We start from the raw sequence: 288,358 nt of genomic DNA, 5'->3' as shown, positions 1-288,358 counted from the left end.
GGTGGGGGGGGGGCATCATATTTTTATAGATTCTCGTTTGAGGAAGGTTGGGCCTTTCCCTTAGAGTGTGGGAATCCGTGCGAATTCTGGACAAGGGAAAGACCTGCTCAGAGGGATCTGGGTTTATAAAGGTCACTCTGATCTCAGGGTGAGGGGTAGACTGGAAAAGGCAGAGGCTGAGAAGTCCAAAGTATATTCTTCCCTCCCTCCCTTCTTTCCTTCCTTCCTTCCTTCCGGTTGTATTTTTACCAACACACAGTTAGTAAGTTAATTGTTCTGTGCTTTTCCTTGGCCATTCACTTAGGAATTTCGAAGAATGGGGCCTCTCTCCCAGGAATTGCCATGCTGCCTGGAAAATGAAGTGGTTGTAAATGATCTCAGCTGTCACACGCAGGTCTTGTGCTTTGTCTGATCCTTACGTTGTGAGGCAGGAATTGTTGTATCTATTATGTGGATGACAAAACTGAGGTTCAGAGGTCTGAATTTAAATCCTAGGTTCTTAATCACTCTGTGATAGTGACTGGGGTGTTTTTCTTGGTATTTCACTATTAATTAAAAAGAAAAAAAAACAAAACAGTGTGGTACCCAGGGAAATCTCTCTGAGATGGGAATTGGCTCTTCTGCCTTGCTTTTCTCCTTTCCATCAGCTTTTCGGGATCCTGGAAGCTGCCTCCTATAAACCTCAGCCCTGGGCCGCCGTGCTTTAGAGATCGCCATTGCCTGATGCAGGAGGCCTAGGCCTTCGGTTCCCCTCGGAGGAAAAATTATTTAGCTGAAAATCACTCACTGCCCCCAACATCTTTAACCAAGATGTTCTCATTCTCTCGGGAGCCAGAATAAGCTGGCAGGGTGCTAGAGTCAACGCCGGCTGGGACCCACGTGTGCTTCCGCTGGCCGGGGACTGATAGACGAGGCAGCAGCATCCTTCAATTCAGACTTTCTCCCGGCCTGATTTATTGCTCCCGTCTCTTGCTCTGGCTTTTCGCTAAGATTTCCGTCCAAAGTCTTCGCTGCCGATCCAGGACTGTCCATGTGCGTTTTCGCTTTGCCCCTGTTGACGGAGAGCTTTGGGTAAATGCCCTGACCCCACCCACTCCGGCCTTATCTGCGGAGCCATCTTTAATCTGTCAAAACCCACATCTACTCACATGCTGCGAAAGGTGGCTCCTGTCCAAAGCCACTTCCGCCCCCTGCTCCGGCCACATGGAGGCTGAGCAACCGGCTTCAGAGGCTTGAGGACACGGCATCAGCCTCTTTGAATCCTGACCCAGGCCTCTTTGTACACTCTCTGGTCAATTGCATCAGAGATCTCTTTTGTAAAAAAAAATAAAAATAAAAAATGCAATAATATTTTCTCAAGAGAACCAGGGTAGCCATTTATTTTGGCTCCACCATATCAATTCAAGGAAATCTCTTCCCTCTTCTTTAAATTGTCCCTGGAGTCGACAGGGTTTGTGTGCTCCACCATTTGCCCAGGGCAAAACCCCTTCCATCCAATCCCTCTGGATCGCATTTGCCAAAGTGGGAAAGTACTCAAGCAAAATATCTTCCCCAGAATTAGTGAAAGACTCCTTTTAAGGATAGTTAATAAAAATCAGGCATCTCTTTTGGTGTAATTTTTCATTTCAGAAGCCAGAGTATAGGCTTGCTTTTAAGACATGCAGGCAGCAGAAGGCCTGCGCTGGGTGGGTTGAAGGTTTCCTCCCAGACGCCTGGAGCTCTGGAGTCCCCACTTTGAGAAGCTTGTCTGTGTGCATGTCTGACTCTCCCTCTCCCACATAGTTCACATTTTCCTGTCATTTGAATGTCACTCCAGCTGCAGTGTACAAAACTAGTATTTTTATTTCTGACCTTTGGAATTTTTTTTTTTTCTCTCCTAGCGCCTAGAGACAGTAAAGTTGGACTATGAGTCTTTGTGGAAAAAAAACAAAATTCTCTTGTGTTTCTCCAAATTGCAGACTGTCTAAGACTGGTCTCAGCATCTGCTTCTATCAGCAGCTGCCACTCAATCCCTGCTCTTTAGGCGGGTGGGGAGGGCAGGTACATATGGTTTGAAAGAATTCTCGAGATGATTCCGATAAACACCATCCCAGCCCCATTGAGACTCTCAGGTCTAAACAGAGGCACAACTGTTTGGCCCCTTTGAGTAAACTCACAGGACCTTCAGTCAAAGTTTCAATTCTGAAACCTCGGTCAAACCAGTTAATAGTTTTGATATGGTCAGAATGGTTGAACTGGTTATGTATGGATGTCTGAATATGGCTTTATTTCAAGTTCTTCAGTCTTTGTGAGAATTCTGTAAACTTTTGCACAGTTCCTACAGTTTCTGCTCCATTGGGCTTAAATTCCTTGGGATAACTTTGACAAATTGTTAACCGTTTGTAGTGTCAGGTTCTTCATCTGTAAAATGGGAGGGCATGTGCCTGGCACTGCTGTGAGGATTATGTATGTTGCCTTACACATTGCCAGGAGTACAGCAGGGCACTCGATAAGTGACTGCTATAACCAGGATGGTGATAGTGATATTTACAATTGAGAATAAAACAGCCTGATGTTTCTTCTCTCCACATTCCAATCCCTATGGGCAAGGTAACCCGAGATTCCTCAAACTGAAAACAAGGGTGACAGTCAAAACTATTTATTGAGCTTCTACTATGTGCCATGGTGTGGAGTTAGGTGCTTTCATGTGCTTGCTCATCTCAGTCTTCTGAGGTGACACCGATGGTCCCATCTCACAGATGAACACACTGGGTCTGAAGAGGCTGTTCATGTCAGTCAAGGTTCTTGGTTGCAAGCAACAGCTTGATTTAAGCAGAAAAGGATATCAGGCAGCCCACAGAATTGCTGGGAAGGTTAGGGGACAGGCTTAGAAAACAGGGCAGGAACAGGCTCAGAACAAATACTCTAAGGACTACAGTGAAATCCACACTGCAGAACCGTTCACCAAAACCACTAGCCCTGGACTGTGGGAGCTGCCACCGTCACTGCAGCTATGTGGAAGCTGGATGTTGCTGTCACTGCTGCAGCAGCAGAAAGAATTCTTTCCTCATCTTCATGAGTCTGTGTCCCCCAGTTCTAAGCCTGGGGCGGGTACCTGCTTACCCGAGTTTGGATCACATGCTCCCGCTCTACTGCAAGAGAAGCTGGGAAAATAAGTATCTGGCTTGGGGGGAAGGGAATAGTCTGTTCCAAGGCTCATTTGGTGAGGAAATCCCCCAAATGTAGAAAGGGAATCAGACACTTGGGTAGCCCCCAAACCATTAAATGTCTACCTCATTGAGAAATCAGGATTCCTCGCCAACCTGGGCACACCTGCACCTCCCTTACCGTGACCTTTCGTGGGTTGTGTGGAGTCGTATTTGCCTTCTCCAAGTCAGATATCTCACTGTTGCCAAACCAGACCCCAGGTTCTTACCCTCAACAGGTATTTTCTTGGTTCTGTATAAGTATTGTTGCTTATAATAAACAAAATACATGTTAATAGTGCCAAGAAAAACCTTGGTACTCAAATACATGAGAGGCCCTGGAGACTGAGGATCCCTGAAAGCACAGTCTTTGACTTCTGGAGTCACGGGATATTTGGATGGAAAGCATTCCTGAGCTGGTCTGATCCACGTCTTTACCTGTAGAGGAGAAAAGTACATGTGAGACACCATCCATGGTCACAGAAGGACTGTATGACCCAGTAGCCTCACCCTGCCCTGGAATCTCAACTCATAGAACACTCTGAGGGAAAAAAGCAAACTTCCTTCAAAAATAAAATCAAACCAACAGATAAAGCCACATTTGGTACAGCGTTTCTAGGGGCAGTCGGACAATACGCATCAAGAGCTTCAAAAATGTATTTTTTTAAAATAAATTTATTTATTTATTTAATTTTGGGTGTGTTGGGTCTTCGTTTCTGTGCGAGGGCTTTCTCTAGTTGCGGCTAGTGGGGGCCACTCTTCATCGCGGTGCCCTGGCCTCTCACCGTCGCGGCCTCTCTTGTTGTGGAGCACAGGCTCCAGACGCGCAGGCTCAGTAACTGTGGCTCACGGGCCTAGTCGCTCCACGGCATGTGGGATCCTCCCAGACCAGGGCTTGAACCCACGTCCCCTGCATTGGCAGGCAGATTCTCAACCACTGTGCCACCAGGGAAGCCCCAAAAATGTATTTTTGATTTACTAATTCCTCTTTTAGAAATCAGGCCTGGGGAAATGTAGGCAGAGGTGTAGAGAAAGCTTATGTTCTGGGATGTTCATTTATAACTGGGTAATTTATGCTAGAAAAATATTTATCCTGATTTTTAAAAATACATGTCTGGGCTTCCCTGGTGGCGCAGTGGTTGAGAATCTGCCTGCTAATGCAGGGGACACGGGTTCGAGCCCTGGTCTGGGAAGATCCCACATGCCGCGGAGCGGCTGGGCCCGTGAGCCACAACTACTGAGCCTGCATGTCTGGACCCTGTGCTCCGCAACAAGAGAGGCCACGACAGTGAGAGGCCCGCGCACCGCGATGAAGAGTGGCCCCCGCTTGCCACAACTAGAGAAAGCCCTTGCACAGAAACGAAGGCCCATCACAGCCAAAAATAAAAATAAATAAATTAAAAGAAGGCTCAACGTTAAAAAGAAAAATACATGTCTATACCTACATATATTCTTATGAAAATCCAATTAAGAAATATACCAAAATGTCAATTGTGAGGGTAGAGGGCTGACAGTTGATTTTTAAATGCTTTTTTTAATATGTTCTTGAGAATTCCAGAACTTTCTTCAATAAATATGTACTTCTATAATTAGAAAAATAGTATGTATTACTTTTTAAAAATTCCATCAGATAATACCATCTTCAAAGAAACCAAAGAGAAAAAAGTTAAACCAATTTTCAGGGGGGCAGGGCTGCTCCATCCATCTCTAGGGGCCATCTGGGTAGAGGGCAAATTAAAACCTGAAAGTTTACAGTCAGTTTGTCTTCATGAGCGCTTCATGGGGAAAACTTCAGTCATTTCCCTTGCCTGGCACTCTTGTGGTCAGAGAATGAAATCCAATCATGGGGTCAGTTGGGTTTATACATTCCATGGCAAACCAATTTGGCCATTTCTCTGCATTTCCCAAAAGTTCTCTGACTTCCTAGACAGGAATTGTGAACACAGGGAGACCTTTATGCTGGTTCCTGCAACACATCTGGTTTACAGCGTGTGCCAGATGGGCTCCCTTTCATCTGGGGAGAGGGGCAGGGGGGGACACAGGAGCCTCTGTAGGTCTGAGGAACTTCCCCAGTGGAGGCTCTAGTTTTTGGTGAAGTGTTTCAAGTTAAGATGTAAGTGTATCATGTCGGAGGTACAATGTCCTTTAACTTTAGGGGAATATGCTTTTTATTAGATGCTGCCCACCTGACCATTAGGTTCATTGCTCAGCCCAAAGATGTTTTGGACAAGCTATTAGTTGGTTTATGACACCATCACACATTACATGAATATTTATTGAGCATCTGTTATGTGCCCTGTACTGGGGATGCAGCAATGAGCAATACAGATGTGCTCTATTACTCAGGGAGCTCACTTCTACCAGAAGAGGGCACATTGCCCTCATGTGTCCTCTTGCACTTGGGGACAGATTGCTGACTTTCTGTCATTAATAGCCTCAGTCTGTTGTTTGGTCTATACCTAGCCTGTGATCATACCAGACACTCCATCACCTTGGACATGCTGAGCTGGAAATAAAACTCTAGGCAATGCTCATGTTTACAGCCGAAGAATAGTGAAAGGAAAGATACCTGGAGGAGAGTGAGTGACTGGGTTCATCTAGTGGCTGAGAAGAAAAGGATGAGATGATTGAGTGGCCAATACCAACAGGGCAAGAGGAACAAAAGAGAGATGCTGAAGTGTGTGTGCCATTGTAGCCATGTTGGGCTTTGGTGAATCCAAAGCATGGAGACCACGTCCAGTCTCTTTCCAGGAACGTCTCCCAGCTGCACCTTTGCCCACTACTGTTCTTAAAGATTCTTCTTTCATTTTTATTCCCTGCTGAAACTCTGTGGGGAAGGAAGCCAGATCCATTCTCCCCTTTCCTTGGTTACCACCAAACTCCTCTTTTCTCTTACCCCAAAGGCCTGAATGTCCCTGCTGAGCACTTTCCTAGACAACCAGCCCAATGGGGCCTAATTGACACTCATGTCACATCACAGGACATTTCTCTTTATCCGGAAACCAAGCAACCGGAAGCCTAACCGCTGAAATGCTCACAGTTCTCTATAAGAGCAAACACTATTTACGATGACTGCGAGATTTCACAAGAGCCTTTTAATTTATTAAAGATAGAAAAAATGGTGCTTTGAAAAATTCTTGGTTTATGTGCTTGGTGCCATTCTTCAATTTAAAAAAAAAAGCTAATTTGTATATGCTTTAGATACAGGATCTCTCAGGGTCCAGGCAGGAAACATGGTTCAAATTAGGAGACTTTCAGGAAATGACCACTTACAGAAGGGTAATCAGTTGAGGGAACCCACAAGGGAAGTTGAGGTACCAGGACTAGCAGCGGTGGGCATTTGTTACCACCTCTGGGCCTGAAAGGGGAGGAAGAGGGGCCAGCGTTACTGGAGATCAGGGAGAGCAGGAGCCGTAGCGGAGGGAGTTGGTTGGAGCCACAGTCTCAGAGGAGTGTAATCTCTGCCCAGAATCAGGGTGCTAAAGCAGAATAGGGGCAGGGAAGAAACACCCTGACCTCTCTCTCCTCCCACTCGCTAATTTCCATTGGCCAAACCCAACCAGTAGCCAGATGGCCTAAGGGAGAGGTCAAAGGAAGCAGATGATGCAATCCCTAGGCATCAGCTTCCTGGGACAGAGAATAGGGCAGAAGAAAGTAGAGAATGGATTGGGTGGGGCAGGGGTGAGTGGAATTCAGAGAATAAACAGCACAGATACTAACACTCTCTCATACTCAGAACATGGAATTACTCAGAGCATTGTTTTCCAGCACTCTTGCTAAATGTCATTTTATTGGTCAAACCTCCCAAGGATTGTGGGTTGTTGGGTTTTGGGGGTTTTTTTCCCCCCTCTCACAAATACTTTCTGAAAGTCATGGCTGGCTATCCCTGTAACAATATCATTTTCATTTATTGAAAAATATTTATTGGGTACATATTATGTACCAGACACTATTGGAAAAGGTCCTACATTTGCCCCTTCCCCATCTTTCTCATTCATGGGGATCATTTCACGTTCCATTTTCCAACAAAAATCCAAATAATCCTTTCCATTTGGACCTGTATTTATATAAGCACATCTGCTTTACTTTTTTGGTAAACCTCAGTTTTGTTTGACTTGATGGTCTATCCTGGACAACCGAACCCCAAGCATCTCTGAATCTAACAAAGTTTACGGTTTTTTTCTGGAGTAGAACTAAAATTGTTGGTAATTCTGTATATTTATTTTTTAGTGAGACAGTACTTTTGGTTCTGTGAAGAACTTTCAAAATGAAACTTAGAATAAAAGAATAAAATAAAAATAAATATCAAATTAAAAGAAAAAAGCCCTTTTTAAGAGTCTGTCTACACCAGCAGCTTTCAGATTTTTTGACTGCAGCCCACAATAAAAAATACTTATTATATCCCAACCTAGTTTCATGAAACAATACTCACCATTCCCTTGTTTGAAGCATCCTGTTACTTTCCTTTCTATCCTATTCTATTTCTTTAAAAAATGCTGACAGTGGGCTTCCCTGGTGGTGCAGTGGTTAGGAATCCGCCTGCCAATGCAGGAGACACGGGTTCGAGCCCTGGTCTGGGAAGATCCCACATGCCACAGAGCAACAGCTTGTGCACCACAACTACTGAGCCCGTAAGCCACAACTAGTGAAGCCCGCGCGCCTAGAGCCCGCGCTCTGCAACAAGAGAAGCCACCGCAATGAGAAGCCTGCGCACCGCAACAAAGAGTAGCCCCCGCTCAACGGGGGCAATTAGAGAAAGCCCGCGTGCGGCAGCAAAGACCCAACACAGCCAAAAATAAATAAAATAAAAGAAATAAAAATTTTTTAAAAGCTTTAAAAACAAATGCTGACAGTAACCCACTAAATTGATTTTATAGTGTATTAGTGGGTTACACTAGGCAGTTTGGAAAACGGTGGCCTACATAATATCTTGGAACTCTTTATAAAATTGACCCGGCACTGGAATTTATATTTCAAGGGTAGTTAAGATGTCCTAAATGTTTATGTTTCAGCCATCATCAAATGTGCCAATCTCACCATTTTTCTTTGATTTTAAGAACTGCAAGCTGGTCAGAGCAGCAGCTCTCCCCTATCTGCTGGAGAGTCCTGCGTTTACTGCCAGTTTGGCTTGTGGTTGGAAGTGATTAGCAACAGGGATGAGCAGCTGTGGCTTACCAAATCATCTTCGTAAACACAACTGGTGTTTTTTGCTTGTTTATTTTAACCTGAAGAAATCTGTTTGACTTGCAGTTCGGGGGTAAAACGTTTCATTGCAAAGACAGTACAGGTGGATGGGCACCTGACTCATTGCCAAGGGAATGGGGGGATTTAGATAGGAATGGAGTCCTCACCCACCACCGAGACTATGGGGGAGGGGGCCGGGGGGTGAAAATCATGACTGCTGTTCATCAGGCACTTACCATGTACTGGGGCATTAGATGTGGGGTTTGGGGGTAGAGGTTCGCTTCCAGTTTCTGGGGTTGCCTTGGCAAAGATGCCATCCCTGCGTCTGGATTTCTTGGTTAAAATTTAGAATTCCAGGTGTAACACAAAGAAACAATTGTAAACTAGAGGGCAACTAATATAGTCATTCAGCTTGATAATAAAATCAACACACTTCTAAGAGTCATTTAGACTGTCTATATCATTCATAGCACGGTCACTATGAAAATTTTTTAAAAAGCACGTCCAGTTCCAAATAACATGCTTTTGAAATACATTTAATTTGTGAACTGGTGCACTTAATGTATGCAAAGTATGATTCCTTGTCTGGTTGCTTTCTCCACCCCCAAATGATAATGCATTATGCATTTTCATAGCTGGAGACGGAATTGGGAACTATGGAAATAAAGCAACATCATAGGCTTCTACTATAAAAGAGTAGATACAGAAAAAGGGGGAAGAGGGCTGCTTCAGGACTTTCTGGGAAAGACTGGTGTTGAGTGAGACTTTCAGAAAGAAAGACATAGTAACAGACTTGATAGTTTGAGAAGCAAGAAAGGGTCGGCATGTACATTAAGGATATTGCGACTTTTAGCCAATTTACAGGCTAAACAATGTTAACATCTTATAGGCTAAAATAATGTTAATATAGGCTACAGTAGTGTTAACATGCATTGTAAAGACCTTCTCCTTTGAAACTTTGCTTAAGAGAACCAAAGCAACAAGTTTACAGTCAAGATCAGAGATCAAATACACCTTTTCGGTACTTAGACTTTTTCATTTTCTTTATGTGATATTGTTACAGTTATGTTTAAGTGAATTAACTAGACACTTTTAAGCCCAATGGATACTTGTCTGTCCTATATAAACATTGGTGAAGTATCTCTCTGGGTTTTAGCTTTCCAGGACTTAAATTGCCCATGAAATAACTGTTTTGCTCATTACATTAGCCAAAAAGAAAGCAAGGCAGATCAGTCGATAGTTATAACTTGAGATGAGGGTTAGGGTAGGGCTCCTTTTGACATATGTGCCCCCAAATTAAACATGGATAGTAAAATTACAAAAAAAAAAAAAAGACAAGAAGAAAATCACATATAATTACAAAATGCTTACATTACATTGATAATACAAGTTCCAGAGTTGTGGATCCACAGAATCAAATGCTTGTAGTGGCCTGGGAAGTAATATGTATTCTCAAAAATCTAATGGCTCTGGAAACTTCTTTTATGTTGCTACTCAGAGAGATGGCCAAAAGATTTGTGATCAAAAGGGTCAAGGCCATGGTTCTGTGCAGACACTGCCTCTGAAAATCACTCATAATGACTTTCTGCTTGGTTTTTGGCTTTGAAAACAAAGATGTTTCCATTAGATTTGACCCACTGAGGAGAAGGAGAGATGGTCAGCATCCTGTATAGATAGCACCCTTCCAGTGTCCAGCCCAGACTTTCTGTCTTGGGGGATGGACCACAACGGTTCTCTCTATAAGTTGCTGATTAGAAACCAGAGACCACGGAACCAATATTATGTTCTCACCAAAGTTAATATTAAGGGTTAGGTACCCATTCCCTGGGCAAGACACACTATCTGAAAGGTGGGCTCTGGATTCTCCAAATAGGTTCCGTTTTCTTCCCTACCCACGGTCTTGGTGCATGTATAGGAGAAAGGACAGAAAACCAGGTTTGGGGCCAACGTGAAGAAATGCTATGTAGATTCCAACACGGGGTTGATTAGAAGAGCTGACTCTCTATTAAATATGATTTGCTCTCTTCCAACTGGACATGCACAGAAGTTGGTTTTTTAAAAAGTATTAACTTATTTTTTTTTCCCTTCAAGCTTAGCCAGAGACCTCATGGAGGTCTAAACCTAAGCCAAGCTTGATCTGTTTTAATTCAACCACTGTTGATTTATGGCTTAGCAAAAAATGTCTGAGAATTTTTTTAAGCTAAAAAAAAAAAATTTTTTTCTTTTTACCCTAACTTGACTCTCTCACATCTCAAATACAGTTGAAGGGATATTTCTCAGACTTTCAAAAGACAAAGCCATCTTTGGAATGGAAGGGAGCCCTTAAAGCTTCAAATCCCAGTAAGAAATCCTGTGATCGTTTATGTACAAGTAAAAACAAATATATTGGAAGGCCATATGACTCTTTAAGTATGTTCATTTGACTCCTCTTGAATACAGGTGGGAATAGAATCAACTCAAGGCCAAAGGGGAGATATGGATTGGGTTGGGAGTGTTCTCAGAGTTGGTGCCAGCAGGAGGGACACGAAAGTTCTCTTCTTTCTTTTATCCCGTCTTCCTCTTTTTTTTTTTGATGTGGACCATTTTTTAAGTATTGAATTTGTTACAGTATTGCTTCCGTTTTAAGTTTTGGTTTTTTGGCCACGAGGCATGTGGGATCGTAGCTCCCTGACCAGGGATCGAACCTGCACCCCCTGCACTGAAAGGTGAAGTCATAACCACTGGACCGCCAGGGAAGTCCCCATGTCTTCCTCTTCTTACCACCTCCTCCCATTCCAAAAACAAAACTCCTCCCCCACAAACATTGTCCAGACAGAAAACAACCCGTGGTGGGTTTTCTTCCCTACCTGGCTCTGGAATGGGTGTCGTTACACAATGTGAGCAGGAATCAGACTCATAAGCAATTACCAACCACAAGAAGGAAACCAATAGCAGGCCAGTGGTCCCTTCCAGCTCTCATGTTTTATGGGTCTAACCCAGTTCACAAGGAGCAGTCTTTCTGAGCCTCCACTGGCATTCGGCCTGTGCTGTGTGGTGTAACCATCCATTAGCTGTGGGTTTACAACTCTCACCTTCTGTTTTTCCCTGTGTGAGCATCCATCTTTCCCATAAGATTGTAAGCTCAGTGAGAGCAGGAACTGATCATGTATTTTGTCTCATTTCCCACAGCTGTGACCTTCAACCTCCCTCCCAAGCATTCACTCATTAGCCCAGTGACTGTCAGAGTCCCCGGCCTCAAAGAACATGCAGAAGGAGCAAAGGTAAAAGGTGTGTTTCTTCCTAATGCTGAGGCAGAACGAAGCCTATAATTGCTGATAATTGCATTGTATTCTTCTCCCTGGGGGATCTTTGGGAAGCAGGGAAGGGGCATTCTCTGCCATCATGTATTTGTGCAGTGTGGATTTCTCTACTACATGCATCTCTTCGTGAAAACATTACTGCTTATTCAGCAGCTCTGCTCATGAAGGTTAATGTATGTCCAATACTTAGACTGCCTTGGCCCAGACCTAGAATTACTGATTTTACTTCTAATGCTTTAAATTCCTTTTATGGTTTTAGTGTTTCAATTTCAGGACTACAGTGAATTCCTCAGAGACCAGCACCACATCTGTGCTGTGTGTTAGCTTTCTTGCCTCAAACATCATCCTGGTAGCAAACCAAGTAATGGATTAATGGGCAAGAAATGGATGTGGCCACGAAAACAAATGAGATAGTGGACCAGGATCATGCTTAAGTATTTTTAAAAAAACAGTCCAATTCTTGGCAAATATACTTTTTGCCAAAGCTTGATGCCAAGTTTAGAAGTGAACTTATAAGGACAAAATAGCTGTTATTTATCGAGCATGTATATTACTCCATGTACTATGCAAAGCACTCCACAGCTATTACCTCATTTAGCCCTGAGAACGTTTCTAGGAGTCATTACTATTTACGATTAGGCACTGTTGTTGTTGAATGTATGCCACCAATATTCAGAATGACTCATTTGGTCCTTACATGAGTTGATGATGTCTTGTGTGTTTATCTTGTACTATGTGAAGACGTTGAAGTGTTTATTATGTATCTCACCTGTGTTTGTTACATTAGTTGCTGTAAGAAAAAGGTCCCCAAGACCAGTTGCATAAACGACAAAAACATTTATCTCTCTCTCATGTAAAAGGCCAGGAGGCAGGTTTCAGGTTGGCTGGTGGCTACACTCCACATGGCCCTTTAGGGACCTTGGCTCCTTCTGTATTTTTTCTCCATCATCTCCAAGGTATGGCCTAGTGTTAAGATATCAGACCAGTAGTGACATATATTATTTCTACTTACTTTGGAGAAAACTCAGTCACACACAAGTCGCATCTGACTTCAAATGAGGCTGGGAAAGGTATCTGCTGGACAGACAAGTGTTTGGCTATAGTTCTATCACTATGAAAAAGGGATGAATAGAATTTGGTAAGTAGCTCACTATGTCCATCACAGACTTCAGTAAACAGTTTGTGAGCAGTTGGAGAGCTAGGCCTCTGTCTTATTCACATTTGTCCCAATGACAGGATAAAACACCTGCTGCAGAAATATTGGTAACAAACACTCGACTCATGTGCCAGCTCTCCCTACTCTGATGCCAATGGCAGACATCACTAATCAACCGTGGAACTCTTTGCTGCTAAACCTGAATATGCCCTCAGAATCCTTTGCTACACAGTTCTTCTGGAAGCCACTAGCAGTCATTGGGGATAGGCACAGGATTTGAATCCTACTAGTCATTCCTGATTGTTAGGTATTCAATATTGAATAAAGGGAAGAAAGAACCATACTAGTTCTCCCCTTATTCCTTGGAAACAGATATGTTAGTTGCTGTGGTGGTTTTAAAGTATGTCTGCAAATTCTTTGACATGCCTTCCTTTGAAAGGTAGAGTTTAATTCCCCTCTCCTTAAATATGGGCCATTGGTGACTTACTTCTAACAAATAGGATGGGGCAGAAGGAATGCTGTGTGGTTTGTGAGACTGTCATAAGAAGGATACAGCTTCCACTGGTACCCTCTCATCTTTGAACTTCTCACTCTGGGGAAAGCCAGCTCCCATGTCACAAGGACACTCAAGCAGCTCTGTGGAGAGTTCCAGGTAGAGAGGAACTGAGACCTCTAGCCAACAGCCATTATGAGTTTGCCAGCCATGTGAGGGAGCCACCTTGAAATGGGATCCTTCAGTCTCAGTCAAGCTTTCAGATGATGCAGCCTCAGCCATTATCTGACTGCAACCTCATGAGAGACCCCCAAGCCAGAATTGCCCAACTGAGCCACTCCCAAATTTCTGACCTACAGAAACTATAAGAGATAATAAATGGTTATTGTTTTTAGGTACTAACTTTGGGGGTGATGTTGTGCAACAAATAATATAGACTAATAGATAAATGAAGAATGAATGAATAAAATAATTGCCTTCTCAGAATGGGAACTTGTGCAATGTCAGGAAAGCTAGGACTGAGAGGGACTGTGCTTGAAAATGAGATTATGGCAGGGATGGAGGAGGGAGTTGGTGGAGGACCCAGTTGCTGGTGTTTGATGGAAGCCAAGGCAGGAAGATGGAGCAAGACATCTATTTCTAGGTTGGAAGGCAGGAGGCATTAGGGTCATCCAACAAGGGTAGGAGCTCACCTTCAGGGTGCACTGGACGAGGACAAGTGGCTAAATGCCAGGAGTTATTTAAACTGTCTATAGTGTCTGAAGGTATGAATAGGGGGAGCAGAGGGACGAAGATTTTATAATTATTTTTTGGTTGTTGGACTGTTGTTTCAGTAACAGCAACTCCCTGCTTGGACTAAATCAGGAAGGGGCTCATCTTTATGAGGTTACACAAAGCTGACGATGCTTAAGGAAGAATCAATAGGCTCACAAGAAATAGAAAATGACAGTTACTCTGTGGTTTTCCCAGCCAGCTAGATCACAGGAGCTGCAGTAGCTTGAAATTCCTCAGTTTGATCCATAAGGAGACTCTGATACCTCCCAAATCATACTCGTATCCCCCATCCCCACATGGCCTTGTCACAGTCACCCTTAAGTGCTCCTTAGGTCTGTGGTCCCCCTAATGCTGTCCCAAGATCCCATCCATCCACACGGTGCTGCTGCAAAATGTTTCCCTCCTCTCCCTTCTGCACAGTCCTGGTTTCCAGTCAAATCATCCCTTAGACTCCACCTGGGTGAATGGAGATAAACCCAGTTTACCACCAACTCTGTGCCCTAGTGCAAGGTTTAAATGTGCACATAATTTACATAGTAATAAAATTAATGCTGATTTCATTTAAAAAAATGGAAATGACAATAATGGGATTATGCTGGAAAGAAAAGTGTGTGTGTGTGTGTGTGTGTGTGTGTGTGTGTGTGTTTTGGGGAGCTGGAGGGGGCCGCTTAGTCCTCTTGCTCCGTAGTAGAGAGCCAATAGATAATCTCTAAAACTGAGAGTCAAGAAAGAGTACTATGAGCATGCTATTTTAAAAATAACAGTAGGGGCTTCCCTGGTGGCGCAGTGGTTGAGAGTCTGCCTGACGATGCAGGGGACACGGGTTCGTACCCCGGTCCGGGAAGATCCCATATGCCGCGGAGCCTACGCGTCTGGAGCCTGTGCTCCGCAACGGGAGAGGCCACAACAGTGAGAGGCCCACGTACCGCAAAAAAAAAAAAAAAAAAAAAAAACAGTAAAATATGAGAAATAACTGAAAAGATAGAAAGTAGTTGCCTCTGGGAGCAAGAATTGGGAGTGGAGAGAGATGGAGCTGTTTTTTATTATAAACCTAGTAGGAGTATTTGACTTTAAATCAGTGTGATCCCAATTTTGTTTGTATATACCTATATATATACAAGTATATGTAGAGGTATGTATATACCTATGTATATATGCACACACATTACATGAATTATATGTATAACAATATATATTATATAAAGATTACATTGTTTACCTGCATCTATGCACATTAAAAAATATAGAAGAAAACAGGGGCTTCCCTGGTGGCACGGTGGTTGAGAGTCCGCCTGCCGATGCAAGGGACACGGGTTCGTGCCCCGGTCCGGGAAGATCCCACATGCCGCGGAGCGGCTGGGCCCGTGAGCCGTGGCCGCTGGGCCTGCGCGTCCGGAGCCTGTGCTCCGCAATGGGAGAGGCCACAACAGTGAGAGGCCCGTGTACCGCAAAAAAAAAAAAATAAATAATAATAATGATAAAATAAATAAATAAATATATATGAAAACAAACAAAAGTCAACTATGCTGTCTCTTAGGAGGGGGAATATTAGGGTCGTAGGTAAGTTTTAGCCTTAGTTTTGGCTATTATCTCTATTTCCCAAACTAACTGTAAGGAAGACACATTGGTTTATTGTCATAAGTTTTTTAAGAGGGAGAGAAAGAAAAGACAGGAAAAGGCACCTTTCTGAGAAGTGAGAGATCTGGGTTCATCCCCAGCTGCACCACTAATTCTCTGTGATCTTGAGCAAACGGCCCCCTCCCTGGGCCCCTGTTGATGCAGCTATAAAAGCAAGGATTGAACTGAACTCTGAAGAATAGCAGTGCTCAGAGCTACCATTATCTAGGACTTATATTGCTGACCCCTTGCTAAATGATTTATTTACACCAGTCTTTCTCAAACTTCAGTGGGCATGAGAATCACCTGGAGGTGATTTAGAACCCAGGTCGCTGGACCCACCCCTAGAGTTTCTGATTCAGTGGACCTGGGCTGAGCCTGATAATTTGCATTTCTAAGAAGTTGCCGGGTGATGCTGATGCTACTTGATCTGGGGACCACACTTTAAGGACCACTGACCTACATTAATTCAGTTAAGACTTACGAATACCCTGTATGATATTATATTCCCAGTTGTTTAGATGGGGACACTGATATTTGAGAGATCATATAGAGTCAGAGCTATGATTTGAACCCAAGACTACTCGAACCAAAGTTATTGCTATGACCATTGCACATACTGCCTTCTCAGGTTCCAGTCCACTTCGACTTCCTATGTTTCTAGTTTACAAATGACAAAACCCACATGTCCAAGACCAAACCAAAGCTCTCCAGAAAATCCCAAGATAATCCTGAGCACACGCAGATGCTGAGCATGGAGGATGAATGGGTGCTGAACCCAAGAGCAGCTGTGAGAAGGAGCGTGAAGGACCACGGAACTACCGGGCCTGAGTAGGCTAGCAAAGGGATTGAGGTCTCATTGAGGCAGACCCCCCAACTGACTTGAACTTTTCTTTCCCTTCGCCTACAGTTTATTTGGCATTTTCTGGGTCCTTAATCGACAGTCATTTGGGTGGTTAAAAAAAAAAAAGTGGAAATGAGCTTCCTTCAATGTTGACTTTTCTTTCAAATTCATGACAGTGCGGTGTCCCCGGGAATGGTTATTTTCTTCCCTTTCTCCCTAGCGTGAATTCTCAAGTAAGTAGCAAATGATTTCAAATGCATGCCGACCACAGTGGACAGCTGCCAGGAGAGAAGTGAAAATAAACTGGTGACAGGAAGTGTCACAGTTCACAGAAAGGGCAGCGAGGATATAGTAGCGCCAGCCTATGACACTTCTGGGTCCGCATGCTGAAAGACTTACCCGATGGGCTGCACAGCCACAAATCTCCTAGTAATTCATTAAGTAAGAGAAGCGCTCCCAGAAACATTGCTCTCCTCTCCTAACACCCTTTGTCTTTTAATTTCCGAACTCCAGGTTCATTCCTATGTCAAGCAAGCCTGGGTGTCTCTCTAAACAACTCCTTCATTCGTGATGGAACACATTGCAGCAAACTAATGCTTTCACTCTAAGTGTTTTAACAGGCTGAGGAGGTTTCCAAGCTTTAGGATCACAAGATGGATATATAATCGGTGTGAACTACAAAATAGCATCAAAAACAGCACGAGGGATGGTGGAAACAAAAGCAAATCGTGTGGTGCTTTGCCCAGCAAAGGGATTACAAGGCGAGAATAAAGCTACAGGGATGAAAAAATTACACTAAAAGTTAGTCACAAGACAAAATAAGATAACAGAGTTGAGGTCAAACATATCAATCAATGTAAATGGGCTTAATTTGCCTATTAAAAAAAATATTTTCAATTTGGCTAACATAAAAATCCCACATTCTGCTCTACGCAAGAGACACACTTAAAACAAGAGATCCCAAAAGGTTAAAAGTCAAAGGATAGATAAAATATTAAGACAAATGCAAATTAAAACTTAAAAGTAGAGTTGCAATCTTGATATCTAACAAGATGAAATTTGAACCAAAAAGCATTACAGGAGACAAAGAAGGAGATTATAAGATGCTAAAGGCAATAATTCACAATGAAGGTATATAAATTGTTAATATTTATGCACCTAACAATTGGAGATGCAGAAGAAATAGAAACCCACTACTAATAGGTGATTTAACTACATCTCTCGTATCCAACACACATCAAGTAAACAGTGAGGATAAAGGAGAATGAAACACATAATAAGGTAGGTCTTATAAATCTATGTAGAAATCTGAACCCTGATAGTAGAGAAAATACCATCTTCTCTATGACTGTACCTTGAGACACAAAGAAAACCTCAATAAACTCCAAAGAACAGAAAGAGTACTCTCTGATCACAGTATAATAAAGCTAATAATTATTAACAAATAACCAAAAAGACCATACCATCTGAAAATTTAAAAAAACAAAAGTCATGTTAATAAGCAGCTGTTGGTCAGAGGTGGAAGTACAGCATGCAATTACAGACTTTCTTGAAAATAATAATAATGGATACAAATAATCAAGTCTATGGTATTCAGCTAAAGCAGTTAATAGAGGGAAAAGTTTAGCATTAATTACATGTATCAACATAAAAGAAACAATGAATCAAGCACCCCACTCAGAAAGCTAGGAAAGAAGAAAGTAAGCCAAAAGAATCTAGAAAAAAAGAATCAATAAAGAAAAAAAGCTAATGAATTAGAAAATAGAAGAAGAGTAGATTAATAAATAAACTCAGAGCTGAAACAATCAACAAAATATACAAACCACCAGCTAAACTAATTAAGAAAATAAATGGTAGAAAGCATAGACACACTACCTAAGAAACAGTAGCAGCAGGTGGGTAGGAAAAATCACCAAAGCAGAGAAATCTAAAATAAAAACATAAGAGATTGTTTTTTTCCCAGTTCTATGCAAAATTATTTGAAAACCTAGATGAAATGGATAATTTTCTAGAAAAATACAACTTACTTAAATTAATCCCAGTAGAGACAGTCTTAACAGACCAATTACCATAGAAGAAATAGAGAAAATGATTAAAGAGCTTCCCAACAAAAGAGCACCAGGCCCAGTTGGTTTCACAGGGGAACTCTACCAAACCTCTAAAAAAAAGGAAAAAGAAAACTTCAAATAATTTGAGCATTATAAGAATAATAACAGCAATGGACTGAAACATGTAAAATGTGTTCATTTCCATGAGCTGATAATATAGATACCAACTGGTAATGATACTAAAACAAAACAACAACAAAACCTGATCGTCACCTTTGGTGGATATTAGAGTCTTTATTTTGAAAGCTGGCTATTAAAGGAAAAGAATCAAGCAGTTATTTCTTTTCTTATATAGACTGTATATCATGATGAAGGTAAGTTTCTCTTTATAGAAACATTCCAGTTAAAAAATGAAAAGTACTGATAGGTTTAGAATATCACTATTTTGTAACCTTTAACAAAATCTGTGGATCTGGGCTATGATTATTAAAGGGTGCTCACTTCTCAAAGGGACAGATCAAGAGACATTACGTGTTTTTAATGGAAGCCCACTGCACCACCCGTAATGTATTCTAGGCACAAAATCAAACCTGAATCTGACCAAGCCTCTAGAACTACTAATTTACAAGAAACACGTGATCCAGAGGAGCTTGTGAAGTAATAATCCAGGGATAGAATCAGCAAAACCCAAACAGTGGAGATTCTACAGGAGAAATGATTCAATTTCCTAAACAAATACATTTCAAAGGAGGAAGAGATGGTGGGCGAATCTGTTGATTAAAAGAAATTGAAGCATCATTAAACAATCCAACATGAGGATGCAATTTGGATCCTAAGTCAAACAAATGATGTAACATTTATATGACAATTGGGAGAAATTTGGACACTGACTGGTAATATGATGATATTAAACATTTATTGTTAGTTTGTTTAGGTGTGATAGTGGTATTATAACTTTAAAAAATTTTTTTACTTTATATTGGCATGTAGTTGATTTACAATGTTGTATTAGTTTCAGGTATACAGCAAAGTGATTTAGTTATACCTATACATATATCTATTCTTTTTCAGATTCTTTTCCCATATAGGTTATTACAGAGTATTGAGTAGACTTCCCTGTGCTATACAGTAGGTCCTTGTTGATTATTTTATATATAGTAGTGTATATATGTTAATCCCAACCTCCTAATTTATCCTTTGTTCCCCCACCTTTCCCCTTTGGTAACCATAAGTTTGTTTTCTAAGTCTGTGAGTTTGTTTCTGTTTTGTGAATAAGTTCATTTGTATCATTTTTTAGATTCCACATATAAGTGATATCACATGATATTTGTCTTCCTCTATCTGACTGACTTCACTTAGTATGATAATCTCTAGGTCCACCTGTGTTGCTGCAAATGGCATTATTTCATTCTTTTTTTTTTTTTTTTTGCGGTACGCAGACCTCTCACTGCTGTGGCCTCTCCCATTGTGGAGCACAGGCTCCAGACGCACAGACTCAGCGGCCACGGCTCACGGGCCCAGCCGCTCCGCGGCATGTGGCATCTTCCCGGACTGGGGCACGAACCCATGTCCCCTGCATGGGCAGGCGGACTCTGAACCACTGTACCACCAGGGAAGCCCATATTTCATTCTTTTTTATGGCTGATTAATATTCCATTGTATATATGTACCACATCTTCTTTGCCCATTCATCTGTCAATGGACATTTAGGTTGTTTCCATGTCTTGGCTCTCGTAAATAGTGTTGCAATGAATATTGGGGTGTATGTATCCTTTCAAAGTATGGTTTTCTCCAGATATATGCCCAGGAGTGGGATTGCTGGATCATATGGTAGCTCTATTTTTAGTTTTTTAAGGAACCTCCATACTGTTCTCCATAGTGGCTGTACCAATTTACATTCCCACCGACAGTGCAGGAGGGTTCCCTTTTCTCCACACCCTCTCCAGCATTTATTGTTTGTAGACTTTTTGATGATGGATGGCCATTCTGACCAGTATGAGGTGATACCTCATTGTAGTTTTGATTTGCATTTCTCTAGTAATTAGCAAAGTTGAGCATCTTTTCATGTGCCTGATGGCCATTTGTAATTCTTCTTTGGAGAAATGTCTATTTAGATCTTCTGCCCATTTTTTGATTGGGTTGTTTGTTGTTTTGAAATTGAGCTGCATGAGCTGTTTGTACATTTTGGAGATTAATCACTTGTTGGTTGCATTGTCTGCATATATTTTCTCCCATTCTGTGGGTTCTCTTTTTTTGTTTGTTTATGGTTTCCTTTGCTCTGCAAGAGCTTTCAAGTTTAGTTAGGTCCCATTTGTTTATTTTTGTTTTTATTTTCATTACAGTAGGAGGTGGATCCAAAAAGACATTGCTGCAATTTATGCCAAAGTGTGTTCTGCCTATGTTTTCCTCTAAGAGTTTTATAGTATCTGGTATTACATTTAGGTCTTTAATCCATTTTGAGTTTATTTTTGTGTATGGTGTTAGAGGATGTTGTAATTTCATTCTTTTACATGTGGCTCTCCAGTTTTCCCAGTACCGTCTATTGAAGAGACTGTCTTTTCTCCATTGTATATTCTTGTCTCCTTTGTCATAGATTAATTGACCATAAGTGCATGGGTTTATTTCTGGGCTTTCTATCCAGTTCCATTGATCTGTAAGTCTGTCTGTGTGCCAGTACCATACTGTTTTGATGACTGTAGCTTTATAGTATAGTCTGAAGTCAGGGAGCCTGATTACTCCAGCTCTGTTTTTCTTTCTCAAGATTGCTTTGGCTATTTGGGGTCTTTTGTGTTTCCATACAAATTTTAAGGTTTTTGTTCTAGTTCTGTGAAAAATGCCATTGGTAATTTGATAGGGATTACATTGAATCTGTAGATTACACTGGATAGTAGAATCATTTTTATTTATTTATTTAATTTATTATTTTTGGCTGCATTGGGTCTTTATTGCTGCACACAGGCTTTCTCTAGTTGCGGCAAGCAGGGGCTACTCTTTATTGTGGTGTGCAGGCTTCTCACTGCGGTGGCTTCTTATGTTGCAGAATATAGGGTCTAGGCATGCAGGCTCAGTAGTTGTGGCACACGGGCTTAGTTGCTCCATGGCATGTGGGATCTTCCCGGACCAGGGCTCGAACCCACGCCCCCTGCATTGGTAGGTGGATTCTTAACCACTGTGCCACCAGGGAAGCCCCAATATAGTCATTTTGACAATATTGATTCTTCCAACCCAGGAACATGGTATATCTTTCTATCTGTTTGTGTCATCTTTAATTTCTTTCATCAGCATCTTATAGTTTTTGGAGAGCAGGGCTTTTGCTTCCTCAGGTAGGTATATTCCTAGGTATTTTATTCTTTTTGATGTGATGGTAAATAGGATTGTTTCCTTAATTTCTCTTTCTGATCTTTCATTGTTAGTGTATAGAAATGCAACAGATTTCTGTGTATTAATTTTATATCCTGCAACTTTACCGAATTCATTGATGAGCTCTAGTAGTTTTCTGGTAGCATCTTTAGGATTTTCTATGTACAGTATCATGTCATCTGCAAATAGTGACAGTTTTACTTCTTCTTTTCCACTTTGGATTCCTTTTATTTCTTTTTCTTCTCTGATTGCCATGGCTAGGACTTCCAAAGCTATATTGAATAAAAGTGGTGAGAGTGGACATCTTTGTCTTGTTCCTGATCTTAGAGGAAATGCTTTCAGCTTTTCAGTGTTGAATATGATGTTAGCTGTGGGTTTGTCATATATGGTCTTTATTATGTTGAGGTATGTTCCCTCTATACCCAATTTCTGAAGAGTATTGTAACTTTTTTAAAAAGAGAGAGAGAATTCATATATTTCAGAGATACATTCTGAAATATTTAAAAGTGAAATGATATGATGTCTGGAATTTCCTCCAAGAGATTGGAGGCAGGAGGAAAGAAAAATCAATGAGGCTATAAATAAAATAAGATCGCCAGGAGTTAGTATCTTCTTATATATATTTATTTATTTTTATTTATTTATTAATTTTTTTGGCTGCTTTGGGTCTTAGTTGCGGCATGCAGGATCTTCGTTGCAGCATGTGGGATCTTTCACTGTGGTGCAGGCTTCTCTCTAGTTGTGGCATGTGGGTTTTCTCTCTCTAGTTGTGGCACGTGAGCTCTGTAGTTGTGGTTCGCTGGCTTAGTTGCCCTGCAGCATGTGAGATCTTAGTTCCCCAACCAGGGATTGAAGCCGTATCCCCTGCACTGGAAGGCGTATTCTTTACCACTGGGCCACCAGGGAAGTCCCAGGAGTTGGTGTTTAAGGAAACTGGGTAATGGGACATGGAGGTTCACTATATTAGAAATTTCCCAAAGTAAAAATTTTGTTGTTGTTGTTTTTAATTAGCTACCGTTCTGGGTGATTGTTATTTTCCCCTTATACTTTTATGTCTTTTCCAAGTTTTTCACAATGATGGTGATTTACTTTAAATAATGGGAAGAATGCTTTGTGGCAAGAAATAAAATGCTTTGTGGCAAAAAATTAAGTCACTCCCTAATTTCTTAGCTCACTGTGCAAAGTTTGATAACACCTGAATGTTTACTGAGTGTTTACTGTGTGGCGGATATATTCCAAATGCATATGTGGACTAACTTATTTATTCTTTTTTATTAGTATTAAAGTATTGTTGATTTAAAATGTGTTAATTTCTGCTGTACAGCAAAGTGATTCAGTTATACATATATACATTTTTTAAAATATTCTTTTCCATTATCATAGGGTACAGAATACAGCTCTCTGTGCTGTACAGTAGGACCTTGTTTTCTATCCATTCCATGTATAATAGCTTACATCTGCTAACCCCAATCTCCCACTCCATCTTTCCACTCCCCAACCCCCTCCCCCTTGGCAATGACAATTCTGTTCTCTATGTCTGTGAGTCTAATAGATAGGTTCATTTGTGTCATATTTTAGATTCCACATATAAATGATATCATATAATATTTGTCTTTCTCTTTCTGACTTACTTCACTTAGTATGATAATTTCTAGTTTTATCCATGTTGCTGCAAATGGCATTATTTCGTTCTTTTTTATGGCTGAGTAGTAGTCCATTGTATATATGTATCACATCTTCTTTATCCATTCATCTGTCAGTGGACATTTAGGTTGTTTCCATGTCTTGGCTATTGTGAATAGTGCTGCTATGAACATAGGGGTGCATGTATCATTTTGAATTATAGTTTTGTCTGAATATATGCCCAGGAGTGGATCATATGGTAATTCTATTGTTTAGTTTTCTGAGGAACCTCCATACTGTTTTCCATAGTGGCTGCACCAACTTATATTCCCACCAACAGTATAGGAGGGTTCCCTTTTCTCCACACCCTCACCAGCGTTTGTTATTTGTAGCGTTTATGATGGTGGCCATTCTGACTGGTATGAGGTGGTACCTCATTGTTAACTTATTTATTCTTAAATATATTGTTATTTTCCTTTTAGGATGAGAAATGGAAGCCCAGAGACTTTAAGTAACTTGCTCAAGATAATATAGCTGGTAAGAGATAGAGCCAGGCTTGGAACTGAGCCTTTCTGGCTCCAGATCTTACACCTCAAACCATGTTATCCTTGCCTCCTGACTTCAGTAATTGGTGAAATGTCGACATCTCCCTCTCCTCCTCTCCCATCGGAGCAGCTCATGTGTGTGCTTGAACATTATTACAGTGGCACAAAGAGTCCGGCTCTTGTTTGCATCATTGTGGGTGACCTTGGGCACCAAGTCTCTTCATTCTCTGAGCTTCAATTTTATCACCTGTAAAATGAAGAGGTTGGACTGTTTGATGCTGACTTGTTGCTTACCAGCTATGTAGCCTTGCGAAAGTAACGTAACCTCTCTGAGCTAGATTCCCATCTCTGAGAAGAGGGTCATTATTTCTGCCTTGTAGGGTGGTTGAGAAGAAGAGAGACCAAGCGTGAAAAGTGTGGGGCACAGTGCCTGGCATGATAATGATAAGTGATGACTGCCATTGTCTCTTCCTAAGGGTTCCTGAGTCTGGAGGGGTTGGGAAGAAGGACTCACTTGCCAAGGGATATCCTACTGGGCCTTGCAAGGGCCTTCTGGTGACTCTGTGGCGAGGATTCCACACTAGCACAGGCAGGGGATAAAGAGGGGCCTAGAACCTTGAGCTAAAAAGGGAGCCTAATAATTGTTTGAGCTGCCATTTATTAAACCCCTACTATTCCCTAGATACTTTACAAATACTACCACATTCAGCCTTGACTCCTCCTAGCAGGGCAGATGTTAACAGCATACCCATGGCTAGTAGTGAGTAGAGTTGCCAGGATTAAAAACTGTGCTCTTTCTCCTTTATCACCTTGCTCTGGTTATGCTTAATTAGATTTTTAAATCAGGTGTGCAATAGAGTCTTACTGTTGTATTTAACACGAAATGCCTAAGTCACCAATTAAATAGATATTTTTCAATTATAAAACAAATACATGCTCAATATAGAAAATACAAGAAAAATCTACAAAAATAGATAATCCACTTGCAGATATACTACCCAGCATACAGAAACGACTAAGACTAGCATTTTTTCTAGTCTTTTTTTTTTTTCTTTGTAAGTTTGTCTTATATAACTGATATCAGGCAATGGTAATAGGTTTTTAAAACTTAAGATCATTGAAATAATAAAATAAGATGACCTCAGATTATAAAGACCTCAGACTGAGAGTATTGAAGTTGGTCTATCTCAGTGGGTCTCAGTTGTGGGTGATTTTGCCCCCCAAGGGCCATTTGGCAATGTCTGGTGCTATGGTATGAGTACTTGTGTTCCCCCTAAATTCATATGTTGAAATCCCAGTACCCAATGTGATGGTATTGGAAGGTAGGGCCTTTGGGAAGTGCTTAAGTCCTGAGGGTAGAGCCCTCATGAAAGGGATTAGTGCCCTTATAAAAGAGGCCCCAGAGAGCTTTCTGGTGCCTTCTACCATGTGAGGACACAGGGACAAGGCGCTGGCTATAAGCCAGGAAGAGGGCCCTTATCAGAACATAACCATGCTGGTACCTTAATCTTGGACTTCCCAGCCTCCAGAACTGTGAGGAATAAATTTCTGTTGCGTATAAGGTACCTAGTTTGTGGTATTTTGTTACAGCAGCCCGAACAGACTAAGATAGCTGGAGACATTTTTGGTTGTCACAACTTGGGAAGGAGGGCTCCTGGCATCTAGTGGTTAGAGGCCAGGGATGCTGCTGAATGTCCTGCAACGCACAGGACAGTCCCTGAAACACAGATTATCCTCCTCAAATGTCAGTAGTGCAGAGATTGGGAACCCTGGTCTATCTAATGCCTCCAAACACGGTGGCTTTGTCAGTGTTGGAAACAGGCAGCTGTAGCTTGCTCATCTCCATGGCAACAAACCACAACACAGAGGGTCCAGCCTGATTAAGTGGTAGGGGAAGGCCAATAGCTTTGGCTGAATTTCTGAGGGGTCCAGGATCTATGCCCCTGGGGTTGAACTTCAGCATCCCTCTCAAAGATGCTTTCCCAGCCAGGCTACATTGCCACCACTTTCACAGCCGCTTTGTCAGGGGTCTGTAGTAAACCCAGAGGACTGGGAGGGAAGCTAGGAGTACCACTCCCACTAATTATGAGAGCCTGGGATGTGATGGGTCAGAGGTCACAGACACAGTGGACATCAAGAGGAAGACATAAACACCCCAGCCAGCAGAGGGGTCCTGAGTCTATCCACATGGCCATCAGGGCTATCTTTTATCTCCTTCCATCCGGAGGGAGTTGGGTCAGGAACACACTGCAGGTAGATACTGAATGGGAGAACAGGCAGAGTTCACCCCCATGTATTAGTTTTCTGGGGCTGCCATAGCAGTGCACCACAGATGGAGTGGCTTAGATAACAGAAATTTATTGTCTCACATTCTGGAGGCTAGAAGTCTGAAATCAAGGTGTCAGCAGGCCACCATCCCTCTGCAGGTGCTAAAGAAAGATCTGTTCCAAGCCTCTCTCCTGGCTTCTGGTAGCTCCTTGGCTTTTGTTACCATTACTCCCAGTCTTCATGTGACATTTTCCCTGTGTGTCATCCTGTCTCCAAATTTCCCCTTTTTATAAGGTCACCAGTTATATTGGATTAGAGACCCACCCTATTCCAATGGCCTCATCTTAACTACTTCCACCTGCAATGACCCTATTTCCAAATAAGTTCACATTCTGAGGTACTGGGGGTTAGGACTTCAACATACGAATTTTGGGGGACACAATGTAACCTATGACAGAGCTCATATTTGGAAAGTTGGGAGATTGGAGGCTGGAGATTGGGGTGAGATGAGATGTGGACCCAGGAGGACAGTTGTGCCCTGGAACACTCTGCAGTAGGAGGCTTGTGGGCTGGAGCAGACATTTTTGCACACACACTGGTCAAATAGATTGGGGCTTCCCAAAGCGGATCCTGTGGAATATCAGTTCTGTGGGATATTAAGTAGATATTACATGAAGGAAGGATTCTGTGGCAAAATAAGTTTGGGAAACAATACTAAACTGAATTTTATTTTCAGCATCGAGATTTTAGAAATTTTAATATACTAATATGGACTGTGCCTCTTCAAGAGGAGTAAATAGTAATCAGCATTCACAACTCGATTGGGCCACAGAAACTTTATTTCCAGGAGCATCTTGCAGGATGCATTTTGAGAAATGTTCAACTAGGAAATGGATGAGCCCGCAGTGAAGAAAACCACAGAATTGGTGAATGCAGTCCATAATAGTCTTGGAAAATTCCTAATTTATGTTATTACCATTCTGTAGTCCTCTCTTCCTAGTGCTTTCCTCTGTTGCTAGGATATTGGATTTTCTTGGGAATGACTGACAAAATCCTCAATGGTGATTGCACAACTGTTAGCAAAATTATTTTACATGATGCCACAGGCCTAGGACCAACTTTCAACATATATCCTATTTCTTCCAACTCAGTCCCCCACCACGTGTGCGTGTACGCACACGCGCGCGCACACACACGCACACACAGTCCTTTACAAAGTGTTTGTGGGCCCCCAGCAGTCTGCTTAAGCCAACATGGAATAGAAAGTCATCGTCATTATGACCCTTGACATGTCTTCCGGCTTCCTGGGATGAGGCAGAGCATACCGAACAGATTTAGGGCCCAAAGTTCGTTTTCTTTTCACATTTAATCTAAAATAGGTCATTTGTTTGGATTCCCCACAAAACAAACTTGGAGACAGAGAATTTCTTTGGCAGGTGATCCCAGGAAGTCCAAATGAAGAAGTGGGGAAATTGAGACGGAGGAATTAGAAAAACCAATGATGGGGACATTAATGAGTGGGTTCTTGTGGGAAACTGAGGCTCAGTCAGACTGGGGCACCTCTGGGAAACCATGAGGATCACACCTTGGAGTTGTGCCACGTGAGGATGAGTGGCTGGAGCATTCACCTACCCGCTCACTTCCCCCATTGGTTGAGGGTTGGCCCCTGGACTGGATTGAAGTGTCTCCCTAAAATTCATGTTCTTTGTGGAACTTCAGAATGTGACCTTATTTCGAAATAAGGTTGTTGCAGGTGTAATTAGTTAAGATGAGGTCATACTCCAGTAGGTGGACCCTTAATCCACTGTGACTGGTATCCTTATAAGAAGAGGAGAAGAGACGCAAAGACAGAGACACAGAGGGAAGGTGGTCACGTGAAGACTGGGGCAGACATTGGAGTGATGGCTGCCACAAACCAAGGTACATCAACGATTGCTGACCACCACAGGAAGCTAGGCGGGGCAAGGAAGGATCCTCCCCTAGAGCCTCCAGAGGGAGCATGGCTTTGCTGACACCTGGATTTTGGACTTTATTGCCTCCAGAACTGTGAGAGACTAATTTTTGTTACTGTAAGCCACCCAGTTTGTGATACTTCATTAGGGCAGCCCCAACTGATACACCCTAGAAGGTATAGAGCTCCCCCGAAGCTCCCCAGGTACCCAAGAAAGCCTTGAGCCAGAGAAATAGAGATGCAAGTATTCGAGGTGGGATGCTGTCGATGGGCTGAAACCATCCCGGCTGTAGTGAGCTCAGGGTTGAACGTGGGCAGGATCGGCAGTGTCTGCTATGTAAGTATGCTCACTTACTAAGAGGCCTTATGTCATAGCTAAGTGCACAAGCTTAGAAGTCAGGTTCAAACCTCTATCACTTACAAGTTTCAAGACCTTGGGCAAGTTACATAACCTCTCTGAGACTCAGCTTTCTTTATTTATGAAATGGGCATGAGATCATACTTTACAGAAATGTTGTATCTCTGAGTTCACTTTTATAAAGCATACACCATGGTGCCAGGCACATGGCACTGTGCTATAAACATCATCTATTATCATTAGGTATTATTAGTAGAAAGAGTACAGGCTTTGGATTCACACAGACTTGAGTTTAAATTTCAGCTTTGTCGCTACATGACCTTGAGCAAGTTACTTATTTGCGTTTCAATTTTTTCATGAAGATAATAACACTATGTGTGAAGCCCCTGCTAGTTTTCACTTCTCTCCGCTGCTCGGGGAAGCATAAAAGTCCTGGAGGTGTCTTTCAAAGCGTCCCCTCACTCAGGGATGAGGTTCCGGGTGGTATTTCTGAAACCCAGAGACTCTCCCTGAGCCCGTGTTAGAATGCGGAGCCTGGAGTGACATGTCCTCTTGACCTTGCTTTCTGATGCTCATGTTTCACCTGCTGTCCCTCTGGTAGCTCGTCTCCCCACCTCCCATCACCCTGCATCTGACTTGTGCTAATAAAGCCCAAATCCCCAACATGACACGTAGAGTCTGGGCTGTAGCCCTGGCCGGCTGCCTGACAGGCATTCCTTTGAATAAGGAGAGGAAGCTCAGACGCCCGCCCGTGCCTTTGCGTCTGAGCTGGAAATGTGGCCACCGCCTGCGGAAACGTTGGCAGCAGCTCTGTGGAAATGAGCTGGAGACTCTTTCTGTGGGCAAGGTGGGGTTGGCACCTTCTCTGGCTTCTTGGCTCGCAGACAGCGAGGCGGTGGGGGCAGGTGTTGATGGGGTGACATTGGCTGTTAAATCTTTTCACTCCCCATCTCACTCTCAGCTAGCAGTTTGTCCAGTGCTCTGGGGGCAAGTGCGAACAGAGGGGAGGATGGCCCCCTAGGAGTCCCCCTTACACGCTCCAGTCCCCTCTGTCCAGATGTCCAATACGGTAGCTAACAGCTGCATGCCGCTATGGGACACTGAGATGTGCCTAGTGCCACTGAAGACCGAGACCTTACATTTTATTTAATTTTAATTGAAAAACAGATGCTCAATTCAGTTATTGGAAGAATTTTTAAAATTTGTTTGGAACAGCTTAGGTATGTGGATCATACCTTTTACTTTTACAGCTATAAATTCTTATGAAATCTAAAAACAGATGCAGTATTTCCGATGAAAATTTAGCATCCAAATGGAGATGTGCCAGGAAGTATAAAATGCACACCAGATTTTTGAAGACTTAGTTTGAGAGAAGAATGTAAAATAAATCATTATAAGTTTTTAAACATTGATTCCTTGATGAGATGCTAATATTTTGGATATGTTGGGCTAAATATATTATCTAAATTATTTACCTACTTTTTTGACTTTTTTAATGTGACTAGAACATTTTAAATTATGTACATAGCTTGCATTGAATTTCTATTGGACAGCGCTGCTCTATAGATGTGTAGAAGGTGTAGAACATTAACACTGGAAGGAGCCTCAGTCATCATCTGGAGCATTCTCGCATTTTCGAGGTGAGGAATCTGACACACAAGGAGCTTAAATGGCCTTCCCAAGAGCCCAGACCTCTTTCCTCCTGGCCACGGTTACACAGAAGCTGGGACATTACAAATAGGCCACATTGCATAAAGTGAGACGAGGGATTGAAAGTACACAGTGATAATAACATGACAATAGTATCATAAAGTGTTTCGAATGGTATTTGCTATTATTTTTGCCCTTGTCTGAGGAGCATAACTGGACTGGGAAGTATCTGTAGAGATTACTCAGAGGGACAGATTCCCCCATGCCATCCCCCCACCCAAGATGTCCGCCTCATTCTGGAACTCAGACATCTAAGGTTCCTTCCTGGGGCTAGATGCCTGATCCTGTAAGGAATGTTCTCTCCTTGGGACGATGTAGGAAGCAGGTTCAGGTCAGAGAAGCCATCGTGTTGCTTTGGGCTGAGTATCTATCTCCTCTGCTTTCCTTGACAAATACATTGTTTTTGGAAGGCAAAGACCCCATTGTTTTTGGAAGGCAAAGACCCCTTTCACATATCCCTTAGCTCTGTGTGACATGCTGACACTCTGACACGCTGGAGCTGGTGACAGGGATGTGACCGCTACCAGCCGGTCTAACCCTGACCACTGTATTCAGGTGTGAATTTGACCAAAGCAGAGACTGTCAGTGTGATTCCAGTGGGAAGAGGAGGTAACTCTAAACGTAAATACAGAGAGGGATGGGGGCATTGATCGTCTGGTCTGAGGGTCCTTGCATATTTGGCTTTGCTTGTACATTGGACTGTGTGCATGGCTGCAGCCTTGGGGGTATGGTTGTGTGTCTCAGGGCGTGAGCTGAGTGTGTTGTGGAAGTGGTAGGGGCTGAAAAGTGGAGGTGGTCCATCCCAGTGCCTGGCTGAGTGGAGAGTAAACAGGAGTGGAGAAACGATTTTGAAGGAGTCTTTGTAGACCTAAGGGGAATTAAGGGCATTGAGCCTAATAGTGTAAGGTTGAATGTCTGCCCAGGTGGGTGTGGCTAGGTGTCTGAAGGTTGAATGGGCCCCTAGAGTATGTGTTCTGTGGCCTTTCTGTATTAGAAGTCAGAGCATTTCCTGCTGACACCAAAGCATTACAGGAAATTTCAGTAAGATGCGATTTTAGATGGCAGAGCAGAAAGACCCCGAGCTCACCCTCTCTCACAAAACATTGCAGTAAGATTATTATCTGGTATCTTCTACCCTCTCTCCATACGTTCCCTCCCTCCCTCTCCCTCCTTCCATCCTTCCCTTCTTTTCTTCTCTGTATTTCATTTCAAGCTTACAGAGCTCTTGCTTTGTGGCAGGCACTGTATTGGATTTGTCACTTGTCTTTTCTCTCCATTAACCAACCCCTCAAAGTGCATGGTGACTGACGTCCTCTTCAGTGTTCATTGTGAAAGCATCTTCATGGCAGGGATTAGGTCTTGCTCTGCTCTGTAACTCACGGTGCCTGGCACTTTGTCCCCTTCAATAAGTCCTTGTCGACAATGATAGGCTATGGCACCTCCTTTCCAAGAGGGGGAATGTGGGAAAGTGCTGGGGGGCTATGACTGAATGACTTCTCTTTGGCAGGCACTTTGGCGGTTTGAGCCTGATGGCCTATATCTCTGCTGTTTATTCTCCTGCAGGCCCATCACAGACCCTAGAGATGCCTAGCCAGGTCTACAGCGTCATGGTCAGTGCCGTGTGTGGCCTGGGCCGGTCCAGAGGCGTCAGGGCACAGCCTGGTTGTGTCCACCGGCAGCCTCTCCCTCTGGCACAGGCCTGGGTAGCCTGGCTGCCTGCAGGCTCTCACTCAGATCTCAGGACTATCGACCGGGCCTGGCCCCAGAGGGGATCGCAGGACCTAGCCGAGGCCCCTGGTCTTCCCTTAGGGCCAGCAGCCATGGGGTCATTTCTCCTCCCTCAGTCTGCTGGCTGTGGTCGAGCATGATGTCACGCCGGTCCTGGCTCCCTGGGAGGGACTTCCAGGTGCCCATGGGTCTCAGAACTTAGTGGTGACGCCATGTGGTACCCTGCCCTCCGCGTCTGTGCCCAGCCAGGCTCATCGTCCATATTCGGGACCTCTTTGGCACAGATGCCTCTGTGCTCACAAATGGGTTTGCAAAGCGGGAGGAACTGCTGTCCTCAAAACAATCCTTTCTCAAACCTGGAGCCTGGCCCCCTTTGCTTCACCTTTTTTCTCAACTCTGTTTTCACACAGCAAATTGGAGAGAGATAAGGGAACATCATGGCATTTGAAATGTCCAGAGACACAGGGGGGTCTGCCTTGGAGGGCCTTGGGGCATCTGCAGTGCTACCCAGACCCCAGCACGAACTCCTTCGTGAACCGTTTCTGAACCTGTCTGAGCCTCGAGTTTTCAGATCTGTCAAATGAAAACATCTTCTTGATCACTGTACAGGGTCAGTATTTAGGTGAAACGAACTAGGCAATGTGAAAGTAGTTTGCAAAAGAACAAAACAAAAGGAGGAGACAAATGGTTATTTAGTGCTTATTGCATACCAGGAACTTCATAGACTGCATCTCAGTCTGGAGCTGGGCTCTGGAGACTAAGCTTCCCTGACCTCCACCAAACTCCTTTGCTCAAAGCAAACTCTGTGTCTTATCTTTCTTCCTCCGTGGGCTTGATCTCAGCCGTTCCCAAGGGGGTACCCTAACCATCCAGTAGAGATACAAACGCTGAAATGTTTAGGGGTGAAGGGGCATGATATCTGCAACTTTCTTTCAAATGGGGCAGCAAAAAAAAAAAAGTTTATGTAGAGAGAGCACATGTGACAAAATATTAATAATTAGTCGATCTGAATGAAGGATATAAGGTATTCCTTGTAGTACTCTTGCAACTTTTCTATAGGGCTGAAAATTTTGAAACAAAAACTTGGGAGGAAGGAACCTTATTTCATCGTCAAGGCCCCAGACCCCCCAGATATGATGCCAGTTTTCCCTGTCATGTATTCAGAGGGTGGTCATTCTATTCTGTCTTAGGACCTACCATGATTTCTAATTTTGTATTTGTATTTTGTTTATTTGACCTCTGTCGGTCTGAGCTCCACAAGGGCAGGCACTGGCCTGCTCAGCTCCTGTCTGTGCCCCAGCACCTGGCACTCAATATTGATGGAAGGGAGGGAAGGAAAGGATGGAGGGGAAGGAGGGAAGGAAGAAAGGGAGGGAGGGAGGGAGGAACGTAGAAACATAGATGGGGCCAGACAGGGACAGACCAGAAACATGGAGGAGGGGCGGAGGAGTCTAGATCCCAGACAGTGTCTTAAAATTCATGAAGGTGAGCTCATTCGTGCTTTTCACCTCTTTTTCCCCTTTATGTCTCTTCCTGATTCCTCCTCCATCTTTCCCCTCTCTCTCCCACCCCCAATCTCTCTTCCTTCTGTCTGTCGCTATTGATTCCTGGGTTCCCCTCCTCCCTCTCCGGGCCTCTTTGGGCTGCCAATGAGATCCAGGACCCCCCTGGGAATTCCAGGTCCCGGGAAGGGGAGCAGAGGATGGTGGACCGGGTGGGGCAGGTGGCAGGTACGGGGCACTGGCAGGCTGTGCACTGCACAAAGTTACCAGCCCAGGGGGAGCCATCGCTTAAATTCAGATCATCTTCACTGACTAAACCACCAGCCCTGGTGGTGCCTTTTTAAGAAGGAAATCTCTGTCCCGTAGTTTGCTTAGAAGTCGCCATTAAGTCACTGCTTATGGCTTGATGACCCTGGTGCTTTCCAGGCCAGCTGACAGACTCACTCCATCTGGAAGGAACCGCAGATATCGTCCAAGACCTCAATTACATTGCGAATCTATTCACTCCTCTCTAGCCACCCTCATACTTGCCCAGATCACAGGAGCAGGCTTCCTGGGGTTTTGCCGCTTCACCCCATTCTCCTACCACAGCAGCCAGGGGAGGCTTTTCAACCCACAAATCAGCCCATATCACACTGCTCCCACTTAATTTCCTCCCATGCTCCTCTAAATCCCCTCCCCTCCTGGCGCTTTGGATAAAACTCAAACTGCTTTTCATCATCACTCAAACCTCAGCTCAAAACTCACCTCCTCAGAGAGGCTTTCCCTGACCACCCCATCTAATAAGCACCCAATATCCTGCCCTCCATTATTTTTTATCTCAGTGGTTTGAATTATGTATTTACCTGCTCCCTGGTTTCTTATCTGTCTCCCCTGCTAGACTGTAAAAGCTACGTGAGGGCAGAGCCTTTGTGAGTCTGGTTCATGGCTTAATTCCTGTGTCCAGCAGAGACATGGGAGGTGCTGGATAAGCTTTTCCTGATCAAATGAAACATTAGATATATAATTGTCTTGTTCCCTTTCCCTACTTCATAAGTTTCAGAGCTGAGCAAACTGAAGCCCAGGGTGAAAGGTGGGGTGTATGAAGTAAACTGAGTTCACCCCACACTGTTAGCCTACTGGTAGCAGAGCCAGGACCAGAACCCAGTCCACTGTCTCTCAGCCCGGGGCTGCCCTGCCAGGGAAATTTCTGGCTCCCAAGGATGCCTGATGCTCTCAGGGTAACCTGAGCTGTGGGTGACTTTTGGAGGTTCCCATTACCCCAAGGGACGTGATCTGATGTCACATTCCAAGCCCCTGACTTCCCTCTGAATGTGAACCTTTTAGAGAAAAGAAGGAGAACGAAATCACTGGACATGAACATCTAACCTTTTGCCAAATGCCACACTGAACTCAGGTCCGACCTACTTACCCTAACAGATTTAAGAACATCCTAAAGTCACTAAAAGCTTTTCAAATTAAATTTTATCAAAAAAGCAAGTGAACAGAGTTTAAAGAGTCAAATACTAACAAGCTTATAACTTAAAAAAAATACAGTTAATCTTGTTTAATGCTGAGCCAGGTGGTGTACTATTATGACATTTGTTTCCTTGTATAACATTTTTAGTCTCCTGGGGCTAATTACCGTTCGGTTTTTTCCTTGTTTAGATTTCTTTGAACCTTTGGCTAAGTCTTCTCACATCTTCTAATCCACCAAAAATGTTTCTCAGTACAATTTTTCCCATTGGTTAAGTTTGTCAACTGGTCTGTCAGTCTCATATTTTCCCAGAGATGGTGCTTCTGGAGCCTTCTTTCCTCTCTTCTCTAGGACCTGTGGTGCTCTAGGCCTCTTGGCCACGGTGAAGGGAACCAGGAGAGCTTAGGAGATAGTGACAGCCACATCTCCACTCTCCCTTGGGTCTTTGGTTCCATAGCCGTGTTCAGCCACTTTCTCTTACCTGTCTGCTTAAAAGAATGTTGTCAGCATCTCACTGCATATCAAAAATCCAGTGTAGGGCTTCCCTGGTGGCGCAATGGTTGAGAGTCCGCCTGCCGATGCAGGGGACACGGGTTCGTGCCCCGGTCCGGGAAGATCCCATATGCCGCGGAGCGGCTGGGCCCGTGAGCCATGGCCGCTGAGCCTGCGCGTCCGGAGCCTGTGCTCCGCAACGGGAGAGGCCACAACAGTGAGAGGCCCGCATACCGCAAAAAGAAAAAAAAAAAATCCAGCGTAGGGTGAAGGGAAGAGGCATGATGTAACACTTTACCTGGGTCCTACCAATGCTTTGATTTCACCCTGTGATTGGAATGTCTGAGGCAGATCTGTGTGAGATTTTGGCCTGGTTGTTTGCTAAAGTAAACTTTGTGGTGCCCCCTGAATTTACTCAAGCCCTCAAGTTTTATGGTAACTCGAAAGATTAAATCAATTAGGAGGAAACAGACTCCTCCAAGCATCCCTCAAATCTTGTTATTCTACTCAGAGCCAGCCTTAGAGTGGTCAGTGCCATGATGTGAAGGGAGTCCTGCAGAATCCTTGCCCCTGAATATCAACTCTGCTTGGAAAAGGCTTCCTGAATTTCTACCATTAGGGCTCTAACCTCTACTGCCTACGGATGTGTTGCTGAAATTCTCTCGGAGGATCACACTTTAAACTACATCCGGGTTTTACTTTAGGGGGAATACACATAAGCTGCTTTCCGGAGAGTAGGTTGGGTAGAGGGGCAGCAAAGAGAGCTTCTGCAGGGCTGCAGCCCACCACACCCTGCAGAACTGACGATGGGCCCTCCATTAGTGGGTTTGTCTGGGGAGAGCAGTACCGAGGAGGGTGGAGGCAGGCGCATCTGTAGGAACTGCAGACCCTTAGCTCCTCTTTATCTTAACCCCTCACCCAAACTTCTCACTTCCAAGTCAGATGTGAATTTTCTGGCTTCCTTTTGTGCCATGACAGCATCAAGTAGACACCAGAAAGGATGGTCTCGGCTCCGCTCCTTCTTCCCTGCCCATGGCATGGCCCATGAACGTGAAGATCCCTAGTTTGAGCTGACTCACACCCAGAAAACCAGGGAGGAAGTCTTACAAGGTCGCCAGCACCACCCTGTGGCACCCAGGTAACACGGCCATGTGCCCTGACGCCCACAGCTGCTGCTCAGGGTTCTCAGGCCATGGCTGGACCAGAGGCTTAGCCAATGTCTGCAACTGTGGAGCACCAGTGCTTGCTGCTAGGTTCTCCCAAATATCTAATTAGCCCAGACGGGAGGGTCGACCCTCCAATTCAAACTCACCCCCTTTGTAAAGAGGAGACTTCAGGGAAGGTTTACGGCAGACTGATGCAGTTTGGGCTCTGTAGGGCACTACACAGCCCTGGTTCTGTGTGGACGCCGCTCTCTCCATCTTTCTTTTTTCCCTCTCTGGCTTTCTCTCCCTCTTTCTCTTTCAGTCCCTTCCTTGTTTCCCTTTGTCTGTCTCTCATGTTCTCTAAACACAGCTTTCCTTTCCCAAATCAAAGAAGCATTAAGGGGCTTCCCTGGTTGGCGCAGTGGTTGAGAGTCCGCCTGCCGATGCAGGGGACGTGGGTTCGTGCCCCGGTCCGGGAAGATCCCACATGCCACGGAGCGGCTGGGCCCGTGAGCCATGGCCGCTGAGCCTGCGCGTCCGGAGCCTGTGCTCCGCAACAGGAAAGGCCGCAACAGTGAGAGGCCCGCATACCGCAAAATAAATAAATAACAATAATAATAAAGAAGCATTAAAACAATGAGACACACATGGGCACTGAAAGGTCTGAGCTGGGACTTCATGTGGCCCTTGTGGGATATAGGCCAAGGATTATTGAACTACAAAGCTCTCCCCCTTCACTTAGGTGGTTTGTGGTTGTTGGTGGTTGTGGTGAAGTAGTTCCTGAACCATTTTGAGTATATTGCAGTAAATGAGTAAATAGATTGGTATATGAGGGAAGTAGGATTTTATGGTGGAAGAAGAGAGATATGAATATGGCATGGGGGAAGGAGACGAGGAACTTCTGGTGCTGGGTTGAAATTGGAGTATCAGTACAAACACACTGTTAAAATAGATATGTAGGGCTTCCCTGGTGGCGCAGTGGTTGAGAGTCCGCCTGCCGATGCAGGGGACGCGGGTTCGCGCCCCGGTCCGGGAAGATCCCACATGCCGAGCGGCTGGGCCCGTGAGCCATGGCTGCTGAGCCTGTGTGTCCGGAGCCTGTGTTCCGCAATGGGAGAGGCCACAACAGTGAGAAGCCCACATACCGCAAAAAAAAAAAAAAAAAAAAAAAAAAATATGTATTTCTAGTTCTGCTCCCTCCAAACGTCTGGAAGCAAGGACACATCATTGGTAATGAGCTCTGAATGGCACCAGAGCTCCTTGGAGAAGTGGTTAATTCCAGGGCCAGGGAAGGGAAAGTGCTAGGTGGGTCTGGAATGTCTTGTTATACTGGAAAGTACTCAGAGTAAGGAAGTGTTCAAAACTTGAGGAGATGTCAAAAAGACGTAGGAACCATCTTGAAGGAGCTCACATTGGTTAAATTTGGGTCAATTGGAGCATCAAACAGAATAGAGAAAGTGATAAATAGTAACACATCAAATAAAAGACGAATGAATCCACTGAGATACTAAAATATATCTCTATATGGGGGTGAGATGGGAAAGCTCTTCTTTATAGAATAATGCTACCAAATAAATGTATAAGGAGTGACAAAATTAGGAAATCATTATTTTCTAAGCACCATTTGATAACTGAGGCAAGTAAAAGCTCATAAATGGATGTTTAACCACTGGATAAAGCCTTTAGGGCATGAGATGTTCACAGTCTTAAAATACCACCCTACGGGTGTCCATGCATTAGAAGAGCAAAGTGCTTCTGTGTCAAATGATCAAACTTACATCGTCTACAGTGAGACAGACTGAGCGCAGGTGCCCTGTGATGTGAGACACTGGGAAAGGTACAAGGTCACCTCTTAATATTCCTGCCAAACATTTCAGTTTAACCTAATCACGAAGAAGCAGTCAAGTTTGGGAAGGAACTAAAAACTGAGGACCATTCTACAGTGTAACTCGTCTTTATACTTAAAAAATATCACTGTCGTGGAAGACAGAAGAAAAAAAGCTGTTATGACAACTAAATGCAATGTGTGATCCTAGATTGGATCATTAATATATTTTTTTAAAGCTACAAAGGGCATCTTGGCAAAAATTTTGGAAATTTGGATACGGGCCCTATAGTAGGTAGTAGTACCGTATTGATATTAAAAATTCCTGCATGTGACGGTGATACTGTACTTATGTAGCACAGTGTCCTTGGGAATAAATGCAGAAGTCCTTAGCTACAAAGTGTTACGATCTCTGCAACTTACTCCTGGATGATTTGGGAGGGAAAAAAGTATGTATGTGAAGAGAATGGAGGAAGAAAGGAAACAACCCGGCACAAATATGATAAAGTGTTAACTGAATTTTCCAAATAAAGAGCATATAGATGCGTAGTGCATTAGTTTCTTCACCTTTACTGTAGACTTGAGAAACGTCAAAATAAAAAGTTTGGAAAAAAGCCAGCCTATGGCTGGAGTCTGGAGGCTTGTTCGACACAGTCCACTTTTCCCATTGAGCCCGTGTTTGAGGCTTGGTCAGTGCTGGAACAGATCGAGGAAAAGAATTCAAACCTTTCAGAAGATCGGTTCCTGAACACCAGTTGCCTCTTGTTGACTCCCCTCACCCCGCTGGGACCTGGTGGGGTGAGGAAACTCACCCTGAGGCACTGAGCCCCAGCCCCTCCCTGGAGTAGGTATTTCTGATGAAATCCCAGGAGCCTCCATAGAATGAGTTCCTATGAATCAGATCTCCATTACACAGAGCGCTCCATGCCCACAGGAATATTCCAAATTCTAGGACCAGGTCCATGGCAGTGTATCTTAAACCCAGTAGCTCATCATAATCACCTACGGGGCTCATTAAGCCACAGATGCTGGACGCTACCGCCCCCCAAGTGTCTGACTCAGTTTCTCTCAAGGAGACCCCAGAATCCATAGTTTTAGAGAAATGCCCAGGCATAGCTCATTTGGAAATGAGGATTGAAACCCCAGGGCAGAGGTGGCCTTTAAGGAACTTTCCCACTTCTCGATGTATCTCTACTTAAAAATAGAGAATAAAAATAAAGACACACTTAAGAAACTTTTCCTTGATCATTCCAGTCATCCGATGGTAAATCTCTTCTGTCTGGTTCAAAGTCTGCCCTGTAAGTAGTACTTACTGCATTGGAGTAGATTAAATAATCAAGCCACAGCCTGGGCTTGAAGTTAGAAAGGTACTTTCAAATGGCGCAGACACCGGGTGTTTGGATCAGGAATGTGGTCTGGGTGCCTTCCAGGCAGAGCCTGCCTGTGCCAGGCTGGCAGGTTCTCAGCAGGGCTCAGCCGCTGTCTCCCCTGGCTTCTGACAGCTTTGGCTGTGCCATGTGGGAAGGAAGCTGTCTAGGTCTAGAAGTACAGCAAAGTCCCGAATATATCTGTGAAAGCTGGGAGTTTGGAATCAGGGACAGTTAACACTCAGAAGAAGTTAAGGATTGTCCTGTTCTCCTCTTGGACCATTTTAGGGGTCAGGGAGCTGAGATCCAGGCTCTGTCATGGCTGGGAAGTGTCAGAGATGGGTCTCTGCCAATGACTCAAGAGTGGCAGTGGGAAAAAAAAAAAAAAAAAAAAAGAGTGGCAGTGGGGCATGGGGGATGCTGCAGTGCACCCCACCGTCTCTGAAGCTTATCTCTGTTTGGTCCAAACACGCTTCCCCCATTTTTAGGCATATGTGAAGATAATAAACGTCAAGCATTGGGTGAAGTGGGGACTACAGAGCGAGCTAACTCAGAAAATTTAGGCCAGGTTCTCTATGGCAAGAAATATGCTTAATAAGTTGTGGGATTTTTCTGCCCTTTATTTCTTCCTTGGATCTTTCTTCCCAAATTAATGCTTTCAGTGTCTGCTTGTCCTTAAAAGACAGCATTGTTCAGGACTTTGTGATAATGGTGGTGATTTCTTTTGCTGTCAGGTTTTGCCTGATTTGGGTAAACTAAAAAGAATTTTTTTAAACTATCTGGAAAATCCTTTAAAATTATTAGTTTGTAGCTCCATTTAAAAATGGATATTTAAAATTTGTTAATCAAATATTTATGTGAGAACATAGCATTGAACAAACATACAAAGAACCTAAAAGCCTGGTCGGGGGGAGTGGTGGGGATGGTGGTGGGATGAATTGGGAGATTGGGATTGACATGTATACACTAGTATATATAAAATAGGTAACTAATAAGAACCTGCTATATAAAAATAAATAGATAAATAAAATACGTATATGCAGAAAAAATAAAATCAGGAGAAAAACAAATATGATAATAATGAATATATAATAATGGACAAAAAAAACCCTAAAAGCTCTTCCCTCTTGGAAATTACAATTTAGTGGGTAAAATATTAGAGGTGAATCCAATAGGCAGTTTGTAGTGATTGTCTAAATAAATATGCCTTTAAATGTTAACCGTGCAACGCAATAATGTCATGTGAAAACCGTGTTACAGATAATATATTTTCTTGTTCTTAAACAAGACTATATTTAAGATATATAAGATTTGAGATAAAATTGTTATATACGTTTGCACATTTCTGTTGCTTTTTAAAAACTAAAATAAACCAAAAAATTGACCTGTTTGAATCTTAAGTTTTCTAGAGATTTTACTTCTCTTAATGGGGCTTCTAGGATTTAAAGGATTAGCAGTGTTTGCTTTGGGCCAAACTGATGGGGCAAGTAGATAGTAGAACTTGGGGGATTCTACTCAGATTCCTTTTGGTTTCAAAGAACAGTGACCCACTTGAGTATCATTAAGAAAAAGGGCCTTAGTTATGAGAACCCAAAAGGAAACACAGCAAAATCTGTGGACCAGAGCCCAACACAGGGCATCTCACTGGGACTAGAGTGGAAAGCCCTAGAGCCATCGGGAACAGAGGCTTGTCTCTGCAAGGCTGGCGCTCGCGCTCTCTCTCTCTCTCTCTTCTCCTTCTCTAATGGTTTCCTGGCTTTTCTCAATGCATCTACTCTCCCCCCCTTTCCCTCCTTGGCTTTCCTGTGTGGTTCCAATTTCTCCTTTCCTCCAAATCTCACCTCGCACATGGGCCGTAATGGCCACTCCCATCTCAGTTCTGCTGGGCTTTTCAAGGTGGTGCCACCACCACTGCCATCTGGCAATTTCCCCTGGAGGCTTTTAGGTTAAATTCTCAAGAGAGGAAGCTGACTGGTCTGATTCATTTTCTTAAGCCAGGCCATGTAAGTATACGTTGCTGGCTAGTTTATGGATGGTCCCCTCATTGGGTCAGATGTCACTCCTGGTCTAACTAGTCATGGCCAGAGTCAGATGATACAGAAATGACTGTTGAGGGCAGCATCACATGTAAAATGAAGCAAATTCCTCCAGAAGGCAGTGTTTGGGGACAAGAACTCGTTTCATTTTGTGGTGGTATTTCCTCTCGAATCAGAACCTTTGGGAATACCCGCGGTTGCTCCTGAACCCCATGGTGTTGTGTTCTGGGCAAAGTCAGGGATTGGGGGTTCAAGCAGCCAGAGCTGGACCCAGGAACTCAGTCTTTTTTTTAACTGTCCGCCCTCCTCCCCGAGGTGTCTGTGAATACAATTAAAAGAAAAATGGGGAAGGGAGAGCTGCCTCGTTTGGGTTCCTTGGCATCCTTGACTGCTCTTGAATCCCTATCTAATCCCAAATATCTGGGTTCAGGGTAAGCTTGGGCCAGGGTGAACCCTTGGTCGTGGTTAAAAGGAATGACTATCCATGTGGCTAATTTTCAGGCTGAGCTCATGGTGGAACATCAGTCAGGGAAGTCTTTGGCAGATTTCTGCTTAGAATGAGATCAAGAATGGGATCTGCTAAGAACACATAGAGAGATTTGGTTTAATCCGTCTGGAGAAGATGGCTGGGGCCCATAGAAAAGTATAAGAGACCAAAAATTAAGCCCGGAGTGTTCTTGTCAGAGAGAAGTTAGCTGAGAATTACGTCCTGGAAGCCCAAATGGACGTATAAGGAGATGGAATACTTAGTATTCCAGGGAAAATAGGAGGGCCAATTAGAAGGCTACTGTGCTTTTGATCAGGTGGGGTTACATATGGCAGGTTTTGTAAAGCCGGTAATTGACGAGGCCTGTTTTGACCGTAAGGTGGGTGAGCAAGGAGTTGAGAGAGCTGACTTTGGGGTCAGACAGAAACTTCCAGAGCTGCATGATTTGGGTAAGCCTCAGTTTCCTCACCTGTAAGGTGCAGATAATATCTAGCTCTCAGGGGTTTTCGGAGGGTTAAATATCATGTTATCAGTGAGGTGGAAATGTTAGCTATTATTCAACGATCTACAATCCTTATCATCAGAATATTTGTCCATGACCACTGACAAAACACATTACCATGCAATATTTTACTTGGCTTTTGCCATTCGGAACTGCATTTCCTGACCTCAGCCATGAGCAGAAATTAGGAAAGAAGGAAAAGGCTTTCAGTACTTACTTTGAAGTTGCCTCTTCTTTCTGGAATTGTCTTTAATCTAGGCTCAAAGCTTCTATTCTAGTGAGGGCTGGAATCTCTGGGAAAGACATGACTTGAATAAAAATTCATATCAGTGTTCTAAATGACTGATAGAAAATTTTTCTTACAAGAAATGTTTTTGGTGGGCAGGGCAGGAATGGGGAGCAGGAAGACATAGGCATATTGGTGCTTAAAGGAAACAAAAGTGAATGAAAAGAGCTTAAGTTGGGAACCAAAGATCAAGTCCTCACTTTTTCTTAAGAACAGTGTGGCCTAAGTACTTCTCAAAAGGTGTTCTATAAAGTCTACGGCCTCTCTCAGACATTCATAATGTGAACTAGTTCTGAGAAGTCCTGTAGCCAAGAAAATGCCCTAACTTCATTTAGTCCAGCATTTCCAAACGTACTGCCCATGGCACTCCTTTTCAGACCTAAATCCCATCAGCCTCCTGAGGGACCAGGAAATTCTGCTCCACATCTAATCACGGAAGGGTACGTCCCATCCTAACTTCTCTGTTTTCTCACCTTGACTTACCTAGGCACATTAGAGAAGACAGGATTAGACAAATAAAATAATTGTCTTCAAATGTGTGAAGGGTTGGCACTTCAGGCAGAGGGATTATTTTTATTTTTATTTTGGCAGTGCGGCATATGGGATCTTAGTCCCCTGACCAGGGACGGAACCTGTGCCCCCCTGCAATGGGAGCACGGAGTCTTAACCTCTGGACCACCAGGCAAGTCCTCAGAGGAATTAGATTTGCTCTGTATAGCTCCAAATAACAGAGTGAGGGTCGATGGTTGGATTCCAGGAAAGTGGACTTCACTTCTGAATGAGGGAGAATTTTTTTTAATTCCCTTATTTTTGAAAAGGCATTATAAACACGTGGTACAAAATTCAAAAGGTGTTAATACCGAGTAAGGATGTGGGTCAATAGAAATCCTTACACATTGCTGGTGGTATAATAACTTAGAGAAAGTGACCATTTACATCTTCCATGACCCAGCCGTCTACCATGTAGGATATGCCCCCAGAGAAATTCTTGCACACGTGAGACAGAATATACATACAAGGATGTTCTGGGAAAGATTGTAAGAGCCTCAATGACCAAATGTCCACTAACAGGAGAATGGGTAAATAAATTGTAGTATTTTCATACAGTGGAATAGTATATAGTGATGGAAGTGAAAAAACTACAGATACATGCAATGATATGGGAAAATCTTAGAAACTTAATGTTGATATGAAAAAGTTGTGGAAGACTACATACAGCATGATACAGTTTTTATAAACTCAAAATCAAGCCAGATGGAACAATATATTGCTTAAAGATATATCTATATAATAAAATGTTTTTTAAAAGATAGTAAGAAACAGTATTATTTTTAATAGCCAGAAGGTGGAAACAACCTGTCTTTCAACTGGTAAATAAAATGTAGTATATCCATACAATGAAATATTTTTGGATAATTAGAAAAAAACAAAGTCCTGATACAGGCAGCAACATGGATAAATTTTGAAAACATTATGCTAAGTTAAAGAAGCCAGTCACAATTTATGTGAAATTCCAGAATAAATAAATCCATAGAGACAGAGAGTAGATTGCTGGTTGCCTAAGGCTGGGGTGGAGGGTACTTAGAGGAAATACTGACTGCTAATAGGTATACAGCTTCTCTTGGGGGTAATGAAAACGTTCTAAAATTGATTGTTGTGATGGTTGTACAATTCTACAAACAGCAAAAACCATAAGAATTGTATACCTTAAGTGGGTAAGTTGTGTGGTGTGTGAATTATATCTCAATAAAGTTGTTATAAAAAATAGCAAGAAGGGCTTCCCTGGTGGCACAGTGGATGAGAGTCCGCCTGCCGATGCAGGGGACACGGGTTCGTGCCCCAGTCCGGGAAGATCCCACATGCCGTGGAGCGGCTGGGCCCGTGAGCCATGGCCGCTGAGCCTGCGCGTCCGGAGCCTGTGCTCCGCCACGGGAGAGGCCACAATAGTGAGAGGCCCGCGTACGGCGAAAAAAAAAAAAAAGTAGCAAGAAAATAATAGACATGAAATTCAGGAACGTGATACTTGGGTGGGGGGTGGTGTGTGTATAAGAATTGGGTAGATGGGGCTTCCCTGGTGGCTCAGTGGTTGGGAATCTGCCTGCCAATGCAGGGGACATGGGTTCGAGCCCTGGTCCAGGAAGATCCCACATGCCGCGGAGCAACTAAGCCCGTGCACCACAACTACTGAGCCTGCGCTCTAGAGCCCGCAAGTCACAACTACTGAGCCGGCGTGCCACAACTACTGAAGCCTGCACGCCTAGAGCCCGTGCTCCACAACAAGAGAAGCCACTGCAATGAGAAGCCTGCGCACCGCAACGAAGAGTAGCCTCCGCTCGCCACAACTAGAGAAAGCCCGCGTGCAGGAACGGAGACCCAACGCAGCCAGAAATAATAAATAAATTAAATTAAATAAATAAATTAAGAAAAAAAAGAATTGGGTAGATGAACCCACAGGTAGCCTTGATGGAGCTGAAAATATTCTAATGGAGAAGTACACTCTCTGGGGACATTCACTGATATTTTTTGATTTTTAAAAATTATACTGTATAACTTACATATGTGTTGCACATATTCTTTTGTAGATGTCAAATAATCCGTAGTAAAATTTTAATACAAAATACACAAAAAGGCATATAGTAAGAGTAGGTGTCACTCCTTTTGCCCTGGTTTGAAGGCAGCCACTATTCTCTGCTTTTTCTGTATCCTTCCAGAGAATCTGTGCGTTTGCAAACATTACACACACTCGGGTACATAACCAGAAGTCACTGCACACTCTTCACTGTCTCACACCTTGGTTCAGAGAGAAACTTGGAGAACCTTCCTAACCTGTACACAGAGTGGCCATGGTCGTATCACTGACAGAGAAGCTTTGAGTCCTATTTGGGAAGAAGCGAGTTCTGGAGTCAGACTGCCCTTGGTTAGCCTTTGCTGCCTGCTCCTTTGCTGCATTCAGACCTGTGAAACAATAAGGCCAGCTTATCTGAAATGGCAGCCCTCCGCCATCCTCTATCCCCTACCTTGCATTAGTTTTCTTCTCAGCACAACTTGTATGCATCTGTGTAGTTGTTTCCTGTTCATCTCCCCCACTAGAAAGCAGACTCTGTCCCATTGCCACATAGGGTGTATTGCAGTAGGCACACAATAAATATTTATTGAATGGTCAAACTAATAAACATGTGAATGAATGCCTGGTTTGAAATTCCAGCTCCGTCCTGTACTAGCTATAAAATCTCAGGCAACTTACTAAATCTCTTTGCTTCAGGTTCCTCACGGGCACAATAGTATAATGATAGCCGTGAAGATGAAACAAATATATACCTTCAAAACACTTAGAACAGGGGCTTCCCTGGTGGCGCAGTAGTTAAGAATCCGCCTGCCGGTACAGGGCACACGGGTTCGAGCCCTGGTTCGGGAAGATCCCACACGCCGCAGAGCAACTAAACCCGGGCGCCACAACTCCTGAGCCTGCGCTCTAGAGCCCGCAAGCCACAACTACTGAAGCCCGTGCGCCCTGGAGCCCATGCTCTGCAACAAGAAGCCACAGCAATGAGAAGCCTGCACGCCGCAGCAAAGAGTAGCCCCCGCTGGCTGCAACTAGAGAAAACCCACGCAGCAACGAAGACCCAACACAGCCAAAAATAAATAAATAAATTTAAAAAACAAAACAAAACACTTAGAGCCTGGCACTTGTAACATTCGTTCTGCGTTAGCTCTTACTATTAGAGTATCCCAATGTAGGGAGGTACCATAATTTATTTAACTGGTCTTCTACTGAGGTGGTTTCCAAGTGGAGTTGTAATGCAGAACTTTGTACATAATGCCATTTTGCATATGGGCAAGTCTAGTGGTTGGATGAATTTCTAGAAGTGGGGTTTCTGGGTCCAAGAGTACATGCATTTTTGATTCTGAGAGAGAAAGCCGACTTGAAGAAATCAGTAATGATGAGCACGACTGAGCCACGCTGCAGGATGTTGCCCCTTCACTAGACGTGCTTATTTAGTCACTAGGCTGTGTGACCAGCTCTCAGGGCTGTGGTGGCAACAGCTCCTTCTGCAGATGGGCGGCTGGGCTGTGTGGCCTGCAAGGTCCCCCGCAGACCTGGAACATAATAGTGCGTCCCCTATGATTACTGGCTAAGTGCCAGACATATTTGCGACACAAAAATGCAAACCTAAAATGTTCCATTTTATGTCCAATTGGTGGTAATGGGGAAAAATACTCTCTTATTTTTAAACCGAGAGGCAATTTTTTATTCACATTGTAGTATTTGTTTTTTGGGGGGGAGAGGGATTTGCTTTATTTTTTGGACCTTTCTGAAGGTATTTGGTGTAAAAAAATTTTAAACGTCCAGTGTACCTTTTAAAAAATGTGTGGTCTAGTATTTGAACTCTCCCTACACAAATTAAATTCTTATGTAATGATTAGGTTGGGGGTAGGTCAAGAAATATTGTATTTCTTTTTTTAAAAACTTTATTGGCTTTTTTTTTTTTTGCCCTGTTGAGTCTAGTCAATAATCCACATTCTCCAGCCACTCAAACGTCAAAATGTTTCAAAAACATAAAAAATTAAATGAATAGAAGCGTCCTTGTTCTTTAAATTATTTCTGTGTTACCCTGAACTGTAAGTGAACCCTTCTTGCTTATAAAAGAAGCAGCTGTTCATGCAATTGAAACCATGGTTCATTACAAGCTGACCTTGGATTCAGGAGTAAAACTTCCTCTATTTTACTACAACTATTCAGACAGGGACTGGAGATAAACAATAATCAAAATCAGGATGGAACTTGACTGGGAAACCCTCTATGTTCTTTGGCAGAATTATAGCAGCTCTCGAATTGCCAGGAGTGAGGCAATGTGAAATGACCCTCAAACATTCCCTTCTGAAATGCAGTGGGTCCAAGCTGCCAGCTCTCAGCAGACAAAGGCCGATTGTAACGACTTCTTAAGCATATACTTATAGAAACATTAATTATCACCAACCCTATTTTAAACATTTATAGAAAGTTGAGATGAAAGGGTCCTTTTATATCCATTTTTGTACTCCCCCTTGCATGAAACTATGATTACAGTATTTTCCCCCCTCTCACTCCTTGGAATTCTTATTTCTTGGTCTTATTCTTAAAAGACTAATTTTGGTTTGAGGCTTTATGCTCATCAAGTTAGATATGAGAGGATGGCAGGGAAATGAAATGGGTAAAGTGGGTGTGATAAGGGAGGGGACACACTGAAGTGTGGGAGGTATGGGCGTCTGGAGTGCAGAAATGACCCGTTTTGGAAAGGTAGGCATTCAGTTTGCTAAGGTGCCAGTGGAAGCCAATTTGAGATCAGTTTGGTTAAGGTCGAAAGTAGTGGTTCTCAAACACTGGAGTTCATCAGAATCTTGGAGAAGGGCTGCTTTCACAGTGACCATCACAGGGTACCTCCCTCCCAGAGAACTTGATTCAGTGTGTCCGAGCTGAATGTTAACCAAGACTACTAGTGATTCAGACGCAGGTGGCTTGAGGCCACACTTTGAGAGGAAAACTGATTTGAAGGTTAGTTTTTCCCAGCCTGTCCCTCAAAGGACCATCAGCCGTATGTCTACACAACCTGCTGGAACCCAACTTACCGTCTCCCTCTCAGGTCTCCTCCATGGCACACGGCATCATGTGCTATCACGTTGGCTCCAAAACTGATGTATGGCAGGCCGTGTGCATGGCTGCTCTTGGCTGAGGCTGTCTTTGAAGAATGCTTTGACCTCTTGAAGTCAATTATAATTCTTTTTTTTTTTGCGGTACGAGGGCCTGTCACTGTTGTGGTCTCTCCCATTGCAGAGCACAGGCTCCGGACGTGCAGGCTCAGCGGCCATGGCTCACGGGCCCAGCCACTCCGCGGCATGTGGGATCCTCCCGGACCGGGGCACGAACCCGCGTCCCCTGCATCGACAGGCGGACTCTCAACCACTGCGCCACCAGGGAAGCCCAATTATAATTCTTTATAGAGTCATGAAAAAAAAGAAGAGAGAGAAAAAGAGAGATCACAGGCTAAACAATCCACTGATGGGGAGTAGATATCCCCGGCGTGGAGGAGGCTGGCCTAGGCACAGTGGGGTAAGGAGAAACCCTGAACTTGCCTGTGGACCTGGCAGTTCAGTACACACAGTGCAGACATGAGGACCGATATAAAGAGCCAGGCTGTTTGTTTGGAGGAGTCGTGGAGCTGCACGAATTCCACTTAGGCTGCAAAATGAGACTTGGCTCTGCTCTGGTTTCCCAGTGCCCACTCCCTCCCCTCCCGCTGCTCTCCTATGCTCCCATCCCTGGGCCAAGAGAACACACATCTGTCACTACTTCAGCTTCTCAGCCTCTGCTCTGTGCATGTGAACATGAACTGGAAATCCCAAATGGGGTGTCAGGAGACCTGGACTTTGCCTTCCACTGGGTCCAATTCCGCAGTGTCTTGAAAAGAGCCACTGGACTGGGGCAAGCATAGACTGTTGCCTTTCTCCCTCGTTCTGCCTCCAGCTTCCTGCTGGTGATGCGGGGGTTCCATCACATAGGAATCAGTGATGTTCATTCGGAAACAAAGTTCCTTCCCAAGATAGCCAAAGCAAGGGATTCCAATACAGGACTGAGAGAGGCGACTACCATTTATTAGGTACCTACTACATGCCAGGTGCTTTGCACCTTTATTACATTTTCTCCTCACAATAACCGTGCAGGCTGAGCAGCATTATCTGAGGCTGAGGATTCTGTGGCTTGTCCAAGATTGTACACATAGGGCTAGAGTGTGTGAGGTATAGAGAGGGCTCTATGCTTTCTGTTTCCTGTTGCCTTAATGATTTGTCTAGCACTGATGCATTTACCGTAGCTGCACTTTATGCCCACCTAGGAGGGAGTACGCAGAGAGGTTAGCAATTGGGCTCTGCAGACAGACTGCTGAGGGTTCTGCCACTCATGAGCTGTGTTCTATCCCTCATTTCTCTTGGGAGAACAAGAATAATGATAATATAATACTTACCTCGGGCTTCCGTGGCAGCTCAGTGGTTAAGAATCCACCTGCCAAGACAGGGGATACAGGTTCCAGCCCTGATCCGGGAAGATCCCACACGCTGCAGAGCAGCTAAGCCCGTGTGTCACAGCTACTGAGCCTGCGTTCTAGAGACCACGAGCCACAACTACTGAGCCTGCGTGCCACAACTACTGAAGCCCACGCGCCCAGAGCCCGTGCTCCGCAACAAGAGAAGCCACCACAGTGAGAAGCCCACGTCCCGCAACGAAGAGTAGCCCCCGCTCGCTGCAACTAAAGAAAGCTTGCATGCAGCAAAGACCCAATGCAGCCAAAAATAAAATAGATAAATTTATTTTTAAAAAATACCTCTTAGAGTTTTGAAAATAAAAAGAAGCAAAATACCATACTTGGCACAGGGCCTGGTACAGTGCCAGCGCCTCAACTAATGGCTAATTCCTATCATCACCACCATCATCATCATCGTCTTTGCAGGTTGCCTTATAAATGCATATGGGATATAAATGTAAGATAAAAAAATAGCCAAGTGGTGGCTGGGTGAATTCATGAAGGATGTTTGTGTGAACAAAAGAGGGTGAAGGCTGGATGGTGAAAGGGAGGGATGGGGCATTAGATGACTAAGTTGCAGCTATGCCTCGGCCCTCACTGACCTGCTGACCCATTTTGTGGCCGGCCTCCTGAGGAACTCCCCTCCCCGACGTGGCCTGGGCAGGTGATCCAGGGTAGCACAATTACGGTGGCCGCTAATTACTTCCCAGCTGTGCTGCTGGGTGGGTGGAGGTGGGGTGTTTCTGAGAGATTAAAGAGCAGGCGTTTCCAACCCTACCTAGCCGGTCAGGTCCTTGATCAGCTTTGGGGGTCCCAGCCCTGAGGCCGGAGCGTGCACCCTGGCCTGGGCACCCCGGGGGAGGAAATCTGGGACTGGATGGTGGAGAGAGATCCTGAGGGGTCGATTAGACCAGGTCCGGAAGATGGAGGTTCTGCCTGTGAGAGGGACCCATGGCTGGTCCTCACTTTCCAGGCGGTAAGTCAAGGATTAGAAGATTGTCACTTATCCAGGTGTGAACACAGAGAGGTTGAGGGCACTTAGAAGAAGGGCCCTGCCTCCAAGAGGGGGGAATCCTAATACCTGCTTAGTTCACCACTGTGATATCTATTTCTCTGTCCTCATCCGTGTCTCCAATATTTATTATGAGCCCACAAGCCCAGTAGATGATTGTTGGGTCTATGGTTCTGTGGGGGACACACATCTTCCATCCACGTCCTGAAGATATTTATTGTCCAAGAGTAATAGCTATTGATATCATAAGAATAAGAAGAATAAGACTACTACCTACCACTTAGTTAATACCTGCTACGTATCAGGCGTTTTATGTTCATAACTTCACTGAGCTGTGACAACAGTTGTCATGGAGTGGCTGTTGTCAGCCTGTTTTATAGGTAAAGAAACTGAGGCTCAGGGATGTTAAGTATTGTAGCTTGCTCTCCATCAAGAACATACAGCTGCATGTGTGTCAATGCCAAGGCCAAGGTTCAGATCCAGACTCTGTCTAACCCCAAAGTACTTGGTGTTAATTGCTCGTCAAGGGGGGAGTATATTTACCCGTGAAAGATCACCCAGTAATTGAAGGTGGATTTTGAAGCCACTGAGTCAGAGTGATCAAAGGAGGCTTTGCGGCGGGCTGGGACGCGGCAGGATTCTGCAGGCTGAGGGGAAGGGTCAGTGAGGAAGCTCAAGGACAAAGAGGACAGTGAGGATGATCACAGATGCCATCATCTCCCCTGATCTCCCCCACAGTCCATGAGGGGCGGGGGTGACCCTTCCATTCGGAAACAGTGGAAGTTGGAAGAGATTATGTGACTTGCCCAAGGTCACCCAGCTACTAAGTGATAGAAATAGGTCCTCAGGCTCCTGGACGCCTTCCATTTTACAAGGAGCAGGGACCCATGGAAATTTTGTAGGTAGAGTATGGAGATGGGGCACAGACTTTCTTGTATCACTAAGGGTGGAATTTTCATTATTTGGATTACAGCAACCTTCTTCACGATTTTTTTTGGGTTTTTTTGCGGTACGTGGGCCTCTCACTGTTGTGGCCTCTCCCATTGTGGAGCACAGGCTCCGGACGCGCAGGCTCAGCGGCCATGGCTCACGGGCCCAGCCGCTCCGCGGCACGTGGGATCTTCCCGGACCGGGGCACGAACCCGCGTCCCCTGCATCGGCAGGTGGACTCTCAACCACTGAGCCACCAGGGAAGCCCTTCGTCATGATTTTTTGTGTCACGGACCACTTTGGTAGTCTGATGAAGTCTATGAAGTCCCTTTGCCAAATAATGTCTTTTTAATTTTAATTATGGTAAACACATAGAACATAAAATTTACCATCAGCCACTTTTAAGTGTACACTATAGCAGAATTAAGTACATTCACTTTGTTGTGCTACCATCCACAGAACTCTTTTTATCTGTAAAACTGAAACTCTGTACCCATTAAACACTAATTCTCCATACCCTCCTTCCCCCAGCCCTGGGCAACTACCATTCTACTTTCTGTCTGCATGAATTTGACTACTCTGGGTACCTCATATAAGTGGAATCATACATTATTTGTCATCTTATGGCTAGCTTATTTCACTTAGCATAATGTCCTCAAGGTTTATCCATGTTATAGTATCTGTCAGAATTTCTTTCCTTTTTAAAGTTGAATAATACTCTGTTGTATGTCTGTACCACATTTTATTCATCAAGGGACACACAGGTTGCTTCTGTCTTTGGACTATTGCAAATATGTGCCAAAGAATGTTTTAAAATGCATAAAATTGTGTGTGTGTGTGTCTGCATGATGCTTCTAAGTGTGAGTGTACATATATACATTAGATATAACATGATTACAAAAACAATTATTGATAGACAGTTATCTATGTATATTTTAAAAACAAATTGTGTCATAGAAACATATCAGCTTCTCCACTAATGCAGTAAATAAGATCTAGGAGCAGGCCTAATAACTGTCTTAATTTTGAAACAGGGAGGAGTGTAAATGACATTCTTGAGATATGTGCAGTAATTAGAATATGACGTAAAAGATCCATGATTTTGGTGACAAAATCCCAGGTTCTGCCAACATTCCTATAGTTTGTGGTCTACATTGATAACTGAAGGAAATGCTAAATTTCAGTTAGAGATTCATTAAAAGAAAGATGTGATTATTTCCCGTAGAAGTCTGGGACCCCCTGGAATTCACTCTGCAGGTCCTAGGGAATTACAGCCTACAGGAGCCGTGATGAGAGTTCAGCTTTGGAGCTTGAAGAAAAGTTCCTTAACCATCCTGGCCTGAAGTGACAGCTCCAACTTCTAACTTTTTGGTTTGGGTGACCTTTTTCTGGCTTGGTCCAGCTGTGTGAACTTGGACAGGTTATTTAGCCTCTTTGAGCCTCAGTTTCCCCACCTGTGGTTGGATACCAGTACACATCCTTCAGAGTTCACAGCTTCCTATGGCTCCTGAGGTTCCTTTTAAAAGATAGATAAAACCAGACGAGCATTTTGGCCCAGGTTTATCTAAATCTCAAAATTCCCTTCTCCATCTATAATGGATGGCAGGATAGCAGGCTTGTTACATCCATGTTTTCCAGAACCTTGTTTTCTTCCTGCTGTCCTAGGTAAACAACACAGCTAAGCCAGACTCTGACTTCTGCTAGCATCCTAGCCTTTTGGGAGCCAAGATTGGCATCTGTTTTTATAGACTCTAAGTTGTCTAAAACTTTTACAAACCGGGGGTGGTCTGGGATCCTATCAGGGGTCATAAAAGATGATAGCCAGCAAAGATAGGGGATCAGAAGGGATATTCTTAAACAATTAGCTAAAAAAAGGAAGCCACAAAGGGAAGTTTATATGCAGGTGTCCAGGCATTCCAGCAATGTGCCTTAAGATAACCAAGTCCCTGGCCAGGGATGACAGATGGGGATTTGCTACATTTGCTGCTTGCTGTATAGGCTTAGTCTGTTCTAATACTGAGTATCTCCTACTGTAATCCATGAAATGGGATAATGTTAGCTAGTTTCCAAGACTGTGGACAGATTGAGATAATGTGTATGAAAGTGGCGACCCAGGCTGAGCTGGAGCTGAGACACAGCTGGGAGGGGAGCAGGGTGACCCCTCACCAGAAGACCTGTTTGTATGAGTTGCTGTGCACAGAAGTTTAGTTCTTGGTCGACGGAGGAGGGTGGAGGTTTTCTGTGGTTGTTATGTTTTATCTTCCCCTCAGGAGTGTCTGGGGAGGGAGGATGAATGGAGGAAGCGACCACTCTTTCTGTCCCCCTGTCGCAGATGCTGGCCCTCTGCAGTGGGGAAGGAGCTGTACTTATGGACTTGTGGAGACTGTGCCCAAGCACTGTTGGGTCAGAGCCTAAGGGACAGAATGTCACACTGAGTGAGGAGAGAGGGCTAGTCTCCCCCTGTACCCTTTCCTTTCTGCCCAGACTGCAGGGCAGCACTGCAGACCCCAGAGGGCCACCAGCAGAGTCCCTGTGGAGGGCAGTGGCTTGGTGAGGACGTGACAGAAAACCATGAGCGGACTCCTTGCTGTGTCCATGCAGACTCGGCTCCCCTGAGAATTCTGGAAGACAAGTGTTGGGAGAGAGAGGAGATGTTAAACGAGGCCTAATTTGATAAGCTGCTGGGGCTGGGAGCTAGCAAAGGTCAACTGTTTACCACATTTTCACCACTTCTATTTTGAGCCTGGGACATAATAAGTAAGGCCTTGTCCTCATAAAAAAATGAGAAATTCCTCTTCTTTTTATGAGTCTGGGACATAGTAAAGTATCACGCACGTAATTGCTTACTAGTAACACCATGGCTGTTAAGGTATTGCTCTTCCATCAACTACGTAGGAGAAAGGTTAACAGGTCAACCAGCTGCTTGCCAAAGAGCTGGGATTCAGTCAGGTTTCTCTGGTCCCAAAGCTTATACTCTTCATTCTAAGATAACTTTTTTTTTTTTTTTCCTGCGGTACACGGGCCTCTCACTGCTGTGGCCTCTCCCATTGCGGAGCACAGGCTCCGGACACGCAGGCTCAGCGGCCATGGCTCACGGGCCCAGCCGCTCCGCGGCATGTGGGATCTTCCCGGACCGGGGCACGGACCCGTGTCTCCTGCATCGGCAGGTGGACTCTCAACCACTGCGCCACCAGGGAAGCCCTAAGATAACTTTTTCTTTTTATCAAAGGTAACTTTGATAAAGAGAAAACATCTATCTTCAGTAAATTAAACAGAACTACCATCTGCCCCAGCAGTTCTAGGCATATACCCAAAAGAATCAAAGGCAGATGATCAAAAAAAAAAAAACCTTGTACGTGAATGTTCATAGCATCCCTGTTCACAACAGCCCAAACACAGAAACAACCCAAATATCCACAAACTGATGAATGGGTAAACAAAAGGCGGTATACACATAGAATGGAATTTTATTCAGTCATGGAAAAGAACGAAGTGCTGAAACATGCTGCAACATGGATGAACCACGAAAACATGATGGTAAATTAAAGAAGCCAGTCACGAAAGAACACACATGATATGATTCTAAATATATGTTATGTCCAGAATAGGCAAATCCACAGAGACAAAAAGCAGATTAGTGGTTGCCAGCAGGTAGGCGGTGGGGGAAACGGAAGTGACTGTTAATGGGGATAGGGTTTCTTTGGGGGATGATAAAAATGTTTTAGAATTAGGTGCTGTGATGGTTGCACAACATCGTGTACATACGAAATGCCATGGAATTGTACGCTTTAAAATGGTTAAAGCGGTGAATTTTACATTATGTTTATTTTACCACAATTAACATAAAAAGAAAACAGCAAGGAGCAAATATTTAAATAGAACACGTTAAACACATTTCAGGTGCATTCTTTCTCAGTAACCTCTTTTTTCAATTTTTATTAATTAATTTTTACTGGAGTATAGTTGATTTACAGTGTTGTGTTAGTTTCAGGTGTACAGCAAAGTGAATCAGTTATACATATACATATATCCACTCTTTTTTAGATTCTTTTCCCATATAGGTCATTACAGAGTGTTGAGTAGAGTTCCCTGTGCTATACAGTAGGTTCTTATTAGTTATCTATTTTATATAGTAGTGTGTATATGTCAATCCCAATCTCCCAATTTATCCCTCCCCCACTTTCCCCCTTGGTAACCATAGTTTGTTTTCTCTATCTGTGACTCTATTTCTGTCTTGTGAATAGGTTCATTTGTACCATTTTTTAGATTCCACATATAAGCGAAATCATATGATATTAGTCTTTCTCTGACTTACTTCACGCAGTATGACAATCACTAGGTCCATCCGTGCTGCTGCAAATGGCATTATTTCATTCTCTTTATAGCTGAGTAATATTCCATTGTATATATGTGCCACATCTTCTTTATCCATTCCTCCATCGATGGACGTTTAGGTTGCTTCCATGTCCTGGCTGTTGTAACTAGTGCAGCAATGACTCAGTTCTTAGTACAGTTAATATCTTGCCCATCTTGGAACTCCTTAGGCAACCTCACCTCAGCAGAGCCCGGTTGAGAATCATGGAGGCAAAGAGCTCTGAGGACCTCCTTCAGTGTGAGAGGAAGGCCTGAAGGGGGAGCCTGTGAGCTAAGTCCATCCTGGTATTATGACCTAGGACTTTCCTGGATCATAGTGATTCCCTGAGCTATCAAGACAAGGACAATCCCATTCCGGGTCTTTGCAACACAGTTTTGGGCCTCTTGATTTGCTGTCTGCCTTGTTGCATAGCAAATTATATATTCCTTGATTCATTTCTGAGAACGTCAAAGATTTTAAAGGAATTTCAGGAACAGGCTCAATTTAGTGATATAAGTTCATGTCCTCCAATGTGCTTGATTAGGACACAATTCTGAACCTAGGACCAAGTGTTGAAACACAAGGGTTCCGCCTAACAGCCACAGCATCTCCAATGTGGAGTTTTTCAACTATGGGTCAAGGTCGTCTCAACACAGGCCTATTATGAAAGTCAAATATGATTATGTGTGAAAAAGACTTTTACGAATGATGAGATGCTATACACATGCAAGGTACTGATTATTGTGTTGGCAGCAAAAAGTCCCTCGCTTCTAATAATAATAGCTAACACATACTACACATGTGTGCCAGGCACGAGGTTAGAACTTCACACAACGTCCGTGTACATATAGGAGGTAAGTTCTGTGTTAGTGCCAGGTAACCAATGAAGAAACTGACAGAAAGGGATGGTAAATAACTTATCCAGGGTCCCAGAGCCAGTACATGATGGAGCCAGGATGTGACCCGGCAGGCTGGCTCAGTCTTCACACAGCCTCCTGTGTATAATTTATCTCATTCTTCGTATGATAGCAAGGAATAAGTCAAGCAGAACTGAGGGGTGTAATCCACACTTTTTAAAGTGAGTATCCTTGGATGAGATGACACCCCGATCACTGGAACCAGCTCAAAGCTCGTTGTTAGCATCACCTTCCAAACTCCACATTCGAAGACATTCATTTCAGGAGCTTAAAATCAACCATGCTGGGAGTATTTACACCATGGAAATTAGCAAATGCTCTGAACCAGAGCTTTTTCTTTCCCTTCTTTTTTGGAGAGCCTGTTAAATATTTACCAGCATATCACTGGCTATACCAACTCCTATTGGCAGAAAGACTTAGTAATAACATCTGATATTGATAATAAAAACATGAGTGCATATATATCTTTTTGAGTTAGTGTTTTTGTTTTGTTTGAGTAAGTACCCAGAAGTGGGATTGCTGGATCATATGGTAGTTCTGTTTTTAATTTTTTTGAAGTACCTCCATACTGTTTTCCACAGTGGCTGCACCAATTTACCTTCCCACCAACAGTGCATGAGTGTTGCCTTTTCTCCACACCCTCACCAACACTTGTTATTTCTAGTCTTTTTGTTAATAGCCATTCTGACAGGTGTGAGGTGATATCTCATTGTGGTTTTGATTTGCATTTCCGTGATGGTTAGTGATGTTGAGCATCTTTTCATGTACCTGTTGACCACCTGTATGTCTTCTTCGGAAAAACGTGTATTCAGACCTTCTGCCCATTTTTTAATCGGATTTTTTTTTTTTTTTTTTTTTTTTTTTTTTTTTTTTTTTTGCTATCAAGTTGTATGAGTTCTTTCTTTGTTTTGGATATTAACCCTGTGTCAGATATATGATTTGCAAACATTTTCTCCCATTCAGTAGGTTGCCTTTTCATTTTGTTGATGGTTTCCTTTGCTGTGCAGAAGCTTTTTAGTTTTATGTAGTCTCACTTGTGTATATTTGCTTCTGTTGCTTAGATACTGTGATTAATGCCACTTCACAGGTGGGAAACTGAGGCTCATGTCTCACAACACTGAACACCGAGCAACACTGCCCTTGGAGTATCAGAATGGGAAGTAGGGAGGGACCAGGTGGAACAGGCTGGATGTCACCTGCTGACTTGGAAGAGAAAAGGGGAGAAAGGAAGCCACGGGCACAGATAGGAGCCTTATGCAGACTTTTAGGATGTCGGGTGAGGCAGTTTTGGTACCTACGGCCGCGTATGAGTGATCCCAGAAAGGTCAGACTCTCTCATGGTCCTGAGCTCTGGGTCATCGCCTCTGGGAAATCTTTCCTCACTGCCCCACTATGCGCCCCCCTCTGTCCCCTGCTAGCCTGGATTAGGTTGTCCCCTCTCACCCTCCAAACCCCACATTCCCACAGCTCTTTAAGGTTACCTCTTTAAGAGAAGACACCACATTGCACTATGATTGTCTGTTTGGGTCTCTATGTGCCTTTCAAGGCCAGGAACCTAATCACTCTAGTCCCAGCCCCCAGCATTCCTGGTTAGAGCTCAGTAATGTCAGTTAATCCAGACAGAAGACTGCATTTATGATCAGGAAGAGAGTAAGCATCAGATCTTTCACCTCAAGGAGAAGTTTATAGGTGATAGCACTTATTTAGGGAGTGGAGCATCATGGCCTTTTCCTACTAACCTGGAACCATCCCTCAAAACATATGTTTTCACATGTCACAGATGGGCTGCCTGTTGCCTGGATGGACCATGATTTTTCTCACCATTGCAGAATCACTTAGGTTGTTTCCATTTTGACTCTTTCAAGCAATGCTGCAAAGGTCATTTCTGAACCTATCGCCTTGTTCTCTTGTGCAAGCGCATTCCTAGAGGGGAATTGCAGGGTCAAAAGCAATCCCATAAAGGTTGCGTCTTTAAGACTCAAATATTAGAAAGTGTTCATGTGACTCTTGGCTAATGGCAGTTACCTCAGAGGCAAATACCTCGAGGACCTTTCCCATGGCGTGTTATTTAACTCAACATCAGGGTTCACAACTCTTGTAACAGGGTTTTCTCTGAGACTGACATTGCAGTAAGCAGCAGGAATGCCCAGGAGAATGCGTCAGGAGAAAGGGAAGACAAAGTCAAGGGTAGCAGGAAAAACAACATGGAAGAAACTGAAATAGAAAAGATGGCTTGGAGCCGAAAGTACGATAAAGTCAAAGAAAGAAGGAAAATAAAGTTAGTCTCTACCTGAAAAAGGATCTTCTGCAAGTTTTCCTTTGAAAAACCCATAATGCTAGTAAATAGCAAGACTCTGGCAGGAAATCCTCAGGATCCACCCTCCCATTTTATAGACGAAGAAACAAGGGCAGGGGGTGAACTGACTTGCTCGGGAACACAAAGCTACTTAGTAGCATTGCAAGGACCAGAGCCCTCCTTCAGTCATGCTGCATCATGGCCTTGATTTTTCCTTCCATTTTTCTCCACTTATCCCTTTATAATTACTTAGGCAATATGGATAATTCATTCAGAGCTGGAACATCATTTTCTCATTTCACTGAGTTTAAATAGAGATGACAGGGCCTATTCTTAATGTTTAACAATCAAAACCAATTATGACTCTTTCTTTCCCTCATGCAAAAAAAACACACTGTCCTTTTCAGAACGCAGTGTTTTCATTCTATGGCATAAACAGGCCAATGAGAACAATAACGTGGCAAGAAAACCTCCAGAGAAGGTAAATACTAAGTATAATCAAGTAAGCCCAGTTATTCAGGGTTGGGGAAATTATGCTATGGATAAAAATAGCTCAAAGGACACTGAATTCATGGGTACGAGTCAGGGCACACTCATGTGTGTTTAGCCCAGTGATGTGACCAACACAATTTCCTCCCGCCACGTAGAGGGGACCAGAAAGCCCCTAGGTACTTCCCTGGTATAGAACCAAATCCCCCAAACTGCCCAAGTGATGCTTAGCTAGACCAGAAGGTCTTCCCACTTTGCCCCTGTAGCAGAGGAAAATTGAGTCATAGAGCTATCCTAAACATAAGTTCAATTAACTACACATCCACCTATCCACCTTTCCTTCCCTCCATCCATCCCTCCATCCTTCCATCTGACTGTCGACATTTGTTGAACTCACACCATGTTGGAGTTCAATTAGGAATTTCGAAATAGCTTCCTGATTGGAAATAATAGCCAAGTCTTGACCTTTGGCTCTACAGTATCCCTGGGTGTTTTTTCCTCGTTTATGGAGAGGGACAGACAATTTTCTGAGGTTTCTGTCCATCAATGGAATTTATATGGACGTGGTTGCTCTTCTCTTTGTCATCCTAAATAGTAGAGCTAGAGAAATGAAGCAAGACATATAATTAAATGTAAAAAGGAATCCTGTTTTTCTTGGACTCCATCTTGAAAAAAGCCATTCTTTTGGAAATCCAAGGAAAAATATTGCCAGTGAGCCCTTCAAAGAGGCAGAAAGAATTCCAGTGGACCCAGGGAAGATAGCCATTGTTTACGAAACACTCCTGGAGGAGTGTTTGAAATACTCTTGGAGGTCCCTTTCACATGTATAGATGCTACTGGCTTACTTCAGCATTAGAGGCTTTTGACACCAGTGCCACTGGGAAATTGCATCCTCGAGGTATCTAGGGGGCTCTGGCCATGACACTGCGCTTGTTCCTTTCCTTGGCAAAACTGCCATGTTTCAGGTTTTAGGGGACTGAGGAACCCAAACAGAGTTCTTGCCTAAGATCCTGGGATAAGTTCATAAAATGTGACTACCTGAGATTGAAAGAGAGGCAGGTGACGCAAAATGGATAAGATAAGGTACCTCCTTGACTGTGAGCTCTGTGAGGAAGGAGACTCTACTGATCATATTCATTGTTTTATCTCTAGTGTCTGGCGATATTGGTTTAATTAATGTCATCGTTGCAGTCTTTCCAGGAAACGTGGCAGCATTTAAAGCACTAAGCAGTACAAAGTATATTAGATTTGAAGTGAGAAAGTCCAAGTCTGATTTCTGGCATTTCTAGTAACTAGCTGTGCGCATCCGTTTTCACATCTTTAAATGGGGCCAATAGCATGTAGCTCACAAAACTACTGGTAGGATTAAGTGAAATAGCATATTTAAAAGGCTTGAGCACAATACCTGACACAGTGATATGTGCTTAATAAATGTGGAGTCTGTTAAACAAAATTAGAGGACTGCATCCATTTTAGCAAGAGGACTACAGTGACTCTAAAAAGGAAGCACCAATTTAAAATGTAACCAGTGGGGCTTCCCTGGTGGCGCAGTGGTTGAGAGTCCGCCTGCCGATGCAGGGGACACGGGTTCGTGCCTCAGTCCGGGAGGATCCCACATGCCGCGGAGCGGCTGGGCCCGTGAGCCATGGCCGCTGAGCCTGCGCGTCCGGAGCCTGTGCTCCGCAACGGGAGAGGCCACAGCAGTGAGAGACCCGCGTACCGCAAAAATAAATAAATAAAATGTAATGAAATGAAAGAGAAGCCAAAATCATGAAATTTCCAGCCTGTCCTAAGGAAGTGCTATAATGACAGAAACATTTGGTGATAGATACAAAGAATATTTTAAGAAGGGAATCAATCGATAGAATTTTGCTAGTGTTTCTTTTGCAGTTTTCAGAGCTAACTTTATTTTCATATGAACAAAACTGCCCAGATAACTGGGTTATCTAGTGATGGCTCACTAAAACTTGCTTTCGAAGTTCTTGCTAAGAAAAAATTATCCAAAGTTTGGAAATAAAGCAGAGAATTTATTGCATACTTTTGTTTCAATGTCATACTAGAGAATTATCTGAAACACTCACTTAAGGATCATCTGAGGCTCTGGGAAATTATCAATTTGTTTGACTTACTATTTACTATCTGTTATAGGCTAAATGTTTGTGTGCCCCCAAATCTATATGTTGAAGCCCTAATTACTGCTTCAAGTCCAGAGTCTGTAACTTTGCATAATAACTTGTAAAAGATTGACGAGTTGTCTTCCCGCTAGGCATGTCAATGGTTTCTGTTTGTAGAAATAAGAGCCCTGAAGGTTACGGTTTTATTGACTTGTAGGGCATTAACCATTTTTTTTTTTTTGCATTAACCATTTTTATCTAATGTGATCTGAGCTTTCGTTTTCTTGCTCTGTAAAATGGCATTAATATTTCTCCTGTAGGATTAAATATAATGCGTATAGCACTTGTAAGGCACTGCCTAACACATAGCAAACTCTAAATTATACTCACTATGATTATTTAGATCGGAGGTCCACAGCTGTACAGTGTTTAAAAATACTGGTGACCAATAGGTAAAAATCAGGACATTACGTATATACATTCAGATTTTGACTTCTCTTAGAAAATCACAAGGTCTGGTAGCCCAAGGCAGCCAACAGCTCTAAGTGGGTGTCATCTTCCCTTTGGGATGGGCAGGTATTGTCCCACAGGCCGCACCCAGGCCTCTTTGTTCCTTTACATTCCCTGCCTGGCCCTTGAGGCTTCAGTCTCTGGTTTAGAGCATCATCTCCTCATTCCCCAGTTGCACAGGAGGTCTTCACAGAGCATTGCTTCTTTTCCTCTCTTCCCCAGCCCTGCGGGAAGGGCATTGTGCACTCAGGCTGAGTGCACGGGTAGGACGTCTTCTTGAGGGTCTCTGAGACTGTCACATCCTGCTAGATATTCTCCACGACTGGTAGCACTGGCTGAGCACCAGACTAGCTGATAGTAATAGTTAACCTTGATACAGAGCTCCCACCTATGCCAGCCACTTGATGTGGGTTAACTTGCAGAATCTTCCAGACCATTTGAAGTAGGTATCACAGGCCCACAACTGAAAATTTCAGAGCTCTAGAAATCAAAATTCTTCTTATGACAAAATCTAACCTGAACCAACATAAAGCTATGTAGCCTTTATTTCTCCCGCTTAATTTAAGTACCTCACATTTTGCTGCAGAAATACTAATGTGTTTAATTACTAGGTACTGCCCCAGACCCTACTGTGGGGATGGTATTCACACCATACTAACTTTCTAAGGTCTGAATACCTGGTTCAGATACGGTATTGAGGATATGTATTGTTCCCATTTTACAGATGAAGAAACTGAATCCTTGAGAAATTTTTTTAAAAATCCAAATAAGTGCTTAACTGTAGTGACCATCCATCAGACTGTCCTTCGTGGATGGCCTGGGGTAAGTCACTTCTCTGGACCTCAGTGTCTGTAAAATGAAGGGTAGTACTGCTAGCTATATGCCATACACTTAATAGACTTTAGATCTCTTGTCCTATAACATAGGTGTTGTTATTAGTATCCCCATTCTGCTGATGAAGGTATTTAAGTTCAAAGAACTTAAATAACTTGCCCAAGGTCACCCAGCCAGTCCCTGGAGAGCTGACTTGTGAACCAGGTCTGTCTGACTTTGGCATCACACGCCCTTTCATGGGGTTCAAGGGTCCTCGTAACTGTAAAAGGAGTCCCTCTCTCTTATATCCCTATCAGATTGCTTCACTAAAAAAAATAATGCCTGGCCCATTTTCTCTCTCGTTCCTCGCATTCCAGCAATCATCGGCTTGGCTTGATGGAGAGGCCAGGGGCGCTTTGAGAATGGTGTTTACTGTTCCCTATCTCCCACGCCCCAGGGGAGACTTCCAGCCATTCCAAACTGTCCACTTTCAGACTATTGTAGGTCTTTTCTAGGATCTCATTTTCCGGGACGCAGTGGTCTGTCTCTCGCTCTTCCTGCTGTAAAGATTTCTGCAAGTAGGTGCAACATTTCTCTAGGGACTTGCAGCCCCAATAAGTCTGAGCTCAGCAGGCCCAGTTCTCCAGCTCCTGTTAATGAGGTCTGTCCCTCCTCCTTCCTTCCATCTCTCCTGGATGATTACTCCTCCTCTCACTCAGGGGACGCAAGAGTAATCACAGGAGCTTCTGGGCTGGCTGTGCCTGGGAACCCTGACCTCACGGGAGGTGACTTGAGGGCCTGTCATCTTCCAGCCAGTTCAAGTGACCAGGGAAGATGTGGCTCTTTCCCAAAATGTCATGTTTTTCAACCCAGTTGCTAGAAGGAAATGTATCTGGGTGAGAAATACAGAGCCTTGTGAAGTCTGTCTATAATCGTGGGCACTGGTGGATTCACTCTCCACCAAAGAAGAGATGCTAGGGGGAGACAGAAAGCACCAGGGTCTGTTATCTCCCTCCCTGTTCTTTACCCCTCTGACCTTGGGCAAGACACTTGACTTTACTGTTTTCTTATCTTGAAAATGGGGATAAAATGATCCAGTTCTGCCTATCTCAAAGGACTGTGAAGAGAATCACAGTAGTAATGAATGTGACAACCTTTGCAAACATCACATGCAATTATCATGTAAACCTCACAGTGGGTGAGCTGTAGCCAAGGATGAGGAAGGAAGGTCACAGGAAGTCAGCTCTACAAAGAGATGAGATCAAAAGTTCAGTAGACTGACTCCAATAGAACTTGAGAGATGATCTAGAGTTTACACATATATATCCAAACACATATCCCTTTTCACCACTTCAAAATGATTGTGAATTACTGGATTTTATGAATGATTGAGGAATTTTGTTTCGGTGTATCTTTTAAAGCATCTTTATCCCTTAAGATTTTGGGTAGTGCAAGGAATGCAACAGGAGTAAAAATCGAGAGAAAAAACATATAGCAGAAACAAACCTGCACCTAATTTCAGTAGTGAAGTTAGATTATCAAACAAATTTATTTATTATATAAATTATAACTTGGAACATAAACTCTAAAAAAAAAAATCTAGCAGATATAAAAAAGAGCCAAATAGAACTTCCAGAAGTAGAACCTATAGGAACTGAAATTAAGCGCACCAATTTCATAAACCAATTTGGGGACTGTTCTAGCTGGGAAGAGATAAGAGTCAAGGCCTCCCATGGAAAGGAACAGTGTGCTTGGTGTAAGTGGAGCCGTGCGTGGTGGGGGAAGGGAAATATACAAGACCTCTGGAAACTATACTTCTCATAGCTACAGGGATCTCAGCGGATGTTGTCTCATCCCTTGACAACAATAGTAGCATCAGCATCAGGGCCGGATCCTCAGGGGCAGCAGCCAGTACTTCTTTGGGAAAAATGGAAAAGGGACGGGAGAGGGAGGCATCACCAGCTCTTACCAAGTCGTTCAGAAGTAGGCAATGTCTGTCTATCATAAATTCCAACTATGATCCAGAACAAGAAAGCATAATTAGCAAACTCTGGGAATATTCTTGAACATCAGCTCTAATTAAACAAAGGCCGTTGGTGTTTTCCAACTGCATAGTCTTAGAATTGAAGCCAGGAATCCAGGTTCAAGAAATCTTTCCAGGAGGTGAGACTTCTTATCAAAGCGAAAGGGCATAAGAAATGAAATATACATCAAAGCCCAGAATCATAAAACTTGGCACTCAGAAGAAACCACAGAATTACAGTGGGGCAATCCCTTCATTCACAGAAGAGGGAACTAAGCCTTAGAGAGAGAGAGTGGCAGACACAGATCACGCAGTTAACCTCCTAACCTCCGCTTTGAAACAAAAGCAATACCACCTACCAAAGCAGTCTCCCTTGGCTCAGCTTTCCAGAAGAAAAAATTATTGAAGATGGGGTTGTGAATCCCAGGTCATCTGGTGAATGGTTGGCCAAGTCAGAATGTAAAGAGATGAGGCTGGTTGAGCCCAGGAAGGGGAGCCGGCCAGGAAAGGCTTGGAGGAGATGAGCTTGGAAGCAGACCCTACAGCAGCCCCTAGCAGGTTGTGCCAGGACTGAAGACACTATGTGAGGAAGGAAAAGGTGCTTTAGGTAGGGAAAGGACATAAGCAAAGGCCTGGAGGTAGGGGTGCATGCAGATTGGCTTGGTTGATGCATTTATTCAAAAAGCATTTGCTGGGAGGTGGTCATGTGTTGTGCTCAGCACAGGCCAACTGGACATGGTCCCTGTTCTCATGGACTTTATGGTCCAGCGAGCTGGGGAGGGAAGGAGGGAGATGGGACAGCCAGCAGGAGTTCGAATGTCAACTGTGGAAGGATTTTTGATACATTTCTGGGGAAAAGGAAGAAACCAGAAGACAAACGACTTGGTAGTCGCCGTCGTTACTGTTACTGCCAGAATCCCCTGCCACTCAGGGCTCTGGTTGTACCAAGCTATTCCTTAAGGAAGCAAACCAAACTGTGAACAGTGGGTGTTTCCAGGTACGGCGATCGTGGGTGCTTCTGTCTTCTTCTTCATCCCTTTGTATACTTTTCAAACTTTCTATCTTAAATATGCACTACTTTGAGGATTGGAAACAAAATTAAAACAATATACTCTATACCTTTAATAAAGTATTTATTTAAACTACTGATATTAACCATAGGTATCAAATATACTGATATGGAAAAAAAATCCACAGTATATTACTGAGTGAAGAAAAAGAGCAAGGAGGCAGCCACAGGACAAAACATCTAAAGTGATCTCATTATTGTAAAAAAAAAAAAACCTACCTATGTATTTGATTACAAATGCATATAATACGCACACACACACACACACACACACACACACACACACACACACACACTTCTGGAAGAACCTATACTAAATTCCAGTGACAGGGGCAGGGAGTTTTACTTTCACATTCTTCTGTGATGTTTGAGTGTTTGCAGTAAGCATGCGTTAACTCCTGCCATTTTAAAGCCCTAAAATACATAGCTGTGAGGTATCATTTATTGTGTTTATCGCTCTGGGTACTGTGCTGGCATATTCCTTCTCACTTCTGGTGGCTTCTACTCAGTTGTCCTATTCTATGGGTACCAGGGAAGAGGATCTTTCAACTCGCTCAAGTCTGTGCCCACCCCACTCAGCATCTTGGGCTCCTTGGATCTGCCCTCCAGGGACGTGGGTCTACACCTTCTGCAGGTGTGGTTGGGCTTTGTGGAGCAGGAAAATGATGGGAGTGATTTTTCTGCCTCCTCTGTGGACCCCTTGGCCTGAAGAGATGGGGGATGGTGGCAGGGGAGTGGGGTGGGTGTCCTGCCCCGTGAGGAGGGGAGGGAGAAAGAAGGAGGATTAGGAAGGTGTCCCCCACCTCCCCCCTTGGCACCCACCTGGGGCTGACAGCCTCTGGGACCCCCAGCCTCTTTCTTCCTCTCACCCTGCTCAGCCCAGGAAGGAGGCTGAAATAATTAACACCTAAGTGGAAACTCTTTTAGGAGGGATTGTGAACTCCTCCATGACCTGCATTTTAAACCTTCTGTCGCTAATTGTGGAATGCAAGCTTTGTCTCCTCTGAAAGGAAGGCAGGCCAACGGAGATCAGGTGAAGAGGGCAGGGGGCCCCCCAAACATTCTACCTCCAAGCCTGGTGCGGATGCAAAACCCGAGCTGGGGGCGTGTCACCAGAGCGGTTGGTCCCCACCTCCACCCTCAAAGGTGTCTGGAAGTGAGCTCTGTAGCCCCGTCCGGGGTCTGTCGCCTGTCTGGGACCTGGGGCCCAGCCATCTCCTCCCTCAAGCAGGCGAGGCCCTGCCCTGGCATCCCAGCCCTCAGGACAAATGGCCTGTGTGTGCTGGCAGCTGAGGGCGCAGAAATAGGTCTGAACGTGCTTAAAGGGGTAGGGGACTCCAGAAAGGAGTGATGGCATGAGCTGGGAGAACTTTTCAAGGATTGATTAATTTTGTGCACGGGTAAAACATTTAAAAGGTTCAGAGGAGTAAAAGCAGGTGTCCCTCTTACCGCTAGCTCTCAAGCTGTGCTCGCTCTCTCTCTCTCTCTCTCTCTCTCTCCCTCTCTGAGTATATATCTGTATGTATGTGTGTGTTTACATTAATGACTCGCTACAGAATACACTCTCGTTCATCTTTTTTTTTCACAAAACAATGCTTTCCAGGCCTTCTACTTGCCGTGAGACCTGTTAATGTCATTAATTCCCTTGTGCTCAATCTCCTCCTCTGTAAAATGAGTGATAATAAGATTACTGACCTCGTGGGGCTGTGGTGAGAAATAAATGCGTGAATTCATGCAAAGTCATTAAACCAGTGCCAGCACACAGAGCGCACTGTCACGTGTTAGCTGTTACTATTATCATGGGCATTGAAAGCAAAATTTTAGCTTATGATCGCCCCAAGAACGTGAATCTTTGTCTTTTAAGGTATGTAAGGGGTGTGTGTGTGTGTGTGTGTGTGTGAGAGAGAGAGAGAGAGGGAGAGAGAGAGAGGGAGAATAATGATTTAATATATTACAGGAAAAAAATAGTGGTTGATTCTGATTCTGGAAACTGAGAAATTAACGTGGAGAAAGCGCAACAACAATAACAACGAAAGCTTCTATTCATTACCTGTCTACCACGTGCCGGATGCTATCCAGGCCCTTGACATACCTTATTTAAGGCCTGCAACAGGCTTGGGGGCGGGTATTATCATTTCCAATGTACAGATGGGGACACTGAGACTTCGGTTAATTTGTAACAGGAAAACAAAGTCATGTAAAGTTGGTCCTTTGAGTTTCCTGTTTATGCCGACCACATAATACAATAGTTGTCACGCGTTCATGTTGCAGATCAGCGCTGGAAGTTTTATTTGATTCCACACTGTTCTCTTCGTGGCTCCTGTGACGTGGTCTTTGCTTAAACCCAATAAATTAGTAGGTAGATTCCTGACCTTGAGCCTCTTCAGTACCTCGTTTACTGATACTCTGTGGTACGTGACTTAAGGCAGTCATTGAAGCTGATCTTTTCCAGGGTAAAACATCTTCTTATTTTTCTCCTTAAACATGCCTGGAAACTGCATTTGGCCTTTCTTTCCATTTGTCCCTGAGGCATCACCTCGGTGTTGCCCTCCGCTTCCTGTGCCTTTGACCAGCCTTTTTCTGCCATCAGTCGGTTTTCTGTGGCAGAGCCCTGGTCTGGTCTTTAACATGCTGCCCTCTGAGAAAGCAGCAGACGACCAGTCTTGATGGGGTTGTGCAGAAAGCCAGGACTGACAAGGACCAAGGGAGAGTCAGTCCTATGGGGTAAAGAGTGGTAACTTTATCAGAGATTTTATGCCAACCTTCTGGGTTCTCTGCATTCTATCAATAGTTGGTTAGGGGCTTCCCTGGTGGCGCAGTGGTTGAGAGTCCGCCTGCCGATGCAGGGGATGCGGGTTCGTGCCCCGGTACGGGAAGATCCCACATGCCGCGGAGCGGCTGGGCCCGTGAGCCATGGCCACTCAGCCTGCGCGTCTGGAGCCTGTGCTCAGCACCGGGAGAGGCCACAACAGTGAGAGGCCCGCGTACCGCAAAAAAAAAAAAAAAAAAAGTTGGTTGGAGTTACAGAAGCCTAAACCCATGATGAGTGATAACAGTCGATACCACGTTTCTGGCTCTGATGGGAGCCAAGAACAGTGAGGGAGGAATTTAGCAGAAAGCAGCACCAGTGAATGTTTGGTGACATTTAAATGGTGTGGGTTTTGTCCCTTTCCTCAAGTGCAGTGGTCACCTCCTTCCCCACCCCGGCATGGAGCCCTGGTACCTGCGGGAGGGTTGGCAGGGGTCTCGGGGACTGGCAGGGGCAGGGAGGTGGCCCACTGTGTTGTCCTGGCTTCGCAGGCTGTGCTGGGACTCCTCCCCTTGAACAGCTGGCTCAGGAAGAACATAAATAACAGTGATAATCCTAAGCAGATACACAGCTGAGAATGCCACTGATGGAGTTTCTGGTGAAAATAAGTCACGGGAAAGATTGTTCAATGCGCTGAAGTGGTGCCATTGTAAGTTCTGCCCAGTAACCTTGGGTCTTTTGTCTGAACTGCCTGTTCACCTGCTGTGCCTGTCCTTTTATGAGTTGCACTTACAGGTCTTGCTGATTGGAGTGAACTCTTTGTAAAACAGAAAACTAACGTTTTCTCAGTGGTCACAGGTTGCAAACAAATTTTCCCAGTGTTATCTGTCTTATTTTGTTTATGGCATTTATTTTTGCCATACAGTAATGGTACCTTTTTATGTAGTCAGATGCATCCGTCATTTCTTTTAGATTCAGGGTTTCATGGTCTGCTTGGAAAGTTCCTCTCTACTCTTAGATTATACATTGCGTACTTTTTTTCCTGACATTTTATGGTTTCATTTTGAAAATTTAAATCTTTGCTCCATCTAGAACTTTGTTGGTTTTAAGGACTGAGGTAGGGGTCTAACGTCATGATTTTTCCCAACTGATTATCAGTGGTCCCCCCAAATCATTTACTGAATCATCTCTCTTTCCTCACTAAATTGAAATGCCACTTTTATCACAAACTAAATGTCCACGTGTATTTCAGTCTATTTATGGTCCCCTCCTATTCTGTTGCACTATTTTTTTTCTCCACTATAAACTGTTTTAATTACTGTTAATTCATGATGCATTTTAAAATCTAGTAGGAGCTGTGCTAAGTCATCATTTTTCTTTGGATTTTTCCCCATCTGTTTTCACATGTTTACTTTTCCAGATAGATTTTAATATCATTTTACAGCCCTCTTCCATCCTCCTGATATTTTATTTGGAAATGCATGGAGTATATACATTACTTTAGGGAGAATGACATCCAAAAGAAGGACGTCTTCCCATTTACTTCAGTTTTCTTTTGTGAACCCTATTAGAACTTGACAATTTTTTTCTTATGGATCCTACAGAATCTTGGTTAAATTTATCCTTATGAATGTTATCTTTTCAGTCATTATAGCAAATGAAATATGTGCTTCTTATATTTTCTAACTGCTGTGAAATTTAGGCAAATCACTCACCCTCTCTAAGCCCCAATTCCTTTGTCCATAGAGAAAGGGGTATGAGATCCCTGCATCTCAAGCTAGCCAAGGAGTTTGTTAAGTAGTCAAAGACTATGTGCAGGATGCTGGTATTTTCAGGGGCAGCTTTGCCCTCATTGCATTTTCATGAGAAAGACCCAGGGTCAGCTCAGTTTCTCTGGTCCCAGCTGTGCAAACAAATACCTGGGTCAACCCTAACTGAAGCCTCTGTGAGTCTCCTGCCCCCTCCAGCGATTCACCAAGACTCAACTGCACCTGACTCCACCTGCAGGCCGGACACCCCGCAGGATGGGCAGTGGCTTTATTTCACACCAGCCACTCTTTGGCATCTACCATGTGCCAGGCACAGTGCTAGCCTCTGGATGGGGCCCCTGGCTGTTTATCTGATCAGGGTGGGCAACCGCTTTGAAGAGTTCACACCTCCAAACACAACTTGCGTTTCAGGGTAGATTCTGAGTTTGTTCTGGCTTCCTGGCACCCTGAGCCAATGGACTAGTCAAGGGCCTTTTCTCCAGGGTGTGAAGAAGACCCAGCGGGCAGGCGTGGCACTGGAGGGAGAGGATGCTCAGAGAGAGAGCATTTCCTAGAGAGGCTGAGGAAGTTGGGCTGGCCGCCTGGAGAAGGCCAGCACAGCCTCCCATCCTGCGGAATCTCTTCCACACCTTCCAGCTGCCGTGCACCCCACTGTGCTGATGACTGGGTGACAGGCTCACACTCCCCGCTAATTCCAGGAGGGACCCGCGGATGCATTTACCATTTAACCTAATTGTTTCTTTAATTGAAAGTCAGCAGATAAGCACAGGTTTCTTTCCCATGCAAAAGAGGTTTGAACTAGAAGAAACAAGCCAAGGGCATAAAAAAACAAATGCCGGCTTTAGCCTGGCTCCGGGGAAGGAGGGCTTTGTGCCTCTGGTTCTTGCATCATAATATACACGAGTTAATTTGACTGGTGGGGGAGCTTAGTTAGCCAAACACTTTAATAGGATTGAAGCGGGGTTGAGGTGGGCTACTTTCAGGCCCTGCCTGGGTAAGAATGGATGGGCTTAAGCCCTCTTTTCTTTAAGGAAACAGCCCCCGTGCTTGTGCAGGCCAAAATAATTAAGTAATTAGCAAAGGCATTTGTCAAAATGCCCAGTGGGGCTGACGAAAATGACAGCTTTGAGAAGGATGAAGAGCTTGCAAATAGCATTTTCTCCAAGCTTGGGGCTGGGGTCAGGCCTGGAGCCTGCAAGGAAAACGCCTGCCTGGGACTCCAGGGTCCCAGCTCAACCTTTGGGGTTCAAGTTCACTTCCCTGTGGCAAAAGCCAAGCTCCTATTTCTAAGGAGGCTTTCTTGAAAGGCCTTTGGAACATCAAAGGGCTCTTAACACACAGCAAGTAAGTGAAAAATAAGGGAGTCATTTTCCTTTTCAAAGGATTGAGACCATTAAACAGCCAAGTCCATGGTGGAAAAAGCATTTGTGGTTTATTGAAATTAAAAGACTGGGGAAATAGCTGGAGATTATCAACCAGTCATCACTGTCAACAGTGAACTGATTCTGTACCTACTGCGTGCAGGGCAAATTCCTGGGTTTTCTTAGGGCCATAAGGATGTCTATCCTTAAGAGGTGTTCAGTGTTTGCTGTTGTAGGGACACTAATCGTAACAGCTACTTAGGGGCCCCTTCAATATATCAGGCACATGGAACCTCATTCAACACCAGCGACAACCCTATGATATTGGCATTCGTTTTCCTCCTTCCTCCAAGGGCAGAAACATCCTTCCCTCGATGGGGAAACCTAGGCTCACAGAAGTTGGGTGACTTAGATCTCAGAGGCAATAGAAAGCAAGGGTTAGGAGCAATGGAGTCATAATGATCTGGTTTTGATCTTGGGTGGCCTCGGCCTGCAGCCGCTTGAAGCAGGGTTTCAGTTCCCAGCCAGAGATTGAGGTCAGGCTGCGGCAGTGAGAGCGCTGAATCCTAGCCACCAGACCAGTGGCCAGTGACAAGCCCCTTGGCCCTTCAGCTTTGCAGAAATGAATTCCCACAAAGACGGGAAGTATTGAAACAAAGTGTTTATTAGGAGGAAAAAGAGTACGTGTGAATAGGCACACACGGGCGGACTCAGAGAGAGAGAGCCGTGTGCTCGTGGTAGTTTAAATCACTTATATGGGGCATTTCCTCTGGATTTCCTTTGCCCAGTCATCTTGTTTTGCCTGGTTCTGAGTCTGTATGTGGTATATCTCAGGATCCTCCCATGTGTGCACGCGCATCTCTTAGCCAAGATGGCTTCCAGCAAAGAGGCCTATGGGTAGGTTGGCATAACTCCCCTTTTGACCTCCGAGGAGCCCTTCTGCGCATGTATAGTCAGGAAGGTCTCCTTGACTTGGAGAAAGAGAAATATGTGGTCTCTATCTTTTATCTGGGCAGAGCTCAGCCTCTCCTGTTATTCCCCTGCTATCTTCATCTTGGAGTACCTGTCCACAGAGGACAAACTCCAGCTGCTCAGCCTGGGGCCCATCTATCTCCTGCCTCAGTTTGACAGCAGATTCTACTTTTATAGGTCAAAAGAAATAAGAGCTGAGAAACGATCATTAGATTTAGAAGCTAAGAGTTGGCGGTGGCAGGAGAGAGGCGTTTCACTGGAGTGAAAAGGGAGGTCAGATGTGGTGAGAGGAGGGTGTGAAGAGTGAGTCTTCCAAAACAGCCAAGGGCAGAAACACCACTATTGGTCCAGCTAGGGAGGTTTCCCAAGCCACGGGGAGATGCTCCAAGAGAGGGGGAGTTTGAAGATGCCAGAAGGGGAGGGAATATTTGAGAGAGATTGGTTCTTCTGGAGGACATGGCCCAGAGACTGACATGCAGCTTAGAGAGGAGGTAACTTGTGGTGGTGGGGATGGAGTGATGGGGAGAGGAGGGTTGACTCTTCCTGAGAAAGGGGAGAACATGAAAGAGAGATTGTGTAAAGTTCTTGTGGTATTTAAGGTTAGAAAGAAGAGAGTTGATTCACAGGTGCTTTGGGGGGCAGGGGAGGAGAGTAGAGAGGACTTAGGTGGAGAGGAAGTGGCTGACGTGGGTACTGTCTATGGAGGAAGTCAAGTTAGGCCAAGAACCAGTGAGGCTGGTGAGAGTGGTGGTGGGTGGAGGTTGTGGCTGGAGACAGGAGCTTGGGGCTCAAGATCTTGGATACAGAGCATTTCCACAGGTCTACGTGGTGGGGGATTGGAGGTGTCTAGAGTGGGGGCAAGACTGAAAGGATCTTAGAAGGCCAAAGGTCAGGGGGGTCATGGGTCTCTCCATGAATATTGAATGAGTGATGACAGGCAAGGGTGTGTCAGGTACCAAAATCCTCCAGGAACAATGCCAAGGAAGGTAGAAGAGGATGGTGACAAAGATGAGGTGAAAACTGTGTAGGTGGTTGTGAGGGCTTCTGGTAGGAAGAGTTGGGGCAGTGGTGGTGGCTTAATAACCTGGTTGACAAAGAGTAAACCTTTGCCTCTTCCTTTTAGAGGTGGTGAGAAATACTGAGGCTTTGGGGCTCAAGACCAACCTGGCTTCTAATCCTGGCTTCCAACTTACTAGTTGTGTGACCTTGGAGACATCACCCAGGATATTTCTGAGTATTAAAACTCATCTACGGAATGGAGGTGCCACACCCACTTGGGGGGGTGTGTGTAAGGATTAAGCAAGGTCTTGACCATAACCTGGAACAGCACCCGGCACACAGCCGGTGCTCAGTAAATGGCAGCTGTCGGAAATGTCTGAGCTGGAAGACATCCAGTTATTTGGGCTACCACGTGAGGAAAAGGAGGCCCAGAAAGGCCACAGATTAGGGAAGATGATGGCGTTCCCGTGAGGTCACGGAGTGCAGGACTCTGGTGGAAACCACATGAGGGAGGGGGTGCAGGACCGGAGAGGTTCTGGAATCTGCAAAATCCCCAGCCAGGTGCTGGCTTTGGGTACAGGCCAGGTTGTGTGTGTGTTGGGGGTTGGGGGACAGGTCGCAGCTCTTTCCAGGGTGAGGAGTGCACACCGGGCCGTAAAGCTTGCCTTCTAAGTGTTTGTGACAGTGTCTTCTAATCACCCAAGTAAGCATGTTGTCTACAAGGGAAGGGGCCTTGTCCATTTGCTCTTAATCTAAACTCTGGGCATTGACCTCCCTCTTCGGTTGAAGGGATATTCCAGATTTGTTTACACCTCTGGTCCCTGAGCTTGGACCTGTCGCAGCAGCAAGTTCTTTGCGTGAAGGTTACCTTAGCTTGCATTTGACAGCACTCGTCCTTGTATGTCCAGTGTCTGATGGGAGTGAATCAGGGAATGCATAACTTCTTCTTTGTCTTTGGTGATGACACAGCCCTCTATCCATCTCTGCAGTCGGTTGGCTGTGTGGAGGTGAAGGATCCAGGTTCAGGAGTTTGACAAATGAGAGTTTAAATCCGTCTTCATCATTTAATACTGGCGATTTTCTCTAAACCACTTAAATGACTTCACAGATCCTCAACTTCCTCATCTTTAAAGTGAAAGCAATAATACCTCTTTTATTTCTTTCGACGATTGATTGGGTGACACGTAGCTGTGACCTCAGCATCGTGTCTGCCTGGCACTCTCAATAACGGTGGCTGTTTTTTTATTGTCATCATAGCGCTAGGTGTGGCAGACACACAAATTACCTTCTCTTCATTTTGTAAAGCTGATTGCCTCTCCTGTCCCACATTCTAGAAAGTGCTATGAGGGACTGAAGACATATCCCTGTTTCCCATCTCCAGGCCCCACTTTATGCCCCGTGGGTTTGGTGCTTCAGTGAAAGAAGAACCAAGCAAACGATCCTCTGGATCCCCTGATTACAACCCCGAGGCACCTTCAACCTCAGGTGTGTTTGCCCTGATGGGGCGGCCAGGTAAAGGCTTGCCGCTAATAGCCCTGGCCTTTTTTTGGGGTGCTCACCGCCAGCAGGAGAAACCCTCTGCGTGGAAATTACTTTAATTTGCAGTTGACAAAAGGCAAATTGCTGGCATTTTTTTGCTTGGAGCCTGGAATGTAACCTTGCACGGCTGCCCTAGACATTCCAGGTGATGGCTTCCATTAGCCCGGCCCAGATTTCTAGCTTAAAGGAGGGGGTGGGGGGGGGTGGGGGAAGAACGTAAGTAATTTTACAGGGGGCAAAACCCCCAATCATGATCGCATTCTACTAACTTCTGTCCCTTCGAATTCCCTCCCGCTGCTGGCAACATACAAAGCGGAGTCAATGTGACTTCCGATCATGTGTGTGTTTTTCTTTGCTTAACCTTCAATTGTGTATTTCCAGAGTCCACAGGTTCGTAACTATAAGTTGGGTGGGAGACTCCTTCCTGTGATCTACCTGTGTTGGATTTGTGTGTAAGGTCATGAGAGAAGGGCCTTCTCTGCTTTGTTCCATTGCGTGATGCCTGGGATGCAGTAAGGTCTCCGTACGTATTTGATGAAGGAATGAATGAGTGAATGAATGAATGGGTGGTTTCCAATTTTTCCCAAGGCCAGAACATCTTTGTCTGTCTAGCCATAGACTTTTTTTTTTACATCTTTATTGGAGTATAATTACTTTACAATGGTGTGTTAGTTTCTGCTTTATAACAAAGTGAATCAGTTATACATATACATATGTTCCCATATCTCTTCCCTCTTGTGTCTCCCTCCCTCCCACCCTCCCTATCCCACCCCTCTAGGTGGTCACAGAGCACCGAGCTGATCTCCCTGTGCTATGCGGCTGCTTCCCACTAGCTGTCTATTTTACGTTTGGTAGTGTATACATGTCCATGCCTCTCTCTCGCTTTGTCACAGCTTACCCTTCCCCCTCCCCACTAGCCATAGACTTCTATAGCATTCCAGAGGAAGGGCATCTTTTAGACGTGGTGCTGGTTGCCTTTCACTTAAAATATGTCCCAGAGATGCCTGTCTTGGGCGGGGTTCCTGGAATGCAGGCTGAACGGAATGCCTTGTAGACACAGGAGGAACCTGAGGCTGCTGCTGCCATCTTGTGGACAGAATTTAAAACATAGGCAAAGTGACAGCAGTAGCCCTTATATCCTTTCCGTTTCTCCAAAAGAAATCTTGGCTGATTCTTTGATGGAAAAGTCTCCTTTGCAATACATTAGGCCATATTTCCAGATCCATGCTTAACCTACTTATATTCCTCTGTTGAAATCATCATCATTATAACAACAATAATAACTCACATTTATTGAGTTCTAGGCACTGTGCTAAGTGCTTTATATTAAAAAACAACAACAAACCTTTAATGCCTATGCTGTTATTACCATCTCTACTGTAGAGAAAGGAAATTGAAGCTGCACAGCTTGTACCTGGCTAGTAAGTGAGAAGGGAGAACGAGGATTTGACCTCAGCCTGACAGGCTCTGAGCCCAACTCTTGGCCATTATACCAAACTCTTTCCTACCTTTCCAGCCCTCTATTTTGACAGTCCATCATACCTGCCATCATATCAGGTCTTAATAATTTATGTGTTTGATTCCGCAACAAGACAATGAGCTCCGTGGGAGTTGGTCAGCGCTGTTGAGAAAGGGTTTTATGTATCTCTGAGCACCAGCTATGCACCAGGACTGTGCTAGATTAAGAGAATATAAAGATCTGTTAAACTGGGGCAAAGGCCTTCCTCGTGTATGCCTACCAGGGTATCGCTAAGCCGTGGGAAAGATGTGAAGTATGTTCCCGGGATATAATTTGTAATGGAGATGACAAAGGTGGTGAACAGGGAGATTAGTCATTTAACTAGTTCTTTACAACCTTATTTTTATATGAACTGCCCACCCCCCACCCCCAGCACTGCTCAGGTGAATCTTAACTGTTCTGAAATCCATCCATACACGCGTTTCTTTGTTCCTTATGCTGTAGCACTTGGCAGAGTTGCCCTGGTGAGAAGCAGTTCTCTGCAGCTGGCGGGAGGGGAGGGAGAGTGACAACCTCTCTCTTTGAGGTTTTGTGGGATGGAAGGGGACCCAAAGGGAAGATCACGTATTCCATAGAGCCTGTATTTTGAGTTGGAGTACTCCAAACATGTTCTCTGTGTTTAGTGAAAATTTGTAGGCATTTTTCATTTGCTGCAGTACTAGACAGAATCAAAATCTGATTAAAATAAAAATTGTGAAATGAAAAGCAAAAATTAGAATAGATTTATAAATGAAAGCAAGACTTTGAACCTGCAGGTAAACCCTACAGGCTTGAAGTCCATTTCTCTGTGTATAAGGGTGTTTGGGGGTAAAAGTTCACAAAGTGCCCATGTGGTAATCCTTTATAGGGAGGCGGTATCACATGGAGTGACTAAACTCAGGACAGCTGTCTTTTCTGCTTTATTCAAGGTCCGAGGCAGGATAACCCATCGATGGCCAGGCACAAGGCCACTTGCTTCAGGGTCACGGAGATAGTAAGGCAGGGTCTCTGCTCCTGTTGGGAGCTGGCAGATTTCTCAGCCCTAAGTACCAATGTCCTGTGAGGTAACACCTGTACGGGCTAAAGACATACTTGGAGAGACAGCGGAGAGGAAAGGACAGCGTAAGAAAGAACTAGAAAAGGGAGAGGGGAGAAGCAAAGAGAAGAGACAGACTCTAGAGGAGGTGATAGGGATGACCCCCAGAGCCTCGGAGGCCCCCTGAAATGTCCACCCCAGGGGCCTGGACTCAGCTCGAACAAGCAAGTGCCCTCTTTGGGCCCTTCCAAAATGCCTGGCGGCAACCCTCTTCCTGTGGCTACTGCAGAAACATCTTACAAGCTTCCTGGGTGTCCCCAGCACTGGTATTTTTGTTCTGAGGTCAAGGGTCTTGTGAAGGAAGTGTATCACCATTATTAGTACTTTTATACCATCCTGCTCTCTGAACGTGCCAGCCTTCTTGGGTAGCAGGAGCTGGTGTGCAACCAGGTCTGGAGTGATAAGCTCACGGTGGCAGCTCCAAGTCAGAGAAAGCCTCCAAAACAAGTAAGGCAGTGGGAGCCTGGCAGAGCATGTGGCCAGGGCACTGGCTTAGACCCACTTCTGCAGAGGCGCTGTGGCTTCCATCCAGCTGAGCTTCCTGAATGTCACCCCATCTGCATGCGGGACACACAGGGACGTCACATCCCCAGGCAGCAGCAACGGGGCCTCCCCAGAGAGCACGGCTTTGATCTTTTTTCCATGTTCATAATCTAGTTCGGTATCAAAAGTTGGTGGAAAGGAAAAATACTTGGGCAAGAATTGAAAAGCTGTACTCTTCATAATAGTTATATATGTCAGCCATAAGAAGGGTCCTTCAAAGGACTGTGCTTTCCTATCACACTCTGACTTGTATCAAAAGTCATTACAAGAGGTATTTCTGCACTTGACAAAAAGTAACAACGTCAGCTACCATACATTATGGACATAGCAAATGTTACAAATTGTACTAAGATCCTAGGAGGACTTTTAAAAAATATTTTATTTTTTATTGACGTATAGTTGATTCACAATGATTCAGGTGTACAGCAAAGTGATTCAGTTATATATAGACATATATATCTCTTTGCTGATGTGTGTGTGTGTGTGTGTGTGTGTGTGTGTGTGTATATTCTTTTTGAGATTCTTTTCCATTATAGGCTATTACAAGATATTGAATATAGTTCCCTGTGCTATACATTAGGTCCTTGTTTTCTCTCTACTTTATATAGTAGTGTGTATCTCTTAATCCCCAATTGCTAATTTATCCCTTTCCCCCACTTCCTCACTGGTAACTATAAGTATGTCTTCTGTGTCTGTGAGTCTGTTTCTGTTTTGTAAATAAGTTCATTTGTATCATTTTTTTAAGATTCCACGTATAAGTGATATCATATGATATTTGTTTTTGTCTGACTTACTTCACTTAGTATGATAATCTCTAGGTCCATCCATGCTGCTGCAAATGGCATTATTGCATTCTTTTTTATGGCTGAGTAGTATTCCATTGTACATATGTACCACATCTTCTTTATCCATTCATCTGTTGATGGACGTTAAGGTTGCTTCCAGGTCTTGGCTATTGTAAATAGTGCTGCAATGAACATTGGAGTGCATGTATCTTTTCAAATTATGGTTTTCTCTGGATATATGCCCGGGAGGGGGATTGCTGGATCATATGATAACACTATTTTTCGTTTTTTAAGGAACCTCCATAGGGGCTGCATCAATTTACATCCTGGGGAGATGTTTTTATCACCTTTTGGTATAAGAGATGCTTGTTTTCTTCTTTGGACCTGGTATGTTTTTATGAAATAGGTAAAAACAGCCATGTGATATTCTTTTCCTCACCTTAGCATCCTGGACATTCCAAGCCACTTTTTTTTTTTTTTGAATTTTATTTAACTTTATTTTATTCAGCAGGTTCTTATTAGTCATCCATTTTATACACATCAGTGTATACACGTCAATCCCAATTCATCACACCACCCCCCACCTCCCCACCGCTTTCCCCCCTTGGTGTCCATACGTTTGTTCTCTACATCTGTGTCTCAATTTCTGCCCTGCAAACTGGTTCATCTGTACCATTTTTCTAGGTTCCACATATATGCGTTAATATACGATACTTGTTTTTGTCTTTCTGACTTACTTCATTCTGCATGACAGTCTCTAGATCCATCCACGTCTCTACAAATGACCCAATTTCGTTCCTTTTAATGGCTGAGTAATATTCCATTGTATATATGTGCCACATCTTCTTTATCCATTCATCTGTCAGTGGACACGTAGGTTGCTTCCATGTCCTGGCTCTTGTAAATAGTGCTGCAATGAACACTGGGGTGCATGTGTCTCCTTGGATTATGGTTTTCTCTGTGTATATGCCCAGTAGCGGCATGCTGGGTCATATGGTAATTCTATTTTTAGTTTTTTAAGGAACCTCCATACTGTTCTCCATAGTGGCTTTATCAATTTACATTCCCACCAACGGTGCAAGAGGGTTCCCTTTTCTTCACACGCTCTCCAGCATTTGTTGTTTGTAGATTTTCTGATGATGCCCATTCTAACTGGTGTGAGGTGATACCTCATTGTAGTTTTGGTTTGCATTTCTCTAAAAATTAGTGATGTTGAGCAGCTTTTCATGTGCTTCTTGGCCATCTGTATGTCTTCTTTGGAGAAATGTCTATTTAGGTCTTCTGCCCATTTTTGGATTGGGTTATTTGGTTTTTAATATTGAGCTGCATGAGCTGTTTATATATTTTGGAGATTAACCCTTTGTCCATTGATTCATTTGCAAATATTTTCTCCCATTCTGAGGGTTGTCCTTTCATTTTGTTTGTAGTTTCCTTTGCTTTGCAAAAGCTTTTACGTTTCATTAGGTCCCATTTGTTTATTTTTATTTCCATTACTCTAGGAGGTGGATCAAAAAAGATCTTGCTGTGATTTATGTCATAGAGTGTTCTGCCTATGTTTTCCTCTAAGAGTTTTATAGTGTCCGGTCTTACATTTAGGTCTGTAATCCATTTTGAGTTTCTTTTTGTGTATGGTGTTAGGGAGTGTTCTAACTTCATGCTTTTACATGTAGTTTTTCAGTTTTCCCAGCACCACTTATTGAAGAGGCTGCCTTTTCTCCATTGTATATTCTTGCCTCCTTTATCAAAAATAAGGTGACCATATGTGTGTGCGTTTATCTCTGGGCTTTCTATCCTGTTCCATTGATCTATATTTCTGTTTTTGTGCCAGTACCATATTGTCTTGATTATTGTAGCTTTATAGTATAGTCTGAAGTCAGGGAGCCTGATTCCTCCAGCTCCTTCTTTTTCCCTGAAGACTGCTTTGGCTATTCAGGGTCTTTTGTGTCTCCATACAAATTTTAAGATTTTTTGTTCTAGTTCTGTAAAAAAAAAAATGCCATTGGTTATTTGATAGGGATTGCATTGCATCTGTAAATTGCTTTGGGTAGTATAGTCATTTTCACAGTATTGATTCTTCCAGTCCAAGAACATGGTATATCTCTCCATCTTGTTTGAGGCATCTTTAATTTCTTTCATCCGTGTCTTATAGTTTTCTGCATACAGGTCTTTTGTCTCCCTAGGTAAGTTTATTCCTAGGTATTTTATTCTTTTTGTTGCAGTGGTAAATGGGAGTGTTTCCTTAATTTCTCTTTCAGATTTTTCATCATTAGTGTATAGGAATGCAGGGATTTCTGTGCAGTCATTTTGTATCCTGCAACTTTACCAAATTCATTGATTAGCTCTAGTAGTTTTCTGGTGGCATCTTTAGGACTCTCTATGTACAGTATCATGTCATCTGAAAACAGTGATACTTTTACTTCTTCTTTTCCAATTTGTATTCCTTTTTCTTTTCTGATTGCTGTGGCTAGGACTTCCAAAACTATGTTGAATAATAGTGGTGAGAGTGGACATCCTTGTCTTGTTCCTGATCTTAGAGGAAATGCTTTCAGTTTTTCACCATTGAGAATGTTGTTTGCTGTGGGTTTGTCATATATGACCTTTATTATGTTGAGGTACATTCCCTCTAAGCCCACTTTCTGGAGAGTTTTTAATCATAAATGGGTGTTAAATTTTGTCAAAAGCTTTTTCTGCATCTATTGAGATGATCATATGGCTTTTACTCTTCAGTTTGTTAATATGATGTATCACGTTGATTGATTTGCATATATTGAAGAATCCTTGCAACATAGGATAAATCCCACTTGATCATGGTATATGATCCTTCTAATGTGTTGTTGGATTCTGTTTGCTAGTATTTTGTTGAAGATTTTGGCATGTATATTCATCAGTGTTATTCATCTGTAATTTTCTTTTTTTGTAGTACCTTTGTGTGGTTTTGTGATCACGGTGATGGGGGCCTCATAGAATGAGTTTGGGAGTGTTCCTTCCTCTGCAATTTTTTGGAAGAGTTTGAGAAGGATGGGTGTTAGCTCTTCTCTAAATGTTTGATAGAATTCACCTGTGAAGCCATCTGGTCCTGGACTTTTGTTTGCTGGAAGATTTTTTATCACAGTTTCAATTTCATTACTTGTGATTGGTCTGTTCATATTTTCTATTTCTTCCTGGTTCAGTCTTGGGAGGTTATACCTTTCTAAGAATTTGTCCATTTCTTCCAGGTTGTCCATTTTATTGGCATAGAGTTGCTTGTAGTAGTCTCTTAGGTTGCTTTGTATTTCTGCAGTGTCTGTTGTAACTTCTCCTTTTTCATTTCTAATTTTATTGATTTGAATCCTCTCCCTCTTGATGAGTCTGGCTAGTGTTTTATCAATTTTGTTTATCTTCTCAAAGAGCCAGCTTTTGGTTTTATTGATCTTTGCAATTGTTTCCTTTGTTTCTATTGCATTTATTTCTGCTCTGGTCTTTATGATTTCTTTCCTTCTGCTAACTTTGGGCTTTCCTTGTTCTTCTTTCTCTAGTTCCTTTAGGTGTAAGGTTAGATTGTTTATTTGAGATGTTTCTTATTTCTTGAGGTAGGCTTGTATTGCTATAAACTTCCCTCTTAGAACTGCTTTTGCTGAATCCCATAGGTTTTGGATTGTCATGTTTTCATTGTCATTTGTCTCTAGGTGTTTTTTGATTTCCTCTTTGATTTCTTCAGTGATCTCTTGGCTATTTAGTAACGTATTGTTTAGCCTCCGTGTGTTTCTGTTTTTTACGTTTTTTTCCCTGTAATTCATTTCTAATCTCGTAGCGTTGTGGTCAGAAAAGATGCTTGATGTGATTTCAGTTCTCTTAAATTTACTGAGGCTTGATTTGTGACCCAATATGTGATCTATCCTGGAGAATGTTCCATGCACACTTGAGAAGAAAGTGTAATCTGGTGTTTTTGGATGGAATGTCCTATAAATATCAATTAAATCTATCTGGTCTATTGTGTCATTTAAAGCTTCTGTTTCCTTATTTATTTTCATTTTGGATGATCTGTCCATTGGTGTAAGTGAGGTGTTAAAGTCTCCCACTATCATTGTGTTACTGTCAATTTCCTGTTTTATAGCTGTTAGCAGTTGCCTTATGTATTGAGGTGCTCCTGTGTTGGGTGCATATATATTTATAATTGTTATATCTTCTTCTTGGATTGATCCCTTGATCATTATGTACTGTCCTTCCTTGTCTCTTGTAACATTCTTTATTTTAAAGTCTATTTTATCTGAGTATTGCTATTCCAGCTTTCTTTTGATTTCCATTTGCATGGAATATCTTTTTCCATCCCCTCACTTTCAGTCTGTATGTGTCCCTATCTCTTGTAGACAGCCTATATATGGGTCTTGTTTTTGTATCCATTCAGTGAGCCTTTTTCTTTTGGTTGGAGCATTTAATCCATTCACATTTAAGGTAATTATCGATATGTATGTTCCTATTGCCATTTTCTTAATTGTTTTGGGTTAGTTTTTGTAGGTCCTTTTCTTCTCTTGTGTTTCCCACTTAGAGAAGTTCCTTTAGCATTTATTGTAGAGCTGGTTTGGTGGTGCTGAATTCTCTTAGCTTTTGCTTGTCTGTAAAGCTTTTGATTTCTCCATCGAATCTGAATGAGATCCTTGCCAGGTAGAGTAATCTTGGTTGTAGCCTCTTCCCTTTCATCGCTTTAACTATATTGTGCCAGTCCCTTCTGGCTTGTAGAGTTTCTGCTGAGAAATCAGCTGTTAACCTTATGGGAGTTCCCTTGTATGTTGTCGTTTTTCCCTTGCTGCTTTCAATAATTTTTCTTTGTCTTTAATTTTTGCCAGTTTGATTACTGTGTGTCTCGGCATGTTTCTCCTTGGTTTATCCTGCATGGGACTGTCTGCGCTTCCTGGACTTGGGTGGCTATTTCCTTTCCCATGTTAGGGAAGTTTTCGACTATAATCTCTTCAAATATTTTCTCGGGTCCTTTCTCTCTCTCTTCTCCTTCTGGGACCCCTATAATGTGAATGTTGTTACGTTTAATGTTGTCCCAGAGGTCTCTTAGGCTGTCTTCATTTCTTTTCATTCTTTTTCCTTTATTCTGTTCCACAGCAGTGAATTCCACCATTCTGTCTTCCAGATCACTTATCCGTTCTTCTGCCTCAGTTATACTGCTATTGATTCCTTCTAGTGTAGTTTTCATTTCAGTTATTGTATTTTTCATCTCTGTTTGTTTGTTCTTTAATTCTTCTAGATTTTTGTTAAACATTTCTTGCATCTTCTCGATCTTTGCCTCCATTCTTTTTCCGAGGTCCTGGATCATCTTCACTATCATTATTCTGAATTCTTTTTCTGGAAGGTTGCCTATCTCTACTTCATTTAGTTGTTTTTCTGGGGTTTTATCTTGTTCCTTCATCTGGTACATGGTCCTCTGCCTTTTCATTTTGTCTGTCTTTCTGTGAATGTGGTTTTCATTCCACAGACTGCAGGATTGTAGCTCTTCTTGCTTCTGCTGTCTACCCTCTGGTGGATAAGGCTATCTAAGAGGCCTGTGCAAACTACCTAATGGGAGGGACTGGTGGTGAGTAGAGCTGGCTGTTGCTCTGGTGGGCAGAGCTCAGTAAAACTTTAATCCTCTTGTCTGCTGATGGGTGGGGCTGCGTTCCCTCCCTGTTGGTTATTTGGCCTGAGGCAACACAATACTGGAGCCTACCTGGGCTCTTTGGTGGGACTAATGGCGGACTCTGGGAGGGCTCATGCCAAGGAGTACTTCCCAGAACTTCTGCCAGTGTCCTTGTCCCCACAGTGAGCCATAGCCACCCCCTGCCTCTGCAGGAGACCCTCCAGTACTGGCAGGTAGGTCTGGTTCAGTCTCCTATGGGGTCACTGCTCCTTTCCCTGGGTCCTGATGCACACACTACTTTGTGTGTGCCCTCCAAGAGTGGAGGCTTTGTTTCCCCCAGTCCTGTCAAAGTCCTGTAATCAAAACCCACTAGCCTTCGATGTCTGATTCTCTACGAATTCTTCCTCCCGTTGCCAGACCCCCAGGTTGGGAAGCCTGACCTGGGGCTCAGAACCTTCACTCCAGTGGGTGGACTTCTGTGGTGTAAGTGTTCTCCAGTTTGTGAGTCACGCACCCAGAGTTATGGGATTTGATTTTAGTGTGATTGCGCCCCTCCTACCATCTCATTGTGGCTTCTCCTTTGTCTTTGGATGTGGGGTATCTTTTTTGGGAGTTTCGGTGTCTTCCTGTCATTGATTGTTCAGCAGTTGTGATTCCGGTGCTCTCGCAAGAGGGAGTGAGAGCAAGTCCTTCTACTCTGCCATCTTGAACCAATCTCCTCCGAGCCCCTTTTTTTTTTTTTTTTTTGCAGTATGCAGGCCTCTCTCTGTTGTGGTCTCTCCCATTGCGGAGCACAGGCTCCGGACACGCAGGCTCAGCGGCCATGGCTCACGGGCCCAGCCGCTCCGCGGCATGTGGGATCCTCCCGGACCGGGGCACGAACTCTCAACCACTGCGCCACCAGGGAAGCCCCAAGCCACTTTTTAAACCTAAATAAGAGCAACTATGCTGACTCTTAGAATTGATGTATTTGTTTTTCTTCTCTTACCCTTGTTTTAACCTCCTGAAAATTTTGTTTGATTCTTCTGCTTTTCTGTTTTTTGTGAGTTAACTTAAAGCCCTTTCTTCCTCTTTCTAAAAAGAACATGAAGAAGTTTAATTTAACACTTGGTGAGGTTTAAAGATGGACTTAGATCTCAGTTTACTGGTTGGGGACTCTTGCTCAGGTTATTTTAAGCACATTGAGAGTTCTTTAGCAGAATTTACATTTTCTAAGTGAAAAATTTCCAAGTACGTGCTTTTTCTGAAGGATGTTGGAGGATTTTTCTGCCTCTCCAGACACAGAGGGGAGAGTCTGTCCTCACAGGAGGTACTCAGAGAAGACTTATGGAAGCCTTATTATTAAGTCCCGACAGCAATCCCTTCTTCTTGCACTGCTCTGGGGGGTGTCCAGCAATCAGGGCTTGGGAAAGGCACCCCATAGAGATGGAGAGTAGCTAAGGAATGTCTGTCAGGTCTGGCTTGAACCCTCTCAGACTCTGTTGGGGGTGGGGTGGGGGGGTAAATTGGTACTACATTTCAGGAAAGCAGTTGGCATTTGTCTCAAGGGTCTTAAATATGCTCCTGCCTTTTTTTTTTTTTTTTTTTTTTTTTTGCGGTACGCAGGCCTCTCACTGTTGTGGCCTCTCCCGTTGTGGAGCACAGGCTCCGGACGCGCAGGCTCAGCAGCCATGGCTCACGGGCCCAGCCACTCCGCGGCATGTGGGATCTTCCCGGATTGGGGCACGAACCCGTGTCCCCTGCATCGGCAGGCAGACTCTCAACCACTGCGCCACCAGGGAAGCCGTTCCTGCCTTTTTACTCAAGCATTTCCTCTCTAGAGATTTAACTTAAAAAAACTAATGAAAATGCATTCATTCATTCATTCAACAATGGCTGCTCTGTGTCATATACTAGGTTGGCCGAATAAAAAACACTGTCCTGCCTTTATAATGTTAACAGCTTAGTAGATCTAGAGGCTGTGAAATGCAGGCAAACATCTTTGTCCATGGTTGTTTAAAGCGCCATTACTTAAAATAGCAAAGAATTAGAAACAGTATATGTCCAATGATAGGGGATTAGTTCAAGTATAGGAGGTACATATGATGGAATTTTAAATGGCTATTATAAATCAGTTTTTTCCATGATGTGGAAAAAGTTTTATGAAATACAATTTTAAGAGAGAGAAGAAAACAAGCTATAAAACTGGGGTTGCCGTGAAGGCAAGGCCAGGGTAGTTCTGGGGATGGGATCCCAATTATATATCTTTAAAAAAGAAAAGAATGGGCTTCCCTTGTGGCGCAGTGCTTGAGAATCTGCCTGCCAATGCAGGGGACACGGGTTCGAGCCCTGGTCTGGGAAGATCCCACATGCCGCGGAGCAACTAGCCCAGTGAGCCACAACTACTGAGCCTGCACATCCGGAGCCTGTGCTCCACAACAAGAGAGGCCACCACAGTGAGAGGCCCGCGCACCGCGATGAAGAGTGGCCCCTGCTCGCCGCAACTAGAGAAAGCCCTCACACAGAAACGAAGACCCAACACAGCCAAAAATAATAAATAAATAAATTTATTTATTTTTAAAAAAAGACTAGAAGGAAGTATTGCAAAATGTTAACAGTAGTTATCTCATGATTGTGAGATTTCAGATATTTTTATGCTTCTTCTGCATTTTCCAAAGTTTCTACAATGAATATAAATGAACTTAGAAATCTTAAAAGCAATAAAGAGAAAAAGAAAATTACTAGGAGATGTGTTCAGGCCTTCTATGCTGTAGGTGTAAGGAGAGAATTATCTCCCAGATTCTTCTATCTGCAACATTCATGCCAGGATCTCCCTCCAGGGCTGACATGAGCTCTTATCAGAAATCTTCACTACACTCACTGCATGAGCCGGTGGGAGCCTGGAGTGGAAACTCTCCAAGGACATATGTGGAACTGGTGTGACTGGGAAGGCCAATTGCTTTTACTCTGGAAGTCCCCCTCTCATTCACTGGGACAAATGTGGTTTAAGATTGATATAGGTAATGGAATGAAAATTACAGTAAAAATATAGCCCTTTGGGGAGAAAGAGACAGTCGCTAAATAATTTAATTTAATCCTTAAGGTTTTGGTCCCCTAGTTTGATTTTGTTACTATTTCATCTGACCTGAATCATTAGTAGGATCTCAAGGAGTGGAAACAGCAGAGAGGATGGCTCTGGAGTCAGATTGTCCAGGTCTAAATCCTGGCTGCACCACTAACTTGCCAGTTACTTAACCTCTCTGAGCCTTCCTCATATGTAGAAGAGGAAAAACACATAAGCTACCCAACTGAGTTGGTGCAAAGATTAAATAAGACAGCCTGGACCCAGCAGCGGGTGCTGCAGCTTGTCTGCGTTGGGCTCGGGTCCCTTCTCCACCCTTCCCTGTGCTCTTCTGTACTGCAAGGGGTCACCTGTGCAAGCTCTGTTCCTTGGGCCAGGAGACTGGAGGCAGGAGGACGGAAAAGACAGGGCACCCTCCCTCTCTTGCTCTGCTTTGGGCAATGTTGCTGGCTGGCCTGCGATTTCATGGGAGGTCCCTGTTCCCACAGGGCAAGCTGCCTCCTCTCTGCTTCAGGGAGGGACCCTTTGTAATTATAGTTCCCTCTACTGAAATCCTTGATGTGGACTCAGTTTCCTGATTAGACCCTGACACTCTTCCAACCTTTGCTGGACCTGAGGTTTTGAATGGCCATGATAAACAACTTTTATACAACTTTGTTCACTGATCACCTTTGCAATGAGTTTGATTACATCAAAAAGAAGATCTCTGTGTTTAACCCCAGCACACTGTCCAATGACCCAGTCATTTTGGGAGAGGAAACAAATGTTTTAAACAAATTATATATTGGATATAAAAGAATATCTCTATAGGATATATGCAATATAAAGAATAATGATACAATGAACAGACACTCCTGTATCCAGCACCCAGTTTAAGAAAAACATCACCATTGTCTTTGGACCCTTCTGGGGATGTTTTCCTGATTCCGTCACCCCCTACTCATCCCTAAGATCTCCACCCTCTTGAGTCTGTCATCCCTTTGCTGTTTGTGGATTTACCATGTCTCTACTCCCTAAACAATATATTTAGTTTAACATGTTTTTAAGTTGTATATGAGAAACAATGCTGCAGCTAATCTCTCTCGACTTGTTCTTCCACTCAGCACTGTTCCTAGGGTTTATTCGTGTTGTCCCGTGTAGCTGCGATTCAGAATGCTTTATGGCTATTTATTCTAGAACCGCACGCACCTCAATGTGCTGTCCAATTAGTGTTCGTGGCCACAGGGATTCCTCCAGTGTTTTGGTATTTCAAACAATCTTAAATCCGTATCTAGGCACACGTGTGTGGAGGTTTCTCTAGGATCCAAACTGAGGAGCAGAGTGCCGGGTCACAGAGCAGGACAGTCACCCTTAGCAGATGCCACATTGTTTTCCACAGTGGTTTTACCAGTTGTACTCCCACCAGCTGTGTAAAAAATATACGGTGTTCACATCCCTCAAGGGTCCTTGATGTCAGACTTTTAAATCTTTTTGCCAATCTGGAGGTGGGAGAGGATATCTCCTTGTGGCTTTAATTTTTATTTTCCTCCCTATTAATGGGATGAGTTTCTTTGCATATTGGTCATTCAGATTTTCTTTCTGAGAGAAGCCTGTTTGAGGACAGCTGATCGTATTTCCCTGAACCTTGGGGTCGTGGCTGACTTGGGGCAGCTGGGGAGAGTAAGGAGGGCCTAGGAGGGAGGGAGTCCTGAAGTCCAGGGTGGAGCAGGGCAGGGGCTTGGCTGCAGTGGTGGAGACAGGCTGACAGATCTACCTACCCAGCCTGGGGCCTTGCAGTTTATTCCATGCCTTGCTTAAGGACCCCCTCCTCTAGCTACTTTGACAACAAAATGTATCTGAGTCCCACACTCGGCATTTCCGAGCGGGGCAGGAAATGTCCGAGAAGCGAGGGGGGCTTGGTAAGGGGGTCTGTGGTGAACCCGCAGGCATGTGACTCCAGCCAGTTTTTGCACTGTGAAGTATTGAGAGACCTTACAGTCGGTTGAGAAAAGCTCAAAATATGACTTTTTCATGTGAATTTTTCCAATTTTTAAACACTGGCTGCTCATTATAAAAAGCCAGTTTGGGCCAAACTGTCTGTCGGCGCTGGATTTAGTTGTCAAAAGGCCCCTTTGTGACCTGTGTTTTCGTCACAAGACAGGATTCATGTCTTGGTCAGTCAGCAGTATTACCTGTTGCCTGGGACCGGGATCCACAGGGAACAGGCAAAAACTGACTTCCTGGAGGGGGCTGTCTGAAGGGGCCTTTCATTCTCTCAGACTTTTTCTATGTGTTTGTGGTAAAAAATACGTAACATAGAACTGACCGTTTTTAGGTGTACGGCTCAGTGGCATTAAGTACTTTCACATTATTGTGTTATCCTAACCCTTCCCACAGAACTCCCTTCATCTTATAAAACTGAAACTCCGTACCCGTTAAAAACAACCTGCCCTCCCCCATCCCCTGGTCCCTGCAACCACCATTCTGTACCTCTGCCTCTATGATTCTGGCTACTCCGGGAACCTCATATAAGTGGAACCATATAGTATTGGTTCTTTTGTGTCTGGCTTATTTCACTTGGCAGGATGTCTTCAAGGTTCATCCATGTTGTAGTATGTGTCGGAATGTCCTTCCTTTTTAAGGCTGACTAATATTCCATTGTATGTATAGACCACATTTTGTTTATCCGTTCATCTGTTGATGGACACTTGAGTTGCTTATACCTTTTGGCTACTATAAATAATGCTGCTGCAAACTGGGGTGTACTAATATCTGTTTGGGTCCCTGCTTTTAATTCTTTGGGGTATATACCCAAAAGTGGAATTGCTAGATTATATGGTAATTCTATGTTCATTTTTCTGAGGAACTACCTTAGCATTTTTATCTGCTTTCTCTCATTAGGAATATGCAGTTAGAACTTGAAGGGGAAAATCAGTATCATTTTGGACAGTGGTGATTCACATCCTTTCAAAGGTGACATTTCAAAAGCAGAACACGTCTGTCACCTTCTGGCCCATATGTGTGTGGCTTTTCCTGTCCTACGATGATGATGATGATAACTAGAATATATTGAGTGCTTATTTTGTGCCAAGTTCTGTTCTAAACACTTTTGCATCTTCTAAATCATTTTATCTTTGCAAGCATTCTATGGAGATCATTGTCTCAACTTTATAGATGAGGAAACTGAGCCATGGATAAGCAGAACCATAATACAATGCAGGGATAGACAAGGTCATTTAATTCAGCGCTTACTTTCACAAATGAGGGAAAGGAGACTGGAGAGGAGATACCCAGAGTCACAGTGTTACATCGTGACCGAGCTAGGTGAGCTCACAGGCTTCCAGACGTCTGGAAGCCCCTGGCCCCATGCTCTTGCCGCCTCTAAGACAGGATTCCATCTATTCATTTTGTTTATCCCGTTGACCCAGGTGAAACCTCATCTGAGCGGCTGCCGTGCTGCACTGAAATCCAGCTGGATATTCCTGGTCCTCCTCTTGATAATTGCTGGGGCAGGACTTCACTGAAATATGTCGGGGGGAGGATTAGGGGTTTGGCTCTAGGATTTTGTGAAAACACATGGAAGTAGCACATTAATATTAGTCAGGGACTGAATGGGCCTTTTTAAGAAGTTGAGATAAATTTTGGCAAAATCAGGTTGCCCTGAGAAGCATTCAATTTACTGTGAGGGAGTCACTCAAAAAAATTACAACTTTTCTTTCTTGTTAAGTTTATTTAAATAGTAAAAATCTAGAGTCTGCATCTCCTGCAAAGTTGCACCCCTGAGGTTCCGAGCTTGACCATGCGTATGGCGGGCCTGTATTTTTCATTATGTTTCCTTACTTGTTAGGCTTTGCAGTTAGTCCGAGTTACACGTTTCTCTGGTGTTTTTCTTGAACTTCATGAACTCTGGCATTTCATTTCGGGGATGTATATCTAAGGGAAAAGCAGCCTTCCTTTGATCTTCCTTGGGACCCCATTATGTTTAACCTGAGAAAGATTAGGGAGTTGCCATTCAACGCTGAACACACACAAAACTCAGCTGCCAAGATGGTGGGTGCTTAATCTATTTACAACGTCGACTCCATCATGAACTAATTTCACATCAAGCTGACTTTGAAAGGCATTCTTTGGAATGGAATTCTCATCTGCCTTGGGAGGCTACATGCATATGGTCCAGAGTACTGAAGGCATTGACCTCACAAAGAAATCTGTTTAGCATGAAATATTTAAACTGTAGAGGGTTTTTAAACCTTGAAATCATTGTCAACGTTGGTTCCCCATCTGGTAGTCAAGTTGTACTTTCTCTGAACTGAACAGCCATTTCTGGAAAGCACCCTCACTTTCTAGCTGTGTTTGTAATAACATCTGCTCAACGGTGGTGAGACAAGTCAGTTCCAGTCTTTGGACAAACAATCCTCTGAGCCTGGGTGAACTCCAAGGGGCAAGGAGCTGCCACTCGGCCAGCACCTGGAAAACCAGACCACTCCACTCCCCTCAGCTTCCTTTCCAAAATGGGTTTCAGAACTCTGCCCATAAATAGCTCTTTAAAGTAACATGCAGGGCTAATTGTGACTTTTTCCCCCACCCTAGCCTGAACATGAGAAAGGAAGAACAAAACAAAATCAAGCGTTAGCCTGTCAAGATTTTCAGTGCCCTGTCACTCTCAAGACATTGATGGAGATTTATTTTCCTAATGAAGGCTCCAGCGTTAATGGTGGCACTTGCTAGAATCAGTTAGGACTAAGTGTTATTTAATTCACAATGAAGCGACAATCTGACTGGGCTGTGATTAGTTCCAGCTTTTAGCTATCATTTATAGGTCACCAGGCGGCTAACAACCTCAAATGAGGGACCATTATCTTTTGACAAGATGAAGTGTTTTCTGGGTGGGGATGGGAGGAGGGGGAGGGGTGCCACCCAGAAAACCCAGTTCAATATTCTCTCTGGGAATTACTCATTCCTAATAGGGCTTCGCCACCACTTACTCAAAGGAGCTACACTAGTGAATACCAGTTAGGTGTGCTGAAGGCAAAAGAGGAGAAGACTTTCCTCAAAGCCATTCATGTATCTGCTCGGCAGCTACTTGAGTGAGGCACTGTGGGAGAACGTGTTGCGGGGGGTACCTGGAAGGAAGGCTGATATTCAGCCTGCACATTGTGGTATATGGCTGTTCTAGTTTTTTACAGCTGTTCTCCATTTTGATGGGGTGAAGCATCTGTTTGGATTGGTCGGTGCCAGTGCCATAATGATGGTTAAATATCCCGAATAACAATCTTGTCTGGAACCCTTTTTCACTTTGTTGATGGTTTGCCTCGCTGTGCACTTCTTAGCTTCTTTTAACCACAGTGCTGTACCACCAGTGGGAGGGCTGTCAAGAGGAGCATGGAGCTGAGATGGTCAGGTAACGAGTGACAGTAGCAACCCAGTGTGGCTCTATGCTGATACCAAGGACAGTGTGTATCTTCTAGAACATGTGAGAACATTGTCCTGTTAATATATGAGACCACGGTGAGATCAGCCAACAGTTCTATTCTAAGCAACACAGAATCGAGGGGAGCAAGAAATGGTTCGATAATGGCAATGCTTTTGGGCATTTAGACAATGTTATACTGCAGTGGGACTGTCTTGCCATTATTGCTGAGTTGTGCACTGTTGGTGAGACTGTAAATTGCTGTAGACGCTATGGGAAAAAGTATGGAGCTTCTTCAAAAAATTAAAAATAGAGCTAACCTATGAACCAACAATTCCACTTCTGGGTATTTTTCTGAAAACAAAAACATTAATCGAAGAAGATATACACACTCCATGTTCACAGCAGCATTTTTCACAATAGCCAAGATATTGAAAGAATCTAAATGTCCATTGATGAATGAAGAAAATGTGGTATATATACACAATAGAATATTATTCAGCCATAAAAGAGTGGAATCTTGCCGTTTGTAACAACATGGAGGGACCTTGAGGGTATTATGCCAAGTGAAGTCAGGGAAAGACAAATACTGTAAGATCTCACTTATATGTGGAATCTGAAGGAAAAACAAAACAAAACACAAGCCCATAAGTACAGAGAATAGGTTAGTAGCTGCCAGAAGGGGGTGGAGGGGTGGGAGTGGGTAAAATGGGTGAAGGGAATCAAACAGTATGAACTTCCAGTTATAAAATAAATGCCATGGTAATACGTACAGCATGGTGAATATAGTTAATAATACAGCATTGCGTATTTGAAAGTTGCTAAGAGAATAGATCTTTAAAGGTCTCATCACAAGAAAAATAATTGTGTAACTATGGATGGTGTCATGTTAACTAGACTATGGTAATCATTTTGCAATATATACAAATTTGAATCATTGTGTTCTATACCTGAAACTAATGTCAGTTATTTCCCAATTTAAAAAAAAGCAAATAAATACAAATATTGAGGTGAAATTTCCAGACCCCCCAAAAAAAGTTAAGAGGAAAAGAACCCCTACTGCCTGGGTTCAAATTCCAGCTATACCATTTATTAGCTGTGTGACCTTGGACAAGTTACTTAACGTCTTTATACCTCAATTTCTTAAAAACAATTTTTTTTCCTTATTTTTTTAATTGAAGTATAGTTGATTTACAACATTGTGTTAATTACTGCTGTACACCAAAGTGATTCAGTTATGTATATATTGTGTATATATAATATTTATATATTCTTTTTTAAAATATTCTTTTCCATTATGGTTTATCATAGGATACTGAATATAGTTCTCTGTGCTATACAGTAGGACCTTGTTTACCCATTCTACATACAAAAGCTTACATCTGCTAACCCCAATCTCCCACTTCATCCCTCCCCCAACCTCCTTCCCCTTGGCAACCACCAGTCTGTTCTCTATGTCCATGATTCTGTTTCTGTCTCATAGATAGGTTCATTTGTGCCATATTTTAGATTCCACATATAAGTGATATCATATGGTATTTGTCTTTCTCTTTCTGACTTACTTCACTTAGTATGATAACCTCTGGTTGCATCCATGTTGCATTATTTCATTCTTTTTTATGGCTGAGTAGTATTCCGTTGTAAATATGTACCACATCTCCTTTATCCGTTCATCTGTCGATGGACACTTAGGTTGTTTCCATGTCTTGGCTATTGTGAATAGTGCTGCTGTGAACATAGGGGTGCGTGTATCTTTTTCAATTAGAGTTTTGTCTGAATATATGCCCAGGAGTGGGATTGCTGGATTGTATGGTAATTCTATTTTTAGTTTTCTGTTTTCATACTGTTTTCCACAGTGGCTGCACCAACTTACATTCCCACCAACAGTGCAGGAGGGTTCCCTTTTCCCCACACCCTCTCCAGCATTTGTTATTTGTAGACTTTTTAATGATGGTCATTCTGACTGGTGTGAGTTGGTGCCTCATTGTTGTTTTGATTTGCATTTCTCAAATAATTAGCGAAGTTGACCATCTTTTCATGTGCCTATTGGCCATTTGTATTTCTTCTTTGGAGAAATGTCTATTTAGGTCTTCTGCCCATTTTTGGATTGGGTTGGATTTTTTGTTGCTGTTGTTGAGTTGTATGAGCTGTTTGTATATTTTGGAAATTAAGCCCTTGTCAATCGCATCATTTGCGAATATTTTCTCCCATTGTGTGGCCTGTCTTTTCGTTTTGTTTATGGTTTCCTTTGCTGTGCAAAAGCTTTTAAATTTGATTAGGTCCCATTTGCTTATTTTTGTTTTTATTTCTATTGCCTTGGGAGACTGACCTAAGAAAACATTGGTACGATTTAAGTCAGAGAATGTTTTGCCTGTGTTCTCTTCTAGAAGTTTTACAGTGTCCTGTCTTATGTTTAAGTCTTTAAGCCATTTTGAGTTTGTTTTTGTGTATGGTGAGAGGGTGTGTTCTAACTTCATTGATTTACATGCAGTATGCCTCAATTTCTTCAAGGGCAAAATGGGATTAATGTTACCTACTACCTTTATAGGATTACCTTGAGGACTACATTAGTTAATATGTATAAAGCATTTAAAACAATGGTGTGCATGGAGTAAGTACTTTAAATAAGTGTCCGTTTCTTATATTAGCCTCAGTTTGGCCCACTGGCCAAGCTTTGGCAGCACACTGATAAGGTGTTTATAGCCAAGTGGTATGCCCTGGCATGCCACCCACTGAGACCCAGACTAGAAATTGCCTCCTTCCCAGCTTGGCCCACAGCTACAACAAACAGGTATGTGTCAGAGGCAGAATGTTTTTATTAGGGTTCATCACAGAGGAGGAATAGTCTCATGACATTTATCCATACAAAATATAACCACGGTTGCAGGCATAAATAAAAATTCCTCCACCTATTCTAACTACTTGATAATGCAGAGTCCTTTTCTGTTGACTACAGATAAAGAAGTATATGCAGTCGAGATGTAGAAATTTTCAAATTTGATTTCAGCAATTTCCAAAAATTGAATTACAGAACTAGGACACAGACAAAAAAGATGATTTTTAAATGGAACCAGCCACCTTGCAAAATATTCTGAAAAAACATGGTTAAAACTTTTAATACTTCAAAAGATAAAAATGTTGCTTGTTGGCCTGACGTGGACTTAGAGCCTCTGGGAAGTGGTGGGCCTCGGTGAAGTAGTGTAACGTGCCCCTGGAATCTAGTCTCAGACACAAACAAAATCCCTCTCTGTTTTGATCTGTAAACAGAGACAGGATTCCCTCATTGCTGGATGACTCTGGAAAAGAAGCCCTTGCTCCCATTATGCATTTGGCCTCACAATCTTCATTGACAGATAGTTCTGAAAAGGAAACAGAAAGAGGGCCATGTATGTATATAAATTAGGGATTCTCAGTCTCGGTACTATTGACATTTAGGACCAGATGATTCTTGTTGGAGACTGTCCTGTGCATTGCAGGATGTTTAGCAGCATCCTTGGCCTCTACCCGCTAGATTCCAGTAGCCCTGCCAGTCATAAATGGGAGTCAAACGGGAGGTTCGTCAGTGTGCCTGGAAGTGCCTTCATTCCTCCATTCGAGGAATTTGTTGAGATAAGAAGTATATGAAGTCGAGATGCAGAAATTTTCAAATTCGATTTCAGCAATGAAGGCACTTCTAGGCACACTGACAAACCTCCCCTTTGGACTCCCATTTATGACTGTGGAGATTAAGGGAGATTTGAGGGGGAGGTTATGTAATGTGGCCCTTAAAGAATGAGGGAGGTTTTAATAGACAAAACATGGGCAAAGGAACAGCCCTGGCAAAGGCATCTTGGCAGGTAAGGGCAATACTTGTCTGGGGAGGCCAGCTCTCTAGTCTGGGTGGAGTTCAAGGTTTGTGTAGGCCCATAATGGGCCCAGGATCTGTGAAAATGGCAGGAGTTAGGATGCAGGATGGTTTGGAACAAGAGAGTCTGGAGGCAGGAAGATCCGTCAGAAATGCTGGCTGTGGTTTAGACACACGTTCATAAAGGCCTAAGGGATTGCTCCTAGAATTCCTGAGACCAAAGTTTTTTTTTTTTTTCAGACCGTGAGGTTCTGCCTGTAATTCATGAAACTGTGAGAATGTAATCCTTATCACAGGACACAGTACTCTAAATTTTCCAAAGGTTGACGGGTTGTAACACCACAACTGCTACATAGGTCATTTTACCCGATGGCAAAGAAGGCAAGTACCAAGTGAGATGACCAGCCATAATTCACACCCAAAGAGCCAAGACAAGAGGCCAGGGGCTCATACCGGTAAGGAGTAGAGGAGCACGGCCACGAAAAGCAGCACGATCAGCAGGACCAGCAGGCCGACGATGACCCACTTAAACCGCCGCCACACGATGAACCTCATGGTCTTGCATGGGTTGCTGAACCAGAGGAAGGAAGTTTCCGGCCGGCTGCATTGCAAAGAAATGGTTTTACCTACCCAACTCAGGAGGGACAGATATTTTATACCTCCGAGCATAATAGTTTAAAGAATGATTAACAACATTTTATAAAGTCAAGAAAAGATATTATTCCCCTTAGTTGGCTGAGAGAGCCTTTAACCTTTTATGGCTTTCTAAGATGCCGAAGACACACTGGACTCTGGTTTCATGGGAAGGAGAATGGTTAAGATGAAGCCAGATCACCAGCCTCTCCCTCCCCCATCTCCCTTGTTCAGTACAAAATTCAGACAACAGCTAATCCATTGCATTAAGGCAACTGGAAGGGGGGGGGGGCTTTCAGACTGCAGGTGTTTGGGGATCAGAACAAAGAGGGTCTCTCACTTTGGTGGGTCCAGCTTGGGGTTCATGTTGGGTTCATCCCGTCCCTTCCCGGCTGGCCTCTCGTCAGCCTCCTTCTCGTTGAGGACTTCCAACGTCATCTCCACTTTCCCCTTCAGTAAAGCAGAACAGGTTAAACACATGACATCACGTTTCACAAATATTTTCACTTCGACCCAAGGAGTATTCCCCGAGCAATGATTTTTATTCTTGTAAAACAATCCTTAGATTGCCTTAAATGTTCCTCAGGAGATTTCATCACATTTCCTCTTCCATGTGTTTCTGAACCGACTCCTTGTGGGAAACTGAGAGGACAAATTGCTTTCCCTCCTCCCTGCTTTTCAGTCTCTGGATCCCCATCATTCTAACTTTCCCACATCTGTCTCCTTGCCTGCTCACATACCTCCCTTTGTAACTTTACTTGGACCCGGAATAACCTGAAGACGGCTGATAACAATAGCTAACTTTTTTTTTTTAATTTATTTATTTTTGGCTGCATTGGGTCTTCATTGTTGGTTCTTCGTTGCTGCGCGTAGGCTTTCTCTAGTTGAGGCGAGCGGGGGCTACTCTTCGTTGTGGTTCGTGGGCATCTCATTGCGGTGGCTTCTCTTGTTGCAGGGCTCGGACTCTAGGCGCATGGGCTTCAGTAGTTGTGGTACGTGGGCTCAGTTGTTGTGGCTCACGGGCTCGGACTCTAGGCGCACGGGCTTCAGTAGTTGTGGTACGTGGGCTCAGTTGTTGTGGCTCACGGGCTTAGCTGCTCTGCAGCCTGTGGGATCTTCCTGGGCCAGGGCTCGAACCCGCGTCCCCTGTATTTGCAGGCGGATTCTCAACCACTGCGCCCCCAGGCAAGTCCCACAATAGCTAACATTGACTGAGCATTAAGTGTGGGCTCCAAGAGAGCCATCATGCTCCCTTTGGTACCCCCACTGCGTGGAGCAGTGTTGGCACTTAGTGGGCACTCGATGTACACTAGCTGAAGAAATGCATGAGTGAGTGAATGAATGAATGAATGCTGCCTCCCTGTTCACAGGTTCCTGGCTGGTGCACTGGGCACCGCGTAAACCTTACAATTTGAGAGCTTCCGACCCTGACGCTCATTTAGGCGATGGAGCAGAGATGCCTCCTCTGTCGGCGAGTCAAAGGTGGGTGTCTGACTATGGCAAGGTGGTCCTTCTTTCTAAGCCTGTTCTTCGAATCTATAAAATGTAGGTAATGGCTGCTTTGTGGGTTTATCCGCAGAACTAAATGAGGTTATGTACAAACTACCCTCTAGCGGCAGGACGCTTATAAGTGTTTTCCTGTGCCAGGGGTAGAGGAAGTGATGGACTGCAAAGGGCACAACAGAACTTTTGGGGTAATGGGAATGTTCTGGATCTTGATTATGGTGGTGGTTTCATGAGCATATACATCTGTCAAAATTCATCAAATTGTGCACCTTAATTGTACTTTAAGTGGGTGCAGTTTATGTAAATTATACCTCAAAGTTGTTTTAAAAAACAAGATTATGAACATAAGGCATTTAGTATATTGTCCGGTTTATAATAAGTGGTGTAAAATATTATTAATAATACATAATGAATTTGTGACAGGGCATGGTAACCTGCACTTTTGCTTCTACATCAAAATTATCTTCAGTTTTCCAAATGTGCTTGTAACTTATGGCCTTCATGTTCATTGGATGTCAACACTCCCTGTTTCCTCCATCTTTAAAAAAAAAAGTTTTTTTTAAAGATGGGGACAGCTCAAATTTGAAGTTTCTTTTTCTGTACTGAATTGGACTGGAAGCTCAGCATAAATTAGCATTCCTGGTGGAGGAGAGTCCTAAAGAAATACAGTGCAACCATTTGCGTTCCCAGTTTTTTGACAATTCCAATCCCTCTATCTTCCACTCAACCCCAAACATATGCTAACAGCGTCTGCCACCTTCTCCTATAATCCCAGGTACAAACCTTTCCCCAAACTTAAACTACCACCAATTTAACCTCCCTTATCTTATCCAGAGCAAATCTACTCATAAAGGGCAAAACTAAAGGAGAAAAGGAATAAAGGAGCCTCAACCAGGAAATACTCATACATACAGCCATCACACGGGAGCCATCTTTATCTGCATAGCACGGCCACCATCCTTTCATGGACTTCTGTTCAAAGAGAGAGGCGGTTTTCACTTTAAGGGGGTTCACGGCTTTGAGGTCAGGAATCATGTCCAAACTGCATTTCTCTGGTGATTTTGCTGGAATGATGCTGCGATGCAAATCGAGTTCCAGGAAACCTAGCCAAGGAAACATTAAACCCAAATAAATTTCAAGTGGATCAGACGTTGTTCACAAGTGAACAGAATGTACCTGTCAGAAGAGAGGTAGACCATGACTCTGAACAGGTGACAGGTGAGTTAGAGAAACGGACCCTGGTAGGCAGTTAAAATTCTTTCCAGATAGAATGAAAAGTGGCAGAAGTAGTATCTGACCACTGCTCTGCATCTCACAGAGAACAACCCATTTAATTTCTCAGAGATAGGAGCATAAACAGAGTTCTTCTGCAAACACAAAAGAATTAAACATCTCCAGCCAAAATTTCCACTGAACTTGGAATTTGCTCTTATTGGTTCCAAACTTCCCCTAACATGGTCATTTGGCTTTGGGTAAAGAAAACTGGTACTTGGAACATGGGAAGCTCCATCGAACAGTCAAGTTCAAGTTTCTCCTAGCGTAACCTCAAAAACAAGAGCTTGGGAAGGAACATTGAATTCTCAACAGAAAGCTCTCCCCAGGAACTAGGAAGCCCAGCTCAGGGTGCCTGGAGAAGCACAAGTTTTCTTCCATGATGTGAGGCATTAACTCTTTTGTCGTTAATAACTGTCTTTAACTGACTGTCTTTGGGGCTTGGGAACTCGCAGGAAACCTCTCCTTCAGAAAAAGGTATGTGTGTGTTGGGCCATGTCTGTGGACTCCAGGGACCAGAGGTGGTCTTCAACAGTGGCCGCCGGGAGTAACAGGGAGGTTGTGGCAGATTCTCTATAAACTTTTAGGCTCAGACACTGCCCTTCCTCTTACAATGCATCCACGGCCCACAAGCCTTTCTGGAACTTACACCTGCTTTTATTTTGTCTCTCCTTTTGGTGATAACTGCAACCACCTGCCCACTAGCCATTTAGAAATAAAGTCATTCTCTTTATTTGTTATCAGACTATTTCATTTAAACTCCAAGGGAAGACCCTCTACTATTCTTTATGCTAAGTTAGCACACTACTGTGGACAGGGAATGTTGCCTGTCATGCCAGTAAACAAAGAATGTTGCCCATCATCCCAGTTCTACAAGGATCAAGACTGAGGCTGTGGGGTTCCCTGGCGGTGCAGTGGTTAAGAACCCACCTGCCAATGCAGGCGACATGGGTTAGAGCCCTGGTCCAGGAAGATCCCGCGGAGCAGCTCAGCCCGTGCGCCCCAACTACTGAGCCTGCGCTCTAGAGCCCGCGAGCCACAACTACTGAGCCCGTGTGCCACAACTACTGAACCCGCATGCCTAGAGCCCGTGCTCTGCAACAAGAGAAGCCACCGCAATGAGAAGGCCGCGCACCATAGCAAAGAGTAGCCCCTGCTCACCGCAACTAGAGACAGCCCACGTGTAGCAGCAAAGACCCAACACAGCCAAAAATAAATAAATAAATGGAGAAAAAAAAAAAAAAGACTGAGGCTGTGCCCTGAGGGGAGTTCAGGATGGAGCAAGCCAGGAAGCATTCTGACCTTTGGACCTGCCTCTAGATGGTTAAGATGCATACCTAAGGAATAATTTCCATGGGCCCAGGATCCTGTATCTCCACCAACACAGAAATGCACTGAAATCATTAACTTGAGATGTCGGCTCTTTGTGATTAGCAGTAATCTTTTGATGTTTGACTAACTTTTTTGTTTTTCCAGCAAAAACCTCTTGTGTCCTGGCTCCCCCCTTACCTCTTGGGAGTCGTTCCTCAGAGCTATCTGAGAGGCTGTCTCCTGCGCCGTAGTCCTCAGTAAGGTCCCCAAACTCACAACTTTTAGGCTGTACGTTTTTCTTCAGCCAACACTTTCACACTCATTTGTTTGTTCAACTCTTATTAAGAACCAGCTAAGTCAAAGGCACCGCACTCAGTGTCGTAAAGGGTAGAGGGATGAACAAGACACAGCCATTGGCCGCTGTGGGCTTTTCCTCTGCCAGGAAAGATGCTCTGGAAGCAGGGAGGTGAGCTAGGGGCTTCTGTAACAGCTGGCTACGAGAAAGTGAGGTCTGAACTGGCAAGTGGCAGAGATCATAAAAATAAGAAAATAAACGTGCATGATAAAGCAGGTTACATGGTTTAGGAAAGTGGTAGGAAAGGAGAGGAGGACCCACAGAGGACTCTGGGTGCTTCTGCCTAGGTGGCTGGGAGAGGCTGTGAACAGCAAAAGCGGTTCATGAGGTGAGCAGGTATGAGGTCAGGGAAGAAAGGCTGAGTTTGGTCTTAGTCACGATAAATTTGAGGTGCCAGCCGAACACAAAGGTAAAAGTTTCTGGTGGGAAATGGGGAATAATCATCGTGAGAGTTGCTTTTTTTCAAACTGAGATATAATTGACATAGAGCACTGTGTACGTTTAAGGTGTACAATGTGTTGATTTGATACATTGCATGTTGCAGTATGAGTCATCATATTTCTTGTTACTATGTGGCAGGCATGGTGGGCAGTCAGGCTACACCTCTAGGTCTAGGAGTTTTACCTCGTTGAAAGTGAGAGTTGAAGCTTTACCTTCAACAGAGGTGAGGGCTGGTAAGTCACTGAGGGAGCCTGGGGAAGAGCCGCAAAACCCCAGGGAGGGCAAAGGCCTGTATTTAAAGAAGAAGAGGGGGACTTCCCTGGTGGTGCAGTGGTTTAGAATCCGCCTGCCAATGCAGGGAACTTGGGTTCGAGCCCTGGTCCGGGAAGATCCCACATATTGCGGAGCAACTAAGCCCGTGCGCCACAGCTACTGAGCCTGCGCTCTAGAGCTCACACACCGCAACGAAGAGTAGCCCCCACTCACCGCAACTAGAGAAAGCCCGCGTGCAGCAACAAAGACCCAACGCAGCCAAAAATAAATAAGTAAAATAAATAAATTTTTTAAAAAAAAAGAGGAAGAAGAAGAAACAGAGCAGGCCAATGAGACACCCAAGGCCTGGGAGAGAGAAATAAGCAGACTGTGCTTTGGGGGGACCAGGGTGTATGCCAGGAAATGGAGGGGCTAGGCCGGGGTGTTTTAACAAGGGCCTTTTACCCCAGAGAAGGGCGGGGCATCAGGGGACTGCAGTGACCGCTGAGAGCAGCGTGGAGGAGGAGGGAGCCAATTCTGAGGTGCTGAGAGCAGGGGGAGAGGTTTGGAAGTGGAGGTAAGGCTGTGGCATCCCTGAAAACAAAATCTGTGTCTTCCTAGCAAGAGAGGAGCTGGTGCAAAGGCCCTGGGAGTGGCTGGGGCCCGCAGCGCCCAGTCACTGTGCCCACTTCTCAGAGGACCTGGGGCAGCGGATGGGCAGGCCACCCCGCTCCGAGGACATCCAGGCAGGGGGTGGGACCCCACCCCACAGTATTGGAGAGTTAAATAATTGATCCCAAGTTTTAATTGCTTTTACTAATATCAAGCACAATTTCTTAGAAAAAAGTATCCAAAGGTAAGCCTTACCCAAGTAGTCATCCAGAGAAAACTTGTCATTATCCCATATCTGAATGATCAGTTTGGGTGGGACCCGAAATTCAGTTTGGTCCTTACTCCAGAAATGCTCCTAAAATGCCAACAGGAACAGACAAACAAAATGACACTGATTACTGGATTCTTAACACCATCCCCTTGGGCCTCTTGAAAACTCAGCATCAAGGCATGGGTCCTCTTCTCTCCTTTGCATCCCCACCCGAAACCCCGCCCTTTGGCCTACCCCTCTACCCCAGGTGGACATAAGGCAATTGGGCTCCCCAGGAAATCTCAGGACTACCAGCTGGGTGACAAAAAGGTTGTCCCAGGCGATCCCCAAACAGAAGGTTTCCTGCCATGTTCCTATCAGTGTGACTTCCTGCTGCCACTCCTGCGGTTTGGAGAGTGATGACGTCTCGTGCCCTAAAGACTGCAGCCTGCCTACTTGATCCTCCCAAAGCCAAGCCATCCCAGGCCAGACCGAAATATCCCCTGCGGAGGAGTTACTTCCGCTCAGCGACCTCCCCGACCCCCCAAGGACGTCCGAGCACACTCATTTCACACGGAGGTGAGGAGATGGGGGCCCACATTTCACTCTTTTGTTCGTGCAGATTTAAAATGTCCTGGCGTTTCTGGCTTTTGAAAAATATTGCTGGGTTTTATATACCGTGGTCATCTAAGACCCTCAGATCCAGATCCCTCAGCCTAGACTCAGGTGGGGAGAGGATGGGATAAGTGTCCTCTAGGTTCTCACCTGGTGTCGCTGCTTCTGCCCAGACGGTATTAGCCCAGGATAATAATGACATCCCCACAGCCTGATTACACCTAAGTTCCTCTGGCCCCAAAAGAAAGGGAAATCCCCCAGTGCTTCATGAATTTGAAGGAAGGCTGTTGGATTGCTTTTCAGATGACATTCCAGGAATGGTCCCTTTCGCAGGGCTCAGAGGGCCTGGCTTGGAGGGGCTGAGAAGCCCACTCTGCTGCTGTCTGGCCCTACTCGGCTGTCCTGTGTGGGGTCATGCTCCAAGGACTACTCAGGATGCTAAGAGGTCCAGCTCTAGATGTGAGTAAATAGGAAAGGTAACTTTATTACCTGAAGGTCTACCTGACCCCAAATCCCTCGCTTTCCCCCCGGTCTGTCTCATTATCTGAAAGTGTGCATGGTTCAACAGCAGGATGAGCCTGGATGTCTCTAGAAAGTGCCCTTTGAAGGCCTTCATCTCACCTGGACAGGGAAAGTGCTCACTAGAGCATCAGCACTGAGTAGGGCCAGCAGGAGGTGGGGCCTGGCCAGATGGGACGTGAGGCAGGTATATTCTGATCAGGTGTAGGATGAGGAGGTGACCAGGCAGAGCTAGGAAGAGTTTATAGAATATGGCAGGAGGGGGTGGGGAAGGGAGAAATGGGACAAGGGCCTGTAATAGACATCTGTTGTTATTACCTACCCAGGTTTTAGGCCCCCCTTTTTGGATGAAAGCACCAGATTTTCCTTAGAGATTCCCTTCCCCCAGTCCACGCAATCTGGGGAGAAGTGACTTTACCCCTAACTCCACAATCTTGCCAATCTGAGCGCTGCATCCCTGGGCGACCCTGGTTCAGAGATGGACACATGGCCTCAAACAGGCAGACACTGGGGCCCAATTCCAGAACTCTGGTTGGTGCCTTTGGGGATTCGTTCCCTTCTCTCTGCTGAGGTGGCCGAGAGGGCAAGATACAAGCTGGGGCTGCTGGCGGCCACCTTGTGCTCACCAGGGAGTGAGGCCCATGGAAGAAGGCAGGGCAGAGGGGTGGAGAAGGTGAGAGCAGTTTCGAAAGACATCAGTTCAACCCAGGCTCCAGGCGTTCCTTAAGCCAGCCAACCCTGGACTTTTTAGTAATGTGAACCAGTAAATCACTTTTCTTGGTTTAAGCCAGTTTGAGTCGGGTTCTGTAACTGAGAGTCTTATTAATTACCACCAGGAGGGCCCTGAACCCTCACGGAAGTGCTCCCGAAGGAGGGCAGGCAGATGCTTAAGTTTAATAAGGAAGGTAAGGGGGATATTTCGCCTACATTAATATTTTGCCTCTGGTTAATTAGTGCAACAGTTCTGCTTATCAGGGGAAGAAATCAGTCTCCCTGTGACATAAACATGTACTTAGGTTGTTGAATGTATTGACAGAAGATCCCCACTTACCAGATCCTTCCCCCTGCTGCCAACATGTTAGTGGAAGCAAAGTTGTGCTCCTTATACTTCCGTTATAACTACACAAATAACCACCACAGCTGTGTGACCCTGGGCAAGTGTCTACCCCACTGGGGTCTCAAAGTCCCCATCTGTAAAGAGGAGCCGGACCCATGACCTCCCGGACTCTGAGCAGCCCCAACCTTTTCTGAGCATCTGCATTAAGGAAGACCCACGACATCCACTCCCCACTGGCCTATTTCAGAACTCACTTTTTTAGCAACGAGACAGAGCTGTTCAGCTGGAAGGTAGTCAAAAGGGAAGACAAATCTCCAGTTAAAATTCCCTTCACCATCCAAGGACCTGTAGTGGACATCTGTTTTCTGTTTGTTTTCTTCACTGCCAGGAATCCAACTGAAAAGCAGAAGCAAACAGACTTAGCTACATGTGATTGACAAGTAATCTAGCCGCAAAATTGCGCAGTGATTAGAGAGTGAAGGGCAGGAGAATTAATGCACTTCTCTTGGGCAGGTTCCAGTTATCTATGGAGCTGGGGGGGGGTGATTTATGAAGGGGAGGCACTCTGTTGCATCCAACACACGTGGTAGCCAAATAAAATATAATTCCTCTCAAACCAAAGCAGGAAACCCTTTAGACTTCAGTTAACAGGGATAAGGTGAAATTTTCTGGAAAATATCAACAATTTAGCTTCTATTTTGAGACTGGTGAAGCTTGCTGGCTATGTTTTTAGTCTCCCTGTAACTCATCAGTGTCTGTCATCACTGCTGCTAGGCTCAATGAATATGGGTCAGTTGAAAATTTTAGCATCTTCTTTTCCATATTTTACTTAAGCAAACAAAACAGGCACGACTCAAGTAATCTTACCACTTCATTTGTAAATTATTCTTAAATTTACTATGATCACATTAATGAGACTAGCAAGGGAGATGTAGGCTGCTATATCCATACTCCTATCTATGAAAATTCATTTCCATCAACAATTGGACATCTTAACTTTTGACATTTGGAAAGTTCCCTTTGGCCTGTGCCTGGCACACCAGCAGACCAGTTGGAGGGAGGAATGAATGAACATGTCTGGGAGGAAGTGTTATCACATCTGCCAGCTATGGGGAAGACTCCTGGTTTGGAACCAGAGGAACATGAGATTTTAGACTGAAAAAGTAGTGGAATGCATGGATCTCAACACCCACTACCCACTGGAATCAACTGGGGAGCTTTTAAAAATATTGATGCCAGGGCTTCCGTGGCGGTGCTAATGGTTAAGAATCCGCCTGCCAATGCAGGGGACACGGGTTCGAGCTCTGGTCCGGGAAGATGCCACATGCCGCAGAGCAACTAAGCCCGTGTGCCACAACTACCGAAGCCCGTGTGCCTAGAGCCTGTGCTCCGCGACGAGAGAAGCCACCACAATGAGAAGGCCGCACGCAGCAATGAAGACCCAATGCAGCCTCCTCCAAATAAAGACTGTCAGTAGGAGACAGGCCTGGCTGTGAACTTGCTCTGTCATTAACCCTCTGAGCTTCATCTCCCATCTGTACAATGAGGTTAATGATATGTGCTCCCTTCACATGGTCAACCTGAGGACAGAGTGAGAAGAGCCAGAGTGGGAAGGGGAGATCCTTAACTCATGTTAAGGATCAGCTACTATGAACCAGGTATGTAGAATGCCTTATTTTATTCTTTCCAACTGTATAACTAGCTCCATCTCACAGATGAGGAAGCTGAGGTTCAGAGGGGATGTACATCTCATACATCCAGTAATGGACAGAATTAAGTATAACTCCCAGGCCTGTCTGACTCCAAAGTCCAGGACTATTACCTGCTTCAAAGGACCATGGAGACTAGAAATTCACAAGCTAATGTTAGGTCCTATTATTAGTAGTGGTATTTTTTTTTTTTTTTTGGGTACGCAGGCCTCTCACTGTTGTGGCCTCTCCCGTCGTGGAGCACAGGCCTCCAGACGCGCAGGCTCAGCGGCCATGGCTCATGGGCCCAGCCGCTCCACGGCATGTGGGATCTTCCTGGACCGGGGCACGAACCCGTGTCCCCTGCATCGGCAGGCGGACTCTCAACCACTGCGCCACCAGGGAAGCCTCTAATAGTGGTATTGATAGCAATCAACTATACTAGTTTTACTTTTTCTAGTCAATTGACTCACCAGGTAAGCTGAGTTGAAAGATTCCTTTTGACAGTTAACTTTTAAGCTTTTGAACTAATTCACTGAAGAGAGTCCACACTCTTTGGCTGTGACCTTGGTAGCTTCAGCTTCTAACCCATCCCTAAACAGCACCATCATCCTCCCCTAGACTGCTCACCCACTGTAGCTTTTCCCTCTTTTTCATGAATCTTTTCACATTTTAATTTGAAAACAAGTTAAACAACTGCTCTAAGTGTATGCATTTGTGTACTTGTCCGTATAACTCTGTATGTAACACCCATATGCTTGAGGTGCTGAGGGTGTTATTTGTACATTATCCATCTTTTCACATACAGTAATTAGATTTCCATTCCAAATATGACATGGTACTTTAGATCTTGCTTTATTCTTGGATTACTGGAGTTATCTCTCAGTCCAGTATTGAGTTTGTTTCCCTGATTGGAAAAAAAAAATGCTTATGATAGTCAAATAAATTTGCATATATATAATTAGCTGGAATTATTTTCCTTGGGGAATGGTAATAAGATCCTGAAATGAGAAAGAATAATGAAGAACTTGATGAAACCTTCCCTGTTTCTAGTGAACCTTAATGACAGCAATTACGTCTTTAACAAAGGTTTGATTGAAGGCCACTTGGGATCATAAGTGAAACTTTGTTCTCACTTTATGAATATATTAAATTTCAACAAGTCTTATCTTTTACATATCAAGGAACCAAACTCAATCCCTGTGGACTAGTAATAATAATAGTATGATGGTTAATTTTATGTGTCAACGTGACTGGCCGTGGGGTGCCCAGATTAGACATTATTTCTGCGTGTGTCTATGAGAATGTTTCTGGATGAGACTAGAATTTGAATTGATGGACTCAGTAGATGGACCTCCCCAACGTGGGTGGCATTAGCTAGTCTATTGAAGGCCTGGAACAGAACAAAAGGCAGAGGAAGGAGGAATTCACCCCCTTTTTCTGCCTCATTGATTGAACCAGGACATCTCATGTCATCTCCTCCTGACCTCAGACTGGCATTTACACCACTTCGAACTCAGGCTGAATGATACCCCCAGCTCTCCTGGGTCTCCAGCCTGCAGATGGCCAATCGTGGGACTTCTTAGCCTCCGTTATCATGTGAGCCAATTCCTCATAATCTCTCTCTTTCTACACATATGCACATCCTACTTGTTCTGTTTCCTGGAGAACCCTGACTAATGCACATAGTGTTTACTATCTGCCAGGTGCTATCTTAAGTGCTTTGAGTAACTCAGTCTTCTGAATATTCCAGAGTGGTGGATACTATCATTATCTCCAATTTACAGATGAGGATCAGTAAGCTTACTAACTTGTCCAGCTAGTAGGGAAAGTACCGGATTTCAACCCAGGTAGTTTGATTCCAGAGTCTGACTTCTTAATCACTGGGTTCTGTACTCACTATCAACGTATAACACGACGTGTGCCGCAACTAAGGAGCCTGGCTGCCACAACTAAGATCCAGCGCAACAAAATAAATAAATATTAAAAAAAATATATATATATATATATAAAACACAAAACTGACATCAACATGAATTATTTGGAATTGAACTATGCAAGTAACAGAATAATGAACACCTATGATGCTTTGCACATTGGATGCAGGCACTCAGTAAATGTTGGTGGAATGAATGATTTCTTAAAATTATGCTAATGGGAGTGGTGGTGGTGGGATGAATTGGGAGATTGGGATTGACATATTAGTTTATTTTATACATATTAGTGTACATAAGAGCCTGCTGTATTAAAAAACGTAATCATAATTAAAGTAAATCAAGGACAAGCAAGGAAACAGATTGGGAGAAGATCTATAAAATCTTCTATATGAATCCAACAGTTTAATGGGGAGAAATAAATCTAACAATTGTAGCAGCTAATTACTAAAGGTTATCTTGACTAATGGTAACCTTTAATAAAAAAACTGGAAGAGCAAACAACCAGATGTGTATGAATTTAACTAAAACTGTGGAATAAAAAGGAGGAAAAGAAAGCGTCAGAGGGCTTCCCTGGTGGCGCAGTGGTTGAGAGTCCGCCTGCCGATGCAGGGGACACAGGTTCGTGCCCCGGTTCGGGAAGATCCCACATGCCATGGAGCGGCTGGGTCCGTGAGCCATGGCGGCTGAGCCTGTGCGTCTGGAGCCTGTGCTCCGCAACGGGAGAGGCCACAACAGTGAGAGGCCCGCGTACCGCAAAAAAAAAAAAAAAAAAAAAAAAAAGAAAGCTTCAGAGATAGAGAAGCACAGCTAATTTACTGGCTCAATTTTTGGAAAGTGCATTCTCTTTTTAGAAAAAAAAGCAGTGACTGATCAAGATAAGAAACAAATACTTTTTCAGGATTTTATAATAATTTAACGTTTTGGTGCCAAAGGCATATCTTTACCAAGTTCTGTTTCAAGATTATGCTCTTGGTTTTGATCAAGGGTTAATACAAGAAATAAAGCATAATAAGGTTTTGTGGTTAAAAAAAATTATGCTAATGTTTCCTCTTTTCCATGGACATTAACTTCTGGTAATAAAATATATATATATATATATTTTTTTTTTTTTGCGGTACGTGGGCCTCTCACTGTTGTGGCCTCTCCCGTTGTGGAGCACAGGCTCCGGACGTGCAGGCTCAGCGGCCATGGCTCACGGGCCCAGCCACTCTGCAGCACGTGGGATCTTCCCGGACCGGGGCTCGAACCCGTGTCCCCTGCATCGGCAGGTGGACTCTCAGCCACTGCGCCACTAGGGAAGCCCTAAAATATATTTTAAAAGAGACTTTGGAGGCTCTACTTCTGTTTCTAAGGCTAGTTACTCAAGGTATTAAAAATGAGTAAAAATGAACTGCATGACTAAAAAGTCTCATAACAAATCTGCTTAATAAACTGAACAAAACCCACTTTCTTAGAAAAGAAACACGTATCAGTTCTTACAGGCATCAGATGCCTCTGTTCATAAACAACATGCACACAGGTTTCTCTTCTCTTTCTGTTCTCTCTCCCTTTGTCTCCCTAGAGCTTCCTGAGCAGATTGCATTAATGAAATAGAATAGCTTCAAATAACCAAGGATCCTCTAGTAGACACTTTCAATACTGAACACTCATGAAGGAGAGAGTCTGCTTTGTTCACCGAGTTTGGCATGCTCTTCCATGCCAGTCTTTCTTACCCTTTAACGTAGATGTCGCTCATTTCCTCTCCTGTGATGCTTTTCTCATCCAGGATAACGTCCTTGGTGTTCCAGATGATCACACGCAGGTAGTATCTGAAAGGAGCACATTTTGAAAGTGCTTTTTTTTCCTGGTCCTGAACCAAGACCCCAGTAAGATACAGCAGGGTCTCAAGATTACTTACTTCTTGGCTTTCCGGGGTGTGATATTGAAAGGAGGGCCTGGTGGCCCCAAACTCCTGGGGAAAACATCCACCCACATCTGAAGTTTTCCCTAAGCCATTCAAAAATGAAAAGAGAAATGAAGTTATACTATGGGTGGTAGAGACTACAATTTTCTTTCACACGTCTTAGGTGAAACTAGTTCTTCAGGCCTCCTAATTTATTAGTCCATATGGAAGGCAAACAAAAATGGAGTAAAAGAAGAAACCAAGATGAATCTTATACCTTCAGTGTCACTTAGGCCATCCACCCCCCATTCTCTCCCAGGAGTCTCTGATGGCTGCATGTACCTACCTGTAGCAGTCTGAGTCTTCCCTGGTTAATAAAATGAGGGGCTTCCCAATGCTAACACAACCCCCAACACACACACGCCCTCTTACAATGCCTAAACGTTGGGCCCTTCACACTCAGAACAGATTTCCCACTGTCACTCTACATTGCCTACTTGAAATCAGTCCCAGTTTTGTGACACCCAAGGGTTTCTCCACTTACCTTAAGAGAGAAAATAAACATAATTTAAAACTATTTAATTTTGTAAAAGAAAAACTTACAGCATGGCACTTTCGAAGGAGAGACTCAAACAATGACAAGAACATGACTGCTCCCCCCAAATTGAGGACTCCCTGCATTGGCTTGCTAGTGTCTACCGCCTGAGAGGGAGCTTGCAGGAAGGGGGAGAGTGAGAGCCTGGACCGACACCTGTGGCGCCATCTTGGTGAGGCCCCACTCAAGTCTTTGACGGCTACAGACCAGGTCCGTATATCTGACTGGAGTATTCTTCCAGACAGGCTAGGAATGCCACTAACACACTGTATCAACGATACAAACCAATTTAAATTCCCCAAACTGTTTTTGGATGTTCTGTAGACTCTGCATTCATGACAAAAACAGACTGGTCTTTAAGAAGGTTGCCAAGGAAACCACTAGGCTGGTTTCCTAATGCACTGTGGTCAAAATGAATTAGCTGAAGCTCTTGAAAAGGGATATATTTTACTGTGATCCTGACTCTCTTCCCACTAATCTCCAGGGCTCAAGGGTCTATTATACATCAAGCACACTGCAGAAATTAGGCGTCCAGGCGTCTCCTAAGACCTAGCCGGAGTCTGTCCAATGCAGTAGGCAGAGGTGATGGAAGTATTGGTAGCCCAGGGAGCAATCTTCCTCGCTTTGTAATGTCTTAAGACTTTATTCAGTTGAGGAGCAGGAGGGGAGAGAGAAGGAGAAATGGGCTGTTTGTGGGGAAAGAAGAATAATTAGAGAAGGAAGAAATCAAAATATGGAACAAAATAAGAGTGAGTGACAAAATCAGCTAGTAAGCCCAGGCTCCTTGTGGTCACTTTTTAAGAGACCACGGTTCGGCTATCAGTGTCAACGATATTTGCATCCATTAGATAAATATTTCTTAAAGCACGACTTCCTAACCATCTGCATCAGAACCTCTCCAGATACTTGTTACAAATTCAGATTCCCTGCCCCACCCCAGACTTATTAAATCTGAATCTCTGCAGGCATGGCCTGGAAATCTTCATTCTAACAAGCTTCTACATGGACTATTTTGTCATTTTCCATGTCTCTCCTTGCTTCTATGGGAACTGCTCCCCAGCTTCTGGGAATTGACCTTCCCCTATCACTATCAACATGGTCCCTGTGATGAGCCATCCTGTGTACCGTATCCCTGTCCTCCTGGCTAGAGCTGCGTGGTCCAGTGGTGGACAAATGGGCCAAGTTGGGGCAACCAATCCTTTCCACATGTGGAAGTAGATGGGGCTACATTATATCAGAAACCATCCACAATGTTCTGACACATGGGAAGGTGATCACAGGAAGGAAAAGTGCAGGGTAAAGTAGACTCAGAGAGAAACAGACAAGAGACAGGGAGAGATCCTGGTCCAAGGTTGTTTTGAGTCACTGTCACTCTCCTGTCTGGATTTAGTGAGTTACCTGAAAATTCTTACAATAAATTCCCCTTGGGGATGAAGCTAACCTGAGTTTCATTTCTATTTCGTGTGTATCTAAAAGTATCCAAAAAAGATAAAAGAGGCGAGTCTGTGTCAGCTATCACCAGTGCCTTTGGAGTGTGGATGAGGGGTTCAGAGAGCCCTTTACCTGGGAGATGTTAGGCTGAAAGGTGCTATGCAAAGTCCTTGTTTCCACGTGTTCAGGGACCAGCCCCTGAGTCCTAAGGATGTGAAGGGCAAGGCGCTCCTCAGGGGCCCCGAGGTGTTGGTGCAGGGTTTTGTTGGCTTCTGCAATAAAGAAGGACAGTGAAACAGGGATGGGCATCTGGGAACAGTTCAGCCAGATCGCCTTGAGGGATTTGCAGTACTTCACCCCAGACTCTGCAAAGATGGTCAGGCAGTGCCAGTGTGCAAACCAGCTTGTGAAAGAGTTATTGATAGAAATAGCTCCGGACTGAGCTTCCCTGGTGGCGCAGTGGTTAAGAACCCGCCTGCCAATGCAGGGCACATGGGTTCAAGCCCTGGTCCGGGAAGATCCCACGTGCCATGGAGCAACTAAGCCTGTGTGCCACAACTACTGAGCCCACATGCCACAACTACTGAGGCCTGGGCGCGTAAAGCCCATGCTCCGCAACAAGAGAAGCCACCGCAATGAGAAGCCCGCGCACCACAAGGAAGAGCAGTCCCTGCTCGCAACAACTAGAGAAAGCCTGCACACAGCATCAAAGACCCAACAGGGCCAAAACTTAATTAATTAATTAATTTAAAAAAAAAAAAGCTCCTGACCAAGAGCCCTGCCCCAACCAGGCTCATTTCTGACTTGTGGGCTGCCAATAGTGAAGAGACCAGAACGCTCCAGAATATGTAAGTGAGAGCAGCCCCTATTTACATTGGTGTCAGGGGCTCACTCCGTCTCCCAGACTCCCTTACAGTTAGGTGTGGCCATGCAAACAAGGTAGGCTAGAATATAACGTAGGTGTAAGTGACATGTGTGTCACTTCAAGACCTAGCCCATAAAACCCTCTCATGTAGGATCCTCTGTGTGTACTTTCTCTTCTGGACGCAGAAGAAAACAGTGACCTTAGACACCTGAGCTGAAGAAGGGCAGAGCTATAAGATGCAAGAGCCTAGTCCATGAAGCATTGTTTGGAAGAGGGCCACCCACCTGTAGGAGTACCTGTTGTGAATTTATGAGAAATAAACTTCTATTGTGTTAAGCCACTGAAATTTGTAAGTTTAACTATTACAGTAGCTAGGTAGCATCACTGTGGCATTTAAAAAACACAGTCCCCAAATTCTCTGTCACTCCTCCCATGGGGAGGTGGGGTCTATGTCCTCTCCCTTTGAATCTGCAGACATATTTGACCACTAAAGAAAGGATGCTGTGTGACTTCCGAGGCTAGCCATGAAAGGCCAGGCTGGTCTTCTTGGGGTGCTCGCTCTGGCGGAAGCTGCCAGCCGTGTAGGGAGTCTGGGTGCCCAGAGATCACCCTACGGGAAAGGCCTGGGTAGGTGCTCTGGTCATCAGTTCCACGTAAGCCCCCATCCAAGAGCCAGCAGCAAATACCAGCCATGTGCGTGAGCCATCCTGGACATCCAGCTCAGCCGAGCCTTCGGATGGCTGCAGCCCTGGCCAACATCCGAGAGCAATCGACTGCGTGAGCAACTCAAGTGAGAACTGCCCAGGTGAGCCCTTCCTGAACAGCTAACCCGCAAAACTATAGGCAAGACAAAATGGTTGTCATATGGGAAAAGAATCTAAAAAAGAGTAGATATATGTATAACTGATTCACTTTGCTGTACAGCAGAAACTAACACAACACTGTAAATCAACTATACTCCAATAAAAATTAAAAAAAAGTAAAACAATATGGTTGTTTTCAGCGGCTAACTTTTGGGGTGATTTGTTATGTGACAAAAGTAACTGGAACAATCCTGACCGACACAGCTTCCTGGGGGTACTGTTTAATTGTTGGGGGTAATCTTCTCCATGGGGCCATGCTGCTTGCCAATTTATTCCCAGTCCCTTTTGCAAGTTCTCCTGTAACAGCAGCATCAACGTTTGTTAAACGTCTTATCATCCCTGATATCGACCAAGTCCTCTTAAGAGAGCCAGGCAAATACAGTTGCTTACAATGTCAAGAAAAAACAGCTGATGATCAGGAAGCACTTTCACTACCGTGTGCCCTCGGCTCAGCTTTCTCTGGCTCTCCCATGTGCCCTCAAAGCCACAGCCCACTGCCAGCCCCTCCAGGAAGCCCTCCTCCCTACGAAACACTGAATCATGCCACAGCTCTTATGCTCTAGTAAGCTTATTTCAGTCTCTGTCATGATGCAGTTAGCTGTTTATGTGTCAGGACAGATTGCATTATAAATTACCGCTGAGGAAAGAGCAAGACCCCAAGCTCGGATGTGAGCCAGATGTGAACTCAGCAGAGTCTTCAAACCAGCCCCCAGCATCCCTGAGCCTTCTCAGAGAAGGACTGGGAGAATGATGGAATAAAATTGGAGGAGAAATTCTTCCACTACCATCTGAGCGCTTTTGAGCTAATTATGCATTACATGGAAATAAGTTAATTATTAGAACTTTGTGTTCAAAGCTCAAATGGCTATGACCTAAAAAGGTCAAGTGAAACATAAGACAGACAAGAAAACGTGTCCATTTTGACACCTGACGTGACAGCAAAACTCTACTATAACGGGGCTTTTGTTAGACAGTCATGTGTACGGAATTCCCTATGGTATTAGGGTACTGCTCTGTCCACCCCCCTCCCCAACGCAAACTTGTAACCAGCTTGCCATCCATGGCAACGTGCTTACCAAATTCATCTAGGCTGTAGTCTTGTCCTCCATATCTGATTCTACTTCCGTCTTCAGAAAGGACAGGTGGTGGGAAGCCTTTGAATCTGGCTACATTTTGAAGCAACTGTGTTGGTTTCAGTTGATCTCGCCAGGTGTTGACTCCAGAACTGTGAATAATATCCCACACCCGGAGTTACCGCAGGGCACACAAGTTCTTCTTGGATTCATACACACACAACCTTATAGGTGCTCTCATGTTAACGGGGGAGCGGGGAATGTGCTCTACACGTTCGCTTTTGCCCAGAAATCTATTTAGGATTTAGAGACCTAAAATCCACAATCATTTTGGCCTCAGCCAATTGGTACTCCCCTCCGCCCCTCAGTTTCCTCCTCTGTAAAAAATGAGTTTGAAAAAAAAAAAAAAAAAAAAAAAAATGAGTTTGACTGAGATCCCTGTAATCACAATCGGGAAACTTATAAATTAGAAATCACAAGCTGTATCTCATTCAGTACTACAGAAAGGCACTGTTTAGCACTCAGGGAAAGAGGGACATCACAGAATTGATCAGTTTGGAGGGAGGGGCAGGGAATTCCTGCCATCAGACATTGCCAGCTCTTTGTCCTGGGCATCAAGGAGGGAAGGGGCTCAAAGAATGGGAGAGTGGAGACTGGTTCCCCAGGGGCTGCTACCTGCGCCATCGGCACAGAGCACTGCACTGCTCCAGGGGCCAGCGTTGTACACAGACGCCAACGTGAATGGGCAATGCTATGGTCCTGATTCTCTCTAAGATGATTCTATTATCAACAACAGTATCTACCTGACTCAAACGAGCAGGGGCTCAGTTAAGATAGGCCCTGAGGTGGAGCGCCAGAGCTTCCCCAGGTATTAACGTTAGATGGAGCAAACTGTCAACAAACACTTACACACAGTACTGCTCAGGAATGCCGCAGTGGGACCCAAACCGGGAAAGGAATCGGTTTTCCAGGTCAATAATCGTTTCTCCTACTTTTTCATCACTGGTAAAGGTGTCGTAATCATAGACAGAAATTTTCAGGTCTTTCTCTTGAGGTAAGTAGCAGCTCAGTTCATACATTCTGAATAAACAAATGCAAGGTTAGAATCTCCATGATCCCACCCGGGCGTCTCACACAAACCAGGGTTCTGCACAAAGACTCCCCGGGCCGGGGCCAGGGCTGCAGGAGGAGGACATCATGGCCGGGATAACCAGGTGGGTGGCGGCGGGCAGGGGTGCTTGATTAAGTAGTGCCCGTTAGTAATGAGAGCAACAGATTGTACACTTGCTCAGGAGAAGATCCGGGGCTTTAAATGCCTAACGAGAACCCCAGCTTTGCTGTTTACCAGCTGCGGGACCCTAGGCCAGCTACTTAACCTCTCTGTGCTCAGTTTTCTCATCTGTAAAATGATGATAATATTCCCTACCATCCCATGTTGTTACAAGGGTCAAGGGAAGAAATGTTTAGAAAGCATTTGGTATGAGTGCATTACTCAAAACCCAACAGCTATAACAGTAATAATAATAAATTATTATAAGTTATATTATAATTAGCATATATGCCTATTATCTGGACACCCACTCATCTCCACCCAGCTGGGAGATTAGTAAGGCACAAGCACCCTGATTTATAGCCCCCATATCTGTGCCCCTACTATGTTACCTTCTCTGCCTCAACAGAGACCACCACCCCATGGAACACCCTGGACTCACCCCACAGGAGCATGAGGGTCTGGAGGGGGGAAGTAGAAGGCTGCCAAGAAGGCTCCCTCCCTCCTCCCAGGCTCTCTGGCTCTGCCACTGATTTGTGAAGGCTTTTCTATAGTATCTGTATTAAAATGCAAACACTTCTGAGAGAACGATAAATGATCAAACAGTAATTTCTGTGGTAGGTGAGCAATATGGCGCCAGTTCTGAGATGGTGATAACTGTACAGCATAAGCTCCAGATGGGTGGGGTTCGGTTCTGTATCTGCACACAGAGGGCTGAGTCCCATAGTAGGTGCTCAATAAACTTTGTGGACAGAAAACTGTGAGACGCCTCTTGCATCTCTCCTCTCTCACTGTGCCTCCACTTCTCCTCCTGTCACTCTGGTGTGTGGACTGGTTCTTGCCCAAAGAGCCAGGAGTATTCATCTCTTGAGCAGAAGGGTATGTGTCAGTGGGGCTCTGGAGACAAGCTTCTCGGGTGCCTCCTAGATACATCTCAGTGACTTCTCCAGACTGCTGCAGCCAGGTGGGGGCCTGCAGGAGGAAGGCGGCCCAGGATAGAAGGTGCTGGAGTCATGGCCACACCTGAAGCACCATATCCACACGAGCCCCCAAATTCCATTACTGGATTCCAAGGGACAGGTAACATGTGTCCCTTGAGAAAAAGAATTCTTTGCTCAAATAAGTTTGAGAACCACTTCTGGTGTTCCTCTGGGCAAATTGAAGGTTCTGAGAAGTCCTGCAGTTATCTTTTTAACCCAAGCATCTTGGTTTGATGACGGAATACGTCTTTCTTTAGAACACAATTAACATCTTCTGGCAGACTGACATCCTATTGAATGTTATGGGCTAACAATGCTGAACAGTGGCCGAGCACGTAGGAAAGGCTGCTCCTTCCTGAATTCCTTTCATGGAATCCCTGAGAGCCTCCGTTGAGAAGAACATCACCCTGGAGAAGACTGAGGCCAGGGACCGCAGCCGTGGGAGGGGCTGCAGAACCGCGTCTCCCTGGCTCCACCCTGCTGGGCGGGGTGATGTCTGCATGTTCACCAGATGGCGATTGGCCGTGCGGAGCCTGACGGCATCACTTCCTTCCGGGGTGGCTCCAAGCTAGACTTTTCCTGCCACTTAATTAAGCTTGTGCTTGGCTCCGAGATGAGCGATTCAGACAGGGCCGCCTTTCTCCCGTAAAAGCTGGCTTTCCCTGCTTCCCTGTGTCCCTCGCATGGAGCCCTCCTTCCTGCCCTGCGTGCCTTTTCCTGTCTAGACCTCAGGGCTGGATCAGGGGAAGAAAAGGAAAACAATCATATTGCCCTGCCAGAGGATTACTTCCACTGCCTGGCTCTAGCACGCGGCCCCGGGGTGTACAGCACAGAGGGTGTGTATGTGCGCGCGTGCACACGCATGTACACACAAGAGAGGGAAGGATTGCATAAGGGCACCCACCAACAAACGCGAGTAGAGAAGAAGCGGATGGGCAGGATAATAAAGCCAGAAATTAAAATACAGGCACACGTCAAATAAGAACAAAGTGTTCTCCTTCTCGGCAGGGTTCTGGGGAAAAATAACACTGTTTTTACAAATGTTTTGTGCAAAGAACATTTTTCTACAGGTGATGGCTTGGCCCGGAATATGAAACATTACCAATGGTGTTGGAAAAGCCTGGGGCTTGGTCAGGAATTTCTACCTAAGTCTTGGCTGCCCGGTGCGCCAGCTCTGTGGACACAGCTCTGGTGCCGTTTCTGTCACCTGTAAAGCGGGGCCATTTCTCCCTGCCCTGTCAGCTGCCGGGTTTGACACTGAGGTGAAAACCAGATGGTGGCGGCCTTGCAGACGCTGCATTCAGGTGGCCTGGGCGTGAGTCCCGGCTCTGCCACTCAGCAGTGGGGTGAGGTGGTGCTGACTCCCTCCATGCCTCCGTTTCCTCTGTTGTCAGGTGAGGGTAGCCCTTCAGAGTTGTGAGATTTTTGAGATGTTTTCTATGAAGGGTTCGGCATAGTGTACATCCACAGTAAAAGCTCAGCAAATAGTAGCTATTATTAAATGTGGAAGTAGTTTATAGCTGAAAAAAGCCGGTCCTCTTTAGAGGTCACTTGGGTGCGCCTTACCCTTCAGAAGGTTCTGATGAGATCAGTGTAACAGTCCAGAACAGATGTAAAATGGCAATGATGAAGACGGTAATGCTATTTCAAGAATCTTTGGGGGACTTCCCCGGTGGCACAGTGGTTAAGAATCCGCCTGCCAATGCAGGGGACACGGGTTCAAGCCTTGGTCCAGGAAGATCCCACATGCCGTGGAGCAACTAAGCCCGTGCGCCACAACTACGGAGCCTGCGCCCTAGAGCCCGCGAGCCACAACTACTGAGCCTGCGCCCTACAGCCCGTGAGCCACAACTACTGAGCCCGCGTGCCACAACTACTGAAGCCCACGTGCCACAACTACTGAGCCTGCACTCTAGAGCCCATGAGCCACAATTACTGAAGCCCGCGTGCCTAGAGCCCGTGCTCCGCAACGAGAAGCCACTGCAATGAGAAGCCCACCCACAACGAAGAGTAGCCCCCACTCGCCGCAGCTAGAGAAAGCCCACGCGTAGCAACGAAGACCCAACACAGCCATAAATAAAATCTTCGAGAACAGAAGACAGGGAGCAGGACATCTGACCCCATCACTTTCTGCCGCCTTCTCAGTTTTGGTAACAGAGTCAATAACACATACACTGGCTCAAAGTGCTGGAGTCAAAGCATCCCAGAACAGAGAGCTCAGCAGGATCGGGGAGTGAGAACCACCTGTCACTACATGTAAGTCACTGCCTACCCTTCTTGTCTAGAAGCCACAAACCCTCCGGACTCCTGGGCCTCATTACCCGCCCCCCGCCCCTCCAGGTCTCACAGCAAATCTCTCAGACTTGGTTTAGTTTTCTTCATGGTACTTTTCACTTCCACAAATTTCTTGTATTTGTGCATTTACGTATTTATTACCTGCCCCACCGACTTGGATATTTGAATAGTTCACAGACATAGTTTCACAGCTTCCGGGCCTAGAGCAGAGCCTAGCACTCATTGCATCCTTAGCACAGAGGCCAAGAAGAAAAGAACCACAGAAAAGCGTTAGGAAATGCCCGTTACCTGCCGAACACCGGGTTGAGAGTGTTGGGGATGTAGTGGTCTCGATCTTCCATTACTTTTTTGCCCAGTGTTATTTTTATATAAGGGTCACACTGTGGGGACAAAACAGACAGCAGGTTATGTCACCACGGGGTGCCAGTTCAAGGCAGTTTCTGGGACAGACTCCACACCCGCTCCCACCCTGATGAGAAGGGGTAGCCTCAGACCAGGTCTGGGCAATGCTTCCTCTTGGCGCCATGCAGCCAGCACACCTCTGGAGGGGAGGCAGTGGCGGGGAGCAGTGACAAAGCAATTCTCCTCCGAGGTCACGTCTGTAAAATGAGAAGGGTGAACCAGAGGCTCCAAAGCCCCTTCAAGCTCTGAGATAAATCCCCACTGGGACAATCCTCCTGAACAGATTGTTTTGATAGAGTATCTTTCCCCTTGTGAGATAACAGAGCCCAGAAAGAAAGAACAGGACAATTACTGTGGCGGATGACTGTAATTACGTTGCTATAGGAGAAGGCTCCACGCCCAAACTCTTACCAGGCCATTGTTGTCCTGGGGCTGGAGCTCTAAGCCTCGAACAATGTAAATCCTAACCGTGCATTCCTGTGGGACACTGTCAGGTAGTTCCCGAAACTGCCGGGGAGGGGCCGGCACGCTGGGGTCATCCGACAGTGGGTAGATTCTGAAGGAACCCTAGGAGAGAGACACACAGATGTACTCGCAGGACCTTGGGCGATCAGGGCAGAGGGCTTGGGGCAGTGTCCTTTCCCCCAGGACACTGGGGGCAGCCACAGGGGCTGTGGGATTGGGGGATGAAGGGCTGCCTTTTGTGAAAGAAATAGTTATGGTGTGCTGTGCATGTTTCCAGTGGGGAAAGTGAGTGATGATAAAGTAATTACTTAATAGATCACAGGGGAGAAGAAAGGGCAGGGCAGAGGTAGGGAGGCCTGGCAAAAACCTAGGCAAGACATGGAGGTGGCCTGGACCAGTATGATGGCAAAGGAGGTGATAAGAAGTGAAATTCTGCACATTTTTTGAAGATAGGAATAAAAATGATTATTTTTTAAACCCAATAAAGTATACAGGGTGATTTCCCTTTTTTTCTGCATCACCCCTGTAAACCCCCTTCCATCCACTCCCAGGCAAACTCCCGTTCATCCCTCAGGTCTCAGCTGCAAAGTGTCTCTTCTTCCAGGAAACCTCCCTGATTGCCCCTGGGTTGGAGAGGTTTCCTAACACTCTCTTCTAACCCCGCACTCACCCCTATTGCAGCACTGACCTCTGCGTCGTCACTGTCTATTTATTGTCTATATTCTTCACTAGACTGGGAGCTTCCTGAGGGAGGGAAATATTTCTTGTTTATCACTCTATCTCCAGGACCTAACACAGGGCTGGGCATGAAACAGGGACACAATAAGCAGTTTCTGAATGAGTGAGCCATCAGGCCAGCTTGAGAGGCCTTATATTTTATCTTGAAACCAGCTTACGTACAAGAGAAAGCACTGAAGTTGGATTCGGAACACGTGGGTCTTAGTTCCAGCTACTTTCACTCAGTAAAGCAGCATGGTACCATGTGCCAGGTACTGGAGGCCAAAAGACGAACTCTAGGAATCCAGTCTGGCACAGGGGGTTAAATAGGTTTCTCTCATGCTATCTCTGATGGCTTGGTGGAAAGCTATAATGAGAAGGATTCTGAAACCACATGTAGGGTAAAATGGTCTGATGAGCAATGTCTGCTATGCGAAAGGATTAGGAAGTAACAGCACATCTGCCACGGATTTGCCAGCTTAAAAGAATGAGTAGGAGTTTGTCAGACCACAGAGAGGGAAGAAAGGGCATCCAGGGAATGAAGAAGAAGTTGTCCCAAAGCTCCAAGTTGTGAGAGGACAGGGTGTGTTTGGGGGCTTGGAGAGGATGCAGTGGCAGGAGAGACAAGAAGCTTGTGAAAGGCCAGCCCAACCCTTGGAAGGAGTTGAGACTTGACCCGGTGGAAACTCAGGCGATGTCTTTAAGCGATCAGATTTGGTTGTGTGGAAGATGGACTAGAGTGTGGATGAGAAGGGTGGCAAGGACAATGGATTGGGAAAGTGCTGCACTGGTCCTGCTGAAAGGGAGGGGGCGGGGGACGTGTGTGTGTGTGTGTGTGTGTGTGTGTGTGTGTGTGTGTGTGCGTGTGCGTGTGTGTGTGTGTATGTGTACTAGAGCTTAGAGAGGCTGCCTCTACAGGATTCAAGGCTGGTTGGCATCAGCAGGGAGAAAGATAACGGAGAATGGCTTTGAGTGTTCTGCCCCCAACCCCACTGTCCTCTTCCTTGTTAGCATTTTCTAGCATCCTTCAGATGTCAGAGGATATGTCCCTGACCCAGAGATTGGTTGTCCTTTATCCTAGGTCTATAAAGAAAATAAAGATGGATTTTAAACAGGACATACACACACATTTTACTCACCTTAAACTCTCCTACCACAGAAGGATCTTCATTCTCATCTGATTTGCCTCGATACAGCTTGAAAGTATCTGAGAAGTCTGTCAGGCCCTCGAATTCCATTACATCCTCCAGTTCACAGTCATATATCTGCAAACCATCAACAGATTCTTAATTTCTCATTAAAGTACAGGTGGAATCTAAAATCAAAAAGACTGACAATACCAAATGGGCACGAGATGTGGATGGAGCCCCAGAACTCTCACGCTGCTGGCTGGAGTGCAGGATGATATGACCACTTTGGAAAAGTGTCTGGCAATTTCTTATGAAGTCAAATATCCAGCTACTCTATGATGCAGAAGTTTTATTCCTAGGTATTCATCCAAGAGACATGGAAACATGTCCACATGGTATTAGAATGTCCGTAGCAGCTTCATCATCGGGAGAATGGATAAACAAGTTGTGGTATATCCATACAATGGAATATGACTCAGCAATTAAAAGGGGCAAACTACTGATGCACAAGACAATATGACGGCTCTCCAAACTACTGTGTTGGGCTAAAGAAGCCACACACACACAAATACGTAGTGTATGAGTCCACTTATCTGAAGTATAAAGAAAGGCAAAACCGATCTACAATGATGAAATCAGATCAGTTGTCTCTAAGAGGGTTGGAAGGTTGTGAGAAATTGAAGGGAAAGGGGTACAGAGGAGTTTTCTGGGGTGATGGAAATGTTCCTTGCCTTGTTTTCGTAGTGGTTTATGTAGGCGTATATACAATTATCACAACTCACCGAATGGATTACTTTATTGTATGTAAATTATACCTCGATAAAAAGCTAGAAGAGGAGAAGGAGGAAAAAAGGAAGGAAAGAGGGAGGGATGGAGGATGGACTGTGGGGCTGATCTGCCAACCTAGTTTATTTCTCTAAATAAGCGGTTCTTTACATACTGGTGTTTCCCAAGCTGCACTGAGATGTTATGACAATCACATGAAAGAAAGTAGATTTTTCCACATTCTGAAATAATGAATAAAGAACTGGAAAACCCAAACCATTAACAGGAAGATCGTCCATAGCCAGACCGGCCTAGTCCAATAGCTTGTCTTCCTCCTGGACACACAGTTGTGACTGTACACTGCATGCACGTAAAAGAATCAACTTCTCAGCTAGTGAAACTGATGCTCGTTTAGAGGACAGAATAAAGCATGTTGACACGTCATGCTTTTTTGCAAGAGCACCATGACTTTGAAGGTCTCCCTTGGTCAAACTGGACAATTGTTGGCCTAAGTAGTGCAGTGCCAACCCATTCCCAACCCTCGGCCAGATGTCCCCAAGCCCTAAAGTGGCAGTCACATAACCATAAATCAACAGCTGTCCTCAAGCCCCGGGAATCTTGGCAAAGGCAAAATCCACCACAAGGGGGCTCCCCAGGAGGCCAGAGGTGCTCCTGGCCCCTCAGCCTCAGCACCCACCATTGGACCTTTCAGTCTTTCACTCAGCTCTGCCTGTGGCCAGTTTTAACGCATGTCAATCCCCCACCCACAGTAGCGTAGGCCCAGGTACCTGGAGTTTGGGATAGCCTTTCTGAATATATTGTCCACATTTTTCATGTTCCCCTGTGGAAGCATAATATTTACTCCACCAGTCAATAATTTCTTCCTCCTAAAGAAAGACACATGAAAATGGAAAAATCTTTAGTGATGCCCTGGATTTCCAATCATTGCAAGAAAACTCATAGGTAATAGACAAGAGAAACAGGTACTTCTGAACCTAAAAGAGGCGAGATTATATGACTCTTGTTTACATGCACCAAAGTATTCACGATTCTTCTACCCAGAAGCTGGAGGTGAAATGATGATCCTTGGCCAATGAAATGTGTTTGGCTTTAATGGCCGCAGCTACACTAGATGATTTTCTTACTTTCTATGGATACAATCTATTCATTTGTCTGTTTTTACTCCTTTATCCTGTTGACTTGATATTTACATATGCAGATAAATTAAAAGAAAGCCTTCAGTATGTGTTTACTATTTCATCCTCCAGTATGTGTTTTCCACTGTTTCATTTCCTTAGCCCTTTTAGCCAGCAATGCGTTGCAAAACAGAGCTCACTAAGCTAAGAGTGGGTAAAACTGGTTCTAATTCAAGTTCCATCCTTTACGTTAGAAGCCATACCCTTATGTTACAAGCCATACCACATCAGGTACGTTGTTTAACATCTCTGAGCATCATTTTCTTCATCCACTGAATGGGATAATAACACTACCTGTCCCCATCCATCTCATAGGATTGTTTCGTTTTGTTCTTTGGCCACGCTGTGTGGCATGCGGGATGATCTGAGCTCCCCAAGATCCCCGACCAGGGATTGAACCCGTGCCCCCTGCACTGGGAGCACAGAGTCTTAACCAGTGGACCACCAGGGAAGTCTCTCATAGAGTTGTCTTGGACATCAAATAACATCATTAGGAGAAGGAGCTTTGAAAATTATAAAATGTGAAGCAAGAGTAGGGAGGCATCATGGTTTGTTTAGACCAGTGGCTCCCAACCTATTCTTGGAGATTCTAATTCAATCAGCCTGGGGTGAGACCTGGCATACAGGATGCTTTCAAAAGTTCCCCAGGTAACGTGTAGCCAGAGTTCAGAATCCGGTGGTTCTTTGATTGGGCAGAAGGGACAGCATTTAGAATCCCTCGTGCAACATTCTCAAACTGTAGAAGGCTGTAGTTTATCGAAGGCTACTATAAATTCCACTCAGATTTATAACAAGAATAGATCCCATCAGACCCACCCGTGGCTTAATCTACCTAGGAAGAGTGAGCTTGCCCAAAAGAGTGTGTCAACAGCAACATAGCCTCTTCTTCCATCTGGCGGGAAGGAAGAAGGAACACTCAAGGAAAGCTATTTCTTATTTGTATATTTGTATATATATATGTTTATACATACACCTACAGTTATTTCTTATTTGTATATGGTATATATATGTTTATACATACACCTACGGTTATTCCTTATTTGTATATGGTATATATATGTTTATACATACACCTACAGTTATTTCCCCTTTGTGGATCAGTAACCCAACCCTGGATTTAAACATTTATTTATTTATTTATTTATGTATTTAGGTATCAGCTACAGGCAGAAAATATATAATGTATAATAGTTACCTTTTCTGTTAGCTGCCCATCACGTATATAGGGGCAGGAAGAGGACAAACCACGTACAGGTCACACAGAGATGGAGACCCCATGAGCATTAGGTTCAATGAGAAAGAGAAAAGGAGATGTTACTGTTCATCCATGCCTTATATTATCGACATTTTGATGGATTATTTATTCAAGATGATCCATAACTAAACACACCTTATTGGCTTCTTCTCTGAAATGTGCAGAAGAGTTACAAACAGTATTAAAATAAAAGGCTTGGAGGTAGCCACCCATGTCCCATGTTTTAATAGAGTTGGACAATCTGTCCACCAGCATAGTGATCACAAAGAAGGTGGGGTGGAGGTGGGGATGAATAGTTACTCAACTTCCTGCCCCAAACCTTTTATTCCATTTAGCTTCTAAAGTATATCCCCAACTTGGCCTAATCCTCATTCCTTCAAAAACTCCTGTCCCAAGATGTTTATGTCCAACATGACTGCAGCACCATCATTAAGTATCTTTTCTTGATTTTTCCCCATGCCGACGATAAAGCACCAAATACATATCCATCCATAAATGGATGTCAAGTCTCTCATTGGCCAAATCCTCCCATTTGAGTTTCTGCACGGAGAATCCACCAGGGGATGAGAGAATGGACAGCTAGGATGCTGGGGCTTGACTTTTCTCTTGGTACCTGCTGGAACATAAGCCAAGCTCACCCTTAGGGGCAGTGTGAAGAATTGCTACCTCCTAACTTCAAGTTCATTTCCACTGTGAGGGGACAGCGACTCGTCACTACAGGCACTTCCTGCAGGGAGTGCTGGGCGGCCACGGGGCTTCTTCTGCAAGTGCCCCTCGGCATTTTCCACATCGACTTTTGTTCGGCACACAGAAATGCCAAGAGAGGCAGAGAGACAGACAGATATAACAATTCTTTCTATTAGATTCATGTCAAAGCGAGATTAAAAGTTAAATCAGCACAGCTGAATTGAGATTTTGGAGAGAGAGACTTTATGCCAAAAGTGTTTTCACATTCTGAATGGTTCCTGAATTCATAGTTTTAGAGTCTGTTTATTCACATCTACTCTCAGCTATTGGAAATCATTTCAAAGAAATGAATAGTTCATGATTTAAAAAGCGTTATTCGGAACAGATGGCTGACGTTAAGATCCAGGATTAATATGGGAGAATTGATTCATGTCCGCTTGCTCATTAGCTCACGTGGCAAAGTAGCTGAAGCAGCTAGAGTAACTTGCTCCATTATATCCAAATGGCACAGAAGATTCTCCCCTGAAGCTTAAAATAATCACATTTGTTTAAAGATCGTCTTTCACTCCAAAATCTAGAAAGAATCTGAAAGGAGAGTTCAAGTCTTTAGACCGAGGTCCCCGCAGCCCCAGGCAGCACCATGCATTTTCTTATCATACATACATGCACTGTCGCTGGAGAAGCCATTTTGCTGAGTGCTGTTGACATACTGCTTAAGCACTGGAATTGGAAGGTTAATTGTTGAAATGGCCACGTAGGAACGTCTCTGTTATCTGGCTGGCACTTAGCAATTTGTCCCCAGTGCTTATTTCCTGTTTTACTTGTGGTGGTGCTGAGCCCATCTGTTAAGAGCTCCCAGGGTCACCACAGGGTAGTGGTGTGAGTTTCTGCGAGCCCGAAACTGTCACCTGAAGCCACGTTCTACAGCTCCCATCAACAGCACAGTGTTGACCCATTCCCTCAATTTACCAATAGAAGGCTTGACTTGAGTTAGTGGTAATAGGTATTCGTTACACACACATCGCATGTACACGTACCACATGCATATCACCTGCATGCATATCTATTACTTCCATGCATGCACGTGTATTCCATGTATGTGTAATCTGGGACATCAGCAAGCTTGTCGTTGGCTCTTCCAAAGCTCAACTTTGCTCATTTGACTTTGCACAGATGAGTGCTATATTCCCCAATGAATAGGTGGTATCAGATTTCTAGAGGCGATTCCAAATAGCCTTTCTTATCAACACAGTACACCTCCAGTAGCTGTTAGGAGAGCAGCTGAGTGAAAGTTACTTATAGTACGTGAGAATGACTGATACTACCTTCCTCAGCCCTGCTAAGCTGCAACTTAAAATATGACGTAAACTCCACTTTCACAGTGTGTCGCTACAGTAGCCTCATCTGTCAACTACTGTTAAGAAATGAATGAGATCGGGGCATAGACTGGCTTTATTCTTCTTCTTGAGCCTCCATACCTGGGGCTACTGAGTCTACAGAAGGCCCAAAGAAGAGCTGATTAACAATGGGAGGCAGGAAAGCTGGAGGCTGATTATAGAGCAGGATCTTAAACCGGCTTTTTCCAGAGCTGTTGTGAAAATGTACGTAAAAGACCTTAAGCATATTATACTTAGCTTCGTCTTAGGCTACTACTGTTTTATTGGGAATATTTGGGGTTGTTTGTAAAGTGAACACAGTGGTTTTGCATATTTGCTATTGTCATTTCTGACTGTGGAGGATTCTCAGGGAATAGAATCAAACACACTGCTACACAGTGCTGGCTGTAGAGCCCACATTTAGTATGGTCCAATTGTTAGTGAGTTTAATGCAGTGGGAAGAAAGTGGATTTCTTTAAAGGCACTGTCTATGGACATAACACATTAAAGTGCAATCATGTGTACTTTTCGGCCAGTTTGCACATTAAAACATGCTGTGAAAGTCCATCGTGAATGCCAACAGAAACGGGGAGATAGCTGATGTTTTCTTTTTTCTGGGCTGGGAACTTTTTTTTTCCCTCTCCTTCCTGTCGAACTGGCCGGAATGGTTTTAACATAGGGTCCTGAATGAGCATTTCCACCAGTTTCTTGATTTGGAAAACCACAGTGAATATAAAAGTCGGGGATATCCCATGCACTGACAAATAGGGTCATTAAAAACCCATGACACTTCTGTTTCATGTAGGGGAAAAAACTGGTGTGCTACATGTATCCCTCTTCTGAACGTTGTGGTGCTGTGTATTTGCTCCTGAAATTTCTCTTTCTTGCAAATGATATCATTCAGACCGTCCACACTAAAGGTCCTCAGACCTGCCTGCACATTAGAATCACTTGGGGAGATTTTTAAATTTACTGTTGTCTAGATCCCTCTCCCTCATGGAGAGTGGAGCACGGGTCTGAGTATATTTTAAGTACCCTGGGTGACTGAGGGTAGAGGTCACGAGTCCACACAGTGTAAGATTCAGGTTTTTTACCGTGATAAGCTGGTTTGTTATTTTATTTTAGTTGCACTGAATGGTTGTTTGACTGAATTCACCTAATGCTTAGATGCCTGGAAGATAAAACTGACATCATCCAATGATCAGTTCTGAAGCCTACCTTTGATGCCAGTAATGGTTTGGTGTCTTCTATTTCAATAACGACGTCCCGGCAGGGTGGGGTAGACAAAAAGGAGGCTGCAAGACAATTTCACAATCTAAGATGCTTACAAAAATACAGTGGTGAACATTCTACTCCAAGTTCAATTTCAACAGCCACACAGTGGAAGGTAGAGTTTGCTCCTGGATGAGACTTACTAAATGGTGAAGACCACGTCTGAATGCAGAAAAATAACCCAATTCATTGCTTTTCCCAAAATATGATACAGTTTTAGACATTTTTAAGGGGATTTTATGGCCCATTTTTTTCTTTTATCTTAGACAATTAGCCCAATCCTGTACACAGGAAATGCTGAAAAAAGAATTGTGTCAACACATGTCTTTAGAGGATGTAGGAGTGAGGTCGGGGCAATGGGGGCTGGGGGGAGCTACACCAAAGGAGCTTCCTTTTAATGAAATCTGTTGTAAGACACAGAAAAGCAAAGCAGGGTGAATAGTTGCACATTTCAGGGCTGAAGTGGCAGTGGCTCATTCAGCTTGGCTCTCACAGTGTACACAGAGGGAAAAGGCACACATCTTGGCTTTAAATAATTCCCAGAATATTTGTGGCTCTGGATGGTGAGGTTAGAGCAAGGGCTCAGGAGCAGCCCCTGGGCTCACCAGGTTCGGTTCAGCTGAAGGGGGTGCTGAAGCCTCAGCCTGGGGCCGGGTGGGATGAGAGGTACAGCTACCCTTTATGGAAGAAGGCATCAGGCAGCCAGACATTCAACAGGAGGGCAGAACTCAGACAGAAAAAACTCTGCCAAGCCAAAAGAACTTTGTGTTTAACCCAGCATTTGATGTATAGGACATGAAGGAGGGAAAACACATTTTTCAGGCGCCTACCATGTGCCAGGCAGTGGGCTAACCTGTTTACATACATGATCTCATTTAACCCCTCAAAAATCCTGTAGAATGTGTGCATATGTGGCATTATACCCATTATAGAGGTTAAAAAACAAACAAACTGAGGCTAAGAGAAAGCAAGTCATTTGCTTCCAGTTAAACAATCACAAGTGAAAGTGAGTAATCTGGGTCTGTCTGACCCCAAAGCTTGTGTTTTAGCCATCATACCAGAGTCCAGAGCAAAGTAGGCCCTTAGTAAATGTCAGAGAAATGATCAGGGGAACACCTGGGAAGCAGAGGAGACTGACATTTATTGAGCATCTATGATATGCCAGTTGCTATGCTGTTGCTAGGTGGCACCCCCCAGATCTATCAGAAGTCTCCAGGCTTCCAAGATAGCTCCCCTCCAACTCCCAACAACTGCAGCAACACAGAACAGGACAGCCAGGTGGGAAGGCATGCCGGAACACAACTGCATGCAAGTTCCTTCCTATATTATCATTTCTCCACTTTACAATCCTCATGTAAACAAAGCCTCGGGGACAGGAGGAAAGTTATTCTGTGTGCTTCCAACATTAGGCCAACCAAGTACATTCCTCACCTCTTACCTCAGTTTGGTTTTAAGAAACTATCAGATTGATCTAAAATAACAGATTCTGGCCTTGGGAACACTGTGCTCCCCGTACACCTTAGGGATTTTCCTCTTCAGGGGCTTTCTGAAGCCTTGACCTCACTTCACACTAACTACAAAGAACCATGAACCAGGAGACCTCTGCCTAACCCTGACCCATAGACACAAGTAGGTCTACGCAAGCGATTCTGGGGCCAGAGAAAATCTGCAGCATTTGTACCTTCCTCATGATTTCACATATTTGTGTCAAAGAACTTTCTCTCATGAAAGCAATAGGAAAAACACTAGGAAAACAGTTTCTCTCCATTAAGTAACCCCAGATAAAAGAATGCCTGCAGTTACATTAATCCTTGATGTTATAAAAATGTTGCTGTTTTAGGCACCATCAACTCAGCACAAAAATGCTTTCCATGGGAAATGTATGGATAAACACATGTAGGGTTCTGCTCAAGTGTGACTGTGAATTTTTTTCTCTCTTCTCTGAATCAGGGATACAGGATGCTCAGACCCACATAGCAGATGAGCTTCAGAGGCTCTGTAAAATCAATACCAAACCGTATGGAAGATGAAATAGAACTGGTTAGCAGAACAGCTCTCAAATAGAAGACATCTGTTTCAGTTTGGAGGCTACCAATGATCAGATGAATGGGTGTCAATTCTCCACTGGGCTTAATCTTATGAGCCTAGGGGCTCTGGGATCTTGTTCACGGATGGGACCCAGTCCCCAGCCCCTAACAGTCTCTGCCACATGGTAAATTAAAAAACGAGTAATTCTTGAATAAACAAGAGCAAAATGCTATTCATTAGTTATTATTTAGTATAGAACCCAAAAGTAAGTATTATACTCTGCTCTATCACTTATTAATTATGTGACCCAAGGCCAGCAATTTAAACTCAAGCAGGTGTCATTTTTTCTTCGATAGATAACAATGAAATCATATTTTTCAAATTGTATCACAACAACGTTGTGATGCATTAATGAGGCAGGAAAATAGATGGAAAGCAATTTAAAATAAAAATCCCCCACTCCTTCAGTGCTTACGGAGGGGCCGCTGTATTTCCCCATCAAAATATTTATCACAGGACTTCCCTGGTGGCGCAGTGGTTAAGGATCAGCCTGCCAATGCAGGGGACACGAATTCGATCCCTGGTCCGGGAAGATCCCACATGCCGCAGAGCAACTAAGCCCGTGTGCACAACTACTGAGCCTGCGCTCTAGAGCCCGCAAGCCACAACTACTGAGCCTGCGTGCCACAACTACTGAAGCCCACACACGCTTAGAGCCTGTGCTCTGCAACGAGAAGCCACTGCAACGAGAAGCCCGCGCACCGCAAGGAAGAGTAGCCCCCGCTCGCTGCAACTACAGACAGGCTGCGCACAGCAATGAAGACCCAACGCAGCCAAAAATAAATAAATAAATTAAAAAAAAACTTATCACAGCAAACTGCAATCACCCATTGTCTTGCCTTCTCTGCTGGATGATACAAAAAAGCATGTTCATCCAGGAGCAGGACAATTCAGAAAGTAATAGCTTGAGCATTGGGTCCCCTCAAACAAGGCCAGGATTCAAGGGTAGCTCTGCCACTTACTAACTATATTACCTTGGGAAAGTTACATAGCATGCTGTAAATCAAGCTGTTTCCTCATCTGCCAAATCTGGACAATGAGTAGTTACTTTGAGAGTTTGCAAAGATTAAATCAACTCAACATGAAAAGTCCCAAGATGCTATTTAGAGACTTGCATTTACCTTTTAGCTGTGGCACGATGTCCTCCTTTCCTGCATAAGGGTCGCAGCGAAAGCGGTCCAGGCAGTCAATGGTGCACTGGCCCACAACGGGCTTGCGCCCAAACTGCCGGTGGTCGATGACCTTGATCACCAGCGGAGGCATGTACAGTTCCTCCTTGGGCAAGAACTGGGGGTCACAGAGGTAGGTGTCACTTTTCTGTTTAAGACCTGACAAGGGCAGCTTTGCCAATTAACTCCCCCAAAGGGACCAACCCAGGCTCTTTCTTCCCATTTGGCGTAGCCCCTGGGACCCACAGCGAGCAGTTCAGTAATGTACATGCCAAGCAAGCAGCCTGAAGCTGAAGGGCCTGAGCTCCGAGCCAGGATCAAACCCTGGCTCTGCCACCGACAGCTGCAGGATCTTAGGGAACTCTTCTCTGTCCCAGTGATCTCCTTAATAAGAGTAGGGGTGCTGGATTAATATATGTGAAGTGCTTGGCACTGTACCTTAGCACCTGGCTCTGCTCTGTAACAGGATGTGAAGTCAGCATTTAGCTAGAATTAGTTAAAATTTAGATCGAGATAAAACTGAACCTTCACGGGAGATAACAGTGGCTTAAGAGCCTTTCAGCCCTGGAAGTTCAATGCCAAAATGGGATGCTCATTTTTCCTCCATGCCTCCTGGTTCCTCTATATGGAATTTGGTAACCTTGGTGACATTGTCTGATTGGGGAATCACGGGCTGGTCTCGGGTCTGCCTGGTGCGTGGTTCAGATGATTTCCACCTTCGTCTTCACACAGGAATAGAAGCTGGGATCAACTGAGTGGCTTTCCTCACCTCTGCTGACTGAGGCTAGATTCCAGGCTAGAGCTTGGGAGGTGGGGAAGGGGCTGGGGACGGAACAAGGATGGGTCGAGTGGCCCAGGGGATCGCTCTGGGATTCTGGCTCAGAGCTTCCAGGTGGCGCTCATCTGTAGCATTGCGAGGGGAAAAGTATTGGCTTGGAAGTTGGAGGGACCTTAAGTCCAAACTCTGGCCACCCACTTGCTAGCTGTGTCCCCTCGTGTAAATCACTTAACATCTCAGTTTCCTCCAAAGCACACATAAGAGGGGTGAAAATGCCTGCCCTGCAGGGTTGAAGACTTAATGCAGGGAGTGTGAATGCAGCCAGCACCGAGCTCTGTGTAGCTACTGCTGCAAACTCGACAGAGTCACTGCAGCACAGCACGCGGGGCCTGGCACTCACTACAGAACTTGCATAAGGTGGCTCCCCTCTCCAGGCCTCAGCTGCCTCATCTGTGATTGGAGAAGTTAAGCTCCAAGACCCTACAGTTCAAGAGTGGTGTGCTGGAGACCCCAAGGGCAGAAAAATGACTGGGGTGGGGAAAGAAATGGGAAGGTTCTGGACCTTCCATCCCATTAAACTGAAGAAATGCCTTTATTTCTTAACGCTTTGTATAGTAGAGTAAAAAATAAAGATTCTTTTTCTTTTTAAAAAGTTAAGGATTTAACTGCTTTAAAAACGGAAAGACGGGGCTTCCTCGGTGGTGCAGTGGTTGAGAGTCCACCTGCCGATGCAGGGGACGTGGGTTCGTGCCCCGGTCCGGGAAGATCCCACATGCCGCGGAGCGGCTAGGCCCGTGAGCCACGGCCGCTGAGCCTGTGCGTCCGGAGCCTGTGCTCCGCAACGGGAGGGGCCACGGCGCGTACCGCAAAAAAAAAACAAAAAAAAAACGGAAAGACAGAGTAACCTCTTCTTGCTCCAATGTATTATAGGGTCTATGATGGAGGCCTGTGAACCAGATCTGAGGCTGGTGCCTTTCTAATAACCAGAGGGTAACTTTGATGGAACAAAGTGGCACCAACCCAGGGACACGTGGAGGCAGGGCACAGTCATGGGCTCTTAGGACATGGCCCCATCGCCCCGCAGCTGCCCTTCCCCAGCCAGCCAGTCGCTATCCAGAGGGTTGTGGTCCATGTACACCTGCAGGGCCTGGGGGTTAATAATCCGCTCTTGGGGGATTGACCAAGAGCCTGTTACAGAGAGCTGACTAGATGGACAGTTTACTGGAGAAATGTATTAGTATTGCTCATAGATACTTCTGTGTCACTGGGGTTGTTTGAAGCTTTAAGAAACCATCACGGGCTTCCCTGGTGGCGCAGTGGTTGAGAGTCCGCCTGCTGATGCAGGGGACACGGGTTCGTGCCCCGGTCTGGGAAGATCCCACATGCCGCGGAGCGGCTGGGCCCGTGAGCCATGGCCGCTGAGCCTGCGCGTCTGGAGCCTGTGCTCTGCAACGGGAGAGGCCACAGCAGTGAGAGGCCCGCGCACCGCAAAAAAAAAAAAAAAAAAAAAAAAAAAGAAACCATCACTACAGTGTGAGAATCTAAGGGGGAAAAGTCACTGACATGCTGTCTGCAAGGCAGGGTTTTTCTATTTGTTGTCAGACTGGAAATATATAAACTACAGACTTTGGAAATATATATATATAAAATATGTGTGTGATTTGTATATATTCATTTTCAAGTACAAATCAGCTATTCAACAGACACGAACTATTACGGAGTCTCGATACAGTACCACTTTCATGAAGAGAACAGAACTTGGGAAGTTGGGCGTCTTCTTCAGGTTTTTGATCACCACTGATTCTACCCTTTCCCCTCCGCACTCCACAATGAGACTGGGGGAGGTGACAGAAGCCATCTGGTAGTTTTTCATATTTCTTAAGCCCCAAGCTAGAATCTAAGAAAACAATGTAAAGAGAAGGGAAGGAAACCCAACATATTAAAAATAATATTCGAAAGGAAAAATCCTGTCTTAATAACTGGTAAATTCTTTAAGATTGACTTGTACAGATTTGCCTCAAATCTCTGAGAATGTCACTCTAGAAAACCTGGAGGTCATACAGAGAAAGCGGTTTTGCCCATTTACCTCTCCTACCTTTACTGCTGAAAAGCAGAGGGATAAGAGTGCAGGGATCCAATCCTGGCTGCGCCATATCACAGCTCTGAGAACTCTGGCCAGTTAGTAACCTCTCTGTCTCATCTGCAGACGGGGCTGAGAGCATTTCCTATCATGGGTTATTCTGAGGATCAAGTGTAAACTTCTTAACACAGTGACTGACATGCAGGCACTAAGTAAAAAATAAGAGCTGTTGTTTCAAGTCATCTGCCTCAGTCTTAGCAAGACCCCAAGAATGGAAATCTCCAGGTAACAGGTGCTTGACTGGACAGAGGGAGAGCCCTCAATAGTAGGCAGGACGCTGTCCATCAGGCTCCTTCCGTCTATATCTGCTCTGACAGGTCAGCATTTCTCATTCCTCCCTTCCCTCCCTATACCTCCCTCTGAGGTCCCCTTTTCTCTGCACATAAAGACACACTGCTCTGAGTCCGTCTCCTCTCTCCCAGTTCTCCAGTTGACACAGGAAACTTAGAAATCCACTGGCTCCCAGTAAATGGGAATTCTAGATTCCCTCAGAAATGTTGGGATTGACTTGTTTTTATTGCTTTGACAAGCATTCTATTTCCATGAATATTTCAATTTTCTAGACAAATTCTATAGAAAATTGGAGACAGCAAGAGAAGATGCAGCAAGATTCCATTCCTAGACGAAAGATTCCATTTCTACAGCCACATCCATTTGAGTTGATCAGTAAAACAAAGTGAGCAGCATACCTCAACAGCAGTGAGCTGAACCACAGGCCTGATGCCCTGGGGGACCATGTACAGACTTGGTGCCCTTTGCGAGGGAAGAATGGGAAGGTTGGAGCCATCCTGTGAAACAAACATGGAAGTGTCAATGCCTCCCTTTAGTTCAAGTAAATAGTGCCTGGAGTTGTTAACAAGTGTTTTGATTGGCTACTCTGAAAAAAACAGATGAGTGAGAACTCAGTAAGTACCTTGTGCCTCAGGATCAGCTCTGCAGTTACAAGGACATCCCCACAGGTTTTGTCTCCATTCATTACTGGGTACCAGAGAAGTTTGGGTGTGATGTCCATTTCTGAGTTTAGTTTCACCAGAGGAGAGCACATGCTTCGTCCTAAAAACTCATCTTTGCCCTAGAGAAACAAGCAATCCTTAAATTCCCCAACAAACATCCCTATAAATCTCCATCATTCCCCTAGCCATCGTAGAAATTCTCAATTACCTACCACTTGGTCATTGTCAAAAAGTTCAATGACAACCTTGGGTGGGTTCTGTAGGACTGTTTGGGGTTCCCCATAAATTTCAATTTCATCAAATATAATTGTTTGGTCCCAAGTAGGATTCAGGGTTGAGTGGATGATCTCGGTGGTTTTACTTCGATGAAGGAAGGAGACATGAGCATATGGATCTAAAACAGAAAAAAAGAATAACCATGGCTGAAGTCTGACATGGTAAAACCATGGCCATGGCTGAAGTCTGACATGGTGAAACCATGGCCATAGCTGAAGTCTGAAATGGTAAAACTCCTGGAAGAAAATATAGGGGTAGGCTCCTTGACACTGGCTTGGCTCTGGTTTTTTGAATTTGACACCAAAAGCAAAGGCAGCAAAAGCAAAAACAAACAAGTGGAACAACATCAAACTAAAAAAGGTTCTGTGCAGCAATGTAAACCACCGAAGAAATGAAAGCCAACCTACAGATGCATAAAGAAGAAAATATAGATAGATACACACTATGAAATATGATTCAGCTTTAAAAAGGAAATGTTGCCATTTGTGACAACATGGATGAACCTAGAGGGCATTATGCTAAGTGAAATAAGCCAGACAGAGAAATACTACATGGTATCACTTATACGTGAAACAAACAAAAAAAGTCGAACTCATAGAAACAGGCAGTAGAATGGTGCCCTCAGGGTGGCTGAGGGCAGGGGAAATGGAGAGAAGTTAGTGAAAGGGTGTAAATTTCACCTACAAGATGCATAAGGTCTGAGGATCTAATGTATAACGTGGTGACTGCAGCTAACACTGTATTGTATAATTGAAATTTGCTAAGAAAGTAGAACTTAAGTGTTCTCACACTCACAAAACAGGTAAGTATGAGAGACGATGAATGTTGTGGAAATCCTTCCACAATGTATCAAATCACCACGTTGTACACTTTAAATATATTACAACTATATTGTCAACTATATCTCAATAAAGCTGAAAAAAGATAAGAAAAAAAAAAAAGAAGTAATCCATTTCTCCTCCATGCTAAATAATTTCACCAAACCTTTTTGCAATTGCTTGGGAGCTGTCCTGTCCGAGCAATACCCTGCTGTCTAACTTGAAGCTTTTGCATAAGCTAAAAGGGTGCTTGGCTTTTAGCATTGCAGCATCTTATGAATGGGATTCCTTGCTTTTGTCCTGATGATGTATCTTTTATCTCAAACTGCAAGGAATGTGCTTAGAGTTTTATGCAACTTTAGTTGAGAAATTAACTTTGACTTTCAATGATTGAGTGCCCCCTGGTGGTGAATATTCAAAAATGTCTTCAAAAACCATTTTGGAGATGTGTATTACAGAGATAACCTTGAATCTGCTTTAATTTGTGAGAAAAGGAAACCATTCACGTATGTTGGTTAATATTAGTGCTCCGAACATACCTCACAATTGATGTAAGCATGCTGGAGTGTCAGGTAACTGCTCTTAGAGCTGTTTCCATAGAAGCCCCAGGGTAGCTCTGATGGCCTTCAGGTCCTGAAGTAGAATGCTCCCCCTATAGCCCAGGGAGCCCAGGAACTATTCATGGTCCCACTAGCAACAGCACAAATCCCCCAGCAGCAGGCGCCCAGAACCTTCCTCTTAGAACCAGTCCAAAGGCAACAAAAGCAGCTGGGGTGTCAGTGTGAGGGGTGATGAAGCCTCATGGTTTGATGGTGCTGGGAATTGGGGAGCAGGCAGCAGAGGAGGTCAAGATGGACTCCAAAGTAGGGGAATGGGTGATCTGGTGATCTTTTTGTCAACTTAAGAGAGCTACAAAAAATATATATATATATTGGGCTTCCCTGGTGGCGCAGTGGTTGAGAAACTGCCTGCTAATGCAGGGGACACGGATTTGAGCCCTGGTCTGGGAGGATCCCACATGCCGCGGAGCAACTGGGCCCGTGTGCCACAACTACTGAGCCTGCGCGTCTGGAGCCTGTGCTCCGCAACAAGAGAGGTCGCCATAGTGAGAGGCCCGTGCATCGCGATGAAGAGTGGTCCCCGCTTGCCACAACTAGAGAAAGCCCTCGCACAGAAACGAAGACGCAACATAGCAAAAATTAATTAATTAATTAATAAACTCCTACCTGCAACATCTAAAAAAAAAAAAAAAAAAATATATATATATATATATATAAAGGTGAGGACTTACCAATTAACCCAAGAGCCCAGGGGTAAAAACACAGCTATAAACAGAAAGCAGAAACTGCTTTTCTTAAGGTGTTTTTTTAATCACTTAATCAATTAATGATTAGTAGTATTAAAAGACCATGAATCTTCTCCAGCACTCATCAACCATGCTCGGCGTACTCAGCGAGTATCTAATGACTGAGCAACTGACTTCACGCATATCAAACTACTCTCAATACAGAAAGGCTTTTTGTTGTGAGAAATAACTCAAAGCATCCACTTGACGAAAAGTAGAATCAAGCTAGCCTGCTGTGTAATAACATGTGAGATGGAGACATTTTCCCTTTACCTGAAAAGCTATCCTTGTCTAGAGCCATGAGGTTTCTGGCTTGATAGATATAGCAACGCAGATGGTAAACGTAGACTCCTAAAAACAACAGGATGGAGGTTACTTACAAGAAACAGAACACTGTATTTCTATTTGGAGATAATATATGTTTCAGATAAATGGGTTACCCAAATCTATCTCCCCATGGTAAAGAACACATATACAGTGGTGATGACATGTCTTCCTAAAGTAATTCTGTCTCCTGCAAAATGAAACTTATTTAAAAAGTACTACAGGAAGCTCATTGCAAGTGTGTCAATCACGAGAACATACTCCTGGTGTAAACTACCTGGATTTAGGGTACTGCTTGTCATCGCCGACCTTTAAAATGACACTTGGTCTCTAGGAGTTACAGAAATAGGGCTTTCCAGACCATTTCAGCACCAGATCTAGGAAACAGTTATCTGCTAAACATTTCTTTGATATTTCAAAGACTTTATACTCCTTATCATTATTATATGAATGCAGATACGACCCTCCCCACTAAACTGCCACCCCTCCCTGCCTCTGCAAACACACATAACTTGAGAGGCAGGGGAGCATTTTGATTCATTACACAGATTCTGGGAACCAGACTACTTGAGTTCAAATCTTGTCGTAGTGCTTACAGGCTATAAGATCTTGGTCAAGTTATTTAATCTTTCTGCACTTGGCTTCCTCCTGTAAAACTAGGGCCAGTAATAGTACTTACCTTCTAGGGTAGCTATAAGAATTAAATGAGTTAATACATGTAGAGTGCCTGGCACATGCTAAGACTTATATGAGTATTTGCTATTATTATTACAGAGTAGGTCTGCTTCCAAAATTCCTGAAGGTTATCATTGAAACCAACCTTAACTTTTTGAACATTTTTTCCAATTAGAATAATCTTTTGCTGGAGCTTAATAGGTAGCATGAGTACATGTCAGACAGATTATGTTGAAATCAATGATTTGACCACCCTCTACCCCAAATATAATTTTGAAAACTGTATTTTAAAAAATCGTCTCCATCAAGTGATGAAAATGAAAGTCACATTTGCATAAAGGGATTTTTATCGATCATATTTGGTGAATTCAAAGAGTTTCCTTGAGATGAACGTCATAGAAGTGAAAAACACAAATACATGTTTAAAACTTACTGTCAAAATTACAGGAAACAATGGGAGTGTTTGCTCCAAACACAGCAGTGGCGCTGTGTTTCTGTTTTTCTACACTCTTTTCATCTCCATCCTCGGTAGTATCTGCACCCTAAAATAAGAGTCAGGAAAACCAATTAACAATGCCTAAAAACAAACAGGTAAGAATTACAAACAAATGGAATGGTTGCTTTTAAAAGAGATTTTCTTCATCCAATCACTCCATTTTTTTTTTTTTTTTTGTGGTACGTGGGCCTCTCACTGTTGTGGCCTCTCCCGTTGTGGAGCACAGGCTCCGGATGCGCAGGCTCAGCGGCCATGGCTCACGGGCCCAGCCGCTCTGCAGTATGTGGGATCTTCCCGGACCAGGGCACGAACCCGTGTCCCCTGCATCAGCAGGCGGACTCTCAACCACTGCACCACCAGGGAAGCCCCAATCACTCCATTTTTAAACGATGAATAAAGCCCAGGACAGCGACTGAGCAGGAAGTCGAAGCCAGCCTTTCTATCCACCAAGGCCAGGTTTACCAAACCCTGCCCGTGGGCTTCCCTGGTGGCGCAGTGGTTGAGAATCTGCCTGCCGATGCAGGGGACACGGGTTCGTGCCCCGGTCCAGGAAGATCCCACATGCCGCGGAGCGGCTGGGCCCGTGAGCCATGGCCGCTGAGCCTGCGCGTCCGGAGCCTGTGCTCCGCAAAGGGAGAGGCCGCAACAGTGAGAGGCCCGCATACCGCAAAAAAAAAAAAAAAAAAAAACCCTGCCCGTGAAAGAAAAAAAAAAGGAGGAGCATAAAGGATACATAAGTGGATTAAGAGGAAGGGAGGAGGAAAAAGAGCAGTGGAAGAAGAACAGAGAAGGGTCACTGTGTAGAAATATAAAAGTAGGTTGTGTCCAAACACAAATTTCTAAAAATGGTCCCTGACTACCACATTGTTTTAAATCAACCATGACCACTTTCTTATTCATTCCTTCCACCTTTGTGCTTTTTTCTTCTCTGCCTTTTTATTATGCTTCCATATGAATTGTTCCCCAATTTTGTAAGCATCCTTCTGTTTTCCTTCCCCTCACATCTGCATATTTAACTTTCTTTGTTTGTTGAACAGTTGTAGTTTCCAAAGTATGATCCAAAGGGATGTTAACAGATGTCACCTGAAGCAAAGGTTTTGGAACAGATATACTCGGGAAAGGCTAGATGAAACAATATTAAACGTGCTTCTTAGAACCTTTCATATGTAAATGGTCTATTCATTCTACAAAAATTATTGAGCACCTAGGATGTGCAGCGTTCTCCCAAATTATAGGCAGTCTTACAGTACTGGAGTCGATGGTATTATATCCAACACTCGTGTATTTTCCCTCTGCGAATATGATTTGAATTTTGGCTATTTATTACTTACAAGGGCACCTTCAAGTTTAAAGATGGCAGCTGCGCCATGCGTCTCCGAAGGAGCCATTTTTCTCCTCCAGCATCTGCGGCGAAAGGTATCTGAACTACGCTGTTTCCAGTGAAATTTCCAGCCAATTAAAGAAGCGTATTCCCAGCCCTCCTGGTCTTTTAATTCTTCCATGGCCTAAAATAGAAGTAAAACATTTAATGATAATAATCATAATAACAATATTCCTTATATTGATAAAGCAGATTATGTGACCAACAAATACGTATTGAAAATCTACTCCGTGCCAAAGTACTGGGCTAGGAGCCAGGGATACAACAAAGAACAAAATAGACAGGCTCTCTGCCGTTGCAGAGCTGATGGAATGCGGGGATAGAGAGAGATAAGCAGGCAAGTAAAGTGAAATGAGATGAAATGAAATGAGTGGTGGCTGTACCATCAGGAGGGGCACCTTATTCAGACTTGGTAGCAGGGGTTGGGAGCGGCATGAGGGAATGGGTAAAGCAAATGGATTCTTTTCCAAATTGCTTTCTATTTCCTCACTTCATTAGCTCATAAGAACATTGCCATTATGATATAGTTTGTAAAATACTATTATGTCCATTTTATATAGAGAGGGAAAAAAACGATACCACCCTCCCTAGGGTCTAAGTGTCTTGTCTAAGGTAATAGCTTCTATAGCTAATAAGTAAATCAGGGTATATTACTTCTGTAATAACTACTTTCTAACAACGATAGCACTTTTTTTTTTTTTTTTTTTTTTTTTTTTTTAATGCGGTACGCAGGCCTCTCACTGCTGTGGCCTCTCCCGTTGCAGAGCACAGGCTCCGGACGCGCAGGCTCAGCGGCCATGGCTCACGGGCCCAGCCGCTCCGTGGCATGTGGGATCCTCCCAGACCGGGGCACGAACCCGTGTCCCCTGCATCGGCAGGCGGACTCTCAACCACTGCGCCACCAGGGAAGCCCACGATAGCACTTTTAATCGTAAAAACTATATATAATTATCTCCGCTTTCAGTGTCTTTTTTCAATTCATTCAGTAACTCTAAGTGCGGTATTGGGTTAAGAGCTGAGGAAGCAGTGAAGAAAAAGACAGGGTCCTTGCCCTCCTGTAGCTGACATTTCAGTGGTGGAAATTTTATGTAAATATCTTAAAAGTATGACTAGATTTAGTAGATGTAAAATAATACTGAATAATATTTATGATCTCAGAAATAAGAGTTCCACGTAGGGGTTATTTTTTTCAACTTTAAATAAACAGAAAACCCAGGTCAAGGACAATCTTATAATTGACCTTCTGGCAGTATTACTAGTGACACCAACATATTTTATGCAGCCAGGAGTGAGGCAGGTTAGGGAGCATGATCTAAGTCTCAACAATACTCTTTGGTAGAATAGAACTGGGCCATGTTTCTGGTCTTCTGACTGGTGGCTCACTGTTCTTTCCACTTCACCTCGGTGCTCTCATGTGGAAGGAGGGAGTCAAGTGCCTCTAGAAACTTCTCACCCTATCAGGATAAGGATGATTACAAAACAAATACTCATTCATTAGCTCATTCATTCTACTCCATTATTTATTAGGAACAAGGTCCTGAGCTTTGGAACCTTAGAAGTACCGAAAAGCTCACTATCTAATAAAAAGACACTTCATGACATCTACTATGAGTCAGGAACATTTTGGAATAGAAAGAGGTCGTATTTGGAATGACCTCAGCCTGGGTTCAAACACTCTTATCACTTACTAGACACATGGCCTAAAGCAAATCCATTTAACCTCTGTGAACATGATCTGTAAGATGAGGATAAAAATGCAGATTTTGTGGATTGGAGGTGATGTATATTCAGGACCTACCATCACAAAAAGCACACAGAACATACCACTTATGACTGTTATGAGTATTATTTTTCCACTCAATTTATTACTATTCCATTTAAGACTATAATACCCTAATTAGATGCATATTATATCCATTTTGCAGGTGAGAAAGGAAATGAAGCCAGGATTTGAATCCTCAGGTGTCTTGTTCCAGGTCCTGAGCTATTGCCACTACTACATTATGCTACCAAAATAATTTGTTTCTACTACTGCCTCTCGAGTGGCTCTCATTATTCAGCCTGCTTCAGAATCACCTGGAAGACTTACTGAAACACGGAACGCTGGGCTCCACCCCCAGAGTTCCTAAATCAGCAGGTTTGGGGCGGGGATACACTTTTATAACCCTTGAGCAGGGCATGAGGCCCTTGACCGGTAAATGGTTCCTGTAGAAGTCACCGAGTCAACCGTGGTTCAGTCAACCGTGGTTCTGCGTGGTCTGGAAGGCGGAGCCCCCAGCTCCCTCCCATTGCTCCTCTTACCTTTGCAGTACTTGAAGTGGTTTGTGTTAAATCTTTCTTGCGTTTTCGGACCAGCCTTCGGCGTCTACGAGTATGATACATTTTTTCTGCTGCAACCCAGGATTTGGGCTTATTATCAGGAGGAATGATAATTCCATACTCCCAGCCTGGAACAGAGTTTGTGAATGGTTATCCAAAAGAGATGCACTTGCCAGATTGCCAAATAAAGTTCCAGGAATCATTTGGTCACTGTCTGCCCCCCAACATTCTCTACTGTCATGACTGAACGCCACTGCTCCTTTCACTTTGCTGCCATCAGCCAAACTGAATACAGCCCTATTTCCCTGGATCCCTCTTCAAGAAGCTTCCTTTGTGGCCCTGGGGTTCTCCTCCATGTTTCTACTTCCAGTCATTCATGGTAATTGAGTGCATCTAAGAGTAAAGCACAATGCAAGAGGCATTTGGGGACAGTGATGAAGGGCGTGGCCTGTGTAGTCAACAGCCTGGCTTCAAATCCCTGCATCACCACATGGGGGCTGTTTGCTTTTAAAGTTTCTTGCAAGTTAGTAAACCTGCTGATGGTCCAATTTCCCCAGCAGAAAGGTAAAATATACCTTTTTCAAAAGAATTAATCAAAATAATGCATGCAAAGCACTAGGACCATGATTAGCATATAGTTTGCACTCAAAAAACATTAACTATTATTAAAAGGCCTGGTGGGTGCATCAAGATCATCAAGAAATTTATAATCTATTTGAAACCTTCCTTATCAATGCTAGTTCTTTCATGTGTACTATTCCCTCTTGTAAGAAATTTAAAAGTCAAATTTTCTCTCTTGAAAATTCTAAATGTTCTAGTTCGTTTAACTTTAGATTACTATTTGTAGAAAAGGATAAATATCGGACTTCCCTGGTGGCACAGTGGTTAAGAATCTGCCTGCCAATGCAGGGGACATGGGTTCGAGCCCCGGTCTGGGAAGATCCCACATGCCGCAGAGCAACTAAGTCCGTGCACCACAACTACTGACTGGGCCTGCGCTCTAGAGCCTGCGGGCCACAACTACTGAGCCCGCATGCCACAACTACTGAAGCTCGTGAGCCTGGAGCCTGTGCTCCACAACAAGAGAAGCCACGGCAATGAGAAGCCCGCACACCACAACAAAGAGTAGCCCCCGCTCACAGCAACTAGAGAAAGCCCACACGCAGCAGTGAAGACCCAACGCAGCCAAAATAAATAAAGTTTAAAAAGAAAAGGATAAATACCATTACCAGAAGCTATGTCAATAATCTGCATTACTGCTGAGTAGGGTGACTTTTAAGGCATTTTGCAGTTCTTCTTTCTGAGCTAGGGGGCCCCTGAGTGTGATGTTCCCAGGGAGGGTATGTCATGGTTAGACTAGAGAAGCTCCGAAATCCAGTCCCCTCCCAAATTCTCATTGGATCCCCGGCATCTCAAAGTCCAGCCACCCAGCATCCCATTACCTTGTATCTTTCATTCTTGACAGCCCCCCACCCTGCACCTGTCCAAGTACTTGCTTGTCCTTCAGATTTTGCGTCTGAATAGTCACAGGAAACACCACCTGACCTGGTCATCTTAGGCGAAGGGGCGTGAGACTCCTCCCTCCCAAGGAAACTTGACTTTAACCAAGGCATTGCTGGAGAGCCCCTGGTCAGGTAATAGGTCTGAAATGTTACCTCTCTCATCCACTGCACGATTAATGTCATAGACCCATGCATCATCTTCCCATTCCCAACCTGGAGGGCAAGTGAGCTCGCTGGGTGATGCTGCTTTATCACCGTTCTTAAAAAAAAAAAAAAAAAAGAGAAAGAAGCCATAGTGTGTTAAATAAGATGCAAAGGTGAGATAGAATTCCTCACACTTAACTACAGACTCACTCATTTCAATACCATCATACACATCAATCTTTCTCAGAAAAAGCCGTAATCTTTATTAATACACAATTGCTAAACAATAACTAGATTTTTAAAGAATACTTTCTGCTTCCACTATTAGGGAATATGTTATGCTAAACCACAGGAAATTGTTTTTGTAGGTCAAAAATGATCAAATATAAACTATTTCATATGGTCCAACTTAATATTATGAAATGACGCAACTCTATGAGGGGTTATACTGCAGAGAACCCATCAGAGATGGATAAAGCATGAAAAACACATGTCTTCAAGAATGGGGTAATGCTACAGGAGGTTGTAGATGCTAATCATGTAAGACTGAGCAAAGTTTACTTGAAATATTGACTTAAGTTCTGCATTAAAACTGATAGAGTTATGAAAAAAGTTCATAGTAAAGGAAATAAAGGAGGTCCGTAAACATAGAAAAATAGTCAGCTTCACTTTAAGAGTGTGAAAACTGAAATAACAACAGGATACCATCTATTCATGTACTGACAAAGATGTTAAAGTGGGAGGGTGAGTGTCTAGAAAAACAGCCCCCTATGCTATTGCTAGAAACATAAATTTGTACAACCTCTTTGAAAGTAGTTTGCCAATATTTGTCAAAATTTTATATGCATTGAAACCTTGACCAAGCCAACAGATGCCTCTCCTACGGACAAACTTTCATAAGTGAATAAGAATGTATGTATAAGGATGTTCATTGTCACATTGTTTATAAAAAACAAAGACTGGGGGGAAAACCCCTAAATATCCAAAAGGAGAGGATTAGTTAAATAAATTATAGAGGGGTACATATAATAAAACACTCTGTAGGAATTTTTTAAATGGCTCATAGATCTATATGTATTGATATCAAAAGATGTCCAAGATATATTACGTGAAAAATACAAGTTGCAGAACTGTGCATACAACACAGTTCTATTCAGGTGGGGGAAAAAAGAAGTTATATATTTGTATAGGAACAGAAAACTGCTATCAGTGGTTCAATAGTTATCTCTGGGGGTGGGGGTGCGATATGGATCAGGGAGAAGAATTACTTTTAATTTCCTTTTATGCTGTTTGACTATTCTAAAGACATGAGCATTCAATTTGTTATGATTTTAAAAACTAGTTTCCATAATAAATATAGTAAAAAAAATTTCACAACCCAGACTTTACCACGTACCAACATCTAGTTAAATAGGCCCCATGTCTTTCCTATAGGAATTAATTACAGATGCGCTTTGGAGGCTCCAGTTATAAAGGGAAGGCTTTAGGACATGAGATGGAGCAGAAGAGACCGGGCAGCCCCGTCTTGTGGTTGGTGATCCAGCGATGGCTTCTCCAAGCTCACACAGAGGAGGGCTTATCCCCCGGAGCTGGAGCTGCACTCACCGCATCCGTGTAGGTGTCCTCTGCTGGCTTCCACTCGCCCCGGGGGTAGCGACTCTCGTTCTGATACAATTCATCTGTGAACTCTGTGTGACCCGCATCCGCCTCGGTCAGCAAGCTGAGGGACAGGAGGCTCACGTTACCAAAGGAGAAACATTACCCAAGGTGGTCACCGACCACCCCATCTATTTCCAATGGTGGGGAGACATCTATACCCTGGGGGTGGCCCCGGTTCCCTCCTCACCCTACCCCTTTGGGTTCTCCACTCCAAACTCTTCTTTGCCCTAATAGCTTTTGACATTCCTTTGAAGAGGGGCCGCTGAAACAATGAGCCCTAAATTACAGACAACTTCTCAAATCAGCAGAGTTGCTCCTGCCCAGTAATTAGGGTGGGGACTGGGTAAACAGCATTGTGGGCAGCTTCTTCTAGGGACCAGGCTTCTGTTTCTGTGTCAGGTCAGGGCCATTCAGCATTTTCTCAGCAAGACTCTTGGCTAACAGTTCAAAAGAATAAAGAGTCATCTTCCCTCTTTCCACCTATTTTAAAAAATGGAATGGAGACGGTCTCCTGGGGCCTAGTGTGGAAACTTTTACTCATGGCTTGCTTGGTCTACGTAACACAAACTGAAGGGAGGAGTTTACATTTTCTGGAGAGTTCCTAGGTAGGGATGACAGCCAAACCAGGTCATTTAAGACTCCAAAGTCCATTTGGGCACTTGAGAAATCCATACTGACTCCCTGCCATGCCAATTTTCCTCTTGGATTTGGAACTATTTTGACAACCCAGAGAAGAAAGTACAGAGGGTCCAACTTTGACTTAAGTCTTCTGCCAGGTATCCACTCAAGTGAGGTTTCTTTTTTCCTTTTACTGTCTCTACATCTTTCCCCTGCTGTATCCTCCCCTAGAATCAAGCACTGGAAAGAAATGAGAAAACAGAAAGTTCCCACCCTTTGTATCAATTGGGCTTGTCCATCACTTCTCTGGGCCCCAGAGAAGGAGAACAGAACTGGCTGCCACTTCTGGGGTCCCATCCAGTTCCGACAGGCTCTGGCCCTGGCCTTTCCCTGTCCTCACTAACCTTCCTTCCTTCTTTCCAATTCAAATCCCATTTCCCTTCCCCTCACCAGCAACCCCAACTCCAACCAAAGCAAGCTGTCATGGGTTAAAAGCAATCATGCTCAGACACTAGGTCTTAACAGACCAGACCCAGCACACTTCTTTCCCTCCTTCCCTAATCCTGTGTCATTATGGGAAACAAATGTGGACAGAGAGAGCAAACTCCAGTTTAAGGTCTTAAAATCCAACTTCACAAGCTTGTTTCCTCCAAACACAAGTACAGTGTCCCAAGCTGGAGAAAAGAAGGCATTCTGGTTCCAGTGCTTTTGGCAACACGTAGAAACCAGGCTTTGGTTTCCTCCAGACTCCAGGGGATACATGCTTGCCCCCTGTACTGTCTCTTTCTTCCTGTTTAATAATAGCCTTTGACATATAATTCACATACCATACAATTCATCCACTTAAATTATGCCCTCTACTGTTTCCTGCAGACTGTAGTATAACACTTGAGAGCTGGTTTTGGTGCCCAGGCTAGATTTGGGTTCTAGCCCTGTCTACACCACTCACCCACAGTCTGTGTGCCTTTGGACAAGTGACTGAATCCCTCTAAGGTCTCAGTTTCATCTGGAAAGTGGAGATACTGTTTTTTGTTGGGAGATAATTCTTTGTGAGTCTAAACACAGGCTCCATGACCTTTGTTACAGACTATCTTCTCAAGGATGTTTATATGAGGAACCTCAGAAGACATAGTGTTTCTCTCCAGAGCAAAGGGCCAGCATGCTCACTACCTACCCATTATAAAGGATTCAGGAGCCCTAAGCTCAGGGTTCCTTTCCTATTATACAATCCACTTCACGTGCAAGTGTCACCTGGCCCTCTTTGTGTCGCCCTGTGGGAACTGGGGCTTGGAGAACAGGAGCAAATGTTGATACTCTGGTACTACTATTTGCTGTGGGCAATAGAGTCCTTTGTCTCTGCTTTAGGAGTCTTGAGTCTCCTGCCAACATCCACGAAACTGTGGCAGGTGACCTTGCTAGCTTGCAAGTAGGATAAAAATCTCAGACTCTTCATGATTTTTGACACTACCTATCTTGCAGGACTGCAATCCAGATTCAGTAAGATAATGCATATGTTTAGCCCACTGCTTCACACATTCTCATGTAATAAGTTCTCAATAATGTTAGTACCAGGTGCTTGTTATACTTTTTTGTTTTATTATGGGACATTGACATCTCTCAAGTTTCTGTGAGTTTCTGTGGACTTACTTCTGCTCAGTGGGTGTTATGTAAATATGATCAAGAATGATGATGGCGAAGATTCACTTAGCAATCTCTAAGGAAAGACTTCATTACCATCCTTTTTTCTCAGAAAATGAAAAACGTACCTTTTCTCAGGATCAACTATCCAGTCTCCTTCCCATTCCCAGCCTTTTGGAGGCAAAAAGAATTCCCTCTTGAGTTTTATTTTTCCTGTGACATCAGAAAATTTATGACGACCCACTAATCCAGAAGTGCCCCATTTTCCAAACATAAGAGCTTGATTTTCATACTATTAAAAAGAAATTGGAGAAACATCATCAGGGAGCAAGAAATAAAGCCAACACATAAATTTTCAAGTCCATCTAGGACCTAGGCTAAACAATGAGGAAAGTGGAAAAGCTCTATATTCAGAAGGTAGGGGCCTAAGTTGCACTGTTGTTGATTATGCAACTTCGGTAAATCATTCATCTTTCTGAGACTCAGTGTTCTAATCTGTAAACTGAGGACGATACTACCTTTCTCGTAGGGTTGTCCTGAAGTTCAAATGTACAAATGATTGTGAAAGTGCTTTGTAAACATTGATATATCATGCTAGTTGTTTCTACCATTTTTTTCAATGGCTCCAAATAGTGCTCCGAACCTAATCTTTTAGATACCTACAAAAGCCCTCAATTTATGAACACGTAGTCTTCTAAAACTTTATTTATAAGTCTGCTGCTGAGAACTTGGGCACATTTCCCCACAGAAACAATAGTATAATTAATGGTACATTTCCTGGGCAGCACAAAGGACCCATCTGAAACATGAAGGTCCTTTAGCACCCAGCTTTCATGTGGCTTAAGAATTCTGAACCTTCATCCCCTCTGGAGTATGGTGAGTAGACCAAGACCTTTCTGGAAGCAGGTTTTGTGGCAATGGCAGACCCAGGTTTACAGGGCATTCCTTTCTAAAATAGGATTTATAAAATCTACAATGGTCTGTTTTTCACTATGTCAACCATAAAGAGGGTTGAGGTTTGCCAGTGGTGAGAGTCTCTGTTTGGGTCCAAGCTGATACCTTTGTTTGTCTGCTGGTGAGCTCACTGAGAAGACGATTTGCATAAGCAGCAGGGGAGTTTTGGGCTGAAGGATGATGGGAGAAGTTTGGGCAGGGGCCTGACGAGGAAACTGGAGGTCTCTGAGGTGCTTCACGAGTGCTAATGGTCCCGCCCCACAGCTGCTAGTTAAAGGCCTCAAAGCCACATGAGGCTCCCAACTCCACTGCTGCTGCTGCCCTCTTGTCCATGCCAAGGTCCTCACCTGGATGATACTACAGCCATGCTGGCTTCCAAGTAGAAGTGGCAGGAACTGCTCCTCCACTCTGTGTCCTTGTCACTTGGAAACCAAAGAAGCCATGCATGTGCCCCCAAGTCTCACAGCCCCTTGTGCCTAAAGCTCAGAGCAATATCTAAGACAGTACTAGTGAGACCTCCAGAAATTTGTGGGGGGGGGGGGGGATTTTTGCAGAGAACTGAGGTCTGCTATTAGCCCAGGAAGGCAAGAACCAGTGAAATTTCCATTACTGTCATTAACGTGCCCCTTCTGGTACTCAGAGGCTGTTAGAATTTGGAGAAACTAGAGTCACGCAAAACTAAAATGGGTGGATCATTTTTACACCTGTTGAAACTAGAGTTCACTCTATGCAAGGAAGGATCTGGAAGTGGGAAACAGAGGAAGGGTTGTTCCTTGCTCAGTGCTAGCTTCTCTGGGCCCCAGCCACAGAGCTGTAGGGCAGGTGGATGCCAAGAAATCCCACAGGAGGGCAGGAGCAAGCCCCTCCCACATGTGCTCTGATGCCCCCTCCACAGCACCCAGATGACTGACCGTCAACATCTGTGACTCAGGGCCTCCCCTGAGGCCTCCAGCCCACCCTCTATTTCTCTCCAGTCTCACTTCAAAGCTTGCATCCTAAGGACTTTGTGTGTGTTTCCCATGGGTTTCACTGCTTCTCAAAGTGGACTGCAATGCCCCGTATCCACCCACATTGCAGGTGCCAATCCCTAACTCAGCTACAGAATCACAGTCCTCGGGGTGGGATTCTTTTTAACAAGACACCCGGTTTTATTATTGTGATAGATTCCGAGATCCTTGAGGACCGGGCTTGGCTGCTCCATCATCTTCAGCCTCTGCCTCTGTGCCCGACATAAAGCCACCACTCCCTGAAAGCTTGGATGGGTGGAGGGGTGGATGGATGAATTCTGTCACCATTTATTTATTTAACAAATATTTATAGGAGCCTACTATGTGCCAGGCACTGTTAAATTAAAAAAAGCAAAACTAAAAGATGGCCATGGGTTTTCTTGCCCAGTAAGCACATCAGAACCACAATCCTAAACCAGTGGTCAGGCATCGTGGTGGGCAGCAGGAACACAATTACAAATTAGCTACAATGAAGAGAGTCTTCTCCGCAATTATTTGAGCATGAAAGCCTATCTGTAAAAGAATGGAGCTCACCTGAAAATTTTCAGAAGAGACCCACTGAATGTATCTAATAAATTTACAGCCATAAGTACTTCCAGTAAAAAAAAATCCAACTAAGCCACTTTTAGCTGTAAAAGTTTGTGAAAATTATTTTCATTGGTTTAACTCTAATGAGATTTCTAATTAGCCAAATGGATTTTTAACTCAGTGAAGGATTTACAAATTATCTCTATTGTTTTTCAAGTATCTAGGCAGCATTTTCTTCGTTTCCCCAACTGAGGATTGAGTCTTCTGTGGTTTAAAGACTCCAGACACTTTGCTGTAGAGTAGAAATTAACACAAAAAATAACTATATTTTCAATTAAAAAAAAAAACCACTCCAGACCCCAAGCAGGCTTCTCAAGGTCGGCACCCCTCAAGCGTCCTCACTCCTGGGTTGCTTGTGTGTGACTCACTCTGGGGTGTCCCAATGTAGACCTCCAGTCAATCTTTCCCTACCCCCTTCGTTAAGGGCCCTTGAATGTGGGGTTTTAGGTAGCGATTATGGTGGTGGCTGGTTTGACCTCTGAATATTTTCCCTTAGGATGAAGAGTAAAGTACTCCCACACAAAGAGGAAAAGAGTGATGTCATTAAATGTTACCATTTCAGCAAAGACGGTGAATGTTCCTTCTGCGAAGCTATTGAACTTCTTCTCAACAGCACTTAAGCCCAGCCAGATGTTCACACGCAGCTCCACAGGCACCTTTGGTCCATTGTTTTTTTCCTGTGGGTACTGTGAGACGCACAATAACATGACCCGTTATGCTGGGCACAGTACAGGCTGTGCATTAAGCTCAAAACAAAAGTAGACTGAACATCTAATCATTGTTTCCAGCAGTCTTTGTTTGTACAGTTAAAATATTTCCAAATGACCCTTCTGCAAAGATTAAAATAACAAGTAAAGCAGGAACCCCTGGGTGTCCCTGAGACCTTTTCAGGAGGCTCACAAGGTCAAAACTATTTTCCTAATCATACTAGGATGTTACTTGCTTTTTTCACTGTACTGACATTTGCACTGATGTTGCAAAAGCAATGGTGGATAAAACTCCAAGCACTGTAGCAGGAATCAAGACAGTAACACCGAACTGCACTGGTAGTAACAGTTTTCTTCATCACTCTCAGTGAAGAAAACAAAAGGCCAGTTTTACTTATTAATTACTTTGATAAAGCAGTAAAAACGGCTAATCCTAAATCGTGATCCCTGAACACGTCTTTTTAATAGTTTGTGTGATGAAATTCTGCTGTATATTAGTGTATATTCTGAGAAAAAAAACGTATGCAATTGAGCTGTGAACTGAACTAGCCTTTTTTTTTTTTGCGGTACGCGGGCCTCTCACTGTTGTGGCCTCTCCCGTTGCGGAGCACAGGCTCCGGATGCGCAGGCTCAGCGGCCACGGCTCATAGGCCCTGCCGCTCCGCGGCATGTGGGATCCTCCCGGACCGGGGCACGAACCCGTGTCTCCTGCATCGGCAGGCGGACCCTCAACCACTGCGCCACCAGGGAAGCCCTTTTTTTTTTTTTAAATAGAATACCTTTTCTTCCTGAAACAGTGATTGGCTGACAAGTATGGTTATTCGTACTTGGGTATATGAGGCAGACATTTTCTTGAAAATAAACAAAGTGAGCCTGTCATTTCAAGGATAATAGGTGACTGTATTTTGTTGCAATGATAAAATTCAAGGTTTCAAGTTAAAATTAGAATTTTGGAAAATTTGTTTCTGTCTCAGTGGGTGAGCTTGATAACATCCCAATACATAAGGGCTTTTCTTGTAAGTGATATCAGTGAATGGGATTTTTATTTATTTATTTATTTTTGGCTGCTTTGGGTCTTCATTGATGTGCACGGGTTCTTCTCTAGTTGCAGTGAGTGGGGGCTACTCTGTTGTGGTGCGTGGGCTTCTCATTGCGGTGGCTTCTCTTGTTGCAGAGCACAGGCTCTAGGCGTGCGGGCTTCAGTAGCTGTGGCATGCAGGCTCAGTAGTTGTGGCTCAAGGGCTTAGTTGCTCTGTGGCATGTGGGATCTTCCCGGACCAGGGCTTGAACCCATGTCCCCTGCATTGGCAGGCGGATTCTTAACCACTGCGCCACCAAGGAAGTCCCAATGAATGTGATTTTTAAAAATACTGTATGATGAAATGTGTCAACATTAGGAAGATTTGCATAACTCAGTGAATCAATATTTTCCAAATGAATGCTTAATGTTACAAAATCATGCATGGCTAAAAGAGCCATTCAAAGTACAAGATAGACAATTGGATTTTAAGGTAGCAGAGAATGAAAAGTTCACTGATACACATCAGATTCCACACTGCAATTAACCTTTTAAAAGCTACCACTTGAGTTTGGTATTGTATCAAAGATGAGTACCCATAATTATCTGAAAACGTTATTAAAATACTCCTCCCTTTTCCAAATACATATCTGTGTGAGGCCAGATTCTCTTCATATACTTCAACCAAGCAACTTAGTCCATCGGACGAAATGTAGAAGCAGTTTTGAGAATCCAGTTATATTTCTGTGAAGCCAGGTTTGCCAAAATGCAAAACAGTATCACTCTGCTCTCTGATTTTTAAAAGGAAATCATTACATTTCATAAAAATATATAGTTTATGTTAACCTGTAATGGATTTATTATTTTAAAATATATTAATAAATACTTTTTAATGTCAGTTTTAATTTCTATTACAGTAAATATTGATAGATGTAACCCACATACACAAATGCTTTCTGGGGTCTCCAATGGCTTTTTTAAGAGTGAAAGGGGCCCTAAGACCAACAAAAAACCCACTGAATTAAATAACTCCCTAAGCTGGATAATGAGTATTATTAACAAAATCAATAAATACATACAACATTCTCTTAAAAGCATTTTGCTGTTTTATCCACTGAGTTCGGAAACCTAATGCAGAGAATACCCCTGCAGGCTGGACCCTCAGGGCTGCATTTAGCAAAGAAACACTGTGGTTAGGGCTCCACCCAAATTCCTGACACATCTTCTAGGACCACAGCTTGCAGGGCTGGGAGGCAGCCTGTGACTGGCCAAAGGGAAAAGAGGGAAGCAGAAGGGGAGCTTCACCTGCCAAAGGCCCTCTCTACAGAGCTCTCCCACCCCCTGTGAAGTTTTATTTATTAATCGGTTTGCTTCCACGCACTGCTGAGGTCAATTATCATTGTGGTTCTATCTTAAGTAAAATTTATTCCACCAAGAGACACTTGAAAGAAGATGATCATTCTGGTTCTATTTTCACCCTCTTGATTAAAGAGCAAAGTATCTCCCTGTTTTAAGAGAACACCCTCCCCTGACTGCTTTTTCTCCTTTTGAATTTTTTTCCTCTCCCTGAAATTCCAAGGAACTCCGCTGGAGTCTGGCAGGGAGAGGGATGAAAAACCTGCACCTGGCAACTATTTGGATCTCTTTGTTTCCATCCCCAGGCCCTCCTCTGGTTCTCCTTAGGCACATAAGAGAAGTTCTTAATCCAGGGTCCTGGGATGGATTTATGGGTTCTACAAAGCCCCTGAATCGGATGCAAAATATTGGATGCATGGGAGATGTGCATTCTTTTGGAAGAGAGGGCCAGTAGCTTTCATCAGGCTCTTAAAGGAGTCTAGGACTCCATAAAATGTTCAGAACCCCGGCCCTAAGATAGTAATTCTCAAATTTTTTCAATTTGAGGACCCATTTGGTTAGGGAATAGATTCCATAGACTATCTATATTACCTTCCCTTTTTTTCTGCTTCCCAAACGCTCACTAGAAAGGAAGAGAGGCATTGCTTCACATTAGAAGTAGAAAATCATTCCAGAAAGCAAAGCGTTCACAATGCCATATTAATATTAGTGTCACAGAGACTTCTATGGAAGTGTCCTTGTTTGAAGCCAGCAGACCTCAGGCTACTTTGGGAATTACCACCCTAGAGGAAGTGCCAGAAAAGGCTGAAATGGATCACAATTGCCCTAGCCATTCAATGACTGGCAAATAATATAAATCAGCCCTTCTTGGGAATACGGGTTTTGCACTTAAGTATTTCACATTACACAGTGACGAAGCCATACCTTCAGAAAGATGGTTTGGGTTTTCCCACAGTATTTCCCAGATGCGTTGTCACCACTGGTGGAGTATAAAACCTGATGCGCGGGAATGCGTGCGTAGGCCAATCTTTTCTCTCCCCGGATCATCCAGATGATGATGTCAGGCATGCTGTTCTGAGGCTGGTCATGTGGGTGGATGGAAAGGAAAGCAAAGCTATAGTTAGTCTAAACGCAGAGACACCACAGACCCTGCAGGCTGGACCCTCAGGGCTCCATTTAGCAAAGAAACACTGTGGTTAGGGCTCTGCCCAAATTCCTGACTCTCACACCTTCCAGGACCACAGCTTGCAGGGCTGGCAGGCAGCCTGTGGCTGGCCAAAGGGAAAAGAGGGAAGCAGAAGGGGAGCTTCACCTGCCACAGGCCCTATCTACAGAGCTCTGAGAGGAATTTTGGAAAATACCCCCTTTTATCTCTCCCATCATTTGAAGAAAGCCATAGACAGCAGTCAAGGGGTTACAGGCTTCATATATTTCATGGGACATAGAGCATCTCTACCTCACAATTTGATATTTTCCAAATATGAAATATTAACTTAGTTTTTTTAAACCTCTTTTATTCTGATTATAAAGGTGATATAAGTTTACTATAAAAAATTTTGAAAATACCAAAGCAGAAAGTAAAAAATAAAAATTTCCTGTAATCACATGTGTGTTTTTCAAATGTATTGCTATCCGCAAATATATTACTACCCACCCTCCACCCCCCGCCTTTGAAGGTCAGTAGGAAGGGTCTTCTACTCCCTTGTTCTTCCAACCCACAGAGGTCAATGGCAGCCAACATTTATCCAGCACTCACTGTGAGCCCCTCGCTGTGTGCCCCACACTGTGCTAAGGCCTTTACACTCTTCACCTTCTTTAATCTTCGTAAAGCAATGCTGTGTTTTATCTCCATTTAATATACGGGGAACTGAGGCTTAGAAAGGTTGAGTACCTTGCCCAAGGTTAAACATGGTAGATCTGGGAATCAAAGCCAGGTCTTCCCAATCCCAAACAAAAGTACTACACAGATCTGCTACTATATCACTCTAACTGAAATATTCTGATTGTACCATGACACTGGTAATGATTTGTCCACTATGAAGACTTTTCTAGGACAACCAACTCAAAATTCTTCTTCTGCCCTGACCTCAATGATGCATCCATTAGCACCTCAGCCCAGTAATGCCTTGATTTCACCATGCTTTAGATCTAGCTCAATATGCAAGATAATGCGCTAGACTGTCCTACTACCGTCTCTATCCCTGGTGCCCTTCTACAGAATCCCTCCTCCACGTCAAGTGTAGTTTAAAAGCCTTACCTCTTCAGTCAGTTGCATTAATTTATCGAGCCAGTCCTCGATTTCTGCCAATGTGGGCTTCACCTCTGTGGCCTCAGACCTCATCCTCACAGCCGCCTCGTGTATCTGGGAGAGAGCTCTGGATCGCAGCTTTTGGATGTGATTATCAAGAACTGTGACATTAGGTTTTCCTTCCATGAGAGGCAACGTGTATCTAAAAAAGGAAAAAGAACCAGAGAATATGCAGAAGAGCTTGCTAGGCTTCAGGGCTGTCAAGTTCATTTACGGTTGGTTTCCATCTCACAAACCACATCAATTTCCTAATAGACTTCACAAAGTGTGACCAGGTTTAAGCTGAGGGTGAGTGTATGTAGCTTTAGGAGCAGACCTGCCAGACAGACTCTCCTAACTCTCATGGGGAATGCAGGGGGATGAAAATTCCAAAGCAATTCCCTGGGTTGGACCCAAGGCCCATGGAGTCACTGGGAAGAAGATGGAAACAGTAGCAGCAGTTGGGAGGAACTGGCCTTCCCTTCTTTTGCTTCCTATGATCACTGTACAGACCCCCAAAATGAAGGAGAAGAATGGACATTAGAGATCATTTAGCGGAAGGCTTCTTAACCTAGGGCCCATGCACCCCTAGGCAGTCTGCGCGTGGGCCTCTGGAGGTCTGTGAATCCCTGGAACTTATAAAGAAAAGTGTCTGTGTTGACATGCAGTGTGACATCATGATGAAGAACACAGGCTTTGGAGCTGACTATCTGGGTAAAAATCCTGGCTCCACCATTTACTAGCTCTGTGATCTTGACCAATTACTTAACCTCTTGTTTTCCTATCTTCAAATGTGGGAAAATAATAACTACTTTTTAGGGTTGTGGTGAGAAGTAAATGAATTAATATATGGGGAGCCTTTAGAGCAATGCCTATCGCATAGTAAAGTCTCAATGATGTTGCCATCATCATTGTCATCATCTCATCAGGTACTCAGAGGGGTCCATTACCTCCCAAAAACGTTAAGAACCACTTGTGTAGGTCAAGCTCCCACTAGAAGAGCTGAACTGGAGCCAGGATTAGACTTTTTCTGCCAGGGCCCCCCTCTCACAAGGGCTGCTGATGGGGTCACACGGTGAGGATGTCACCTATTCCAGGAAATTCTACTCACATTGTTTCTACCTAGAATTTTCATTGGTTAGAATTTTACCTGGCTTTTTAAAAATATTTATTTATTAACTTATTTGGCCACACCAGGTCATAGTTGTGGCACTTGGGATCTTCGCTGCAGCATGCAGGATCTTTTTAGTTGCAGCATGCGGACTTCTTAGTTGCGGCAGGCAGACTCTTAGTGGTGCCATGCGGATTTCTTAGTTGCGGCATACGGACTTCTTAGTTGTGGCATGTGGACTCCTAGTTGTGGCATGTGGGCTTCTTAGTTGTGGCATGGGGACTCTTAGTTGCGGCATGCGTGTGGGATCTAGTTCCCCGACCAGGGATCGAACCCGGGCCCCTTGCATTGGGAGCAAGGAGTCTTACCCACTGGTCCACCCGGGAAGAACCTTACCCAGCTTCTTAAATGAAGGAAATCCTAAATGACTTCCCTTAAACACAAATTTCCTAAAATTAAAAAGTACCCAATTGGATTCTTCAAAAACCGATTATTCAAAAACAGTATAAATAGATATCTCTTAAAATTAACAGGCATTTTCTACATGAAAAGTATTACCAAATGTTTTTGTTTGGTTGCATTGGTAATTATGGCAATGCATTGGAAGGGTTAAGTCCCTGAAATGATTCTTTGAGGCAAAAATATAGACAGAAGCTGCTAGCTCAGAGGTCACACATAAGACCTTCAACAAATAGATGCTGATGGTGGGAAACATGTAGCAGGAAAAGAAGTTATGCTAATAAACCCAACTTTGGGCCTCAGATGGGTCATTTCACCTCCTTGGGCCTCTGTTTTCTCATCTATAAAATAAGGGGACTGGAAGAGATGACCTCTTGGGACCCAGATATAAATTCTCTGAATTTAAACAAGCACCCAGGAATACTTTGATCTCAGCTGCATGACAGTTACCTAGCTAAACCACTAGAGGGCACAAGAAGACTGGGAGACTTTGGGTTAGGAGCTTGGGGTTGGGGGTAGGGGGTGCTGGACAGCCCTGGTTCCTGCTGCTGGTTAGAAGTATTGAATATGGATGGTTTTCTTTTGGAACTTCCCTGACCACTGCTCTATTGGCCAACATTTAAAATGAGTTTAGAATTATCACTTCCCCCTTTGATTTACAAATACCCTGAGATCTGAGCAGTTACCCTAAGTCACAGTTAGGAAAGGTTCTCTGGCTTGGGTCGAATTTTTTGGCTTCACCTAAGGGAGGCTTGGCCAGAGTACTCATTACGCATCCAGTAAAAGAGCGAGTAAAAACGCTGTTGCTAAAATTGTGTTTATGAATTCGCAACACTGTTCTAAATGGTAATACCAATGCCCCACCCCCAGATCCCATTTTCTGTGGGGGCCAGGAGTCACCTTTCTTGGGGCAGTGGGCACACAAGGACCGCTGGGAGGCAGATCAGCTCCCTCCCCGCTTCCCCACCCCCTGCAGGAGGCTGCACTGGGACTATTTCCTGGAGTGGGACCTCAGCCTCCCTCAGCTGCTTTAGAATTGGCACCAGATCGGAAAGTAGAGCTTTTCCTGCTGGTGATTCAGAGACTCTTCCAGTGACAGCCTTTTGAGAAGCTTGACTGATTCAAATTCATTTTTCAGGCAAACACTAGAAAATTCTAGAGACTCTTCAGGCCTTATAGTTTAAGGGAGGTGAGCACGGCTGGGAATTCTAAAGTACGAACAAGATCACTATACCTTGTGTCTTCTATTACTTCATCGATCAGCTTCAACCACATTTCTGCCAACTGGTTTGCAGGAATTTTACCTTGTATCCCTGATTTTAGAGCCTCTATTTTTGATTGCTGAAGAATTCGGAAAGGGAGGAAATAATTGGTAATTGTGCATTATACCTGGTAAAACTTTCATTTTCAAGAAAAAATACACAAGAAGAATTAACAGAAAAATGAAAAGTTTTTTTCTTTTACATTTAATAATGCTCACCAGAGCTCAACACTATTTTTCTTCAAAATGCAATCAACACTGATACATATATTTAAGTAATAAGAAAGATTTTCATATAGCTTTGACCTTTGAAACCATGGAAATTTTAAGTATTCAAAAAGCAAATAAAAGAAAAACCAACAAGGATGGGGGAAGGAACTCTAAAATGGAATGTAAACCAGAAAAAAGTGAACCTAACTGTATTTCACATGAATAACGTAACTACACTGAGGTAACCCAAGTAACTTTTGAGCACAATGTTTTCACTACATTCCCTTAGTTTGAAGGAAAGAACCATAAACATATCAAACTCTAAATAGCTTTGTTTTTTTGCGGTACTTCACCTATGGATTTTAGGATTAAATTAATGAGTAAATATATCGAGGAAAAAGGAAGCCAGGTTTCTCACTGTTGGAGAAGGGAGTTGTAAATACAGAAAGAGTGAAGACTAGAATAAACCCCATGATGTTAGAATGGAATTGGGGTTATCCTTGTAAACTCATTGCATTCAGTATTTTGAGAGATATAGAAATAAACATACATATGTATATACATGGGTGTTCTCATGCAAGTTTGTCTGCTGAGAAGGCCTAGAAGCAATGACATCTCAGTAGTGATGAGCACTCCAATACCCAGACCTTGTTCTTCACATTCCATTCCTACTAAAAGGAACCAGGGCTCCTTGGAGAAATGGTGATTCCAGGGTTGGGGTACTGAAAGTACAAGATAAGCTCAGGACAGATTATTGCATCACTTTGAACATCTGCCAACAGAGAGGCTGAGGGAGAGCCCACCATGATCCCCAAAAGTCCGATCATGGAAATCCACTGTCCTATCCAGATTAGTATGGAATTAGGACAGATTGGTCAATGAAGAGAGCTGATGAGAAGAACAAAGATGAAAAATGCTGAAGAATACCCAAAACATAATTAGAATAGAGGTGTGACCAATTCTCTACCAAGTCCCTTGAGATGGAGATTGGAAATTAATACCACAACCACAATGCATATCAATTGTAGCTCTGTTATGTAAACAATTATGCTTAAGTTAAATGTATAACTCTCCTTCAATATTGTCTTTAAAACAAAAAACAATATTTCCAGATTTTGCCATGGGGTCTTAGAACAAGTAGATTCCAGGACCCCCAAATGTCATGGTCCAACCCTGACAGGTTGGATCTTAGAAAAATTAATATTCATGTAATGTGGAAATCAAAACACTAATACCAGATGGATTTTATCAGTACTTGATAGAAATAACTTAGTATCTTTGACTCAATTAGAAATATCCCAACCACGTTCTTCTCATCAATGTCAACTAGAAGGATAATCAAAGATATCACATCTATGCAAGTTCCCACCAGAGGGAACCCCCTCAACCTCCAAACAAGGAAGTCCACTGAGCCCAGGGTAGAGATTCTTACTGCTTTGATAGCAAAGCTCTAAGGGTTGCATGTTTCTACTGTAATGAACCACTCTCCACACCATACTTCACATACAAATTGTGGCAGAAACTGTGAGTTGTCCCCCTACTTCAACATCCATCCTCTCTTTTCCACAGTGAGACAACTTGCACCTGGACATATGCCTGCCCAGGCATAAGACTGTATTTCCCAACTCCCTTGTAGTAAGAGGCGGTTGTATGACTGGATTCTGGCCAGTGGAAAATGAGTAGAAATCAAGCCTGTGACTTCTGAGTGTTTCCCTTGAAGGAAAAGGCCTGTGTCATCTTCTCCCCCTCCCCTCTTTTCCCCTTCCTTCAGGCTGAAGGGTCGGGGTAGTGGTGAGCTGCCTCTCCCATGCAGACTATGACAACTCCTTAGCGATAGCAGAGCAACAAGGGGGAAAAGGCCTGGGTCCCTAACACCACTGAACTTCCATACCAGCCTTGGATTACCTACCTCAACTGTTACTAAAGAAATAGCTTTCATCTTGCTTACCATTATTGAGGTCTTGTGGTACAGTGGCCTAACCTGCATTCTAAGTAACACAGAATTCACTCTGTTCGATGAAAAGGAAGTGCAGAAAAGATAAACTCACCAGCCGTTCTGCCATGACTAGTAGCATGTTCACTGCATCCAGGCGATGACTAATATCCTCCCAGTATGAGGTCAGTGTGACAACTGGCTTTGTGTGGGCCCAAGGCAAGTAGTAATAGTAGTTCCCTGGTGTAGAACATTGAGGGTCAGTGAACACTGGACACTTAAAATAAACAACACGTTTACTGAAAAGATGTGCAAACTGGACTGCTTGGGTAATCATAGGCCTGGGGGTGTGGTTTGGGGTGGTCTGGTTCTTTCATTTTATTTAATTAAGCAACTGAGGAATAAATAGAAAGTTCTTATTCATTTAGCCTGCTTTGAAAATCTCTACAAGACCTTAGTGAACCTAGCACAATGATCTCAGGATCTTTTGGTAATTCAGGACCATGTGTCTGAGCATCACTGATAATTACATAACACAGCAGAAGAAAATGGAGCATAGGAGATTAGACTATATGTGTTGTCCCTGAAAACTGTTATTCTAAATAAATATTTTTGTTGGAAGTGGGACAAGAAAAAAGAATTTTCTAGTTTTTTAAAAGCCTTAGCTAGATACACGGAATTTGATATTACTAAGAGCCTTACAGTAATTAAGAATTATTAGCCAACATTTTCTGGCACATTTTATACTTTAACACTACTTGTAGAAAAATTAGGTAAAAACTATGGTGACAACCGTTGGGGCATTTGATCAGAATTTCTCTCTCCCTTCTCTATACTCTCCAACCATTTGTCGATATCTTTATAAGGGCACTCTCATACTCTGCCTTCTATTATGATTTATTTTATACACTACAATGTAAGCTCCTTAAAAGCAGGAACTGTTTCTCATTTATCTTTGTTCAAATACAGCTATTTAATCCTCATGGCAACTCTGGAGAAGATGAGGAAACTGAGGGTTAGAATGAAGTCATATGGCTAAGGTCATAGTGCTGGGAAGTAACTGAGCCAAGACCAGAAGCCTGATTTTCCATCCACTCCAACTACTCAATCTAAGCGATTTGGGGCCTGGCAGGGCAGAAGCTGCTTGGGGGGAGGCTCAGTGTTCAGCTAGTTGCCCTCTTGTGACTTTACAAACACAGCAACTGTTAAAGTTGGGCATGGGAGGGGGCATTGGAGTACAACCAAGGGTCTGCAGCTTCTAGGGTCTGACCATTCTTGAAGGTGCCTGAACTCCAGCCACCTCTCCTCCCCATTCAACCTTTCCCGTTCCACTAAGCATATGCTGGGGATAATGGCTGCCAGAGGGAGAATACACTGCATGCTTCTCGTCCCGTGGTGTACCCACTGTAAATGTGTACAGGAGAGAACGGCCAGTGTCAGTCTTACCATCAAACACGGCACGGCTGTACTGAGTGCTTGATGCCAAAGGCTTACAGGTCGTGTCAAACTTGTTGCCATAGTTCCCAATGCTGACTTCAAACTGAATGGCCTCGCCAACGTCTTGCAACATGGTGGCCGAATGGAACACAGCAGACAGGCTGTACTTCCGCCTTCGCTGATATTTCTACAAAGTATGAGCAGACAGACATAAGGCTCAGAGAAACTCCTTTTGCTCTTGTTTACATGTGGAATTCTAGCAGTTGTAATTCTAACCGTAATAATTAGTGTTGAGTTAAATGCCAGTGGAGAATGGTCTTGGATCTAGCAGTTCCCCCTGTACTCAAACAAGTGGGCAAAGACAGAAGTACCAGGATGTTCATTGCAGAGTTGATTGAAATAGAGAAAAAAATGAAAACAATACAAATGTATAACAACAGGCCACTGGTTAAACAAATTATGTTACATCCATATAACGGAATGAAAGTTCATAAAAAGGCTTAGGTAGATTCATATGTACAAACATGGAAAAAAGGTATATTTTTAACAGAACCCATTAAATATATATTTTAATACTGGCATATGCACAAAGAAAGTCTGGAAGAATATAAATCAAATTGTTAACAGTAGTTATGTTGGGGAAGGTAGAGAGATTATGGCTAACGTTACTGTCTAACATACATTTCTAGCAGTTTGAATTGTTTAAAGTATTAATTTTCTAATCAGAAACAATTAAGACTTTTAGGACTTCCCTGGTGGTGCAGTGGTTAAGAACCCACCTGTCGGGCTTCCCTGGTGGCGCAGTGGTTGAGAGTCTGCCTGCCGCTGCAGGGGACATGGGTTCGTGCCCCGGTCCGGGAGGATCCCACATGCCGCGGCAGCGGCTGGGCCCGTGAGCCATGGCCGCTGAGCCTGCGCGTCCGGAGCCTGTGCTCCGCAGCGGGAGAGGCCGCAGCAGTGAGAGGCCCGCGTATCGCAAAAAAAAAAAAAAAAAAAAAAAAAAAAGAACCCACCTGTCAGTGTAGGGGACACGGGTTCGAGCCCTGGTCAGAGAAGATCCCATATGCCGCAGAGCAACTAAGCCTGTGTGCCACAACTACTGAGCCTGTACTCTAGAGCCTGTGAGCCACAACTACCGAGCCCGCGCACCACAACTACTGAAGCCCATGTGCCTAGAGCCCGTGCTCCGCAACGAGAGAAGCCACCACAAAGAGAAGCCCGTGCACCACAACGAAGAGTAGCCCCTGCTTGCCACAACTAGCGAAGAGCCCACGCACAGCAATGAAGACCCAACGCAGCCAAAAATAAATAAATTTATTAAGGAAATAAATGACTTTTACTGTCAGAGTCTCTTCAGCAAGTGGTGTTGGGAAAGCTGGACAGCCACATGTAAATCAATGAAGTTAGAACACATCCTCACACCATACACAAAAATAAACTCAAAATGGCTTAAAGACTTAAATATAAGAAATGACACCATAACACTTCTAGAAAAGAACATACGCAAAACATCCTCCGACATAAATCCTAGCAACATTTTCTTAGGTCAGTCTCCCAAGGCAATAGAAATAAAAGCAAAAATAAACAAATGAGACCTAATTAAACTTACAAGCTTACAGCAAAGGAAACCATAAACAAAACAAAAAGACAACCTATAGACTGGGAGAAAATATCTGCAAGTAATGCAACTGACAAGGGCTTAATTTCCAAACTATACAAACAGTTCATACAACCCAATCCAAAAATGGGCAGAAGACCTAAATAGACATTTCTCCAAAGAAGACGTACAGATGGCCAATAGGCACACGAAAAGATGCTCAAATTGCTAATTATTAGAGAAATGCAAATCAAAACTACCATGACATATCACCTCACACTGGTCAAAATGGCTATCATTAAAAACTCTACAAATAGTAAATGCCAAAGAGGGTATAGAGCAAAGGGAACCCTCCTACACTGTTGGAGGGAATGTAAATTGGTACGCCCATTATGGAAAACAGTATGGAGATTCCTCAAAAAACTAAAAAAAAAAAGCGTTGCCATATGATCCAGCAATCCCACTCTGTCATATATCCGGAGAAAACTCTAATTCAAAAAGATACACGCACACCAATGTTCACAGCAGCACCGTTTACAATAGCCAAGACATGAGCAACCTAAGTGTCCATCAACGGATGAATGGATAAAGATGTGGTACATATATACACCATAGCCATAAAATACTACTACTCAGCCATAAAAAAGAATGAAATAACGCCATTTGCAGCAACATGGATGCAACTAGAGATTAGCATACTAAGTGAAGCAAGTCAAAAAGAGAAAGACAAATATCATATAACACTTATATGTGGCATCTAAAATATGATACAAATGAACTTATTTACAAAGCAGAAACAGACTCACAGACATAGAAAACAAACTTATGGTTACCAAAGGGGAAAGGGGAGGGGGGATAAGTTAGGAGTTTGAGATAAGCATATACAAACTACTATATACAAAATAGATAAACAACAAGGTCCTACTGTATAGCACAGGGAACTATATTCAATATCCTATAATAAACCATAATGGAAAAGAATAAGAAAAAGATACGTATAACTGAATCACTTTGCTGTTCACCAGAAACTAACACAACACTGTAAATGAACTATATTTCAATTGAAAAAAAAATAAATAAAAGACTTTTACTGTCAGATTTAAAAATAAATGAAATTAGGTACACTTATTTTTCTGAAATAGAGATCAAACATTGTTCCTTTCTTTTTAAAATTTATTTTGTATTTAAAAATTTTTTTATTGAAGTATAATTAACTTACAATATTTTATTAGTTTCCAGTGTACAACCTAGTGATTTGATATTTTTATACCTTACAAAATGATCTAATTACCATAAAGTTATTACAATATTATTGACTATATTCCCTATGCTGTACATTACATCCCTGTGACATTTATTTTATAACTGGAAATTTGTAGCTCTTAATCTCCTTCACCTTTTCACCCATCCCCCCATACCCCTCCCCTCTGGCAACCAACCAGTTTGTTCTCTGTATCTGTGAGTCTGTTTCTGTTTCGTTATGTTTGTTCACTTGTTTTGTTTTTTAGATTCTAAGCACTTCCACTTAGATTCTAAGTGGAAGTGCTCTTTTTATAGAGTACAGCCAGAAGGAAGACAAGGAGATTATTTGGCTATGGCTTAAGTGGTGGCATTATTTGGGAAAGTTCACTTGGCTATTTGTGATTTGTTGTCCTTTGCTTTTTTTTTTTTTTTTTTTTTTTTTTTGCGGTACACGGGCCTCTCACTGCTGCGGCCTCTCCCGCTGCGGAGTACAGGCCCCGGACGCGCAGGCCCAGCGGCCATGGCTCACGGGCCCAGCCACTCTGCGGCATGTGGGATCCTCCCGGACCGGGGCACGAACCCGCGTCCCCCGCATCGGCAGGCGGACTCTCAACCACTGCGCCACCAGGGAAGCCCTGTCCTTTGCTTTTGATTTCTTAATCTTGAGATATTGCCAGGCCTAGGTTTTGGTTGCTCACGTAGGCTGCCAAGACTTTAGAGCCACCACCGTCTAATGGCCTCCTTGTTTAATTAACAGTGTGTATATACTATATTTTTGTTCATCCATTCAAAAGATCAGTGGATTCATGGTTGCTTCCACATTTTGGCTATTGTGAATGCTGCTGCTATGATCATGACTGTACAGATATCCATTTGAGTCCCCGCTTTAAATTCTCTTGGGTATATACCCAGCAGTGAATTGCTGGATCATCTGGTAATTCTATTTTAAACTTCCTGAGGACCATTTTAAGAACATCTGACAGTGACTGCAGTTTGCTGTCTTAAAGCAGCGGTCCCCAACCTTTTTGGTACCAGGGACCGGTTTTGTGGAAGACAATTTTTCCACGGACGGGGCGGGAGGGGGACACGGATGGTTCAGGTGGTAATGTGAGCAATGGGGAGCAGCAGATGAAGCTTTGCTCACCTGCCGCTCACCTCCTGCTGTGCGGCCCGGTACTGGTCCGTGGCCCGGGGGTTGGGGACCCCTGTCTCAAAGAACCTTGGGGAGAGAGATCAAGATGGTGGAGGAGTAGGACATGAAGCTCACTGCCTCCCACAAATGCATCAGAAATACATCTACATATGGAACAATTCTAACAGAATATCTACTGAATGCTGGCAGAAGACCTTAGACCTCTGAAAGGGCAAGAAAATCTCCATGTAACCAGGTAGGACAAAAGAAAAAAGAAAGAAAGTGAGAAAGGAATTGGGATGGGACCTGCACCCTTGGCAGGGAGCTGTGAAAGAGGCAATGTTCCTGCACCCTGGGAAGTCCCCTCACCAGTGAAGAGATCAGCTGGGACAGAGGAGGAGCTTTGGAGCCTCAGAGGGGAATGCAGCAACTGGTTTGCAGCAGCTAGAATGGAGAGAGACCTGCACAGGCAGTCAGTGCCATCACTCTGCACTCCCTAGCCTAAGATCCCTAAAACAGAGATTAAAATAACAATAGAAAAAAATCAATAAAACCAAGAGCTGATTCTTTGAAAGGGTAAACAAGATTGACATACCTCTGGCCAGGCTCACCAAGAAGAAAAGAGAGAGAACTCAAATAAAATAAGAAATGGAAAAGGAGACATAACAACCAATACTGCAGAAATACAAAAAACCATAAGGGAATACTATGAACAATTATATGCCAACAAATTCAACAACCCGGAAGAAACGGACAAGTTTCTAGAAACATACAGCCCACCAAAACTGTATCAAGAAGAAATAGATAATCTGAACAGATCACTAGAGGTGAAACAGAATCTGTAATTTAAAAATAACTCCCTACAAAGTGCGAAGTCCCTGTGAAGTCCAAGAGGGCTTCACAGGTGAATTCTACCAAACATACAAAGAAGAACTTAAACCAATCCTTCTCAAATTCTTCCAAAAAACTGAAGAGGAGAGGATACCCCCAAAGACATTCTATGAAGCCAACACCACCCTGACACCAAAACCAGACAAAGATACCACCAAAAAAGAAAATTACAGGCCAATATCTTTGATGCATATAGATGCAAAAATTCTCAACAATGTATTAGCAAACCAAATCCAACAACACATAAAAAAGATCAAACACCACAACCAAATGGGATTCATCCTAAGTTCACATGGATGGTTCAACATATGCAAATCAATCAATGTGATATACCACATAAACAAAAGAAAAGACAAAAACCACATGATCATCTCAATAGATGAAGAAAAAGCATTTGACAAAATTCAACATCCATTCACGATAAAAAAAACTCTTGCCAAAGTGGGTATAGAGGGAACATATCTCACCATAATAAAAGCTATTTATGACAAACCCACAGCCAATATAATACTCAACAGTGAAATGCTGAAAGCCTTCCCACTAAAATTTGGAACAAGACAAGGATGCCCACTCTCACCTCTTCTATTCAACATAGTATTTGAAGTCCTAGCCATAGCAATCAGATAGAAAAAGAAACAAAAGGTATCCAAATTGGAAGGGAAGAGGTAAAAGTGTTATTATATGCAGATGACATTATTCTATATATAGACAACCCTAAGGACTCCACATAAAAACTACCAGAACTGACAAACAAGTTCAGCAAGGTAGCAGGATATAAGATTAACATACAGAAATCGGTTGCATTTTTTTACACTGAGAATGACATCTCAGAAAGGGAATGTAAAAAACAATACTTTTCAAAATCGCACCCCCCCCAAAATAAAATGCTTAAGAATAAACCTGACCAAGGAGATGAAAGACTTATATGCTGAGAACTATTAAACATTAATAGGGACTTCCCTGGTGGTGCAGTGGTTAAGAATCCACCTGCCGGGCTTCCCTGGTGGCGCAGTGGTTGAGAGTCCGCCTGCCGATGCAGGGGACGCGGGTTCGTGCCCCGGTCTGGGAGGATCCCACATGCCGCGGAGCGGCTGGGCCCGTGAGCCATGGCCGCTGAGCCTGCGCGTCCGGAGCCTGTCCTCCGCAATGGGAGAGGCCACAACAGTGAGAGGCCCGCGTAACGCATTTAAAAAAAAAAAAAAAAAAAAAAAAAGAATCCACCTGCCAACTCAGGGGACATGGGTTCAAGCCCGGGTCCAGGAAGATCTCACATGCCACGGAACAATTAAGCCCGTGTGCTGCAACTACTGAGCCTGCACTCTAGAGCCTGTGAGCCACAGCTACTGAGCCCACATGCCACAACTACCGAAGCCCACACTCCTAGAGCCTGTGCTCCACAGCAAGCCACCTCAATGAGAAGCCCGTGCACCGCAACGAAGAGTAGCCCCTGCTTGTTGCAACTAGAGAAAGCCCGCATGCATCAACGAAGACCCAACACAGCCAAAAATAAAAAATAATTTATTAAAAAAAACCCAACATTAATAAAGGAAATTGAAGATGATTCAAAGAAATGGAAAGATATCCCATGCTGTTGGGTTGGAAGAATTAATATTGTTAAAATGTCCATACTATGCAAAGCAACCTACAGATTTAATGCAATCCCTATCAAATTACCCAGGACAATTTTCACAGAACTAGAATAATCATAAAATTTATATGGAACCATAGAAGACTCAGAATTGCCAAAGCAATCCTGAAGAAAAAGAACAAAGCAGGAGGCATAACCCTCCCAGACTTCAGACAATACTACAAAGCTACAGTAATCAAAACAGCATGGTATTGGCACAAAAACAGACATGGATCAATGGAACAGAATAGAGAGCCCAGGGCTTCCCTGGTGGCGCAGTGGTTGAGAGTCTGCCTGCCGATGCAGGGGACATGGGTTCGTGCCCTGGTCTGGGAAGATCCCACATGCCGCAGAGCGGCTGAGCCTGCGCATCCGGAGCCTGTGCTCCGCAACAGTGAGAGGCCCACATAGCGCAAAAAAAAAAAAAAAAAAAAACAACAGAATAGAGAGCCCAGAAATAAACTCACATACCTTTGGTCAATTAATCTTTGACACAGGAGGCAAGAATATACAATGGGAAGAAGTCTCTTCAGCAAGTGGTGTTGGGAAAGTTGGACGGCCGCATGTAAATCAATGAAGTTAGAACACACCCTCTCACCATACACAAAAATAAACTCAAAATAGTTTAAAGACTTAAATATAAGACATGACACCATAAAACTCCTAGAAGAGATCCTAGGGAACTCCCTGGAATCCCAGTGGTTAGTACTCCACGCTTCCATTGCAAGGGGCATGGGTTTGATCCCTGGTCAGGGAACTAAGATCCTGCAAGCCACACAGCATGGGCAAAAGAAAAAGAGCAGATCCTAAACATTCTCTGACATAAGTCATACCAATGTTTTCTTAGGTCAGTCTCCCAAGGCAATAGAAATAAAAATGAAAATAAACAAATGGGACCTAATCAAAGCTTTACAAGCTTTTGCACACCAAAGGAAACCATAAAAAAAAAGAAAGAAAGAAAAAAGAAAAGACAACCTACAGAATGGGAGAAAAATATCTGTAAATGATGCAATTGACAAGGGCCTAATTTACAAAATATACAAACAGCTCATACAACTCAACAAAAAAGCAAACAACCCAATCGAAAAATGGGCAGAAGACCCAAATAGACATTTCCAAAGAAGAAATACAAATGGCCAATAGGCATATGAAAAGATGCTCAAATTTGCTAATTATTAGAGAAATGCAAATCAAAACTACAATGAAGTACCACCTCACACTGGTCAGAATGGCCATCATTAAAAACTCTACAAATAATAAATGCTGGAGAGGATGTGGAGAAAAGGGAACCCTCCTACACTGTTGGTGAGAAAGTAAGTTGGTAGAGGCACTATGGAAAACAGTATAGAGGTTCCTCAGAAAACTAAAAATAGAATTGCCATATGATCCAGCAATCCCACTCCTGGGCATATATCCAGAAAAAACTCTAATCCAAAAAGATACATGCTCCCCTATGTTCATAGCAGCACTATTCACAATAGCCAAGACGTGGAAACAGCCTAAATGTCCATCAACAGATGAATGGATAAAAAAGATGTGGTACATATATACAAAGGAATACTACTCAACCATAAAAAGACCCCGAAATAATGCCATTTGCAACAACATGGATGCAACTAGAGATTATCATACTAAGTGAAGTCAGAAAAAGAAAGACAAATACGATATGATATCACTTATATGCGGAATGTAAAATATGATGCAAATGAACCTATCTACGAAACAGGAACAGACTCATGGACATAGAGAACAGACTTGTGGTTGCCAAGGGGTAGGGGGTTGGGAGATGAAGGAGTGGGAGATTGGGTTTAGCAGATATAAACTATTATATATGGAATGGATAAATGACATAAATGTATGTCCTACTGTATAGCACAGAGAAGTATATTCAGTACCCTATGATAAACCATAATGGAAAAGAATATTAAAATGAATATATATACATAACTAAATCACTTTGCTGTACAGCAAAAATTAACACAACACTGTAAATCAACTATACTTCGATAAAAAAAATACCTTGGGATATCCCACTATTACAAAATCTCCATTTTAGTTAAAGAAATTCTTGACATAGTACAATTGAAACCTCCCATAGGATTTCATTAGAAACACCTGAGTGTCAATCTTTTTTGAAAGACTTTCTAAAATACTGATTTGCAACCTTAGCTGCAAATTGGATCACCCAAAGAGCTTTTATATATTTATATATATTTATATATATATATTTATATCTGGGCCCCATCTTCCGGAGATTCTGCCTGGGCATTTCAATTTGAAAAACTTCCCTACCTTAGTCTGCTGTCACTTTGGTAGAGAGGGGCTTGAGGGACTTTTGTCACTTGTCAGGAGTCCCCTTAACTACCCACAACTAAGCCCCCTGAACTATCCATGGTTCAGAAATGCTGTGGAAATTTGAGGTTTGGTTTAAATTACTGCATGAAAATTACAAAGTAGGAAGTTATTTGTATTAATCAGACCTTATATATACAGCGTAACTTCTTTGTAAACCATCTAGGATGATATCAGAGAAGGGAAGGAGCAAAAATATGAAACGTAATTTGGGGCCTAAGTCAGGGCCCAGAAAATACGAAGAGTATTTAAGCCAGAGCTGCCTGTTACTGCAGAAAAGAACGAAGGCACGTCAAGAGGTGCTGCAGAAAGGCGGGGATACCGCCTCTGGCCGGGCTGGCTCTGCCCTGCACACCTCCACATGGCCAGGGTTCCATTAGATCTCCCTGGATTTCCCCACGCAGAACTCACAGTCACCCGCAGAAGCCCTGACAGGACCCTCACCCTGGAGGGTCTGAGCTCTAAGATAATAAGTGGTGTTTCTGGCCAGCACAACTCCTAACAGAGTGGGCTCACACTGTGGGCAAGCCACTCGAGATGGAGCAGCTCCCTGGACCACTTTGTAGGTCAAAATCCACGGGGCGCCCCTACCATCTGCTCACCTGCCCCAGAGCCCCATGAGCCTGGAGTAATAGTGAAGCTGAGAATTCTGCCCTTCCCCAGCCCTTTCCTACTTCCCCTGTGCCCTCAAGCACAAAGAGGTGGCGAGAAGTAACTTAGCAACACTGTTTAGAGCACTCTGCAGCCTCAGCTCCCACCCCCCACCCCCAACTTAGTAGTCTTGGGGCAAAACCGCGTACAACAGGGTAAGCTGAAGAATATAAATTATAGTCTACTGAACTATAATTCAACCCATCCATTGATGGATGTTTCTTTAACTTTGCAGGGCCTTGGGGCTCTCTTTCTGATCCTCAGTGACCAGTGCAAGTTGTAGGTGTAGGTGGTATAAGGGAGAGTTTCAGAAGTATCGATAAATTTGGGGAAGGGGGTGAGTTTTGTCAAGCAGAATACTGATAAGAGGTAGCAAGTAACAGCTTATAAAAGTGGCCGTGGGCCCAGGAGGCAGGGACATTAAGGGTCAATGACAAGGAAACTGTGCCAAGGAAAACTGCCCAACTTGCCACCTTTGGTCTAAAGGAGCTGACGGATGAATCTCAATGTGTTGTTTCAAGCAATATTTATTGACACTTAACGTGGGCCAGACCAATGGGAGCTCTAAGCCTGGGGTTGCAACAGCTGATCTTCTTCTACCTGCCTGATTCCTTAGCAAAGCACCCAGGCTGAACCCTGCTGTATCTCTCACGGGGTCTCTTAACCAAGCTCATCTGGAGCACCAGGTTGACTTCTGCTCTAGGGACATGGGGGAGCTTTGGGCTCTTTGGCAACTGAGTAGGGAAAAACTCACTCTTCCTCCTGTGTGTCTCCTTAACTCTCACACTACGATCACACTGTCAATACTTCTGATGCCAGATGTGGGGAGGATATTCCCACACTGAGCAATTCTGCCACACCAGCCAGGTATCCTACAATTTAACTCAGTTTTGACACTGTCCACCTGGAGATAATATCAGATCCCACAGGTTAAGGGCTCAGTCCCACAAAACTGCCCTACCCACTTCACCTGCCCTTTTGACCCATTAGCCATAAATTGGAGGTTCCCCCAATCCCCTCTTCAGGTTAATTTGCTAGAGCAGCTCATAAAACTCAGGAAAACAGTTTACTTACTGTTTATGGGTTAATATAAAAGGATATGATAAAGGATGCAGATGAACATCCAGATGGAAGAGATGCATAGGGCAAGGTTTGTGGGAAGAGGCGCAGAGCTTCCACGCTCTCTCCGCACACACCACTCTCCCAGTACTTCCATGAGTTCACCAACCCGGAAGCTCCCTGAAACCCATAACTTGGGGATTCTATGAGGCTTTTATCATGTAGGCATGATCAACCATTAACCCAATTTCCAGCCCCTCTCTGAAGAACAATGGGGGGTTGGGCTGAAAGTTCCAGCTTCTAATCATGGCTTGGTGACCTGCCCCCATCCCGGAGTCCACCAAGTCACCTCATTAGAACAAAAGACTTTCTTATCACCCAGGAAAGCTAAGGGACTTAGGAGCTCTGTGTCAGGAACCAGGGTCAAAGACCAAATATTAGAACAAAAGATGCTCACAAGTGCTCTTATCACTTAGGAAATTACAGGGGTTTTAGGAGCTCTGTGCCAGGAACCAGAGACAGAAATATATATTCTATTATTTCACAAGGACCAAGTTGCCCTTTTGTCGAAACCTCTTCAACTTTACCAGGAAGTTTCATTACTTGCATATGACCGGGTCACGGGATCTTTTTAAGTTGGGCAAGGGTCATGATCACCTTCTAGACTGGCCACTCTCACGAAATCCTCTCAGCAGCTGCACGAATCCGCTCATCTCACTCTCTTCCTGGACTCCTGGTTGCTTGAACTGTGGGTTTACCCTCGGCATCTCAGCTCCTTTCCTGCTTTTTAATTTTGTTGGGGTTTTGGTTTATATAATTCATTTCTGTTTTTATTATTACATTTGTGACACAAACCATTCTGGGTTTAATTATTTGGAGCAAAGAAAACTAATTCAGTTTTGTATTTCAGTTTTAAAAAGCTATTCTTTCATATTGTTGACATATACCGTGGGCAGTAAATATCATTGGTTCTTTGTTTCTGTATTTTGCTTTTATTTTAATTAACTTTACGACATAAGCTTCTTTACCTGTATGTGTTTAATTATTTGGAGTAAAGAAAACTAATTTGGTTTTGCATTCTAGTAGCCAAAGAGCTTTTCCTTTACACTTTGCGGGGCTTCTTCCTTTCCCTTCCCCTTCTCCACTGTATTATTAATGTTTAGAGCAAAGAGAAGGGTCGTGGACTTAAATTGTGTTCTGGTGATGGAACAAGGAGGCAATGCGATTGCTGAGAAACCACAACATTTCTGCCTAACCGCAATTCCAACTGAATCTTCAAGAGCCATCGGTAACTACTCAAGGCCAGAACGACCCATGCGTTTCCATGGAGGCCTTTGGGTGGTTTCTAGCCCTTCTCTGGCATGATCCTGGCAGTAAATAGTACGTAAGCTACTCCACCTCTCCCCCTACCTGCTCCTCTTTTCCCTTTTTCTTAACTTGTCCTTCAGATCTATTATGATTCCTGGACTTCAGAGGTGATGGTGCTGTGGAGTGGATAGACTCAGGCCAGGACCCTGCTGACTGGACAAACCTGTTGCTTTTGACTCAGTGTCTCTTTAACAAGTAAAAAACAAACCAATATTCATTTACACTGCATGATCCTACAACATGAACCCTTCTTGGAGTGCAGGGTAAGTAAGGGGAGGGCAGCAGCCTGAGGAAGCCTTTTGGGCAGGGGAGAGGGGTAGGATGGGGTGGGGGAACCTGCAAGGAGAGGCCATAGGCAGGGGGGCATCAGTTAGCTGGCAAACAATTCAGATTTCTGGAACATGTAAGGACCAACCCAGGATTCTTAGAAATAGCTGGAGAAGAGGTGGTATGTATGTGTCTATATATAAAATAAGGGAGTGTTATTCAGCCACAAGAAAGAAGGAAATCCTCTATTTGCCCGACAACACGGATGGACCTGGAGGGCATTATGTTAAGTGAGATAAGTCAGACTGAGAAAGATAAATACTGTGTTATATCACATATATGTGGAATCTAAAAAAGCTGAATTCATAGAAGCAGAAAGTAGAATGGTCATTACTAGGGGTTGGGGGAATTGAGGAGATGCTGGTCAAAGGGTACAGACTTGCAATTAGAAGATGAGTAAGTTCTGGAAATCTAATGCACATCACTGCGGTCACAGTCCATAATACTGTATTTTATATCAATACTTTAAAGTTGCTAAGAGACTAGATCTTAAAAGTTCTCACCACGAAACGTGATAGTTCTGTGACAGAAGTGTTAGCTAACAGTAGGGTGGTATTCGTACTGCAACGTATAAATGCACCAAATCAACACACTGTACACCTTAAATTTACACAATGTTATATGTCACATGTCAATTTTTTTAAAGTTCAAAAGTAAAATAAACTATCATGATTTATCAAAAAGAAAAAACAACGGTCATAATAATGGTATAGGATGTGCCAGAAACAATTCAGTGCACAACAGAGACAAGGTTAATTTAATATCGGGCTATCCATCACACGCAACACACATGCTAACGAATCTGTACTGCAGATGTCAATTAACTGACAAGGGAAAAAAATTAAGCATTTAACTGTTTCATGATAAGAATATTCTTTTTTTTGTATTTATTGCCTTGAATTAATTACACTGACATTTGAATTTACTAGGAAAACACTACATCTGTGGCTCTTTGCCATAAGAATCATGGATGTTATGCATAAGTTGTCTCCATAGTGGGGAAAGAGCTGATTTTAAAAAAAGAAAAAGAAACAAGGACCCACTGTATAGCACAGGGAACTATACTCAATATTTTGTAATAACCTATAAGGGAAAAGAATCTGAAAAAGAATATATACATATATGTATGTGTATGTATATATATATAACTGAATAACTGTGCTGTACACCTGAAAACTAGCATGACATTGTAAATCAACCATACTTCAATAAAAATTTAAAAAAATAAATAAAGAACAAGAAGTAGTTGGTAAGGTGAACCTGGAAGACTTCCTGTCTTCGAGGAGGAGTGGCGTCTCAGAGCTGCTGTAACGTGGGCATTAATATAAACACGTCCTCACATGCTGGGAAGCCTGAGATATGGCCATTACTTCTGAAAATGGAAGTGACTAGTGGTGGCTGCTATATCATTTGGAACGGCTCTTGTGGCCTCCTCCCCACGACACACCCAAGCCCAGTTAGCAAACAGGCCATTCAAAATTTGGGGGTATCACCGCTCTTGCTGGTTTTCAGTAGGGTAGTAACATCTCAAAGATAAAGCAAGTCTCATCACCCCCACAGGGCTGTGGTAGATAGACCAAGAGGGTGTGGAGCAGCACTTGCTATGACTCCCGTCTCTCCACCTCTGCCACAGCCGACCCTTCAGTCCCTGGATGCCCCCTTCAGGCCTGCTGGCTCAGGCAGGCCAGCACTAACCATTCCACCTCCAACCCTCTGTAACACCCCTTCCATACCACACACGGCCCACACTCCAACGTTTACCTCAACAACCAGCAGGTCATCATTTGAAATGGGCTCAAGCTTCTTATCTGGGGGTGTCTTTTCAAGTAAAGTGCTTAATTCAACCAAGATTCTGCCTCTGTAGGCCACTCCTTCCCCCTGAAAGGCAATAGCACAGCATTAGTTTTCTAGGCACGAACAACAGTGAAAAGATCTGTCCCTCTATTTGGGCTCATCCAGCTACAACTTTAAGTTTCTCCTTCCCAAAATGAATCAGTCAGCAACTCTCTCAGCTGGTCTTTGGTATCTGAAAGAAGAGCCAACGACTTCAGGAAGGATCCCAAAGAGAGCCGGGGCCGAAAGGGATCTTAGTCATGGCTGGTGTCAGGGGCTTTCGAGTCATGCTCGGATCCAGAAAGGGTTCCCAGATGCTGGGGTGGGAGTGGAAGGGGCTCGAAGTCTCCCTCACCCAACTTCAGCTCTGCATTTATCTGCACTAACTTTGCTCCTTTCCTCAGAAAAGGGAGGCTGCCATGTTGGCAACCAGGGCAAGTCTCAGAGTAGCCAGGAAACAAAAGAGGAAGATGTTCTGGGTGCGGCTGAGTGTGAGTATTAATTGTGGCTACTCCTCCCAATATACCAAGCAGTGTTGGCAACAGAACACTCTGGAGAGGAAGTGAAAGCTTCCACTCCACCCCCACCCCCATCCCCAGGGCTTTCTCTCTACCCTCGCTCTTTCGGTGGGCTTTGGGAGCTAACTAACTGACAGTACTTGGGCTTCTAATGTGGTGGAACGACCACTTCCCATCTCTGGGTCTCCAGGTCCTTGTCTATAAAATGAAGAGGTTGGATCGGATCAGGGATAGCAATGTCAAGCATGTCACCTCCAGTCTTTTGGCAAATTCCTAGAACATGGCATTGAATGGAATTCTGAGGTAGCACATTTGCTTTTTGGAAAGAGCCAACATTGATTACTGACATCTGCCTTAAGTCTAGGATGGGGGAACGGCCATGCTATGCATTTGCAATTGCCACATTAGATGATCTCCAGGATCCTTTCCTATTCTTGCATTCTAGGACTTGAGGGGCATGAGACTTCCATCCTTCAACACTTGATCAGTCATCTGGTGGGTCTCTGGGGGTGGGGGGCTGTCCCCTAAATGAGACTTGATTAATAACCATTAGAAGAAGGAATCGCATTAATCGGTGCTCATTAATAACAAACCTTAATTGAAGAACTAACCTTTCCAGTATTTAGCTCATCATAGGGATCTGGGAATCCCGTGTACTCTCTGGGGCTTCCATAAAGGTTCAGATAACAAGGTCCAAAAGTTGGAATAAAGCCCACCTCTGTTTCTCCTGTATTTGCTGAGAGATAACATCATCATTAGTATTTTAGGCTTTTAACACTTAATCTGTTGAAATAAATATTAGTTATTAGTTAGCTGGGTGAGACTGTTTTCCTCCATTTTGTGAGTTAGTTGTATTAGTGCAAATTGTAAACACTTGTGAGAACTGCCGTATTTCCCTTATCTTATTGCTATAAAACATTAAATAAAAAACATTTTCAGGGGGGAGTTCAGGTAAACTTATGTTATTCTTACAAAAAGATGATGCTATTCAAATGAAAGAATAAGAAGTTGATCTTCACATTTTTTGCAAGTTTATAATTGGCACTGTGGTGAACATGTCATTGGCAACTGGGGTAACGATTATAATTGTTTTGGGAAGTCATTTAAATGATGTATATCAGATTAATTTTATTTGTTCTCCAAAAACATCATTTAGTCTCAAGTAGTTAGTATAAATCTGGCAGATGATTTTTAAAATACAAGACATTTAAAATTTTTACATATAACAATGAACTGTCCGCCTACGGTTATGACCGTATGATATTCATAAGCAATGTGAAGTCTCCATTCATGACATTCTATCTCTGATGAGGGTCCAATATGCTCCGTATTTCTGCTACCTGGTCTTAGCAAGAGCTACTCCCCAAGGAGGGGCACTGCAGGCAATGTAAGCAAATAGCGGAGTCAAAGGGAGACTGCAGGTGAAGATGGGGATGTATAATAGGAGCTGCCTCCAGCCATCTGAATGGCTCCCATACGGAGGAGGGATGGACTTGCTTCCAAAAGCAGGGGAAGGACCGCTGTTGGGAGCTACAAAGAAGCCAGCTTTGGTTCACTCAAAGTAAGGAAGATCTTTCTGTGAATTAGTGGTGTCAAACAATGGGACAGACTGCACTGGGGACAGAGGAAATGTTAAGGCCAAGACTTCAGCCTATCTTTCAGGATATGGTCAAAACGATTCCTTTATGGATGAGAAGTTGACCAGATGACGTCTATGGCCCTTTTCCAGCTCTGTGCTTAAAACTAAGGCAGAAAGATAAATGTGAAGTAGCAGGTGAGCAGAATGCCGATTAATAAACAGTTGAGCAAACTATACACACGTGTAGTTTGCAATCTTTTCCACCTTTTTGAGGCTCCTTTGCATTTTGAACTTCTATTAAGTTATCATTTTATACTTTAATTTTTGACCCTTAAATAGTTGCTCATCTCTGTGACTACACTATAAATTCCTTTGGTAGGTGGGGTAATATTCAAGCATGTTTTATTCTGACTCCCTAAGCACCCAGTCCTCGTTCTGTCTTGGAGTACTACAACATAAATATTTTTTGATTGGTTAAACAAATGAATGAAGGAGTGAAGTGTGACCAAATCTGCCAAGTTTGTTACAAACCTAAGGACTACTTAATATTCACATAAAGTCTGATTATAAGATAATGAGATTGATTTTTAAAAACAAACAAGAATGAGTCATCGTGCCAATAACATAAAGGCACATGATAAAACCTTAATTTTGCACAGTTTGCAAACTTTCTTACATGCAGTATCTCTTTTCCCTCTCACTACGACCTTGGGTGGTTAGCATGGCAGGGATTATCACGTTTATTTATCTCTAAATCACAAAGTCTTCATCTATTAGGGTAACAACACCTGCCCTGACAGGGTTGTAAGGTCAAGCGTGAGAGCACTGAGCAAACTTGCAAAGAATGGCGAGTGCTGTGCAAACCCAAGGACATGTTATGATCCTAAAGAGTTGGAAGATGAAGACCATAAACAACAATAACAAAAAAGTGTTATACAATTATTTACAATGAAGCCAGGATGGTATGCATCTAGGTGAAAACACAGGCATGTAGCAGAGCCTGGTTAGCACATTTGTTTAAACTTAGCTTTGCAGGACAACCATACAATACTAATACAAAAATTGTTACTGTAGCAAAACTACTTTTAAGACAGCAAAACGTAAAAAAAAAAAAAAAAAGCTAAAAGCAATCAATTGATAAGTTCTTCATAAGATAATAGTAAACAGAAAGATCTAGAAGATAGCAAAATTACAAAGCGTAAACCTGTATATGATGCAGCCCCAGATCCCGAAGATGAGAAATCTACGTAGTAAAAATATGGTTGGTTAAACAAGAGAAACACGGACTTTATAAAAGAGACAGTGAAAAAGTTAATCAAATCCGATGCTAGGTAAGTGGTTTAGCAACACCAGAAAAATCCCATATCCAGACTCAAATCACATCACCCTTTTGTAATGTACACAAATGTCACTGGTTAAAAACAAAATGGCTCAAGACTTCTGTGGCAACTGGCAGCACCATCACGCATGAAATAACCCAATCTCGTCAGCCCCAAGGCAGTGAAGCATCAGAGAAGTAGCTTCCCACCATCAAAGGAGGCCTGGGGAAGTTACCAACATTTCATGATTTTAATAAAACACTTACTTGTCCTGCGTCTAATTTAGTTGGGACTAAGACCAGATAATCCAAGTTAATTTAGCCTAAGGCTGTGTGAGCAAAGGTTTATAGTTTAAGGTACATTCTCTGTTCCTTCCAGGGTGGGGAGGTTGGCGGCTGCTCATTGTTAATTTGAGACCCCTTTACGGACTGTCCGCAGGGCCTGCATGAGAGAAGGCATCAGAGACAGGGGCTGACACTGTTCGTAACTATTCATCTTCACTTGTGCTGGATGTTAACCACCATGTCACTAAGAAAAATGCTTATTCCACTATTTCTTGAATAATTATTTTTAGGTAATTATTTAATGACTTTCTGCTAAATTAAATGAATTTAAGTAATTTTTACCCTCCCTCCCATATAGTTATAGCATGATTTTAATCACTCTATTGGTTGCCTTTAACCAATAAATTTAATCTAGTCTTTAACCAATTTTTTATCTAACCTATGATTTAATCTAACCTTTATATCTGCATCCCTCACTTGATAAAAAGAGGCTAATAGCATGTCTACCCTTCCCCACCTCTCCCCTTCCTTTTTTCACTTCTAAGCTCTATCTTCTGTACTTTTACATTGTAAGAGGCGATGACATTCACCTTCTGTTTAGAGCCCTGACTACAGGTTTAACAAAAAAATTTTTTAAACAATAGCGTTCACATTATAACAACACATTATAATAAGTATTGTTCTCTGCAGAGAAAAGGAGAGTTGTAATTCCATTCCTTTGTACAGGTCCAGCAGCATGGTCCCCTATGCCACTTAGCAGAGAATGTTTAGATGGAATCTCTTTCTCACCTTCTATCATTTGCTTAAAACAATGCTACACCTGACTTTATATTTGGACTATTATCTTCTTGGTTCAGCTCTTTATTTTTCTTGGATTTTCTAATGCCTTTTTTTTTTTTTCCTTCTTCTTGAGAGAGGAAATCTATATCTTCTTCATCAAATCTCTAAGATGTTTCAGGTTCTTGGTCATACTATCTATTGCTTGGCTTACAGTATCTTTTTAAAAACGTATAAAGTCCTCTCTTAAACAAGATAAGGATGAGAGGACCCTTAGGTTTCCTAAAACAAAACTTTGTCTCAAATTCTCACTTTTACTCAATGTGTTTAATTTACTGGTATTTACAAGAATTTTATTTTGGTAACAAACAATAAGCTGCTCATATTATTAATGTGTTAACACTACATTTTTTCTTACCGTCTTAATTCCCTATTACAATTTCAGACCAAGTATAGGCAATTAGTTCTCAGTATGAAAAACAACAAAGGTATATTGGTTATCAATGCTTGTTAGCATAAAATGCATAAAAACAAAATGCACATTATCCGGAGTGGACAGTACATGGTTCAGTGCCATTTGACCTTGTTCCTGCCAAGGAAGTCAGTAAAGAAGGGAACATTATTTTATATTTGGGTGGACTGGTGTCAATGCCACTCTTAAAAACAAAAGGTACCCTCCGTATTGACGCTCAAAAATTTGTAAAACAGGTACTGGGAAAGAGTTTTTGGATTGAAGCATGAAAGCAAACATTTTTTTAACTCAGATAATTGATAGTTACCTCAATTATTAATTACTAATCAATTGTTTTGCTGGCCACCATCAAAACATCACTGAAATGGTTCACTAGGCTCATCACATTTGGCTTCTCAGAAACCAAGTCCATTGCCAGGTGGCTACCCCAGTTCATTCCTTCTCCAGAAGTTCTCCGCCCTGTCTCGTTCCTGCTCTGCTGTGTGACTCACCTTCCACTTCCCCACCAGAGGCAGCAATTTTAGAGAGGTGCAGATACGTTGTCCCAATGACATCATTTTTGGTAAGACGGTCCCTGCGTATAAAAGAACAGGTTAAGACCTCCACCTATGAAGACATATCTTCGTCTCAACAATAATAAGAGAGAGCTGGAAAAGACGCTAGACCTCAGAAATCTTCCTGTCCAGTGGGCCTCAAGCTTCACTGTACTTTAAAACCACTTGGAAACCACCACCGCTCCCCACCCCTGCATCCCATACCACCTCTCATCTCCTTGTCTCAAATTCTCTCACTTTACTCAATAAAGTGAGGCTTTATTGAGTCTTACTTTTGAGACCATTCTGATTCAAATGGCCCCCCAAGTACCCTGAGAAAAACTGATCTAGTCGGACAACTCATTTCAGTTACGGAAACTGAGATTTTTACAGAGGTCAAGGGATTTGCCTATGGCCACACTCAGTACCATTGTCATAAAGTGAATAGATCAGTTGCAGGCACACAGCATGATGAGGGTAATAAAAATCTCATTACATAGAATAAGTGCATGTATCTTATTTTATCATGTTCATACTGACTACTATGATGGTTTAACAACAACAGTGGGCTATTTCTAAGGGTGCTTCATAGGGGAAAAAGTTCCCTTTCAATTCAAACATTTCTTGAACATCTACTGTGTGATAGATGCTATTTTTCTGACTTCATTTGCTTGCCTATAACCTAAATCTTATCTATATGGTTGGGATAAGTTTGCCCACTACAAGTACCTACAACTGTGTATATTTCTGTGAGTATCTTAGAGAGTCTGTGAGCCTAACATGAAATGGTCTATAGCTGGGCACATAGTACATGTAACACACAAGGTTTATATTGATAACATCCTCTGTTTAACTTCTTCTCTTCTCTATTCCATCTAGTGTCACACCCACTCTAAAGTTTAGGATCCCGTGGGGGGGAAGAAAGTTTCATTCAGTATTTTGAGGAAAGCTTATACTATAGTATATTATTATGTATATTATAGTAATATTATATGTTATATATAATATTATACATTATATAGTATAATATTAGGTTATAGAAAGTGACTAATTAAACACAGTATACAGGAGAAAAAATTATTTTTAGGTAGTAAGCCACATGCGTGGGCCTTGCATCCTGTCTGTCCGTCCAGAAGAGTCTGGACTACATTTAAAGAATCCTTAGCTTTCCCTCAGTTGTGTAAATACCCTATAGGGTATGTAACCAAAGATCTGGATCCAAGGATTCCCCCAGATAAACAGGGTCTCTCTGCACACCCTAGTCTACTATTGCTCTGGAGAGGGCAGACTAGGTCAGGGAAAAACCCCACCATTTGTTGTGACCACGGGCAACTCTGGGATGGCTCAGCTAGCAATCAGCCCACTGCAGAGTCTGTAGGCCAGAGTGGTTACCTGATCTATGTAGGGTCCAAGCCCACACTCCTGACAGTTCCTGAGGCCCCTGGAGCACCTTCAGAGTGTCGACTAGGGGTCCCAAGTAACTTAAAATGAGCTCACGCTCATCGGAAGGGGCATTTTGGCCTCAGGCCTCTTCACGACCCTCAATGAACCGTGCTGTAGTTACTGAATAAAGAAAGCCTTCTCCCCTCTTCCCAAAGTGCCTTGTTGCCATAGTGACAAGAGGCTACGAACATGAAAGTCAAATACATTTAGCCAAAGGAAAAACCAGGGCCAGACAGGATGGGGACCCAACTGGGTCTCTAACTATCTGTGTGACTGTGGGTAAGTCACCTGACTTCTCTGAGCCTCAGTCTTTGTCTGTAAAATGAATTAATCATAGTCTCTATTCCATAGGGTTACTCTAAAGACTAAATGGAATAATGTAGGGAAGGCAAGAGGCACAGCACCTGGCACTTAGCAGTGCTCAAAACACAGCAGCTAACATCATAATAAACATTGATGATGATGATGGTGGTGGTGGTGGTGGTGGTGGTGGTGGTGGTGGTGGTGGTGGTAATGATGCCAGTGCCAACGATGATGCTATTTACCATTTCCACTCTCAGGGAGCTAAGGCCTGTCGATTGAATGCCTCATCCAACTAGAACATACCCAAGAATGGCCTCATTATGGCCAGTCATTGCTGGGATGCTGGTCTAGTACAAAGTCCATCAAAAAATTTCAATGAATTTTCTTTGCATTCAGATAGGGAGCTCTGTCTACTTTCCTTTCTAACAATAACAAAGAATAGCTCTCAGAATGTTTTGGTGATTCTTCCCAAGAAATAGTTTACTCCATTTCTGAAGCCTATTTTGGACAGCCTAATGGTATGTAAAGCCTTGACTTCTTATCTCGATTTCTTGTCTTATATTCAGATCATTTTTCCTTCCTTTTGTTTGTGAGCAGTTGAACCAAGATATCCAAAGCTTTTCTGTAACAGCCACTATTATTATTTTTAAAGAAAACACCCAATTCCAGGAGCAGTGTACCCCTTCCCTCTGAAAGAAAGAAAAAGCAAATGTCCCTAAAAATAAGAGTTAGACCATCTGAAGTAATGTTTCTCAATATCCAAATATTTAATTCTTTAATTTTGAATTAGACACAAGTCCTTTTTAACTCACCAGTCATATATTGTTAGTTTTATTTTTTCACACACTGAAGGAAACTGTTAAAGAGAAACAGAAAAAAAAAAGTAGTTATTTCTCAACTTACTCAGTAACAAAGTATTCTTACTTTTTTCTAAAAGAAAAGAAAGTCAAACCTTGATCTGAAGATTGACGACTTGATTCCACTCAGGGTTTGCATTTTTCTCAATTATATTTGTGCAAACCTGTAAAATTATCAAAACAAAACAGTAGGTATTCAAGTTTCTAATTTCGAAAAGTTTACAATATATGCATAGTGGATTATGACTCTAGCAGTTTACTTGTAAGTTATAGACCTGGTATCCTCGTTAAAGTTTATTTTTCTTGATACGAATTTGGTAAAATACGACACGGGTTTAACATTGATCTTTGCTTCTTCTATGCATAAAAAGCTAGTCTTCAATCGCCAGGTTACTAACATTGGATTCGTGCAATGATGCAAGAGTTAACATTTAGTGAGCACTTGTTACATGCTGTCTAATAAGCATCTCTACACTAACACGTCCGAACAGATCTTTTGATCCTGCCCACCAGCCCTTCTCCCTGCTCCCCAAACTGGCTGCTCTTTCCACTGCTGTTCACAAGGGTGTTCAGGCTTGAACCAGAGTCAGCCACAACCCCTCTCCTCCCTTCACATGCCTCATCCAATCCATTAGTAAATGCTGACACGCCTATTGTCATCCCATCTTCCCCCGGATGCCTGCGGCTGGTTCCCATCTGGATCCGCACTGCCTCTCCTGCCTCCTCACTTTCACGTCACTCCTCTGTAGCATCTTCCATCAGCTCCCCAGGTATACTTGCAGTCCTGATTCATATTCTGCCTGCCCCCCTCACCCCACCTCTTTGAGCTCATCTCAGTTTCGTCCCTTGCTCGCTCCACTCCAGTCATGTTGGCATTCTTTTGCTGCAAATGTGTATCCTCCTTGGGGCCTTTACATCTGCTCTTCCTTCTGCCTGGAAGCCCCCCTTCCCCCCCCATATGTCTGCATTATCCAGGCCTCTGCTCAAATGTCACGTCCTCCAAGGTGTCCCACTTGATAACCTAGCTGGATACGCCTCCAACACCCCACCCATCACTTCTTGTCCACTGCGTTATTTTCTGCAAAGACTGTCTCGCTCAACTGTCTCGCTCACTTCTTTATCCCCAGCTCGTGGGACAGCATCTGATACTTAGTAGGCTTACACTGTTTAATACCCCAATTAATTAACTCAACAATCCTATGAGATTATCATCATCCTCACATATAGCTCAGGAAACTGAGACTCAGAGGTTAAGGAATTTGCCTTCACTCCCTATGGACAGGGGTCAAGGCTGAATTTAAATCTGGCCTCATTTAGCTCCAGAACTGAGAACTTTTCTGCCATCTCCCACTGACTCTCCTAGGACATAACCCAGTCTGTGTGTGTAGTTTGCCAAATCTCACTTTCACATGGCTCTAATTAGAAGATGCTACTTCCTCATGCCCAGAACTATCCATGGTACATCATTATTCTAAATACTATGGAATCCCACTCTCCAATCTTAGACCATCTCTGTAGGTAAAAGTGGTAGTTACAGGTGTTCCTACACCAAGAGTCCCCCAGGTTTTTCAGAGGACTAGGATGGGGTTCCCCTGCCTGTCTAGTTTCTGCAGCTCAGTGGAACGTGGGTGGTGAGAAACACGACAGGAGTGGGCAGCTGGGTACTGGGGGCTGTCCTCTACCACATTTACCAGGGATCATTACTGTTGGCTAGGGACTTCGCCTAGTAGTAAGATAATGCTCAGACCTGGGAAATCACTTCCACTATTCTAATCTTCCAAAAGACCGAATACTTTGAGTCCTGTATACTTTCCACTCCGAAATAAACCTCTGGAGAAGTCTGGCATGTTCAGACTCAGATAATCTGTGTTTCTGCACAGTGCCCAGCTCATCAGGGGGCTAATTTAACAAAGAATAAGCAAGAAATCACTGCAAGGAAAGCACGGCGTTTTAAAAATGTGTTTCTAGAGGCATCTGTATTTAGATCACATACAAACCTTTTTTCCAGCAAAAGAAACTTCTACAAAAGGATCCACTAGGTTTTTCTTATCTGCACTGCCTCCAAATATTTCCTTTACTGTCTGTGAGAAGGCATCATCCACTGGAAAGCAACATGTCACACAGCAGAAATTAAATTTGATTCTCTTAAAAGAACAGAAATCACTCAGCAAAATTAAAAATTTTCTCCTGTACAGAAAAACAGTTGCAACAAGAATCATTCTCAAAAGTAGCAAGTACCAGTGGCACTGGATTGCAGAAATCCTTTTTGTCTTAGCTGAGAGAAAGAGAAAATCAACAGGAGCGCCTTGAAAAAGAAATCAGTAAATTATTATGTTGAGAATCAATCATTTATTGAGGAAAACAGTAGAATAAAGAAAGTCCATCCAAGTGGGATAAGAGGCAATTCAAAAACTCAGGCCTAGTTTCAATTTGGAAAAGGTTCCTTAGGTCAGCATATAGGCCTCATCTGACTTTTTCTGAGAAATTCAAGGAAATTTGGCATAATCATAAATATTCTGTTTAATCAGCTACAAACAGCAGGCCTCTGTTTTAACAAACTTAAAAGTGAACAGAGTTCAGCTGAATAGGCCCAAGTAGGCCATATAATGTGAGGTTTAATTTAGTCACTTCATTTAAGATATTTCTGAGGGAAAGACGGTCTGGGGAGGCAGTACAGGGTGTTAAACAAGGTGGGGGGGGGGTGTTCCCCAGGAAAGTAGCAAAACCTGAAGCGCTCCATGGCCTGTACAATGGGTGCTGCCTCCTGGGGACTGGGAGAGGGGTCCTACGTCCCAGGGCCCAGCAGGAAGCAGACAGGCCGGGTTAGGCAGAGAGGATGCTTGGTCCTCAGCAAGGACAAAGGAGTAATCGGGCTAGCCTCTGTGAATAGAATCACTCTAAGCAATTCTCTTAAATGCATCCAGTCTCTTAATATAACAGTGACAGACTTCTAGTTACTGGCACTTAACCACCTTTTGCTCAGCCATTTTTAATAATCAGATAGCAAACACATTTATTTGTTTATAAAATTTCAGTTTCACTCGGGATGAAAGGAGTTGGCAGTGCTGACTGCTGACCTCTGTTTGGTATTCTCTAGAATAAGGGGAAGATGGGGAACCCTGAAGAGAAAAGGGATGGAGATGAATGGGCCAGAGGCTCCATAATGGCTGTGGGTCATGACCAATAGGCTGCCCCATGAACCTGTTTGGGTAGCTTTCAGTGGGACCAAAATGAATGAAAATAACTCCATGCAGGCCTTTTAAAAGAAAGACAGGGACTTCCCTGGTGGCACAGTGGTTAAGAATCCGCCTGCTCAGGTGCTTTGTGACCACTTAGAGGGGTGGGATAGGGAGGGAGACGCAAGAGGGAGGAGATGTGGGGATATATGTATATGTATAGCTGATTCACTTTGTTATAAAGAAGGAACTAACACACCATTGTAAAGCAATTATACTCCAATAAAGATGTTAAAAAAAAAAAAAAATCCACCTGCTAATGCAGGGCACACAGGTTCCATCCCTGGTCCAGGAAGATCCCACATGCTGCGGAGCAACTAAGCCCGTGCACCACAACTACTGAGCCCACGCACCTAGAGCCCATGCTCCGCGACAAGAGAAGCCACTGCAACAAGAAGCCCGCGCACCGCAACGAAGAGTAGCCCCCGCTCGCCACAACTAGAGAAAGCCCACGCGCAGCAATGAAGACACAACACAGCCAAAAATATATAAAAATTAAAAAAAAAAAGAACGGAGGCCTACTGTAGTCAGGAAGTTATTACCCTAAACTACTGCTAAGGAAGGCAATTAGCATATGCTTCAGTTAATGTCTCCTTCAAGAAAATCTTTAAAAAAAAAAAGAAGGAAGACATACAGCGGGAGCACCGATCACTATTCAAAGTATGATTTTAACACATCTAATCACGCAGATAACTGACAATCCTGGGGCAGGATTAAATCGATACGTACTCTGGGGGATGTCCTCTGCTCTGTAGATCTTCAGCAGGAAGGTCACCCATCGGAGGGCAATGCCAGCAGGGAGTAACAAGTTACTCTCCACGTCATCACTGTCATTACCACGATCTTGTATCTCAGGCTATTGGGGACACAAGATGACAAATTATACACAAAGGAAAGCAGAACTTGAAGAAGCCAAATTGGTGCTTATAAAATAAAACCAATCAGAACTGTTTTCATTAGGATTTCCTGTGTTTTGGGCTTAAGAGTTCAGCACCAATTCAACCTCAAAACTGCTCTACAAAATCAATGCTCATGTTTCTTTGATCAATACACTACAAGAAAATAATGTGACCTTTTGTAATCTTCTGAGCACTAAATAGTAGAGAAAGAGAGAAAGAGCGATAGCTCCTGAAGTTCTTCTCATTTCTCTCTGGCCATTGGCTTGCTGCCCAATTTTCTAGAATAACAACTGTCCCCTTAGGTAGCGATGCCTGATTGTGCAAGGGAGCCATGCTCTGTAGATGCAGTGATGCGGGGAAGTCTTAAAAACACACGTATCTTTACTGAATGAAAAACTGACTCAGACACCAGGAAGGAGCCTAAGTGAGCTGGAATAATACTTCTGTCATGAAGAAAAGAACAACTTCTGGAAAATTGGAGGAACTGGAGGGTTGGAGTTACTCATTGAAAGCTGGGCTCCATTTCACAACTACTGGTGCCCACTGGCTTAACTCCTAGCCCTCTTTTTTAGTGGAAAAAATGTAGAGGGTAGAGAATTTGGGGCTCACGGGAGGCTCATCTCCGGTTCCCAGGACCAACATGCTGACTTTCACGTAGCCTTTAGCACCCGAGCTGGTATCTTCAGGGTCATTGAGGAGAAGCCATTTTCTCATGACAGCATGACCTAAAATAAAGAAGGTGTAAAATGACTGGGATACTCTAAAGAGAAGCTGACAGGTCTGTGATTTCATCTGTGGTAAGATAAACAAGCATGTCCTCCAATGTGTCTTCATGATATGCCAAATTCCCCAGCTGAGACTCTATATTAATGTCCTCTGCTTTGCCCTAACTCCCCACCCACGTCCTGCCCTGGTGTGACTTAAACAAGACTCTAAGCTCTATTCACTGGTTTTATAAGTTGATTTTGAAAAGGTTAAAATACCCTCAACAAAAGAGAGAAATTATCTATTCGTTACTATTTGGATGATTACCACTAAAAAAAACCAAAAGCCATCCGTGCTAAACTGCTACTACCATAATTCCCACTAAGTATCCTTTCCTCTTCTCAATCAAGAAAAACATTTTTTTGATTCTCCTTGATCCCTCAAGTTTTCTAGATTCTCAGAGTCTTCAAGTTCATGGGAGAACATTACTTACCAGGTTCATCATAAATGAATCCGACATCAATCTGGGGAAAAAATAATTTAAAGTAGTTCAAACAGATTTTAAAATCAGTTTTGTCACTTCTAGAAACCATCGTTATTATTACACTTAAAAATAAGGCTTTTGACTAGACAAATTTCTTTGAGATCCAACATTTCCATCTTACCCTCTCTGTATACCCAATGCCTGGCCTGACATGTGACACATAGAAGGCTCTCAATCCATCATTTTGAATGAATGAGCTAGTCTTACAGCTGGAAGAGACATGGTGGCCAATGTGTCCTGGTTTGCTTGAGACTTTTCCAGTAGCAAAGAAAGTCTCACATTCTGTGGAACCTCTCAGTCTCAGGCAAACCTGGACTTTGGTCACCCTACGGGAAATCACCTATCCAGTATTCCTCCTCCTTTTTCTCCAAGTGATTAATGCTAATACTAATATACCCACTGATTGGGCACTTCAGTATGCCAAGTGCTGTGTTAGGTGCTTTATATATCCTATCTCACATAGTCTTCACAATGATCCCATTTTACAGATGAAGAAACTAAGGATCACAGAGGTTGACATGTGGCTAGTTGGTGGCAGACAGTGTATGAACACAGTCTGCCAGACCCAGATCATCTTCTAGGACTTCTAATGACTGGGAGCTCCTTCCTTCAAGAAGCAGCCCAGGGCTTCCCTGGTGGCGCAGTGGTTAAGAATCCGCCTGCGGGCTTCCCTGGTGGCGCAGTGGTTGAGAGTCCGCCTGCCGGTGCAGGGGACACGGGTTCGTGCCCCGGTCTGGGAAGATCCCACATGCCGCGGAGCGGCTGGGCCCGTGAGCCATGGCCGCTGAGCCTGCGCGTCCGCAGCCTGTGCAAAAAAAAAAAAAAAAAAAAAGAATCCGCCTGCCAATGCAGGGGACACAGGTTCAAGCCCTGGGCCGGGAAGATCCTATGTGCCGCGGAGCAACTAAGCTTGTGCGCCACAACTACTGAGCCCATGCGCTTAGAGCCCGTCCTCTGCAACAAGAGAAGCCACCGCAATAAGAAGACCGTGTACCGCAATGAAGAGTAGCCCCCGCTTGCCACAACTAGAGGAAGCCTGCACACAGCAATGAAGACCCAATGCAGCCAAAAATAAATAAATAAAATAAATTAAAATAAATTAAAAAAAAAAAGAAGCAGCCCATTCCACGTAGAATTGCTGAGAAGGCACCAACCAAGTCTTTGTCGTTAACTGCAGTGTGAGTTACGTGGAAAAGCATCTTGATTCTCCTCCCTGGTTTGACTTGCCTTTCATACTCCAGGTTTACAGTAACTGGCTTTGTAGATAGAGCTCTGGGCCACTGGCAAGTGGAGCTGGGTAATGGGCTTCTTGCCACAGTCAAGCACCCTTCCTTTTGTAGCAGTTCACTGGCTTCCATCCACAGCAGGAACTCTGTGAAGGGCCCTGGTGTGCCAGTTTCTGGGCATCTTGCTTTAGGACACTGGTAAGTGCTGTACTTTGGAAGTTGACTAGACCCAGGTCAGGGGACACTCAACTGGCTCCTAGCGCCCAAGGCATTCATGTCCAGCCCTCAACAATCATAGCATCAATGCCTTACACATAACCTTAAGATGTCACCAAGATGGGCATCTTGAGACCTGGCTGGGAATCAGATTCCTCATTATGAAAGTGCCCATCTCTGATGTAAGTTGAATGAAACAGAGAGTTGACACCCACCTTAAATTCCCCCATCAGACAATCTGCCCGCAGAGAATGGGAGTTATAAACCTGGAAGAAAGGAGAGCAGTGGAAAGATTATCGGCTTCATCCGGCAGTTAGTGAGCGCTACCCTCCTACTCCGTGGCCCCCTTACCCGAATGCTGATGACCTCATCCATCAATTCAGAAGGAGTCAGGTGGACATTGTAGAAAAATAACTGTCGAAACGAGAGAAAAATGTTTCAATGTCAGCAGGGGTAGTCTAAGGTTTAGTGGGATCTGATGCTACAATTTGGGGGGGGGCCTTCCTAAAAAACTACAAGACACAACCCCAAATTAGGTGTGACCACGTGAACCCACTGAAGGACCTTGGAAAAGGCCCTCAGGTTAAGTGTCATGAGCTTCACCTTAAACTCTGCATGTCAGAAAAAGGAAAAAAAGTAACAACTGTAGTGTTTTTTTAACTAAATAAAGTTGTTCATTTGGGACCAGACATCTACTAGGTAACTAAAGATCTAAGGCAGGGACTTCCTGGTGGCGCAGTGGTTAAGAATCTGCCTGCCAATGTAGGGGACACGGGTTCGAGCCCTGGTCCAGGAAGATCCCACATGTCATGGAGCAGCTAAGCCCGAGCGCCACAACTACTGAACCTGTGCTGTACAGCCCACGAGCCACAAGTACTGAGCCCGCGTGCCACAACTATTGAAGCCCACGTGCCTAGAGTCCGTGCCCCGCGAGCCCGTGCCCCACAACAAGAGAAGCCACCGCAATGAAGAGTAGCCCCTGCTCGCTGCAACTAGAGAAAGCCTGAGCAGCAACAAAGACCCAACGCAGCCAAAAAATTAATTAATTAAGGGGAAAAAAGAGATCTAAGGTTATTTCATGTGCTTAAGGCTTGCATGTCTGGAAAGTTGAGGTTAATTCTCTTCCATTTTTAGTGCTATTGTTTCTATCCAGTGACTCCAATTTTGTTCTTTCTAACAAAACACCTTTAAAGCCAACTCTGCCCATTAGATAATGTTAGGGCCTCAGTAGAGTCGGTAGAGACCACATTTTAACTCATTGTTACAGTTAAGTTTAAGGTTGATTCCTGGGAAACGAAAATTGGGTATAAAAAGGTTGTACCGTAAAGCCAAAGTTTATGTGCCAATAAACTTTCGTCCTAAGAGAGAAAGACTGAGCATTTACTTAAACTGAGACTTATTTCTACTTTTTACTCAGAAATATTTCAAATTCACAGAAAAAAATGAAAATTGTAAATAAACACCATCTTTCACCTATGTTCACCAATTGTCATTGTTTTGGGACACTAGCTTTTGGCTTTGTCACTTTTTTTTATTAACTGAACTATCTGGAAGGAGGTTCTAGATAACATAACACTTCACTCCTTAAAAATACATTTGCATGCATCTCCTAAGAGCAAGGATATCTTTTCATAAAACCATAATATAATTATCACACCCAAGAAATTTAACATGTAACATAGTCAATTTTCAAATTTCTACAATTTTCCTGAAAAAAGTTCTTTTTAGCCTTTTAAAAATCTAGAATAAAATAAATAAGTAAATAAATAAATCTAGGATTCACTCAAGGGTCTTACATTGTATGTGGTTGTTGTATCTTTTTAGTTTCCTTTTATCTAGAACAATACTCCTGGCTTATTTTTGTTGTTTATTTCTATCAAGACCAGTTGCTTTGCAGAATATCTCACAATCTGGATTTCTGTCAATTTTTCCTCATTGTTAGATTCAAGTTGACCATTGGACAAGAAATGACACAGATGACGCTGATTACTTACATTATATCACATCAGGACACACATGTCCATTTGTCCCATTATTGGTGATACCAAGTTTAATCACTTGGTTAAGAATATGTGTGTAAACTAGGGATTTTTTAGTAAAATCCTTTTATTGATTTATGAATTGGTCTGAGAATCAGTTATTTGATTCTTCCCTTTTACCAAGAGATCTACTCTCAAAAGAATTCATTAAAATGGAAAATTCTGAGCTGGAGATTCCTGCAGAATGAGATTGAGTAAATATTTGTCCTGCATTATAAACACTCGGATGGGTCCTACGCTCTAGGCATCAAGTCGTCCCATATCTCATCCTCCCTGCAATCTTGTCTTGTCCTCCAACGTGACTCTCTCCCAGCCTTTCCCGAAGTCCACTTCCAGTGCCCCATCTCCATATGCACCCACCTCTGTGTTAGCTTTGACACTACCTAGCTGCCTGCTGTTGCCTGCAATTCATCGAAGAAGTTAGAGGTGAGAATAAGACGGGGCCTTTGAAAAGCTGGGGTCCAGGTTGAACAAAGGGAAAGAAACAGGAGCACCACATGGAAGAAACCGGTTCCTTTTGTGAATAGAGGTCAGAAAAAACCCAACACCAGAGCCAGGGCTGGGATTACAAGCTGTAGGGAACTAAGAGGACCTGTGGTACCAAGGGCCTGGCCTCAGAGACCAGAGCATGAGACCCAAGGAACCTCAGAAATGCATCTCCTCAGCAGAGTAAGGCTGGACTCCGAAAAATTCCCCAAACTTATCATTTCTCTTCAGAGCCCTAAACGTGGAGTTTTGTGGCATTGAAGACAACTGTCAAGGTATTCAGTATTTTTGAGGAGTGTTGCAGAAGAGGTCAACAGAACAGGCTACAACTTCAGTATGGAGGAAAAAACCCTTTTTGCTCATAATTGCTTTTTTTAACCTATATTATTTTTATAGTCAAGTAGGTGTTGACACCTTTGAAAATCGGGTTACTTAGTTACATGGAGTCACCCCTCAGAGACATCTGCTAATTAAAAAGAGCAAAGGCAGGTGTAAGTGCTTTGTGTGCTCCATCGTAAGGGTTGCAAGGACCCATTAGAAAGGTCTCCCTCCAGAAGTTGTTGCAAAACCAGCGGAAAGACACTGGCAGCTCTGAGAACCAGCGACAAAGCAGGCCACTTGATTTCAAGACCCAGTGGTTCTTAGAGCAGAACGTTTAACACCGGAACTTGGTACTGTGCGTGCACAGGTGTTCCCCTCCCACAGGGAACTGGGGAGAGGTGGGTGGAAGCCGGGAAGGTGCATATAAATAAAACAGACTCACAGAGCAGGACATGCATTCACCTGTTTACCTCATCAAAAAACGGATTGTTCCCTCTCTTGATTCTTGTTCGGTGGGTCTGGCCACAGATGTGGACTTTGACCACAGGCTTGATGTTGTTGCCACTTAACTGCCGGCCCTCGATCACCCAGACACGGATCTACAAGCACAGGAGAGGAGTCGTCACTGAGCCTTTCCCAGCACGGCATGTAAGAGAATCCTCAGGTGTGGCCTCAGCTCGTTCAACTGTCAGGACCGCTGGAACCAGGCCAGCGCAGCCTTGCAATGTCCTGTGCTTGCAGACTGGGGGCAGCCACCTGCGCTCATTCTCATGATGGGAACTGGGGTTGGGTTGCAAAAACCAGGATCAGTAGTGGGGTTGCAATAGTCCAGAGCTGGCCCAGGAAAGCACAGGACACGACGGAGGCTGCTGCTCAGACCCCAGCCTCCTACTTGGTCTTCCTGAGCCCTGAGAGGTACCAACTCAATCCATGGCTGTCTCCCAAGGAAGTCGCCAGAGCTGTGAAAAACACAATACCTGTGACTCTATTCTTTGATTAGCTCTTTCCTACCACCGAAGGGGATTTTATTTCTCTGAAGAGCCTCATGTGGATTGACTACATCTACTGCTGCTTGCAGAAGAAAGACGGGGAGCTCTTCTTATTGGGTTTGTGCCCTGACATCTCTTTTTATTAGTTGAGCCACTGCCCACAGGCAGAAGCTCTTCCGGCAACACCACAATTGCCAGAAGCTGGACAACAGTGTCGGTACAACGGGAATACGGCCCCTCGGGCTGTTCCTACCTGGAAGTCCTGTGGCTTGTTGGACAGCATCCACCGGCTGTTCTTCCCTTTTGTGAGCCTCCGGGCAAGGTGAGCTTCCGACACCATCCGTCCCGGCCCCCTGGGCCCTGGGCCCCTGACCGTACTGTCCAACCCGTCTTCATCACCGCCACCCTCCTCTTCTTCTCCTAAAACACCAAAAAGGGATCAGTCAGAGATGGCCCTCACCCTGCATGCATCGGAACACTCTGGTTTCCTGGACCCAAGAGGGTTTTCCGTGTTCCTGAGGCAGCAGGTGAAGGAGACACTTCCTGGTGACACTGACTTGGGATGAGTTGTGACTCAGATACTGCTTCTTTAGGAAAATGTGTTCACATGCATCAGAGCACTCATTCAGGCTGTCTTCAGGGTGACGGGGGAACGTCAGAGGCCATGGGGAGAGCGAGGAGATGGTGCGAATGGACCCAGCCAGGAATCACTCAGTTCTAACCTGGGAACCCTGCCTGAGGTCAGGGGCCTTCCTGCAGTAGGACGGCAAGGTGGGGAAAGGCCGGGGAAAATTGAAGCCTTGCAGGGGATACGTCAACTCCACCCTTCCCACTACAGATCTTTTCTCTAGATCTTTACTCGTGAGGTTTTGTACGGTCTCCTTTCTGCCTGAGCCTCCTGATTCGCAAATGCCCTCTCCACCCTCATGGCAGATGAGAAACTCACCCCCAGGTTCTTGCCATGGAGACCAAGCTGGTCATCATGCACTCCCTTCATCCTCCTGGTCTGTCACTTCCATACACATCTGTCCCCTAGCTTCTCTTCACACTCAGGGGGAAAATGTGTTTCAAGTGAACCCCCTCCCCATGCCTGAGATCCCACTCCCTGCTGATTCTTTGGGGACCCCTTAAATGTCCCCCCTTTCAAGTACCTCCAGTGGCTCCTGCCCCATAGGGACCGCCCCTCTGCCTTCAGATATACACAGATCTTTCTCTCCTAAAATAATAAAAATCAACTCTGCCTTCTATATCTCCCCTTTTTATTATTCACAAACTCTTTAAAACTCAATGACAAACGTCAGTTATTTTTTTCTTAATAGACAAAAAGTTTGAACTCCTGGTAATCTGTACAATATAATTTAAGAGAGACTAGAAGACCAACTAACTACCTTGTCTAAAAAATACCAGCATCTGCACTCCCTACCTTTGGATCTTGAACCTCCTCCTTTACAATGCAAGATCACGTAGGAGACAATTTCAATATGGAGTCATCAGCCGGTCACTCACATCATAGTATGAATTAGTTCCATCAAATCACCGTGTAGCATGGCTCTTAAAGCTTGGGCTTTGGAGTCATGCTGTTGGGGTTGGAATCCCAGTTTTGAGCTATGTGAGTCTGAGTAAGTCTCTTAATTTCTGTTTCAGTTTCCTCATTTGTAAAAAGGGGGAAATAATAGTATTTACCACTAGATTATTGTAAAAATAAAATTAATCTATGTGCAAGGCCTTTAATACCGTGCCTGGCACAAAGCACAACCCAGCAAATTAATCTTTTCTTCCTTTTTCTTCTTTTTTTTTTTAGTTTTGTTGAGAAGTCAGTTTTGTTGGAGCACTTCCTAGCGAGCAGTTAAGGGGCGGGGGTGGGGGGCAGCGAGTGAGCAGCACAGGGGACAGGGCCTAGAGTAAGAAAGGGGCGACCACAAGGAAGTAAAAGGTCCCCCCAGTGTACTGCCTCAGAGTTTAGTCCAGGAGGAAACTTTCCCCTCACCACCCCTCCATTCATTCTCGTCCCATCTAAGCCCGGCACTTGTTCTGCAAAGGTCAACCGTGAACCTCTTGTTGCCAAGCTCAGGGCCCTTTTCTGAATCCACATGCTTCACCTTCCATGGCATTGGACACTAGGGTCGGTCCACGCATACTTCTCTGAATTGTGCAGCTCTCCTGCTGGCACTCTGACTAAATATTTTCAGGGTCTTTCGAGGCCCCCCTCTTTGTCTCCAATTCATCAAGTGTGCGTTCCCGCTCTGTTCCTCAGCCCTCTGGTTCTTTTGACCCAACATTCTCTGGAGCCACACTTCAGTCTTTCAAGGAGTCACAGACCCGCTGAATTTAGACTAGAAGGGACCTTAAAGATCCTCATCTAACCTGCCCCTCACCCCATTTTATAGGTAGAAAAACTGAGGTCCAGAAAGCTGAAGCAACTTGTTAGGTTATTAGGAGCTGAGCTAAAACCAAGACCACATCTTTGCCCTCCCTCACTGGTTTAAGACTGGATCTAGAACCAGGCTGAAGGTGAAGGTGATGCTGTGCTCCTAGTTCCTCAACATCTTTGTCACGACACCAGGAAACCCCACAGAAGCCACAAGCGGAGAATAGCTACCTCTGCGTGATAACCTGGGCCTCCTCTTCCCTATTCTTTAAGAGGCTTCAAAAGAAGGGTTTGCCTGGGGCCCGGATTCAAGCTCTCAGAATGTCCTTCCTCTTCTCTACCAGGCAGGTTCCTCACCTCCCTCAAGTTCCAGATGAAATACTGTCTTGGTCTGTCCCCACCACCCCCACCGGATAGAGTGAGTCCCCCCTCTCGTGTCTACCACACATTGTTCTATCCAGTCCTCACCAGTCTTGTACCTGTTATTAACCTGTGCGCCTCCCCACTACCATCCGCTCTTCAGAAGCTGGGGGCTTGCCCTTTCCTTCTTTGTACCTGCCCTGTGCCTGACACGCACCCTTCTAGTACATAGCAGGGGCTTGATGAATGTGGATTGGGGAAACAAACGAATGAGGACATCCTGACCCCTGCCTGAGCCTTCTAGAGTTCTCCAGCAGTTTGGCAAAGCTCCCACAAGGCTCGCGGGAGAGGGCACCCAGATGCTGGAGGGGGGAGGGCACTCTTCCCAACCCTGGCACCAGCCTCGGGGAAGCACGGACAGTCAGGCTCCCCTGTGCAAACCTGTTCCAGACTGGGCAATGGCTGGGCCACATGACTTTAAGGCTCCTCCAACAACTAACATGAACTTTCTCGGACCACCTTGGGCCCAAGTGAGATTTCCTCCCTGCTGTGGACTGTTCCACTTGGGGTTGGTGGTTGTTTATGGCAAAAGAAGGGGTAAATCGTAGCCCTTTGTGGTGCTGGACTCTGAACAAATCCTCTTTAAGCTCTTGATGGATGTTCCAGAAACAGACTGCAGGTAGCAAAGGCCAATTTCTTCTGGAAACTTCTACTGTCAGACTTTAGGCTGAAGGGATGGATCAGAGGGAAACCACACCAAGTCCTGTCTACCACCTGCATCTCTACGTAGCAGCAAAAGGCTGTCTGAGCAGGAAATCGCCCCTTTATGTGGCAGGAAGCTGCACAGAAATTAAACAATGCTAACACCCTAAGTGTTCCACAAAGAATGACCAGGGCCCTTACGGCACTGCCAAACACACCCTTCTGCACAAGCTGTAAAATTACCCAACACTAGCCACTGAACTGGCGTGCCCTGCCCCATACTGAGACCCAGGCATGCCGTGGAACACAGCCAAGAGGATCTACAAAGTATGAGTGTTTCATGACCACAAAAGGCAAAAGTTAGGAACTGCTGACTGAATAGGAAGTTGCTGGTTGTATTCGCTTCCTAGGGCTGTTGTAACAAAGTAGCACAAACTGGGTGACTTAAAACAACCAAAATTTGGGCTTCCCTGGTGGTGCAGTGGTTGAGAGTCTGCCTGCTGATGCAGGGGATGCGGGTTCAAACTCCAGTCCGGGAGGATCCCACATGCCGCGGAGCGGCTGGGCCCGTGAGCCATGGCCGCTGAGCCTGCGCGTCCAGACCCTCTGCTCCGCAACGGGAGAGGCCACAGCAGTGAGAGGCCCGTGTACCACAAAAAAAAAAAAAAAAAAAAAAAAAAAAACCAAAATTTCTCTGACAGTTCCAAAACCCAGAATTCCAAAATCAAGATGTTGGCAGGGCCATGCTCCCTTAGAAGTCTCTAGAGAAAAAGACTTCCTTGCCTCTTAGTAGCTGGTGGCTCCTGGCAATCCTTGGTGTTCCTTGGCTCATGGCTGCATCACTCTAACCTCTGCCTCTGTTGTCACATGGCCTTCTCCCCTGTGTGTCTGTGGGTTCTCACCTACTCTCATAAGGATACCGGTCATTGGATTTAGGGCCTGCCCTAATCCAGTATGACCTCATTTAACAGATTACATCTGCAAAGACCCTATTCTCAAAAAGATCACATCCTGAGTTTCTCTGTAGACAGGACTCCAGTGGCCATCTTTTGTATCTTTCCAGTTTGTTCTTTCTATGACTCCAGTCCACAGTGTGCAGTCACACAGGCTGCCCCAATCTATGGACCACATCACATCCCCTGCCCCCCACTTCATGTCCTTTTGTCCTAACCTGTTAGATTCTGGGATCTAACACTGCAATCACTCCTCTAAGTGCCCCTCAATCCCTCCCTTCCCCTCACTTCATCGTACTCACCTGGTTCACTTGACTCTCCACTTACTATACTCATTCACAAAGGTAACTGAACTTGAACACACACCTTACTGACTAGTGTCACTTTAATTGCATGATCTCAAACCTTCAGTGGACTCGCAGGATTGCCCAGCTATCCTACCATGTTTCCAAAGTACCTATGTCCAAGTTCTCCTAAATCCTGGTTTGATATGGCCATTGATTAGCCAACAAGGTCAAATCCCTTCACCGTTCTGAACTCCCACCTGTTTTGCACCTTGAAAGCTTCCAACATTCTCTCTATCCTTCTCACCATCAGCTAGCGACCTTCCTCCTTATTTCACAGAGAAAATAGGCAATCAGGGTGGCTAGGACTACCCTAGCCAGCAGGCTTCTTTATCCAAACACTTCCCATGCCTCTCATCTCTTCCACCTAAGCACCAATTGGGCCACGATCCCACCTAATCCTCTTCCATTCCTTGATGGAGACGCCTTTCTTTATGAATATTTTTGCTTTATTTGTTTTGTCAATATTTACTATTTCCCCACAGCAACCCTGTTTTTCCAGAGTCCTAGAATGCCAATCTCTTCCTGTGATATTAATTTTGCTTCTCATGACGAGGTCTTGTTAAATGGTCATACTGGTTAAGGCAGAATTTAATTACCTTGGGCCAAAGGTCATTGCAAAATCAGGAGAAGGCTGGTATGGTATCATCAGTGGAAGTTAAAAAGTACAAAGCAGAACACGAGAGAGTAAGTTTCTAAGCATGAAGACATTTTGGAGATAATATGCCGATTTAGCTGGAATGTTGAATAATAACTTTGCTGGGTTTCTCACATGCTAAAAGTCATATAAATAAATATCTGCATTCAACCATAAGCAATTCATTACCTTTCACTCTGATTTTTGGGTAAATGGCACTATATGGGCCCTGAGAATCTTCTGGAACAGTTCCAATACATTGACCAAAGCAAAGGTACCGTAAAAGTGCCTGTAACCAAACAGTGATGCAAACACAGGCTGGCAGGGAAATTCTGGCAGCATCTATCTTTGACTGATGGAGGCTGTGAGCCAAGCTTGGAAATGCTGCCCAAAGAGCTCTGCCTGGATCAGGACAAGATAATGTTAACCAGATAAAATGCTCAACTCCATGGCTTCTCAAAGTGAGCTCCATAATCAGCCTTCATGAGGATCTCCTGGAAGCTCGTGTTAACCATACAGATTGGGGGGTTCCCCTTCAGATCAGCTAAATTAGACCCTCTGGAGATAGGTGCTGGAAATCTGCACATTTAAAGATTTCCCCCGATGATTTTACTATGTCTCTAAAATTAAAGAGCCACTTGTTTATTATCATCACTTCAACTTTCCTAAATAACCTGCGGGGGTTGGGGGGGGAATGGCCTAATACAATCAGTTTGCTGGACAAAGCCAATTAGAGACCTAATCGTGCAAACAGTGCCTGCAATGATGTTCTAACACATTGATCACGTTCCAGGGCAGCTCTGAACAAGACAGTGCCTTGTTCAGAAAACTTCCCATGGATCCTCAAGGTCTGTTCATCAAGGACAAATGTCTCAGTCTGGCACTCCCAGCCCTCAAGAACATGCTTCCCTTTTATTACTCCTCTGAATGAATCAGTCACTTTGGCCTATACACTAGTGTTCACCAAAATGCGCCTCTTGAACAAAAATTTAAACCATATCTATTGCTCATCCATCATTCACTCATTCATTCATTCAATCAACCATGCATTTATTGGACACTGTGGTTTTCCAAGTGCTGTACTAGGCGGTAAGGATACACAGTTGAAATACACAGCTGAAAAAGCACTTTCTCTAAGAAATTGTTTCCCACATAATAATTAGCTTAGTCTTCCCTTGAGGAATTTATTAGATTCAGCTCTGACCTATAGTTATTCATGTTTATATCTTACCTTTCTACTGAAACACAAGCTCCTGGTGGCAAACAATACCTTTCTCACCTCTGTATGCTCTATAGACAGGTATCAGTAAACGTTTTCTGAACCAGATTGAATTTAACTTCAAGCAAAGTGACTCTGGTGTTCATGGAATGAAATGAATTTGAAGTGGCCAACTCTAGCTATGAATGGTTTTCGTTTTTTTCTTTTTTTTTTTTTTTTGCACTTCTAGCATTGAACAATGTATACTTTTAACAGATTGTTCTTCAAAAATAGATGTGATAAAAAAAAAATAAAAAAAAAAAAAAAAATAAAAAAAAAAATAAAAAAAAAAATAGATGTGAGATTTTAAAAGTAGTTTATTCTGGTCATGGGGATGTAGGCTCCAGTCAAGTTAAATGACATCTGGCAAATCAAGTTGGCAAAGTAACAGGTTTTCAGAAGGTCAAGCCAGTGGCCTGAGTCAGCCCACCCCTCTGTCATGGGGAAAGTCTCAGAGGCAGGCAATGAAAAGCAGACCTTCTGACACCACACACTTTCAGTTAAGCCACCTATGCCCCAGGCTCTTCAACCTTTGTCATTTTGAAATAAGAGCTTCAGGAAAGCATTCCTTAAAAGGGAACCCCTTAGATACAAACCAAAGACCTGATCCATGAAAGCAATCATTGATAAGCTGGCCTTCATTAAAATTAAAAACTTCTGCTCTGTGAAATACAATATCAAGAGAATTAGAAAACGAGCCAAGAAGTGGAGGAAACATTTGCAAAAGACACATGTGATAAAGGACTGTTATCCAAAATATACAAACAACTCTTAATCTTAAAACTCAACAATAGGGACTTCCCTGGTGGTGCAGTGGTTAAGAATCCACCTTCCAATGCAGGGGATACAGGTTCGAGCCCTGGTCTGGGAAGATCCCACATGCCGCAGAGCAACTAAGCCCATGTGCCACAACTACCGAGCCTGCACTCTAGAGCCCATGAGCCACAACTACTGAGCCTGCGTACCACAACTACTGAAGCCCATGAGCCTAGAGCCCATGCTCCGCAACAAGAGAAGCCACTGCAAATGAGAAGCCTGCACACCGCAAAGAGTAGCCCCCGCTTGCCACAACTAGATAAAGCCCACACGCAGCAACCAAGACCCAACGCAGCCAAAAAATAAGTTAATTAAAAAAAAAATCAACAATAAGAAAACAAACAACCTGTAAAAAATGGGCCAAAGACCTTAACAGAAACCTCACCAAAGATATGCAGTTAGCAAATAAGCATAGGAAAAGATGTTCCACATCATACGTCATCATGGAAATGCAAATTAAAACAATGAGATACCACTACACAGCTATTAGAACGGTCAACACCAAATGTTGGTGCAGCAGGAACTCTCATCCATTGCTGGTGGGAATGTAAACTGGTACAGCCACTTCAGAAGGCAGTTTGGTGGTTTCTTACAAACTACACATACTCTTACCCTATCACCCAGCAACCATGCTCCTTGGCATTTATCCAAAGGAGTTGAAAACTTAGGTCCATACAAAAACCTGCACATGGAAACTTATAGCAGCTTTACTCATAATTGCCAAACTTGGAAGCAACCAAGATATCCTTCAGTAGGTGAACGGATAACTAAACTGCGGTACATCCAGACAATGGAGTATTATACAGCACTGAAAAAAGAGCTATCAAGTCATGAAAAGACATGGAGGAACCTTAAATGCACATTACTAAGTGAAAGAAGCCAATCTGAAAAGACTGCATACTGTATAATTCCAACTCTGTGATACTCTGGAAAAGGCAAAACTATGGAGATAAAAGATCAGTGGTTACCAAAGGTTGGGGGTGTGTGCGGGAAGATGACGAATATGCAGAGCACAGATGATTTTTAGGGCAGTTAAAATATTCTGTATGATATTATGATGATAGATATAGACTATTATACATTTGTCCACACCTGTAGAATGTAAAACACCAAACGTGAACTCTAAGGTAAACGATGGACTTTGGGTGATTACGATGCGTCCATGCAGGTTCATCCTTTGTTAAAAAAAAATGCACCATTCTGGTAAGAGACATTGATAATGGGGAAGGCAATGCATACGTGGGGGCAGAGGGCATTCGGGAAATCTCTGTATATTCTTCTCAATTCTGTGGTAAACCTAAAACTTCTCTTAAAAAAGAGTCTTAAAAAACCAAAAAGCAAAACCCAAGAACCTCTGAAGTATTCAATTCCCGTGGTCTACGGTCATAATTAGTTTCTTCAACTTGCAGAGGTGAATTTTCCTGAAAATCTTCACTTTTGTGTTCTATCATTAACATTTCAAATTTCTTCTTTGCAGATCCCACTATGTGGATGGTAACCTTTAAAATCAATATCAGTCGTGGTGAATAGTGGTTATCGTAGGTTGGGACTATGAGAGATTTGTATGTTCCTGTGTCTTATATTCCCTGTGATGTTTATATTTTTATAAGCAGATATGCTTTTGAACTCAAAAAACACCCCCAATGAGTTCATGATTTAAAATTTGAAAAGATCTATTGATATTTAAATTAGAGGGAGTGGACTCGTTACTTTTATACAAAATGGTAAAGATTTTTAAAGAGTCAATTTAAGGAAAGTGAAAAAAACCAGTTTCTTGGCCAGATGTTCTGTTTATGTTAAGGTCTGTGATGGCAGGAGGTGTGGCTGCCTTGCTGTTATTTCTGTCTCATGTTTATTGCTCTTATTTCCCCCAAGACTGTAAGGTGTTGGGTTTTTTTCCTTAGTGTCTTCCTTAACATGGAGTTGTACTAAGTACTCAAAGATACCTTTGCTTAGTTGAATTTCACATTAAGACAAAAAAAGTTTTATCTTAAAACATCCAGATAGGAACTTCCCTGGTGGTCCGGTGGTTAAGAATCCACCTTGAATGCAGGGGACGCAGGTTAGATCCCTGGTCGGGGAACTAAGGGACAACTAGAGAGCCCGCATGCCACAACTACTCAGCCCATGAGCTCTGGAGCCCACGCACTGCAACGAAAGATCTCACGTGCTGTAACTAAGACCCTATGCAGCCAAATAAAAAAAAGTTTTAAAAAAATCCAGATAATCCAGAACATTAAAAGATTTTTTTAAGTTTCTTTTAGCCAGATTATGAAATCATTATCCACCACGCCACCAGCTGTGGTGAATGTTAATCTCATAGAACAAAGATGGCACTTCCAGATCAAAGAAACCTGTTCATTTTTCAAATAAATAAATTTCACTCTGTCATTTCACACTTAAACATAAAATTGCCCTGCGGACACAGCTCATTTGCAGGCCAGCATTTGCTAATGTTCTCTGAAATCCAAATAAAAGGAACCCAAGTTCTGGCTCATTTCCTATCTCCGTCCAGCAGTATCAGGTATTAAAAAGAACTTCTGAGGCAGACCTTGGCCACCTGCCATTGGAACCCGCTGGAAACCAGCTAGCTTCCTAAGAGGATGGGGGACTCGGTCCACAAGCACTGCTGGAGCTTGACGTGTGCTGCCAAGACAACCCAAGAGGTGAGGAGAGGAGCCTTGGGCAAAGGGAGCCTGGACGGCAAGGGTTTTCTCCCCAGTGGGTTTAAAATTTCAAGAGTTAGTGCTTTTCTCATTTCTAAGGAAGCAGTCTTTGCTCTGGGGAAATGGCGTGTTTTCTGAGCTTGGGCTTACAAAGGTCCATCTCAGGAGATGGGACCTCCCCCTACACTCCCAACCGCTTGATAACTTGCTTATTCTCAAAGTCTTCCTGGTCCATTAGGACACAACCCACCCCCCTTTTTTAAGATATTTAACAAAAAAACATTTAGTCATCTCAACATGACTCTGAGCCAAAGCAGATCATTCTTTTCTAATAACTCTGCTTCTTAGAGGAAACAATTTGAATGTTCATACAGACTGTGGCACTCAACTGAGCTCATAACTACAGCTACCCAGAATTGTTTTTGTGATAATAATAATAATAAAGACCACATTAAGGTAGAACTTACTCTATGCCAGGCACTGGGCTAAGTGCTTTCTACGCATTATCTCATTTAATCCTTGCGACCACTTCATGATGTGCTACTGTTCTACCCCACCTTACAGTAGAGTAACTGAGATTCAGACAAGTTTAGTGACTTACCCAAGGTCACACAGCTAATTAACAATAGACATAGCATCTAACCTAGGCTAGTGTGACCCCAAAGCCCTTGCTCTTATCCATAACGTTACACTTTCAGAAAAAAAAAAGTCTTGTCTCCAAACCTGGACTGCAAGTTCCTGGAGGGGAGGAGCTGTATTTTAAAGAATTACCACCCTCACTGCAGCACTGAGCAATGGGTAAGGAAACCCAGCAACCAATTTCTGTACCCCATAAATACTAAGAAGTTGTGTGATGCCAGTTCACTGTAAACTATAAGTTTACTCTTTCTACTTGAATGAACCTCAGTGCTATTTTTTTCCTAAAGGCCCGGCTCAAGGGGTACCTCAAAAGGGCCCATTTAACATTTTGGCTCTTGAAATGGAATAAACATAATGAAACTGTCTTTTATCTACCAGTATACAGGGCTGAATAGTGTCCTCCCAAAAGTCTTGCCCATCTGTAACCTCAGAATGTGATCTTATTTGGAAATAGGGTCTTTGTAGATGTAATCAAGTTAACCTGAGAGGACACTGGATTAGGGTGGGCCGAATCCAATGACTGGTGTCCATATAAGACGTGAGAAATTTGGACACTGACACACAGAGAGAGCTCCACGTGAAGACAGAGACACACAGGGAGAACATTGTGTGATGACAGAGGCAGGGACTGGAGTGATGGGTCTACAAGCCAAGGGACACCGAGGATTGGCAGCAACCACCAGAAGCTAGGACACAGGCATGGAACAGAATTTCCCTTAGAGTCCTTGATTTCAGACCTCTAGAACCCAGAACTGCGAGAGGATACATTTCTATAGTTTGAGCCACCCAGTTTGTGGTACTTTATTACAGCAGCCTTAGGAAACTAATAAATAGGATCTGGCTTAGGAAAAATATCAGTGTAAGAAAAGGCACCCTGGTCCTCCCAATTCAGAGGCTACACCAGAGAGCCCACCAGTTGGTGCTGCCTTTTTGGGCCCGTAAGTTCCTACTGTCCTTCCGAGGCCGAAGCAAACGCTGGTGACAGCGGGCATCGGCGGAGGAGAAAGAAATTGGTCGGACCACTTGGTTCAGCTCCTGCTGGCGTGCTGCTCAGGACTGTGCTGTTTCCTCTGTGGTGTATCTGTCATCACTGCTCCGGCAGCAAAGGGAGCCACAGATGTGCTCAAGCCACCCACAGGGCCCTTGCGGGGCCGAGAGTGTCCAAGGACAGAGCAGCGCGCCCGTGGCGCCGGTGGGCAGAGGGTGGAGGCAGAGCACGTTGCTGATGTGCTGGTACCCTTATAAGAGGTAAGGGGCTATGTCAGGCCCAAATGTCCCCAAGGAAGAAGGGGCCAGGTGACCCATGCTGGACACACAACTACATGGTCAATTAATGGGCCCAAACCTTAATATCGGGTCATCTGTGGGCTGGGCAAGCAGGGGCAATGGCTGGGATGGGGCTGAGGCAGACAAGACGTCACACAGGAAGGGGGCAGAGACATCACAGGGCAGAAAGGGAGGTGCTGCCACAGGTGCCAAGGAGACCCCTCAGGTGACCAGAGAGCTGAGTTCAGAACCAAGAAAAACTCAGAGAAGCCAGGACCGGAAGAGCCAGGCCTGGCAGGAACCAGGGCCAGGGTGCCCACCCTGGCTGAGGGATTTCAAGGCGGGGCGAGTGGGCCCTCCCTCCCTGGGGTGCACGCCAAGGCTGGGAAGACGGGGGCGTCTGGTGAGACCCCTCCGCACAGAGGAAGCTACAGAGACACGTCTAGCATCCCGTCACCCTGGAAAGACGCTAAGAGGAGGTCGGACTCAGCTGTGTGAAAGGCCTGACTGTCTTGTAGACTGCCCTCCACCTGCGGCCCAAACCCCACCCCCCGGAGTCCCACACCCCAACCCCATCCAAAGCAGCATCTGATGACCCTGAATGACCCACAACCCACATCCGCGAACAAAGAGCACAAGGTGGGTTGTGCGGCAGGAAGCACCTGGTTAAAGGACCGAGGGGCTGTTCGGAGGCGGGAGGGGGTCAGGGCCAAGGGAGAGAGAGGCTCCAATCCAAGGGCTCCGACCACGAGACTGGTGGCTGAGAGCGCAGCCTGGTGATGGTACATTTGGGAGGTGAAGACACGTGAAGAGAGTACAGGCCACTCCTGAGACTCAGAACCAGGCAACGGTGTATGGGGTGCAAGCTACGAACCCAAAGCAAAGCCCTGCCTGGGACCTTCTGCTGGATGGGCTCACGTGAGGCTGCTCAGTCATGTAACCAAGCAGGACCCTATGAGGCCTTCCCAGAACAGACCCCGCCCGTGTCCTCCGCCTGCCTTTTGTCTGTAGAAAAACTTCAGTCACAGAACAAATTTAATCAGAGAAGTGAGAAAATGCAGAAAGAAAGAACAGTCAAGCAAGACAAAATAATACTACTTCAGCCGTTAAACAAAGTCCGGGACCTTTACTTCTTCCTCAAGGACTACAGATACTATTCTGAGCCGTGTCCTTTGAGCTGCTTTGCAGATACTGAAACCCCCCACCAGGTGGGAGGAGTTAACTGTATGCTGTCCACAAGCACGCAGACCCCAGACCCGTTGGAAACAGGAGGTTGATGATGCTGACTCCCAACTACCTCACCATCAACCCATCAGAAGAATGCCCACGAGCTGATCACGCCCTGCTCCTTGAACATTGTAAGATTCCTCACTACCCCCTCCAGGGTGGGACACACAATCTTGAGCGCGTGAGCCCCCTGTGGCCCCCTTTGCCTGGCAAAGCAATAAAGCTATTTCTTTCTACTTCACCCAAAACTCTGCCTCCAAGATTTAATCTGGCACCAGTATTCTGTCACCGAATTTTGGCAACAGTAAAGGACTGCCTTGCTGTCCCCTCTCCTTTGAAGGGCATTTGGTAAACTCTTGTAATGTCCAGTTCAGGGCAGCTCCACCTGCCTCATGGGGCCCTGTCTAGGTGGGCAGGGAGCTACAGATAGTATAGTGACAAGGAGAGCTTCCTTGGAGAGTCCTTGTGTGCCATTAGTAGATCCTCCCTGGTGTAGGCTGGGCCTTCAGGAGGGTCAGCTTACCTCCCAAGCCTGGCACGCTGGTCCCACTGGGGTCATCCGGATGTGGAGCTGAAGGTGGATCATAGCCGATCACCAGGTCAATGGTGGCCTGGGTAGAAAAAATTCGTGGCAGACAGAATCAGTGCAGGGCATCAGAATGCTATAGACTCAACACAAACCAATTCAGCAGGAGTAAAATTTCGAGCAGGGGTGAGCAGGGGGATGGGAAAGTGAGAAGAGAGAGAAGGACGACATACCCTCCACTGTTCATATCTTCCCACCGTGTGGGCCCAGGTGGAGTGGACGCACCTGGGAAAGCAGTTACCTGGTACAGGTTGCCAAGTGTATCATTGCTAAGGGGCAGCCTCATAACTGGAGGAAAGTTTTGCGACAAGGAAGCTTGAACTCTTAACAAACCTCCTTCCTAGGGTGGAGATGGCCTCCAATCACAGAATTACAGTCACAGAGGATCATTCTAAGTGTTTAAGTTTTTTTGTTTGCTCATTGACGTCTTTGTTAATTGCTGAAATTTATTTTCACACTTCTCTCCAAAAAGAATTTTAAGTGACTAACAAAAAGTTATAAAGCGATGTGATTCATAAAATGGGGTTCAAAAAAAAGGGAAACAAGTCTGATTAAAGAGGAAACAAAGATGCAAAACGTGAAGATGAAGGTAAGTGCCATCCCTCTTGCATTAAATATGACCCCAAGTTGGCTAGAAGCCAAGGCAAGAAGGAGAACATAAAATGTTATACATAACCTTTCATTATCAGAAAGGAAGAAACATACTAACTCGTTACAGGAGATAAAATTATTCCTATTTTTAAAATCTGAGTTAAATTTCTCACGTGGGGCATTATTTTAGGGCAGAGTTTCCTATACTTTCATATTTTGTGAACCGATAAAATTTCAAAAAAGTTTGCGAGGGGACTCAACATAGGGTCGCTAATTTTTATTTTGCCAAACACATGCCCTCAACTACCATCTACTACTATAATCATTTCACAAAATAAAGGACTTTTAACAGCAAAAGTGAGGAAAGATAAACCTCAAAATAAAAGAAGTCCTTTGAAAATAAGAATGGTACACACACACACACACGTTATCAGATAAAATACAGGACATAAAATTTGGGACATATTTATAGTACAAAATTGTTCACTGTTTATCTGAAATTCAAATTTAAATGGGCATCCCACACTTCCATTTGCTACTTTTGCTACATCTGGTAAACTCTCTCTCTCACTCACACACACACACACACACACATTGCCCTGTTTTTTCCCATCTGTCTGCTCATTAGTAAATACTCCCTCATGGATCAGCACATTCTTTGCCAACTTAAGAACTATGACCTGGGAGACACTGAACAGGATAATAAATGATGCCTCTGACAGCAGTTTCTTGGCAAATATAGAATCATAAGAGCAGCGTCTCACGGCTACAACCAGGCCACAATAGGAACACCGAATGCAATGAGGGGCTCAATTGCCAAACTTGAAGAATCCACCTTTCAAACCCAGAAGAGTCCATGAATGGCTCGACCTCTGTATCAATGGCTTCCCAATAACTTCAGGATCCACCGAGGTGCTCCAGGCCCTCTTACAGGGGTAAGGGGATACCAGGGGGCCAGGCCTGAGGCCCTCACTCTTCCTTACTCCATTCAATGACTACAATTCTGCCATTTCAGGGTTCTACATATGCTTTCTTCTCTGCTTTAAAGAGGAAAAAAACAGCCAGAAAAATCACTGACTTGTACCATCTTCCCTTAGTATCATTTCTCTCAGCCAGTTTTGGGTAGACAGACGATAGCTGACATTCTGAATTTACATTTTATGATTAGAATGCTAATTCACAGCAAACCTATAAGTTTTGGAGACTAGACCAGCAAAACTGACATTCCTAATGGGCATTAATGCATTCTCGCCTTTAGGGATGGCCTCTTTTAAATTTTCTCCCTTTGCCCAGGCTCCTAAACAAAATATTGACAAATTGTTTGGAAAACGAAGGGGTCAGAGGTTAACAGGGCAAGCATATTAGCTTTATGAGTGCTTGTTAGCAATCTTAAGAAATCTGAGAGCAGTGATACTAGAATCCATTTTTTTAAAGTGCACTTGAAAAAGAGTCTCTCTCTTCTGGTCTCATATCAGACAATATCAGTGTGTACTTGTTTAGAGAGGCTGTGATCAGAAAACGTTCAGCTGCCAGTGGAATCATAAAGACCATGGGGACCTCCTTGGTGGCTCAGTGGTTAAGAATCCTCCTGCCAATGCAGGGAACACGGGTTCGAGCCCTGGTCTGGGAAGATCCCACATGCTGCGGAACAGCTAAGCCCGTGCGCCACAACTACTGAGCCTGCGCTCTAGTGTCCATGAGCCACAACTACTGAGCCCACGCGCTGCAACTACTGAAGCCCAGGAACCTAAAGCCTGTGCTCCGCAACAAGAGAAGCCACTGCAATGAGAAGCCTGTGCACCACAACGAAGAGTAGCCCCTGCTCTCCGCAACTAGAGAAGCCCCGTGCACAGCAATGAAGACCCAACGCAGCCAAAAATCAATAAATTTAATTTTTTAAAAATCATGACATTAACATCTTGGTATTCTGGTCTAATATTAATGAACTACCTTCTACAGAATGCTTCAAAGAGTATCTGATACACAGAGCTGCACTCACCATACAAATGTTAACAACCAAGTGAATATGCCCAGAGCTGTACCAAGAGAGGGTCCCACTCACGCTACAGTATTCTGATATAGAAAATCAAGTTTATCTACTTTGTAGTTCTGTCAATATGAGTACAGGATGAGGCCATATCATTTGTAAATGCACCTATTTACCTCAAAACCAGTAGGGAGAGAATGAAAAAAGGAGCTGGAGGAATCAGGCTCCCTGACTTCAGACTATATTACAAAGCAACAGTAATCAAGACAGTATGGTACTGGCATAAAAACAGAAAGAGAGATCAGTGGAACAGGATAGAAAGCCCAGAGATAAACCCACGCACATATGGACACCTTATCTTTGATAAAGGAGGCAGGAATGTACAGTGGAGAAAGGACAGCCTCTTCAATAAATGGTGCTGGGAAAACTGGACAGGTACATGTAAAAGTATGAGATTAGATCACTCCCTAACACCATACACAAAAATAAGCTCAAAATGGATTAAAGACCTAAATGTAAGGCCAGAAACTATCCAACTCTTAGAAGAAAACATAGGAAGAACACTCTATGACATAAATCACAGCAAGATCCTTTCTGACCCACCTCCTAGAGTAATGGAAATAAAAACAAAAATAAACAAATGGGACCTAATGAAACTTCAAAGCTTTTGCACAGCAAAGGAAGCCATAACCAAGACCAAAAGACAACCCTCAGAATGGGAGAAAACATTTGCAAATGAAGCAACTGACAAAGGATTAATCTCCAAAATTTACAAGCAGCTCATGCAGCTCAATAACAAAAAAAAAAACAACCCCATCCAAAAATGGGCAGAAGACCTAAATAGACATTTCTCCAAAGAAGATATACAGAATGCCAACAAACACATGAAAGAATGCTCAACATCATTAATCATTAGAGAAATGCAAATCAAAACTACAATGAGATATCATCTCACACCAGTCAGAATGGCCATCATCAAAAAATCTATAAACAATAAATGCTGGAGAGGGTGTGGAGAAAAGGGGACACTCTTGCACTGCTGGTGGGAATGTGAAATGGTTCAGCCACTATGGAGAACAGTATGGAGGTTCCTTAAAAAACTACAAATAGAATTACCATATGACCCAGCAATCCCACTACTAGGCATATACCCTGAGAAAACCAAAATTCAAAAAGAGTCATGTACCAAAATGTTCATTGCAGCTCTATTTACAATAGCCCGGAGATGGAAACAACCTAAGCGCCCATCATCGGATGAATGGATAAAGAAGATGTGGCACATATACACAATGGAATATTACTCAGCCTTAAAAAGAAATGAAATTGAGCTATTTGTAATGAGATGGATAGACCTAGAGTCTGTCATACAGAGTGAAGTAAGTCAGAAAGAAAAAGACAAATACCGTATGCTAACACATATATATGGAATTTAAGGGAAAAAAATGTCATGAAGAACCTAGGGGTAAGACAGGAATAAAGATGCAGACCTACTGGAGAACGGACTTGAGGATATGGGGAGGGGGAAGGGTGAGTTTTGACAGGGCGAGAGAGAGTCATGGACATATACACACTAACAAACGTAGTAAGGTAGATAGCTGGGGGGAAGCAGCCGCAAGGCACAGGGATATTAGCTCGGTGCTTTGTGACAGCCTGGAAGGGTGGGATGGGGAGAGTGGGAGGGAGGGAGACGCAAGAGGGAAGACATATGGGAACATATGTATATGTATAGCTGATTCACTTTGTTATAAAGCAGAAACTAACACACCATTGTAAAGCAATTATACCCCAATAAAGATGTTTAAAAAAAAAAAAACCAGTAGGGAGAGTGTGTGTGTGTGTGTGTGTAGTGAGCTACTTATAATTTCACACTCTTGTCTCAATGAACCTTTGCAAAGCCATCTCCCTTCAAAGCCATTCAACAAGAGGGAAATGCTCACCCCAGTCTCTTGCCCCCTTTCGTTTAGCAGGGAGATCAGTTTGTAGGGCAGCGATCGGCTCTGGTTGCCAATCAGGTCTTTCAGGGCTACGGTGGCCGTGCCAATTAACCTGCAGGGGAAAGGAAAAAGCACACAGTTACCCACATAAGAGGCATGTTTCCATTTCCACACTGGACCTCCCAATCCTCTTCCTATTCATCTGCGAGCATCAAAATCACTCAAAATGAAGCGTGGGCCATTTTGTGCTCTCCCTAGCAGGGTATTTTGGCGGTAACCATCACACAGCAGCCACCATGTCTCCATAACAAGCAGTCATTTCAAGAGTCAAACTATGGTGCCTGGGAAATTTCAAGTCACAAATGAGATCGATGGGTGAGAGACAAAGACTGAATATAACCTCGAAGAATACAGGAAGAGAGAAAAGTAGGACAAAGTTTAGGCATTCTTCTGTAATGGACATTTAAAAGGATTCATAAAACATTGTCCACTGTAACGTGTTAATATGTTGTGATACAAAACAAAAGGGAGTTTAAGGTAGCAGAGGGAATTAAGGTTGCTAATCAGCTGACCTTAATATGATTAGACTGGGCCTACCCAGATAATCCAGGATTGAAAGCAGAAGAGGGTGACGGGGAAGAGGCAAGAGACTTGCAAGAAACACTCAACAAGCTGTCACTAGTTTGAAGGGACCACAAGCCAAGGAATGCAGGCGGACTCTAGAAGCTGGAAAAGGCAAGAAAATGGATTCTCCCCTAGAGCCTCCAGAAGGAATACAGCCCAGCTGACACCTTCATTTTGCAGGTAAGCCCACTGGACTTCAGACCAGTAGAGCTGTAAGGTGGTAAAATTGTGACGTTTTAAGCCACTAAGTTTGTAGTAATTTAAAGCAACAACAGAAAATTAATACAGGTCTCATGCAGAAGTTTTTCTCACTTTCACCTTATTTCCTAAAATTTTTTGATTTTTGTTTGTTTCTTTGTTTTGTTTCCATCATCCTTCATGTAGGTAGTAGCAGTAGTAAACTTCATCTCACGTAGGCCATGGTCTTCAGAGACTGGCTAATTGATGTAGTAATGGGCTGAGGAAACCACACAAGAACATAGAAAATCTAAGCTTCCACCTGGGCCAGGTAACACATGGTTCAGAAGCTGCTTTGGTGTAACAGATATCTGACCGAATGTGAAAGTCCGAGTCCAGGTTAATGGAAGAGCGTTAGGAATTCACTGACTCAGGCCTGGGCACTGATGCTGTCTGATGTGTACAGCCTCAACGTAGAAGAAATGACTTAAAAGTGCATAATTTGTAAGTTTGCTGATTGCTTTTCATTTGAATAGTATCATATAGTAAAAGTGGTATAGGAAATAATTTTAATGGAAATAGTTTTGTGAAATAAAGGCCACCTGGGAACATTCGAGCAATAAAAAAAACCAACATTGTCCACTGTAAAAACATCCCCCCGAGTAAACCTTCTTGCAGTGTAAATAGGTTGCTAGTTTACTGATGGGGTAACTTGGTAACTCACATGCTGTGGAGCATCATTCAGAAGTTGGATGTATGCACTTCTTTCTCTTCCTGGACCCCAGGGGATTATAGTCAGCCTCTACCGCTTACCCATCCACCTCTTATTTTTTTGTTGTTATATTCTTTCATTTGTTTTATTTTTTAGATTCCACACATAAGTGATAACATACAGAATTTTCTTTCTCTGTCTTACTTCAGTCACTAAGCATAATACCCTCCAGGTCCATCCACGTTGTTGCAAACAAGAAAATTTCATTCTTTTTTATGGCTGAGTAATATTCCATTGTGTGTATGTGCCACATCTTTTTTATCCATTCATCTGTCAATGGACACTTAGCTTGCTTCCGTATCTTGGCTATTGTAAATAATGCTGCTATGAACATTGAGGTGCAGATATGTTTTTGAAATCGTGTTTTCATTTTCTTTGAATATATACCCAAGTAGAATTGCTGGGTCCTATGGTAACTCTATTTTTAGTTTTTTGAGGAACCTCCATACTGTTTTGTTTTGTTTTGTTTTTACAGTGGCTGCACCAATTCACATTCCCACGAACAGTATAAAAGGGTTCCCTTTTCTCCACATCCTTGCCAACATTTGTTGCTTGTGGTCTTTTTGATGACAGCCATGTTGACAGGTGTGATGTGATATCTTACTGTAGTTTTGACCATCTACCTCTTAGCGCACATAACATACCGGTACAGAAGTACACCTGTGTCCCTCCTTACTATAGTGAAGCTCCTGAAAGGCAGAGGTTTTTCCTGTTCTGTTCATTCCTCTAACCCCAGTGCTTGGAACATAGTTTGCTTATTAATAGATATTTACTGAATGAAGGAAAGAAACATTTTTGTAGTTAGGGCACATGATCAAAAAATTTACAGAACACACATCCCCAGGGAGTTGGTCAATATAAAAGTGTAACCTGTGGAATATAGTCTGTAAATTGGGGTTATAACACACAACATGGTATGAGAGTGGGTGAATTGAAAGAGTTCCCTTTGTGAAATGCAATAAAAAAGCAAAGAGAGTCCAGGGGTGTGCTCTCAGTATAGATACTGAAAAAGGAAAAGAGAAATAGTAAGAATTTTTAAATGCTATTTACTTATATCTTGTCTATATTTGCAGCGACTTATACTAACAATAGCAGATATGATAGCCTGGATTATCGTTAGCATAAAGTTAGAAAGCTAAATATCAAGTCCTCAAAATGACAGGAGAGATTACTTATACCAAAAACCCCACGGTGAAGAAACCGTAGTTGAGAATAAAAATAGCTCTGGGCTTTCAGGCAAAAACAATAATCAGGAAAGATCCCCCTGTGGAGAAGTATTCATTTCATTGAAAAATGTTGTCCATTTTGTTTTAAAATCAGGAAGTGAGAGTTGATGTCAACATAGACACATTATTTTTAACCTGACATATATCTGTATTCTCATCCCCCACTCGGACCTCAGAAATAGGACCAGATTGTAGATTCAGCGTCTGTCATCCAACCACGTACGTCCAGTGACTCAGAATAAGTGACTTCACTTTCTGAGAATAGGTATATTATATCACACATGACCAAACATTGCTATGGCACCCTGTTTCACACAACTTACCCCACGATGTGAGCCACTGGCACAGGGCTTCTTGGAAGAGTGCACTGACTTGAAACGAACACACCCAAGACATTCAACAACCATGATGGATTCTGCTCTCTTCTAATATCACAAGTAGGGTCAGAAAAGAAAAATTTTGCCTCCAGAGGATTAAGAGTACACTTTTCAGCCCTTTTAGGTCAATATAGAAATTAGGTCTCTCTGTCGATGCTGAGAATTGATGGGACCTTTACAGAGTAATTTTTCAGATGAGTATGTTCACTCTGTATGTTAGTATCTTGTTTTTGTTTTTTTAACAACCGTATGTTTTCTTCTCACTTGGGTTTTTATTCTCCTGATATATTGAGGACAAGAGACTACCCATGACTCCATGTCCACCTGATGAAACAGAGAAACCTCCCACACAAGGTGAGAACCCCTGGCAAAATCTCTTCCACGTCTCTCTCAGCCCCACAGGATGTGAGCTTCTCTCCATGGACTTTTCTCCATGTTTTAAGACAGGAGGCCACAGGGTTGGTTAATTCAGTTTTTTCAATAAGAACAAAATCTGAAAAGGTTTAAAAGTTATCTGACTGGTACTCACCTTGGAAAGACATGGAAACACAGTGGATTTTACTCTTCACAGTTCCATGATTCATAACCTAACTTTATGATTAAAATCATAACATTATACACTTGAACATGTACTGATCTGCTTTTGCTAAAGCCAAGATGACCTGAATCTCTATCAGCAATAAATAATCCCCGGAACAAAACAAAAACTACAGCATGCAGGGATGATACTGAAGTGGAAAGAAGGCTGACCTGGGTTGGACCAGCATTTATCAACAGCAGCCCTACTGATACTTTGAACTGGATAATTATTTGTTTTAGGGGGCTGTCCTGTGCCTTGTCAGATGCTCAGCAGCTTCCCTGACCTCTACCCACTAGAGCATCTCTACACATTGCCAGTTGTCCCCATAGGCAGAATCAGCACAGGCTGAGAACCACTGGGTTAGACAATTCCTGTTCTACCCCTAACTCTGTGTCCCAACTTCCTTTGAGGACTTGGCTAAGTCACCCAAATCTCTGAGCCCCCTTCATTATCTGCAAATGAGTAGATTGAAAGAATTCCTCAGACCCTTTTTAGCCCTGAAAGTCTGCTACTGGCTTATATATGTGATGTTCCTATGTATGTCTATTCAGAAAACTCTCTCATGTTATACATTTCTTTTCTCTTAAAGCCTTTGTTCATTGATTTAGGGGGGGGGAAAATATCCTAGAAAATGCCCATAATGAACAATCCAGAATACTAGGCAAGTTTTCTGCCTTCAAAGGTATTGGCTTATAACATCAGGAGTCAAACAAATTCCCACAGGGTGTCAGGAGGAAAGTTTAGCCAATAACAGAAATGTGGAATACAGTGAGTATTAGGTGAGACAATAGGGAGTGGTGGGACTTGTGGCTAACTGGGGAGAACAGCTTTGCCTAAAACACAAAACCCATCTGCTGGCCCTTTATGGCCCTGAATGGGTTTTACAACCTCCATTCTGACTCATCCAGTATCTGCTGCTTTCCCCTCCCCATGAGAGGGTGTGAGAGGATGTAACAAATAACACACCAGGAAGGGAGTGAAATTAAAGAAGCCAATCGTGAAGTCTGATCTCAATTCCTTCTTTCAGAAACCTTTAGTCCCATTTCTTAAGATTTGCTTTTTCATCATAAAATTCTTATGCTTGTGGGGGTGGGGTGGGGGAGGGGAGGGAGACGTCAAAGAAAACTTAAATTTCTTTTTTCTGAAGCTAGTGCTTGTTTAGATGAAAGCCTAGAAAGACTTTAATCCACAAAATATTCTTAACGGCTCAGTGAATTGAAGAAAAATATAAACAGTTACAACATCTAAGATCTTTCACTGTAAGTTGAAGAAAACATCCCCTTTGGGTGTCTGAACTCTATACAGCTTTGAAGGCAAGCCTGGCCTGGCCTATTTTCTATGATGTTGCTTGGATACAAAATACAGTGAGAGACTGGGAAATGATGACTTGGCCTCCTACACAGGGAATAAGAAGAGTCCAGTCGGACCACAAGCCAATTTCCTTTAAAGAAGGTGATACTAAACCAAGACCCTTTTTCTTTCATATTACTAATGCTATAAATATGTTAAAATATTATGGTGTGAAAGTAATGGGGAAACGTTTGCCCTATGTTTTCATGGAAAAATAAGAGTCTCCCCATGGGCTCCACGCAACACTAAAATGGATGGACCATACCTCAAAAAGAAACTTATGGTGCAAGAATAATAAACAGCAGATGTATTCTGAAATGAAGAAAGACCCAGTCCTTCTCCTATTCCTTTCAGTCCACGAACGCCCATATAGTTTGTTGTTGGTTCTCTCTGTGATATCAAACTAATTCTAAGCAATGGAAGCAACTACTTGAAAATTGGACGTTAGGTTTGGGGGAACTAAAGAGTTTAACTGTCAACTAGTCAACTCGGTCATGCAAGTGTTGGTTAAGAACTTTTGTGTCTTGTTAAAACAGAGTCTAGTGTGTTTAAAAGAGAAATGGAAAATGTTTTCCCCGTTGGCCTGGACGCAAATGTTAACAGTCGCATGCCACTGTGGTGAGTAAGGGCTTTGCTGGCTGAGTTCTTAATCAGGGGAACTCACATCTAGCGAGTTGTTCTTCTGTACAGCAGGGACACAGCCCACATGGATTACTGGGGAAGGGTTTACTGGAAATTCCCTCATGAAGGAAAGGAAAAATAAGTTGGAGGCTGGAAAGTAAATCACACGTTGCTCTGTTTCTGCTCCCAAGGACTGCAGAACTACCAACTTCCCATCCTCCGAGGGGCAATAACAATCCCCAACGGGGCTGGAGAACAAATGCTTTTCTGAGTGGCTCCCAGGTCTCCTGCAGGACCATGACTCGCCCACACTTTGAAGCACTGGGCTCTCAGCCAGCTGGGCCTTGTCGTCTGCGCCAGGCCCAGAAGGCCAGTGGGGATGCTCGGCTGGGTCCCATCCCCTCCGCAGACTTCTCCCTCCCCCAGGCCAGTATCAGTGGAGCTCCTCCCTTGGCTCTGAGCCAAAAGGAGGGAGCGCCAAGCCCCGCACCTTGCTTTCTACCAGATGGGGCGAGAGGCAGGGGCAGCCATGGCAGTGAATCCTATCACAGGGAACCCCGGAAAGCACCTCCCCGGGTCTCCCATCCACCTCACCTGTGGGGAACCCTCCGAGTCTCCCAACCCGCCCACCCTTGCGCTCTGGATTAGCTGCTAAAACTGTTTCTCAGAATGTGGTTCCCCAGACTTCTCTGCAGCAGAATCAACAGGGCGGGTACAGATCCCCAGGACCCTGAGTCAGACTTCTTCTTTAGTTAATTCTTATACCCAGGAAGTTTGAGAAACAATGGTCTAGAACAGGTGGAGGGGTGGATGGAGGAAGGGGGGTAGGGAAGGCAGCTGGCAAAGCCAGTCCTGGGGAACAGGGAACACGTGCGGTTTTCTAAAAGTACATTCAATGTGATGATAGAGGTTCACGTTTGAGAAATGGGCGTAGCAATCAATTATTTAATAGAACAAAGGAGAAAGCAAAACTCCATCAAAGTCTACTCGGCAGGCCTAGTTACCTGCGCCCTCCCGTGGCTTCCCCTCCTTACTCCACACCAGGATTGTCAGAGGACCTTGAGGCCTTTGTCCCGTTCATCACAAGGGAGCAGGGGTTTTACAAAACCTAGAAACTCCTAGTCCGCACAGTGGTTCCCCAACCTAGCAGTGCACAAGCCCCCTGAGGTGGAGGTGTAACAAACGCCATGCCCAGATTTTGGAATCACTGAACTAGCCTGGAGGCTGTGGCAGTATCTGCAGGATTCAGGGCCAGCCTTTGCTGCAGACGGCATCACTTTAACAGGGAAAGGAGATGAATGGAAGCCCAGGTCTCTTCCCCAAAGCCCTCCTGGGCAGTGAGGCTACAAGGCCAGGGGTGGGTTAACTAGCCTAATGCCTGGCATGTAGAAGATGTCTTAAGAGTCAATTTCTTGAATAAATGACTGTAACTTGCTATTTTTCTATTTGCTCTTGACCAATTCTCCTGTTCATTCAGTCCTCAAAGTTCTGGCTCTACGCTTGCCCGTTCTGGACAGTTCAACAGAACTCCTAGGCTCCGTCTCTGTCTAATGCCCTCATCCTTTAGACTCAAGGCAGTAGCATTCACTCATTCATTCATCAAGCACTTGGACCTTATAAAGTAAGGGGGGCAGCATAACATAGTGACTAAGAACTTGGCGCTAGACAGCGCTGCCTGATTCACTTATCCTTGTACCACAGATCGTGTAACTTCTCTGAGCCTCAGTGTCCTCATCTGCAAAGTGGGGATAATGACAGCTCCTACCTAACAGTATCGTTGTAAGGATTAAAAGGATGATCTGGTAAGTGCTTAACATCACTTTTCATTATTATTTCAGACACTATTCTGGAAAAAGGGATCCTAAAAACAATATGACTCCAAGTCAGTACTTGCAGGGAAAGCTGGTCTGAACTCATGTACAGCCTAAATCACAGGAAGGGGGGTTTATCTATGCGGAGTGTGGGCAGGTGGGCATGAATGAACAGATAAGAACCCTTTGTAACTACCCACAGCCATTTCTATACAATCACTGTGCAGGGTTCTTAAAACCAATCCTTTCTCTTATGTACATCAAATAGCTCCCTCCCCACCATCAATGCTATATATACACCGTGAATCTGTTTGGAAAACAATTTTTATTTCCAGGATTAGACCAGAAGTAAACTTCAGCTGTAGCTGAATTCTCATAAAATCCAATTAGTCGAATCTGAATGCATTTTTAAAGCCATAGGTCTCATAAAACGTTTCATTATAAAAGAGACCCCAGAGCAAATCCTTATATGAAAAACCTTTCTAAACCAGCGCACGTGTACGTGCATGCACGCACACACACACACACCCTTTACCCTGTCTTTTTCTCCCCTTTTCCCCTGCTTCATTCTTCATATTTATCACCATCTGATAAACTATATGTGGATTTACTTGTTTATTGTCTGTTGCCTCCACTCAGATGTGAGCCCCATGAAAGGCATGGAGTACCCCCAGCGCTTAGAGCAGTGTCTGACACACAGCAGCCATAAGCAAATATCTGTTGAAAGAATAAATTAATTGATACATCACTGAAGATAGTCCAATGACCTTGCAAATGATTTATAGGTTATGAAGCTTCCTCTCCTAAGAGATGTCCCTCCAAGTACAATCAGGAGATAATTACAGCTCTTATTATGAAATGTCTTTCTCTTTCAGTCTCTCTGGGTGTTTCTCACCAGGGCTGTGATCTCCCCAAACAGCGGGGTTCAGCCTCTCCAGCACCCAGAGCCAACCAGCCCAAACCAGCTTTGATCTTTGCATAGCTTTGCTGCTCTGTTGAAAAAGCAGAACTAAAAAGAAATCAGCTTTTCCGTGCTGATAGCGCTCTCACAAACATGGTGAACGTTCCTAAAACCCGCCGGACTTTCTGTAAGAAGTGTGGCAAGCACCAACCCCACAAAGTGACACAGTACAAGAAGGACAAGGATTCTCTGTATGCCCAGGGAAAGCGGCGGTATGACAGGAAGCAGAGTGCCTACGGTGGGCAGACTAAGCCGATTTTCCGGAAAAAGGCTAAAACTACAAAGAAGATTGTGCTGAGGCTTGGATGTGTTGAGCCGAACTGCAGATCTAAGAGAATGCTGGCTATTAAGAGATGCAAGCATTTTGAGCTGGGAGGAGATAAGAAGAGAAATGGCCAAGTGATCCAGTTCTGAGCTTCATATTTTGTTTTGTTATGAAGATAATAAACATTTGAGATTGTTTACTTCAAAAAAAAAAAAAAAAAAGAAATCAGAACTGGGAGTTTTGTTCCAAGTACCATCTGCCTCTGGCTTAGATTTTCTCACAGCCCGAGAAGCTACTCCAGGTAGAAAACCTGCCTCGACCCTTCTCACCAACCACACTGGGGAAAAGGAGAGGTCATGGGGACCGCCTCAATTAATCCCACTGCTATGTTTACACATGGCAGTGGCAGAAGCGAGTCTCACCACTAGGGGAAATAAAAGTATTAAAAGCTTGAACACAAGGTCTTTTGTACACCAGTAAACAAAAATTTCTCATAAGCAATACCACACCGTCCCATCAAATTAATTTCATTCCAAACCACAGTCTTTCTGTTTTCTCTAAGCAAAAACAAAACAAAAACAAAAAACCCTTGCCCAGGGAGTTAGTATATTCCATAACCCAGGCTTGTCCTTTTGCTTTTTCTAATTCTACAGTCCCCAGTACCATCCTGTGTGTAAATGTGTGTTAGTTATGCTGTGCTCTCACTTTCACATCCTGGCACTCTGGCCCTCAACCCACACTCACACACACACACACACACACAGGAAATAAACATTGGAAGGTCTGAGGTTAAACTCTGGATTTACGAAGTTAAATCCACGTGCTTCCAATCAAAGAGCTGGGTGACTTTAAGCAATTTGGTGAACCTCTCTGAGCCACATTTTTCTCTAAGACGTCACTAAGCCTGTCTGACTCAAAGACATTATAAAGATGAAAACTGATTGCGTGTGGAGCAGTTTTAGCACAATTCCCGGCCCATGGTAAGCCCACAATAGATATTAGCTATTATGTTGTTCATCAGGAAATTTAAGTGATTTTTTTCCTTAACTATATTAAATTTGCCCTTATGTCTATCACTTACTGAGGAAGTATTCCAGCCACCATCATGAAGATGAAGAAACCTGCCAAAAGCCACCCAACCAGTAAGTAGCAGAGCCAAGACCCAAACTAATGTCCTGATCATGCAGCTGACCGCTTGCCCACACCACCTCTTATGCAAGAACTCGGGTAAATTTCCTCCTGAGTATATTGTGAGGTCTTCGGTTATCTTCTTACATTACAGCCAAGCAGACAATTTACCTTCAGAGGATGTCTCTACCTTTGCCGTGCATTTGTGTGGGGTATATGTGATGGTTTCAAATGCACAAGTACACACACATGGAGGGGAAAAATAAGAGTGCTAGGAAGGCAAACTCTTAGACAGGTACAGTCATTTTATATCAGACATTGTAACGTGCATTCCTACACGTTCAATTTGGATCTTTTTTAATACCTTCCACGTCTCTATTTCACTTGCTCAAGCTTTCCTCTACCTTCCTTAACCTGTGGGATACGATTATAACACCTGTTTCATTGTCCATACCTACTCATAATATCATCTAATAGTGTATCTGTTGAATAATGATGTATCTACTTTTTTTCTTCACAATCCTGAGGTAAAATCCTTCTGAGTACTCTACGTGATGCTCATGAATTTGAAGGTTTTCCCACTCTGGATGGGGGGAGCATTAACTATTCTCAGCCCTCAGGTAGTTTCCTCACTGACCAGTCCACACGCGAGGAGTCAAGTGGAACCCTCTGCAAATCTCTGGAGCACTCTGCATGGGTGGTGGGTGTGTGTGTGCACGCGCGCCTAGCTCTAGGCTCCCACCTGCACCTCCCCAACTCTGGGAGACAACCAAGATCTGCCTGTCCTGCGATGCAGCCTGGAAATGCTCTCTAGGCGTGAAGCTGGGCACTCAGAGGGCTCAGCTCATTTATCCCCCTCTCTTGGGGATCAGTGTCCTGTCTGCTAGTGCCCAGTATCTGAAACCACTGGGGCATGTATTTCATCTACTTTTCTGGTTGTGTCAGGTGAGAGGGTAAATCTGGTCCCTGTGACATCACCTTAGCATGAGCAGAACACATACACACACCCACAAATCTGAAAACTTGTAAAAATCTTTCATTCCTGTATTTCCAGGCTCCTGAAGATACTTCTTCTTTAGGAACTCAAGCAGAGTGACAGCAGGGCCAGGATGCCAAGAGATCAGGGTCCCAGCCTCAACCCCTCTGAGCCTCAAGTCTCATCTCCACTTCTCGAGGTCATTGTGAAGATCACATGAGATGAGATATATTCTCTGAACTCACCTTGTTCATTGCAGGGAATGAGCTTAAGTGACTTATTAATAGTATAAAATGCCTGCTTAAAACTTTTACCTAAGAAGGAGGAACCAATACTCTGACAATGAGGGGGGGGGGGTTGTTTGTTTGTTTTGTTTGTTTGTTTTCTGGCAAAATTAGAAAAAAAAATTTAAGCTAGGGAGCTCCCTGGTGGTCTAGTGGTTGGGATTCAGTGCTTTCACTGCAGTGGCCCGGGTCGGAGAACTGAGATCCTCCCACAAGCAGTGTGGCATGGCAAAAAAAAAAAAGCTAAAAGATAATCATTCCACCTACATTTTGGTCTCTATACGTGGTCAGAGGTTTTCAGTGTAATGGAAAAGTCAAGAGCACAGGTCTGAATATAAATGCTGACTCTGATACATACCTGCTGTGTGACCCTGAGCAGGTGACTAAACCTCTCTGAGAAAAAAAACTGGGTATCTGTGAGGATTAGGTGGGATAATGCATTCAAAGGGCTCATTAAGGGACGGCCACATTGCCTGTCTGGAAAGGGAAATCTCATTCTTCAGCCACTGGGAAAATCCTTCCACTCTGACATTTCAGCTAAAAATACCATTTCATGTTCATCATGTGACCAAGAGGCTCCTCTAGCTCTTCCCTCACCCTCTTTCAGTGCACATGGCTGGTTGGATGACTGTAAAATGAGGATGAACAGAGTGTGCGCAGAACAGCCCCACCAGCTCGCAGCGCCTAGGGAGGGACGTTGCTGATGCACCAGCACTGTGCGTGCTCAGACTGCCCAGTCCAGTCCCTATGGGTGTGGGCACCATGCTCAGGCAAACCCAGGCAGCCTGGTACTGTTTGCTTACATGCCCTGGGGCTGCAGACTCTGGAGTGAGGGCCCTATTTACACAGCCAGTCTCCATGGCAACAGCAAAGTTCACAAGCAAGACATTCCTTAAGCCGGTAGAAAAAAAAATTTTTTTTTTTTTTTTTTTTTGGCGGAACGCGGGCCTCTCACTGTTGTGGCGCACAGGTTCCGGACGCGCAGGCTCAGTGGCCATGGCTCACGGGCCCAGCCGCTCCGCGGCATGTGGGATCCTCCCAGACCAGGGCACGAACCCTGTCCCCTGCATTGGCAGGCGGACTCTCAACCACTGCGCCACCAGGGAAGCCCAAGGCCAAATCCTTAATAGAAAAGCCAAGACGAAAATACGAGACCAAAGTACACAAATATTTTGGACAAACATACCTAAAATATTGCCCTGCTGTCATCCAAGGGCCCCACTGTGTTTTCAACAGTTATAAAATAAATATGTAATGCTCTCCCAGTAGTTTCCCCTGCTTCCTAACTGGTTCCTACATCCAAACTCCACACAGAAAGCCCAAGCGATACATTAAAAATGTAAATAAGATCATAATCACTACCCTTCAGCGAACTTCCATCCTACTAGGAATGAAATCCAAAGCTTGCATCCTGGCTCACAAAGCCATGCACGTTGTGGCTTTGCTGATCTCATCTCCATCCCCCACCCCAGCCCGCTGGCCTCTTCGATCTTTCTCCAATACAGATCTTTCTCCAACACCAAGGTGTACTCCTGCTTCAGGGCCTTTGCACTTGCTGTTCTCTCCGCCAAGAATATTCTTTCCCCCCAGAAAGCTGTATGGCTCATTCTTTCACTTTATTTAGGTCTCTGCTCAATTGTCACCTTATCATCACCTCAAACAACGTTCCCCCACCCTCAGTAACCATCCTCTTACTCTGCTTTAGTTTTCTTCATGGGCTATGACAGTTTCCTCCTTAGATTACAGCACTTCAGAGTACCTGATCTATTACATATTTCTTCATGTATTTGTTTGTTTTGACTCTCGAGGATGTAACATTCAAGAAAACAACAACTTTGTTTGAAACATAGATGAGAGCTCCCAGGCCAGCCTGCCAGGCTTTACTGCCATGTTCAAATAGATGAGGCACAAAGTGATGAGGCCTGAACCAGGCTGCTGGCTGTGGCCACAAGTAAGAAGCACATGGCACAAACAGTGGAAAGAAAGAGAAGTAAGATTTGGCAACAGATTGGAGAGGATGTAAAAGGGAGAAGATCCACAGAGACCTGAGGTTTTGAGCTCAGTGGTCTGGAGCTGTGCTCTCCATTGTGATGGCCACCGGCCACACGTGGTGAGGGAGCACTTGAAATATGGCTGGTCTAGACAGAGATGTGCTGTTAATGTGAAATACTACGTCTTTGAAATCCGGTGTGTAAGAAAAAAATGCATGTAAAATGTCTCAGTGATTCTTACAATATTGATTAACATAGTATAATATTATCATTTCTATGTGTAAATAAAACATATTATTAAAATTCATTTCATCTGTTTCTTTTTGTTTTATAACATGGCTACTAGAAAAATTTTAATTACATATGCAGCCTGCACTATATTTCTTTCGGAGAGGGCTGGTCTACAATATAAACAGTGGTACCACTTGCAGAAAGAGGAGAGGAAAGAAGAGAAAAAACTATTATTAGTAACAGATAGGAGGCTACAGTGAGGCTTAATCACCCACTTCCCCAGAACTTTGAAATCTGGTAAATAAAACTGCCCTCTGGAAGTTAGGGTGGGGATAGAAAATCACATAATTGCTTCAAAGCTGAGATGTAGAGCATAACCTTAAAAAGCTAGAATGGTTTTTCGATGCAAGAGAGGAGGGCCAGAATCTACCAGAATGTATGTATATAGCTTAAGAAAAAAATGCATCGGTCACAAGGGGCATTGGTCAGCAATGAAACATGGAAGAAAGGATCTCATGAAAGGTGACATGGGCAGTAGCTCTCAAAGCCTGTGCAGGCTCTTAGTCTGACGCCATTAAGCAGAAGACCCCAAGGCCCAAGATGACCATCTAATTTACTGTCCAAATCAAGCCACTGTTGACAGCAAAAGCGACATCATAAATCATTGTGCTGGGACAACAAACCAGGACTACCCAAAGAAATCAGAGCATATGGCCACCATATCTCAACTAATTCATTCTAATTTACTGCTCTCATTGCAGCCTTCTGATCATACCAAATGTACCTGAGACTAAGACATACATTTTAAAATAAATTCACATTACTAAAACCTGAGATGCTTCTTACAATTGATGTGGGCATTTAATATCAGGCTTCTTCCTCCCCGCCCCCCACCGCCCACCCCAAACATGTTACTAATTTAATAGTACATCTTACAGTCAATGATATCTTACAATCAAAGGTAGAGAGTAATTTGGCTTCCCATGTGAAATGACATGAAGGAAAACAGACATTTCTCCAAAGAAGACATACTGATGGCCAAAAAGTACATAAAAAGATGTTCAACATCGCTAATTATTAGACAAATGCAAGTCAAAACTACAATGAGGTATCACCTCATACCAGCCTGAATGGCCATCATCAAAGAGTCTACAAACAAATGCGGGAGAGGGTGTGAAGAAAAGGGAACCCTCCTACACTGTTGGTGGGAATGTACAATAAATTGGTGCAGCCACTGTGGAAACCAGTATGGAGGTTCCTCAGAAAACTAAAAATAGAGCTACCGTATGATCCAGCAATCCCACTCTTGGGCATATATCCAGAGAAAACCATAATTCGAAAAGGTACATACACCCCAATGTTCATTGCAGCACTATTTACAAGAGCCAGGACATGGAAGCAACCTAAATGGCCATCGACAGAGGAGTAGATAAAGGCGATGTGGTACATATACACAATGGAATATTACTCAGCCATTAAAAAGAACAAAATAATGCCATTTGCAGCAACATGGATGCACCTAGAGATTATCATACTAAATGAAGTTAAATCAGACAGAGAAAGACAAATATCATATGATATCACTTATATGTGGCATCTAAAAAAATAATACAAATGAACTTATTCACAAAACAGAAACAGACTCACACACTTAATAGAAAACTTATGGTTACCAAAGGGGAAAGGTGGGGGGGAGGGATAAATTAGGAGGTTGGGATTAACATATACACACTACTATATATAAAATAATCAACAAGGACCTACTGTATAGCACAGGGAACTCTACTCAGTACTCTGTAATAAACTATATGTGAAAAGAATCTGAAAAATAGATACATGTATATGTATAACTAAATCACTTTGCTGTACACCTGAACCTAACACAATACTGTAAATCAACTATACTCCAATATAAAATAAAATTTTTTTAAAATTCATTTTAAAAAGAATTCATTAGTTAGAGAGTAGGAATGCCCTCTCCAACCAGGCAATTTATTTCCATCAGAAAATAACAAGTATTATGGTTTTAAGAATTGTTCTCTTGTGAGTTTAGTTAGTTTGAATTGATAACATAAGACTGCGTTCCAAGTCTAAAGCCAAAGTCTAGATCAAGGACTGGGGTGAATTTACTGAGGTCATTCTGTCCCATGGGAACCTCAACTTTACCCAGGGGCCAACTCTGTGTGCCACCATTGGGCACCACCGTGACTCTTCCCCATCTGAAACTGGCAGGGGCAGTAAGAGTAGGAATCTGGTTTGGATCTGTTGGGTCTAAAAAACCACCGAGACGTTAAAATGGAAGCAGGGCTGGAAAGAGAACTTGAATGAGACATACATGGGTTATACATAATCAGAAGAAGAAATGATTTTGTTTGTTTGGATAAATCATCAGTGCCTATACCTAGTTAACCAAGAAACTGCAGGAGCATAAAAAGGTTTCACTGTTAAGTACCAAATTGGCTAGACTAGTGGTGGCTTAGTGTTTGCAACCTCCTATGAATAGAGCAGTCATTGGGAAAGCGCACTGTGATTGATTAGCCACATCTGATATTGGCTCATAAGGGGTGGAGGAGGGCACAGAATTAAAGCACAATTATATTGGAAATATTATAATGTTATTAAAGATATGTTCCTTCAACAAAACGATATGTAACGTGAGAAAAACAATTGAAATCAACTTACTTATTTTGTCCAATTGTCTCAAAATCTTTCACAACAATCCCAAGGGACGATGAAAAGTCCAGTGGTATACCCCTCAAGTCGAACTCCAAAATCTGTCCACAGGTAGGTTATGAAAACAAAGAGACTGTTAAAAGGATCCGGGAATATCATAAGATGCACTGATACTAAATATCGGATCATCTCCACCAATGACAATCTTTTGACGTACTCAGTTCTATAGTTAGACAAAAGTGCTCAAATTCTGAACCTGGAGGCTGCTGAGGCTCCTGGGAAAGAAAACCAGACTCCTAGCTTCCCGTTTTCTAGACTCTATGGCTTTGGACAAGTCACCAAATCCGTCTCATAGGCAGAGAACTAGACTTAATGCCTACCACAGCTGTAGCACAAATAGAATAAAATATGTATGTGAAAATGCTTTCTTCAATGGTTATTTTTAAATTGTTTGCTTTTCTTAACCATATTATCGAAGAAAGTGGTAAATAATCTAAGAAAACATTTTCTGAAATGCATCAGCCCCTTATTTTAAGTCCCACCATGGTCAGTGCTGTAGTCAGCTGAGTCTTTCATCTTAAGGCAGTAAATTGCTTTCTAATGGCAAATGTTAAAAAAAAAAAAAAAGATTAACTTAGTACCACTGATGTCTTTGATTATGTAATAAATTAATTAAATAAAGCACTGCGTGATGATGATCTGATGCTCCTTGTAATGGGTTTGGAATGGATGGAGAAGGAGTCTCACAGCTCATATTAAAACATACCCACCAATCCACATGGGTTTGGGTTGGCATTTCGTTTAGGTTTGGTTTCAGTTATAAAGCTGCAATTGGGAAGTTTACTTGATAAATACATATGCACTATGAGAAAAAAATTCATTGGAAACAAAATGGGGTAAGATGGATGACGCCCTCGGGAAAACACGCCTACTCATGTGACCATATACCTCTCTGCCATCGGCCACATGGATTGAGCTCAAATATAAAGAAGCGTGTTGGGACTTCCCTGGTGACACAGTGGTTAAGAATGCGCCTGCCAATGCAGGGGACTCGGGTTCAAGCCCTGGTCCGGGAAGATCCCACATGCCACGGAGTAACTAAGCCCGTGCGCCTCAACTACTGAGCCTGCGTTCTACAGCCCGAGAGCCACACCTACTGAGCCCACACGCCTACAGCCCGTGCTCCAGCAACAAGAGAAGCCTGCGCACCGCAAGGATGAGTAGCCCTCCACCCCCGCCACAATTGGAGAAAGCCCACGTGCAGCAACGAAGACCCAACACAGCCAAGAATAAATAAACTAATTTAAAAAATAAAGAGGCATGTTATCACTAAATGCACACATACACGTACTTTTTATTTATTTTAGTCTTGGAGCTCTGTGTGAGGTGCTAGGAACCCACAGTTTCCACAGGGACCAACCAGACAGCCTCTGGCTCTCATGGAGCTGGCAGTCCAGCTGGCTGTGCTCTGGGTTCCAGTGAAATTGCAGAGGAGTGGAATTCCCTCTCAACCTGCATGAAACCAGCAGGGCATTTCAGATAGGCATTAAGAAGCTTTTAGTCTTGGCCTCATCCAGTGAGAACGAGTAGTCTTTATTTTATAGGGATACTGAAACGCGTTGGGAGGGGAAGGGGAGAGGGGATTTGCAGTTGGTGGAAGGAAGCCGTCACAGCCTGGTGACTTAGCAAAATAACAAAGACATTTATCACTGCACTTATCCAGAAAGGTTTGACCTGGTTTTTAGAACAACAACAGGGCAGATGATCAACTTTTCAAAAATTAGTCAGCGTAGGAAAATCCTACTCAGTGGAAAGAATTAAAAATTTCACATATCTGTAAATCTATTAAACACTGAAACAATCTATAAAATAGATATAAAGTCATCAGTGGGGGGGAGGTCTATAAATTATATCGATTCAATACAATATTACATAGTCAATAAAAATATTTTTTAATGGAATTATAGGGGTATATGTTCAGGAATAGTAGGAAAAAATAGGCTAGGAAACTATATTCACTGTATGATACTAACTGGCTAATTCTAAGACACCCTATTTTATTAAATGTTTTCATTCAATAAATATTTGTTGATACCTCCAAGATGTTAACGGTAGTTGCTTCTGGATAGTAGGACCAAAAGTAATTTTTTTAAGCTAATCTGAAGTTTTCAAAATTTCTACATTAAGTATATTACTTTTACCAACATAAAAAACAATAAATGACACTCTTCCAGATACACAAAGTATCATGTCATACCATTTTGATTAGTCACATACAGATATGTTTTTTAATTACAGAGCTTTCTCTCTGGGACTCCAGAGGTGATCTAATCCCACCCCTCGCTCTACAGGTGTGCCCCAATTTGCAGCATAACTGGACAAGGTCACACAGCAAGCGCATGGCTGCACCAGGCTAGAACCCCACCCTCTTTAACCCATCCAGGCTCCACTTGCCACACCACTACTGCAGAGGAGATGTCACTGTGCAGTAGTGTCCTTCAGCTGCTCTGCTGTCTCTGTGGCCACAGAGGGAGGTGGAGGGGGTAGGGGTGAAATGCAGAGATTGTCCTTCCAAATGGAAGAGTTAACCTCTGACCAAAGATGGGACAATCAGAGGTAGCTTATCCAGTGAAACAAAATTGAAAAATAACGAAGTCACCTCATTCCACACTGGGTTGAGTTCATTATCGACTTTCTTTGTTTTCTTTTTCTCATCTGCAAATTAAAAATAAGAGATATCAATTAGAAACATTTACAGAGCCTGTACTGTTCATTCAAAGAACCTTTCCCTGAGGGCAAACGGTGTGCCTACATTTTACCTTCATCTGACTAGGGTGAGGGCTGCCTGAACGAGTTTTCCAAACTGAACAGCATTATTGGCCTAAAAACATTTTTCCCATCCCCAGACCGACAAGGAGCTGAGGGATGGGAGACTCAAAATCACAGAAATGCTGTGATCCTCTGTCTCTCCCTCAACAAATCCTGCAGACCAAAGTCACCCAGGGCCTGTGCATCTCCCCAGCTTGTTGCAGAAAGAAGCCAATGAAGGTAACCTTTGACCCACAGGTATCCCATTTTATCAGTGAGGATACTGAGACTCAGAGGAGTTGAGGAATGTGTCTGACCTCATATGCAGCAGTGGTGCCCTGATATAAACCTGGAATTTCAGCTCTGAAGCCCATGCTGCCTTTGCATGTGATAAGACCCCAACACAGTTTAAAGATTATGCTGGATTCCCTCTCACAGCCTTAATACAAGATAATTCGTAGATGAACACTTTCTAGGACCAGCAGAGCATTGGGCATTTCCTTTACTCCTGGCTCATTGTTTCTGAAGACACAAGGTCTTCTTTCTCTGCACCTGAGACTGGACAGTACACCTACCCAGATGAGTAAATGTTTATCCAGCTAGTGCTCAAAGCTTCCTTGAAGCAAAGTCCAAAGAGCAGGGGCTTCTACTGAATCCCTGAGTTCCCAGACACTTAACAAAATAAAAGCTAAGTTTCAGTACAAAAGGCTTTGTAAACCTTAGCTCACCTGTTTTCAGGGGGAAAAAAAAGTTTTTCTTCCTGTGTGTCTCTTCTACTATCACACAGAACACTCACAACACTGACACCAGATGTATTGGGCAGGGCATGTTCCCCAAACGAAGCAATTTTCTGCAACATCACCTGGGTGTTCTACAATTTAACTCAATCCTGACACTGTCTACCTTGAGTTAGCATCAGATCCCAGGGGTTAAGGGCTCGGTCCCACAAGACTGCCCCCACCCCCAGACACCAACAGCAAGTCCAGGTTGTCACCTGGGCTTCTAACCAATTGACGATAAACCTGAGGTTCCTATGACCCCATCCTTGGGTTCAATTAATTTGCTAGAGCAGCTCACAGAACTCAGGAAAACTGTTACTTACATTTACCAGTTTATTATAGGACTGATAAACGGTATAGATGAACAGCCAGCTGAACAGATACATGGGGTGAGGTCTGAGAGGGTCCCAAGCACAGGACCTTCTGTCACCATGGAGGTGGGGGTGCGTTGCCCTCCTGGTACATGGATGTGTTCACCCACCTGGAAGGTCTCTGAACCCCACACTTCTGGGATTTTTATGGAGGCTTCACATAGCCATGATTAATTATTAACTCCATTTCCAGCCCTTCTCCCCACTCTAGAGAAGTGGAGCTGGGGCTGAAAATCCCCAGCTTCTAGTCATGGCTTCATCTTTCTGGTGACTAGCCCCCATCCAGGGGCCCACCCAGAGTGGCTTCATTGAACAAAAAATACTCCTAGTACTCTTATCCCTTAGGAAGTTACAAGGGTTTTAGGAGCTCTGTGCCAGGAAAAATGAGCGAGGGCGTGGGGTTGGGGGGAAGACACAGACCAACATATATTTTTTCTATTATCTCACATCACCTAATCTCCTTCAAACCCTAGGAGGTATGTATAATCATTTTCATCCCCCTTTCACAGCTAAGGAAACTGAGAAGTAACGAATTCAACATCACCGAGTTAGTAAGTGAGGCAGAGCTAGGTTTTGGACCCAGGCAGTCTCACGTTGGTGGCCAAGCTTTGAACCACTCCTCAGCTTCCCCTGTACTGCTGTGGAATGGAGAAGGTAGTGGGTTTCGTTCAGCTGAATGTCACGTTGCTAAGGCTCCCAGCACACGGCCAGCTGTGGGACTAGCCACCCCATTCTTCCACAACCTCAGCATAGCAAAGCTATGAGTCATCACCCTCACTCTGCTAAGCATTAACTCCTCCACTTGAGTGGGCTCCCATCGCCCAGCTGGCTTCCCTTTTTAAACTTCGGCAGGACTTGACTCAACAGCTCATGCCTGGACCTATCCTGACTCCGACTGTGGTCTTTCTATGCAGCCTCCAGGGCCCCTCACTGGATCAGATTCTGACGTCACCTAGAAGTGGTCCTGATTTCCCCTCTCACACTTCCATATTGACCCCACTCACTCTTCCCCTCGTCTGACAGAAACCTCTCAATCTTCCTCTCTGGTACAGTACCAGAAAGTGTGGGAGAAAAAGAGAAGCCCTGCAAAGGATGTTGAAATCGATGGAACTGGTCAAAATGGCTTCTATCCACAGTTGTAGCTACTCCCTCTAAATAACGATCTACAGGTGTCAGGTTGTGCATTCTACTGCGGGGACTCTAAATCCTTACAATAAACCTGCAACGTAAACATTCTCATCCTCATTTTACAGACAAGGTGGTTAACTGAGAAAAGCCGGTTAACTTGTCCAAGGTCACACAGCTAATAAAGAAACAGAGCCAGAATCTGTACCTACATCTCCCTGGCTCCAAAACCTGAGTGTGTGTTTGCTACCACACCAATGCCTCACTAGAAGCTGTCAGAAACGCTGAATAAAGAAGATGCATAGGGACTTCCCTGGTGGTGCAGTGGTTAAGAATCCACTGCCAATGCATGGGACGGGGGTTCGAGCCCTGGTCCAGGAAGACCCCAGATGCCGCGGAGCAACTAAGCCTGTGCACCACAACTGCTGAGCCCGTGTGCCACAACTACTGAAGCCCGCACGCCTAGAGCCCGTGTTCCCCAAGAGAAGCCACCACAATGAGAAGCCCGCGCACCGCAACAAAGAGTAGCCCCTGCTCAACGCAACTAGAGAAAGTCCGCGTGCAGCAAGGAAGACCCAACGCAGCCAAAAATAAATTAATTTTTTAAAAATGTGCACACATTACATTTTATTGCCTTTTCTCACGTCAGCCAAAAAAAAGTACATAAATTCCTGTCTTATCAGCAGCCACAATGTCACACATTTATTCAATTATTCCACATCTTTTTTTAAAAAAGGCCTCAGTTGCAGGCACTAAACATCAGATTAAACTACAGGAAACTCTTTCCCCTTCTCCACCTCCCCCAGTTCCCACCTCTGAAGTTATGAAGACAACTGTTTCTGTCTACAGTAAGGAATTAAATAGTTTCAACCCAGAACATAACAATTGATTCAAATTCAGAATACACTCTGGACCATGATTCAAGGCATTCTTTGAGACATTTCCTGTTTTTTGATTAGCTACACTGGCTTCCCTCTCAGTTCTGTGAAGGTCACCATTGCAGTAATTAACTCGCTTGCCAACCTCCCAATAACATTTCCTAAGAACTGAACAAGCACTCCTTGCCAAGCCACCATGCCCTCGTGCACAGAACCATTTCCTTTGCTGTTCACCTACAGTGTGAACTCTTATTGAAACAGTGAGAGAAACACCATGACTCCTAAGACCGGATTGGTACATCTGTGCCGAGAGGACCAGGGTGAATGTTAATCCTATGTCAACTTGGCTAGTCTATGGTACCAGTTGTTTGGTCCAACAGTAGTCCAGATGTTGCTGCGGAGGTATTTTATACATGTGACTAACATTTGCAATCAACTGTCTTTAAGTAAAGCAGATTACTCTCTATAAGGTGGGTGGGCCTCATCCAAACAGCTGAAGGCCTTAAGAGGAATAACTGAGGTTTCCTAGAGAAGAAAGAATTCTGCCTCAAGACTGTATCAGAAGATCCTGCCCAAGTTTCCAGCCTGCTTGCCTGCCCTTTAGATTTCAGTCTCAAGACTACATCAACTCTTACCTGAATTTCCAGCCTACTTGTCTGCTGTTGGGCTGCACTCTGCAAGCCTACAAGGCCTGTGCTTGCCCAGCTTCAAAACCAAAGAGCGAGCCCGGAGTAAGCAACAGAGACATCAATGGTTTAATGGAGGGGGGGAGCTCACACCTCTGAAGCAAGGTCCTGGAGCGACACCCCACCATGTGCTGCAGACAGCAGGCAGGACGAGGCAGCAGTCTTCAGTCCCGGGAAGAAGGGGAGGTTACCACTTATAAAGGAATTGATGTCAGATGCGCTCATTAGTTACCAGGGAAACCAGCAGAGGGGCATGTCCTTCACAGCCCCTTTGATAAGAACAATCACCAGCTGGGGCCTGGGACAAGTAAGTAGGAAGGTGAGTCAGGTGAGTAAGATACAGGTAAAGCAGGCACTGGTCGGGCAGGGGATGTAGAGAGAGCAAGAGAACAGCCATCTTGAGTGGCCTGACCATATACCTGCCCTAGAAATTTCAGTCTTGCCAACCCCTACAATTGCATGAGCCCTCTCCCCCTCTGTCTCTGTCTCTCTCCATTTATATGTACATATATACTATTGGTTCCAGAGAAACAACCAACTGGTAATACCAGGTGCCCATGGAAGTAATAACATCTACGATGGTAACACATTTTACATACTTCCAAATACATACACACCATCTCACTGATCCTAACAATCCTGCAAGGAGAAGACAGGTATTTGTCCAGCTCTTCTCACTGGACTTTCAAATCAGGGAACTCTCCATTTCCCTGAGCTGTTACCTCAGGGAGACATAAGGCTCAACCACCAAGCTCAGAGTCCCTCTTGTGTGAACTGGTGAATTTAGACTAGATGATCTCTAAGTTTTCCTCCAGGTCCAATATGAAGTGCCCCCAAGTCCTGACTGGTTAGATTGCTGCGTCTTACTGAGATGGCCCCAGGAGAAATGGGGGTGCTACTTACAAAGCTTTCTTAAGTAACTCAGCTCTTTGGTACGCAAGGTAGATCAGCCATGCATCTAAACTTGACCTCCCATTCAGAAATACTTCTGCATCTTCTCTGGGTCCTGGATTATGCCCCCTTTGTTTTGAGAAACATTCACAGACATACACAAAGGCATCCACTATCTGGCTTAAAATTTCACAGAGCCCCCTGAAGCCCTTCCACACATGGCTAACAGTTATTAAGTGCTCTGACCTAGTCACTGTTCCCAGCGCTTCCCATGACTGTCTCACTTAATCTTCACACCAACCCTAAGAGGTAAATTCTATTATGATCATCTCCAGTTACAGAGGAAGAACCCAAGACACAGAGAGGGTATGCAACTTATCAGGAGTCACACAGCAAGTGAGTGGTAGAGCAAGGATTGAAACTCTAGAAGATACAGACACAGAGCAATTTCCCAAATTGGAGGATTAAGACCAGAGAGTGACTTCTTAAAGGCTGGGACTGCATTATTAACATTGTTATCCCCCCCAGAGTCATTTCTCCATGATTTGAATGAAATGGACTTGATAAGCTCATAAGTATTATGACTAAAGTTGCTTCAATGATTAAGAAAATGAATACAAAGTGCTCAGCATAGGGCCCAGCATGTCGTAAGCACTAAACCAGCAGGAGCTAGTACATCATTTCTTCTTACAGCACCTGAGCAGCATCCAGTGTGGACTCCAGGAGGTTTCCCAGGCTATGGAGCCCTCTCTGGAGGGCAGGGCCCCAGTGCCTAAAGGAAGTGCCCAGGGGCCTGGGCACAGCCCTGGTGGAGCAATTCTGCCACGTGGCTCCATTCCAGGCCTCTGAGGCTCGCCAGAGGCAGCTGGCATGTGGGTAGTGCCTGCTCCTCCCTGGCAGTGAGCCTGGCAGCTACCAGCATCTAGAAGAACGTCCACAAGAACCAGGAAGCAGGGAAGGCTCCAGGAAGGGCCAGCAGGACACTACTCCACCCTCAGGTGTTAGAGGGACTCATGAAGACAGGTGGCCCATCCAGGTCAATCTGGCTGAAGGAGTATCTCTATTTGCTTCCCAACCGGCTGCACTAATGCTCCAGGAGATGCTGCCAAACCGGTTCTAAGAATAAGGCATTTTGGCCAAATGGCAACTGTGACACAAAGCGAGGCTGTTTTGTAAATTTCTGAAACAGTCACTGACGTTGCTGATTAAAGGAACGCCCAGACAAAAAGGCAGGCTGGGTTACCGCTCAGCTTTCTGTTCCCAGTGCCCCAGTGGCCTCTGGAGCCACCCCTTCAGGCACACACACTCTTGAATCAAAACCAAATCCTCAGGGGAGCTGCGGTGAAGCCCAGTCAATCTGAACAACCCATACAGCATCTACTTCCTAAAAGCTGACCCTGGGGTGTGGTCACGTTCCAGCCCTGCCAACTGCCTGGGCTGCAGATGAAAGGAGCCCAGGTCGGGCAGGCACCTGGATCGGCTCTCTCGGTGGAGAACTGAATACGAGCATCCATTCTGTGCCAGACACTTTAAACACATTCACATCAAATCCTTATGCGGGAGCGTTGGGCTGTACCCCGCAGGCCTACAAGGCCTGCACTTGCCCAGCTTCAAGACCAAAGAAAGAGCCGGGAGTCAGCAACAGAGACATCAATGATTTAATGGAGGAGGGAGCTTACATGTCTGAAGCAAGGTCCTGGAGCGACAACTCACCATGTGCAGCGAACGATGGGCAGGACGCCGCGGCAGTCTTCGCTCCCGGGGAGGGGGCCCCGTGTGGTGGAGGAGAGATTACCAGTTATAGGGAATTGACATCAGGTGGGCTCATTAGTTACCAGGGAAACCAGCAGAGAGGCACGTCCCTCATGCCCCTTTGATGAGAACAGTCACCAGCTGGGGCCTGGGGCAAGTACCTAGGAAGGTGAGTCAGGTGAGTAAGATACAGGAGAAGCAGGCATTGGTCAGGCAGGGGATGTACAGAGAGCAAGAGAACAGCCATCTTGAGTGGCCTGACCACACACTTGGGGGTGGCTCTGGGTTTGTGAAAACCAGGGGTGGCCTGTCTGTATTGTATCTGTGGTATCTGGTTGCAGTGCCCCTCTACGTACCTGACCCCAGGGATATCTCGGAAGAGAGGCGGACCAAGATTGTAAGGGTTATACAGGGTATGTAGGGGTGAAGTATACGGCCAGGCAACTCAAGAAGGCTGTTCTCTTGTTCTCTGTACATCCCCTGCCCGACCAGTGCCTGCTTCTCCTATATCTTACTCACCTGACTCACCTTCCTATGTACTTGCCCCAGGCCCCAGCTGGTGATTGTTCTTATCAAAGGGGCTGTGAGGGGCGTGCCCCTCTGCTGGTTTGCCTGGTGACTAATGAACCCACCTGACGTCATTTCCCCTATAATTGGTAATCTCCACCCCCTGCCCCCCACCCCAGTGAAGACTGCCACCATGTCCTGCCCACCATCCACCACACATGGTGGGGTGTTGCTCTAGGACCTTGCTTCAGACATGTAAGCTCCCCCCTCCATTAAACCATTGATGTCTCTGTTGCTGACTCCCGGCTCTTTCTTTGGTCTTGAAGCTGGGCAAGCCCAACAGGGAGGTACTAATATTCCCATTTTGCAGATGAGGAAACTGAGGTTCAGGGGTGTTAACTGACTTGCCCAAGATCACAAAGCTACTAATTGGCAGAGCTGAGCTTCAGCCCCATGCCTGCCTCATTTCCAAACCTGTGCTCTTCACCAGCACCTCAGGCTGAGGGTGCCAGGCAACCTGCCACATTTTCACCACTTACCAGGTGGGTGACCTTGGGCACTGGCTCCAACTCTCCATACCTAGATTTCGTCATTAATAAACATGGCAACCTAATGCCCAGGAGTAATAGGTACCAAAGTTTGGGCTCATGCCAGGCACTCTTCAAAGGGCTTTGTATGTTACCTGTTGCTATTATTATCCTTATTTAAGCCCAATAGCACAATAAAATTAAGTAGTTTGTCCAGGCTCACCTGCTAGTAAGAAACAAAGCCAGAATCTCGATGCAGGTGTTCTGGCTCCTAAGACTTAACCTCTGGTCACTCTGGCTAACACGTTCCTGAGACATAATCTGCTAGAGACTGAATGAAGACTGGTGCTCTGCAGATTCACTTTGGGCCCTGCTTGAGGAGATGACTGCCTGTTGTTTCAAGAGAGCCCCTCAAGGCCTCAGTGTTCTGGAAAAGGGGATGAAAAAGGTCACCTCGTAGGGTTGCATTGAGGATCAAAGGAGAGAGCGTGAAAGTGCCAGGACACAAGGGACACGCCTCTGTGTAGGATTCACATCAGAATCATAAACGGCTTCCATTAGACAACACGAAGAGGATCCAGTTCTTCTGCCCTCCCTGACTCCAAGAGATCGTATCAAGAGGAAATAGTCACAGAAAAGAACTTTGAAAATAAACACAAAGCACTGAGTCAAAAGCTTGATGACTCCATCCTAACCCTCCTAGGCAACAATCTTAGCTGAGTTACGACTCAGCCTCAGATCCTGATATCCCATAATTAATCATCTCTTTTCATGGGATTTTTGCCCTTGCCAGCAGTTTTGATCCACTACACTCAGCCCTCCTTCCTATGCTGAGAAGAGCTTTGGCCTTGGGGCTCTTGAGCAGAGCTGGGCTGGGTCAGTTGCTGCAGGTATGAGGGAAAACTGGAGATCAGTAGTATCTGTGGATGGCGGCTCGTTAGTGGGAGAGGATGGAGGGTAGACTTAACGCAAGAGAGATGCCAAGCACTGGGAAAGCCAGACACGCACGACGCAGTGGGAAAGTGCATGAGACAAAGAGTCTTGGTCTGGGGTTCGAGTCCTTGCCTCTTGCTGGTCACCCAGCTTTGGTCACTCTTGTCCTCTCTGAGACTCAAGGTGCTCATGTGTGAAATGAGTATAAACAACACATGTCCTGGACACCTGCTAGAGTTGTTGTGAAGAACAAACATGATCAAGTCCAGGAAAGGGCTTTCTGTACTGTAAGTGCCCTGGGAAGAAGCTCCTTCCTCAGGCCATGTCTGTCACACATGGGAGGCCACCATAATGTGTCCAGCATACTGGGACAAACTGAAGGGCATTTGGAGCCCCAGACAAGACCCCTGAAGCCAGAGGTATCTGCCTTCAAGGCACCAGAGCCCCAGGCCCTGGCACTGGTCTGATCAGATGCCTTCAGGGCTGAATTTGGCCAGGGAAACAGAGGCTGGATTGTCAGGCTTAGGGAGCTAAGCCCTGAGCCCAGGTGCACTAATTACCCCAGGGTGGGTCAAATGCAGCCTCACCACACAGGGGTGGGTGTTACAGCCTCAAGGTGGGCCTGTGTATCCCAGCTCCAACTGGAACATAGAGTGGGGTCTTGAACAAAGCAACTCACTCTCCCCAAGACGTGGTCTCTTCAGCTGTAAAATGAGGGACTTCATTTTTTTGGTGAGAAATAAATGAATGCATATATGTGAAGCTTTAGTGCAACGCTTCATAGCTAGAAAGTGCTCGTCGTCAATATAATCTGCAAAATGTATGCCTCCTTTCCAGGAGTTTAAACTCATTGAACTCTGCATTCACTGAACTCTCGCTGGATCTACAGCTAGACCACAAGCTGCATGCAGGCAGCGGCCATGTCTGGCTTGTTTCCTGTCCAGCTTGCGGCGCTGAGCCCAAGGCCTGGCAAAGTACACTCTCGACCAAGATTTGTTAAATGAGTTTATGCCTGAGAGGAGCAGTAGGAAGAAACAGCAGCAAAAAAGAGGATAGAAAGAGACAGGGACTGCCCAGGCAGTGAATTCCAACAATGAAGAGAGATAAGCAAAAAGAGTGGGTTTTTTTTTTCTGTCTTTTTTTAAATAATGAAAGAGGGATAAGGGAAGGGATTTTTTTTTAATTGATAAGTTATGCTATTGGGATGAAAAGATGATGAAAGTAATAAACCAGAAAACTAAGGTAAGGGGAAGTGGAAACTCACCCTGCCATTCAAATATTAGGATGTTAATACTTTACATGTAATAAGAGTTGTAGTCTCCACTAATAAAATGGCTCCCACTTGACTCTCCAGGAACTGATTCACTGCTAAGCTATGTCAGCTCAGAGCTTCTGAGTCACAGTGTGTCCTAAAGGCTTTCATACCCTGGGGAAACTCACCCCAGGAGGGCTGGGTTTTGTTTTTTCTTCTTCTTTTTTTAAAGTTCTTTTGTTCTTGGTACACAGTCTTCCTCTTTCAGACTGGGTCCAGATGCCCCTAGCACACGGAACAATTCAATCCGTTCAGAGCGGGGAGGAAGGGATCATAATTTGACTTGGTTGTTTTAGGCACATTTTTTTTTTTCTCTGTAACCATGGTGACCTCCAGGAAGACACACGGAGGCTCTGGAATCAAGAGTCCAGAGATGAATCCTCACCTGTCTCTGTCTCAGTTTCCTCATGCGTAAAGCCAGACTTCAAGAGGTGAGGTGGGAATAAACATCTATTTTTAGTCCAGGTACCTTAAAGACATCATCTCATTTGACTTTTACAATCTTCATGAGTAGGCCTTATACCTACTTCACAGCTAGGAAAACTGAGATTCAGAGAGGTTTCTTGTCGTTAATTAGACCAAAGCCCTAATGTCAAGGTCAGAGGTAGGCTAGGGCTCCCCTGCCTTCCAGCTTCCTTTGAGATGCAGCTTAATGGATCCCAAACAGCATGTGGAAACCCTGAAGTCCTAAATACTCAAGATCAGTTTTGTAGTTTGTGGTCACAGGGATCTGGTCTCATTTGGTCCTACGTGGTCCCCCTGGCCTCTGAGATTCTAAACTGAATGACTGAAGGGAGGAGCCAGAATCATTCATTCAACATTATTTATTGGTCATCTACTATTTGCCAGGCACTGAGCTAGGTGCTGGAGAAAGAGACATGGTCCCTGCCCTCATGAAGCTTCCAGTATGATTGAAGAGGCACACAGAAATCAAATAAGCCAGCAAATACATAACTACATGTTCCAATAGACGCCACAAAGGAGTATAGGATGTTAGGGGACAGAACTACAGGGCACCTGATCTAGGGCTACTCTGATCTCCCAGGATGTGCTGCTGGGAGAAGCAGGGTGACCTCTGGTTCCAGCCTTGGCCTGGGGAGCCCAGACCAACCGGAAGACCTGGTACTGCAGGGAACCAAGGCTATTTCCCACTTGCCTTCTGCTCTGCTATGACTCTCAGCACAACCTTGGCTGCACAGACCTCACAAGGCCAGGGCCCCACTGGTCAAGAGGCCACCAGGCTCTCAAGCCTGCTGCTGGGCCCCTGACAGGCAGGCTTCCGGTCACAGGAGGGCTGCTTCATTGCTGGCCACTGAGGCTGCAGAATCACTGCAGGGATTCTCACTTTGAGTTAATGAGGCAAATGTGAGCCGAAAATCCAAGTCAACAGAGAGTTGCTAAGAATCTACGTTTATATCCCTTAGGATGACTATTATCCCCAAACAAACAAACAAAAACCACAGAAAAAAACAAGTGGTGGTGAAGAAATTGGAACCCTTTTGCACTGTTGGTGGGAATGTAAAATAGTGCAGTCACGATGGAAAACAGTATGGTGGTATCTCAAGAAATTAAACATAGATTTACCAAATGATCCAACAATTCTACGTCTAGGTATAAACCTCAAAGAACTGAAAGCTGGGACTCAAACGATATTCGTACGCCCACGTTCACAGCATGACTCACAATAGCTAAAAGGTGGAAGCAACTCAGGTCCATCAGTGGACGAATGTATAAACAAAATGTGGTATAGACATACTACGGAATATTATTTAGCCTTAAAAAAGGAAGGGAATTCTGACACATGCCACAACATGGATAAAACTTGAAGACAGTCTGCCAAGTGAAATAAGCCTGTCACAAAAGGACCAACATTGCCTGATTCCACTTGTACCAGGTACTTAAGGGTCATCAAACAGAGAGACAGAAAGTAGAACTGTACATTTAAAAATGATTTAAAAGGTAAATTTTATGCTATGTACATTACAGCACCATTAAAAAAAAAACCTGCTATATGCCTAGCTGAGAGGCTATCACGTGCTCTCACAGATGAATCAAACATGGGCTCTGCCTTCAAGCCGCCTGTGCGCCACAGCTGAAGGGCATCCCATTTATTCATGCAAGCCTGGGCCACCCCTCAGACGTCCCCCAGGGTTCTGTATGTACCCCCAGCAGTGGGGAAGGAGTCAGGCATAAAAGGGGGAGGAAGTGAGCATTTGCCATATAACTCCTACGCGCCAGGCACTGTGATAGTGTTTTTATCACCGTTGATCCTTAAGAGTACCCTTGTGAGGTACATGTAATTCTCCCCATTTTATAGGCAAGGAAAGAAAAGCTCAGGAACATAGTTGCCCCAAAGATTTAGCTCCTAGTGATAAAGTCAGGAGTGAAACTCTGCTCAGTCCAAACTTCATCCCCTTTCACGTAACGTGTTGATTACAAAGAAAGGGGGCTCCTTAAAGGAGGGGTAGGGGTGGGGTCAGATTACAGTTGAAAGATGGGAAGAAGCAGGTCTAATCCCCAAACTGGAGGGAGATAAACTGGATGGTTCGTGTTCTCGGCCCTCAGAAGCGTTCCTTGTGTAGGATCCACCTTGTCTGTCCCGGGATCCTGTATTCCTCGTCACAGCTGATTGGACCAGGGGTGAGACCAAAACTGAACCAACTGGAGTCTTGGTCTCAAGCATCTCAGTTAAGAGACACAGATGCTGTAGCAGATGTGGAGTCAGGACCAAGTCATCTCCGTGGTAACCCAGAGCCCCATGCAAGCTGCTAACTGCAAGGGAGCAGCGGTAGGAGTCCCCACTAAAGCAGCCAATGTGCAGAGAGGAGACGGATGCAGTGCAGGGAGGGGCGGAGGCCTGAGGCACACAGTCCCCTGGGGAGCCAGAGCAAAGGCTTCCCTGCCCGACAGGTGAGGCCCATGATTGTATTCTGGGAAATTTCTCTCTGACTTTAGGGGAAAAACTTGAGCAAACCTGAGTTCCTTGCAATTCAACAACTGCTGACATGCCACTTTATCCCTCCGGTGGGACAACTGGGTTGGGAGAGAAGGACCTTGTGCGAGTGAGACCACAGCTCAGCTTGGTTGAGGAAATGCTCCCCATTTGACTTTTGGGAGAATAGCAAAATGTGTCTTTGGTATCACTTTCTATTTCTGTGCCTCTCTTCTACCTCTTCGGGGGGCCTCCCTCTCCAGTCTCAGGTAGCTAATGCCCTCAGGCTGGCCTCTGGCAGAGACACCCCACCCAGCCCTGCAGGCATGCACAGGCTAGACACTCCCTAACCCTAACCCTCATGTCCTATTTTACAGAGGAGAGTGAGGAAGGATGGCCCAACTGGCCTGCCCAGCAAGGTTTTCTTATTCATTTAATTCGATTGGGCTGCTTCCTTAGTATCTTTCACATTAGCTCCTGCCTTCTCATTCTAGCCCTGGAATGAGCTCCCTCTGCCGTGGAAAGCATTTGCCTCAACTAGTAAACCATCTAATTAGTCTACCTGACTAGAACTAATCTGTCCACAACGCAGCCTAGTGGCCCCCCAGTGATTTATGAGTAAAGCGCAATCCCAATCACACCAGATTACTCTGTCAACCTCACCCCACGGGCCCGTGGCTCCCTGGCCTTTTTTTGGTGCTGTTCCAAACCTAGAATGTCTGTCTTTCTTTTCATTACTTCTGTCAAATTTCCACTCATCCTTTAAGACCAACTCAAGGACACTTTGTCCATGGAGCTTTTCACGCTTCCATCTGCTTTTGCATTATAATTTTTGCATGTCTATTCTGGTTTGTAACTCATTCTTGTGTTCCAACCAGCTGCTTCCCTAGAAGCCCAACCCATGTTATACGTATTTTTCTAGACTTGATTTCTGATATACTGTCTGGCACATTTTAGGGCTCCATAAAAGGAAACGTTATCGAATAGGGAAGGAAGTTTAGGAATTCCCATGTGCAATTTCACATATGTATTCATTTAATCCTCAAACACCTCTGCAAGGTAAGAGGTGTTATTAAGAACTCTGAAGCTGAAGGTTTTAATTCATTAGCTCATGAGCACTTAGGAAGTTAAGAGGTGAGAACTGGGATCCTCATTCCTAGGGCTCCCTGGCTCCAAAGCCCAGGGCTCAACAGGCTGTGTATCCTAATGCCTAAGGCCAAGTTAGCTGATATGGCTTAAGGTGTCGGATGTCTAAGCGGCTGTTTCTGAGTGAAAACTCTGCTCAGACCCACTGGAAGCACACCCCTATTCAACAGGACAGCTGTTCAATAGAAATTACAAAGTAGGTAAGGTCACCGCTGCCATATCACAGCAGATGCATTATGCCTTACAGACCACTGAACGTTTCATGTATGAATTTTCAACATAAAACTGGCAGCTTCACATTTTTCTTGTCAGGATCAAGAAAGCAAAAAGTAGCACGACACCGATTTGCCCCTGGGTAGCAGGTGTTAGGCACTCAGCGTTAGAAATGTGTGAAGTGGCCCTTTGCCAAGCCTCATCCACAAAGCATCTGAGAGAATACTAAGTGTAATTCTTCCTGAAAGAAGGGAGAATGGCGGACTTCTGATGGTCCCTTTCAGGACCAAGAATCAATGACTTTATTGCGCTAAGATGTCTCAAATCTCTTGCCAGGGCATTGTTTCTAGGGTCAACCTTTAAAAGGTATATTCAACATCAGTGACATGTTAGATGTGGCGGAGGATATAAAAACCCCATCCCTTCCTGGCTGAGCCAGAGACTCACCAGTAAACCCAACCCAGACAAAGACCAGAGCCCCTGAACACGCCCTGAGGGCATGCAGTCAAGATCTGTCCTGGAGGAGGAAAACAAGTCATACGGATTGACTTTTAAAAGGCAACTGTGGGAGTTCCCTGGTGGAGCAGTGGTTAAGAATCCGCCTGCCAATGCAGGGGACACAGGTTCGAGCCCTGGTCCGGGAAGATCCCACATGCCGCGGAGCTGCTAAGCCCATGCGCCACAACTACTGAGCCCACGTGCCACAACTACCAAAGCCTGCGCGCCTAGAGCCCGTGCCACCGCAATGAGAAGCCCATGCACCACAACGAAGAGTAGCCCCCACTCACCGCAACTAGAGAAAGCCCGCATGCAGCAACAAAGACCCAACGCAGCCCAAGATAAATAAATTAATTAATTAAAACAAAGCAAAGTCTTCACGTTGGGAGAGGCCTCAGAAGTCTGTCTAATCTAATCTCAGCTAGATTCAGTCTCACAACCTGGCTGTCTGCGTGAAACTCAAGGGAAAATGGCCACCTCTGGCTGGCAGGCACTCTAATCTTAAGGTTCAGAGCTGGCTCTCGGAACCTGGTGAACCCAAAGAACATGAAAAATCAAGTGGGTTTTGTGGTTTCCATAATCTCCTTCTGCACTGCTAAGTGTCAATGACATCCACACCACAGGGACTCCAGTAACCCCCAAATCCTCCTGGTTCATACTAGGTCCTAAGAAGTTCAGTCTCAGAAGGGGACTGTACACGAGAGACTGAGGTCAACTCTAAACCAGTTGGTTGTCAGTACAGCACATTACCAACTACAGTCTAACAGGGGGCCTCACTGTCTATACAGGTATCACCATTAACACTCCCATCACTTGGCCATTCTTCCCACCATCCTACAGCTTGAGAAGTGTTGCTTACTGCCTGACCTTGCTGTTTTATGTACTCAAGAGGCAAAATTGTACACATTTCAGTAAATTCAGGGGCTTTCTTCGGTGCTGCCTTGATCCTCTGTTAGGGCTTTTTACATCCTACTCTCCCCACTCTCCCCCACGCCACCCTGTGAAGTGCATCCAGCTTTGCTCCATTCCCACTGATGGATACATGGCGGTATCAGTATCCTCAGTTCCGTCAGAACTTAATGTTAGCGAATTCCCTGGTGGCGCAGTGGTTAAGAATCCGCCTTCCAATGCAGGGTACACGTGTTTGAGCCCTGGCCCGGGAAGATCCCACATGCCGTGGAGCAACTAAGCCCATGCACCACAACTACTGAGCCCGCGAGCCACAACTACTGAAGCCAGCACGCCTAGAGCCCATGCTCCGCAACAAAGAGAAGCCACTGCAGTGAGAAGCCCGCGCGCAATGAAGAGTAGCCCCCGCTCACCACAACTAGAGAAAAGCCCACATGCAACAACAAAGACACAACGCAGCCAAAAATAAAAAAACAGTAAAAGAAAAAAAAAAGAACAATGTTACTTAATCTTACCCAGTGCTCAAAATTGGAAGGCACTCCTGGAAAGGGTTTGCCATCACCAGTGTTTTAAACCATTGGAATAGATTGAAAGCAAGAAAAATGCTGTATTCATCACTATATCTGCTCTCATGCCTAAGGCAATGCCTTCCATACCTTGCTGAGAGCAGTTATTCAGTACATGGAACTGTAAAATTATAAAACCTTAAAGCTGGAAGAAATCTCAAGATCAGTTCCCATGATTCCACAGCTGAGAAATTTGAGACTTGGGTGATTAAATCTGGGTCATCAGCTACTTTGTCAACATTAGCCAGAGTCCAGATGTTCCTACTCTAAGTTGAGTTGTTTCTTCCATCGGGTTGCTTATCAGATGAATGAATGAATGAATGACTTTACTGCTCAACTGATACTATGAAAGGAGACTGGAAAACAGACTGAAGTTAAATAACCTAGCAAAAGTAATGGTTTAGATAGCCTATATTTGCCCACCTTAACTGAAGTTTTTCACTTTCAGTTGAGTGTTTATGTCCATAGCTAAGGCAGACATACTTTTAGTCATTTAAGTTTGACCAATGCATATACACTCCAGACAAATAACAAGTCAAATTTCAATATAGTGTTAAATTTTAATTTCATTATAATCTATATGACTTGCCCCATGACATCACCAGATTGAATCCAACATATGTTTACGTGTCTTTACATGTCAATGGTGAAGGAAACAAACTTTTCATGTTATGTCTCTATTATGTAGCTGCTTCAAGAAAAAAAAAAATTATAAAACCACAGTGAGATATCACCTCACACCTGTCAGAATGGCTATTATCAAAAAGGCAAGAAATAACAAGTGTTGGTGAGGATGTAAAGAAAAGGGAACCCTCATACATTGTTGGTGGGGATGTGAATAAATGCAGCCACTATGAAAAACAGTATAGAGATTCCTCAAAAAATTAAGAATAGAACTACCATATGATTCAGCTATCCCACTTCTGGCATTTATCTAAAGAACACAAAAGCACTAATTTGAAAAGATATATGCACCCCTATGTTCACTGCAGCATTATTTACAATAGCCAAGATATGGAAATAACCTAAGTGCCCATCAATGGATGAATGGATAAAAAAAATATGGTATACATATGCAATGGAAATACTACTCCGAAATAAAAAAAGGTGAAATCTTGCCATTGCAACAACATGGATAGACCTTGAGGGTATTATGCTAAATGAAATAAGTCAGATAGAGAAAGACAAATGCCATATGATTTCTCTCATATGTGGAATATAAAGAACAAACAAACAAAAAACAAATGAACAAACCAAAACGAAACAAAAACAAACCTGCAGATACAGAGAACAGAGTAGTGGTAACCAGATGGGAAAGAATGGGGAGGAAGGCAAAATGTGTAAAGGGGATGGACTGTGTGGTGAAGAATGGAAACTAAGTCTTTGGTGATGAGCACGTTGTAGTGTATACACAAGTCGAAATATAATGTTGTACACGTGCAACTTATAAAATGTTATAAGCCAATGTTACTGCAATAAAAACATTAATTTTAAAATAAAATTAAAAAGAGAAAAGTATTTTTAAAAGAATACATGCAAATGAACTCTGACATAACATGACTACATGATATTCACTAACCAGATTCTCAAACTACATTGTCCTTTAAGAATCCAACTTCTGTCCCCCAGATCTTTTTTTTTTTTTAACTAAACAATCATTTGGCAACTTTGGGTTTCATTTCTGGCATTTTCCTGCTCATCTCAGAGGGAGACGTTTAAGGAAAGAAACAGATAAAATGGACAAAAGAAAAGAGAAAGGCACAGATTACTCAGAAACCGTAAGGGAGAAGTAGTCAGGTTCCTGGAGGAAGAGAGAATGCGCTGAGCTGTGGTCAGGAACCACATACCCATCAAGGCTCCCACTTTTTCTGCCCTCCCCTCTCACTCCCTCTCATCCCTCCTGCCAAGGAGTGAGCTGGCGATCTTACCAATGACCTTGGACAAACAGAAAATGATAAAGCTCCTAAAGTCAGCTTTAGCCACACCACTCCAGCCAAAACTAGAAACACCTACAATGGCTGGGAGCGTGCCATCACTCCAACCGCTCCTGTCCCCCTCCACTGCAATCGAATGTCAGGAAAAATAACCTGTTGGAATTACAATAAGCCTTGTAAAGATGGTCTAGTCTAAACCCCCCTCACCTGTTTTGCACAAAAGAAAACTGACATCCAGAGAAATGAGGTCACATGCCCAAGGTCATTGAGCAAGTCCAAACTAGATGCCCAAAACTTCAGACTTGCATTGTTCTGAGTTCATTTAAAGCAATTTAAAAGCTACCAAACATGCAATGAACAAACAAAAAAACAAAACAGTCCAACTTTGGAGAGATGAAGAACAATTACAAAAAGGCACAAATTAACATGAAAACAAACCAAAATAATAACTTTACTCCACCTCCCAGAAACCCAGTGAGGATAAAAGCAGCAGGGGTCTGTTTTACGGAGTAATGATACCTGGAACAACTTAATTGTGCTTTTTCCTCCTTTACCCATTTCTCACAGGCAGAGGAAATAAAAAGTGCATACAAGACTGCTGAAACTCTTAACCTGAACCAACATAGACCTTTTTGATACTTGAAATTTGGTACATCCTTCCCTCCAGGGGCTTATAGAAATCACATTATTAGAGTTAAAACATCAGGTCATTCAATGGGTCTCAAAGCCCTGGGGAAAATGCCTTCCACAGAAATCCATCCTCTCCCCTGACCTGCACAGGCAACAAACTCCAGCTAAAGCCGCAGAGGATTTGATCATTCGCAGACTTTCAAAGAATGGGACCCAGGAAACTAACATTCCAAAACAGGACTGGAGAAAAAGAAGAAAACTTGTCCTTACCCTTAAAAATAACAGAAACAATAGGATCCGGTTTCCCAAATTTCGTTTTAGGGATATTGCTGGCAGATTCTACAATCACCCGAAGCATGGCTCTCAATGGGCAGAAAGCAAATTTCAGCAACGAAGTTAAGAAGACACGGGCTCTGGAGCTTGCGGCCGCGCCGCCCGGTAGAGAAGGCGGGGAAGACTTCTCCAGAGAAGAGGGAAGGAGGAGAGGCGATGGGTGGGTCCCTGACGGATTACTGTATTTACTGAAGGTTACGTGTAAACTGATACCCAAATGCCCGAGTCTCCGCAGCGCCGCAGGCACCCACTTAAGAATTCGGGAAATGTGGGAGTGAAAAGGACAAAACCTCAGCTAAAAATAATTATGGGCAACAAATGAAACTGAAAAGGATTTGTAGCTAATAAATGTGGACAGGTTAAGAGACCACTAAGACGCTGCCGCTAAGAGCAACAAATTTGTGAAGCCCAATTAATTGGATTTCTGTTACCCCTTCCATTCTTTGCAGAGCTTCGTGGAGTTTTAAAACTTTACTGCGTCATTTAAAATTTTCTTTTTACTTTTGCCATTTCTTCTCTCCTGCTGTTGAACTCACCCACGCAGCAACAAGTTAGAGAACAATTTGTTTTTAATCAGTTAAAGGGTGCCCCCTATTGTATGGTAGAGAAATAAATGAGTTTATTTCAAGCAAGCCCAATCCGGAGGTGGTGATCGCGGTTTACAAAATCAGTGTCCTGGGGGCTGATCCTTTTCAGTCACAAAAGGATTCGCCATAGGACTTCTTTAAAAATCCTTAGGAGGTGACAGCTGGTGACCGAAGTTTTCCTGGTCCATCAAAAAGCTGCTAGCCGTCTTTAGTGAAAATGGAGTTCTCCACTCTTTCAGGATCTAGACCCCAGCAGTGTCTTCCTTTCCTTTGTTAAAGAAAAAGGTATTCGATGACACTTGTTAAAGTGGGTAAGGAAGACTTTATTCAAGGGGAAGGAATCTTTCAGTGTAGGAGGGAATTTGGACTCAACTCTGAATAGGGCATGGACAAGGGAGAATTTATAGACAGGGAGCAGGTTGGGGGTCAGTGAATGGAAATCACCAGAAGAAAGTATCAGGGGGGAAAAGGGGATTCTGGCTCAACCGACCTAACAGGATTCTTACTGAACATAGGTCAGGGTGACGAGACATTACCTGGGTGATGGTGGAGAACGAGGCACCCCGCAAGATACAGAGTGATCAGATATGGAGGGAGGGGAGTTCTGGTTAAACTGACTCAGCAAGGTTCTCGCTAAAACTAAATTTTACAAGGAAATACACAGATAGGCCTAGGAGAAAGTTCAGAAGCTTAACTAAAATTTGGCCAAGGAAAAGGTCTTTATGGCCTAGAGGGTGTGTTAGGTGGTGTAACCTGGTGATCAAGATCACTAGAAGAGGCCTGGGGATAGTAGTCAGCCAGACCTGCGTGTGGGTCCCTGATTCATCACTCTTGAGCTATGTCACCTTACAAGTTGGTAAATCCCTCTCTTCTGCAGTTATCTCATCTGTAAAATGAAGGTGAAGATTGTCATAAGATCAAGGTCTAAGTGCGGGGAGCCTGGCAAAAAGCACATAGTAAATTCCACACATCTAGAACCAGAAGTTCATCCTTATTCACGGCATTTCATAGCATTTCCGTTAATGCAAATTGGGTTTACATTAGGATCTCATTGTGTTTCAGAAGAAAAGGCTGAAACTAAGAATGAAAAAATGTAGGACTTCCTTTTGCTTCTGAACACACAACCAACCGAGAAGACCCATCTGTAAGCAAACACTTGAAGTGCACTGAAAAAGTACGGTTTACCTGCAAGAATTCTTCTGTCTCAGTGAATTTCTCAATGGCTTATATAAAGAACCAATAAACCCAATGTCATATACGTTATTGTATTTAGTGGACATGTAGACTAAATACAGTATATATTTTAATGGAATATAGACAGCATTATGTTTGTTTGTATTTTGGAGCTGGTTTTTATTTCTCCCTTTCATTGTTAAGTATATTTACAGAAAAATGCATACAACATAAATGTCACAGTTTATTGAGCACACATCAAGGTCAAGGCAGAGACCATTGCCAGCACTCCAGAAGTCCCTCACATGTCCCATCACAGCCACCTCCTTCCCCCCATAGGTAACCATTTTCCTGATTTTTATAGTAATAATTTCTGTGCTTTTTTTCATAGTTTTTAATCCCCCAAATAGTTTGATTTGCTTGATTATGATCATATGAATTATTTTATACATTATGAACATTATCTACATATATTTGTACCTATGTGTATACACATATTCACATAGTATGAATTCTTTGACATATTATGACCTTTATAGACATGGAATATAAGTGTGAATTCTTTTGTGTTTGGCTTCTTTTTTTTCAACATTATATTGTGAGATTCATCCATATAACTCTACTTTGTTTACTCTCATTTCTCTATGGCATTCTGTTGTATGAGTGTACCACATTTTACTAATTACTCCACTGTTGATACACATTTGGATTATTCAGAGTTTGGGGCTATTACAAAAAGGGCTACTCTGAACATGCTTGTACATGTTCCCTGGTACAAATGTGCATGAGCGCATTGTGGGTCTAACCTGTGACTGCAATTGCTGGATCAAAGGGTATATGCATATTTTCAAAATTACTAGGTAATTCAAAATTGTTTTCCACGGTGATTGTACCGTTTACACTCCCACCAACAGTGTATGAGACTTCCCGTTCATACATTTGGCAACCCGTATGGTGAGTATGTAATATTTCATTGGAGTTTTAATTTGCATTTTTCAGATTACGAATGAGGTTTCATACCTTTTTATATTTACATTTCCTAATTTATGACATGCCTATTCAAATATTTTGTGGATTTTTCTATTGGGTACTCCGTGTTTTCCTTACTCATTTGCAGGAGCTGTTTATGTGCTCTGAATACTGGTGCTTTGTGGCTTGTAATTTTAATATTATTGAATTTATCAATATTTCCTTTATTGGACTTCCTGGTGGCGCAGTGGTTAAGAATCCTCCTGCCAACGCAGGGGACATGGGTTCAAGCTCTGGTCCGGGAAGATTCCACGTGCCGCGGAGCAAATAACCCCATGCGCCACAACTACTGAGCCTGTGCTCTAGAGCCCGCAAGCCACAACTACTGAGCCCACGAGCCACAACCACTGAAGCCCACATGCCTAGAGCCTGTGCTCCGCAACAAGAGAAGCCACTGCAATGAGAAGCCCGCACATCACAACGAAGAGTAGCCCCTGCTCACCGCAACTAGAGAAAGCCCGCGAGCAGCAACAAAGACCCAATGCAGCCAAAAATAAATAAATTAATTAATTAAAAACAATATTTACTTTATGGTTAGTATATTTTTCTTTCTTTCTTTCTTTTTTGGCTGCACCACAAGGCTTGCAGGATCTTAGTTCCCCAACTAGGGATTGAACCAACCTTGGGCCATGGCAGTGAAAGCACTGAGTCCTAATCACTGGACAACCACGGAACTCCCAGTACATTTTTCACATTAAGAAATGCTTTCTACTCTGAGATTGTGAAGATACTCTTGAGTATTATCTTCCAGAAGCATTTTGTTTCATCTTGCACGCTAAGATTTATACTCCACCTGTAATTGATTATGTGTCATGTATGGTTAGAGGCCACATTTCATTTTTTCCCACATGGATATTCAATTGACCCAGTACCATTTATTGAAAAGTTTGTCCTTTTCCCAAACCTAGGTCATGTATCAGGTTTGTAGATGTGTGTGGGTCTGTTTCTGTGCTCTCTCTTCTCTTTCATTGTCCTATTTGCCAGTCTCTGCACCAACACCACTGTGTCTTAATATAGCCTTATAAAAATTTCATAATAAGATTTTATCCTCCCATCTTGTTCTTTTCCTTCAAATATCTTGGCTCTTCTTGCATTTTTTTTGTTGTTGTTGTTGCAGTATGCGGGCCTCTCACTGTTGTGGCCTCTCCCGTCGCGGAGCAACAGGCTCCGGACGCGCAGGGTCAGCGGCCATGGCTCACGGGCCCAGCAGCTCCGCGGCATGTGAGATCTTCCCGGACCGGGGCATGAACCCATGTCCCCTGCATCGGCAGGCGGACACTCAACCACTGCGCCACCAGGGAAGCCCTCTTCTTGCATTTTAATAGACATATTAGGATCAGCTTATCAAGTTTCAAATACTTTAAAAAATCTGTTGGAATTCTGTCTTAAATTGCATTAAATTTATAGATCAATTTTGGGGGGAACTGATGTCATTGTAAGTATTTCAATTCAATAATAGACTATATCACTTAATCTACTTAGACTTTCTAAACATCTCTCAGTAAAATTTTATAATTTATAAAGGCCTTGAACATTTTTTTTTTAGATATGTTGGAACTTATTTCTTTCAGCTTTCAAATATATAAAAAATGAAAAATATAGTACAATTTACACCTCTATGTCCATTATCTAGATTTGACAACTATTAACATTTTGCCATGATCATGTTATCTATCTATCTAGATTTTTAAATTATTTTAAAGTAATTATAGACATCATGAAATTTCACCCTTAAATGCTAAAGACTGCACCTTGTAAGAGTGACATTCGCCTACAATATTACAATCACATGACCACATCTGTGTGTATTCAGATCATCTAATTATGTTAATAACAAATTATACTAAATATCATTTTTTGTACATTTTTAAATTAGGACCCAATCAAGATTCATGCATTGCCTCTGTGCATTTAGCTGGAGAAATCTGACCAATAAGGTAACTGACTTACAGTTCCCAGGTTCTACAGGTTTTCAGAGGCCTGATAAAATATATGAAGCCAAAAATACAATAAATTGATACAAAATATAATGAAATTAATGCATTGAGAAGTGATACCATATCATTTCTATGGTATTCTTCCCAAACATCCATAACCCCAGTCTAAAAATGCAAAAACAGGGAATTCCCTGGTGGTCCAGTGGTTAGGACTTGGCGCTTTCAGTTCGGGGGCTTGGGTTCGATCCCTGGTTGAGGAACTAAGATCTCACAAGCTGTGCAGTGTGGCTGAAAAAAAAAAAATGAGAAAGTAGACAAAACCAGGTTGAGAGACATTCTACAAAATACCTGATAAGTACTCTTCAAAAGTGTCAAGGTCATAAAAATAAGGAAAGATTGAGAAACTGTCACAGATTGAAAGAGACAAAGGAGTCATGGGAACTAAATGCAAGATTGTATCCTGGATCAACTGCTGGAACAGAGAAAGGACGTTCGTTAGTGGAAAAATACCAAAATCTGCACTTTAGTTAATAGTATTGTGCCTATATTAATTTCTTAGTTTTGATAGATGTACCATGAGTATGTAAGATGTTAATATGAGGGGAACCTGAATGAAGGGCACAAGGGAACTCTGTATGCTTTGCAACTTTTCTGTAAATCTAAAATTATTTCAAAATAAAATGTTAAGAAATAAAATCAAATAAATTTGTAAATACTGGCCTAGAAGTGTAAAAAAGAAGCCTTCAAAATTGAAACAATAAATATTTCATTAAAAGTGTATGGACAGGGCTTCCCTGGTGGCGCAGTGGTTGAGAATCTGCCTGCTAATGCAGGGGACACGGGTTCGAGCCCTGGTCTGGGAAGATCCCACATGCCGCGGAGCAACTAGGCCTGTGAGCCACAACTACTGAGCCTGCACGTCTGGAGCCTGTGCTCCTTAATAAGAGAGGCCGCGACAGTGAGAGGCCCGCGCAGCGCGATGAAGAGTGGCCCCCGCTTGCCGCAACTGGAGAAAGCCCTCGCACAGAAACGAAGACCCAGCACAGCCAAAAATAAATAAATTAATTAAAATACAACAACAAAAAGTGTATGGACAGGACTTCTCTGCTGGTGCAGTGGTTAAGAATCTGCCTGCCAATTCAGGGGACACGGGTTTGAGCCCTGGTCCAGGACAATCCCACATGCTGCAGAGCAACTAAGCCCATGTGCCACAACTACTGAGCCTGCGCTCTAGAGCCTGTGAGCCACAACTACTGAGCTCGCATGCTACAACTACTGAAGCCCGCGCACTGAGAGCCTGCGCTCCGCAACAAGAGAAGCCACCACAGTGAGAAGCCCGCGCACCGCAACAGAGAGTAGCCCCCACTCGCCGCAACTAGAGAAAGCCTGAGCACGGCAACAAAGACCCAACGCGGCCAGAAATAAATAAAAAATAAATAAATAATTTTTAAAAAAGTGTATGGGCAAAACAAAATGCCTGTTTCATTAATTGGTAAGTTTTTAGTATTCATAAAATTTTCATCTCAGTTGAAAAGAACTTGTAGTTAGATTTTCACACTATAAAAGAATTTCTGAGGATGCAAAATAACCACCAAGAAATCACAACCTATCATAAGTTCATTAATCATAACCCCAAATTTTCAACAATGTAATTATTAAAAATTCTTTCAAGGTTTTTACAGCAATATATATATATATATATATTTTTAAATGCAGCATAAGGTATCTTTGAGTATGTTTGATGTAATATATCCAAAAGCAGGATTCTGTTAAATTGTTAAGTAAGCCCTGAAACAGATTAACTTTCCAATTCCTAGCATTTCTTGGAGTCTTCTATTTGGCACTGATTTATATAACTTTGAATAAACACAGGCAGGAGAGAATGAGCTAACCAGTAAAAGTAGAACCTAGTAAGAGGACCAGTCCTCCTCCTAACAAGCTTGCAATGGCTTTGCAGTGGAAGGAAACACTATTTTATTTATTTATTTATTTATTTGGTTGCGCCGAGTCTTAGTTGCGGCATGCAGGACCTTTTAGTCGCAGCATGCGGAATCTTTAGTTGTGGCATGCAGCGTCTTTTCTTAGTTGCGGCACACGGGATCTTTAGTTGCGGCATGCGAACTCTTAGTTGGGGCATGTGGGATCTAGTTCCCTGACCAGGGACTGAACCTGGGCCCCCTGCATTGGGAGCGTGGAGCCTTAGCCTCTGGACCACCAGGGAAGCCCTGGAAGGAAACAGTATTATCCTCATCTTCAGAAATAAATATTTGAGGAGAAGGAGGTTAGGATACTTGGAAAGTAGTAACTTAAAGTTAAGGGGTAGAAAAGTTGGTGGCCAAGGGGCGTGGCCTAGCCTCAGAGCTTCTCTCCTGACACCAGGAAATGCTGCGGAGCAAGGTCATGAGCATTGAGGCTCAGATTCCAGGGAGAGCCAGGAGCTGTGTTTCCCTGGGTAGTAAGAGGGAAGGAGGAGCTTTAAGACCTGAGCCCAGTGGGAGACAGTGGCAGAAGTAAGGTGGCTGGTGTTTGGAGAAGGGAGGAGGTGCTCAGAGGCTGCCAGTCAGACTGACTTTACACCAACCTGTCTGTAGAGCGTATGTGCATGCACGTGTGTGTGTGTGTGTGTGTGTGTTGGGAGTTGGGTGGAGAAGATTCAGTGGTGGGAACATGAACTTGTTCTTCAGAGACTGCAGAGCTGCGCACAAACATAATGCATGTATGCTCACACACCATCACAACCAGCCCCTGCACCATCCAGCCTTACACTCCTCCTGCCATCTCTGGTGCAACAGAGCCCTGGAGCCCAGTTCAGCAGGCTGCTCCTGTCTCAAGGGCTTTATTTTTATCAACTGCATTGGTCCTAACAACAACCCTATGATGTAGGCCCTATAATAACCTCCACTTTATGAGCGTAGGAAACTGAGACACAAAAAGATTAGGTAAATTGTTCAGGTTATAGCTAATAAATGGAAGAGCTGGGATCCAAACCAGGTAGTTTGGTTGTGAATTTTCCTGCTACACTCTGTTGGAATGTATCCCTTACAACATGCTTTGCAGCCTCCACACACCCTGGAGACAAATACACCAGCCTGGGTGTGTCATAACCAGAGCCCTGGTTACCATCTGTCTCAAGGACTTCGAGCTCTCCAGCTTCCTGTGCCAAGAATGTAACAGTGTCAGTCTCTGGTGGCTACTGGAGTTATCTCTATACCCTGTGAGCCTGGGAAGGGGCAAACCCCTCAGTTTCTCCATCCCAGTGCCCTCTGTTTCTTTTTCTTTTTTTTTTTGGCTGCACTGGCGCAGCATGCAGGGTCTTAGTTCCCCGACGAGGGATCAAACCCATGCCCCCTGCAGTGGAAGAGTGGGGTCTTAACCACTGGACCTCCAGGGAAGTCCCTGGTGGCCTCTCTTTGGACAGTCCTTATTTTTTTCCTGGATACACACTCACTAGTGTTATAGTTGAAGACAGGGAAGGAGAAGAAAAGGATGGGAGATCTCCCTTCAGCTTTGTTCAAATATAAAAAGCTAACAGGGCCTGTTTTCCTCATACAATCAGTTTTTAGATATAAATGTGTAAGATTCCAATCAACACTGTAAGAAAAACACTTAAGGAAAAATATTTCCTCCTGGAAAAATCAAGGAAGAGTAAGAGAGTTAAGAGTAAATTCACACAGAATGATCAAACATTTATTCATTAATAATATGTCCATTTGTTCAACAAATATTTGAGAGTCTACAAGTATCATGTGTCAGCTGCTGGGGCTTCAGCCAAGAATAAGCCAAAGTTCAGACCTGATGGAGCTCCCAGCTAGTGGAGACCACATGCCGGGTCTCACATGTCTATCATCCACTGCTTTCCATTGCTTTCCACTGCTTTCCTGGGAGCTAGGACTCCTGGGCTCATTTTACAGCTGATGAAATTGAGGCTCAGAAGAGTTAAAAACTTGAGCCAAGATTCAAACCCAATGTCTTCTGAGCCCTACTCCTTTTCCAACTGGCCCTCAGATGAGAGCACACATTCTGCTCTTTCATTATCCTCACCTTTTTCATCAAGTAAACTCATGCATTGATCTAGGTGAGTGGCCTTGCACCTACACTGAGGCAAAAGGGATAGAGACAGAGGAATATTTAAGGAAGAGGAGAGACTTAGCAAAAAATCTAGACATGAGGAACAAAGTAAGCGGGGTGGCCAAGAGGATTTAGTGGAAGAGAAATGAAGACAGATTCATAATATCTTATTCCAATTCCAGTTTCACAGAATCCTAGATATTACCTAACAGCAATTTTCAAATTGGCACACACAGAGGGTCCATTGTTAAGATCTTTTTGCTGAAACACTTCTTTAAGAATTATTTCAGTTGATAACTAAAGTGCTTTTTAGAGCTAAAATACTATTTTTTAGTAGTTTAATTATAGGGTTTTGCATAATGGCGGACGCTATTTTAAAATAACTTAATATATAGTATATTTAAATTTCATTATTTTAAAAAGTGCCTGACAGTGACTAAGTCTACAGGGGGGGAAAGGAGGGGATAAAATATTTCATAACATTTGGCATCATTATATTATCATTATTCAAGGCCATTGGAGGAGCTAAATATAAGACAGGAATGAATCTGATCTTCTCCAAGTAAGTGTTAACTTACTTGAGCATATTTTCTAAAATAAACCTAGAAAAAATGGAATGGAGAAAAGTGGGATCCTCTTAAGCCTGGTATTCACTTTTATGGAAACAACAATTCCTATCAAAATGTTTGATAAACAAATGTTTCCCAGTCATTCTTCTGTAAGAATCTTGATTCATTCAGGCTCACGCGCATTTATTCAGCAAACACTTACTGAAAGTCTACGTGGTGCCAGGTATGATGCTAACTACAAGACAAATAAGGCACATTTCCTCTCTGCAAGAAGCTCACAGGAAATCGCAGTACAATGGAGTGAGCACCATGCTAGAGGAGCAGGTGTTAACAGGGCAGGGTGGGCAAGCAGGGTAGGCTCCTGGAGGAGGTGACAGCTGGACTGAGAATTAGTGGTTGGACTGATGTCTGTGTGTATGTGTGTGTGTGTGTGTGTGTGTATATGTGTGTGTGTGAGAGAAAGAGAGAGATCTGAAACACAGATGAATAAACATGGTGAGCAATGGGAACCTCAAGCCATTTGATGTGGGTGGGAGATCATGTGCGAGGGTAAACAGTCAAGCAGTGAGCCTGGGCAGGCAGGCAGGCCCCAGCTCAGAGAGTCTCGTCTGCTCTGTTAATAGCAACTAACATCTACCACGTGCTTACTACATGCCAGATGCTATTCTAAGCATTTTATTTTGTCTCATTTAATCCTTCCACTGCCCTGTGCTGTGAAGTAAGCACTATTTCACCATCCCCATTTTACAGATGAGAAAACTGAGGCCTAATTTGGTTAAGTAGTTTGCCCAGTTCTCACAGCAAGCGGAGCTGGGATCTGAACACAGGCAGTCTTCCTCTAGAGTCCACGCTCTTTTTTTTTGGCCAGGCCTCACAGCTTGTGGGATCTTAGTTTCCCGACCAGGGATCGAACTCATCTCCCCCTGCAGTGGAAGTGTGGAGTCCTAAACACTGGACCACTGCCAGGGAAGTCCCTAGAACCTCTTCTCTCAACTCCTTAAGCCAGGCCTCGCTGGCAGTGGGGACTTATTAGAGATGCATTTTCCAGCAGGGGAGCAAAATGACTGAATTGCATACCAATTCTCTGAATACAAATGAAACATTTTAATAACCCCATAGACTTAAAATTAAATTTTAAAAGAAGCTAAAACAGGCAGAGCAGTCAATTTCTGGAGAGCTGCCCTTTCCAAATAGGATATACCTTGAATGGAGAACCAAGTCAGGAAGCATCACTGACTGGCTAATGAGAATTCTCCTATATGACATTAGCCAGTTAGAGAAAATCTGCTCAACCTGCCCCTGAAATGGCTTTCAAATATGTCACTAATAGGGCTGCTATAATCTCAGTTAGATATTGAGGGGGTCTTCCTATTTACCGATTTAAAACGCAGCCCTTCCTGGTTGGAGAGGAACTCTAACCCAGGAATGAGTAGTGGGTCTACCCCGAGAAGGAGCTGGGCTGTAAACCGATGCTTTTGGTGCCTGTTAAGGAATATCGATAACAAAAAGGAGGAGAGTAAACAAATCGTTTCTCCACAGTAGTCTAGGGCAGAAGAGACCCCCATCAATTCATTCATTCATTGAACAAATATTTATTTATCATTTTAAAAATTATTATTATTTTTTGGCTGCACTGAGTGGCTTGCAGGATCTTAGTTCCCCCATCAGGGATTGAACCTGTGCCCCCTGCAGTGAAAGCGCCGAGTCCCAACCACTGGACCACCAGGGAATTCCCTGAACAAATATTTATTAATTACCTAATTTGTTCAAGCCCTGTGATGGTAGGTACTGTGGATATGGGGGTGAGCAAAATCAGACAGACTCCTCAAGCAATTTACAGTGGAATGAGGGAAAGGGACACCAGTCAAAGAATCACTCATGATTCAATGTGCAATTATAGCTGGAATGAAGCCTTTGAAGAAATCTGTGGTAAAGAGAGGAAGTCCTTTACTCAGGAGGCAGGGAAGCCTTCCCTTAGGCAGGGAGGATGGAGCTGAGATCTGGGAGATAGGAAAGGAGGCAACAGCTAGAGCATTCCAGACAGGGGGAACCTCCTGTGAAAAGGCCCTGAGGCAGGAAGGAAACTTCCTGGTTCAAGGAATGAAGGGTGTCTAATGTGGGGCTTTGACACCAGGTTGGGGAGGTCAGTCTAGGCTTGCTAGGCCTGAGAGGACACAATGGGGATTTGGTTAGATGATCAGATCTGCATTATTTCAAAAAATCCCTGCGGAGTGGATTGGAGGGAGGCAAGAGTTTACCAGTTTCTTCTCAGCCTGCATTTAGAGAACATTTATTGTGTGCATACCAGTGCTGTTCAATAAAAACATAACAGCAGCTGCATTTATATTTTGAATTTTCTAATAGTCGCAGTAAAGAAAGTAAAAAACAATAGTAAGATTGATTTTAATATATTTTATTTTACTTAATATATCTAAAATATTATTGTCTCAACATGTAATAATATTAAAAAGCTTAGTCATTGAAATCAGCTGTGTATTTCATACATCTCAATTGGGACACAAAATATTCATCAGAAATACTTCATCTGTATTTAGCTTTCATAAAATTTACAGTTGATAAAGTAGGCTTGCACCCCGATGTTCACTGCAGCACTGTTTACAGTAGCCAAGAAATGGAAGCAACCTAAATGTCCATCAACAGATGAGTGGGTAAAGAAGATGTGGTATATGTATACAATGGAATATTACTTAGCCATAAAAAAGAATGAAATTATGTCATTTGTAGCAACATGGATGGACCTAGAGATTATCATACTAAGTGAAGTAAGTCAGACAAAGAAAGATAAATATCATATGATATCACTTATATGTGGAATCTAAAAAAGTAATGGAGGTGAACTTGTTTACAGAACAGAAACAGACCCACAGACTTGGAGGGCAGGCTTGTGGTTGCCAAGGGGGTAAGAAGGAGGGGAGGGATGAATTGGGAGGTTGGGACTGTCCTATGTACACTACTATATGTAAAGTGGATAATCACCAGGGATGTACTATGTAGCACAGGGAACTATGCTCAATACTCCGTAATAACCTGTATAGGAAAAGAATCGGAAAGGGAATGGATGTATGAATATGTATGGCTAAATCATTTTGTTGTACGCCTGAAACTAGCACAACATTGTGAATCAATTATACTCCAATATAAAACAAAAAATTAAAAAACCCAAAACTTCAAAAAGAAGAAAAAAAATAGGCTTACATACCTAAGTTGTTCCAAACATAAAAGTTTTTTTGATAACTGAATCAACCATCAGTTTTTTAATTTAAATTAAGTAAAATTAAAAATTCAGTTCCTCAATCACTGTAGCCACATTTCAAGCACTCAACAACCATATGTGGCCAGTGCTACCATAATGGATTGAGTAGAAAGAACCTTTCCATGATTGCAGGAAGTTGTATAAGAAAGCACAGATGTATCTGCTGGAGAAGCTCTGGGTAGTCATTAGCTTTCCTTTGGAAGACATAACCTTTCAGGGGTGAAGAGTACATTCATCTACAACAGCCTCACTATTTCTTTTTATAAAGCCTAAATCCATTCAGCCTCTTTTTGGTACTGTTTTGGTTTCCCAAGATTTTCCTACTGGGAAGAAAATAACCTAATATTTATTGAGATAAATATCCAGTCTACTTGGCCATTATATTTCTCTTTGTTAATGAATAAAGATGAATTTTGAATCCCTGTCCTAGGATTTCTCCTAGTGAACTGTCAGTATCAAATTACTATCATCTCTTCAGACCTTTTGCAAACTACTAGCTTCTCACACTTCACGCCTAGCCCCACCTACCTGCGAAGAGCAAACATTGATTTTCGGGTCTAACAATGACAATTACAAAATTAAATGAGCCACCAGGCCAATGAGCCTCCTGCCCACTCCTTTTCCTCAGGGGTCCCCAGTCACAGGGGGAGCTCCTGCCAGAAGAGAGGGACCTGGGGAGCAGATATGTAATTGGGCAGCCTGGCCCAGCAGGCCTAGGTACCAGGTCCTCTGTCTACCAGGTGCCATCCCTCTTCACACCGTTCCTCCCACTTCCTGTCTTTTCTCTCCCCATGTGGCTCAAAGCTGAGCAGAGAACTCTCTCTTTCTCTCTCTCATCCAAGAATCTCTGTAGATTTCTATGGAGACTAATTTTGCCCTTGCTCTCAACTCTGGGCAATGAATAGCATTCACACCTTCACTAATCTTTTGCCTTGACTTCCTCCCACCCTAATCCCATCTGATAGGTTAATACAACAGATAGGAAACAGCCCAGTTCTCCTCACTTTTCCATCAGAAATGTGAGTTACTTGGCAGCAAGGACCAAACGTTATCTTCTTGCCTTTCCTTTTATTCTTTAAAATTCTCTACATGGTTTCTCATCCATTCCATTTAGAAACAAAGGGTTTTTGTTGCTTTTTATGTAATAAGGGCTAACATCAGTTGAGCATTTACTAAACACTATGCACTTTACATGGGTTCTCTCATTTAATGCTTATAATCACCCTATGAGGTAGATATTATTACTTGCATCATTTTACAGATCAGGAAATTGAGGCTCAGAGAGGTTAAATAACTTATTCAAGAACACACAGCTAGTAAGAGGCAGTCAGGAGCTAAAGTCATTCCTAATTCAGAGTTTAACCCCTGTGTGACGCTGCTTTCCTAGGATGTTTTCTACTGTATCCTTTTTATTGTGTTAAGCCTCTGGTGAGTCTATGCTCTGCCTGAGAAGGGCAGGCCCTGCCAAACGCTTTCTGTGCCTCTCGCTTTTAGCAAGAGAAAGTCCTCAAAGCGGGTAACCAGGACCCGTATTTAACCAATAGACACCGAGCCGGAGGGCAATCTGGAGCAAACGCCTGCCTAGCTTGCTTCATCTAGGGCTCATAATCTCAGCGTCCAATCTGGGCGTGCCTATCAATCCTCCCACAGGCTACACTCCCCATTGCTCCACCCTGATTTTTGGGAGGAGGAAGGCTCACCCCAAGAGGAAAACAGGGAGGCTGTGCCCCCTTGTGGAATCCAATTCTCCCATTTTATAAAGGTCGAAACTGGTACTCAGAAGGGCGAATCATGCTCAAGGACGCGGATCTGGTTGGTCCCCGCTCGTAGTCACTGGGGTTATCTCGCTCAGCATAGTAATTTGCTTCAGCCCCAAAGCAGATAAACACAAATCAGTTCCTTACAAAGAAACACCGAGCTTGAGGTCTGAAACCTCAGAAAAGCATTGAGGAAACTCCCAGAACTCGGTAACGGGTTCGGCGAAAGCCTTCCCGCCTTCGGCCTCTCCTCTCGGCCTCAGCCCCACCCTTCGACCCCGGCTCTGCGGGTCTCCAGCCCGCACTCCGTCGGCCCTCGGGTTCCAGGCCCCGCCCCTCGGAGGCCGCAGCCAATAGGAGAGCCGCAATCCCGTCGCGCGTGCCTCACCCCTGCCGGCAGTGACGTGCCCCACCCCACAGCCGCGGGATTCAAACTCCCGGAAGCGGCTCCCGCGCCGGAGGGTGAGACTGGGCAGACCGCGGAGTGTGGCGGGGGCGGCCAGGGCCCGCAGCCCCGGGGCCGGGCGAGACCGCGAGGGAGGCGTGGTCAGTGGGAGATCGCGTTAGCTGGGGCTCAATCTCTGCCCTCCCGGGTGCCCGTCGCGTTTCCCTGGCTCTCACTTGGTTCCTGGCCCTGGCTGGGTGCCTCACGGCTGTCGCCGATTCGATCCCTCCTTTCAGCCCTGCGGCGGATATTATCCTCCTCTTTCAGACGAGCGCTGGGAGTTCGAGTGACTTGGCCAAGGTCTTTCGTTAGTACAGCCTTTTGCGGATTAGCAGGCACTTCCATGTCTGTTCTACAAACATCTTAAAAGTGGGGGTGAGGAAAAAAGGTGCCCGTTTTTGCAGTGTTTCTTTGCCTGTCTTCCCACGTGAGATCTTCTGTGAGGGTTTTCGTAAGATTTGCCTCCACTTGCAGACGACGTGGGCTGTAATAGAGGCGTCGTGCCCTTTGCTGGTTATCTTAGTCTTTCACCTTAGAATGGGCAAAACTCCAGGGCTGTCCTTGTGATGGATGGTCTCTTCAACTCAGTTTACCCACTTCTGGTATTTTCAGGCTCTCTGAGTCCACACAGGATGACCCTTAAGGTCCCTTCCGTAGAAAAACCTTCTCCACCGAGGTGTCTAAGTAGGTCTCCTCAACTGTTACTGGTATCATTTATCATTGTACTTTTCATTTCCTGGATAACATGTATTTTACAACTTGAGAATCTATATTTGTTTCCTTGTTACTGCCTGCCGCGTCTGCTAGATTGAAAGTTCCGTTATGTAAGGGACATGTCTCTCTTTCATTTCTTTCTTTCTTTTTTCTTTTTTTTGCCAGTGTATACCCAGCACCTAATATGCTGTCTGGTAAATTAAATTCTCCAGTATTTTTTGAATGCATGAATAGTATCATATTCCTTTGGATTCCCTAGTCACATTACCATTATTTTATCTTGGGATCCATAGGTGGAAAAATGCTTTTTAACCTCCCTAATTAAAACTACTTTTATTATATACACAGTAATTTTTGCTATGTATTTTGCTCCTAGAGTTTATATTATACCCTTGCTTCTTAAATGTCATCTAGTACTATTAGCAAATATGCTAAACTTCTCCTTACTCCTTATTCTTAATTCCTGTCATTCCTGAATTCTGTGAATATTGTCTCTTTTTCCTATAAATGCCTCATATTGGTTTCTTCTCACTTCTGCCCACTGTGCTCTCTCAGCTGACTATTATTAAGATAGATCTGAACTAGGCCTAGCTTATAAAACAGAATACGCACCATTATATCAGGTAATGACGTTTCAATGTCCAGATATTCAGAATTACATTATTTGTCATTAGCTTTTTATTTTTGGGTAAAATTTGTCTTTGATTGTGATCTACTTCTTTCAGACTTCATTTAATGGTTTAATAATTGGTTAGCCCTCCGTTTTTTTTAATGAAATTTTTCTACTGAAGTATGACACACATACAGAATCCTGCACAAACACAAGAGTACAAGTTGACATATTGAATACTCCCCATGTATCTACCACCCAGACTTTAAAAATATATAGTGTTACTAGCACGCTAGAAGCCTTCCCCAGTCCCTGTTCCATACCCTGCTGGTTTGGCTATATCACTTCTATTTAGATAGAAAGGTTCTTCTGTTTAGCAAATGTTATTAGACCTTTTCAAACCTGAGATTTGACCTTGTAAACTCAGACTTATAACTGTATTTTTATTTTTACAGACATTTTCAGAGATGTCTTCCAGAAGTCCCAAAGATTTAATTAAAAGTAAATGGGGACCAAAACCTAGTAACTCCAAATCAGAAGCTGCGTTAGAAAAATTTAGGGGAGAAACTGCAGCCTTAAAAACATCGGTGGATGAAATGGCAAGCGGAAAAGGAAAGCTGAATGATAAAGACAGACACAGACTTTTGGAGGTAAGACCCTTTAAACTGTAGTAAGCTTTGCTGTAGTAGATGAGAAAGTATAATGATATAATGTAGTTTTTATGTTCACTAAATGTAAAAAACAAATCTAATGTCAACTTTGGGATTTAGCTTTTAATGTGAATGTTTAAAAACCCATTTAATCATGTATATTGGCTGCTTTACAAGTAATCTTTGTTTACAGTCTTTTTTAAGGTAAAATCATTACAGATATTAGCATTTTGTGTTCTGTTAAACTATATTTCCCTAATTTACAATTTGGTATGATATAGTCTGTAAAGCAGTTAGGAATTTGCTAGAACTGGAAGGATTTAAAATTTAATCGTTAATTTGATTGTAATTTATTTTGCAAAAGTACTTTTATTGTTCATAGAAAATAAATGATCTGTACTAAATAATATCATTGGATTTCTTTAAATTTTACTTTATAGGCACATCATAAAACCAAATGATTTATTATTTTTTAACACATATTTATTATTATTTTTTAATACATAATATGTGTTAACATATTTTAACACTTTTTTTTAACACATATCACCAATTCTTAGACATAAAGATTATTTTGTAATCTGGTGAAGGAATCTAATAGCTTTCCTGGGAGATCTCTTTCCAGTTCATTCCACTTCTGACGAGTACTGGCTATCAAAACCCCTTTATAATCAATTGAAATTAACTTCCTGTAACTTCTACCCATTTGTTCTAGTTATGTCAATTAAAGCTACACAGAACACGTCTATTTTTTTTTTTATCCAATTGACAATTTTTCAGATATCCAAGGAAATCTTGCTTCCTCTTACTTTTCTGTAGACCAGCCCCATATTCTTCAGCTTTACTGGCTTTTTCTCCTCCTGGTCACTTTCCTGAACACTCTGTGGTGTGTTCATGTCCCTCTTGAATTATGTACCTAGTATTGCATACAGTGGCAAACACAGGTTGAAGCAGTACTATTATTTCCCGTAATCTGGATGATATACTCTATGAAAGCTTAAAATTGAATTCGGTTTGGGCTTCCATGGTGGCACAGTGGTTGAGAGTCCGCCTGCCGATGGAGGGGACACGGGTTCGTGCCCCGGTCTGGGAAGATCCCACATGTCGCAGAGCGGCTGGGCCCGTGAGCCATGGCCTCGGAGCCTGTGCATCCGGAGCCTGTGCTCCGCAACGGGAGAGGCCACAACAGTGAGAGGCCCGCGTACCGCCAAAAAAAAAAAAAATTGAATTCAGTTTTTTGGTAACTGTATCATACTACTGTCTTGTCTTAAGCTTGTAGGCAACTGAAAATTCCCTCATCGTTTTCATACAACTGTCCCACTCAATTTCCCCATCTTTTTTTTTTTTTTTTTTTTTTTTTTTGCCGTACGCGGGCCTCTCACTGTTGTGGCCTCTCCCGTTGCGGAGCACAGGCTCCGGACGCGCAGGCTCAGCGGCCATGGCTCACGGGCCCAGCCGCTCCGCGGCATGTGGGATCTTCCCGGACCGGGGCACGAACCCGTGTCCCCTCCATCAGCAGGCGGACTCTCAACCACTGCACCACCAGGGAAGCCCAATTTCCCCATCTTTATTTGAACAACTGCTTCTCTCCCCCACCCTCAAATGCAAGTTTTTAGTTTTATGTTGTTTTTCCTTTGTTAGCATGTAAAGCCATTCTGCTAACTTTTTCTATCATCTCTCTATTGATGCGTTCTCCCTTATGCCAGCAGGAGTTTAGCAAACATGTCTTCTTTATCTTTCAAATCCTTGAAAATGTTGAACACTCCTTTGAAGATCACCTTCTAGATTTGACACCAAATCATTTATTAACAAAAAGCAAGTTTATGAATGCACTTTTATCCAGGTAGAACATTTTGTTTTGTTTTTTTTTTTTTTTTCATTTTGTTATTTTTAAATTCTGTTGCTTCAAGTTCATCAGTGAGCATGTATCTCTTTGTGTGACTCACTTTTAGCCTTTAAGATTATTAGATCTGGCATGATGGGGGAATGACTAGCAGATACTCAGGTGAGAGCCAGCTTTTCTTCAGCTTTCTCTAACCACTGTTGACAGAGTTGATCTCTCCTTTCTGTGTCCATGTCCCATTCATTTTCTGTATATCTTAACCACAGCACTTACCATATTGCATTAATATATTGGCTTACCTCTTTGATTTCTCTGAGCGTAAGACCTTGGCTTCATCTTTTTTTTTTAACTTTTTATTTTATATTGGAGTATAGCTGATTAACAATACTGTGATAGTTTCAGGTGCACAGCAAAGCAACTCAGCCATGCATATACATGTATCCATTCTCTCCCAGACTCCCCTCCCAGGCTTCATCTTCTTTTTTGCCCTGTATCTGGTATAATGCTGACTTGATATATAATAAACACTTCACAAACGCTTGTTGTAATATACTGTTTATTTTTGTGTTTGACCTGGCCTTTTTCTAAGATTCTTCTTGGTTTATATCTAGAAAATTCGAGTCCTTGAAGCTGAGAGAGAGAAGAATGCTTATCGCCTCACAGAGAAGGACAAAGAAATACAGCAACTCAGAGACGAGCTGAAAGCCAAACACAGCACTACTGCATTGCTTGAACAGCTGGAAGAGAAAACAAAGGAAGGTGAAAGGAGGGAACAGCTGTTGAAATCCTTGTCTGAAGAGACAGATGCATTAAAAAAACAGTTGTCTGCTACAACTGCAAGACTTGCTGAATTTGAAGGCAAAGCTGATACACTTCGTTTATCACAGGTACTAATATCTTTAAACCCAGATTTTTAAAATCTTTTCTGATACAGTTTGTAATTCTTATGGAGAATGAGTTTGTTAAAACATGCTTGGCAAATGGTGAAACAGTATAGTATACTAACAGGTTCCTTTTTTTTTTTTATAGCCTGGTACTTCTCCGTAAGCAAAAATAGGTAATATGGCTCCCTCCACTCCCCACACCATTGTGTTATGCAAGGGAGTATTCAGAATACTGAATCCGCTGTGTATCTACAACAGCCAGGAAGATTTTGTTGAGTTCTTTTTTCTATAGTTTGTATTGTGAAAACAATAGGCTTCATTTTTTGGTTGTTTTTCTTATTTGAGATACCCAGTTAAAATATCAAGTATGCTTTTTTCCTAACTGTACATGCTTTTTCTCTCTCTCTTTTGTTTTAGCATCACTAGTGTAGCAAAAAGAGCAAGGATTTGTGGGTAGGCAGATCCGAGTTCAGATCTTTGTTCTTCCACTTGCTAGCTGTGTGACTCTGAACAAATTCCTTAACCTCTCTAGCCTTGGAGACAATGCTAGAATTCACCAGACCCCTCTCCTAAACCTCAGTTTCCACATCAGTAAAATCAGGGTAAGAATACTGGAGATTAAATGTTACAATATATGTAAATAGCCTAGCAGAGTGCCTGGCATGTAGTAAGTGCTAAATAAATGGTTTCTTATTGATCAGACCTTTGATTCTTTTGGAAATTTGGACATTTGAATAATACTAATACTACAACTATTAATACCACCTACAGAAGAAAATCTACGGCTTTCAGATACAATATGTCAACGATGTTAAGGGTCTTTCTACTTTATCTTCCCTTTAGAGCACCTATAATTTATGTGTACTCTCATAGATGGGCAATTGAGTGTTTCTACAGATGAGCTTTTCTAGAGAATTTCCATAGAACTGAAACTCATGAAACATTATAGTCAGGTCCTACGTGGTTGACTAAACCTTTACTTAAAGCTCAAGAATTAGTTTCTTTTGAAGGTGGAAATGTAAATCTTGGTAGAAATGATAATTTTAAAAATGTATTCTTATAATAATTGTTGAATACCCACTACTCATTTCTGTATTAGTCAGCATGTCTAATTGCCTAACAACCGACCTCCAGATCTCAGAGTCTTATATGAAAAATGATTATTTTTCCCTCATGTCACAGCCTAGTGCAGGTTGGAGTGGAGGAGGCTTTGCTCCACATAGGCATTCAGAGATCCACGTTCCTTCCTTCTAGTGGCTCCCCCATCCCTCAGGGTGCAGTCCTCCACCAGATCCGCTATACACAGCTGTGGGCTAGACAGCATGTGGAGAATTGGGGGAGCGTGTGAGGTCTAGGCCTGGGAATGGCATATCTCACTTTTGCTCACGTTCCATTGGACAGAATTCAGTCTCATGACCTCACTAACCACAGGGAAGTCTGGGAAATGTAGTCCACAATGTGCCCAGGGAGAAAGGAAAGGGATTTGATGAACCATATCATAGTTTCTACCTAAAGGACTAAATTGAGAGGGAGAAAGGGCTACATACTAGGGTGGCTAGAGCATCTTTGGAGAAAAAAATATTTTGAGCTTCTTTGCCATCCTTCATATACATCTCTTTCCTTATAGCTGTTAAAAGACTGAAATACAGCTTTTTATGAGTTTTGTTGACTAGCCTGGGTACCTTACCACCTACTTCCCCTCTTTTTTTTTCCTTTATGAGAAAATGAAGAAAAAAGAGGGGACAGATTATGTTTTGAGTTCTATATGAATGAATACTAATTAATACTATTGCTAATACAAATATAATTCTAGAAAAAAACTTTTGTCTTTTATTTGCCAATTTAATATTTTCCAGATTTCATTTAAATAGCCCAGCTGTTTTGTCTCCTTCTGGTGAAAATCAGTGGGCTGTTCATATGCACTGAGGGCTATACTGGGGTCCAGGTGACCTCAGAGGTCAAATTAGGTATGAAATCTCAGGGTTTCCAATCTGCTTAGAAAGCTTCCAGGACATCTAAATTCTGCTCTGCTACCATCACCTGGCATATACCAGATCTGGATTTCGGGATGCCCCTGTGAAGTATACTGTATTATTATGAAACTAAATATAATGAGGAAACTTCTGTTGTTAAATTTATGATGTTAACTAATATTGATTTACTTGTAGACTGTGGCTACAAGTTGCTTCAATTCATCAATGAGTAATATTCATGAAATGGAAATACAGCTGAAAGATGTAAGTTCATTTTTCTTTTATTAAGTTATGACTAAAGAGGACTACTTCATTTATTATCAAATTTCATGGAAATTGACAGCAGTAATGCTGTGGTTTGAAAAAAATCTTTTGAGGAAATGGAGAAATGAATGGTTTGAGATCATCTCTCTAGGTTACTACTACCTTTAAGTCTCTTTCCAGGCATTCAAGAGGGCCAGTTCCTCTAAGTATGGACTCTTTAGGATAGAAAGCCCTAGAAATCACCCATTTTTACCAAATACCTCAACAGTATCCCTTCTTCACCTAAATCTAATTTGCTCAACTATTTTATTATTATAATGTAATTTAACTTGTAGGGTTTTTTTTCTTTTTGTTTATCCATGCAAGATGTACTTTAGTTTGAAATTATTCCCTTGGAACCAGGGTTTGCTTTCATAGTTTGAAAAGGAAACACATTCTTTGTGTATTCAATGTTTCTTTTTCCTAGAATTTGATATGAGGTTATTTTAGATATATGGTAAAGCTGTATTACAAACTTATGTCTTAAATGGATTGGTGAGTTTCATTGGAAATTAAATAAATTGGGGACACAGGACTACTATTCACATTGTACTTTTTCAAGTTTTAAGATTAGATATGCAAAGTATGAAATTCTTGATTTAATTATTGGGTCAGTAGGTAGATATTGTGATTCCAGAAATATTACTATCCTGTCTATCCTGATCTAGGTATGCTCTTTTTTTTTTTTTTTTTTTTTTTTTAGGTATGCTCTTAAGATTCCTGTTTTATCTTATCTAGCAGGTGTACCTTGAGGTCTATTTAATCTTCAAAAGAAGAATTTAAATCTGTTGAGTGTCTGTATAACTGGGTACCACATACCCTTATCAAAGTAATTTACCTAGAGGTAACAGAAATACAGAAGAAACATAATTCTTAAAATACTATCAAAATAAGTTTTTTGTATGTCATATACTATCCCCAGCATCTACAAAATTGGAAAGAATGACTAAAGGGAATCTTGCGAAGTTTCTTGAATTTCACTAGTGTCTCATTTAGCGAAGTACCTGAAAATAGATGCTGTTTTCTTAAACTCGGGTAATTTTTAGGCTTCTCAGTGCTAACTGCTTCAAAGAGCAACTAAAGTTATTTTTGTGTAATGACGATTGGTCTGGGGTAGAACCTGAGATTCTCCATTTCCAGTAAGCTTCAGGTGCTGCTGCTACTGTGAGTGGTCTGAAGACCACCCTTTAAGAACCATTAAATTACATTTGGGGAGCAGGAGGTGGTTTAGCTCTGGTTACCCCTTTGGAGTCTCAGCAGATCTCTTAGAGCAGGAAGAGAATTATAGTTGGAGGGTTTAGGAGCAGGGAGAGAGAAATCTCACTCTTTAGAGTCTGCAGTGTCACAGTATTGGTTTTGGGGAGCTCAGCAATGCTAATCCTACACCCTCTGCAAAGCTCCCACAAAACTTCCTTTAGAAGTTTGCTCACCTATTTTAAGAATCAGTATTTGTTATGCTAAAATAATCTTAAGGCCGAGCTGTATCATTCCTCAGCTACCATTTAGGTCTGGCTGATATTTTGAAATAATTACACGGAGTTAATGCTGTAAACATTCTTCAGTGTCAGTAACTTTGACACCGAATAGCTAAAAATCCGTTTTTTTTGGCGGTACGCGGGCCTCTCACTGTTGTGGCCTCTCCGGTTGTGGACCACAGACTCCGGACACGCAGGCTCAGCGGCCATGGCTCACGGGCCCAGCCGCTCCGCGGCATGTGGGATCTTCCCGGACCGGGGCACGAACCCTTGTCCCCTGCATCGGCAGGTGGACTCTCAACTACTGCGCCACTAGGGAAGCCCTAAAAGTCAGTTTTAATAGGCATTTCTTGCTCTTGATTTTAAAAATCTGATTTTTAGGGAATTCCCTGGTGGTCCAGTGGTTAGGACTGTCAGCTTCCACTGCAGGGGACACAGGTTCAATCCCTGGTTGGAGAGCTAAGATCCCAAAAGCTGTGCAGTGAGGCCAAAAAAAAAAAAAGGAAAATCTGATTTTTTTAAAATGAAAGCTTCTTTATTTATTTTTGGTTGCATTGAGTCTTCGTTTCTGTTCGAGGGCTTTCTCTAGTTGCGGCGAGTGGGGGCCACTCTTCATCGCGGTGCGCGGGCCTTTCACTGTCGTGGCCTCTCTTGTTGTGGAGCACAGGCTCCAGACGCGCAGGATCAGCGGCCATGGCTCACGGGCCCAGCCGCGCCGCGGCATGTGGGATCTTCCCGGACCGGGGCACGAACCCGTGTCCCCTGCATCGGCAGGCAGACTCTCAACCACTGCGTCACCAGGGAAGCCCGGAAAATCTGATTTTTAAACATAGAATTATGGAAGATAAATAATAATTATTTAAAATTTTTTATTTGGAAAAAGTTCAAATTTACAGAAAAGTTACAAGAATGGAAAATGGTACATAGAACCCCACATACTCTTAACCAAAATTGAACTATTTTTGGGACTCCCCTGGTGGCGAAGTGGTTAAGAATCCACCTGCTAATGCAGGGGACACGGGTTCAATCCCTGGTCCGGGAAGATTCCCACATGCCGTGGAGCAGCTAAGCGCGTGCACCACAGCTACTGAGCCTGCTCTCTGGAGCCCGCGAGCCACAACTGCTGAGCCCATGTGCGGCAATTACTGAAGCCCACGCGCCTAGAGCCCGTGCTCGGCAACAAGAGAAGGCACTGCAATGAGAGGCCCGCACACTGCAGTGAAGAGTAGCCCCCGCTCGCCGCAATTGGAGAAAGCCCGTGTGCAGCAACATAGACCCAACGCAGGCAAAAATAAATATATAAAATAAATTTTAAAAAAATTGAACTATTGTTAACATTTTACCCCATTTGATATTTTCTCTTTCAATCCCCACCCCCATCCCCACACACACAGATATAATTTTTTTTTTTTAATTTGGCTGCATTGGGTCCTCGTTGCTATGCGTGGGCTTTTCTCTAGTTGCGGAGAGTGGGGGCTACTCTTTGATGTGGTGCACGGTTTCTCACTGCGGTGGCTTCTCCTGCTGTGGAGCACGGGCTCTAGGCACATGGGCTTCAGTAGTTGTGGCACGCGGGCTCAGTAGTTGTGGTTCGAGGGCTCTAGAGCACAGGCTCAGTAGTTGTGGCACATGGGCTTAGTTGCTCCATGGCATGTGGAATCTTCCCAGACCAGGGCTCAAACCTGTGTCCCCTGCATTGGCAGGTGGATTCTTAACCGCTGCACCACAAGGGAAGTCCAGTATTTTTTTCTGAACCATAAAATAGTTGCATATATCTACAGCCCTTTAAGCCTATATACTTTAATGTATTTTCCTAAGAATGAGGATACTCTTTTTTTTTTTTTTTTTTTTTGAGGATACTCTCTTACATGACTCCAGTACGGATAGCAACTTTAATAAATTTAACATGGACACAATACTTGTATGTAATCTACCATCCATATTCCGGTTTTGTCAATTGATGCACATTTTTTCTTCCTCCAATACAGGCTCACATTTCAATCTATATTAGAGTTTTTGCCCAAAGAATATTTAATGAATCCCTGCCAAAGCAGGAGGAAGAGCTTTAGTAGCATTCCATACAGCTTCACTTTTGCCCACTCCTGTTCTGTATTTTTACTGATAACTTGGATGGAAATGGTAAATGCATGTCTAACAAATGTGTAGATGACAAAAAGCTGGAAGAGATAACTAATGCGAGGAGGACTCTAAGGATACAAAACTCATAATGTCAGCATTCACTGATAGCTATCAAATCCATTTATTATTGATTCTATAAAGAAATGAAAGAGTAGATGCAAAGAGTCAGTGAGGTCAGAAGTAAGGAAGTGTTTACTACTTTATTGAAGTAACATCGCCATCACGTGGCCCTTTAGAATATTGTCTCTCTCGTGCTCGCTTTGGCAGCACGTATACTGAAATTGGAACGATACAGAGAAGATTAGCACGGCCCCTGTGCAAAGATGACATGCAAATTCGTGAAGCAGTCCATATTTTAAAAAAAAAAGAATATTGTCTCTCATATCTTAAACCAATATAGTTTTGTTTCTCCTACTTAAGTAATGTATGGACAGATTCATTTAAAAGAAGAAAATTTTCATGACCATCCAACATTGACTTAAATTATTTATATTAAAATATTGCTTAAATACGGACATATTTTAAATTCGGTATAAAGTTAGGTATCTTTAGCATCTAACAATGATTTATAAGTATTAGGATATATGCATGCTTTTTGAGTGGTACAATGCTACATCTCTTATAAATTAAATTTGAGTGTATAAAACAGAGTGGCTCTACAGTATCTCTGCTTGATAAATGAACTCTTCAGCTATATGAGGAAAACTAATGTTACAACTGCCTGACGGGTGCAGAGAGAAGAGTGGCTGTGGGGAGGGCCCTGGACTAAGTCATTGATTCCAGAGGCTGCCTCTGTCTTCCTAATCCATTTCCTAATTTTATAGAGAACAGACACTGAAAATCCTTTAAGCCCCATACCTGGAAGCTTTGCTCATGAGTTTGTAGGATACTTGTGGAAGCAGCCTAGCAAAGGTTGGAGGAACTCTCTAGACTTAGAGTTTCCCTATATAGAGATCTTTTTGGACATAGAGCTCAACTGCCTGTATCTTTTTTTTTTTTTTCATTTTAACATCTTTATTGGAGTATAATTGCTTTACAATGGTATGTTAGTTTCAGCTTCACAACAAAATGAATCAGTTATATATATACATATGTTCCCATATCTCTTCCCGCTTGCGTCTCCCTCCCTCCCACCCTCCCTATCCCACCCCTCAAGGCGGTCACAAAGCACCGAGCTGATCTCCCTGTGCTATGCGGCTGCTTCCCACTAGCTATCTACCTTACGTTTGGTAGTGTATATATGTCCGTGCCTCTCTCTTGCTTTGTCACAGTTTACCCTTCCCCCTCCCCATAGCCTCAAGTCCATTCTCTAGTAAGTCTGTGTCTTTATTCCTGTTTCACCCCTAGGTTTTTCATGACATTTTTTCCCCCTTATATTCCATATATATGTGTTAGCATACGGTATTTGTCTCTCTCTTTCTGACTTATTTCACTCTGTATGACAGACTCTAGGTCTATCCACCTCATTACAAATAGCTCAATTTCGTTTCTTTTTATGGCTGAGTAATATTCCATTGTATATATGTGCCACATCTTCTTTATCCATTCATCCGATGATGGACACTTAGGTTGTTTCCATCTGTGCGCTATTGTAAATAGAGCTGCAATGAACATTTTGGTACATGACTCTTTTTGAATTATGGTTTTCTCAGGGTATGTGCCCAGTAGTGGGATTGCTGGGTCATATGGTAGTTCTATTTGTAGTTTTTTAAGGAACCTCCATACTGTTCTCCATAGTGGCTGTATCAATTTACATTCCCACCAACAGTGTAAGAGGGTTCCCTTTTCTCCACACCCTCTCCAGCATTTATTGTTTCTAGATTTTTTGATGATGGCCATTCTGACTGGTGTGAGATGATATCTCATTGTAGTTTTGATTTGCATTTCTCTAATGATTAGTGATGTTGAGCATTCTTTTATGTGTTTGTTGGCAGTCTGTATATCTTCTTTGGAGAAATGTCTATTTAGGTCTTCTGCCCATTTTTGGATTGGGTTGTTTGCTTTTTTGTTATTAAGCTGCATGAGCTGCTTATAAATTTTGGAGATTAATCCTTTGTCAGTTGCTTCATTTGCAAATATTTTCTCCCACTCTGAGGGTTGTCTTTTGGTCTTGATTATGGTTTCCTTTGCTGCGCAAAAGCTTTTAACTTTCATTAGGTCCCACTTGTTTATTTTTGTTTTCATTTCCATTTCTCTAGGAGGTGGATCAAAAAGGACCTTGCTGTGATTTATGTCATAGAGTGTCCTACCTATGTTTTCCTCTAAGAGTTTGATAGTTTCTGGCCTTACATTTAGGTCTTTAATCCATTTTGAGCTTATTTTTGTGTATGGTGTTAGGGAGTGATCTAATCTCATACTTTTACATGTAGCTGTCCAGTTTTCCCAGCACCACTTATTGAAGAGGCTGTCCTTTCTCCACTGTACATTCCTGCCTCCTTTATCAAAGATAAGGTGACCATATGTGCGTGGGTTTATCTCTGGGCTTTCTATCCTGTTCCATTGATCTATATTTCTATTTTTGTGCCAGTACCATACTGTCTTGATTACTGTAGCTTTGTAGTATAGTCTGAGGTCAGGATTCCTGATTCCTCGAGCTCCGTTTTTTGTTCTCAAGATTGCTTTGGCTATTCGGGGTCTTTTGTGTTTCCATACAAATTGTGAAATTTTTTGTTCTAGTTCTGGAAAAATGCCAGTGGTAGTTTGATAGGGATTGCATTGAATCTGTAGATTGCTTTCGGTAGTAGAGTCATTTTCACAATGTTGATTCTTCCAATCCAAGAACATGGTATATCTCTCCATCTATTTGTATCATCTTTAATTTCTTTCATCAGTGTCTTATAGTTTTCTGCAAACAGGTCTTTTGTCTCCTTAGGTAGGTTTATTCCTAGATATTTTATTCTTTTTGTTGCAATGGTAAATGGGAGTGTTTTCTTGATTTCACTTTCAGATTTTTCATCCTTAGTGTATAGGAATGCCATAGATTTCTGTGCATTAATTTTGTATCCTGCTACTTTACCAAATTCATTGATTAGCTCTAGTAGTTTTCTGGTAGCATCTTTAGGATTCTCTATGTATAGTATCATGTCATCTGCAAAGAGTGACAGCTTTACTTCTTCTTTTCCAATTTGGATTCCTTTTATTTCCTTTTCTTCTCTGACTGCTGTGGCTAAAACTTCCGAAACTATGTTGAATAAGAGTGGTGAGAGTGAGCAACCTTGTCTTGTTCCTGATCTTAGTGGAAATGCTTTCAGTTTTTCACCATTGAGGACGATGTTGGCTGTGGGTTTGTCATATATGGCCTTCATTATGTTGAGGAAAGTTCCCTCTATGCCTACTTTCTGCAGGGTTTTTATCATAAATGGGTGTTGAATTTTGTCAAAAGCTTTCTCTGCATGTATTGAGATGATCATATGGTTTTTCTCCTTCAATTTGTTAATATGATGTATCACGTTGATTGATTTGCGTATATTGAAGAATCCTTGCATTCCTGGAATAAACCCCACTTGATCATGGTGTATGATCCGTTTAATGTGCTGTTGGATTCTGTTTGCTAGTATTTTGTTGAGGATTTTTGCATCTATGTTCATCAGTGATATTGGCCTGTAGTTTTCTTTCTTTGTGACATCTTTGTCTGGTTTTGGTATCAGGGTGATGGTGGCCTCGTAGAATGAGTTTGGTAGTGTTCCTCCCTCTGCTATATTTTGGAAGAGTTTGAGAAGGATAGGTGATAGCTCTCCTCTAAATGTTTGATAGAATTCGCCTGTGAAGCCATCTGGTCCTGGGCTTTTGCTTGTTGGAAGATTTTTAATCACAGTTTCAATTTCAGTGCTTGTGATTGGTCTGTTCATATTTTCTATTTCTTCCTGATTCAGTCTTGGCAGGTTGTGCCTTTCTAAGAATTTGTCCATTTCTTCCAGGTTGTCCATTTTATTGGCATAGAGTTGCTTGTAGTAATCTCTCATGATCTTTTGTATTTCTGCAGTGTCAGTTGTTACTTCTTTTTCATTTCTAATTCTATTGATTTCAGTCTTTCCCTTTTTTTCTTGATGAGTCTGGCTAATGGTTTATCAATTTTGTTTATCCTTTCAAAGAACCAGCTTTTAGTTTTATTGATCTTTGCTATCGTTTCCTTCATTTCTTTTTCATTTATTTCTGATCTGATTTTTATGATTTCTTTCCTTCTGCTAGCTTTGGGGCTTTTTTGTTCTTCTTTCTCTAATTGCTTTAGGTGCCAGGTTAGGTTGTTTATTCGAGATGTTTCCTGTTTCTTAAGGTAGGGTTGTATTGCTATAAACTTCCCTCTTAGAACTACTTTTGCTGCATCCCATAGATTTTGAGTCGTCGTGTCTCCATTGTCATTTATTTCTAGGTATTTTTTGATTTCCTCTTTGATTTCTTCAGTGATCACTCCGTTATTAAGTAGTGTATTGTTTAGCCTCCATGTGTTTGTATTTTTTACAGATCTTTTCCTGTAATTGATATCTAGTCTCATAGCGTTGCAGTCAGAAAAGATACTTGATACAATTTCAATTTTCTTAAATTTACCAAGGCTTGATTTGTGACCCAAGATATGATCTATCCTGGAGAATGTTCCATGAGCACTTGAGAAAAATGTGTATTCTGTTGTTTTTGGATGGAATGTCCTATAAATATCAATTAAGTCCATCTTGTCTAATGTATCATTTAAAGCTTGTGTTTCCTTATTTATTTTCATTTTGGATGATCTGTCCATTGGTGAAAGTGGGGTGTTAAAGTCCCCTAATATGAATGTGTTACTGTCGATTTCCCCTTTTATGGCTGTTAGTATTTGCCTTATGTATTGAGGTGCTCCTATGTTGGGTGCATAAATATTTACAATTGTTATATCTTCTTCTTGGATCGATCCCTTGATCATTATGTAGTGTCCTTCTTTGTCTCTTCTAATAGTCTTTATTTTAAAGTCTATTTTGTCTGATATGAGAATTGCTACTCCAGCTTTCTTTTGGTTTCCATTTGCATGAAATACCTTTTTCCATCCCCTTACTTTCAGTCTGTATGTGTCTCTAGGTCTGAAGTGGGTCTCTTGTAGACAGCAAATATATGCATCTTGTTTTTGTATCCATTTAGTCAATCTGTGTCTTTTGGTGGGAGCATTTAGTCCATTTACATTTAAGGTAATTATCGATATGTATGTTCCCATTCCAATTTTCTTAATTGTTTTGGGTTCGTTATTGTAGGTCTTTTCCTTCTTTTGTGTTTCTTGCCTAGAGAAGTTCCTTTAGCAGTTGTTGTAGAGCTGGTTTGGTGGTGCTGAACTCTCTCAGCTTTTGCTTGTCTGTAAAGGTTTTAATTTCTCCATCAAATCTGAATGAGATCCTTGCTGGGTAGAGTAATCTTGGTTGCAGGTTTTTCTCCTTCATCACTTTCAATATGTCCTGCCACTCCCTTCTGGCTTGCAGAGTTTCTGCTGAAAGATCAGCTGTTAACCTTATGGAGATTCCCTTGTGTGTTATTTGTTGTTTTTCCCTTGCTGCTTTTAATATGCTTTCTTTGTATTTAATTTTTGACAGTTTGATTAATATGTGTCTTGGCGTATTTCTCCTTGGATTTATCCTGTATGGGACTCTCTGTGCTTCCTGGACTTGATTAACTATTTCCTTTCCCATATTAGGGAAGTTTTCAACTATAATCTCTTCAAATATTTTCTCAGTCCCTTTCTTTTTCTCTTCTTCTTCTGGAACCCCTATAATTCGAATGTTCGTGCACTTAATGTTGTCCCAGAGGTCTCTGAGACTGTCCTCAGTTCTTTTCATTCTTTTTTCTGCTCTGCATTAGTTATTTCCACTATTTTATCTTCCAGGTCACTTATCCGTTCTTCTGCCTCAGTTATTCTGCTATTGATCCCATCTAGAGTATTTTTCATTTCATTTATTGTGTTGTTCGTCATTGTTTGTTTCATCTTTAGTTCTTCTAGGTCCTTGTTAACTGTTTCTTGTATTTTGTCTATTCTATTTCCAAGATTTTGGATCATCTTTGCTATCATTATTCTGAATTCTTTTTCAGGTAGACTGCCTATTTCCTCTTCATTTGTTAGGTCTGGTGGGTTTTTATCTTGCTCCTTCATCTGCTGTGTGTTTTTCTGTCTTTTCATTTTGCTTATCTTACTGTGTTTGGGGTTTCCTTTTTGCAGGCTGCAGGTTCGTAGTTCCCGTTGTTTTTGGTGTCTGTCCCCAGTGGCTAAGGTTGGTTCAGTGGGTTGTGTAGGCTTCCTGGTGGAGGGTACTAGTGCCTGTGTTCTGGTGGATGAGGCTGGATCTTGTCTTTCTGGTGGGCAGGTCCACGTCTGGTGGTGTGTTTTGGGGTGTCTGTAGACTTATTATGATTTTGGGCAGCCTCTCTGCTAATGGGTGGGGTTGTGTTCCTGTCTTGCTAGTTGTTTGGCATAGGATGTCCAGCACTGTAGCTTGCTGGTCGTTGAGTGAAGCTGGGTGTTGGCGTTAAGATGGAGATCTCTGGGAGATTTTCGCCGTTTGATATTATGTGCAGCTGGGAGGCCTCTTGCGGACCAGTGTCCTGAAGGTGGCTCTCCCACCTCAGAGGCACAGCACTAACTCCTGGCTGCAGCACCAAGAGCCTTTCATCCACACGGCTCCTTAATTTGGGATGATTCATTGTCTATTCATGTATTCCACAGATGCAGGGTACATCAAGTTGATTGTGGAGCTTTAATCCGCTGCTTCTGAGGCTGCTGGGAGAGATTTCCCTTTCTCTTCTTTGTTCTCACAGCTCCCAGGGCCTCAGCTTTGGATTTGGCCCCGCCTGTGCGTGTAGGGCGCCGGAGGGCGTCTGTTCTTTGCTCAGACAGGACGGGGTTAAAGGAGCCGCTGATTCGGAGGCTCTGGCTCACTCAGGCCGGGGCGGGGGGCGGGGGTGGGGGGTAGGGAGGGTCACGGAGTGTGGGGCGGGCCTGCGGCAGCAGAGGCCAGGGTGACGTTGCCAGCCTGAGTTGCGCCGTGCGTTCTCCCGGGGCAGTTGTCCCTGGATCCCGGGACCCTGGCAGTGGCAGGCTGCCCAGGCTCCCCGGAAGGGGGGTGTGGATAGTGACCTGTGTTCGCACACAGGCTTCTTGGTGGCGGCAGCAGCGGCCTTAGCGTCTCATGTCTGTCTGTGGGGTCCGCACTTTTAGCCGCGGCTCGCTCCCGTCTCTGGAGCTCCTTTAAGCAGCGTTCTTAATCCCCTCTCCTCGCGCACCAGGAAATAAAGAGGGAAGAAAAAGTCTCTTGCCTCTTCGGCAGGTACAGACTTTTCCCCTGCCTGTATATTTTAAAAAGTATTATTATTTATTTATTTACTTATGGCTGCGTTGGGTCCTCATTGCTGCACACGGGCTTTCTCTAGTTGTGGTGAGCGGGGGCTACTCTTCATTGCGGTGGCTTCTCTTGTTGCGGAGCACGGGCTCTAGGTGTGTGGGCTTCAGTAGTTGTGGCTCGCGGGCTCTAGAGTGCAGGCTCAGTAGTTGTGGTGTATGGGCTTAGTTGCTTTGCGGCATGTGGGATCTTCCTGGTCCAGGGCTTGAACCCGTGTCCCTGCATTGGCAGGTGGATTTTTTTTTTTTAATATGTGATTACTTGTTGGGGTGTAATCTTTTTTTTTTTAATTTTATTTATGTTTTGGCTGTGTTGGGTCTTCGTTGCTGCACGCGGGCTCTCTCTAGTTGTGGCGAGTGGGGACTACTCTTCGTTGCGGTGTGTGGGCTTCTCATTGTGGTGCCTTCTCTTTGTTGCAGAGCACGGACTCTAGGTGCACAGGCCTCAGTAGTTGTGGCTCGCGGACTCTAGAGTGCAGGCTCAGTAGTTGTGACACATAGTTGCTCTGCGGCATGTGGGATCTTCCCAGACCAGGGATCGAACCTGCATCCCCTGCATTGGCAGGCAGATTCTTAACCACTGCACCACCATGGAAGTCCCTGCCTGTGTCTTTGTTTTTTTTTTTTTCCTGCGGTACGCAGGCCTCTCACTGTTGTGGCCTCTCCCGTTGCGGAGCACAGACTCCGGATGCGCAGGCTCAGCGGCCATGGCTCACGGGCCCAGGCGCTCCGCGGCATGTGGGATCTTCCCAGACCAGGGCACGAACCCTTGTCCCCTGCATCGGCAGGTGGACTCTCAACTACTGGGCCACCAGGGAAGCCCCCTGCCTGTATCTTTAAAGGATGAAAATTCCTACCTGAAAGAAGATACCCTGATATGCAACCAAAAACTTCCAGTATGTTCTTACCACTTATCCCATCTCACCCTTATAGAGTGAGATTGCGGGGCAGGGCGCAGGAGCCCCTCCTTTTACAGTGTACCTATAACAAATGCAGGAT

The 288,358-nt window shown here is 43.6% G+C and overlaps 3 protein-coding genes and 1 non-coding gene across 5 annotated transcripts in view; 3 read left to right on the top strand and 1 right to left on the bottom strand.

Annotated features, from left to right (window-relative positions):
• Positions 1–96,984: 96,984 nt before the first annotated feature.
• Positions 96,985–254,694, bottom strand: MYOF (myoferlin). Of its 2 annotated transcripts, XM_065893870.1 has the most exons (54): positions 254,522–254,694; positions 235,514–235,569; positions 232,864–232,955; positions 216,811–216,919; positions 212,233–212,320; positions 198,727–198,893; positions 197,955–198,083; positions 194,990–195,052; positions 194,854–194,904; positions 193,146–193,176; positions 192,557–192,672; positions 191,778–191,904; positions 189,810–189,913; positions 187,908–187,976; positions 187,768–187,811; positions 185,168–185,250; positions 183,029–183,067; positions 180,857–180,981; positions 179,656–179,772; positions 165,658–165,835; positions 164,327–164,451; positions 162,042–162,148; positions 159,208–159,400; positions 157,875–158,030; positions 154,424–154,555; positions 151,449–151,612; positions 149,011–149,125; positions 147,415–147,520; positions 145,742–145,887; positions 143,391–143,564; positions 141,997–142,105; positions 140,838–140,915; positions 138,338–138,519; positions 138,086–138,244; positions 137,862–137,960; positions 136,768–136,929; positions 134,207–134,372; positions 130,944–131,020; positions 127,603–127,614; positions 126,000–126,098; positions 124,456–124,581; positions 122,546–122,701; positions 122,021–122,112; positions 118,097–118,267; positions 117,191–117,339; positions 114,519–114,658; positions 112,376–112,464; positions 112,191–112,286; positions 107,108–107,249; positions 104,668–104,767; positions 101,082–101,272; positions 99,004–99,113; positions 98,484–98,631; positions 96,985–97,545 (listed from the first exon to the last, which is right to left on the bottom strand). In XM_065893870.1, the coding sequence occupies exons 1-54, from the start codon at positions 254,607–254,609 to the stop codon at positions 97,507–97,509; spliced, it is 6,186 nt and encodes a 2,061-aa protein (XP_065749942.1). In that variant the 5' UTR covers positions 254,610–254,694; the 3' UTR covers positions 96,985–97,506. The 2 variants fall into 2 exon arrangements, with proteins under 2 accessions (XP_065749942.1, XP_065749943.1); XM_065893871.1 differs by lacking the exon at positions 183,029–183,067 and having other exon boundaries at positions 254,522–254,609.
• Positions 225,378–225,751, top strand: LOC136136415 (large ribosomal subunit protein eL42-like). Its single transcript, XM_065894573.1, has one exon. It carries the CDS (start codon positions 225,400–225,402, stop codon positions 225,718–225,720), a length of 321 nt encoding a protein of 106 aa, XP_065750645.1. The 5' UTR covers positions 225,378–225,399; the 3' UTR covers positions 225,721–225,751.
• A 16,520-nt stretch (positions 254,695–271,214) lies between the features above and the next one.
• Positions 271,215–288,358, top strand: part of CEP55 (centrosomal protein 55) — a 27,705-nt gene continuing 10,561 nt past the window's right edge. Inside the window, exons 1-3 of the mRNA XM_065894716.1 lie at positions 271,215–271,397; positions 273,852–274,127; positions 276,293–276,361. Coding sequence (XP_065750788.1) covers positions 271,215–271,397; positions 273,852–274,127; positions 276,293–276,361 — 528 coding nt within the window. The remainder of the gene's footprint in view (positions 271,398–273,851; positions 274,128–276,292; positions 276,362–288,358) is intronic.
• LOC136136758 (U6 spliceosomal RNA) lies at positions 280,266–280,372 on the top strand. Its single transcript, XR_010656692.1, has one exon. It is a non-coding gene; the product is annotated as a U6 spliceosomal RNA (small nuclear RNA).

This window comes from Phocoena phocoena, chromosome 16, assembly GCF_963924675.1.
Source record: "Phocoena phocoena chromosome 16, mPhoPho1.1, whole genome shotgun sequence".
Taxonomy (NCBI): domain Eukaryota; kingdom Metazoa; phylum Chordata; class Mammalia; order Artiodactyla; family Phocoenidae; genus Phocoena; species Phocoena phocoena.
This window is presented reverse-complemented; position numbering and strand designations above follow the sequence as displayed.

What these genes read in the sequence shown, in the direction of transcription:
- MYOF (XM_065893870.1), bottom strand. Translation starts at nt 254,609, where the DNA reads ATGCTTCGGGTGATTGTAGAATCTGCCAGCAATATCCCTAAAACGAAA. An exon ending in TCGTGCAGTGGATGAGAGAG is followed by an intron (nt 145,888 to 147,414) that starts GTAACATTTCAG and finishes ACTCTGTTCCAG; the next exon opens with GCTGGGAGTATGGAATTATC. An exon ending in TTCTCTGGATGACTACTTGG is followed by an intron (nt 101,273 to 104,667) that starts GTAAGGCTTACC and finishes TTCCTTGGCTAG; the next exon opens with GTTTCCTGGAACTCGATTTG.
- LOC136136415 (XM_065894573.1), top strand. Translation starts at nt 225,400, where the DNA reads ATGGTGAACGTTCCTAAAACCCGCCGGACTTTCTGTAAGAAGTGTGGC.